Source organism: Dama dama, chromosome 14 (assembly GCF_033118175.1).
Source record: "Dama dama isolate Ldn47 chromosome 14, ASM3311817v1, whole genome shotgun sequence".
Lineage (NCBI taxonomy): Eukaryota > Metazoa > Chordata > Mammalia > Artiodactyla > Cervidae > Dama > Dama dama.
The window spans coordinates 20,387,720-20,676,077 of NC_083694.1; the positions used below are offsets into that span (position 1 = coordinate 20,387,720).

Genomic DNA, 288,358 nt, shown 5'->3' on the forward strand with positions numbered 1-288,358 from the left:
TTTATTCCAGAGCACTTAAGACTCTCAGTATGTTTTTTGTTGAATGGCTGAGTACAGTCTCTCATGTCTTTGTAATGTAGATATGTCTCTACAGACAACATTTTGTCAACAGAGTGAGTATCCTGCAAATATCTAAAAGATATTTAGAGTTGTAGGAAGTACCCACGCTGCTGCTGCTAAGTCGCTTCAGTCATGTCCAACTCTGTGTGACCCCATAGACGGCAGCCCACCAGGCTCCGCCATCCCTGGGATTCTCTAGGCAAGAACACTGAAGTGGGTTTGCCATTTCCTTCTCCAATGCTTGAAAGAGAAAAGTGAAAGTGAAGTCACTCAGTAGTGTCTGACTCTTCATGACCCCATGGACTGCAGCCCACCACGGGCTTCTCTGCCCGTGGGATTTTCCAGGCAAGAGTACTGGAGTGGGTTGTCATTGCCTTCCCATCAGTTCAGTTCAGTTCAGTCGCTCAGTCATGTCCGACTCTTTGCGACCCCATGAATCGCAGCACGCCAGGCCTCCCTGTCCATCACCAACTCCCGGAGTTTACTCAAACTCATGCCCATCGAGTCAGTGATGCCATCCAGCCATCTCATCCTCTGGTGTCCCCTTCTCCTCCTGCCCCCAATCCCTGCCAGCATCAGGGTCTTTTCCAATGAGTCAACTTGTCGCATGAGGTGGCCAAAGTACTGGAATTTCAGCTTCAGCATCAGTCCTTCCAGTGAACACCCAGGACTGATCTCCTTTAGGATGGACTGGTTGGATCTCCTTGCAGTCCAAGGGACTCTCAAGAGTCTTCTCCAACACCACAGTTCAAAAACATTGATTCTTCGGTGCTCAGCTTTGTTCACAGTCCAACTCTCACATCCATACATGACCACTGGAAAAACCATAGCCTTGACTAGATGGACCTTTGTTGGCAAAGTAATGTCTCTGTTTTTTAATATGCTGTCTAGGTTGGTCATGACTTTCCTTCCAAGGAGCAAGCGTCTTTTAATTTCATGGCTACAATCACCATCTGCAGTGATTTTGGAGCCCAAAAAAATAAAGTCTGACATTGTTTCCACTGTTTCCTCATCTATTTCCCATGAAGTGATGGGACCAGATGCCATGATCTTACATCTATTTCTGCTTCATTGACTATGCCTTCCCATAGAGCTTCCTTAATTCAACTTCTCATATCTCAGTTAAAGAAAAAGGGACACTTCCCTTATCTGGATACTTTCTTTGCTTGTCCACTCTGGTAGTAAGGCATGAACTTCACTAACGAGAAGTGGGAAGTATATTTTGTATGAGCAGAAGATTAAGGAATAGGGTTTTCCAGCCTTCAACTGAGAAACACAATTTACTTATTTAGGATGGAATTTTATTTGCACATCAAGATCTATCCAGCCAGGATTAGAGCCATGTGAGAAAGAGAAAAAAAAAAAAAAAACAAAAAACGCAAAACCCAACCATCACAACACTGGCAAAAAAACACATTTTCACAGGTTAGCAATAAAGCAAAACATTTTTCATTTTTGCCTCAAATTTTTGGCACAGCCAAGGGACAATTTTCTCAAATAGAATGGAAGAACACAGAGGAGAATGGCAATATGTAAGTGGACTGATCATAAACACTGGAAAAGGATGAACATTCTAGATGCTGGTCAGAGGCGTGATTTTTTTGAGGAGTCTTTAGCAGGGTGTCTTGCTTGCTTTCCGTGTCTGTTTCTTTCTTTCCTTTTTACGGAAAGGCATATTTTCCTATCCATTAAGATTTATAGTTCTCTGCCAACTACTTCACTGAAACAAGTTTTCCCTTTAACAATGCACATACTAGACTGTAATGTACCCATAAAAATTTCTTCTCAGATAGTGCTTACAAAATGCATTTCTTTAGGACTCAGGACAAATAGAAATACAGCATGCACCATTTAGAACCAAGTATGGCTCTCACTTACTAGGAGAATGTGTTGGTACCACCGTTGTTTTATCAGAAGATCAAATTCAAGAAATGAAGCATCTCCAGGTTGGGACAAACACATAAACTAACAGTTTTTGAGAAAAATTAGGGCTGTCACTGAATCCTCTGGCTCATCTGATCTTCTGTATGGCTTACCCATTAGCTGGACTCCAAGAAATGCATCTTCATTTTCCCATCACTGCCAGATCCATGAACTTGGTGGCATTGACCATGGCACTCTAAAAAAAATGAACATTTAAAAAAGAGATTTAAAAACAGAGAAAATTTCTTAATCATGCTTTCATAACTTTTGGTGAACAGTTGGTTTAAATTTCCAAATAACTCTTTTCTAAAGGATAGTATCAAAACACATGCAAAAAATAAAAAGACTAAATAAAGCACAATAAATTATTTCACTGCTAAGATATTAGATTTCAAAGAGGGAAGAGAGTACACATAAGGATATTAGAGTGGACGCTATTGGATCTTTGGGAATTGCTGTCAGATATTGATGAAAACAGAGAGACTGTAGGAGATCAGATAAAAGAGAGAAATGATTACATTTGGAAGAACAATGTGGACTACGTGGCCAACAGAGATTTCAAATGTAAGCTAATAGCAGCCCACGAAAGAACAAAGTTGGAGCCAGTCCCACATCTTTAACCACATTTACAATCATTCAGCATCTGTAAAAATTTTTACATAGCATTTTTGCTCATTTCGAAATTTGCAAAATACATATTTAATAGGTTTAGCATGTCAGTCAGTCATTTCGTCCACGGGCAGTGAAAAGGATTTGTGTTTTTTAAAAACGAGCTGGGTTTTGATGCCTCTGCCCTTTCAGCTCTGCCCCAGCCAGCTGTAATCACGGCTGATTCACAGCCCAGAGATGCTGTAAACAATGTGTTCTGTACATTTCAGCATCCACACAGCTGAGAAAAGCCATCATCTTATACTTTCATCTTCTTTCTCCCAAGTTTCACATCCCAGCAACCTGGAACAGAGAGAGCATTTTCAAATTGCTTATTGTCCTCCTTACCTTACCAAATACCACCGAAGAGAAAAAAAAAAATAAAATAAAAGATACATATTTTCACAAAACATATTTTCCTATCTGATAGGAATATTAACTGCTACATTTGAAATGATCAGAAATGACTCAAACTGAAACATAATTTGAAAAAATAATAATTGAAAAGCCAGCTGGGACGGTAACTGGGAAAGTGAGCGAGGTCGTCCAGCTCTGCAAGAGAAGCGTTGTCAAATACACCTGGACTGAAAGTCCCTTTTGTGATGATTTCATTATATTAAGACAACCTGAAGTAGTCACAGCATGAATGGCTGTCTGTTTCATTTCAATTATATAGATGTTATTTTACTACAAGACTCAAGCTTTTCAAAGTGTCCCTGAAACTTTTCAAAGGATAGAAATGCATTCCATCCTTTCTTCCTGTCTCTGGTTATCTATATTTACACTAAGTCAACTATTGAAAAAAAAAAAAAAACAAAACCAAAAAACAGTCGATATCAAAGGCATGCTAGAAGGGCATCCTGAATTAATTAGTAGCATAGATCCTACTCTTCCTATAGCTTAGGATCTATTACAACAGACATTTGCTTCCAGATGGGGCATTAATACTTCAATTATGGGGTATGAGAACCTCAATTAATAAGTGACTGGACTGGAGACCTTTCTTATCTTTGTGGGTAACAGAAAAGAAATACAAACAGAAACTTGTAGGTGAAAATCTCTCAACAGTACCCAAATTTTATTATCACTTATAAACCCTAAACTGATTTTATATTAAAACTTCCTTTGGTGTTGCAGAAACAGAGGTTTGGAAAGCTGCTCCACTCCATTCATTTCATCTGCCATCTGTAACAACTTCATACTGACTCCATATTTATGTGATTCTATACCCAGAGGTTCATAACAGAATACTATGACTTGCAGCTGAATTACAAAAAGAATTATGCAGATATGGTATAACACAGAGCATTTCTTTCAGGGAGATAGTTTAGGAAGGGGGCTTATTTTCATAATCTGCTTTCCAATTTCACTGGAAGAAGGAGACATAGCTCAGGGTAGTACAACATTATTAGAGAATTTACATCTGTTGGTACTTTTCAGTAATATCTTTAAGACAGATTTTTGAATTTGTTTCAATCTTGATTAGAGTCGACACAATGAACAAAAAAATATTTCTACACAATGGCAAATCCTTACTGAAAATAATATTGTTTTAGTTTGGTGGGGGGGGGGGAATGTTTTTCAAGGAAAGCCTTTCACTTTGTATTTTGAAAGAAAAGAAAAAGTACTAATGAGAATTAGTGTCTTCCTTATAAGAAGTTAGTTACAGTTTCATCTGACATGATTTAGGTGGCATGGTGGTAAAGATATGGGCAAAATAACCTTTTAGTGAAAATGTCTTGCTATTTGATAATGAATCAATGTCATGGCTTTTTGAGTGTTCTTCTTCCCAGGGTCTCTCATCACATTCTAGTTTCTAGATTACAAACTAGTATTGTGGTAGTAAAGTGTCCTGGAGTGAGACATCTTGGGCCTGAGATCTCAACCAACTCCTTACAACTGTGAATTGAGCAAGTTACTCAACTTTCCTTAGGCCCAGTTTCCTTCTCTATAATATAGTGGCCTTATTTCTTCCATTGTAAAATTGTTTTGAAATTTAGACAATGTGTAAAAAATGGTTCATTCACTGCTAATTATGTAGTAATTGCACTATATTTAATATTACATTGGGAAAATTTTTAAACTAAAGAGTGATTATCTGCTGCTTAGCAATCTGGCTAAGGAAAACTACAAGCCTTGTAAAATGTCGAGGACTCCCACCCCCAGGACAAGACCCTCAGCCTTTCAGAATGTGGTTACTGCTCATGACCCCAAACTACATCGAGTCAACATGTTATTACTATTTTATCAAGTAAGTTCAAAATTCTCTCCTCTTAAATCCACACCCCTTTCATTGGTCTAAGCTCTCCATGCCTTAATGGGCAGGACAACTTTCTCTCAATGTTTTATTTCATTTTCACTCTACTGTAATGACCACTCCTCAAGTCCAAGTGTATTATCCTGGAACTATTATCGTTGTAAATCAAATTCCCAAGAAAAACAGTATCAGTAGATTTCTTTTCACTTAATGTATTATCAGACAATATGAAACACAGATCTAACAAAACACATCTCCTCAATCTGTGAAGAAATGCCCGTAAGTTGAACCACAAATTTGGCTTCATATCACTGACTCTTCTAAGAAAAAGAAACAAAATAAGAACAGACTGCCCTTGCTGATTATATTTGAAGAACCTCCCTCATGTGATAGAGAGGTGTCAATTCTAATAGGTTTTTCAGATGGGTATTGTTGAGTTGGTTTCTTATTATTACATTGTCTGTTTTTATTCATTTTAAGGGAGTAACAGATGAAAATATTCAGCTGTCAAAAGCTCATAGGTATGAGTTATCTATTGCTATGTAGAAAACTACCCCCAAACTTAATGACTTACAGGAATGACCATTTTATTTGCTTGTTACTCTATGTGTTAGCCGTTCGGGCTGGGCTCATCTGGGAGGCTCTTCTGCTTGTGTTACCTACGGTCACTTACGAAGTTGCAGTCAACCAGTAACGAAACTGGAGTGTCATGGGCTAACTTGGCCTCACAGAAATCTCTGGAACTTATCAGTAACAGTTGACTGGGACACATGTCTCCAGCAGGAGAGCCTGAGCTGGTGGCTAGGTTCCAGAGTACAAGTACAGAACCATAAGACCTCCTGAGAATTAGATTCACATGCCATCATTTCTACTTCATTCTGTTGGTCAAGGTGTCATGTGGCTAAGCCCAGAGACATGTGTACACAGAGAGGAATTATAGCATCCACACTGAAAATATTCCGCCATGCCACATAAACCTTTGTAAGAATCAATTAATCCATGCTTAATTTCTACTCATCTTCCTGATTCACTTAGACGACTTTTTTCCTTACTATACACTGCGTGCCAGGTGCTAGTGATACAGAAGGAGCTATATACGTGTGTGTGTGTGTGTGTGTGTGTGTGTGTGTGTGTATACAGCTCTTGCTCTAAATGATTTCATCTCTGCCAGAGAGTAAAGTTTAGTACACTTCCTGGATGTGAAGTGGCTCAGTGACCATGTGATGCAATTAGTTGTGTTAAGCTGAACTGCTGAATCTGACCAGGCACTGCAGAGATGTCTGCCATTCATCACAAAATGGACTGGGCAACAAAGTGTACATGTGCTGTTTACAAACTCAATCTCACTACTTCATGACAGTAAATTAATCAGTCAGTTCAGTTCAGTTCAGTCACTCAGTTGTGTCCGACTCTTTGCGACCCCATGAATCACAGCACGCCAGGCCTCCCTGTCCATCACAAACTCCCGGAGTTTACTCAAACTCATGCCCATCGAGTCGGTGATGCCATCCAGCCATCTCATCCTCTGTCATCCCCTTCTCCTCCTGCCCCCAATCCCTCCCAGCATCAGGGTCTTTTCCAATGAATCAACTCTTCGTATGAGGATAGAAGCAAGCAAATCAAATATGCTTTTTTTTTTTTTTTTTGCTACGACTAAATTAATTACATTGTCATCACACTTGCATGACAAAACAGGTTTCGATCCCCACTGAAGCAGATTAGGGTGGTAGTTAAGAACTTGGTTATGCAAAAGAAAACAGAAAAAAAAAAAAAATATATATATATATATATATATTCTTTTTTCAGATGTAAGTGAAGTCTCCATATTCTCACCAAAAAATAGAAGCTATACTATAATCTATCTCATACAGTTATATTGTAGAACAGAAAAAAGAAAGTGCAAAGTGTATAAAAATCTTCATTACATATATAACAGTATTATTTTTTTTTTTATAACTGGTGAAGAAAAAAGGACCCTCATTTAGAACTGTTTGCTGAAAGATTCAGAATCTGAACTTAAGTGTCAAGTTTCTCTCCTTTACCCCCTACTGTTCAAGGATTTTGAAAAAACCAAACAAAAATTAATAGAAGAAGGTTTAAGTGTAGTATACTGGTTTGAATTGGGATCAACTGTCTTTTCCTGAAACATTTTTTTTAATTGGATATAACATAAAAAAAAAATGTGTGTGTGTGTATATTTACTACTGATGGTAGCAAATGACTTCTGATTTTCTTTTTTTCTTGCTTTCTTGTAATAGATTTTATTTTTCAAATCTCTTACTCCACAAGATGTATTGAGTATGGAATAATAGAAAAAAAGAATACCCACTTGACATACTCTAAATTCATTCCAGGGCCAAGAACTGCCAATTCAGAAACAAGGACTAAAATTCATTAAGTCATTAATTCGTAAAGGACATTAAGAAGGAGGGTCATATTTCTGTGTTTTCAGTAAAGATATGCCAGGAACCTGATATTTAGGGCCAAATTCCAATTTTAAAATTTAGCTTTTATTTACCCTAAAGTTGTGATTCTGTACCAATTAAGGAATAAAACATCCCTCTGCACTCTGGACACCACCAACTGATGCTATAAGATTCTTGCAGCTGACAATGCCTGATTCTAAGTTGCGATTGTTGGACTTCAGTTGGTTATGTCATCACTTGAGCATTATTTAAATATGTTTCTCCTTTTAATTCAATTTCCTGTTTTGTTTTCTCAAAACCATAAATTGTCTCTTAAGAAATTTTACAAAATGCATATTATTTTCCCCTGAGACCTGTGCTATTCCTCAACTGGGCACTGCCTGCCTGCCAAATGACATTTTTTTTTTTTAAGTTTTCCCTTTATTGGTTTTGCATAATGGTTGCAACAATTTTCAAGTAATGAAAAAAGAATGAAGAATGTATGTCCTTTCCAGCAGAGAGCCACAATGTTAATGTTAAAACAAAGCAAAACAAAACAAAACTCCACCCTCCAAGTGGTCTTGGACACCCAGCCACCCTCTTCCCAGTTCCCTTATTTGGATTTAAGATGTTTCTTATCGTTTTTCCTCTTGTTCAAAATAAACTACTTATGCCCAAAGAAAATCTGCCATGAAGGACATTCGTGGTAATGTTCTTGTGGTTTGGGTTGGACCCTAGATCCACTACCAACTAGTGTAGAATCCTTGGGGGACGTGACCTAAATTCTCTGAACCTGTACTGTGTCATTTGTAAACAAAGAATAATGGAGCTTACTTCACTGGATTGTTTTGAAGACTAAAGATGTGAATGCGAGCATGCCCGGCACAGTGTAAATTGAAGCTGAATGTGAATCAGTTGTCTGTTTTAGGGGTGAAATGACCATTTTCTGCCCTCAAGGCACATTGTGTAGATGGAGAAGGAGGACACAGGGAGAGAGGCAGTGATGAAAAGCAAGCACGCTGGAGAGACACGCTGACGTGATGGGGAGAGACCAGATCCTATCCTGTTGGAAGCCAGAAACAGATACTGGATCTGCACAAAATGGGGTTTACCCCAGTTTGGCATCCACAATAGCACATAATATGCACTAATGATTACTGAGTTTTTTATAGCCCAAAACAAGTATTACCATACACAGGAACCTATAATGGAAGTCCATAAGCCACAGCTTGTGGACCAAATCTGGCCCACTGTCCATTATTGTAAATAAAGTTTTATTGGGAGGGAGCCACATGTATTTATCTAAGTACTGTTTATGTGGCTTTAGCGCTACAATGGAGAGTCAAGCCTTTGCTACAGAGATCTTTCATGGCCCACAAAGCCAAAAATAGTTACCATCTGGCCCTGGTCCTGTATAGAAATTTTACCAAACCCTGGCCTATGGAATTGAGTTACCTATTCACTTCTGCCTGTTAGAGAGAGGGCTCTTGGAGAACCTCTAATTCACACACCATGTAGTTCTTTGAAGATTATATTTTAATGTAGAGGCTTCATTTTCCCAAGGGAATTATTTGCTCAATGCTTTTTTAAAGGAGAACCCAATTTTATTAAAAACAAACAAAAAACAAAGAGTACCGATGATGTGCTGAGACATGTCACTAGCTATAGTAGGCATCTTGATGGGGGAAGGGTACCATACTGCAGAGGATGAACTAACGGCCCTAGGGTGGACCCCTCCATGCTGACTATCAGTATAAAGCCAAAGCTAAGGTAAACACAAAAAGAAAAATGAATACCACTGATTTTATTTTCATTCTCAGTCTTCCTCTGGATCTGCACGTCTGCCCTGGTACAACTAAATCACTTCAGTTGTGTCTGACTCTTTGTGACCCTATGGATTGTGGCCCGCCAAGCTCCCTTGTCCATGGGATTCTCCAGGCAAGAATACTGGAGTGGGTTGCCCTGCCTTCCTCCAGGGGATCTTCCTAACCCAAGGATCGCACCCATGTCTTTTATGTCTCCTGCATTGGCAGGTGGGTTCTTTAACACTAGCACCAACTGGGAAGCCTGTCTACCTTGAACTTACGTGAAAGATCACCGCATGGAGACACTGGACAACCATGTGACAAAAGACACAGGTTCATGGAAAGCTGACTTGTAGATCAGAGCTTCAGTTACAGTATTCATGCTACTTGCTGACCTTTCTGCCTTGGCAGAAATTGTGTACATGTGGTCCCTCATTCTCCAAGGTCATGTTCTGGGTGCTAGGACACGATGTGTGACTGTGGTTGGCTGGCCTAAGGAGGAGGTGAAAGAATTGATATTTGACTTGAGGTCATATCCTCTCTAAATGGCAGCTGCTTATACTGTACCTACTGTAAAAGAGAGGCCAAGTTGGCATGACTTTTTGACTCTCTCTGCAAAATCCATTTGGATCCATTTATTTTACTACTATCAACCTGGGGGGCAAAGGAAAATTCAGCCCTAGGGCTGTAGGAATACAGCCCTACTGTACTTAAAATGATATCCTTTGCTTATTCACTTTAAGTAGAAGGCCACACAGACAGAGAAAAGCAGCAGGCTCGTGAATTGAGATTTAAGGTCCATTCTGGCTAAAGGGTCCTCTCTGATGCTCAACCCTAGAGGCAGTACTCCTCAGTCTTGAATAATTTCCAAACCTTCCACGCCCAGGAGAGTTTTGCATGTTGAAAGACTGCAGGACGGGACCCCGTCACATTCCCCAGAAAGTTCAGGCTGAAACTGCGTTCAGGCCAAGTCTGTACGGTGCGCTGCTCTGTAATTGTTGGGTTTCTTCCAGAAGGCTCTCAACACATGGGACTCCAGTGAAGTTCAGCATGTGGAAAGGGCTGAAGCCTGCGTGTTTGTAATGGAAACCGAGCAGGGACCCTGTGATCCAGGTCTGTATCTGTGCCGCCATAAATTGTGTTTCTCTGAACAGAGCAGCAGAAATGCCCATGATGGGTGGAGGCAGGGAGAGTCTGTAAAAGGCTCCCTCAGGTAGGGAGGTGGCAGGGCCTCCTAATAAGAAAACCATGAGTTTAAGAAGATCTTTACAGTTTGCAAAAGTACCTTCACATTTAAGATTCTCAGAACAAGCCTCTGATGTGGGTAAGGCAAGCATTGTTTCCCTCTTTTTATATATGAAGCGTCCGAACCAGAGTAGTCAAAGGTCTTTCTCAAGGTTCATAGACAGCCAGTCAGAATCAGAGCTAATGTCCTTTGATACCTAGTTCAATATTCTTTCTAATGAATTATTCTCTGATTTCTGTTTCCATGTGACTGTCTAAAGCTAGCAGAGGTATTCAAACACAATACCTATCCATGAAATAAATATTATGCAAACACTCTCAAAGACTTGACCAACCTGAGGCAAGCGTGAAGGACAGGAAACATTTGCCAATCATAATGATTACATGAATAAATGCTTTGAGAACATAAAGCTTCTTTTCTGAAATATAATCTAGTATAACTAGAAGTTTGGAATGGTCCCTTCAATCTTGAATGGGAACGATTTCATTGTCATTGATGAGTAGGAAACAGAACTGAGTCAGGCACCACTAGCCAGTAATTCTGTAATAGACATCAGCCAAGGTTCAAAGAACTGAGTCACCTTAGAGCAGGGGTCCCCAACCTCCAAAATCTAATGCCTGATGATCTGAAGTGCAACTGATATAATAATAATAAAAATAATGTGCACAATAAATGTAATGCACTCAAATTATCCCAAATCCCTCCCTCCACACAGTCCATGGAAAAACTGTCTTCTACAAAATCAGTCCCTGGTACCAAAAAGATTGGGCACTGCTGCCTTAGAGGACACACAGATGTCCATGAAGACAGCAGTGAGAAGAATAAGGTTAAGACCAAAAGTGAGGCTCATGGGAAAGCCCACTCCATCAGAGGAACAGACATGGCTTTCTGCTTATACACACACCCACTGAGTCCTACCATGATTAAGTAAAAAAGTCCTTGAGCTTGCTCCCCGTGACTTAGAGCATCAAACACGCAGTGCATTCCACTATCTGATACTCCTCAAGGTGCTCAGGTAGCCTCGACTCTACTGTTCTCCTTTGTATTTGTCCCACCGGACTCCACATTCCCTCTACCCCACCAACAATCCAAAGATATGGAAAAGGAAATCAGAGAGATGCAGAGCTCTTCAGAGTATATGGTACTGAAAAACAAAGTCTAGCCAAATCACAAGTCAAAAAGATACAGTACCAATTAGGTATCAAGGAAATTCACGCTAAAATAAGGGAACTCAGTAGCCAGACCCTGAATTTAGGTTAGCTGGGTTAGCTGCGTTCTCTCCACAGATACTTGCATAATCACAGAGCTCCATGCATCTCCCTTAGAGAGTGAGAATATGAACATTTTTATTTCTTTTCTTTTTATACTTTTTAATATGAATAAAGCTGGAATTCACATAGCACTAATTAAAAATAAATGCAGACTTTTTCAGTCTCCCAACATAGAAGAATATCAAACATTGACAGAGGCAAAATAAAACAGAAGTTATACTACATTAGCCAGAAACGTCTTTTTAAAAAAAAAAATTATGTGTTTGAGGAAAGGAGGACTAAGTGGCATAGCTTGTTTTGCAACTTCAGTACTTGTGATTGGTTTGTTCCTATTTTCTTTTTCTTCCTGGTTCAGTCTTAGAAGGTTGTATCTTTCTAACAATTTGCCCATTTCTTCTAAGTTGCCCATTTTATTGTAGCAGTCTATGATCCTTTGTACTTCTTTGGTGTCAACTTCTCCTTCTCATTTCTAATTTTATTGATTTGAGTCCTCTTCTTTTCTTGGTGAGTTTGGCTAAAGGCTTAACAATTTTGTTTGTCTTCTCAAAGAACCAGCTTTCAGTTTCATTGATCTTTGTTATTGTTTTCTTCATGTCTATTTCATTTATTTCTGCTCTTACCTTTATGATTTCTTTCCTTATACTAACTTTGGGTTTTATTTGCTCCTTTCTCTAGTTGCTTTAGGTATAAAGTTAAGTTGGTTATTTGAGATTTTTCTTATTTCCTAAGGTAATACTGTTGCTGCGGCTGCTCCTAAGTCACTTCAGTCTTAACTTCCCTCTTAGAACTGTTTTCATTGCACCTCGTAGGTCTTAGATTGTCATCTTTTCGTTGTCATTTGTCTCTAGGTAATTTTTTATTTCCTCTTGGATTTCTTCAGTGATCCATTGGTTGTTTAGTTAGCTCATTTTTTTTTTAATGATGAAATCATTAATGCAAAGTATCATCCTTCTATGTAATAAGACATATGGATGGCAACAGGCACATGAAAAGATGCTCAACATCACTAATTATTAGAGAAAAGGAAATTAAAAATACAATATGGTGCCACTTCACTCCAGTCAGAGTGGTCATCATCAAAAAGTCTACAAATAATAAATGCTGGAGAGGATGTGGAGAAAAGGAACCCCTCCTACACTATTGTTAAAAATATAAATTGGTTCAGTCACTATGGAGAACAGTATGGAAGTTCCTCATAAAAACTAAAAATACAGTTACCATATGATCTAGCAATCCTACTCCTGGACATATATCTGGAAAATATGAAGTTTCTAATTCAAAAAGAGTCATAGAAGCACTATTTACAATAGCCAAGACACAGAAGCAATGTACGTGTCCACTGACAGACCAACGAATAAAGAACATACGGTGTATATACACAATGAAATATTATTAATCCATATAAAAGAATGAAATAAGACAATTTGCAGCAGAGAGAGATGGATGGACCCAGAGGTTAACATACTACATGAAGTAAGTTGGGCAGAGAAAGACAAAGATCATGATATCACTTATATGTGGAATCTAAAAAAAAAAAAACCATATAAATGAACTTATTATAAAACAAAAACAGATTCACAGACATAAAAAACAATCTTATGGTTACCAAAGGGAAATGAGGGGGAGGGATATATCAGGAGTTTGACATTAACAGATACACATAACTATATATACGATAGATAGACAAGGATTTACAATATAGCACAGGGAACTATATTCAAAATCTTGTAATAATATATAATGGAAAAGAAACTGAGAAATAAGTGATATATATCACTTTGATGTATATCTGAAACTAACATAACAGTGTAAATCAACTATTCCTCAATATGGAAAAAATTTTTGATCAGAGCCAGGGTTCATCGAACTCAATAAATTAGCATGATGGCTTCATGATGAATCCAGTGGTTGCCCACTCTGTTGCCACTTTTCAACTTCATGTTCATAACTACATAAGTAAGAGGCCTCAGGATCCCTGGTGCTCTGTACAATTGTTTAGGGTGTGCCCTGCATAAGAGAGCCTGTCCAAGAGGCTTAGATCTCACCCCTGCACTCAAGGAATTCACTTGGCATCCATCTCTAACGGGGGAAATTTTTTCTTTTTTTAGATTAGATCAAAGGTACTGGGTGAGCTAGCTGGCAGCTTGGCCATCAGTAATCTCAGCTTTGATTAAAAATAAAATCAGGAAATCTTATAAAACATGTCAAGAAACATATCGCCAAAGTCCCCCTTTGAGAACTGGGTAATAAGTGACATTGTAAGAGAATCAGAGGGAAAGAGGCTTTATTCAATGATTTAGCATGAAGAATTTATGAGCATTACCATTTTCATCAAAAGTGGCATTAAAAATTACTATCACCTGCTGTGCAAGAACAGTAGCTTTACTTTGTGATAGCACTGAAAGTTATTACTGAATCAGTATCTGTACACTTCCTCCTTCCCAACTTTTCCCTCCTTCTCTTTCCTAGCATTTCTGTCTCTCTGCTTACATTGTCCATTTTTTCTTGCATGCTGGCTACTTTATCTATTAGTGCTCTTAACCTATTAATCATCTTTATTTTAAATTCCCCATTTGATAATTCCAGCATCCTGCCATGTCTGGTTCTTATGCTTGCTCTGCCTTTTCAAACTGTGTTTTCGACATTTTGATATGCCTTGCAATTTTTCTTAATACTCATATATCATGTAAAAGACAAAAGGAACTACTATAAATAAGCCTTAGTAACATGGTGGTGAGATGGGAAGGGAAATGTTCAATAGGTCTATGATTAGGTCTCAGACTTTTAGTGAGCTTGTGCCTCCGGGCTGTGAACTTCACAAGAGTTCCTTGCATTTTTTCTTTTCTCCCTTACTTGAGGCAGGATGGGTAGAGCTGGATAGAGTTGCGTTAGTTCCCTGCCCTAGGTCAGTTCAGTTCAGTCACTCAGTCCTGCCTGACTCTTTGCGACCCCATGGACTGCAGCACGCCAGGCTTCCCTGTCCATCACCAACTCCCAGAGCCTACTCAAACTCACGTCCACCGTGTCAATGATGCCATCCAACCATCTCATCCTCTATTGTCCCCCTCTCCTCCCACCTTCAATCATTCCCAGCATCAGGGTCTTTTCCAGTGAGTCAGTTCTTTGCATCAGGTGGCCAAAGTACAGGAGTTTAAGCTTCAGCATCAGTCCTTCCAATGAATATTCAGGACTGATTGCCTTTAGGATGGATTGGTTGGATCTCCTTGCAGTCCAAGGGACTCTCAAGAGTCTTCTCCAACACCACAGTTCAAAAGCATCCATTCTTCAGTGCTCAGCTTTCTTTATAGTCCAACTCTCACATCCATACATGACTACTGGAAAAAGCATACCTTTGACTAGATGGACTTTGTTGGTTAAGCAATGTCTCTGCTTTTTAATATGCTGTCTAGGTCAGTTAAGTTCTGATAACAATGCCCCAGGGGGGTAGGCTCTGGTTAACTGGCTTCCCCTGATGGCAGAAGAACTGATTCCTCCAGTGTATTTCAAAATGGTTCTTCTTTCAGCTCCCCTTGCAGGAAGTTCTAGGAGATTTTTCCCTAGTATTTACTGTGGGAATCTGGTGGAGCTCTTGGAGGTAAATGTCACAGTGTGTGGGAGCGCGCCTGTGACTGGATCCCCTGGAGTTGTTAATTCACAATTTTCCAGTGAGCCACCAGTAATCCATCAATTGCCATTTAGGTTTTTAACTCCTGCAGTGGTTTCTACTTTGTGAGTTTTCACTCTGGGAAACCCAGACCTCATGTACAGATTTGACTGCCTCTCCAAGCAGTCTGCCTTGTGTTTCCCCTTCTCTTATGAATAAAAAAGAGCTGCTGTTGTTGCCACTCTCTTCAGCTTTTTTCCTTTTAGGACAAAGTAGCAACTTCCAAGCATCTAATGTGAAAAACCAGAAACTGGAACTCTCTGTCCACTTTCTAAAAGGAAAGGATTCTGGATTTCTATGTCACCTTTCATGTTCTTTGTAATACTGAAATCTGGATAGCAGGCTGTTTCTCCAGATAATTGATGAGAGGCAGTTCAGTTCAGTTCAGTTCAGTTACTCAGTCGTGCACGACTCTTTGTGACCTCATAAACCACAGCATACCAGGCCTCCCTGTCCATCACCAACTCCCAGAGTTTACTCAAACTCATGTCCGTTGAGTCGGTGATGTCATCTAACAATCTCATCCTCTGTCATCCCCTTCTCCTCTTGCCCTTAATCTTTCCCAGCATCAGGGTCTTTTCAAATGAGTCAGCTCTTCACATCAGGTGGCCAAAGTATTGGAGTTTTAGCTTCAACATCAGTCCTTCCAATGAACACCCAGGACTGATCTCCTTTAGGATGGACTGGTTGGATCTCCTTGCAGTCCAAGGGACTCTCAAGAGTCTTCTCCAACACCACAGTTCAAAAGCACCAATTCTCTTGTGCTCAGCTTTCTTTATAGTCCAACTCTCACATCCATAGATGACTACTGGAAAAACCATTGCCTTGACTAGATGGAGGCAGAGTGGAAATTTTACTCCCCAACACCTCGGCTCAGAGGAGCAAAGAAAGGAAAATTGTGAGATAGTAAGTAGCATGGATTATTTCAATGAGAACAACTGGGGTAGATATTTTTAGCTACCACTCTGCAATATGGAACTATTAGGGGAAGGGGAAGCTATTCAGACAATATTTTCAGGAAGCTTTCCTCGTATCATTTAGAGTAAAACCCCTGCCTCACATCCTTTCAGAAAAACTGTAGGAAAAAGTCAACATTATTTCTCAAGGCTTCTATGAAACGATCTATGCAAAGAGGAAATCAAGTGGGAACCTAGTGATATTTATTAGAATTATTCCTCTTTGAATTTAGGATGGTGCTAGTGAGAAAAAGCCTGCCTGCCAATGCAGGAGACTTAAGAGATGTGGGTTCAATCCCTGGGTCAGGAAAATCCCCTGGAGGAGGGCATGGCAGCCCACTCCAGTGCTCTTGCCTGGAGAATTCCATAGACAGAGAAGCCAGGTGGGTACAGTCCATAGAGTTGCAAAGAATTAGACATGACTGAAGCGACTTAGCATGCATGCATGCATGCAAATAGACATTCTCCATTGTAACATTTGCAGATTAAGAAGCTTGGAAATATAAAAATTCCATTGCACAAATTACATTATTTGAGGTAATAATTTAAAGCTCTTGAAATAATATTTTGTTGAATTCGATGAGTTAGATTAATTTTAAAATTTAGCTATTAAAAAAGTAAGAACTGACATCTAGTAGAGAAGAGCTTTCTAAGCATAAAGCAAAAATCATAAAGGAAAACAATGTATTTGAGGAAAAAAGTTAAAATTCTCTCTACACTAAAAACACTGGAAATAACATACTAGGGGAGTAATATTTATAAAGTATATGGTGGACAAAAGGTTACTATCCTTAATTATAAAAACTAATATTTCTTTTACATCAACAGGAAAAAGAAGAGTTCTTAATTGAAACAGTACACAAGGGGCACAAAGAGGCAAATTACAAAGGAAAAATAAACAAACGAGCCTATGCTCAACTTTACCAGCATCACACAATGAGTTCCATTTTCCGCTATCAAATTGGCAAAGGTTAAAACCAAAATGAACTCCCTGTGATGGTAAGATTATGGGAAAGCATGTGCGCCTATAGGCTGCCAGTTCAATAGTACCTCTGTGTAGCAGATACAAAAGTGAATAAGAAAGACAGATTCAGCCCCTGTGGAACTCTAGGTCTATGGGGAAAACACTGTAAACAGAGATAGGTATTAAATAGTCAAAGCGTTTAAGACCTTAAGCCTAGCTTCAGAGTAGGATACACATATATTATTCCACTGCTCCCCTAACCCTGTGGTTTGGGCACAGACTAGCAAGGCTGGAATCAAATCATTTAGGGGTGCATGTGATGTATAAGGTATAGCTCAGTGTAAAGAAGCAATGTTATACAGCAGAGCATCTCTCTATGACATCCCCAGAGGTGGGGAGGGGGCAAGGCCAGAGAATGGAACACTTTTCCTGCTAGTCAACATTAAAAATGAACAAAGAAACAAATAAGCATAAAACTATTTCCTCTTCTTAGAAGAAAAGGAAACTGTAAATATTTATAATTTAATATAAAGGCTGACCTGACACGTTGAATGTTTTAATTCTGGTATCCTAAGCCAATTCTTACCCTTAAAATTGGCTTTCCTTCCCACCCACTGCCCCCGCCTTGTTATTAGCAATTCCCTTGTCTTGTGCATAAGGGAATTTTCCTGTGAGGGGCTCCAAGCACTTTCAGAAATGCTTGGATAGCAATTAAATGGTTTCCAGGCCTTGGGGGTCTTTATTTCTAACTCAGTTCAACAGCATATCTTGGGATGTTTATTGTACTCTGGAAAGTAACTCTGTCAAAGGCAAAGGGATAGAGGATCCCTGTCCTGTCTTCCATTTTCTTCAGAAATGGTATCATGAAGGAGCTGTCAGCTCTGGGAACTGTCAAACTTGATTTCTGCCATCTGCAGAACTGAGGTGGGAAGATTTTTACAATCATTCTTTCTGATCAGTGAGGAAATTCTGTAAGAACATAAAGTTATTATAGCTCTTCTGTTTTCTCTTCAGCTCTGAATACAAAGTACAGAAGTGTGTAGAAATTAAAGTAGAATCTTCAGGGTTTCTTCCTTCAAGGTACTTACCATGAGTTGGGTAAAACTGTAAATATTCAACAAGGATGGGTATATTAGCAGATATAGTCTTCTAGAAGAAAAACAAAAGTGACAATATGTGTAAATATCTTTAAACTGCTTACGTATTGACCCACTGGAATTTATCCTAAGATGACAATTAAAGAGAAGCTCAAAGTTTCATGTGCAAACGTGATCCTCTCAGTATCATTTAAGATAGTAGTATTTAAACAAAAATACAACAGCCTGCAAACTATTTAATAAAAGATTACTATGAAATAATGTTTTTCTTTTCTAAGACTTTTCTGATACAGAAAAAATGTTCTAGGGGTATTTTAAATCAAAATTAGTTGTAAAACAGTATGTTTATTAAATCCAAGTATTTTTAAAATGTGAATAAAAATGAAAATAACCAAAACTATATGAATTAAAGTGTTAATAGCAATTTTCCTTGAGTGCTAAAAATGCAGATGTTCTGGCTTATATTTTGAAATTTTCTATACTTTATAAATGTTTATAAAAAGGAATAATTGGGGAAAACATAATTATTTCAAGCATTACTTTTCTGGATTTATACACACCATTTTATTTCTCAAAATGATGAAATATATAAATGATTAGTATTTTCCTTTTTATGATCATGAGTTATGAGGAAATAATTGTAAAATTTAACTCTTTCAAAAAAAAAAATGCCTTTACTTCTTAGTACAAAATTGCAACCTGACTTTAACAGTTTCTGCTATTTTCATTTAGGGAAGATAAAAGACTATAATTACATCCCAAACTATATGAAAAGACCACATTTTAGTGTTTAAGTAAGTTATTCCCAGGTGTGGTTGTGTGGTGCCCCAACCTGTTATTTCCAATGAATATTTCTGATATTATTTCATATTTCTCAAGGAATTATCAAAATCTGTGAACCATCTTTTGCCTCACCCACTCTTTAATCTTTTGTATGTAACCTGATGAAAGTTCTCCTTGATGCCTCTTTTTAAAATGGAATGGTTATCTTGTGCAATTTTTAAAACATTCAAACTACATTTTAAATTTTAAGTTATTTTTAATTGCAAAAGCAGTTTCTGATCAGTGTGGGAAAGTTAGAAAATACAGGTAAACCAAAAGAGGAAAAATCATAATCCAATAGTCCAGACAAGATCACTCTAAATCCCATGGTATATGTTTTCTCAGGTCTGGCCTTTTCACATGCATAGATTTACACACACATGTAACACAAATACACATTTTTTGTGAAAATAGGATTAAATTATACATACATTTTTGTTGTTCAGTCTTTTCACCTAACAATATATGGTGAACATTGTCCCAAGTCAATAAAATTGCATCTATAATATTATTTTGAAGTATAAAACATACTGAATTGTATAATGTTTCTCATTCAATTAATCATGTAATGATAAAAGTTTAAATTGTTTCCAATAGTTACCATCATGAACAGCATTGCAATGGACACCTTTGTTGTTTAAATTAAAATAAGCCATCTGGATTAAGCTATAGTAATTTTATAGCTGTTGGAGTTACAGTCCTGAAGCTACAAAATTACCAAAGACTATTAACATTTCTTTCCTTTATATGTGATGTACATTTTAAATCAGAGTTTCCTAAATTTAAGAAATGTGTGAATCTCTTTTAAAGGAAAATATTTTTGAAGACTCTAATTTGAATGTAAATGTTTTAATCAAGTGCTTCTTTAAGACACACACACACACACAAAAGACATACAAACATAGGGACAAAAAATAGGTATAAACTACTAATAGGTATAGGTATATACATAATCTAATCAAACAAATTTTGTAAAGATAAAATTTTAGGACTGATACAGTTCGAATGAATGATAATTTATTACACCATATAATGCTGCTTTTGCTGAAATTAAATACCATGGTGCAGGTTACCCTCTATTAAGCACACCTGGAAGACTGTGGGTGTCCTGGGATGGTTCTGTTCTCCCTGTCCTTTCTCAACTTAAATAGATCACTTAGCCTTTGTTTGCTAGTGACTATCATTTGAGGGCTTATTGCCACTCATTTCCCCCACCTCCACTAACTCAACAATAAAATAGTCCTGTTTGGCTTAAGGACCATGAAAATCCTAGACATAAACACGAATACAGACACTAAATTCACAAGGAGATTAGACAATGTAGACACTGAATTCACAAACAGGCCAGATAATCCAGGATATAGTATTTTTTAGGATGGCACTCAAATGAAAAAGTAAAATGTTTATGTTTTTTTTAATAGAAAATTCCCCAAGTTCCAAGAATCCTCTAGGGACAAAAGAGAAGAAACGGGTATCACTGTGTCAAAGCAGGTTTCCTCCATATTCTTGGGTGGAGGAGGAACGCTTGATTTTTGTCAAGGAGAAGGGACAGACCTAGACCACCAGGGAGGCTTAGGGAAAGAGTCAGACACGACTGAGCGACTGAACTGAACTGTGAACTTGAACGGGGGAGGCGTAACATACATGAGGCCTTCCCTGGTGGCTCTGATGGGGAAGAATCTGCACGCAATGCAGGCGACCTGGGTTCAGTCCCTGGGTTGGGACTGACTACCCACTCCAGTATTCTCAGGGCTTTCCTGGTGGCTCAGACTCTGGAGAAGGGAATAGCTACTCCAGTATTCTTGCTTGGATGAGTCTATGGAGAGAGGAGCCTGGTGGGCCCCAATCCATGGGGTCACAAAGAGTCGGATGCAACTGAGCGACTAACACTTTCACTTTCAACATACATCTAGGCTCCTTCAAGGGCTTGACTACATTCTGGAGGCAGAGTGTCCAGGTGTTTACCTGAACAACAGGATTTGGAGACAATCAGAATGAGGATAGAACGGTAGATTCTGGGTCTTTTGATTTTGTAGTCTGGAGTACAACCCTCTTAATCCAGTTCTCTGAAACTACAAAAATACCTTTCAGGTTTGCAGTGAGAATCAAATGAAGTTTTAAGTGTAAAGAAACTGTCATATAGTATAAAGTCCAAACTCTTTGCTGTGCCCTGTGAGTCACTTCTCTCTGATACCATCTCCTCCCGTGTTTTCATAATTTATGCTGGAACTTATCAACTCTCTGAATAGTCCAAACTCCTTTCTGTCTTAAGAACTTTACAAGGACTGCTCCTTTACACCAGAATTCAAAGGATGTACTCCAGTATCTCACCAGCCTCTGCTCGGACATCACTCTTGCCTCAAATAGTCCCCTTCTCTTACTGAACGAGTCCTTCCCATCTAAACTTTGCTTTATTTTTTTCCCATAGAAGTTATTATTCCCTGAAATTATATTATGTATCTTCCTATTTGTCCATCTCCCTGTTGGTTGCATGTAAATATCTTGACAATAGAAACTTTGTTTTGTTTCTACCATATTCCCAGCCACAACTGTGTTTTCTGGAAGCAAGCACTGGACACTTTTTACTACTTATGAAGTAAGACTTGGCATCTTTTAGGAAATGGGGAACTACTATTTTGGTCTATAGAGCCAGAAAATATCAATCTTCCATGCAATTATAAGACAAATTAAAGTCAACTACTAAACTCCTCTCACATGCTTAGTTCTGTGATAAGAGCCTTGAAGAATTGAGAATGAAATGTATGTCAAGGAACTCAAGCATGGAACATTGGAGATATTAGGCATATAAGACTGATATCACTATATGGAAGATCCAAGGATTTTTCACTTAAAGTATACTAATAAAATGAATATAAATAACAGGTAGAAAGAAGAAAATTGTAAAACAACAAAACACAACCATAACGACAGTTCGATGTTTTACCTTTTGTAGGTACTTAAGTCTGTAAGAATAAGATAGCTTTACAAAATGATGCCCCAATTCAGTGACTTAAGTCAGCAATAGTTTAATGAGGGACTCTGTTTCATATAGTCATTCAAGGACAAAGTTTCACTAAATCTTGAGGCTCTGTCTTCTTCTATACTATTGCATTCTTCTCCATTTAGCCAATGAGTGAGAAAAAATAAAAAGCGAAGACTGCATGATTTACATGAACCAGGCTTAGAACTGTTATATATTACTTCAACTCAAATTCTATTGCTGGAACCCAGTCATGTGGCCAAAGTTAAGGCTAGGCCTGGGAGTAGTCTAGCTGTGTGACTAAAAAGAGAATTAACATAGATCTGGTGAGCAGTACAATCTCTACCACAGCATTAAATAATAGTTGTCATGCTATTTAATATTATGTAACTGATAGCTTTAAATCTGGAGATACATTTTGCCTGAGAGAGGTTCCTGTCATAGCAGGAATGAATGTATCAAATCATCAGATTATTTCCATAATAAGCTAAAGAACATGCAGTGAAATTGCTTCAGTTTAATCATGACTCAGGTCTAATAATGGAAGGCATTACCATGCTGTATGCTTCTTTACTGATTCATTTTTGTGATCAGTTCAGCCATCTGTGATGCTGAAGAACAAATTGTTATTATAACTCCTGCAGTGACAGTCCATTATGGCTGGTGACAGTCTTATAGGTTGACCTATGAGGTGGCACTAGTGGTGAAGAACCCACCTGCCAATGCAGGAGACATAAAAGAGGTGGGTTAGATTCCTGGGTTGGGAAGATCCCATGGAGGAGGAAATGGCAACCCACTCCAGTATTCTTGCCTGAAGAATTCCATGGACAGAGGAGCCTGGTGAGCTACAGTCCATAGGGTTGCAAAGAGTCGGACACAACTGAAGCGACTTAGCATAAATCCTACCTTGTGCATACATTTTTTCACTCATAACAGAGTTCAGATGGACTCCATTTCCAGGAAACTTGTTCAAAATGTTCATGTGCAATTTATTTTCCAAACCTTTGTATATCTCATGATATTCTTCTATTGCTTTCACATATAAGGACTAATTGGCTGTGAATGAAATGCAAATTTCTGCCTTAAAAATTGTCAGTATGGCAGGAAATTGAAAAGTCAGATTGAGTTTTTGTTTTTTCATGTTATCTTACATTTTCCCCAAATAACATGCAAATTCTTGTTTTAATTAGTTTTGCCAAGAATGCACTGAGGCCTTCGAATTTCATAAATAAACAATTTTTAGCTTCACAAAATTTTCTTTAATTATGTTATTTCTTCTGTTCCAATTATTTTGATTTCTTGTCCTGGAAAACCCATAATCCTCACATTAGATGCCTGCTATTCTCTTTTCATTACTTTCATCTATTTTTCCTTTTCCTTTGTATTCTTAGAAAGCTTCTTAGGTTAATTGGATCCCTATTTTCATGGAATGATAGAAAATGAAGACAAGAAGATATTACACTAAAAGTATAACTTGATGTGAATTATGATAGAACTCTACATATTATTTTTGAACCAGAACTGCAAGTGTGTTTCATTCTTCTGGAAATGTAAGTCTGGGAAGACTTCAGAGAGGAGACACATGTGCAGAGACCTGCACATGGATGAATAAATTTTCATCAGGTGAACAAAGCAGCAAAGGTCATTTCAAGCAGAAGAAAGAACATATTTAAGGGCATCATGTGTCATTGCATAATGTAATGTCTCTAGGGGCCAGGGGCAGAGGTTCACTGGGATGAAAGCATATGGTCTGTGGAGGGGGCAGTGGGGAAGGAAGCTAGAATGTGGCATGAGGTGAGACTGTGTGGTGTGATGTGGTGTGATGAGGATGGAGAAAGGCAATGGGCGAAAGCAATCAAGGGGAGAAGGAAGACTCTAGCATTCTAGCTCAGAAGACTGGGTAGATCTTTTCTACGTTAATTAAGAGAAATAAAGACAGAAGATCATATTTTCTGGAAGATAGCTGGTTCAGTTTAAAAATATCAAATGCATAAGACATGGGGGTCACAACTGTCAGTATGCACCTAGAACTATGAGCACTGAACTGAGAAGAGAGATGAGGGCAGGGGATGGAAATTTAAAGTGGGTATGCGGTTGTTATATGTCTGTTTAAGATTATCCACAGTAAGTACTTAAGGTCTTCCCAGGTAGCTTGGTGGTAAATGAGGAGGTAAATGCATTCCTCCAAGGCAGGAGACCTGGGTTTGATCCCTGGGTTGGGAAGATTCCCTGGAGGAGGGCAAGGCAACCAGCTCTAGTATTCTCGCCAGGAAAATCCTGTGAGCAGAGGAGCCTGGTGGGCTGCAGTCCTTGAGGTCACAGAGTTGGACATGGCTGAGCGACTGAGCACAGCAGAGCAGCCAGGACTTAAAGTTAGAAAGGAACCAGTGTTGTACAACTTAGGGAAGTCTTTAATTCACAGAAGTCAGTAACAAGAGGATGTCAGGAAGGAGAAAGTGGTCAATGGCACGAGGACCTCAGAGTGATCGAGCAAGAGGAAGAATGGAAAATGTCATTTTCCCAACTTGCAGTAAGAGGCAGTTGAGACCAGGATGACAGCAGCTAGACCATCAATAACTTCTGATCCCTGCAAAAGGCAGAATGCTTTAAGCAGAGCAGTGGAGGGGAGATGAGGAAAAGAAGGCAATGAAGCTCTTCTCTAGTAATAAGGAACAACTGTGACAACTTTCCTGATATATCATGTCACACTCCAAACATTTACCAGTTTTCCTGCAGCAGAGTGTTTGCATAACACTTTCACTTTCTGTTGATGAACCACAGTGCTTCCCACAAGGGAACGAAGCTGCCAATTTCCCCAGATCCATCTATACATACAAACTCCTGCCTGGATATACCATGTTATACACAGAATTACAATTACAGTAGAGAAGCACAGTGGTATGGTTCAAATGAAGGGCCTCAAGTTTTAGAAATACGCTGATAGAGACTATTTACAAACCACTTTTTATATGAATAGACTAACACTGTAGCAGGCTCAGAATCCCCCCCAGGATCTCAGCTCCCATAGACCATGCTCTCATTCTGTTCCACATTTCCACTTTTCACTCTCATCTGTTTGTCCTTCTTCAGTCTTCTGACCTGACTCTGATGCATTTGTTCCAGCACTCAACACGGAGCTCTGAGTCCCTTAAGAGCTCTCCATTCACCAGAGATGCAGAGGTACCAATCTGAATCAAGCTACAAACTTTTCCCCCAGCCTCCTCTTCCTATTAGCTACCCATCCTCCAGTAGAGCCCATAGAAATTTTTCATGCTTGTTGTTTTAAAGGATGTGCATGTGTGCTAAGATGCTTCAGTCATATCCAACTCTGTGCGACCCTATGGACCACAGCCCACCAGGCTCCTCTGTCCATAAGATTCCCCAGGCAAGAATACTGGAGTTGGTTGCCATGTCCTCCTCCAGGAAGTCTCCCTCACCCAGGAATCAAACCCACGTCTCTTATGTCTACTGCATTGACAGGTTCTTTTGGACTAGCGCCATCTGGGAACCCCTGTTTAAGAACTTACTCTATTAATTTTAGTTGTCAAGGCATCACAGTCTCAAGTATAAAAATGATCTCCTCTTACCCTGTGCATGTCCCTTCCACCTCCCAGGAATTATAACCTATGGCTCAGGTAAACTGCTCTGTTGATGAAAGATGAACGATAAAAGATATTTATCTCCACCAATCTTACCTGTTTACTTATTATATATCTTTTAAATCTTAACTACAATGTAATACTGTTCGTAGAGAAGGCTGGAAAATTCCAAAAAAAAAAAAAAAACATAATGAGGAAACAATTCTACAGCAATTCTACAAAGCAGAAAAAAATATAAATTAGTGTAGAGCTTTCAAATTTGGCTTTTGATCTGCAAATAGGCCATGACCATCCTGGCCTCTGTCTTCTACTCTGCACATCTGCCACAGCTCCTGGCCCCTGGATGCTTTGACTACATCTGTCACAGTCACCAGTTGTTTCATGTGTGTGGGATCCTGGCCACACACGTGCAGATGGAAGCTATCATTCTGGACAAGACTCTGAGGAAGGAATGGCTCCTGGCCCATTCCGGGCCCCCATTGTTCTCTCAGATAGCCGGAGCCATACTGCTGTGCCTCGTCTTCAACCTCAACAATGTAATTTATTTCTCAGCTGCTCTGAATCTGATTCCTGAGCCAGAATTACATAAAAAGGAACATGATTCAGACCATAAGCTTCTCATGCCAAACGTCAACATTAAGCTACAGCATCTTAACCACCCTAAGCCCATGGCATGGTACCAGTTTAACAATGGCCTAAAATATTTATAATGGTTGCTGTCTTGGCATTTTTGAGTGGGTTCATGTCAATAAGGTATTTAACTGGGGTCATTATGCATTGGTCCCATATGTGTGATTTTAAAAGGAGAACATGGGTTCAAGTAAGTCCTCATTTAATTTATTTAAAGTGAATTTTCCAGTTCTGTTTAAACAGTTGCATTAGGCATACCACCCTTATAGCTTTACTATTAAATAGTTGACTTAAGCTTTATTGGGGCTTCCCAGGTAGCTCTGTGGTAAAGAATCTGCCTGCCAATGCAGGCGATGAAGGAGACACAGGTTCAATCCTTGAGTCTGGAAGATCTCCTGGAGGAGAAAATGGCAACCCACTCCAGTTTTCTTGCCTGGAAAATCCCATGGACAGAGGAGCCTGATGGGCTACAGTCCATGGGGTCACAAAGAGTCAGACATGACTGGTGACTGAGCACACATGCTTCAAATATTGCACACAGAGAAAAATGCACATATACACAGATGAATTCTACCAAACCTTTAAAGAATAGTTAATATCTATCTCTAAGCTATTCCAAAAATTGCAGAGGAAAGAACACTTCCAAACTCATTATCTGACACCAGTATCACACTGATACCAACACCAGACAAAGATATCACAAAATAAAAAAAAGAAAGAATATTACAGGCCAATATCACTTATGAGTACAAATGTGAAAATCCACCAAAAATACTAGCCAAATGAATCCAACAATACATTAAAAGGGCCATAAATCATGATCAAATTGGATTTATCCCAGGAATTTTTCAATATCTGAAAACTGGATATATTTTTGGATTATAAAATTGGATATATTTTTGGATCATATAATTGATATACTTTTAGATTATATAATTGGATATATTTTTGAATTATATAATTGGGTATAAAATTTTGGATATATTTTTCAATGTATCCAAAAATATCCAAAAAAAATTTGAGATTTTTCAATATCTTAAAATCAATGTGATAGACCACATTAACAAATTGAAGAATAAAAGCCATATGATCATCTTGATGCTGAGAAAGGTTTTAATAAAATTCCAATATCCACTTTTAGTCAGCTTTTTGAAATTTAAAAGAGTATGCATGGATCAAGCACCAACTACACAAAGTTATACGTTGAAAGCAAAACTTTTTCTCCTGTCCCAAATCCCCAGTCCTGTTTCCCAGAGGCAATCACTTTTGCAATTTGTTCTTTACCCTTCCAAAATATATACACTTTCAAATAAGCTTAATATCTGTTATACTATACATGCAAAACATCCCTGCCTTTTCACTTAGATCTTATATATTTTCAGAGAAAATGGCTTTTTAGATTACTTTTATTCATTGCATATTATGTATTTATTCACCCAATACATATTTATTATCTATTATGAACAGGTACTTTTTTGCATTTGTGATATGGTACTGAACAAGACAGAAAAAATTCCTGCCTCTCACAGAAATCTCTATTGTAGATTTTACATTTTTTTCCAACTTTCCACACTGTAACCATGAATCTTTGGGTGTTTATCATTATTTTCTTAGGATATATTCCTAGAAATGCTTTTATTATATAAATGGTATAAACATATTTAAACTTTTTGACAATAATGCCAAAATATCTCCCAAAAGACTTGTAAAATTTATATTATACATCACAAATGTACAATCACGACTACTTCAATATTCCCTGACAAACAGGATCTCTTTCAATTAAGACAAAATTCACCTTAAACAAAGATAGGAAAATAAAAGTACACAAGTTATTTCAGATACGTAACCAAACCACAAACAAACAAACAAAAACCTCTTAGTTTTCAGCCTAGGTACATTTGTATTCAATGTGAGAAATTTAAACCTACTCCTCATTTGAAACAATCTCAATCATTATTTGTAAAGATTATCCCTAAAAACTTCAGATACTCCTTCAAAACAAAGACTTCATTAAAAAATAACACAAATAAAATAATAGTGAGAAGAAGGGAACAGAATATCTTGGCCAAAATTTAGTCATTCTCATATTTTGGGAAAACTGGAAGCCTGGCTGCCTCCTACAAGTAGTGATTCATTAATACTAATTGGTGCTTTTTTCCAGGCAAGGGAGAAAACTGTTTCAGATCCTAATCACTCCTCATTATAAGAACAGCAGGCTGTATTTAATCTGCAGCTCAACTTTTCAGTTACAGAATCAATTGACCTATAATTAAAAGACATTTACGTCTTAGGGGAAAGAAAAACAATTCCTAATGACAAACAGACAGCAGTGATTTAAAACCCTGCCTCCCTTGCCTGGGTCTGCCCACCTCTGCAATCCTGCTGTCAACTTGACTCAATTTTGTTCAGGGGAAATGGAAAAACTATTCCTTCTCCACTCTAAAACTAAAGTCTAAGAATTAGCGTGTGGCATTCAGAATGACATGGATAGCCAATTATGTTATACTGGAATTATACTTTTTATATTTAATATGTTTCTTTCTCTTAAATATAAAAGTCATGGGCTTCCCTTGCAGCTCAGACAGTAAAGAATCTGCCTGAAATGCAAGAGACCTGGGTTTGATCTCTGGATAGGGAAGATCCCCTGGAGAGGGGAATGGCTACCCAGTTCCCCTCTTGTCCAATTGGTGTGTGTATATATATAGATATATATATATATATTCACTCTTTTTTAGATTCTTGTCCCACATAGGCCAGTACAGTGTGTTGAGTAGAGTTCCTTGTGCGATATAGTAGTGTTTATGTCTCAATCTCAATCTCCCAATTTATCCCTCCCCTCCCTCATTCTCTGGGCTTCCCTGGTAGCTCAGCTGGTAAAGAATCCACCTGCAATGCAGGAGACCCCGGTTCAATCCCTAGTATGGGAAGATGCCCTGAAGAGGGGAACAGCTACCCACTCCAGTATTTTAGCTTGGAGAATTCCATGAACTGAGGACACTGGCAGGCTACAGTCCATGGGGTCACAAAGAGTAGGACACAACTGAGCGACTTTCACTTTAACTTTCTTTCCCTTAATCTCTGGCAACCAAAAGTTTGTTTTCTACATCCGTGATTCTATTTCTTTTTCGTAAATAAATTCATTTGTACCCTTTTTTTTTTTTAGATTCCACATATAAGCAATATCATATGATATTCTTCTCTCTCTGTCTGACTTACTTGACTTAGTATGACAATCTCTCAGTCCATCCATGTTTCTGCAAATGACATTATTTTGTTCTTTTTTGTAACTGAGTAACATTCCATTATATACATAGATATATATATGTACCACAGCTTCTTTATCCATTCCTCTATTGATGGACATTCAGGTTGCTTCCATGTCCTGGCAAATAGTGTTGTAATGGACACTGTAGGGCATGTATCAAAAATCTCACTTTAAATACCTCTATGATATTTTCTTACATGTTATTATCGCTGTTCAGTGGCTCAGTTCACTTCAGTTCAGTCGCTCAGCCGTGTCCAACTCTTTGTGACTCCATGACCTGCAGCACGCCAAGCTTCCCTGTCCTTCACCATCTCCCAGAGTTTGTTCAAACTCATGTTCATGAAGTTGGTGATGCCATCCAACCATCTCATCCTCTGTCATCCCCTTCTCCTCCTGTCTTCAGTCTTTTCCAGCATCAGGGTCTTTTCTAATGAGTCAGTTCTTCGCATCAGGTGGCCAAAGTATCAGAACTTCAGCTTTTGCATCAGTTCTTCCAATGAATATTGAGGATTGATTTCCTTTAGGATTGACTAGCTTCATCTCCTTGCAGTCCAAGGGACTCTCAAGAGTCTTCTCCAACACCACAGTTCAAAAGCATCAGTTCTTTGATGCTCACACTTCTTTATGGTCCAATTCTCACATTCATACATGACACTGGAAAAATGACATCTTTGACTAGATGGACCTTGGTCAGCAAAATAATGTCTCTACTTTTTAATACACTGTCTAGGTTTGTCCTTGCTTTTCTTCCAAGGATTAAGCATCTTTTAATGTCATGGCTACAGTCACCTCTGCAGTGATTTTGGAACCCCCCAAAATAAAGTCTCTTACTGTTTCTATTGTTTCCCTATCTATTTTCCATGAAATGGTGGGACTGGATCCCATGATCTTAGTTTTCTGAATGTTGAGTTTTAAGCCAAATTTTTCACTCTCCTCGTTCACTTTCATCAAGAGGTTCTTTAGTTCTTTGCTTTCTGCCATAAGGGTGGTGTCATCTGCATATCTGAGATTATTGATATATCTCCCAGCAATCTTGTTTCCAGCTTGTGCTTCATCCAGCCCAGCATTTTGCATGATGTACTCTGCATACAAGTTAAATAAACAGAGTGACAATATATAGCCTTGATGTACTCCTTTCTCAATTTTTAACCAAACCATTGTTCCATGTCTGGTTTTAACCGTTGCTTCTTGGTCCGCATACAGGTTTCGCAGGAGGCAGGTAAAGTGGTCTGGTATTCCCATCTCTTTGAGAATCTTCCCCAGTTTGTTGTGATCACACAATCAAAGGCTTCAGCATAGTCAATGAAGCAGAAGTAGATATTTTTCTGCAATTCTCTTGCTTTTTCTATGATCCAAAAGATATTGGCAATTTATTTGATCTCTGATTCCTTTGCCTTTTCTAAATCTAGCTTGATTTCTTATATGGAATCACTATATTGAATTTATTATTATTATTATTATTATTATTGGGCATTTAAATAGTTTCCAGTTTTTCATTATAAATAGTACTGTTGTGAACTCTATTTTTTTAATCTCATTATTTCTAAGGAGACGTTGAGATTTTGAAATACTCAGGCAAAAGGATTGAACGTCTATAAAGCTTCTTGATGCATAGACCCCACGTGGCTCTCAATGGCTATAGGGTGACCTCCTCCCAGTGGTCTCTGGTTACCCACACACTTGCCAACACTGGGTGCTTTCATATTTTTTTTTAATGTATTTATCAGACATGTGGAAAAAAATGAATCTAATGTTAATTCAACTGAAAATTCTTTTATTAAAGAAGCTGAACATTTTAAATTATGTTACAGTCCATTTCTGTCACTTATTTAATGACTCTTCCACTCTTGTTTTTTTTTTTTTTTTTTGGTTCATTTTCCTTTGGCGGTATTAAGTTTTACCTTTATTGATTGATAAATGAAATTTTTTTTTTACCAAACATGTCTCCAGGTTTTAATTGAACATTATAAATATCTATTTCAGTGCTTCTTGGTCTTTAGACTTTGATTTTGGTCTTTCTGAGGTACTGAGTTTTACATTTTCAAGGAGTTAAATTTTTCTATTTTTCCTTCATGTTTGTATGTGTGTGCTTAGTCGCTCAGTTGTGTCCAACTCTTTGCAACCCCATTGACTGTAGCCTGCCAGGTTCCTCTGTCCATGGGATTTTCCAGGCGAAAATACTGAAGTGGGCTGCCATTTCCTCCCCCAGGGGTTTATCTTGACCCAGAGATGGAAACTACCTCTCTTGTGTCTCCTATATTGGCAGGTGTGCCAACCTGGGAATCCCCTAATTTCTTCGTATTTCTTTTTTTCTTTACCACTGCACCATCTGGGAAGCCCCTAGTTTTCTTCATAGTTTTCATGTTTAACATTTAGATGGTCTTTTTCATCAAACTTTTTAAACTGCTGGTCAAAAATAATCAATACAATAAATCAGTACCATGCTGATTTGTATCTCATGTAACAAGTACGACAAAAAAGAAATTCTCCTTTTAATACAAACAAGAAAGGAAGTGTACTTTTTTGGTTAGTAGTGGATACTTGCCAAGACTAACCCAAAATTTCTCTGATCAGGTTAGTATCTTCATGATATGTACCAGTATGGCAACCAATTTGAGTAAACTAGAACAATTACGAAAAGTGAATTTCTTTGTAGAATTTCTCTTTTGAGAGTTTTTATAATAAAGAAAGCTAGGAACTTCCCTGGTGGTCCAGTGGCTAAGACTCTGTGTTCCCAATACAGGGGGTTTGGGTTCCATCCCTGGTCAGGGAGCTAGATCCCACATGCTGCAACTAAGATTCTGCATGCCATCGAAGATCCTGCATGTTGCAACTAAGACCCGGCACAGCCAAATAAATAAATATAAAAAAGAAAGCTAGTGACAAGTTTTTCTAATAATGCTAGGGATGAAGTTGATAAACATATGACTTAGATCATGAGTGAAAGAATGGTCTAGATTAAAAACAAAAGTCCACTTGTGCATATTACAGAATTACAGTACGTTTATGGAATGAATGTTCACTGTAAAGTACTCTGAGGCTTAGCAAGAGCTCCGTGGTCAAAAAGACTGACTGACTGACTTGCAAAGTCTGTCCTGGGGGTATGAGGTAAGAGAGCCAGATGTGTGTGAAATGGACACCCCCTTTATTAGTTCCTCTGAGGGTCCATTCTATTTCTATAGCTTTATACAGAAATCTGTTCTATTTTGTTTTCTTTCTAATGAACACATGCTTTAACAAATCCTGGCCTAAAAACAAACAAAAGTTTCTCGTTGAAGTACAGTCCTCTCCTACCAGCACTGGAGTACTCAAAATGTGCTTTTTAGAAAGGAGTACACTTCCCTAAAGCCTCCTTCTGCATCCTTTTCAGGTCTTATTAAAAATAGGGACTTCTTAAAGTGTTAACCTCTGTCAAACTGGCACATGGAGTTTCTCAACTGACTTCAGCGTTGTGAGATTATAGGTTACAGGTCAAAATGATGCCATTGTTAGTCTAGGGCACATGGACTTAAAAAAGCAGTTATGAACACATCCTTGGGTGAAAAGGAACCTGAAAGAAATAGATTGGCATTGGAAGGAGCCTTGAAATCATCAAGTTCATTATCCAGATGCTGAGGCCAACTTTACAATACTTCCACCAGGTAATGAGCTTACTGAAGCTTAAACACCACTGACTGCTGGGAGCTCTCCTGCTGTCAGAGAACTTGCATTTACTGAGCACCTGCCAAGTTTCAGGTATTACACTAGACTCTTTACACAGCAACCCTGCAAAAGTGATTTTTTTTTTTTTTTTTGGGAAAATCAGTGCAGAGTGGTTATACAGATGAGTCAGGATTTGAAAACAGATAAATGACTTTTTTCTATGATGTCATAATTCCTAGCCTTACCAAGAACCCCAACCTTGAAAAGTTATGAAAGAAATAATAGACCTCTATTTAAGTACTTTATTTAATAAGTCAAAATCAATTTCACTATTTTGAAAAAACTAAAGGGTAAATGGATAGTGTTTCATAAAATGTATCAAATTCCCCACTGCCACCCCTCCCCACCCAAGCTCAGGGTGAACCTCTATTTTATTCTTCAGTATATGAATTTGATCTGTTTCTATTAGTGCCAAATTGAAGTCTTGATTGTCTTACTTTAAAGACTAAACTAGACTAATTGAACCCTACTGATTGCCCATATAAAAGCAGCTAAAAGATTTGAAAAACATTTGGAACTTTTAAAGAAATGAAGTATTTTTAACTCCAATTCTATGCTTTTAATTAGGTCACATGGAAAACTATACAGACACAGAAAAATTCAGTTTCCTACTGTTTTTTCACAAACTAGAATTTACATCTCTTTCATCCCTGGTTGGCTGACAAATTCATTCTCTTGGGTTGAACAAAAAGTTCATTCTGGTTTTACCTGAATGAACTTTTAGACCAACCCAATATAACTTGCCCACATGGTTTGTACCTCTAACTCTTGTTTTCTGAAATATTACAATTTGACTCACAGCTCGAAATCAATACAAGCACAAGCAAAACGGGCAGTAAGGCATGTAATTATAGTTTCAGTTTACACATGAAACTGCTTATTTGTAGTTAATAGATGATGATATCCTACAAGTGATTTAGGGCAGCATTGCCAAGGTCACAACCTAATCAAACTTTGTTGGTTTCATATTTTGAAGTAAACATTAGTCCTTGGGCTTATATATAGGTGTTGTTCTCTTCTACTATTGGCAGAATAGAACTTTCTGTTTCTAAGAAAATCAGTAATAAAAATCTTCTTGGACATCTAAATTGTTTTGCAAAACATCTTGATGAGTTAAGTATAAATGAAAAAGAAACATAAGGCTTACATTTCCCTTAAACACACCAGGGATTATAAATAAAGGGAGAATGTTCATGGAAACAAGTTTGGGAATATGCTCAAACTTTGAAAAATAGTTCGGGACATTGGATGAGCCCAAGTGCAGCTGGGTCTTTGCTCATCCATGACTCTTTTTTTTAAAAGGTAATGGATTATAAATAAAAACATATATTAATAATTCACATAAGGGATGATAGCAATGGAAGAGAAAAATCCCTCTGCATTAGTCATCCAGCTGGAAAAGTTCTCCAAGACAGACTTGAAAAAATAAAACATGAGAAAACTGCGAAGTTTCCCCTCTCACATGACATAGTTGCTTTTCCTACAAAACACAACAGAATTACAAAATCCAGATGATCAAAATGTTGAGGATTAATGGAGCATCAGGTATGACTGTCAAATGGAATTGGTTCTATCCTCAAGTGGTTCTAGCTGAGCACTGGATCTTTTCCCACTGAAATATGTGAGAGATTACACACACACACACACACACACACACACACACAGACATTGTACTAGATTTTACAACCTTTAGGGAACATGCAATTACTCCACATATACCTGTGTCAATAAAAGAGCAATGAAGAGAACTGATGTTTGGACCTTATCCCAAATGTTCACCTACTTCTGTCAATGCAAGATTCATACTTTCATGTAACTAGAGACTAGGTACATTACAGTGAAAGCTCTGGTCGTAAGATCACATTGGTATTTCCTAAATCAAGGTTTCAGGTTTGTGGATTGTACAGCTTTAGAGTAACCTGCACTTTGGGGAGATCCTGAAGAGGATGTAATGAATTAGCACTACCAGATAACATATGCAAAGGAAAGTTCAAGTTTTCTTCCACAAATAAAGCATAGCCTTACTAACTGGCACAATAATTTATTCACTCTTGTGTTCACTAATTTAATACATAATGATTGTACAACTACCACTACCACCATTGGTGTGCATGTGAGCTCAGTCGTGTCTGACTCTTTGTGACCCCATGGACTGTAGCCCGCCAGGCTCCTCTTAAAACACAGTTTCCTGAAAGTTAGGAGTGTCTTCTGTTATTCGTAATGAGCCCCACTCTACCACACTAGAGTTTAAAACTGACGAGGTAATGCACCAGTGGGCTCTTAGTTTCTACAGAGGGGCTGGTTGCCTAGAAATGATACCAAGCATCTGATTGAATGGCATCTTCAACTCAAAGGACAGAAGTTTGAGCAGAGAGAGTGAAGGACAGGGAAGCCTGGCAAGCTGCAGTCCATGGAGTTGCAAAGAGCCAGACACGACTGAGCGACTGAACAACAATCTGATTGGAAAGCCAAAACTTTCAGCCTCACTCTCTGATCTCTGGTGAGGGGAAATGGGCTAGAGACTGCATTTAATCATGTGGCTGGTGATTTAATCAAGCAAGCCTTAGTAATGAATGTCCAGATAAAACTCTGAAAACAAAGACGTTCTCAGAGTTTCTGGGGTGTAGGCACATCAGTGTGCTGGGAAGGTGGCATGCTTGGAGAAGGCAGGGAGGTTCTATACGTGGCTCCATCTTCCATTTGACTGCATTCTTTACAACATAACTATAACTGTATGTATAGTGCTTTCAGAGAATTCTGTGAGTGGTTCTAGAAAAACATCAAACCTAAAGATGGGTCATGAGATCCTCTGAACTTTGAGAAAAGATGGTTGGTCAGAATTACACGTGGACTGAGGACCTGGGACTTGTACCTGGCATTTCAAATGGGGACAGTATCAGGAGACTAAGCTCCTTAACCTGTGGGTTCTAACTACAGTTGGTTATATATAATATATTATTATGCTAGAATTGAACTGACTTGTTGGACACCAAATTGGTGTCATAAAATTGCTGTTGGAATACACCTCCAAGAACCTCCAGTTTAGCTGAGGAGAGAGACACATTGCTAGATGAAATGAATTTTTTGTTTTGGAAATGAAAAATTGCCAAAACCGTCCTCAGCTGATGCAAAAATTTTAAGTAATCTCAATTATGGGAGATGAACAAGGAGGAGTAAAGAAGCATAAGCCCCAGAAATTTTCACAGGGAAATTTTATCTAAACTTTAAAGAATAGAAAATCCCCATTCTACTTAAAACTAACGTGGAGGATAGAGAAAAATGAAATAAAGACTTCTAAATTTATTGTATAAAATTAATAAAGAGCTTCCCTGGTGGCGCAGTGGTAGAGGACTGCCCTGCCAGTGCAAGAGACATGGGTTCAGTCCCTGATCCGAGAAGATCCCACATGCCATGGAGCAACTAAGCCCATGGACCTCAACTACTGAGCCAGTGCCCGAGAGCTCAGGAGTCACAACAACTGAAGCCCACCGCCCCTAGAGTCTGCGCCCTGCAACAAGAAAGCCACCACCATGAGAAACCCACGCATCACAACTAGAGAGTAGCGCCCGCTCGCTGCAACTAGAGAAAGGCAACAAAGACCCAGAACAGCCAAAAATAAATAAATCATAATAAATAACTTTTAAAAATTAATAGGACATTGATTCTAAAAATATGGCAAAGATTGCCCTGAAAAAGAAAACTACAAACCAATCTCATGTGTGTGGCGGTCCAGGTAAAAGTCTTAAAATATTAGCAAACTGTAACAAGAAACACATCAAAAATAATACAGCACATTCAAGAACTGATCCCTTAGGAAAGCAGGGATGATCTGAAATAAGTAAATCCATTAATGTAATATGGTATATTCATAGATATAAAGATCATATCTTAAATGGAGAAGAGGCATTTGACAAAATTCCATACTTCTTTATGTCAAAAACCATTCAAATATTCCAATATATATTGATGCAAAATGTATAATGATTATTCTTCCCACTGCTCTGCCAGATCTGTGGAAGGATCTTTCTCAGAACCTCAACATGAGAACCGGGTGTGGGTTCCTAGAGTTAGCCCACAACCATGAGGAATTTGACAATCACAAAATTACTATTTCAGGGTTCCTACCAGTTAATAGCTCCAGTGGCTTCTGATCCAAACAAGCAGAACTCAATTGTAACTCTTCAGATTGCCCTGTCTCTCCAGATTTCAGGGTGATCATTTGCCCAGGAACCTCAGTTTTCTCATGAGTCTAAAGAAAGCCATCAATCTTCAGTTTGTGCAGATGTTCTTGATGTAAGGATGGGAATGATGACTTCTGAACTCTTTACATATTAGGGCTAAAAACCAGATGTCAGATTCATTTTTTATACTATGGGCTTCCCTGGTAGCTCAGATGGTGAAGAATCTGCCTGCAATGTGGGATACCTGAGTTCGATCCCTGGCTTGGGAAGATCCCCTGGAGTATTACACAAGAATAAATTCAAAATGAAACAGAGACTTGTGTGTAGAAATAAAATCAAGATTTTAAAAACAAATGATAGGTAAATTCCCTTATAACTTTGGAGTAGGAATAAATATTCCTAATGATGAATCAAAATCTAGAAACAATAAGGATAAAGAATATACATTTAATTATAATTTTGCAGGCAGAATGGTTCTTCACAAAGTAAAAATAAAAATTATAAAATGAGCAAAATATTTAAAATTATATCATAGTTAGGGGGTTAATATTCATAACATATAAGAAACTTCTGAAAATAGAAAAGGAAAAATTCTCACTGCCCTATGGGGCAAATTAGATAGAAAAGCAGACAGTTCAGACAAGGTAAAAAGAGATAAAAATGGCTCTTAATAATAGGAAAAGATGACTTTATAATATGAAAAGATAAAGATGACTTCATAATAAGATTTCATTCATAATAAGAAAAATGTATATTAAAACTGCCCTGTTCTACCATTTCTTACCAGATTGATTGCTAACAAAATATAAAAGTATGACAATATACTCTGTGAGGCTGTGGGAAAACAGGAACTTTCATACGCTGCTGGGATAAATGTTAAATGATACATTCCCAGTGGAAGGCAATATGACATATCTAGCAAAATTACATATATATTTATCAGTTAATTCATAAATTCATGTTTTATAATCTCCCTTATATACAGTGGCAAAACTATAATATATGTATGAATAAAGATATTCATTGTAGGATATTTTACAATAAAAATAGAATGAAAATAATTCAAATATTCTTCTACATGGGGTATGGGGCAGATTAGAATAAACTATGGTACACAATGGAGTGCAGCCTTAAATATGTGATATCTCTACATATCACTATGGAATTATTTCAAAGTATTGTTGAATGAAAAAAAAGGAAGATGGAAAAAAGTATGTATTGTGTCCTCTCTGTTAGAAATGGAGAAATTGGAAACAAATTTATATGTTAAGATAATGATTACAAGAGGAAGGAAATACAGTGGAGAATACAAGGATAGATTTTTTAAAAATATAATATATGTTGCAGATTTAATTTTGGATTCAAGTGAACATTTTATATAATTATGAAACAAATTAGTTAAGAAAAAAGATCCAAGCATCACAATGGGTTATTTGGCCCTGCTATTTTTTGTTGTTGTTGTTTTCCTAGCAATGCACTCTGCTTTTCTGGCCTGAGTTTTGAGTTAGGCAAAGCTATCTTTTGTCAGTCCTTTAGAGAGCCCCTAGACCAGTGAGAATGGACATACACAATAATTTTCAAATAAGGTCAGTTCTGCTCGCTCCAAAACCGGCGTCCTACTCTGGGAACACCAGCTGCCACGCCAGGAGAGGGATGCAGCCAAAAAAGCCAGTAAAAATGACACAAAGCGTTCTACCATTTTCAAGTTCCTTCTGCCGTTATTCAGCATTCACTGGGTGGTTGTAAACCTCTGACTGTTTTCCAGAGGTCTGACAAAGTTGCTTTGACAGCTTCTGCTTGTTTTTTGATCTGTCTGTGGGGGAATGAGAACATGGACCAGCATACTCTGCCATATTACTGAAATCACTCTAAAACTGTATTTGTATAGAGATTTCTTTTCAGCAGATTGTGAGCTACTGGAAGGCAGGAACTTGGTTGTTTTTGTTTGTTTTGTTTTGTTTTTTGTATGTTGCCTCAGTGGCCTGTAACCTTGCTAGATGTGTTTACTGGTTCTTGTAGTTCTTAATTAAAATCCTAAGTAAGTTACTTCGGATTGTCTATATACACAGGTGTACTGTCTACAAGTAAAAAAGATTTTGAATTCTTTACTTCCAATTTTTTATGCCTTTAAAACTATTTTTCTTGTCTTAGTGCACTGAGACCTCCAATACATGCTGAATAGACGACCCTAAAAAGAAAGCTGCATTTTCCTCAGTTTCTTAAAACTAGGCAGGTTTATTGTATAGACGCCCTTTTTTCATAGACATACTTTATCAGATTGAGGAAACTCCTTTCTATTCTTAGTTTGATAAGAGTGGCTTTTATCTTGACAATGTTTAATGAGAAATGAATGTTTTTGCTGCATTTATTGAAAGGATATAGTTTCTCATTTATTTCATTAGCGTGGTGAAATACCTACTAGATTTACAATATTAAACCAACCTCGTTCCCTATGATAAACCCCAACAGAAATGATGAACTATCCTTTTATATATTGAGGGATTTGATTAAAATTTTTCCAAGGATTTTCTTCATCTATGTCCATGAAGACAATGAGCTATACATTTCTTTTCTTACGGTATCCCTCTTTTATTTGGGGATCATGGTTATGTTGGCCTCAAGAGTTGGGGTGTGTTCTTTATTTTCAGAAATAGTTTGTTATGGGTTGAAGTATTAGTTGCTCAGTTGTGCCTGATTCTTTGAGACCCCGTGGACTGCAGCCCGCCAGGTTCCTCTGTCAGTGGGTCTTCCCAGGCAAAAATACTGGAGTGGGTAGTCATCAATTCTCCAGCGGATCTTCCTCACCAAGAGATCGAACACCAGGTCTCCTGCACTGCAGGCAGATTCTTTACCATCTGAGCCATGAGGGAAGCCAAAATATAGAAGTCATAATCCCTAATACCTGTGACCATGACCTTTTGGAAACTGGCCATTTGCAGATATTTGGAAATTGGCCATTTGCAGATATAATTAAGCTACATCTACTGTGGACATTAGGGTGGGCCTTAATTTAGTACGACTGATGTATTTTTTTAAGAAAACGAAAAGAGACACAGGTAGAGACACATAGGGAGAATGCCGTGTGCAACAGAGGTAGAATGGAGTGATGCTTCTACTTGCCAAGGAACACCCAGGGTCACTGGCAACACCAGAGGCTGAAAGAAAGGCATAAACAGATTTCCCCAAGAGTCTGCAGGAACACAGTCCTGCTGATACTTTAATTTCAGACTTCTAGCCTCCAGAGCTATAGAAGAGTTTGTTGTTTTTAAACCATTGTGCGGTAATGTTTGTTCCCAACAGCACTAGGAAACTAATGGAGGTTTTATTTAAACTGACATTATTTTTTCCCTTAATTATGTAAAATAATTCAGTGGTAAAATAATTTGGGCTTGAACTTTTCTCTGTAGGAAAGTTTTAAACTACAAATTTAAATTTTAAAACAGATACACAGGTATTCTTCTATTTATTAACCAATGAGTTTCAGTACTTTGTCTATTTTTCTAGGTTGCTGAATTTATTGGTCTAAAATTATTTATAATGCTTCTTTATTACTCTTTTAATATTTGTAGGCTCTGTGGTGTGTTTCCTTCATTATTATTAGTAGTAATATGTGTTTTCTATTTATATTTCCTTGATCAGAGTTACTAAAGGTTTACTAAATTTATTTTTGCAAAGAACACATTTTTGGCTTTCTTTCTCAACTGTTTATTTTCTATTTTACTGATACCTTTTCTTATCTTTCTATTTCCTTCTTTCAACTTACTCTGAGTTTAATTTGCTCCTCCTTTTCTAGCATAAGTTGGAAGTTTATCTCATCGATTTTGAAGCCTTTTTTCTTTTCAAACAAACACACTTACACCTATAAATTTCCTTCTAATTATTATTTCTGTGATATTTTCCAAATGTAGGCAAAATTTTATCATTTAACTCAAAATATTCTTTCAATGTCCTTAATTCACTGTTTAGTGGTCAAGGCAAAACTTTGAGGGAATTCACTTGTAGATCATTGGCTCCCTCACCTTTATGAATTCTTCTTCACAGAGATCTTCTTCCTCAGTTCTATATTCTGGAAGCTCCTAATTCCAATCTCTGACTGGTTAGCCAGCAAGAATGTCACTTTCTTGTTGGTCTCTATCCCTCATACATAGCACAGGCTAGGAGTATGCTCATTGAGAAAGTGGTCAAACGTGGATCTCATCCTGAATGACTTCTTTCCTTTGTGTTTTTGCTTTCTTTAGTCATTCTTCCATACCCCTAAAGAATTATTTTTTATTTATTTCATTTTGTTTAGTCCAGAGTCAAAGATTTTTGTTTTGAAGACTGGTTTAATATAAGCTCTTATTCCAGAAATTGGAGATTCTCTTCTGATCTTGATTTTTATAGTGCCTTCTATAATGTTTGGTACATATAAGGTACTAATAAATGGACAAGTAAATGAAGAGAGCAATACGTACAAATTTTCAGAAGAATTTATACATGAAATAGCATACAAGCTTTCTATATTTAACCAGTTGTTTTTCTGTTGAAGTAAAAAATGTATACTTTTTCTTAAAATATAGAATGAGTCATCTTCCCTTGTCATGGACATTACCCTCTCAGGTGAAAAAGGATGGCACCGACTCAAATTATTTTGGTTGCTTTTGCTTTCGGTTTAGATACTTCTTTTCTTTGAAAACCAAAGAAAATGGCTAGATGTTTATTATGCATTTGAAGAGTATGACAATTTCAAGTGGAATCAATTTGAACTTTAAATTGTAGTGTTTATGATTAATCTCCAAGTTGATGTAAAGTGATAAAAGTCTGCTTCATTAAGACTATGATAATCATATAGAATATATTCATGTAAAGTTTTAAGTCATTTTTGGCCGAAATTCACGTCACCTAAAAGAAAGGTTAATGTTCTACTATGTTTAAATAATTCCAGCGAGACAACTTTTTGAACAAATTGAAAACTATACAGCCATAACCAAAAACAACATTAAAATTTTCTGATTATAATCATGGTCCATATAAAACATATCAATCTTTGCTTTTCCAGTTTAAGTGGAACATTAATTACTCATATGTTTAATCCAGGACTTACTATTACTTCTTTTATGTAGTAAATATGAAAGATTGCTGCCATGGAGTGTTGTTAATAATAGTAAACACAGATTAAGTGCTTGACTGGATTTTATTTGAAACATAATATATTTAACTCTTGAGGCTTGTATTGACTTACTACAAGAGTTATATTAAATGGACAAAATAAATATTACTATAACTTATAAGTTAGTATATCCATTTGACAGCTATTTTTGGCTTTGACCACTTTTGAGCATATGCAAACACTCATTGAACCATGTTATATTGAGAACTTGGGGAGAGAAACTGATGAACACATTTATACAGACTCTGCTATAGTTTCTTGTTTTAAAATGTTTCTCAAACTGTAATGGACTGTGGTGAAAGATATAATTTCTTTCAAAAAGGATTTCATCAGTTTGTAAAATTATAGGATGTCAGCAGTAACCTCAGTTTCTAACTGATGTATCATTTAATTCACGTTTCAGTTATCTCTTCGTAGAATAGTTACAACCTATAAGTAATCGTTAGAAGAGGGAATGCTTCTTATTTCTTGTAGTTACAAGGAATATTTATTAGTATTGGAAGTCAATTGTTCTGATGTATATTTTCTTTTTATTTCTGTTCAATCACTTACTGATAATTGAGTCAACACAAAATAATTGCTGTTTATCTTTTCCATTTTGAAAATTTCTTCCTCTTGCTTGGTGAGAGGAAGAGAGAAAGGTAGAAAATTAAGTGCCTGGAAACAACTGGTAAAGAGAGTACTATGTTAGGGAACTTCTTTGGGACATCAAAAACTTTCTAATATAGAGTTGACCTGCAATCTTAGATTTGTATAAGAGAGAATGGAATGGATGTTTCTGATGTCTGAATGGAAAAAACAAATTAACATTGATAAGCTGGTGGTACTAAAACAAACATGAAATAAAAACTGGAAGGCTTTTCAAAATGCCAATAAATCCTTGTTGTATACATCTGCAATTCTATTTGGATTACCCATTAATTTTTATTTTTCCCATTTTTTTGTTTTTACTTTTTTGGCTTCTCATTCTGTTTTTCTTTTTAGCTTCTTTCATGCAAGGACATATCTGTCAACACCTTTGTTGAACAGACAGAAAGGAAAACAGACTTTGGTGACCACAGGACAAGAAATACAGATTTCACAATAATAGCTTAGAAGAATATCTGAATGAATGGACTACAGCCTTCAACCACCAACTAAAACAGCAAACCCTAGGGAGAGGGGAAAATCTGACTACAGTTACCACAATATAACATTTAAATGTACAGATTCAAACAACAACCAAAAATTGACAAAGCATACAAATAAATAGAAAGTATACTGCAGTCAGGGGCTAAGGAAGGGGTAAATTGGGAGGCTGGGACCAACATATGCACACTACTACATATAAAATAGATACTAATAAAGACTTCTGTATAGCACAGGTAATTTTAATCAATACTCTGTAATGACCTATATGGGAAAAGAGTCTAAAAAAGGGAGATATATATATATATATATATGTATATATATATATATATGACTATAATATGTGACTGATTCCCTTTGCTGCACACCCAAAACTTACAACATTGTAAATCAACTATACTTCAATTAAAAAATTAAAAAGAAAAAAAAAGTATACTGCAGTCAAATGAACAAAATAAATGAATAGAAACCATCCCTGAGGACACCGAGACATCAAAGTAACTAGCCAAGTATTTTAATTGTTATTAAACATGCTCATAGGGCTAATGGAAGTCATGAGGAAAGAACTAACAGAAGTAAAGAAAATGATGCTTGATAAAAGAGTGAATATAAAAATACAGAAAGTGTAGAAAGGAACTAGATATAAATTCTGGAGCTAAGATATACAATACTTGAAATTAAAAAAAAAAAAAAACAAATTCACTAGGGGAATTTAAAAGAAGATTTGAACTGGCAGAAGAAAGAATCAGCAAACTTGAGTACAAGGCAATTGAAATGACTGAGTATGAACAGTAGAAAAAAATATGAATAAAAGTGAATTCAGCCTAAGAGATTTGGAGGATACCGTCAAACAAGCCATCATACACTTTATGAGTCACAGAAGAAGAAGAAAAAGAAAATTGTAGAAAGAATGTTTGAAGAAATAATTGCTAAAAATTTCTAAAACCTGATAAAAGACATAATTCTATAAATGTAAGAAACCAAATGAACTGCCAGTTGTATGAAAAGAAAAATTCCCCCTCTGAGACACATTATAATCAAACTCTTAAAAGCTAGAGAATCTTGAAAGAAAGAAGAGAGAAGTGACTCATCATTTATGAGGGGCTGTCAATGAAATTAACACTCATTTTCTCATCAGGAACCACAGAGGTAGAAAGGCAGCAGGATGTCATATTTTAAGTGCTGAGAGGGAAAAAAAATTCTTTTCAACCAAGATTGTAACAAAACTGTCCTTCAAAAAATGACTGCAATTAATCCCTTGTCACTGTATCATTTGGAAATTTTTTTTCTCATTCTGTAGGTTGCCTTTTCATTTTGCTCATAGTTTCCTTTGCTATGCAAAAGCTTTTAAGTTTAGTTAGGTCTCATTTGCTTATTTCTGTTTTTATTTTCATTACACTAGTAGACAGATCCAGAAAGATAGTACTATAGTTTATGTCATGGTATTCTGCCTATGTTTTCCTCTAGGGATTTTATACTAGCAATCTTATATTTAAGTATTTAATTCATTTTGAGTTTATTTTTGTGTGAGGTATTAGAGACTACCCTAATTTCTTTCTTTTACATGTAGCTGTCCAGTTTTCCCAGCACCTCTTATTGAATAGACTGTCTTTAATCTCCAAAATATACAACCTCATACAACTCAATATTAAAAACAAAAAAATTAAAAAATGGGCAAAAGATCTAAATAGACATTTCTGCAAATAAGACATACAGATGGCCAAAAGCCACATGAAAAAATGTTTAACATTGCTAATTATTAGAGAAAAAAAATGTAAATCAAAACTACAATTTAGTATCACCTCACACCACATGCCCTGCGGAGAAGGCAATGGCAACCCACTCCAGTGTTCTTGCCTGGAGAATCCCAGGGACGGGGGAGCCTGATGGGCTGCCATCTATGGGGTCGCACAGAGTCGGACATGACTGAAGCGACTTAGCAGCAGCAGCACACCAGTCAGAATAACCATTACCTAAAAGTTTACAAATAATAAATGTTGGAGAAGGTGGGGAGAATAAAGAACCCTCCTACACTGTTGGGAACGTAAACTGGTGCGGCCACTAGGAAAAACAGTATGGAGTGTTCTAAAAAAAACTAAAAATAGAGCTACCATATGATCCTGGAATCTCACTCCTGACATATATCCAGAGAAAACAATAATTCAAAAAGATGCACGAACCCCAATGTTCATAGTAGCACTACTTACAATAGCCAAGACGTGGAAGCAATCTAAATGTCAAAAAACAATTGAATGGCTAAAGAAGATGTGTTATGTACGTTGTTGTTGTTCAGTGGCCCAATCGTGTCTGACTCTTTGCGACCCCATGGACTGCAGCATGCCAGGCCGCCCTGTCCCTCACTATCTCCTGGAGTTTGCCCAAGTTCATGTTTATTGCATCAGTGATGCCGCCCAGCCATTTTATCCTCTGATGCCCTCTTCTCCTCCTGCTCTCAATCTTTCCCAGCACCAGGGACTTTTCCAATGAGTCGTCTCTTCGTATCAGATGACCAAAATACTGGAGCTTCAGCTTCAGCATCAGTCCTTCCAGTGAATATTCAGGGTTGATCTCCCTTAAGATTGACTGGTTTCATCTCCTTGCTGTCCAATGGACTTTCAGGAGTCTTCTCCAGCACCACAGTTGGAAGGCATCAATTCTTTGGCATTCTGCCTTCTTTATGGTCCAGCTTTCACAACCATACATGACCACTGATATGCAGATGATACCACTATAATGGCAGAAAGCAAAGAGGAACTAAAGAGCCTCTTGATGAGGGTGAAGGAGGAGAGTGAAAGAGCTGGCTTAAGACTAAATATTAAAAAAACCAAGATCATGGCATTTGGCCCCATTACTGCGTATAGAAGGGGAATAGGTAGAAGCAGTGACAGATTTCCTCTTCTTGGGCTCTAAAATCACTGCAGACGGTGACTGCAGCCATGAAATCAGATGACAACTGCTTCTTGGCAGGAAAGTGGAGACAAACCTAGACAGTGTATTGAAAAGCAGAGACATTACTCTGCCGACAAAAGTCCACATAGTCAAGATTATGATCTTCCCGGTGTATATACAATGGGATGTTACTCACCCATTTAAAAGAATGAAATAACGCCATTTGCAGTCACATGGGACCACATACAACATACTAAGTGAAGCTAGCCAGACAGAAAAAGAGAAATATCATATGATACTGCTTATATGTGAAATCTTAAAAAATTACACAAATGAAATTATATACAAAACAGAAACTGATCCACAGAAACAGAAAACAAATTTATGGTTACCAAAGTGGAAACAGAGGGGAGAGGTGGTGGAAATTAGGAGTTTGGAATTAACATATATACACTACTATAAATAAAATGGCACCCCACTCCAGTACTCTTGCCTGGAAAATACCACGGACGGAGGAGCCTGGTAGGCTACAGTCCATGGGGTTACACAGAGTTGGACACGACTGAGCGACTTCACTTTCACTTTTCACTATCATGCATTGGAGAAGGAAATGGCAACCCACTCCAGTGTTCTTGCCTGGAGAATCCCAGGGACAGGGGAGCCTGAAGGGCTGCTGTCTATGGGGTCACACAGGGTCGGACACGACTGAAGCGACTTAGCAGCAGCAGCATACATAAAATATATAACCAAAAAAGACCTACTGTATAACGCAGGAAACTATACTCAATATTTTGGAGCAATCTATAATGGAAAAGAATCTGAAAGCAGTATATACATACATATATATATATATATATACACACACACACACACACACACACATATATATAACTAAATCACTATGTTATACACCTGAAACTAAGACAACAGTGCAAGCTAACTATATTTGAATTTAAAAATGATAGCGAAGTTAACAAATTTCTAAATAAACAGAAGCTGAGGCAGTTTATTATTACTAGACCTCTCACAAAAGAAATCCTAAGAAGAATCTTTTAGGCTGAAATAAAAGAACACCAGAAGTAACTGGGAGACATATGAATAAATAAATATCCCCAGTAAAGTTTAAAAAAAAAGGGTAAATATAATAGCTAGTATTTTTGTACTTCTGGTTTATAATTTCACTTTCTGTTTCCTATATAATTTGAAAGATGCACACGGAATAAATAATTATAAATTTATGTTTTGGGGAACATGTGTATAAAGGTGTAATTTATGAAAACAGAAAAAAGGAGGACCACAGGTTTCATAAGCTATTGAAGTTAAATTGATATAAATTTGAATTAGATTATTATAACTTTAGAATTTTAAATGCAATCTCATGGAAAATAGAAAGAAAGAAAATGTAGAAAATGTACAAAAGAAAACAGAAGTGAATCAAAACATTTCACTACAACAAAAAACAAACACAAATGGAATCAGTAATGGAGGAAATAAGAAACAACAACAACAAAAATACCAAGCATATATAGAAAATGGCAAAATGGAAAATGTAAGTTCATCCTTAATCAGTAATTACTTTAAATGTAAATTAATTAAAATATCCAATCAAAAGACACAGATTGGCAGAATGTGTGGCAATATAAACGTGGCAAAATAAACATGATCCAACTGTCTTATGTCTAAAAGAGACTTGCTATAGATCCAAGAAAACAAACAGGTTGAAAGTGAAAGGATAAAAATGTATTCTATGCAGTATTACCAAAAGAGGGCTGAGTAACTATATTAACGTGCCAATGTGCTTAGTCGATCAGTTCAGTTACATTCAGTAGCTCAGTCGTGTCCAACTCCCGTGGACTGCAGCACGCCAGTCCTCCCTGTCCATCACCAACTCCTGGAATTTACCCAAACTCATGTCCATTGAGTCGGTGATGCCAACCAACTATCTCATCTTCTCCTGTCCCCTTCTCCTCCCGCCTTCAATCTTTCCCAGCATCAGGTGGCCAAAGTACTGGAGTTTCAGATTCAGCATCAGCCCTTCCAATGAATATTCAGGACTGATGTCCTTTAGCATGGACTTGTTGGATCTTCCTGCTGTCCAAGGGACTCTCAAGAGTCTTCTCCAAAACCACAGTTCAAAAGCATCAATTCTTCGGCGCTCAGTTTTCTTTATAGACCAACTAGCTCTCACATCCATATATGACTACTGGAAAAACCATAGCTTTGACTAGACAGACCTTTGTTGGCAAAGTAATGTCTCTGTATTTTAATATGCTGTCTAGGTTGGTCATAACTTTCCTTCCAAGGAGTAAGCGTCTTTTAATTTCATGACTGCAGTCACCATCTTCAGTGATTTTAGAGCCCCCCAAAATAAAGTCAGCCACTGTTTCCACTGTTTCCCCATCTATTTGCCATGAAGTGATGGGACCAGATGCCATGATCTTAGTTTTCCAAATGTTGAGTTTTAAGCCAACTTTTTCACTCTCCTCTTTCACTTTCATCAAGAGGCTCTTTAGTTCTGCTTTGCTTTCTGCCATAAGGGTGGTGTCATCTGCATATCTGAAGTTATTAATATTTCTCCCGGGAATCTTGATTTCAGCTTGTGCTTCATCCAGCCTGGCATTTCGCATGATGTACTCTGCATATAAGTTAAGTAAGTAGTGTGACAACATACAGCTTTGACGTACTACTTTCCCGATTTGGAACCAGTCTGTTGTTCTATGTCCAGTTCTAACTGTTGCTTCCTTTCCTGCATACAGATTTCTCAAGAGGCAGGTCAGGTGGTCTGGTATTTCCATCTCTTTAAGAATTTTCCACAGTTTGTTGTGATCCACACAGTCAAAGGCTTTGGCATAGTCAATAAAGCAGAAATAGATGTTTTTCTGGAACTTTCTTGCTTTTTTGATGATCCAGCGGATGTTGGCAATTTGATCTCTGGTTCCTCTGCCTTTTCTAAATCAAGCTTGAACATCTTGAAGTTCACAGTTCATGTAAAGTCGATCAGTTGTGTCCAACTCTTTGTGACCTTGTGGACTGTATCTCTCAAACTCTTCTGTCCATGGGATTCTCCAGGCAAGAACACTGGAGTGAGTAGCCATTTCCTTCTCCAGGGGATCTTCTCAAAAAGGATTGAATCTGGGTCTCCTGCACTGCACGTGGATTCTTTACCATCTGAACCACCAGGGAAGCCCCCCCACTATATTAATACGTCCATACATCTCTCTTACTCAACCTGACTATATCTGCAATGCTGTTCAAATGCAATAAGAACTATTAAGTGAACACACCCAGAATTTTCTACTGTCTCTGTCTTTGTTTACTTTCTTTTCCTCATCTATCTTTGCCCACCAAATGTAACATTTAATGAATGGAACTTTTTTTTTCTGCCTTTCAAGACCTAATTCAAAGCTCAGCCCTATTGAAACCTTCCTGCAAATTCCAGTATCTTACCTCTCAATGCTCTCTTCTAATACTGGCTTATACTTTGATTATAGTACTTACTGAACTCCATCCAGATTCTTAAATTTGAATGTTTAACATATTCTGGTTTTTCCTTTTTAATTTATTTTTGACCCATGCTGCACAGCTTGCAGGATCTTGGTTGTCCAATCAGATACTAAACCTAAGCACTGAGTCTTAACTACTGGACCACCAAGGAATTCCCTATTCTGCCTGTTTATCTTGGATCTTCCACTTAACTGTTCAAGCTTGGGCAAGGAGGTGAATATACTTAAATTTCAATGTCTTTATTTATAAAAGAGTATCTAATTCAGAGCACTGATGTGGGGGTACTATATGCCTACTCTAGAGTCTTCTTCCATATTAAATTAGCTCTGCCAAAAATGTCTTATACAAATGACTGCATGCCAGTAGGTAGGTCTAGCAGAATTTGGAACTGTCATTGCTTTAGATACAAATTATGATGCCTACTGAGAGAGAGCTTGGGCACCTACCAATGTAGGAATAGCTACTCTAACCACAGTCGAGTTTTTCACTTGAGCCCAGAGCCCTGACATGAGTTCCAGTCTGTGGTCCAAAACTCTTACTACTGTAAAGGGATACAAAAGTCTGGGACATTTTCTGGTCACAAAGATTTGAGAGTCAGACATCTTTCTGGTCAACTTTAATAGGATTAGTGCTCCCACTTCTTAATTTTAAATTGAGTAGGAAGGCATGGAGATTTCCTATAATCTCCTTTTGCTGTCGTTCAGTCACTCAGTCATGTCTGACTCTTTGTGACCACATGGACTGCAGCACGCCAGACTTCCCTGTCTTTCATTATCTCCCAGAGCTTGTTCAAACTTAGTGATGCCATCCAATTATCTTGTCCTCTGTCATCCCCTTCTCCTTCTGCCTTCAATCTTTCCCAGCATCACGGGAAAGATTTTCTAATGAGTCAGTTCTTCACATCAGGTGGCTGAAGTATTGGAGCTTCAGCTTCAACATCAGTCCTTCTAATGAATATTCAGGATCGATTTCCTTTAGGATTGACTGGTTTGATCTCCTTGCAGTCCAAAGGACTCTCAAGAGTCTTCTCCAACACCACAGTTCAAAAGCATCAATTCTTTTGCATTCAGCCTTCTTTATGGTCGAACTACCACAATCCATACACGAGTACTGGAAAAACCATAGCTTTGACTAGACGGACCTTTGTTGGCAAAGTGATGTCTCTGGTTTTTAACATGCTGTCTAGGTTTGTCATAGCATTTTTTCCAAGAGCAAGCATCTTGTAATTTCATGGCTGCAGTCACCAACTGTAGTGATTTTGGAGCCCAGTAAAATCAAGTCTGACACATTTCCATTGTTTCCCCATCTATTTGCCATGAAGTGATGGCACTGGATATGCCATGATCTTTGTTTTTTGGATGTTGAATTTTAAGCCAGCTTTTCCACTCTCCTCTTTCACCTTCATCAAGAGACTCTTCAGTTCCCCTTCACTTTCTGCCATAAGGGTGGTGTCATCTGCATATCTGAGGTTATTGATATTTCTTCCAGCAATCTTGATTCCAGCTTGTGCTTCATCCAGCCTGGCATTTCATATGATGTGCTCTGCATATAAGTTAAATAAGCAGGGTGACAATATACAGCCTTGACATACTCCTTTTCCTATTTGGATCCAGCCTGTTGTTCCATGTCCGGTTCTAACTGTTGCTCTTGACCTACAACAGTTAGAGGCACACAAGGCACACAATTTGAATACAATATGCCTCTGTGTGTGTGTGTGTGTGTGAGAGTGTGCGAGTGTGTGTGTGTGTGTGTGTGTGCATGCGTGTGTGAGTGTGCGAGTGTATGTGTGTGTGTGTGTGTGTGTGTGTGTGTGCGTGCACTTAGTTGCTCAGTCATATACAACTCTCTGTGACTCTATGGACTGTAGCTGGCCAGGCTCTTCTGTCCATGGGGTTCTCCAGGCAAGAATACCGGAGTGGTTTCCCATGCCCTCCTCCAGGGAATCTTCCCAACCCAGGGATTGAAGTCAGCTCTCCCACATTACAGGTAACTTCTTTACCATCTGAGCCACGAGGGAAGCATAATATGTCTAGGCATTGTATTTTTGGCGTTCATTTTGCTTGGTGTTCTCTGAGCTTCCCATATCTTAGTTTGATCTATGAGACTAATTTGGGGATATTCTCAGTTATTATTACTCCAAGTATTTTTTTTTCTTTCTCTATTTTGCTACTGATAGTCCCACTATGTGTATGATACATACTTTGGAGTTGTTCCAAATTTCTTAGATATTATGTTCCAATTTTTCTCTTTGTTTTTCAGTTCTGGAAGTTGTCAATGACATATGTTCAGAGAGTCCACATTTGTGTCTTGTCTACAAGGGAATTATTTATTCTGTTCCACTTTTTCTCTGTTTTTCAGTTCTGGAAGTTTCCATTAACGTATGTTCAGAGATTCCACATTTGTGTCTTGTCTACTAAGGAGATCATTTAAGGTATTCTTTACTCTGATGTTTTATATCTATACCACTTCTTTTTCATTCTTTCTTAAAATTTCTATCTTATATTACCTATCTTGCATGTTGTCTACTTTTTCTATTAGAGCCCTTTTAGCATATCAATCATAGTTATTTTATATTTCTGGTCTAATACTTCCAACTGAGGTATACTGCCGTATCTGAGTGTTTCTGGTATTTGCTCTCTCTGTAATTAGCTCTCAGTTTTGGTAAGCCTATGCCTCTGGATTGTGAACTTCACCCTCCCTTAGGTGGGACAGAATGCCTGGAATAGGCTGGAACTCAGTATTTCTCATCTCCACATGTGGAAGGCTAGAGGAACTGGAGTTAAATATTTCACTTCCCTAAGGTTGGTTAGGCTTTGAAAAAAAAAAAAAAATCCAGTATGTTAAACTCAGGTAAAATAATTTTTATTGAACTTAGGCCTTGTGAAGAAGAACTAAATGCTCTGGAGTAATTCCAAATAGCAACTTTTCCCTTCCCCTGCTGTTGTCTACAGTGATTTGTTTATTGTAGCTTAGATTTTCCAGCACTGATTCATGGGGCAGTTTTTGCTCCAGTCAGTCAGGACTCTCTGTGTTCTCCTGTCTGTCTCTCCAAATTTTAGGACAGCAGTTTGCCCTGTGACCCCACTTCTCTAAGTGATCTAAGAAGAATGGATGACTTTTAAGTTTGCTCACTTTTTTCATTATGTTAGGGTGGAATGGTGACTTCCAAGCTTCTTACATGTCGACTGGAAATTAGAAGTAGTAATCCTTCATATAAGATGTTTCCCAGCATAGAGCAATTCTTTATTTTGTATATATTTTCTAAATTAAGGCTCTTTCTATGCTCCCTGCCTTTTTCTCATTTTAAAAAATGTAATGCTAACATGTATTCCTATTTGAATTTTTGTTTTCTTCAAATTTATTTTACTTATGGAATTTTAGCCCCATTCCAACCTTAACACTAAGGATGTGATTTGCTCAAATTAATGTCTTCACAATTGTTCTCTAACACGTGAGTCCTAAGAGAGAGGAAGTAGAGAGAAAGTACTCTGATTAGCTGAAAAGATGGTACCTCAAAAAAAAAAAAAAAAATGCTGCCCAGTTTTCTGTTTAGTGTAGACCTTGGGCCCTCTGTGGAAAAATTATGCAAAATAAAGAACAAAATACAGAATATTATTCTAGACCCTCATAAGAACATACATGAAGATTATTTATTAGAAGAAAGAAGAAACCTTTTTTAAAAAAACCTTTTAAAATGATGGTAATCCTATTTATCATTATCAATAGAATTCAAGAAAAAAAAATACCTTGAAAGAGGAGAAGAAATTCCATCAGGAGAAAATAAGATGCCAGCAGTAAGATTTTTAGAGAGGAAAATTGTCCCCTTTAATGCTTGGCAACTAAAACTGTTCCTAGCAGAAGTGCATGAAAGAAGTATTCTGCCAAGCAAACATTTCTCTCAGATCCTAGAAGTAAATTGATGCTCAGTCCAAGTGTTTGAGGTTGAGGAATTTTCATATTTTTCACTGCCTGCATAAGTATTTTAATGGGAATTTGGGGGAGGCAGAGTTAGGGACTTCTAGCTAGTTGCCTATATCCATAAACTTTCTCTTTTAGTCTTGAACAGTATTTTCAGGTAAAAACAAGTGTTTTTTATCCAATGAAGGACATGGATAAGGATCCAGAAGTTTCAGGGTCAGTGGTATTTGGCCTCTAGCTTCCTCCTTCACACCATTACTGTCTACTGAGGCCGGACTGAGGTACTGAATCTGTTAGGCCAGATTCTAACAACTTGGATAATTAAGAATTATTATTTGTTTATTTAAGTTTATTAATACATTAAGATTTAAGACGTATTTTTCTCTCTAGATTAGTGGGAAAAGTTCTGAGGAGAAGGAGTTTTGGACCAAGTACACTGGGTCTTAGATACTGTATCTGTGAAACTATAATGGTACTACCCTTGCCATACCTACTGTGTCAAGGGTATTGTGAACACAACTGATATACAAATAATTTGGGGAAAAAAGAGTGAAACACAAAGTATCTTTCTCTGGAATCTTGAATATGATGCTAAAATCAAATTATAAAAAGATACTCAGCCTATGAACTCTAAGTCCCAAATTATACAGTCTGGTAAACACATCAAAAGTAAATGGGATGTCAGGAAACATTTTGCCTCTCAGAAGTCTAAGTAATACAAATATTCAAATTCTGATCACTGAATGAAAAAAAAAATGCATGCTGAGTAAACTGTGTCTTCTCATCAATAAGAAAAAATTAAATCCAAAGAATGTAAATAAACAAACAACATATTTTTCTCTAGTATGGATTGTATTTTCCCATTGCTAAAATAATAAGTGACCATTTCTGGATCTGGTTTTGTTTGTGACTTTAATAATTACAAGACACGCCGTGAGAGAAGTGCAGCACAAGGACTATCAGACCAAAGCTTGAAAACCTACCTCTTATATAATTGCCTTGGATGCAAAACAAATGCTGATACCAGTAAAAATGATATATGATGTCTCTTAATAAAGTTTATAATTCTCACATCTTCATTTCACAATGCATTTCTCTGATTTGGGTAACACCATTTTGATTTATTTCCATTTTGAATTTCTTATACTTATGTCCATGTTTTGACTCCAAACAGATATTTTTAAAGATACAAGTAAATTCAACTTTTCTTGTTGCCCTCAAAGAAACTAAGTGGTAACAATTCACAACACACATTCTCAAAAATCATTCCTTTATTCATTTTTCTGACATTTTCAGAAAACAGACTTAGCTATTAGGAATATTACCTGTTATCAAAGTGGAAACCTCAGTTTCAATCATTTTTTTCCACAACCACTTATTTTCCCATTACTTATTTAATAATCAAGCTAAACCTTCAGGCAAGGAGATACCAATTACTTCTGCTTTAAGATTTTAAGGTTATAAGATGAGATCTTCTCAAGGTAACATTACACTTCACTGACAAAATACAACTCAGTTTTTGAGCGTAAATCAGTGCCTTGTTCATAAGTAATCATTATATCTAAACTTAGGATGAGTTCAACATTCAACCATATAACTATAGTCCCCATCTTTTCTTTTCTTTTTTTTCTGATATTCCCCTTTAGAATTTGGTCAGAACATATAGACTACATCCCACTGTTTTCTCTTGTATGAGATTCTTTAATCTTTCTATTTATTTTGGTTTCATTTTTAAAGTAAGACGTCAAAATGTTTCATGTGGCAGAGTATGTTTAAGTCTTAACTGATTTTTCCTATGCACCAGGATTTACTTTTATAATCGAAGTTTTTAATTTTATTTTTGCTTTGTTCCTATTTGGAGGTGCTTGTGTGTTTTCTTTTAACCCTAATAGTGAAAAGAAAAAGAGGTGTGAGGTTAAAGTGCATGTTTATGAAGCCTTAGTTTACAGGAATGTAGAGAAGGGGATTATTAACAGGGAGATCATATGCACCTATTTTTTGTAAAGAGGACTGTAGATTTTCATATTTTTAAAACTAAAGAATACATTTAATGTTACCTCTTTAGGAAGTGGTGGGGACATGATTAAGGTCTCAGGTGTCCTAAATGTCCATTGACAGATGAATGGATAAAGGAGGTGTGGTGTATGTATGTATGTATGTGTGTGTGTGTGTGTGTATATATATATATATATATATGCAATGGAACAGGGCTTCCCTGGCGGCTAAGTGGTAAAGAATCTCCCTACACTGCAGGAGACATGGGTTCAGTCTCTGGGTCATGAAGATCCAATGGAGAAGGAAATGGAAACCACTCCAATATTCTAACCAGGTAAACTTCATGGAGAGAGGAACCTAGATTACAGTCCATGGGGTCGCAAAAGAGTCGGACATGATTTAGCAACTAAACAACAACAGTGCAATGGAATACTACTCAGCCACAAAAAGAATGAAATAATACCATTTGCACCAACATGGATGTTACTAGACACTATCATACTAAGTAAAGTTAGACAGACAAAGACAAATACCATATAGTATCACTTCTATGTGGAGTCTAAAATATGACACAAATGAACTTATCTATGAAAGAGAAACAGACTCACATACATAGAAAACAAATCTGTGGTTGCCAAGGGGGAGGGGAAGTGGAGGGATGGATTGAGATTTTGGGATTAGCAGATGCAAACTGTTATATATAGAATGGATAAAAAACAAGGTCCTACAATGTAGCATAGGGAATTATATTCAATATCCTGTGATAAACCATAATGGAAAAGAATATGAGAAAGAATCACTTTTCTATACACCAGAAACTAATGCATTATAAATCAACTATACTTCAATAAAACACATTTTAAAAAAAGTCTTTGTTGTCAAAATAGTTTAGAGTTAGGCTACCAATTACTTTGCTGTGCTACTACCAGTTTGGATGAAAGGGTTGAAGGCTACTGATGATTTTTTTAAATGAAACAAGCCCAGTGATATGTTTGCCTCTTTGTCTGAGCTCAGATGTTTCAGGGTGTAAACCAGTTTCCTTCCTGGTTATGAGGTAAATATTTTCCTAAGTCTTTACAAGCCTTTCCTATTGGAAATAAGGATCCCTAGACAGGGGTAAGTGTTAAGGTCAAATCAACGGGGTAATGATGAAACAAAATCATAGCTCCAGAGTTCAGGACATCAGAGACCTGTACAGGGACAAATAACACATATCAACAATGAGGCCATTAGGAATCTAATGTTGCCTGGATCTGTAAAATGATTGCAATGACATCTATCTCAATGAAAAGGAAAATAAAACACCAAGCGCTGAGTGGAAAAGCTGAAAAAATAAAATAAGCAGGTCTTCTGATTTGCTTACTTTATATTTTATCAAACCCACCTAGAAAATGACTACTGTGACTAGTAGAACCTGAAGACTTGTGAGTGGTGAGGGGGGTGTGCAAAAAAAAGTGAGAAATGAACATTTTTTGCAAGAGTAATCTATGGCAATTGACGGAGGATATACAAGCAACATTTTTAAAAGTTCATAAATACAATAGGAACATATAGGGATCATACCTGGTGGTCTAGTGGCTAAGATTCTGTGCTTCCAATGCAGGGGGCATGTGTTCCATCCCTGGTCAGGGAACTACAATCCCACATACTGCATAGCACAGCACCCCCCCGCCAAAAGAACATGTAAAGAATCTAGTGATCCTCTTACAATGTTGAGTATTTAAATAAATACACTTATTCATCATTTATTTGATGACAACACAAGGTACTGTACAAAAAGAATTGAATGAAACTTCAATTTTCTACCTAAATCAGAAATTACACAGATAAACTATGAGAGAGCATGAAGATATACAATTATCTTGGGAAAATATAAACAAAATAATATTGAACACTAAAGTGGCTAGTTCTTCTATTGTAACATCTTTTGGTGCAAAATCTGCCCGTTGGCTCTTCTTCATGGTAATAAGGAACTGAAACTTACATGTATTAAAAAAAAAAAAAAAAAAAAAATTCCTCTCTTGGTTTACAACTATTTCATTTCCAATTCACAAATAATTTTTTAGTGTTTGTGCCCAAATTAGAATAATCTTTATTATTCTTCCTATGATCTTATCATGCTAAAAAGATATGCAGCAATCTTAGTGAAAAGATACTATACCTAAACAAAACCAGAATTCACTAATAGCCATGCAGTTTAATTTCATTTCCTCCCTGAACACCAAAAGTTATAGCTATAAAATTGAAAAAAGTTCTCTCACTGAATAAGTTTTCTTCCTAGTCACTGTTTACTTTGCACATAACCCGGAAAAGATTGTTGGCTGCAATTCTTGCAGTGTTACTAAAATATTTCTTTAACGTCCCAAGCTAATATAGTGTATATGAACAGATGACTAAGACAGAATCTGAATTCTCATATTGTGCTTTATCACATGCATACAGGGATTCAAAAGTTGGCAGGTTTTAGTAAACAATATAACTGTGTGTGAGTTTTGGTTCTCTTTACTCCACCATTCACATTTCCCCCCCTGTTTCACATTTAATTAAATTTCCTAATTCAAGTTCATGTTTGTTCCAAACCATAGAATTCCAGTTATAATTCACATATTTTGGTAAGAAAATAGAACACATGATCTATAAGCACATTTTCCATCAATTATATTTGTCAACAGCTGTTGAATAATACTTAAGTATTCACTTATCTGAATTTGAAAATCTAACTCACTACTATTGAAGCTCTTAAAAACTGAAGTTCTAAGTAATTCATTTTCTGTCTCAGTTTAATCCTTTAAAAAGTTCCAAAATATTTCTGAAGCAAAAGAAAAACTTAGAAAATTCACATGGAAATTAGTTACTGGAGGCTTTTAACCATGTGAAGGTGCTAGGTTTAAGGGAATAAGATAAGTTTTGAATAAGTATCTAAATTTTTGCTTCTGAGCTCAGAGTAAATCTTGCAATAATTTTTCATCACCAGCTTTCAACCTAAAGCAAACCCATCTAACAGATAGAAAGGAACTCTAAGGAGCTATAGAAAATGGAACTTGTTATAGGCAGAAGGAGGTGGGAAAAGGAAGTTCTAGCAAAGAATGATTGTTTAAGGCAAGGTCACCTTCCTATGGGAGACAGAAGGATCTACTGGGTGGATTATCTCACTAATACTGGCCAAGTAATTCCAGGTAAATTTGGTAAATTTTACCTTCCTGGGAGAGCCTGAAATTAAAATTAGATTGTTAGAAATTAGATTAAGTTTTAAGTCTTGGTTTGCTGACCTGTGGTTTAGCAAAAGTGACTCCATTTTGGGCCTGTTGCTTCTTTTTTTAAGGATTAATTTCTTTGTTTTTATAGTTTTTATTTTTTATTGGTCCTACACTTATATTGTGTAAAGGATGAAATAGTTCTATTAGGTTTGCTAAAAATAAAAGCAGTGGCCCAAACCCACTAACCTTGCCCCATTTTTTTCTTCCCAGAAATAAACACTTCCACATCTTTTAGTTAATCCTTTGGCCATTTAGTTTTGATCTGAGTAGATAGAAGCTACATTAATGGGAATCAAAAAGCCACAAAAAAAATCAGTGAGCACTGATTGAGCATTTAAAAGCTATTAGGATACTTCCACCTATCCCAAAGTTTCCCATGTTAGGATAAGTTGGTTACAGGACAATTTAGATGGACACATGTTACCCACCAATCTCAAGAAAATTTCCATGCAATGAGATATATTGGGAAATTACAATTTCCCAACCCAGTGGCACAACCCTTTTAGATATTAATTTGGCACCAAGAAGTCCAAAGACTTAGCTAAAAAATTAATAGATAACAATTTTTAATAGTTTTAGTTTTAAATAATTAAGAAATTTTTAACAATAATTTTAGTTTTAATAATTTTAAGCTCCATAGAGTCAAGCAAGGCACCTCCAATATATATGCCTATTTTACATCTAAGAATAATAGTTCTAGAAGTTACACATATCTTGCTGTTCAGTTGCTCAGTCATGTCTCACTCTCTGTGATCCCATGGACTGCAGCACACCAGGCTTCCCTGTCCTTCACTGTCCCCGGAGTTTGTTTACATTCATGTCCATTGAGTCGGCGATGCCCTCCAACCATCTCATCCTCTTTCGTCCCCTTCTCCTCTTACTCTCAATTTTTTCCAGCATCAAGATGTTTTCCAAAGAGTTGACTCTTTGCATCAGGTTGCCAAATCCTTTCAATGAATATTCAGGGTTGATTTCATTTAGGATGGACTGGTTTGCTGTCCTTGCAGTCCAAGGGACTCGAGAGTATTCTCCAACACCACATTTCGAAAGCATCAATTCTTAAGCAAGTGCTCAGCCTTCTTTACAGCCCAACTCTCACATCTGTACATGACTCCTGGAAAAACCAGGCAGCAAGTGCTGTCTCTGCTTTTTAATGCAATGTCTAGGTTTGTCATAGCTTTTCTTCCAAGGAGCAAGTGTCTTTTAAATTCATGGCTGCAGTCACCAATGCAGTGATTTTGGAACCCACGAAAAGAAAATGTTACAGCTTCCTCCACTTTTTCCCCTTCTATTTGCCATGAAGTTTTTTCATGTTGAGTGTTAAGCCAGCTTTTTTACTCTCCTCTTCCACCCTCATCAAGAGTCTCTTTAGTATAAGAACGTAAACAAAAGTCCACCAAATCAGTGGACTTACAGGAATCTCCAGATCACCCTCAAAGGTGGGAGCCCATATGGGTTTCTGCCAGAGTTGGTAGGACTCTGAGGGAGTTTTCATTTTCCCCTTAGTCAGTCCCCTGAAAATTCAAATCAATGAAATCTTTCCAAATTCTGGTAGATATCAGAGCTATACTCTCTACTTTAAACTCCACTTAAAACTTACAGATGGGAACCTGGGAAAACTGGCAAAAGCTGGAGAGTGATGAGAATTCTCAACAGAGTCAGCTCTCAAGGATCTCAGTCCCTAGTTCTCAACAGAAAGAGGAAAATAAATGTCCTTTGTACCCTCTTTGGACATGCTTCTTGAGTCTCAGGGATGATTTAATACTGCTGGAAATGTGTACTGTTTGTCCCAGCTGAAAACTGACCAGGTATTTAAAAGAATTTTTCTTTTTTTCAGTAGTTGGTCAAATTAAAGATTGATACTCAGAGTCTACCAGAAAAATGTTCAGGCCTTCTTCCTCAAGCTAAAATAAAACTATGTACCCAATAGGGAAAGAAAATCTTTTGAAAGTCTTTGTGGAAGGATTTATTAAAACATGTCAAAGACAAGCAGCTCTAAACCCAGAACATAGAAACCTGATTTCCATTTTAGTTGGAAATCTCCATGATATAAAAAAGCAAATAAAAGATAATGTGACTGGAAGGGTGGATCAAGCTATGATGTCATTTAAGTTGCAAACCAATTATTTGAGGAATTAAAAGCAATTGTCCCTATAGTACAAATCTTTGCAAAACCAGAAATGCAGTTCTAGAAACAATCAGAGTCCACCTACCTTTTTAAACAATTATCCTCACCTATTCATTCCCCGCTGTCTCAGAGGGTAAAGAGTCTGCATGTAGTGCTGGAAACCCAGGATTGATCCCTGGGTTGGGAAGATCCCCTGGAGAAGGAAATGGCAACCCACTCCAGTCTTCTTGCCTGGAAAATTCCATGGACAGAGGAACCTGGCAGGCTACAGTCCATGGGGTCCCAAAGAGTTGGACAGGACCCAACAACTTCACTTTCTTTCTTCTTCTATTCATCTCAAAAGTCTTACAGGTATTGTAAAAATTCTAGCCATAGGAAACAAAAGTCCTTCTTAGAGGAACTAGCATTCTTTCCCTGTGCCTTTGAGATGTAAATGTTCTTCTTGATCTCTGCATGATCTCTTATCTAGGTCATCTCTTTAAAATACAGACTTCAGTGAGGTAATTCTTATTCGAAGGAAAAACAAAAGGAGGAAAGGTTATTTTAAAACCTAAACAAATTTAAAAAATCTTAAAGTGTCTTCTTTATAAGTATTAAAAAAATCTTTAGCCAGTTGAGGTTGAGGGAGTAACCTTTAATTACTCCATACGTCAAAAATGTAATTTGAATCCAACTTCTAACTAGTGAGTTTTGTATTATTGCACCTGATTCATGACTGCAATTTTCAAAAAAAGCCTTATGGATTCTGTCTATAAATTTATGTGTGTTTATGTAGATGTGTGATATTTTCTACCTGTGAATGGTATTACTAAAATTAATTTGTTAAAGAGCTCTATTTTATTGGCTTAAAGAAGATTAAGTGCTTATATGAATGAAGGATTCTTAAAACTCCCAGAAACAGAAACTAATCCAAATGCGTTTCAAATTTACATGATCTGGAAATTTGGGATTAAAGCTAGTTATGGGGGTTTAATTAAAACAGGCATGCTGTTAGAGTTTTCAGCATTAAATACAATATTTTATTCTACCTAGATTTAGGAAAGGTCAAACAAGTTCATGTTATCTCTTACAAAATTTGTCAGCAAGAAAAATAGTTTAGAATGATAGCTAATTTTGCCTAATATCTTATTAAGTTTTTATGGCTAGTCTATGTGTAATCATTGGAAGCAGTGAATTAAACAGATGAAAGAGGAACAAAATTTAGAAGTCAACTTTTCAAGGATGTAGAGGCTTTAGAAAATGTTTACTTAAAATTAATTTCTGAAATATTTTGGTAACTTGAAAACTTAGGTTCCTCTGAGTTGCTTAATGATGGAAATTCAAAATCTAGATCATTTCTAAATAAGATAAAATAGCAAAACACTAAAACATTAATTACTGAACTTTTATCCACTTTTGGCTTCCTTTTGAATCAGGAATCCAAGTTTTTGTTCACAGGGCCAAAGAATGAACTTCATGAACACACACACACTCATGGTAGCAAGAGAACAGGATTTATTAAAGCAAAAGAAAGTACAAAGCTCTCAGCACAGACACTGAGAAGGGGTAAAGAGTTCCCCAAAGGCTGGACTTTTTAAATCCTTAATCTGTGCATTTTTGGTTGGCTCCTGTCCTTAAAATACTTAATTTTAACCAATCAGTTCTCAAGATGCTTAACATCTTTATGGCTTCTCTTGATCTTCAGATCACCTTTTTCATTTCTCCTGGCCATTTTACAATGGACCAGATGTATGGGCTTAAGATTAATGATCACCAGTTATTTTTCCCTCAGGCATATGGAACAGAAGTTAATTACTGCCCTTCCCTGGATCTGAGTGCTGATAATTTATCAAACCAAGGACACATTCCAGGAATTTGGGACAAAGGGTATAGGTTTAGGCTAATGGAACAAGATGTTTATTGAAAACAAGACCAAAGTCTCAGAGTCCTACACTGACTGCCTAGCAATTTCTACCTCACTTTCACAGATAAACCAATTACATTGGGATCTATTAGTAAACATACTTGGTGCCACACTAAAAAATTTAGTATGAAAAAGCATGGGGACACAATGCAAGGGCACCCAGAGTAACACTACCTGTGTGGTTGACAGACTCTTAAGTTTTACTGGCCTCCATGGCTATCATCTTTCAGCCCAGAGCCACAGACTCAAATGGGAATTACCAAGAGGACAAAGGTCCGTATCCTCAAAGCTATGGTTTTCCCAGTAGTCATGTATGGATGTAAGAGTTGGACAATAAGAAGGCTGAGTATCCAAGAACCAATGCTTTCAAATTGTGCTGGAGAAGACTCTTGAGAGTCCCTTGGACGGCAAGGAGATCAAACCAGTTCATCCTAAAGGAAATCAATACTGAATATTAATTGGAAGGACTGAGGCTGAAGCTGAAGCTTCAACACTCTGACCACCTGATGTGAAGAGCTGACTCATTGGAAAAGATCCTGATGCTGGGAAAGATTGAAGGCAAAAGGAGAAGAGGGCAGCCGAGGATGTGATGGTTGGATGGCATCTCCAACTCAATAGACATGAATTTGAGCAAATTCTGGGAGATAATGAAGGACACAGAAGCCTAGCATGCTGCAGCCCACGGTGTGGCAAAGAGTCGGACACGACTTAGTGATTGAACAATAACAGCAATTCATGATTCAAAATTTACTTCGTCTGGAAGATCACTGATCCCCTGACTAGGAATAAATGTAAATGAAGCTATGATGGGACCCTCTCCTTAATACTTCTGGAAAGTATTGCAGAATCTGCTGCTAAAGCAACAATTGTCCAATAAAAATCCTCATATTCTCTGGCCAAAGTAGTTCCTGATGATAGGATAGCCTTTGATTATCATTTAGCTGAGCCAGGAGGTATCTGTGTTTGGCCAACACCACCTGCTACACCTTGATTAGCATTTCTGGGGAAGTTAAAACTCCCATACTAAACAGTTAGTTATATAAGATCACTGAGAAAGACACTTGGCCTAAAAAGATGACTCCATCAATGGAGTCTTTCTTTGATCTACTTGATTTTTATTGGTTAGGATTTGGGGGACAATGGATCTGAAGGGCTCTCTAAATATTGGGAATTATAATAATCATAGTGTTCTCCCCTATGCTCAGTATTCTCTTGAAAGCTTTAAATGCATGATCACAGCTGCTAACCACCAAGTAAATAATCTAAGACTGGAAGACCAAAAGTGAAACAGAGAATGACCAACTTAAAAAACATGAATCTAAATTTGTGGCCTGTGAATACCACAAAAATTCAGCAAAAACATCATCACTTATGAATATCAAGCAGAGGATCCAGGAAAGCTGTGAGAATTACCAAGCAATATTTGGGAGTTAGTGCTCTTTAAATATTGATCACATCTCTTATTTTTCAGTCTATCAAAAGTCTGTTAAAGTCTATCAGAACTGGGCAAACTGTTAAAAAAAAGAGAGAGACAAAGAGAGAGAAAAGAAAGAAAGAGAAACACCAGGCCCAAAATGGAGTTACTTGTGCTAAACCTCAGTGAGCAAACAAAGACTTAATGCCTAGTCTAACTGTGATTTCAACCTCTCCCCAAAGTATGACCTCTAACCAGTCAGGAACTACCTGGTCAGTACTAGTAAGGTAAACTGTCCAAAAGACCTCTCCTGACCCCCACATAAGGTGACCTTGCCTGAAACAATCCACTCTCTGCCAGAAACCTCCTTTTCCCCTCCCTCTTCAGCCTACAAAAGCTTTCCATTTGGTACAGCTCCTTGGAGCTTTGTTCTATCTGCCAGACTGGATGCTACCCTATTCATGAATAATCAAATAAAGCCTATCAGACCTTCAGATTCACTCAATATTGTTTTTTTAACACACACACACATACACACACACACACAAACAGTAAGATATACACACATGATAGTAGTAATTACCGTAACTAAAAATAAAACAAAATATCCCCTGAGAATTTTCCAGAATTAAATTAAAAAATGATTTGAGTCCTCATATTGAAAATCCAACCATCAAGGAGGTAGTTTTTGTTTTCTAAACTGTTTCAAGTGTTTTCTAAATGACTTCCCTCATTCAAGTGATCCATATTGATCTCCTTAAATCATATAGACCACTTAATTTTCTATATCCTCATATTTTCTTAACATCTCTTAGCTTATCAAGACCTTGGATCAAACTCTTCTCCATTATGTTATTTTGACCTCCTCATTTCTCATTTTTCATTTTCTTTGTACTTTGTTGTTACCTGGAGAGCTTTGCACCATTGTATGCAACAGACCACATCACAGAAAGAACAACTGAATAAAGTAGAATTACTGAAAAGTAGTGATGGGAGCATGTGATGGATATTTCTCATAAATATCATCAATAACAACTAACTTTGGTTATTGATTATTACTGCACTATCTAGCTATGAAACAGAACTTTCAAGAGTATTTTGAATACATCAGGAGAAATATGAAGTTCAGGCCTTCAGTTCACCCTAAAGTTTTCTTCATTTACATTAGCAACATTCCCTAATCCTTAATCCTCAGACATGTATGCTCAGTAAAATCACAGAACCATGTACTGAATAAATTCAGCTGTATAATTACCCAAAGCACAGTTCTAACAGCATCCTGTTATCAGTCAAAAATATTTTAAAACCTTAACACAAAAGGTTACAAATTGATTATTTGTAATATCCTAAATCCCTTTATTGCATCTCTACAACTCCCACACTTTCTTAGCCCTCACTTCCTTACAAGCACTTTAAAAAAAAAATCCTACAAACACATTCATTATAGAAGAATCCTCAACCTTGTTTTCTTCGATTATTTACATAAGCTCCTTTTTGCAATCCTCTTCTTTGCCAGGCCTTTCCTTAACCTTTCCTGTGACACCCTTTTGCTCTAAGATCATTTGAAATGGAACTTTCACTGGAGCAGGGAGGAAGTGGAGCTTTAGCCCTTCCCTGACCTCTTGGGGACAGAATACACTGTACTGAAGGCTCTTCTCTTTCATTAGAACCTAATGATGCCATTGCCTATAATCCTAATTGCTTAGTTTGTCTGTAACAAAATTTTCTGAGATGTTTGCCTTTGGAAAGCCAAGATAAAAAGCTTCCTAGAGACAAGTACAGAGAACAGACAAATCCTATTTTAGGGGACTTCTCTTCTAGGTTTGCGTTTCTGCCAGAGATCCCTTCCTTTTGTAACATAATCCAATCCAAGATAGAAGAGTGCTTCCCACAACCTGATGCCCTAAGATCAATATAGGCTTGCACATTTCATAAATTTAGAACCAAGGTTTTAGTTGTAGGTATTCCTTATAAAAGTGCCTTTTTAAGAAAACTGGATCTGTTGACTTTCTGGACATTACAGCGATTTTATGAGGTATGATGATGAATTAGCTATAAAAGCAGAAGGATTTACAGGTTCTAATTCCTATTAAATGCATATCAGTTTAAAAAAGAGGAGATAACTGTGCTGTACAATATATATTCAAATTTTGCCAAATCTAGATGTTTGAAAACTGGTTTAAGGTGTTAGCCAAACCAAAAATGCAGTTATAGTCACCCAATTCTGATTTATACCACATATTTAAGCCCATTTCCCATTGGGCTGCTTCCCAGAATGAGCACATCAGTTGACTGCTTTCAAATATAGACCAAGTTCAGCAAAACATTTCATAAACAAAGAAAATTATTCTGCTTCTCTGCATCAGACTGAAATGCAACCCAATCATGATTTATTGTCCATATGAGTAGCCTTGATTTTTAGTGTAGGTCAAAAACAAGTGTCTTTTAAGAAAATGAACTTATGGATACCAACGGGGATGCGGGGCAGGGCGAGGGGGTGTGGTGTGGAGATATACTGGGAGTTTGGGATTAATAGATACACACTGCTGCTAAGTTGCTTCAGTCATGTCCGACTCTGTGCAACCCCATAGACGGCAGCCCCCCAGGCTCCGCCGCCCCTGGGATTCTCCAGGCAAGAACACTGGAGTGGGTTGCCATTTCTTTCTCCAATGCATGAAAGTGAAAAGTGAAAGAGAAGTCGTTCAGTCGTGTCCAACTCTTTGCGACCCCATGGACTGCAGCCTACCAGGCTCCTGCGTCCATGGGATTTTCCAGGCAAGAGTACCGGAGTGGGTTGCCATTGCCTTCTCCATAGATACACACTACTACATATAAAATAAATAAACAACAAGGACTAACTGTATAGTAGAGGGAACTATAGTTAATATCTTATAATAGCCTAAAATGTGAAAACATCTGAAAAGGAATATATATATATATATCTGTGTGATGGCTCCAGTGGTAAAGAACTCACCTGCCAATGCAGGAGACATATAAGAGACATGAAGTTTGATCCCTGGTTTGGGAAGATCCCCTGGAGGAGACCATGGCAACCCACTCCAGCTCCAGTATTCTTGCTTGGAGGATCCCATGGACAGAGAAGCCTGGTGGTCTACAGTCCATAATGTCGCACAGAGTTGGACACAGCTAAAGCAACATAGCATCCACATACACACACATATATCTGAGTCACTTTGCTGTACACCTAAAACTATCACAATGTTGTAAATTAACTATACTTCAACTTAAAAAATGCTTAAAAATATCTTTTAGGTATATAAATTGTGAGCCATTATTTTGTATTAGAAACAAAACACTCATTGATCTGCACCTGGGAGAGACTTATTCTCAATGTTGTCTTAATACCTCTGATATTGCTTTCAAATTTCACTGGAATATTACTATAAGACTAAGATGTCAATACATAAACACATTAGTCCATTAAATACTGAGCAAAAACAGATTACATGATTATTTTTCACCTCTAACCAATATAATGATAGCACAAAAATCTATGTATTTTCTCCATTTCCTCTTTACTAGATACAGAAAATAGGAAAGGTCAGTGATTAAACATGTGGTGTGAATACCATTATAGTTAGTGTTCTCAAATGATTTAGTCTTTAGGAGATGAACTGTTGTAGATTGTATTCAGTGTGGTTAAAAAACCACCCCCAAAGTTCAGATAAGTATCTGAACTTTATCCGAACTATCCAAACTTCCTTTAGTTTGTGATTCAAGTCTGAAAATCTCATGAGAACAGATGCTCTTGTAGCTTGCTTTGACTTCCTGTTTCATTGTGAGAACCAGATTTCCACAGAAATTCTTACACGCATAAGTCTGAATGCATGATGCTCATTGGAGACTTTTTCTCCCATGTAATTTAAGATCTGTTATTGCTTCTATCCAACTGAAATTTCAGTTCTTTTCTTTCTTATTATCTCCATGATTTTCTGAACATTTTGACAACTATTTTTAACTTGAAACTCTTTCTCCTTAATCCTCCATGGCGTGAATTTCTCTTGATGCTCCATCTGTATTTCTGGTCTTCTCTCAATTTTTACTCTGACCTTTGTATAATCTAAACACCCTTCATTGTTTGGGATTTCCTAGGCTTTTAATTCATAGAATTAATATATATTAAGTACTTCCGAGGTGCCTAACACTGTTGTAGGCACCCTGTTTATAGTAATAAACAAAGCAGGGGCAAACAGAAGCCTGCTCTTATGGAAGGCAACTTTTAGAGAGGGTAAATCATAGGTAAAAAACAAAAAGAAATAAAATATTTAATAGGCTAGATACTTTTAAGTATATCAGGGGAAATAAAGAAGAGTTACAGAGGAAAGTTCCAGGAGGGTGTCCAGTAGAAATAGGGTTGTCAAGGCATCTCACTGAGATACCATTTGAACAAAGGGCTGTAGGAGGTGAGGGTGGGGTCATGGGCTATCTGGAAGAGGGCCACTCCAGGCAAAGCGAACAGGGTCTGGAAAAGAGCCTGGAGACTGGTGTGTGTCTGGTGTGCCTATTGTCTTCCTTTTCTTCTTACTCTATTCATTGTCTATTCCCATGGACTGAGTTATCAACAAAAATGCCTATAACACTCCCTCAAATCTGTATCTTTACATTGAGTGCCAGACTCAACTGCCTGCCAGACACCTGATGTCTTAGGAGTATTTCAAATTCAAACCTAGTATGCTTTTTCCCCTTCTTGAAACATAAACTGCCTTTGGCCTTTCTTTTATTATCACACAAATACCCACACAGAGATCAAGTAAGAAACCTAGGAATCCTTTCATGTTTCTCCTTTTTCCCCTATTTTCCACATCAAACTTGCTTTTCCATTTAACACTATTTATTAAGAAATTGCTTCATGTTAGCCTTTGTGATATATGCTGTGATGAAAAGATTAATCAGTTTGTTGAGTACCTACTAAATGTTTTTTTCCCTCTATATTTGTCTACATCTCCACGGCGACAGCCTAAGTGTGTCATCAGGCTATAGTAACACTCTCCCAACTGGTGTCCTATCTCAACGTGCTCACATTTTCACTCCTGGGATTTTTGCTCCCAAAGGTACCCTTTAAAGCTAAAAATTATAAACAAGGACAATAAAGAAATGAAATTCTTGGATTTTGACATCTAGGAAACAATTCCATTTTAACTTTTAAAAAAAATGCCTTTTTCTTTTTTTCTGGGAAAATCCGCAAACTACAGTGGACGCTGCTGTGAACAAGACCGAAGGAGCATTTTGAGTAGCATGTTGTCACACCGTAAATGGTCAAGAAGTGTTCCTTATTATTACTTAAGTACTGACAACTCATCATGCTTATGAATATGAGAGCAGCTGGACAGACAGCCCCATAATGATGACTACACAGACACGTGCCTATCATTGGGGTGAATTATACGCTTTCAAATATTCATGAGCAAATAATCTCACCTGTCCCCACCTAAATCCTTGCCTCTTCAAAATAAACAGATTAGACTAGATTGTAACTGTAGACACTTCTAATCCTTATTTTTAACAAAGGTCAGTGGAGAAACACTACTATAATAATACTGGTCTCAGAGGAAGAGATAGATTCTCTACCTCATGGCAGACAACACTATACATTTCCTAATCCAGAGATAATGATAAATCTTGCCGGTTTTTACCTTTAGACAAAGAAGGATATGACCTAAATTTTGGTGTAAATTAGTCTGTAGAAAATAAAAAACACCTCCAGATGGTTTTACTATACTGGAGAATGTTCCAGAAGGTTGCACAATACAAAATCATGGGAAGGTTAAAGAAATAATAGGAGGAGAAAAGGACAGACTAGAGGTGAAAACAAGAGGAGTACAGCAGCTGATTAAGGCCTATGTAAACGAGGAAATCATATAAGATGACTCCACTTGATCAGGGGAATAGATAGATAAATGGACAATCAACCCTAAAATAAAGTACTCTCAACCCCAATATCACACTCACTTATCAAAGACTTGCTAAGAAAAAAAAGAAAGTTGCTGAATGGTTAGGAAAACCCTGGGAAATTTTAAATCCCATTTCTCTTTCTAACATTATTAAGGAATTTATTGAAGATTCATTGTAGTCATAAAAATATTTAGAAGATTTTTTCTAACTTTCTATTGAAGATAAAGGAATTACAAATTCCAAAATTTATATATCTACTCATATCCTCCTCCCTAAACTCCATTTCCACTCTGATGTGTACTAAGTATCTCAAAGTTAATGTATCAAAAATAACTCCCAGTTTCCCTTGCCACTATACTACTCCTAGCAATCTGCCCCTTTCCCCGATTCCTCCATCTCAGTGAATGGCACCGTTGAGCACCAATTATCTCAGGCAAACAATCTAGGAGGCATCCTTGATCACTCTCCTTCCCTCACGTCCATGTGCAGAGCCAGAGAAAACCCACTTAGCTCTGTCTGTAAATGTATACTGAATTTGAATTCATATCCTTCTCCATTGTCATCATCATAGTCACAACTGTGTTCATCTTTTCCCTTGACTATTACAATTTCCTAACTTGCTTCATTGTTGCTTCTGTCTCCCTGTAGTCTATCCTTCACATATAAGAGTATTTTTTTCATTAAAAAACAAAACAAAAACAAAATATAATTATGATAACAAGAATTTTCTCCTTGAAGTTTCCTTATAAGGATAAATCCTAAATCCCTCATCATTGTCTACAAAGTCCTACATGATCTGGTCCCTTCCTATTTTTCTACCCTTGTGTTCACTCAACTGGAATTCCAACACCTCCACTAGCTTTGTACGTAGTGATGCTTCCTAAGGCCCACTTGATGTTGCATTCCAGGATGTCTGGCTCTAGGTGAGTGATCACACCATCGTGATTATCTGGGTTGTAAAGATCTTTTTTGTGTAGTTCTTCTGTGTATTCTTGCCACCTCTTCTTAATATTTTCTGCTTCTGTTAGGTCCATACCATTTCTGTCCTTTACTGAGCCCATCTTTGCATGAAATGCTCCCTTGGTATCTCTAATTTTCTTGAAGAGATCTCTAGTCTTTCCATTTTACTGTTTTCTTCTCTTTCTTTGCTCTGATGACTGAGGAAGGCTTTCTTATCTCTCCTTGTTATTCTTTGGAACTCTGCATTCAAATAGCTATATCTTTCTTTTTCCCCTTTGCTTTTCACTTCTTTTCTTTTCACAGCTATTTGTAAAGCCTCCTCAGACAGCCATTTTGCTTTTTTGCATTTCTTTTTCTTGGGGATGGTCTTGATCCCTGTCTCCTGTACAATGTCACAAACCTCTGTCCATAGTTCATCAGGCACTCTGTCTATCAGGGCTAATCCCTTAAATCCATTCCTCACTTCCACTGTATAATTGTAAGAGATTTGATTTAGGTCATACCTGACTGGTCTAGTGGTTTTCCCTACTTTCTTCAATTTAAGTCTGAATTTGGCAATAAGGAGTTCATGATCTGAGCCACAGTCAGCTCCTGGTCTTGTTTCAGCTGATTTTATACAGCTTCTCATCTTTGGCTGCCAAGAGTATAATCAGTCTGATTTCGGTGTTGACCATCTGGTAACATCCATCAGATGGAAAAGGTCAGTGTTCATTCCAATCCCAAAGAAAGGCAATGCCAAAGAATGCTCAAACTACCACACAACTGCACACATCTCACACACTAGTAAAGTAATGCTCAACATTCTCCAAGCCAGGCTTCAACGATACGTGAACCATGAACTACCAAATGTTCAAGCTGGTTTTAGAAAGGGCAGAGGAGCCAGAGATCAAATTGTCAACTTCCGATGAATCATCATAAAAGCAAGAGAGTTCCAGAAAAACATCTATTTCTGCTTTTTTGACAATGCAAAAGCCTTTGACTGTGTGGATCACAATAAACTATGGAAAATTCTGAAAGAGATAGGAATACCAGACCACCTGACCTGCCTCTTGAGAAACCTGTATGAAGGTCAGGAAGCAACAGTTAGAACTGGACATGGAAAAACAGACTGGTCCCAAATAGGAAAAGGAGTATGCCAAGGCTGTATATTGTCACCATGCTTATTTAGCTTATATGCAGAGTACATCATGAGAAACGCTGGGCTGGAAGAGGCTCAAGCTGGAATCAAGATTGCTGGGAGAAATATCAATAACCTCAGATATACAGATGACACCACCCTTATGGCAGAAAGTGAAGAAGAACTAAAGAGGCTCTTGATGAAAGAGAAAGAGGACAGTGAAAAAGTTGGCTTAAAATTCAACATTCAGAAAACTAAGAGCATGGCATTTGGTCCCATCACTTCATGGGAAATAGATGGAGAAACAGTGGAAAGAGTGGCTGACTTTATTTACTTGGGCTCTAAAATCACTGCAGATACTGACTGTAGCCATGAAATTAGAAGATGCTTACTCCTTGGAAGGAAAGTTATGATCAACCTAGACAGCATATTAAAAAGCAGAGACATTACTTTGCCAACAAAGGTCCGTCTAGTCAAGGCTATGGTTTTTCCAGCAGTCACGTATGGATGTAAGAGTTGGACTATAAAGAAAGCTGAGCACCGAAGAATTGATGCTTTTGAACTGTGGTGCTGGAGAAAACTCTTGAGAGTCCCTTGGACTGCAAGGAGATCCAACCAGGCCATCTTAAAGGAAATCAGTCCTGAATATTCATTGGAAGGACTGATGTTGAAGCTGAAACTCCAATACTTTGGCCACCTGATGCAAAGAACTAACTCACTTGAAAAGACCCTGAAGCTGGGGAAGACTGAAGGCGGGAAGAGAAGGGGATGGCAGAGGATGAGATGGTTGGATGACATCACTGCCTCAATGGACATGAGTTTCAGTAAACTCCGTGAGTTGGTGATGGACAGGGAGGACTGGCATGCTGCAGTCCATGGAGTCACAAAGAGTCGGACACAACTGAGGAACTGAACTGAACTGTGTTCACTCACTACTCTATACTATTCTACTACCTTTACTGTTAGAAATGTGTAGGAATGCTTTCAGTGTAAATTTATAGAATATCTGACAAACAATGGCTTAAGCCATAAGGACATTAATAATTTACATACCCCCAAACCCATAAATAGGTAAACTCAGAATTCATCCAAAATTCAATGTGATCAAGAATCCAGGTTAGTTTTTAAGTTTCTATTCTACCATGCTTAGCATGTTGGACTGTGGTCCTTAGCCTTATTGCCTCATCATTACAGTGTGGCTGCTGTCATGCCATCCTTCACATCTGCATTCTAGGTAGGAAGAGAAGGGAAGGGAGAGAAGCTTTAGCTATCTTTTTATTTGAAAAGTAAAAACTTTCGCTGTGCTCAGTCATGTCCAACACTTTGCAACCCCACAGACTGTAAGCCCGCTAAGCTCCTCTGTCCATGGGACTTTCCCAGCAAGATATAGTCAGTGGGTTGCCATTTCCTCTCCAGGGGATCTTCCCAACCCAGGGATTGAACCTGCATCTCCTACATTGCAGGCAGATTCTCTACCAGTGAGCTACTGGGGAAGTTTTCCCTTATGTCTCATTACCCACAAATAGACATTTCTGTAAGTCTCATTGCTTCAAAATAGGTTAATGATCAACCTTGGTAATGAGAGGTGCTGAGAAAGCTATTATCTAACTTTCAAATAGGTGAGAAAGAAATTGTCTATTGGATGAGTCAAATAATATTATGTGCCACACTGGCCTTTCTTTTCCATAAATGCACTAAGCTAGGGCTAGTTCCTCCTTTAAGGCCTTTTCATAAGCTATCCCCACTATCAGGAATGCTTTTCCTTTATAACTTTTCATGTCTTCCTTCTTTTGGTCATCCAGGTCTTACTTCAAAGGTCATCCCCTCAAAGAAACTCTCTCTGACTTCCCTGTCTACAACTGTCCTCCCCAAACCTAAGTTACTCTTTATCCCATTACACTATTAAAGCACTTAGAATGAAGAGGATGGTAAAATAGAAGAGCAACTACTTCCCTACACTTCAAAGATGCAGCAGTAAAAAAAGAAAATTGCACATTAGCTGAGAAAAAAACAAACAAACATGAAAAAGTAAAATTGAGTTAGCTTCCCTTTTACCAAATATCCATGCTGCCATATCCACGATCCTCCCACCTCTCCACCCTCACTTCATGTTATCCACTTTCTACTCCAGAACTAGAAGTAACTGACCACTACGGATGTGCTGAGCAGATGACATGGAGATTGCCTGAAAAGGAGGTGTTCTGTGCTGACCCACTGCCAGAGAGGAATTGTTTCAAAAGGACAGCTTGCTTCTGGCATTAAATGCTAAAATTAAGACTTGACTTTTCAGCCTCCAAAGCCTAAACGTTTGGCATCAGAAGTAGAAATCTAGTATTTTCAATGTTCATATGTCCAAAAGCTGGAGAGCTGGAAAAAGCTAGCAGTCCCAAATTGGTGTCCACTTTGGAATATTTGGCCCAGGAAAATGTATATCCTCATGCTGCAGGAAGTTGGTTTGCAAAAGAAGGCTGAACTGGGGCCAAAAAGCAAGCACCATTTGCCAGAGTGTACATGAAATATGATAGTTTGCTGCACAACATTTCTTTTTGAAAGTTATTTGCAGCTGCCATGACACATCTTTTAAGCTGTAATAGGCAGAACTGTTATTTAGAAATTCCAGTGGAGGGAAACGTATCTCAGTTCTTTACATTTAAACGTGATGTAGTGAGTTACTAAGGGATAAATGTAAACATTATGGATCAGACAAAGCAAGGCATGTGATGCAGTGCTCAAATCACACCAAAGACTTAACTGGTCCAGAGCAAAAGCAGAAATGTTCATCTTCATAGAAAAGCTGTATTTACTATTATCCTACTTAAGCTTTACGATGCTGCACTGAGAGAAAATACACTGTCTTAGAAAGTTTAAAGTCAAAGAAATATGATGATGGAGCTCCACTTCTTTTTAAAAGAGTTTTAATTCTTCAGAAATAGTAGAAACCTCAATCACACTTTTTATTCCTTTCCATAAAAGAAGCATACTTATAGAAACTCATTATGTGAAATTTACTGGTTAACAAAAAGCATTCAGTGTTTGATTTGAAAAGTTAGGAACTATATGTCAGCAACACTGGAGTATTAAAATAGATTAAAATTTGGCAAGCAGATAGGAAACAGAGGATGTCTGCAGAAATGAGTTTAAAACAAAAAGAAAAAGATAAGGAGAGAAAGGCAGAAGACAAAGGGGAGAGATTTTTAATATTATTTTTCAGTTTATTCTATTGAATAACTGAGAGTATCAAGAGGCAATTTCTAATGAAATTTCTATTCTCTAGTGACATCAGTAGTAATTTAAGGTGCAAAGCACAGATGTAAACATCTAAGGAAATGGTTCATTCTAATAAAAAAAAATTGTTTTGAGCTCCTTGTTGAATTTGTAACTGTAACTAATAGTAGAAAGAGCTTTAATATTCTTCATTCCCTATCTGGTCACCATCCATACACACCTGCCCACTTGATCTATTGCTATTTCTACGAGATGTTGTTAATTGCAGAAATGCAATCTTCTAATGAATATAAAGAAACATACCTGGGCTGATTTTTTTTTTTTTTTCTTTTAGTGGCTTTATATTGATATTCACCTTAAAACACAAAAGCAAAGTTCCTAGGTCTGGAGCCCAACTTCCCAGATCCAAAAGTGGCTCTATCACTTATTCACCATGTGACCTGAGACTAGTCATTTACCATCTTTTGCCACAGTTTCCCCACTTGTACAATAGAGGTAATAATAATAATACCTACCATAAAAGCACAGGTGAGTACTGCATGAGATAATGCAAGTATAGTGCTTAGAATGGTTTCCGGAATTTAGTAAGTCCTCAGTAACTCAGAACCATTATATGATTATCATATGCCATGTAGCTGATTGGGGAACAAATATTAATAAACAAACTTTGATTGAATCTGTTTCTCCTATACCCATGTAAACAAAGCACATTATCTAGTTCTCTGATTCCAGTCTCTGATTGTAGCAGAGACATTTAGTCTTTAAAAGAGTCCATGCAACAGACCAGAGGTAGTCCTTACATTTATTTGCCAGTCACCCTTGCTGTTCATTGAGACCACTTCCCAGGGGGCATTAGTGGTAAGAAACCTGCCTACCAATGCAGGTAGAGCTCCGCGGGTTGGATCCCTGGGTTGGGAAGATCCCCTGGAGCAGCGCATGGCAATCCTAGTATTCTTGCCTGGAGAATCCCACAGACAGAGGAGCCTGGTGGGCTATAGGCCATAGGGTCGCACAGAGTCAGACACGACTGAAATGACTGAGCGCTTGGCTGGTCTTTGAGACCATAGAGCAAGGACCTGGCCAGTGCATGGGAGAACGTGGTGGATGTCTCTTCCAGGCCAATCCAGCTCTCTCTCCCACAGAAACAGCTCAAGGTCATGAAATCTGTATGGTGAAGCTGCCAGATGAAGGACAGCATTCCATCACACACCAGAATGTTCATGAATGAGAAATACACCATTGTGGATTAACCCACCCAGAATATAGTTTGTTCCTGTAAAGTTGCCTAGTGTTATACTGACTACCGCAGAGATCAAAATCATGCATAGTTCCTTAGTAAAGGGGTTACAAAAACAAGACATTATTATCCCACTCCCTTAATAATGACCAGAGAAATCTGCTTTCTCAATTAAAGAAGATTCAATACCTCTTTCTCTTCTACATTTCTCACCGGTTCAGTGGCCAATCTGATACAAAAACACTTTTATTTTATATCCAACTAGTGTTCTTTATTTCAAATCTGAGAGGCATATTTATTATGGCCTCAACTCTCTAAACTGATTTTTGGAGCTAACCATTTAAATAGAAATACAATTAGTGAATTTCTGCTGACTCCACTCACGGGAGGGTGTGGAACACATCACAACCATTTGAAATATCAACAACAGTTCACATAAAATGGTGGTGCCAGAGTGTGGCACTTGTCCCTTTCAGGGACTCAATCTTCACTCTTCATGTGGTCTCACTGGTTAACATTTATCTAAGGGTTTCTTCCTTTTATAATCACCAGGCATGATATTACTCTATGTCATGCTTATTTGGGTCACTAGTGGATTTATGCTTGGTGAAAAGATGGATGCAATGTGATGAAACTCAGTTGTTAAAACTTCACTTGATTATGGTTTTCTTTGTCTTCAGAGTTCTAAAAAGTAGTGATAAAAAACAAGTAAAAGTCTATCAAAAAGTCCAAAGATCTCTCTTGGCCTACCCCAAAGGCTTAGCACATACTTAAAAACAAAAACAAAACAAAACAGTAGACTGGGAAATGAGAAGTCAAGGACTAAAGCTATAATGATGACTTGAAGTTTGATTTGTATGTCCTGAGGTTTTTAAGGGCAGACATTTGATAAATCAGGGGTTTGCCTTAGGGACCATGACAGTCCTATAATCTAAAGTACAGGAACTCGTTTAGGGAAAGAAAATACATAAAAGAAATTATCCTGAAAGTCACAGAAAGTGTTCAAGACTAAATTTTTGAAAATGAGTTTCTGTTGCCAGGTCTGTTTTTATAACATTATTCAATTGAAAGTTTTAAAAGGCGTATTTGCAAAGTTCTAATAGGACCTGGGCAGCTAAGAACACTGGCTTCTGATATTTCAGTGAAAAGCCCAAGGTACAGTCATCATTATTCATATAAAATGTGGATTTATAAACAGAAATAAAAAGGACAAAATATTGTTAAAAGTAATGCATTTTTTTAAAGTAATGCATTTTGAGGGATTAAAAAAAAAACACTGCTCTATGCTGTCTCTTTAAGCATTCATACTACTTAATAAATATAGGAAAATGAACCACTAGAAAAGTTTCTGCCTTTTCTACCTGAATAAAAATAGTCTTCTTATAATACGTACAAATAATTCCTTACTTGTTGTCTGTTTTTAGCTTAAATATGCTTTGATTACATACCAATGATAAAATATCTTAACAAAATGAAGTAAAGGAATTGAGTGGTTGTGCAGATAACTTTGTTTTTGTAACTGTTTTCACCTAAGATATTAAAATGATTTAATCTAAAATATTTATTAAAACACCTCTGTAAAATGAATTGTAGATCTAAATTCAGCAGTTACCTAGACAGGAGATATCTGTGTGGTGAGCTACCACAAAACATAGGACAAAGGAATTTTTATTGCTGATATAAATTATCTAGTTTTCCTGCTGACATAGCTTCTTTTCATTTTACCCCTGAGGATACAAGTTACAGGAAATTATGGCTCTTTGGGGATATTCTAAACACTGTGACTTTCTCATGAGGTATACTTTATTCATAAGTTCTCTGTTTAGTTATTTCTTATTCTCAGTAATCCCCTGAACACTAGTCTATACCAGGACATTCTATGAAACATTAGTAAATCATTTCATATTTTATTTGTCTTCTACATGTGAATCTGGGCAAGAAAATTATCCTCAAGTTTGTTTGGGTACTATGATGCCTAATTTCATGTATCAAATTGTCTGGGCCACGGGATGTCCACTGTTCAGTCAAACATCATTTTGAATGTTTCTGTGAGGGTGTCTTTTGAGGAGATTAATGCTTAAATCAGTGGGCTTTGCTTAAAACAGACTGCCTTCCATACTGTAGGTAGACCTCATCCAGTCAAAGACTTCACTAGAACAAAAACACTGGTCTTCCCTGAGCAAGAGAGAATTCTACAGCATATTGCTCTCAGATTGGAACTATAGCATCAGCTCTTGAGTCTCTAGCCTTCCACCAATCCTATAGATTTTGAACTTGAACTTGACAGCCTCCATAATTACATCAATTTTTGATAGTTTTTGCATTTAATACATATATTATATATATATATATATATATATATATATATATATATATATAAAGCTATATATAGATATAGTTAGATATAGATAGAATCCCTACTGGTTCCATTTCTCTGGAAAATCCCAACTGAAACAGTGCTAAGTACAGAAGTACATAGAGGTTACCCTCATCCAACTCGAGGGGAATATGTTAACAGGACAATTCAGATCAGTTCAAATCATGGCCAGCAGCTTCCCATGGCATGACTATAATTTTTATAGGAAAAGTCAAATAATCAAAACCATTTACAGTTTTTTGAATTTCATGTTCTTTTTCACCAGGTCACTTGGATTATTCTCTTCTCTAGCCATGGGGAACACTTCCTTGTTCTGCTTTAATCTCAACTACCTAGAAAATTGATAAGGAAAGAGACCTCTATTCTAAAAATCTAATAAACTGTCAGAGTATAAATTTATAGAAGACCAATCTAACTCTGTTTAGCTCTCTAGGAAGTAAGCCCCACCCTAATCATCTGAGAGTTAATTTCTTTTTTTTTTAACTGAAGTATAGTTGATTTACAACGTGGTGTTGGTTTCTGATGCACAGCAAAGTGATTCAGTTACATATATATGATGTGTGTGTGTGTATGTATATATATATATATATATATGCATGATTTTCATATTCTTTTCCATTATAGTTTATTATAAGATACTGAATACCATTAGTTCCCTGTGCTATGCAGTAGAACTTTGTTGTTTATCTATTTTGTATATGTGCTGTGCTTAATTGCTCACTGTCCAACTCTTTGCAACCCCATGGACTGTAGCGCGCCAGACTCCTTTGTTTGTGGGGATTCTCCAGGCAAGAATACTGAAGTGAGTTACCATGCCCTCCTCCAGGGGATCTTCCCAACCCAGGGATTGGACCCAGGTCTCCCACATTGCAGGAGGATTCTTTACTGTCTGAATCACAAGGGAAGACCATTTCGTGTATAGTAGTTTATATCTGCTAATCCCAAACTCCCAATTTATCCCTCCCTCACCTTTGGTAACCATCAATTTGTTTTGTATGTCCGTAAGTCTGACTGTGCTTTGCAAAAAATTCATTTATATCATTTTTTTAGATCCAATATATATGCAATATCATATGATATTTCTTTTCTGTCTGACTTACTTCACTTAGTATAATCATCTCTAGGTCCATTCATGCAAATGGCATTATTTCATTCTTTTTATGGCTAAGAGAATGGATTCTTCATAAATGCTCCTGAGGACACCAACTTGAGAGCACAAAACAAATCAACTAACTAAATGTTCATCGTCACAACACACATTTTTCCTTCCATGAATTTCATTAATTTATAAAAGGCAGAGGATATAGGAGACAAGAGTTAGAATGCGAGGCTCTGTAGTACTATTTGAAGGAACAATGTAAAAATATTTGGAAAATCAAGGAATCATGACAGGCACTTGTTATTTTGTAAAGCTTCAGAATGTCAACCAAAGGTATATTCCAAAGGTAGGATCCAAACAAATAAAGTCTTTAGGACATTAGATAGAATGAATGGGGAGGCAGAAAATGCTAGAAATGGGAGGAAAGGTTTAGAGTTAAAATATGTATTTTTAAATTCAACAGACATTTATTGAAAAAGAAATGCAATAAAAGCAAAATGGCTGTCTGAAGAGGCCTTACAAATAGCTGTGAAAAGATGGGAAGCAAAGAGCAAAGGAGAAAAGGAAAGATATACCCATTTGAATGCAGAGTTCCAAAGAATAGCAAGGAGAGATAAGAAAGCCTTCCTCAGTCATCAGAGCAAAGAAAGAGAAGAAAACAGTAAAATGGAAAGACTAGAGATCTCTTCAAGAAAATTAGATACCAAAAGAACATTTCATGCAAAGATGGGCTCAATAAAGGACAGAAATAGTAGGGACCTAACAGAAACAGAAGATACTAAGAAGTGGTGGCAAGAATACACAGAAGAACTGTACAAAAAAGATCTTCATGACCCAGATAATCACAATGATGTGATCACTCACCTGGAGGCAGACATCCCGGAATGTGAAGTCAAGTGGGCCTTAGGAAGCATCACTACGAACAAAGCTAGTGGAGGTGATGGAATTCCAGTTGAGCTATTTCAAATCCTAAAAGATGATGCTGTGAAAGTGCTGCACTCAATATGCCAGCAAATACGGAAAACTCAGCAGTGGCCACAGGACTGGAAAAGGTCAGTTTTCATTCCAATCCCAAAGAATGCTCAAACTACCGCATAATTGTACTCATCTCACACGCTAGTAAAGTAATGCTCAAAATTCTCCAAGCCAGGCTTCAGCAATATGTGAACCGTGAACTTATAGATGTTCAAGATGGTTTTAGAAAAGGCAGAGGAGCCAGAGATCAAATTGCCAACATCTGATGGATCATCGAAAAAGTAAGAGAGTTCCAGAAAAATATCTATTTCTGCTTTTTTGACGATGCCAAAGCCTTTGACTGTGTGGATCACAATAAACTGTGGAAAATTCTGAAAGAGATGGGAATACCAGACCACCTGACCTACCTCTTGAGAAACCTGTATGCAGGTCAGGAAGCAACAGTTAGAACTGGACATGGAACAACAGACTGGTTCCAAATAGGAAAAGGAGTATGTCAAGGCTGTATATTGTCACCATGCTTATTTAACTTATATGCAGAATACATCATGAGAAACGCTGGGCTGGAAGAAGCTCAAGCTGGAATCAAGATTGCCGGGAGAAATATCAATAACCTCAGATATGCAGATGACACCACCCTTATGGCAGAAAGTGAAGAAGAACCAAAGAGCCACTTGATGAAAGTAAAAGAAGAGAGTGAAAAAGGTGGCTTAAAGCTCAACATTCAGAAAACTAAGATCATGGCATCCGGTCCCATCACTTCATAGCAGATAGATGGGGAAACAGTGGAAACAGTGGCTGACTTTATTTTTCTGGGGTCCAAAATCACTGCAGATGGTGACTGTAGCCATGAAATTAAAAGACGCTTACTCCTTGGAAGGAAAGTTATGACCAACCTAGACAGCATATTAAAAACCAGGGACATTACTTTGCCAACAAAGGTCCATCTAGTCAAGGCTATGGTTTTTCCAGTGGCCATGTATGGATGTGAGAGTTGGACTGTGAAGAAAGCTGAACACCGAAAAATTGATGCTTTTGAATTGTGATGTTAGAGAAGACTCTTGAAAGTCCCTTCGACTGCAAGGAGATCCAACCAGTCCATCCTGAAGGAGATCAGTCCTGGGTGTTCATTGGAAGGACTGATGTTGAAGCTGAAACTCCAATATTTCGGCCACCTGATGCGAAGAGCTGACTCATTTGGAAAGACCCTGATGCTGGAAAAGACTGAATCAGGAGGAGAAGGGGACGACAGAGGATGAGATGGTTGGATGGCATCATCGACTCAATGGACATGGGTTTGGGTGGACTCTGGGAGTTGGTGATGGACAGGGAGGCCTGGGGTGCTGTGGTTCATGGGGTCGCAAAGAGTCGGACATGACTGAGTGACTGAACTGAACTGAACTGAACTGACCTGACTATATGTCAAGCACCATGTTATTTGCTAAAGTACACCAGTTTTGACCTTGGACTGAAAGACCTGATACGAGGCAAACATAGATGCAGGTTTTCTCTTCATTTGCTACCAACAAATTCCCCAGTCCCCACTAGCACTCAGTGTTTAAAAGAAGATACTTAACTCAGACTCTCACACCTAAGAATGAGATATGTGTTTGCAAAGTATTCCTCTCATCTAAATGCCTGTTTTTAAAGTAACTTAAGTCAAAGAAAAGATTTGAAAAGAATGATAAGTTTATAGAAGAAGGAAAAAGAAGACAGAGAAAAGGGAGAAATAAAAGAAACAAAATGGGGTAGAGAAAAACAATTAAGGGAACATATTTAAATCTTCTCATTCTCCTTAAACACATCCAGCACATATTTATCCAGTCTACCCAAATAGGCCACAAGGCACAGGGAAAGGTATCCCAAATTCAATATGAAAGACTCATGTGAAAAATTGTTTTTTATTTTGTGTGTGTGTGTGTGTGTGTCTGCACATATGCATGCACATATACATATATTCATAGCAATTCAATTCTGATTTTATTTGCAAGTGCTAAGATTTAACTTTACACTAAAATATCTAGATAAATAACAAAGATGGGGCAATAATAAAATTCAAAGTGCTTTGATATTTAAAGTTTTCTCCTAAAGAACTTTTACATCAAGGAGAAAACCAAAACACAACTGAAAATATTTAGAAAATGACAACAATAACAAACCAAAGAATATAAGATAAACCAATGTTTTACTAAAATGAAAACTGATAGCCTTAAATATGTTTATTTCCCAGCAAGAAAATAAAAGTAAATTAATAATTTAAATGAGAAGTTAGAAAAACTACAAAGTGGGCATAAGGGAACAATACAAGGAACCTCACAGACAAAAACAGAAAAAAATTAACTATAAATGGAAACAGTAAAGATAAATCTAAATGCTAGTGCTTGAAAAGTTATTTACAAATCGCATCAGGAAGAAAACCTAATTAAAAAGTGATCAAAGGACATTCACAAGTATATGAAAGATAAGTTTTATCTCAATAATTAAAGAAGTACATATTAAAACAACAATAAATTTTTTGCAATGATAAATTTTAATAAATTATATCCGCTATTGATATAAGTGTGATTTTTTTACAACACTTTAGGTAATCAGGCAGCAGCTATTAACATCCTATGCCTGTATATGTTTTGGCCTAGTAGTCTTACTTCTAAAGAGTTTATCCTACAGAATAATGATGTACATGTGCACAAAGATATAGATCCAAGAATGCTCATCAAAATGCTTCTAATAATCAGAAACTGGAAATAACTTAAATATTTATTAATATGTGGATAAAATTAGAGTACATTCCTACAATGGACTATTACAATCTTTTGAAAAGAGTGAAGTAGGTGTATATGATTTAACAGAACATGTAAGAGAATTCAAGATATACTGTTAATTTTTCTTTTATAGTAAGTCTAGTATATTATAGAAATAGTAATCCAATTTTTAAATAATAACTTTAGAATACAAAAATATTCATAGATATAAAGAAAAAAAGTCAGAGGTATTTTTACCAAACTTAATAAGGATACTTCCAAAGGGCAACATTACTAGATTACTTTACTTTGGATTATTTATATTTTTGAACGTTAAATTTGCATAACATTTTTAAAATTGCACACAAAAAAAGATAACAAGTAGAATAAGACTAAATTTTTGTAAAACTTCTTTGTATAAAAATAATCAGTTACCCTAATTACCTTAACCATTTACAGTCAAATGAAGATACCTGTCTAGCAATACCTGGACTGATCATTGTGATCAATCTAAACAAAATCTTAGATCATTGAAAAAGCAAGAGAGTTCCAGAAAAACATCTACTTCTGCTTTACTGACAATGCCAAATCCTTTGACTGTGTGGATCACAGTAAACTGTCGAAAATTTTTAAAGAGATGAGAATACTAGACCATCTGACCTACCTCCTGATAAATCTGCATACAGGTCATGAAGCAACAGTTAGAACTGGACATGGAGCAGCAGACTCGTTCCAAATTGGGAAAGGAGTACATATATTGTATAAGGCTGTATATTGTCACACTGCTTATTTAACTTATATGCAGAGTACATCATGTGAAATGCCAGGCTGGATGAAGCACAACCTGGAATTAAGATTGCCAGGAGAATATCAGTAACCTCAGATATGCAGATGGCACCATCCTTATGGCAGAAAGTGAAGAACTAAAGAGCCTCTTGGTGAAAGTGAAAGAGGAGAGTGAAAAAGTTGGCTTAAAACTCAACATTCAGAAAATTAAGATCATGGCATCTGGTCCCATCACTTCATGGCAAATAGATGGGGTAACAGTGGAAACTGTGACAGACTTTATTTACTTGGGCTCCAAAATCACTGAAGATGGTGACTGCAGCCATGAAATTAAAAGACTCTTGCTCCTTGAAAGAAAAGCTATGACCAACCTAGACAACATATTAAAAAGCAGAGCCATTATTTTACCAACAAAGGTCCATGTAGTCAAAGCTATGGTTTTTCCAGTAGTCATGTATGGATGTAAGAGTTGGACTATAAAGAAAGCTGAATGCCGAAGAACTGATGCTTTTTAACTGTGGTGTTGGAAAAGACTCTTGAGAGTCCCTTGGACTGCAAGGAGATCCAACCAGTCAATCCAACCAGTCAGCTGAACTGAAATCAGTCTTGAACAGTCATTGGAAGGACAGATGCTGAAGCTGAAATTCCAATACTTTGGTCAACTGAAGCGAGGAACTGACTCATTGGAAAAGACCCTGATGCGGGAAAGATTGAAGGTGGGAGGAGAAGAAGATGACAGAGGATGAGATGGTTGAGTAGCATCACTGCTGCAATGGGCATGAGCTTGAGTAAGCTTTGGGAGTTGGTGATGGACAGGGAAGCCTGGTGCACTGCAGTCCATGGGTTGCAAAGAGTCAGACATGACTGAGTAACTTAACTGAACTGAATGTGCTTACAAATGTTTAATACAAAGGATCATAAGAGATTATTACAAACAACTATATGCCAGTAAAATGGAAAACCTTAAAAAATGGACTGATTCCTAGAAACGTACAATCTCCGAGACTGAGCCAGGAAGAAAGAGAAAATATGAACAGACAATTTATCAGTAATGAAACTGAATCAGTGACAAAAAAAGATTCACAACCAACAAAAGTCCAAGACCAGGTAACTTCACAGTTAAATGCTACTAAACATTTAGAGAAAAGTTAATACCTATTCTTCTCAAACTGTTCCAAAAAAATTTCAGAGGAAGGAATACTTTCAAACTCATTCTAGGAGGCCAGCATCACACTGATACCACAATCAGACAAAGATATCACACAAAAAATAAAATTACAGTCAAATATCAATAACAACTATAGATACAAAAATCCTCAACAAAGTATTAGCAAACAGATCCAATGATACATTAAGAGAATCATACATCATGATTTATCCCAGGGATGCAAGGATGGTTCAATTTCTGCAAATCAATCATTGTGACACACCACACTCACAAACTGAAGAATAAAATCTGTAAATTTAATTTCTAATTGTAGTTGTGTTTAATAGCCAGCGATCAAACTAAAAATCCATTCTCATAAACTAGTATGAGCTAACTTCAGTACACCACTGCCTAAACCTTTATCTTATAACTGCTAAGTGTCCAATTTGAGTTATATTCTCATACTGTTCACATCATCCTTTAATATGTTTCTGCACTGTACACCAGAACACAACTCATGTGAACCAACATTGTTGAAATCTGTGAAATACTGGAGAAATCTATGAAACATTTAAAGAAGAATTAACACCACTCTTTTTCAAATTCTTCCAAAATACAGAAAGGAAGAGAATGCTCCCAAAATAATTTTATAAAGTCACATTGTCCTGATACCAAAGCTAGACAAGGATGCTATAAGAGAAGAAAACCACAAACAATATCCTTGATGAGCACAGATGCAAGAATTCTTAATAAAATATTACCAAATTGAATGCAATGGTACATTAAAATGCTCATACACCATTACTAAGAGGGATTCACTTGGGGGATGCAAGGATGGGTCAACTTATGAAAGTAAATCAATATGATACACCACATTACAGAAAAAGGGAAAAATTACACAATCATCTCAATAGATACAGAGAAAGCATTTAACAATATTCAGTAGCCTATCATGATAAAAATCAGTAAATAAACTAGGAATAGAAGAAAATGATCTCAACAAAATAAAGGCCACATATAAAAACCCAAAGCCAACAACACATTCAGTGATGAAAATGTGAAAGATCTTATACGTAAAAATCCCTAAAGATTGCAAATGCAAAAATCTGTTAGAACCAATAGTCAAACTCAGGAAAGTTGTAACAAAATCAACATTTCTATAAACTAATAATAAACAATCTAACAAGGAAATTAAGAAAACAGTCCATTTACAATAGCATCAAAAAGAATAAAATACAATAATACTGTGCTATACACTTAAAATTTTGTTAATAAGGTGTTTTTATGATTATAATTACATAAAGTATGATCTGCGACCACAACAAAATTAAAACTAGAATAACATGGAGTTATCCCCCAAATCTGAAAATACATGAAAATAAAACAATGTTGTTGGTCAAAGAAGAAATTACAAGGGAAATTAGAAAATAGTTTGAACTGGAGTATAAAAACACAAGTGCATCAAGTCAGGTTCCAATCAGTATCTAGAAATCACAGCAACAGACAAAACTGAAGGTTAAGAATTTTTAACTAATAAAAGGCAATGAACTACAGAATAGACTATTAGCAAATGCCAGAAACCATCTACTATTTCTACAGCTAAAGAAGAACATATCAGGAAGGAGCTCAGAAATGGGAAGAAATCCCCCTTACCCAACTAGCATAATTTTAAGACCTTATTGGAGAGAGTATGACTGCTACAGGAAACGGCAACCTGCCTGTGACAGACAAGTTTGCCAGCGGCTTAAGCCAATAAGAGGAGCCCACTGAATGTCTGAAAAACTCAACAGAGGGTCCAGGCAGCTATTCTATAGAAATGACATGCAGGTGGCCATAAAGTGACCATAAAGCAGGCTGAACAGTGCAGGCTAGCCAGAGCTGGTCCAAATAAACAGTCCTTTCACTGGTAGAGAAACGTACTGTAGAGCGCCAGCAGGTCAGACAGCCTCTCTGTAGAAGGCGGCCTCCATTGGATGCTGGTAGCCTGGAGCCGGGCCACCAGAAACAGTCCACTAGAGTGCTGAAAACATTCACTAGTGATGAGAATTTAAAGCCTCCTTCACAGCACTGGCTGGTATGGGAGAAAACTATATATCACATTAGAAGGCATGCTCTATGGCTTACGTCATTTAGTCTTCTAGAACCCACTGTTGATTAATGCTAACATCACATTAACTGGCTAATAGGAAATTTTTACAGGACTCATCCTCAGTTTCTCAAAGTAGAACAAAGAAAGGTAAATATGAGATGAGAAGCAACAAATTAGTAATCAGCATAAAAATTACCAAATTTCTAGACTATAAAAAAGCAAGGTTTAAAGAGGTTTATAGCAAAAACAAAACATATATATTATGAAAGAGAAGATCTCAAATAGGTGACATAATCTTCCACCTTAAAAAGAGGCAAATTAAATCAAAGTGAGAACAAAAAGGAAAAACTAAAAATAAGCATGGAATCAATGAAATAGAGAAAGGAAAAACAACGGGAGAAGTTGATGAAACCAAAAACTGGTTCTTTGAAAGGATCAATAAAATTGATGAGCAACCAGCCAGACGGACCACAAAAGAAAAACTATCTGGAAAAGAGGAAACATCACTACAGATGCTATAAAAATTAAAAGGCTAATGAGGAAATGCTATATCTATAAGCCATGAAATTAAATTCACACTTTAAAAATTTTCAACCTAGAATTAAAACTCTAGGCTTGAATGCTTTTATTGGTGAATTTAAAAAATGTATATTATTAAAGTAGAAAATAGATACCAAGAATTCTGTACAAACTTCCAGAAAATAGATGAGGAAGGAACACTTCTCAATTCTTTATTTTCACAAGGTAAGCAGTAACCAGATATCAAAAAAATGACAAACACATTATATAAAAGAAAACCAAGAACAAATATTCCTAATGAACACAGGCATACTTGTTAATTTAAAGTTAAATTAACAAATATAAATAATAAATTATGATCACTGGCTTTATCCAGGAATGCAAGACTAGTTTTACATTTGAATTTTACCTCACTGTTTTTAAGAATAAAGAAAAAAATCCATATGATCATATCCATAGATGTAGAGAAAACATATGACAAATTTCAACACTCATTTATGATAAAAACTTTTAGCAAACTAAAAGTAGAAAAAACTTTCTCAAGCTAAAAAATTATATTTATAAATATATATAATATACATCTATATTTACCATAGTTAAATAATACTTATTAATGAAAAACTGAGAGCTTTCCCTTAAAGATCATTCCTATTCCTGATATAGTATCCACTCCTGATAAAAACTCTCAGCAAACCAAAAACTGAAAGGAACTTTCTCATTCTAAAAAGAACTTCACAAAAATTCTTTACTGTAGACATTATATTTAATTGTAAAACAATGAATGATCATTAACAAGTCAAGAATGGCTGCCCTCACCAATGCCTTTCAATGCTACACTAATGATTCTAGCCAGAACAAAAGATATGAGAAAGAAGTAAAAGACATACAGACTGAAAAAGGGAAGTAGAAATTTCTTTATTAACAGACGCCACGATCGTGTAAGCTGAAAACTTTTGAGAATATGTGAATTAGCAAGATCATAGGATATAACAGAACTAGAAATATATATTTTGTTGTTGTTTAGTTGCTAAGTCATGTCCAACTCTTGCAACCCCATGGAGTGTAGCCCACCAGATCCCTCTGTCCATGGGACTTCCCAGGCAAGAATACTTGAGTGGGTTGCCATTTCCATCTCCAAGTAATATATATAATTTGTACTTTAAAATCAAATTATTTACAATACATAAAATATGAATTACAGATAAATTTAACCAAATATGTGTAACAGCTTTATACTTAAAACTACAGATAAATGTAGAGACAAATTAAAGGAGGCATAAATGGAGATATATGCCAAGTTTATTGATTGGAAAACATATTATTAAGATGTCTCCCCAAACTGATTCTCAAGTTAATTCCCCCAATTGATCAATAGCCTTATTTATTAAAATTGCCAATCCCAATAAAAATTCTGGCAGACTTACTTGTTGAAATTGACATATGACTTTACATTTATATGGAAATTCAAAGGATCCTTAATATTCAAAATGGTTTAGAAAAAGAAGAACACATTTAGAGGACTAATACTATCTGATTTCAAGGCTTACTCTATTTACATAAAGATAGACATACAGATCCACGGGCCAGAATAGAGGGAATATAGACACATACATGGTAAATTGATTTTGAACAAAGATGTCAAGGTAATTCAGAAAGGAAAGGGTTCAGTTCAGTTCAGTCGCTCAGTCATGTTCGACTCTTGCGACCCCATGAACCAGGCCTCCCTGTCCATCATCAACCCCTGGAGTCTACCCATGTCCATTCAGTCGGTGATGCCATCCAGCCATCTCATCCTCTGTCGTCACCTTCTCCTCCTGCCCTCAATCTTTCCCATCATCAGGGTCTTCTCAAATGAGTCAGCTGGTCACATCAGGTGGCCAAACAAAGTATTGGTGTTTCGGCTTCAACATCAGTCCTTCCAATGAACACCCAGGACTGATCTTCTTTAGGATGAACTGGTTGGATCTCCTTGCAGTCCAAGGAACTCTCAAGAGTCTTCGCCAACACCACAGTTCAAAAGCATCAATTCTTTGGCGCTCAGCTTTCGTTATAGTCCAACTCTCACATCCACACATGACCACTGGAAAAACCATAGCCCTGACTAGATGGACCTTTGTTGGCAAAGTAATGTCTCTGCTTTTTAATATGCTGCCTGGGTTGGTCATAACTTTTCTTCCAAGGAGTAACCTAATTTCATGGCTGCAAGCACCATCTGCAGTGATTTTGGAGCCCCCAAAATAAAGTCAGCCACTGTTTCCACTGTTTCCCCATCTATTTGCCATGAAGTGATGGGACCAGATGCCATGATCTTAGTTTCCTGAATGTTGAGCTTTAAGCCAACTTTTTCACTCTCCTCTTTCACTTTCATCAAGAGGCTCTTTAGTTCTTCTTTACTTTCTGCCATAAGGGTGGTGTCATCTGCGTATCTGAGGTTATTGATATTTCTCCTGGCAACCTGGATTCCAGTTTGTGCTTCATTCAGTCCAGCATTTCACATGATGTACTCTGCATGTAACTCACAGTGATACACTGCATGATCTCTATGAGTACATTTGTGTGAAATGTAAGAAATGATAGAGAGTAACATAAGGAGATGAATATCTATTATGGGCTGGGGGTTTGAAGCCTGACTCAAAGGATATGAGGGAAAATTGCGGAAGGGTGGAAATTTTTATATCCTGATGGTGGTGGTGGTTACATAACTGAATTTGTCAAAACTATTCAAATCATACTTCTATAAAGTTGGTAAATTGTTGTATGTTTATTTTACTTCAATGAAAGCTAATTAAATGAAAAAATCAGAGTAAGCCCATAGCCTCAACATCTTCTATTTATTTTTAAATCCCCAAGTGAGAGGAGTCCTCTTGCTTTTCCTCTTCTTGAGTAATGAAGTTTTATGTGTTCTGGAGCTAAGGTTAAATCTTAAAGTGTCTCTGATACTTTCAGAATTCACATTCTACCTTCAGAATCCAATGGTCTTAGAGAAACAAGAGGAGCTGTTAGGGTACAAAGAAATTCAATAAATAATATGGCTATTATATCTAGAATAACGTTACAAATGAACGTTCCTAGAAAATATTACGATTCTGTAGAGTAAAAGAGTATCATCCTGAATAATGTTTAAAAATAATATCAATTTTTTGATTGACATATTTAATAATTGGTCACTGCTTTCCCCAAAAAAGCATTCAGATTTCAAGTTATTTTCATTCTTTTTCACTCATGATCCTTGAAAATTTATTCTGTCAATTGACTCTGAGAAATCTAATCCCCACATCTACTGAAGCCTGGGATTTTTCATGCTAGAAAATCCTACACATTACAGATATTTTTATCCATCAGGCTTATTACAATTTATATTTAATCTGTTTTGTGATTGTATAAAATTTCAAATAACATACCATACTGGTGTTTAGATTTTCTGTGACTTAAAAATAATTTATAATTAAATCACATTTTGGGTTTAAAACAATGATCAGGAACACACTTAAGCTGTATAGGATTTAGTTTCATAAATATTGTGTAAAAATAAAAATCATACATGGAGTTCATAAAAAAATCTTTAGAATATACTACATCAGAATTTCTATTTCTTTCATTTTATTTTTCTAATACAAAAAGAAGAGTAATTTTAAGAGCAACTGAAAATACATACTGAATGAAGACACCTATGAAATCAGGTATTTCCGATCAAAATTGCTACTTCAATAATGGATATTTGTTTTTCATATGTATGTCTTATAATATTATAAATATCTTTGGGCTAAAATTTGCATTTTCATGAAGAAAAATAATGAGTTATAAGGAAGAATAAAATAGATATTATTACTCCATGGGTTTCCTGGTGGTAAAGAATCTCCCTGCATTGCAGGAGACCTGGGTTCACTCCTTGGTTCAGGAAGATCCCTGGAGAAGGGAATGGCAACCCACTCCAGTATTCTTGCCTAGGAGGTCCCATAGACTGAGGGGCCTCGTGGGCTACAGTCCATAAGGCTGCAAAGAGTCAGACAGGACTGAGCGACTATTACTCCTTCGTGTAGTGTTCAATGATGAGCTTATCTCTTTCTCTTAAGGATCTGATTGCATTTTGGTGTGGAGAGTTCTGTAGCAAGGGAATATCTGAGGCTAAAACTGTGTACACAGATGTGCACATCGGAACTCAGTTTTAAACCGATGTTTAGGGCCTTGTCCTCTTTCCTATTGCCAAACTAGTTTCCTGAAGTGTGGCCTTTTGGGTTGGATGGTGTATGTTCATCACATTTACAAACCCCTACCTGAAAAATATTTTGTTATTATACTCAGCCTGTTGGCATTACTTTGCCAACAAAGGTATGTCTATTCAAGGCTATGGTTTTTCCAGTAGTCATATATGGATGTGAGAGTTGGATTATAAACAAAGCTGAGCGCCAAAGAATTGATGCTGTTGAACTGTGGTGCTGGAGAAGACTCTTGAGAGTCCCTTGGACTGCAAGGAGATCCAACCAGTCCATCTTAAAGGAAATCAGCCCTGAATATTCATTGGAAGGACTGATGCTGAAACTCCAATACTTTGGCCACCTGATGCGAAGCACTGACTTATTGGAAAAGACTCTGATACTGGGAAAGATTGAAGGCAGAAGGGGACGACAGAGGATGAGATGGTTCGATGGCATCATTGACTCAACGGACATGAGTTTGAGTAAACTGTGGGAATTGGTGACAGACAGGGAGGCCTGGTGTGCTGCAGTCCATGGGGTCACAAAGAGTCGGACATGACTGAGTGACTGAACTAACTATGGCACAAATGTCAGACCTCTCTTGTACCTTGGCCTGACTTGGTTTGTGGGAGGCCTGCGGTCCTTGGAGGGAAGAGCAGTCATTGTTTGAATGGACCACCACAGACCACAGAGGAAAGGAGCTCAGTAAACAAGCAGAACCGGCCCATTGCAGGAGGAGTGGAGTTGTGAAGCAGTCCCAGAGAGGGTGGGGGCAGGGGAACTATTTTGCAGTGGAAATAAAGCCAAATGGACTGACAGGGTTCATTCAGGAGCCAGTGGGAAGGTGTAACTGAAGTGCCAGCAAGTGATGCCTAGGATTGAAGGTGTGGAATTGGGCTGAAGCTGCCCAAAACAACAGTGATGTTTACTTTATTTCTCCTGGAAAGGTAACAGGGTCAAGACTTACACATTCTATAAGAACAATTTTGCCATTTTAAACAAATCAACACTCACAAATCATATCCCTCCCTGCCCCGTGGTTCATCTGCCCCATGTAATCCTTTGGTTACGGAAAGCACTGCAGAACAAAAAATGCAGGCTGGCTGTAAAGCTTCTTTCACCAAGGCCCAGCCTCGGGGCTAAAATGGAGAGTTCTGCCAGCCATCAAACTTAACAGCCTTTAAACATGTGCAACATTTCTCTAAGCAAATTGGTTCCTTAATATGGTAAAATGTGCGGCACCCAAGGGGAAATGCTGGTGATCTCATAGCCCAAAACTGATGGAGTCACAGCACTGTATTCCTGAAAAGCACTCATACTTTCCACTTTGATAAAACCAGAAGCACATAGGAGAGTCAGTAGGTTTTGACATCCATTGTTTATTCTCACTGAACTTTTCCTCTATACAGCACAGCACAGTGGTTTAATTCATGGCTTATGAGATTTTTTTTTTTTTTAATATAAACCATTCAAATTTTTTCTCTATTAATCAGTGGTTTCTAAAGATCCACAGGGATAAATAAACCCTGCAAGCTGGCAGGGGCTTTTCATGGCATAACCACTGGTAGTTATAAACAGTAAACAAAACATAGTAACCATTTTAAGCACAAGAGATTGCTGTATCACAGGGGGCATAAATCATTAGCTTAATAATTTCAGCAGCAGTGTCTCTAAAGCAAAATTAAGCCAACAGTTCCCCCTGTGGCAATAATGAAGTACTGTCATGTGAAAAGAGAAAAACAACCCAGAGAAGGCACGACCGTGCCTTGGCTATGACTGAAAATCCAAGTTCAACAAATAACTGTAGAACTCTTGTCTCCGTGCCGCTCTTTGGAGAGGCGGGAAGAGGGTTGCCTCCAAACCCCAAATCCATTCTTGTAGACATTTTGACAAGCACAAGCGTTCAAATGGGTTCAAGGCCCCCGTGGCTAGCATGTGCTGGAGTTAGGGCATGAAAGCGATGACATATTACAATTGAGAAAATGACAAATCTCTCTCAGCTGTATAGGCAGACATTATTCACAGATTTCGAGAGAGCCAAAAGAATGAGAGGCCCAGGACAGGACAGATGACAAAGCTCCCCTACTCAGGGGCTCGCAAGCTAAATGGTCAACAATCTGATAGAAAACACTACAATTTTCAGTCAGGCCATTGGACCCAGCCACAAGAGTAGAACTGACCTGTCTTTCCCATGAATTTCACCAAGTGCCAAAGTTCATTAAAAAAGAAAAAGTGTTAATAGTTTGTTCATTCTGGTTAAGGGTCCTTGATAATAGGACATTACCAGGCAAAAGGAGTTCGGGGAGACCGTCTTGATCTCTCTGCTGTGTTGAGTCAATATTACAGAATCTTCCTTTTTTCACCCTGATTTCTTCATCTCTTTTATAAAATCAATATAGTCTTGTCATTATCCCTACAAAAGAAAGTTCTGATTGGACATGATTTTTTTTCTCCCCTCAATAATACCACTTCTTTAATGGAGCATATTACCTACTAACATGGACAAAATTACCTCTTAAAGCAGGTCTTTGGTTTTAAAAGTATATGATTCAATCAAGCAGAAGCTGTATTATTTACACAAAGCTGACTTCCAGCTTGACTAACTTTTCCTTTATTGCCTATCTTCCTCTAGAATGTAAGCTTCAAGATACTGCTTTGGTTCACTGCTGTATCTGCATGACCGAGAACAGCAGAGTGCCTGGCACAGAGCAAGGGAGGCACTGAAGAAATGTTAGATGAGAGAGAAAAAAAAATGGTGTAAATTTTTTTTCTCCATTAGACAATGGGGAAGAAAATTAACACTAGAGTTACATAATACTTAAAGTCAAGAATGTCAAGTCGTCCCTTAAGCCCTGCCCTTTCTGATGGTGACTTGCCTGTAACCCTGTGAGCTCTGAGCACTTTTGCATCCCTGGCCCTAACTGCTCCAAAGGTCAGAGCTTCTGTTCTACTCAAAAATCCCCTCAAGTGTTTCTGAACCCAATCTAAAATCCTAGTCCTTCTTCCCAACTGAACTATTTGCTTGAGAGTTTGGCTTGAGAATCTAAGGTCTGACCTGGAAATAAATGCTGATTACTCGTGATCTTGTGGCCAAACCAAAAGGCCAAAGGTCTTTTCCCTTTCTACTATTGTGAATTCAAAATGGTATTTTGGCCAAACAAAACATTCTATTATGCACTATAAGGGGCATGTAAGTCAAAACCTCTGGCCTTAGGAATAAGTTAAACTGGTCATAGAGATCCTTGAAAAAAAAAAGCAAACAAAAAAAGCCTCTGTGGCCTCATTTCTGATGATATGCTTGTTTTGTCCTAAGTTTGATCTTAGAATTCATTTTTAAATATCATGTTGTGTAGGTCTATGTTGCATTATTCTGGTATTTCTGCTGCCATTATGTATTTAAACTTATTTACATTTCCTCTCAGGGCTTCCCTGGTGGCTCAGAGGGTAAAGAATCTGCCTGTAATGTGGGAAATCACATTTTGATCTCTGGGTTGGGAAGATCCCCTGGAGAAGGGAATGCCTATTCACCACTCCAGTATTCTTGCCTGGAGAATTCCATGGACAGAGGAGCCTGGCTCAGAAAGTAGGATTTAAAGAATTAGATAAAATTAATTTGAAAAATTAATTATGCAAGCATTTCTAACATATAGTTTGGTCAGTAGAATCTAACCATTTGCATCCACTAAGGCAATGAGCGGTGAGCTGTTCCCCACCTTTTCATAAGCTCCCTATTAGTTGAATGTGCAGAGCTCTTTTATGACTTATTTCTACTGAAACCTCTGTTTCAGTATGATTTCAACTGAATAAAAATATCTGGGGGGAGTGTGGGAAGACTGATATTTGCCTTAACCCCACGTACCCCTTAGTGATGGCCCTGATGACAACACACATCTGGATGTTTTGAATCATCCCAATGATTGATTTGATTCTTCCACTCTTCACCTAGACTTTTGGCATTGCATAGACAGAGCTGTATCATTTTGGGCTTTAGTCTGTAACTTGCTTGCAGCTGCATGCTTTGCACTACACTCTGCTTCACCTTTCTTCTTGGCTACACTTAGCCCGGCCTCTGAATGTTTCCGCCCCCTCTCGCCTTCCATATGTCATCCCAGCCTAACTGAACACCAAGCCTCTTCTGCTCCCTGTCCAAGACACACTTCTTTCTTGAATCCTTGAACCCAGTCATAAGTCACTGGGTGTCGAAGTATTCCTTTATAGCTTTACAGGAGATTTCAATGGGTAAGGTGTGATCAGAAATGCCCACTCCCCTAATCTAGCAATCAAAAGTGTTTATCAAGCACTTCCTTTATGTTTAACATATATCCAGGTCCTGAATTCTGAGGGCCTAACTTATGAATTTCCACTCTCTAATCCTACCTCCTCTCCCAGTGTGAACTGCATGGAACAATTCAATTTCATTTAGCCAAAGCTGACTTCAATGTCTGTTTCTTGAAAGGCATACTGCAAAGATGCCTCAGGGGTTACAAAGATAAATTGCATATATCCACTGACCTCAGACCAATTTCGCAATACATATAAATGGGATTCAAAATTATGAAAAACTTGAAACTGTGGGATTAAAAAAAGGATTGTGCCTAATTTGAACCAATGAGAAATTCAATTTACTTATTTCTTGAAAAACTGCCCAATTTGAAGACTGAGCTAATTGCAAACTGTGTTTCTGTGATTGCCATCACCTATGGCACTAGTGAAAAGAAACACAAGCCCTCCTTTGTCAGTATTATGAGAACTCTTGGTTACTTGTATTTGAATTTCTGAAAGTGAGCTTTGGTTTTATAACCTAAGCAAACACTGTTATTATCATTTCAAATCTCATTTTTTATAGCCTTTCACAGTGTTATCCAACTTCATTAAGTGGTGCTGCCAAAGCTAGTGCTGAAAACAAACCAAAAATCAATAACTTTGGAATAGAAGTAAGATGGGATAAACCACTAGAAGGAGAACAAACAATCACCAACATTAATTTTGGAAAGAGCCCTCAGCAAAATAATAAAGGAAATGTAAAAAACAACTTCAAAGCAAACATACACTAAAATAATTATGAATTTTTATAAGTTCGAAAATGCATGTTCCCTTTGGGAAAATTTGTTTTGAATTATTTGAGTTGTAAGTTATATAAAGTCTCCAGGAATAACATTTCTCTTATATGAAAAGCAAGTGCCCTGTACTTAAATTTTATTTCCCACTGCTCTCCCTTACAATCCCTACAGTTTAGTTAGCAAAGTCTCTTTATTATTCCACACATCCTCTGCCAAGGAAACCAGTATTATTCCTTTCACTATTTCTTTTATTATTTTTATGATGCTCCTCTTCCTGTTTTAAATATCTTCACTCTTCCTACCCGTAATCCAAATATATGGCCCCGCTTCAAAGGCCCAATCAAACCCCACCTCATAGGCAAAGTTCTACCTGACTTAGGAGAGTCATAGGATTTTATAGTTGGAATGGATCTTAGAGATTATCTAGTTCAAATATTTTCCAAATGTGCAAAAGAGAGACACTTAGGAACATTTCAAAAGAGGTCAGGAATGGAAAGAGCAGTTTAAGTGGGCAGCAGACCCTAGGGCCCTCACCCTCTTCCATCCAACACTGCTTTCACCATATCAATTGTTTCACCTTTCCAAGAAAGAAATTGTATGAACACTAAATTCTGGAGATTTGGGGATGTTAAACCCATGGTCCAAAATGAGAGATAAATGAAGGCTGTCCACTGAATATCTTATCCTGGTTTACAAACAGTCTAGGACAAAACTAGGCTAAAATTCTAGGATCGTTGAACTTCCAGCCTAGCTACACTGATTTACTTTATCACTAGAATTTCCTACTAATGACTCGATGGGGCCTTTTGTTATTTACACATTTGGGGTTTGTCTGTCCAAAAACACTGAGTGAGGCTGCCTCATGTCACGGTGTAATTTTTATTCTTCTATTCTTCTCTTAGAAGAGCTCTAGGTTCAGAAAATACATTTGCTCTATCTTTCCTTTCCAGAAGCATAGACATTAATGTCAGGATATTGACTGAAATGCCATTAGCTCCATCCTTTATAGAAATTTTTCTATTTCCAAACTTAATGCATTAAAGTTGGCATAAACAGTGTTCAGTAGAGCCTTTATTTCACTAAAAAAAAATAAAGGATATCTCTAGACTCAGATGTTTAACCTCTTGTGTTTACAAATCTAGGCTTAATCAGTTAAATGCCTTGTTCCAAGTGCACTGTTTTTAACCTTTGAATGTCACATTGATGACCTTTCACAATTGCAATATGACATACTAACAAGAAAAACTGACCTCTACTCTTATAATTAATTTTTAATTTTTAAATAATTTAAATATTTCCTCTATTCTTGATCCATTGTAAGTTCCCTCTTCAGCTTGTCTCTTCTGATAACTCTTGAAAGGATGCTTTGCACATGCTATCTTTGCTTCCTCCACAGCTCCGTCTTCAGGTTCTATACTTGTTCAGTCATTAAGACATGTCTGATTCTTTGTGACCTCATGGACTGTAGCATGCCAGGCTCCTCTGTTCTCCCCTGTCTCCAAGTCTGCTCAAATTCATGTCCATTGAGTCAGTGATACTATCTAACCATCTCATCCTCTGTTGCCCCTTTCTTCTTTTGCCTTCAATCTTTCCTCGCAATAGGGTCTTTTCTAATATGTTGACTCTTCGCATCAGGTGGCCAAAGTATTGGAGCTTCAGCTTCAGCATCAGTCCTTCCAATGAATATTCCAGAGTGATTTCCATTAGGATTTACTGGTTTGATCTCCGGGCAGTCCAAGGGACTCTCAAGAGTCTTTTCCAGCACCACAATTCAAAAGCATCAATTCTTCAGCTCAGCCAACTCTCACATTCACACACAACTACTGGAAAAACCATACCTTTGACTATACAAACCTTTGTCAGACAAGTAATGTCTCTGCTTTTTAATATGTTGTCTAGGTCTGTCATAGCTTTTCATCCAAGGAGCAAGCATCTTTTAATTTCATGGCTGCAGTCACCATCCACAGTGATTCTGGAGCCCAAGAAAACAAAATTTGTCTTTTTTTTTTCACTTTTTCCCCTTCTATTTGCCATGAAGTGATGGGACCAGATGCCATGATCTTAGTTTTTTGAATGTTGCATTTCCAATCAGCTTTTTCACTCTCCTTTTTAACCTTCATCAAGGGACTTTTTAGTTCTATACTATTTACCTCATAATTATAAGATCTATTGTTCATCTCTCTTCTTACTCTGTACACTCTATTTCCTTCCCTTGAACATGTTAGACTCCCAAATCTGCTTTTCTAGGAATGCCTTCTCATCACTGCCTTTATATTAGAGAAAGCAGAGGCCTGTCCTGAAATTCAAGCTGTAGACACCTGCTCTGCCCTTCATGAGCCAAGCAGCCTGCAAGCCCAATAGACTGTGCTCATCTGGAGCCTACATCCTTCCATCCAAACCACACGCAGGTACCCAGGATTTCAGAGTTCTTATTTGAATCTCATTGAGTCTTTTCTTCTTGAATCTGAGTTATATTAATACTTCTGATGTGTAAAATGTATTCTGAGATCCTGGAGGTGGCCAAGGAGTGCGTGATGGTGAGAAAGGGCAATTGTAGGCAACAGGAATGTAGACAGGGCTTAAGCCTGCAGGTTGGGGCTTCCCAGAAGTGCACTTGAGACCTGTTCCAGGATTGGAAGAAAAAGGGGAAGCTCTTTCTTAGCTAGTCTCCAACATTTTAGTACAGAATTCTAATTCAAACCTGGCCTTCAAGGTTGATACGAAGGCAATTTTGTCATGGTAGGAGGGTAGACTACATTTCATTTAGCAATTCTGACTTGATTTCTAGCTTTTAAATATTTGGCATATGTTCTGTGGTCTTCCATGTTTACTCTTACCTGAGGACTCACAAATCTTAGGGAAAGACATGAGTGTTTTTTATCTAAAGTCAACATGAATTTCTGACTTCATACTGGTCTTTTTTAAAGATGCACATGAAACTTAAAATATCAAAAGCTAAGTCAATATCTTCCTTCTCATCTTATACTTGCCCGTCCATGTTTGTGGATGGCTTCATCACTTTTCTTAGTTAATAGGTTCATCATCCACATAGTCACTAGCTAAAGGTCTTAGAGTCATTTTCAACCTTTCTCTTACCTAACCTTCAGGATTCAATCAGAGATAAGATTATATCCCATGCCAAATATCTGACTTCATCTTTCTCCAAGCCTGTGAGCTAATTCATTTTATTGGCCACTTAACTGCTCTATTTCTGTCCTTCCCTCTTTAATCCACTAGTCACATTTCCACCAGAATCAGCATGTTCACTTCATCACCTTGGCCCCCATCCCTGCCCCATTTTCTACAGAAAACAAATTCATTTTCAGTTTTGAGATCTTCACAATCTGACCCCTGCCTACCCTTCCAACCTTACTGACTTTCAACAATCATTCTTGTCTCTTAGCCTTCTTATTCTCTATACAGGCATACACATATGCTTTATAATCTATTCAGTCAGACTACTGACTAATCCCAGATGATTTGCTCATTTATAAATCTGTCATAAACATGTACATTTCACATACATGTACATTTACTTAAACTACTCCTTCTGTCTTCACTGCTTCCTTCCTCCTTCGACTTCTGTAAACATCCAATTAATTATTCCATTGCCATTCACTCTATGAAGTTTCTACAACAACTCTACCAAAATTACTGTCTTTTATGCTCACTTAACATTATTTATACCACAATTACAATGCTTCCATGTTTTGCAAGTTATGAATGGGCACCTTTCTGTTCCTTAAATACAAATTCCATTTATGCACTCATTTCTGTATATTCTTCATTCCTTGCGTATTATCTTCATGCCTTGCATACTATGTCTCCTACATAGTAAGTGCTTTGTAAATATTTGTTTAATTCCTAAGCCAGACTTAAACAGAGATTGGTTTTAACAGAAGTACAAAGTACACCATACATCAGATTCAGGGAAAGAGGACTATCAGGATGCCTTTGTTCTATTCCAATCTACTGTGCAACCTTCAAACATTGACTTTGTCACAAGATTCTAAGATTTCGCTCTCCAGAAGGGGTTTCACATCTCCTCTAAGAGCTGAAGTGCTGTGTCTGCAAAGCTTGTTGGGGAGCTCTGATGAAAGGCATCATGGAGCCACAAGCATTATTACAGACAGGCAGTGTTCAATCCAGCACCAGCCACCTGTGGAGCTCCGGGTTTCCAAAGATAACTCACACACTTCAGCCACAGATTCCCCCAAATCACTTACGACTCTGCACATGAAGCTCCATGCCTGAAGGCCATCTGGATACGCAGAGTTTTCCATCCCAAATGCCTCTAATTTTTCAGTCACCTGCTCTGGCATAAATCTGGTTGCATTTTGTGTTTATAGCATTTCTCCTGGGCAGTTTATGAATCTGTTTCTGGCACTTTCCCTCAAATCATCTTGGGAATCACAGAATGAAGACAGGCAGTCAAAAATTCAAGTCAGACTGTTTAATTTTCTGCCTGGGGATTTCCATATCCTTTTGGTTGGTAGAACTGTGACAATAAGATGCTGTCATTTTACTCAACCAATATGCAAATGAAAACCACTTGAGTCTATCAAGTATCTAGATAATGGGGACAAACCACGTGACAGTTTCAAAGTGACTTTCACATGTATTATCTAATTTAATTCTCGTTAGTCCTGTGAGGTATGTGCCCTGTTTCACAGATCAGAAACAATGGTTCACAGAGTTTTTTTTTAATTACAGAGCTGTTTAAATTGTTCAGCCAAGAGTCCTGATGAACCTATTTGCAGGAAAGGAATGGTGATACAAATGTAGAGAATGGACTTGTGGACACAGCAGCGGAAGGACAGGATGGGATAAATTGAGAAAGTAACCTTGGCATACACATACTGTTGTTGTTTAGTCGGTAAGTTGTGTCCAACTCTCTGGGGACCCCATGGACTATAGCCCACCAGGCTCCTCTCTGCATGGGATTTCTCAGGTAATACTGGAATGGATTGCCATTTCCTCCTCCAGGGCATCTTCCTGACCCAGGGATTGAACCCACATCTCCCACATTGGCAGGTGGATTCTTTACCACTGAGCCACCTGGGAAAAGCCCATACACACACTGAAAGTGAAAGTCAAAGTTGCTCAGTCATGTCCTTTGCAACCCCTTGGACTATATAGTCCATGGAATTCTCCAGGCCAGAATTCTGGAGTGGGTAGCCTTTCCCTTCTCCAAGGGATCTTCCCAACCCAGGTATCAAACCCAGGTCTCCCACAATGCAGGCAGAGTCTTTACCAGCTGAACCACAAGAGAAGTCCAAGAATACTGGAGTAGGTAGCCTATCCCTTTTCCAGCGGGTCTTCCCGACCCAGGAATCAACCTGGGGTCTCCTGCATTACAGGCGGGTTCTTTACCAACTGAGCTATGAGGGAAGCAAGAAATAGATAGCGAGTGGGAAGCTGCCGCATAGCCCGGGGCGCTCAGCCAGGTGCTCTGTGAGACCTAACAGGTGCGATGGGGGAGGTGGGAGGGAGGCTCCAGAGGGAGGGGAGATATAAATATACACACACACATGCACATATATATATGTATATATTTATATAATTATGATTGGTTCCATGTGTTGTATCGCAAAGACCAACACAGCATTGTAAAGCAAACATTCCCCAATTAAATAAAAAAAAAAAAAGTCTACTGAACCTAAATCCCATGAAGTTTAGTACAATGTTACATAAGGAAATAGCCAAATAATTAAGAAATATACCAGCTATCTTACAGATAAACAAAGTAATTCTTTATTTGCAGAACTAAGCTATTTATAGCATAGTAAATTCTCATTCACATATCACAAACTGTGCTTATGAAAAAGCACAGCTCAATGAGAAAAAAAAGTCTACATTACACTATATTAAGGGAGTGCTGCAGTCCGTGGGGTTGTAAAGAGTCGGACAAGACTGAGCAACTGAACTGAACTGAACTGAAAGGCAGTTTTGTATATTAAGGCATTACACTATTTTAAGCACCAAAGAACTGATGCTTTTGAACTGTGGTGTTGGAGAAGACTCTTGAGAGTCCCTTGGACTGCAAGGAGATCCGATCAGTCAATCATTAAGGAAATCATCCCTGAATATTCATTGGAGGACTGATGCTGAAGTTGAAAATCCAATACTTTGACCACCTGATGCATAGAGCTGACTCATTGGAAAAGACTGTGATGCTGGGAAAGACTGAAGGCAGGAGGAGAAGGGGATGACAGAGGATGAGATGGTTGGATGGCATCACCAACTTGATGGACATGAGTTTTAGCAAGCTCCAGGAGTTGGTGATAGACAGGGAAGCCTGGCATGCTGCAGTCCATGGGGTTGCAAAGAGTCGGACACGACTGAGTGACTGAACTGATACTGATGCTAAAGGCAGAGTTTTATGACTGATCAGCATGGTTTGTATGATAAACTGAAAAGTACATGAATAATAAGTAAAAGAGAAACAGTAATTATCACCAGGCCATTATTTCTTTGCAATTACCAAAGTTAACACTGTAATTATTCAAGCTATTTTATATATTCTATGTAAAAGTTGCCATAGATTTTGATAATGCTAAAGAACATTCATTATAGGATATGTTGTGTTCTGTGTCCCACAATATGATGTTTGGTTTTTCTCAGTAATTATTTATACTCTTTCAAATATTGGTCATTATAAGGCATTAAAGAATCTGAACTTTAAATATCTATTTAGCAATATGAAGGCCAGTTTAATTTAGAGACTGGGGTAATTCAATGGTATTGATGGTGGTAATATCTATTTCTGGTATTACCTTCTTAACTTGGGGTAATAATCTAGTCTTTTTGTGCCTCTTTTTCGGCCATGTGAGTATCAGCAAGACAGTGTGATCTCATTTTTCCCTGTCTGTGATAAACAAAAGGAAGAACTGGAGAATACGCATGGTCCATTTGCATGTTCTGTGCTAAGATAATTTCTTAAATTATTTGAGGGTCTACTGATGTCAGGTAAGTTCTTTCACCTTCCTTCTACTTCATAAGAATTTACTGTTTAAATTTTTGTTGTTTAGAAATCAGTCCTGACTATTCATTGGAAGGACTGATGCTGAAGCTGAAACTCCAATACTTTGGCCACCTGATGCAAAGATTGACTCATTGAAAAAGACCCTGATGCTGGGAAAGATTGAGGACAGGAGAAGAAGGGGACGACAGAGGATGAGATGGTTGGATGGCATCACCAACTTAATGGACATGATTTTGAGCAAGGTCCAGGGATTGGTGGACAGGGAAGTCTGGTATACTGCAGTCCGTAGGGTTGCAAAGAGTCGGACATGACTGAGTGACTGAACTGAACTGATAGTTAAAATTGATCAGCCTCTTCTCCATATACTTTTCTTTCCAGTATTAATACCTAAGAATATAAACCAATACATTGTGTTAGCAGTATTTTCACAAGTTTTGGTATGTAGTGTTTTCATTGACATTCAGTATTAAATACTGAGTGATTGCCATTATGATTTATTTCACCCATAAATTATTTAGACTCATGTCTTCTGATGTTTAAACATGGGGAATGAAACACAGCTATACATTTTTATTGATTTCTATCTTTATTTCAGTGTGATCAGTGAACATCATCTACCTAGACAATAACTGGTATTTTGGAGACTTCCCTTGTGTTCTAATAGAGGTTTAGGTTCTATATATCTTAAAAACAAATCAGGAGTTTGGGATTAACACACACACACTACTATATATAATATAGATAAAAAACAAGGGCCTACTGTATAGCACAAGGAACTTTACTCAATATTCTGAGATAACCTATATGAGAAAAGCATCTGAAAAAGAAAATATATGTATACGCACAACTGAATTACTTTGTCATACACCTGAAACTAACACATCATTATAAATAAACTATAATCCAATACAAATTTTAAAAGTAGAAGCATGGGAATGCTTTTAAAAACTGTGTATTGCCACATTATACGTGGTTCTAAACATGTACATTAGATTGGACTTGTTAAGTATATTGTTCAAATCTCTTCTAACTTCGCTAATTTTTATTTGCCTGATCTATCAGTTTTTGAGAGAGTTAAGTTAAAATCTTCTACTATCATTCCTTTTAATGGCCTTTACTCTTATTTATTTATATTTTGAGCCTATTTTCTAGGTTGTGGACATTTAAAATTATTCTATGTTCTTAGTGAAACATTGCTTTTATCACATATGAAAGCATTTGTAAGAATGCTCTAAGTCTTAAAAACTAACACTCTGTCCATCAACAACTCCCAGAGCTTGCTCAAATTCATGTCCGTTGAGTCGGTGATGCCATCCAACCATCTCATCCTCTGTCATCCCCTTCTCCTCCTGCCTTCAATCTTTCCCAGCATCAGGGTCTTTTCTAATGAGTCAGCTCTTCATATTAGGTGGCCAAAGTATTGGAGTTTCAGGCTCAGCAGTCTTTCTAATAAATATTCAGGATTGATTTCCTTTAGGATTGACTGGTTTGATCTCCTTGCAGTCCAAGGGATTCTCAAGACCCTTGTCCAACACCACAGTTCAAAAGCATCAATTTTTTGCCACTCAGCTTTCTTTATAATCCAACTCTCACATCCATACATGACTACTGAAAAAACCATAGCTTTGACTAGAAGGACCTTTGTTGGCAAAGTAATGTCTCTGCTTTTTAATATGCTGTCTAGTTTGGTCATAGCTTTTCTTCCAAGGAGGAAGCTTTTTCTTTTAATTTCATGGCTGCAGTCACCATCTGCAGTGATTTGAAGCCCAGGAAAATAAAGTCCGTCACTGTTTCCATTGTTTCCCCATCTATTTGCCATGAAGTGATGGGACCCTCAGCCCTAGGAAACCAATAATCTAATTTCTGTTTATATAGATTTGCCTACTCTGCACATTTCATATAAATGAAATCCTACAATATGTGATCATTTGCATCTTTCACTTTAACATGACTTTTCAAGATTTTTTCAGGTTGTAGCATGTATTAGAATTTCATTTCTCTTTTTTTGCTGAATAATATTCCATTATATGGATATATCCTATTTTATTTATCATTCACCAGTTGATGGACACAGGTCATTTCTCCCTTAGTTAGTATGAAAAATGCTATTATGAAGGTCTGTCTACATATTTTGGCACTGACATAGGTTTTCATTTCTTTTAGGTATAAATCTAGATAGGAATGGAATTACTCGGTCACATGTACCTGTATGGTTAGCTTTTTAAGGAACAGAGACGATTTTCAAAATAGAAACACCATTTTACATTCCTGCCAACAATTTTCATTCTTACTACATCCTCTCTAACACTGAAACTGTCTTTTTTTGTTGTTTCATTTATTTTTATTAGGTGGAGGCTAACTACTTTACAATATTGTAGTGGTTTTTGCCATACACTGACATGAATCAGCCATGGATTCACATGTGTCCCCATCCTGAACCCCCCTCCCACCTCCCTCCCCACCCCATCCCTCTGGGTCTTCCCAGTGCACCAGCCCCAAGCGCTTGTCTCATGCATCCAACCTGGACTGGCGATCTGTTTCACCCTTGATAATATACATGTTTCGATGCTGTTCTCTCAGATCATCCCACCCTCATCTTCTCCCATAGAGTCCAAAAGTCTGGTCTATACATCTGTCTCTTTTTCTGTCTTGCATATAGGGTTATCATTACCATCTTTCTAAATTCAACATATATGCATTAGTATACTGTATTGGTGTTTATCTTTCTGGGTTACCTCACTCTGTATATAATGGGCTCCAGTTTCATCCATCTCACTAGAACTGATTCAAATGTATTCTTTTTAATGGCTGAGTAATATTCCATTGTGTATATGTACCACAGCTTTCTTATCCATTCGTCTGCTGGTGGGCATCTAGGTTGCTTCCATGTCCTAGCTATTGTAAACACCACTGCAATGAATATTGGGGTACACATGTCTCTTTCAATTCAGGTTCCCTCAGTGTGTATGCCCAGGAGTGGGATTGCTGGGTCATATGGCAGTTCTATTTCCAGTTTTTTAAGGAATCTCCACACTGCTCTCCATAGTGGCTGTACTAGTTTGCATTCCCACCAACAGTGTAAGAGGGTTCCCTTTTCTCCACACCCTCTCCAGCATTTATTGCTTGTAGACTTTTGGATGGCAGCTGTTCTGACTGGTGTGTAATGGTACCTCATTGTGGTTTTGATTTGCATTTCTCTGATAATGAGTGATCTAACTGTCTTTTTGATTATAGCCTTCATAATGGGTGTTAAGTAGCCTTTCATTTTTTAGTTTGATTTGCACTTCCCAAATAACTAATGATTTTGAGCATCTTTTCATGTACTAATCACTTGTATGTCTTCTTCAAAGAAATCTCTCTTCAGATCCTTTGCCCATTTTAATTGGGCTATTTTTCTTTCTATAATTGAGTTGTAAGAACTCTGTAAATTCTAGTTACACGTCCTTTGGCGATGAGATGACAACATGGGCTGCCTTACCATTTACTTGTTCCTTAATTTAGCAATGTTGAATAGTTTTTCAAATGTGTTTTACAGTTCTTTCGTTAATTTTATTCCTATTTCATGGTTTTGATTCTATTGCAAATGAGACTTTCTTATTAATTTCATTTTTGGTTTGTTCATTGCTACTGTATAGTTTTGCATCCTGATCTCGTATCTGATGGGCTTCCCAGGTAGCTCAAGTGGTAAAGAACTTTCTTGCCAATGCAAGAGATGCAGGTTCAATCTGTGGGTCAGGAAGATTCCTTGGAGGAGGAAATGACATCCCACTCCAGTATTCTTGCCTGGGAAATCCCATGGACAGAGGAGCCCAGTGGGTACAGTCCATGAGGTCACAAAGAGTTGGACACAATTAAGCATGCACACACACCCACATTTGTATCTGACAGCCTCACTGAACTTCTTTATTAGTGCTAAAAGTATATTTTCTAGACTTGGAGGTGTTTTTTATATACAAGAAAATGTCATCTGCAAATACAAACATTTTTCTTCTTCCTTTCCTATCTGGATGCCTCCTTTTCTTTCCTAATTTCCACGGGTAGAAACTTCAATACAGTGCAGAATAAAAGTGGTGAGACTGGACATCCCTGTCTTATTCCTAATCTCTGGAGAAAGCTTTCAGAGTCTCAACACTAACAATAATGTTAGTTGTGGGTTTTATTGTTGATGTCTTTATTAGGTTGAAGAAGTTCATTTCTGGTCCTTTGTTTTTTGAGCAGTTTTTTTTTTTTTTTTTTAATCACTAAAAGGTGTGGGATTTTCTCTATTGCTTTTCTAATCTGTTTTTAAAATCCTCTCAAATAAACACTATAATTCTAAGTGTTTTACTATCAGGAATATTTATATTCACTGTCCTGTTTAAAAATGTTCAAACGTAGCCACTGCTTTTGTATTACATACTTTCACTTTGGGTTTAATCTTGCTGATCCAAGTACATAAGATATTTCAATGAAGTTTATGAACACAAGCCTGCTCATTCTTTATTTTTAAAGTCTTTTTTCACCTTTCATTCTTTAATAATTGTTTAATTTGATGTAGAGCTATAGATTAACATTTCATTGCCCTCACAATTTTAAAGATATCAATCCACGGTCTTCTTGTTCCTCTTGTTGCTCATGAGAAGTAAGTTGCTATCATTCTTTATCAGTAACTTTATTTTTCTTTTTATTATTTTCAAGATCTTTCTCTTTGAAGTTGGCATATGGCACCAAATTCAACTGCACTATGGCTTTATGTAGATTTGTTTTGTTTGTCCTACTTGGTAAATAATTTGCTTCTGCAATCTGAAAAGTCAAGTCTTCCTTCAATTCTAAATAATTCTTTGTCTATATTTCTTGAATATTGTCCATCAATTCTATTAATTCTTGCTTCATTTATATTCAACTTTACACATCCATGGAGGGTTTTGTTTTTGCAATGGCTGTATTTTTATTTCTAGTAGTTCATTTTGTTCTTTCTCAAAAAGCTTTATTAATATTTATAACCTATCATTACATTAGATTACTATTTCTTCTTCAACTATTTAATAATTTTATATTTAGCAGAAGAACTATAAACATACTTATTATTATCACTGCTTCTTAGTTCAGTTCAGTTCAGTCACTCAGTCGTGTCCGACTCTTTGTGACCCCATGAACCACAGCACATCAGGCCTCCCTGTCCATCACCAACTCCCAGAGTTTACCAAACCCATGTCCATCGAGTCAGTGATGCCATCCAACCATCCCATCCTCTGTCGTCCCCTTCTCCTCCTGCCCTCAATCTTTCCCAGCATCAAGGTCTTTTCAAACGAGTCAGCTCTTTGCATCAGGTAGCCAAAGTACTGGAGCTTCAGCTTCAGCATCAGTCCTTCCAATGAACATTCAGGACTGATCTCCTTTAGGATGGACTGGATGAATCTCCTTGCAGTCCAAGGGACTCTCAAGAGTCTTCTCCAACACCACAGTTCAAAAGCATCAATTCTTCATACCTTATAGTTATGCTTGTCTCTCCCTTAAAATACTTTGTACCCCAAAATGTACATATATATAAACATATTTTAAATATCATCTTCAGTGGTAGATTGCTTGTTGCCTCTGTTAACTCACAGCAAAGATTGTGTCTTTGTAAAAAATAACTTACATGATAATATATAATACAAATATGTATATATAATATATATAGATATACATGTATATATATATAATATATACAAATAGGGTACACATAAATAGATTATCCTCAGTGGGTAATTTATTTTTTCTTTTGTGTGTCCCATGCATCCAGGGGTACAGAATTATCCTTGGAATAGTTTTTTTTTCTTTCTTGTTTCCTTAAGCATCAGTCTCAAAGGATTCTTTTGGTCTCTGACAAATTTTTCTATTTAATTTCAAAACTTGTTATTTTTGCTTCATGTAGTTACTATAAGTTTTGACCACACACTAGCTTTTGATGGAGACTTGGGTCCTCGATTTTTCTCTCATGATATTACCTATAATTCTGTCTAGGACCTGGCAATTCAGCAACACATCTTTGCACTTGCCTGGGTCTCTCTGTGGGGATTTCTCTTCTAATGCCCTATCCTAAAGAGACTCAAGGCTGTACCTGATAGTCCTTTGGGTATCACTTCAAGGTTCATTTTGGATTTGAGTTATATTAATTTCCCATATTTAGACTTAGGGGTTTCCTTTTCTATGTGTTTGGCTATGTGTTTTCTTAATTAGTTTACATGATACTATATCTAGTGCTGCTTCATGTTTATAGATGAAGAGTGATCACAAAAACAGATTCACGCAAAAATAAATTCTGTTTGTGCTTAGTAGCAATTTTGAGTATTAAATGGGAAGAATGGCTTGGAAAACTATTTCACTCTCTGATTTTATACTTTCAAGTACATTTTCTAGAGCTTATAACTTACTATGGTAGCAAAACATACAGAGATAATGTAGATTTTGTTCAGTCTTCTTGCTGTTGTTCAGTTACTAAGTCGTGTCTGACTCTTTGTGACCCCATGAACTGCAGCACGCCAGGCCTCCCTGTCCTTCACTATCTCCCTGAGTTTGCCTAGACTCATGTCCATTGAGTTAGTGATGCCATCCAACCATCTCATCCCCTGTCACCCCCTCTCCTCTTTCCCTCAGTCTTTCCCAGCATCAGGGTCTTTTTCAAAGAGTTGACTCTTCCCATCAGGTGGCTGAAGTTTGGAGCTTCAGCGTCAGCACCAGACCTTCTAAAGAATATTCACGGTTGATTTCCTTTAGGACTGACTGGTTTGATCTTCTTGCTGTCCAAGTGACTAAGTCCACATCATGCCTCATTTTTGAACCAATAACTGATAGTTCAAAATGATTTTTCACATACACAGTGAAAAATCTGCAAGAGGTATCTAAATAAGGGGGGAAAAAAAAAAAAAACTTCACTTCAATATTGTGTCCAAAACTTTTGGTTTTGCTTTTTCACATGCACAAAAGAGGTGTAGACCACAAATAGTAATTTTTTTAATTGAAGGATAAATGCTTTACAATGTTGTGTGAGTCTATGCTCTACAACAATGTAAATCGGCCATAATTATGCATATATTCCCTCCCTCTTGAGAGCCTCCCACTTCCCCCTCATCCCACTCCTTTAGGTCATCACAAGAGCACGGAACTTAGCTCCCTGTGTAATACAGCAGCTTCCCTCTAGCTATTTTACACACGGTAGTGACTTCACTTTCACTTTTCACTTTCATGCATTGGAGAAGGAAATGGCAACCCACTCCAGTGCTCTTGCCTGGAGAATCCCAGGGACAGAGGAGCCTGGTAGGCTGCCGTCTATGGGGTCACACAGAGTCAGACACGACTGAAGTGACTTAGCAGCAGCAGCAGTGTATATATGGGCTTCCCTGGCGGTTCAGACAGTAAAGAATCTGTCTGCAATGTAGGAGACCCAGTTTTAATCCCTGGATGGGGAAGATTCCCTGGGAGAAGGGAATGGCTACCCACTCCAATATTCTTACCTGGAGAATCCCCTGGACAAAGGAGCCTGGTGGGTTACAGTTCATGGAATCGCAAAAGACTTGGACTTGACTAAGTGACTAAAACTTATACTTAGTGTATATATGTCAGTGTTACGTTCTCAATTCATCCAACTCTCTCCTCCCCCTGCTGTGTCCACAAGTCGTTCAACCCACTCCAGTATTCCTGCCTGGAGAATCCCATGGACAGAGGAGCCTGATGGGCTACAGTCCTTAGCATCACAAAGAGTGGAACACAACTGAAGCGACTTAGCACGTAGTCTCTCAAAATGAATTAACAATTTCACTACTTTCCTCTCCACTGTAGCCAGCCAGCATGCCTGTCTTAAGATTTAAATCAGATCATGTCTCTCTCACTGGTTTCCTAGCTCATCAAACATAGAACCTAGCCCTCCCTATGAACCTGAAAGGGCCTGAAAATCTAGCCCCTTAATACTTCTCCTCATCTCCTACTACTATCCTAGCTCATGTCACTGCAGCTTTATTAGCCTGCTTATGTTTCCTCAACATGCTGTGCAAACCCTATCTCAGGGACTTCACTCCTTCAGTCCCATTACTTTGAATGGGCTGAATGGGCCATTCATTCCCTAACTTTCCTTAGTCCTCTAATCAGAAGTTCCTTTCCATGGCAGTCCAACATAAAGTAGAAATCAACACACACACACCCCATTCCCCAACTCTATTTTATTTTATTTTTTCCTTTCACAGCACTTGTTAGTATCTGACACAGTATCCATATACTTGGTTATTTGATTATTGTTTGCCCACTTCCCATAGAGTATACAATCCAGAATGACAGATCTGGGTTTTTGGATCCGTTTTCTTTTTCTGAGGCTTTAATCTCCAGGGCCCAAAAAATTGCTTAGCACATAAAAAGGTTTAATCTGAGAGTTAATAAAGGAATATTATAATATATACTTTTGAAAAACAAAAAGATGCATGTAAACAAAATTTGTTTTTTAAAACTATTTAGATATACATACATAATTATATTAGAATTTAATGTATGTTTCAATATATTATTTCATTTTATATTTAATATATTATATTTATATATAAAATACACACACATACATATGTTCATTATGTGATCCAAAAGTATGGGTTTATGAATTTAACTGATTAGAAATCCTTAAGTTAAATAATAATGGAGGAAAAGTGCTCTTTTTTGCAATAATTTCTTCAAAGAATTTTTTATCTTCATCTCATACAGGTGGGAAACACAAATAACCTCAAAAATGTCTTATTATCTAAGCCATTGCTAGCACCCTCTCAGAATACAGAAGAGAATGCTCTAGGGCAATGATCTCAGTGTAACCCCAGGAAGGAGAATCTACAGAAAGCAAGTGTTACTGCTGTGAATAGTCAGAAACTCTTCCATGCCATCTCTGAGTCAGAATAAGGATTAAAATGAATACTAGGTGTAAAATATTCTTAAGTTTTTATGTAAAGTGATGATGGTTGAGGAAAATAGGCATTCCCATGCCTTAATACATCTCTCAGCTATGAGTAATTATTAAGTATTAGGGAAAATGCTATTGAAATATTAGCTTCCTGTCAAAGCATTAAAACTTAAATAACAATAAAGAGCAGCAGATGGAGGGAGAAAATAAATGTAGAAATAAAGTAATTTTTAAATCCCTGATTAGCTAAGAGCTCATAATTTTATTTAGCATTGATTAGAAAATAGTACTTTTAAATAAATGGTAGGTTTTTTTCAGATTTTTTTTATGTGAACCATTTTTAAAGTCTTTATTGAATGTCTTACAGTATTGCTTCTGCTCTGTGTTTTGGTTTTTTGGCCACAAGGCATGTGGAATCTTAGTTCCCCAACCAGAGATCAAAACCGCATACCTTGTGTTGGAAGATGAAGTCTTAACCACCAGACCACCAGGGAAGTCTCAAAGGTCGGTTTTTGAATGAGAAGAAATTTTTAAAAGATGAAAGAAGGGGCATCTTTTGATAATCAACTTCCCCAACTCAGGTGGATTATCAGTGGCATATGATGGGAAAACATGGAACTTGGAAAGGTAGGTCCATCCCTTGCTAGAGCAGAGACTTTAGTTATGAATGTATCATGTAACGTATCAGGTCAACATATCAAGCTGGAACTTGATAAGAAAAATCAGTTGCATATAAATACATCAGTAATCTTTGCTACTCTTCCCTCACTTAATCAATCTGGTTGTTGACATGAGCCAGAGAACAACCAATCTATTATTTAATTTGTCTTCAAAACACAGAGTCTAAGCCAGAGTGAAACAATGAACAAGAAATCAGATTGCCTTCAGAGGCCATTTTTAAGGAAAAATAAATAAATTCTTGCAGCTCCTTCTTTGCCCTTATTTACTTTACTTCCTTACACATTCAGGATAGATAAGCTATACTTATCTATAGTTTATCTATAGACAAATCCAGGGAGCAATCTCTTCTGTCTCCGAGGGAATAACAGTCGGAATGAGGAATTCTTGGTTTTCATTTCAAAATACATTTCCCTAGATCACTCCTGTGATATTTCTCCCTTTGTTTATACAGATTTATACTTTGTGTGCCTAATTTTCATGGCTCTTTATGTCATGTGGCAAACAGCAGTATTTTTACCAAGATAATTCAACTGGTACGTGGCAGCTGAAATTAGCACTTCTCCCTTGACTTTCTATTGTCATTGTACTTTCCAAAAATGAATCCCTGTCGACACAGAAGAGTTTAATTTGATTTTGGCACCTGGATAACACTTGTGGGACCCTTGTTGTTCTTCTGATAGAGCTTGAATTGCTGTGGCTTGGTCAATGTCTCTACTGATAGGAAGAGAGAAGAATACAAATAACTAACACTTACTTAAATTGCTTCTTGTCAAAATGTTCTTGTCAGAATGTCCTCACTGCTTTATTTCACTTAAATCTGAATCGACCACTTAAAGCACTGAAGTATTCTACTGTGGGAAAAGCTAAGAAATAACTAAAAATGCCAGTAATGTGTAATTCGACAACAAACATATTAAAAATGAGATAAATATACATATATTATATATATATGTATTATTGGTAGAGTAAACTTTTTACATCAACAAGAGTATAGATTTTTTCCACTGCAAATTAATAGATTATAAAATCAGTAGGCTTTTCATGAAAGCAATTAAGAAAAATGGAGGCAGAAACAACTTCAATCTTTTAAGAATATTTTGTCTTTAAAATAACTTTCTATAAAATCACCTAAACTGAAATATAAGTTAACTCTGATTCCATGAGTTCAGTGGAGTCAAATTAAACTTGAAAACATCTTTCATTTCTATAGCTACTTTATTATATTTACACAAGACTACAAAAAATTAATTGGGTGATTTAAGTGAGTCAACTGTCACATATATTATGAGGTCTGCATGTGTGTGTTATGAAGCAATACTGACTGACTATGAGTTCAGTCTTTTGCCAATTTATTTAGCCAAGATTGCTAGAAGTTACTTAATGAGCATGAACACACAAACTCTCAGTAAACCTACAGGAAGAAAAGTGGTCCATGACCTAAAAGGACCCCTCTGTTAGGCCAGGGAGATGATGAAGTATGTTATGTCACTGGTCCCTGTGTGTGATGCTTGTTTATGTTGCCAAGGCACGTGTGGCAAATTTGCAGAGTTGGGGCGGGGGTAGGGTAGATGGCTAGGAGAAAACCAGTTTTTAAAAAGTTTTTTTTTTTTTTTTTTTTAAAGAAATACCATGTATTTCTTAAAAGCCTAGGAGAAGTACTTTTCCCCAATTAAAATTTAAGAATGTATGAATATTTGTAGGATCTAGTCTATGACCTCCCAGTACCTTTACCTATTCTTTGGCAATCTGTATTGATTCTTTCAGTTTATAGGCTATTACAGTCAGGGTGAAAAAGCATAAAAATTATCTGTTGATTACATATAATGGTTAAGAGGAGCTGTTCAAGAAGCTGGCTTGCGTCCTGGTTCCACCAGTAATAAGCTCTGTGGCTTTAGGACATAACCTTTCAACTCTTTAAGGCCCAGTTTCTTTATCTGTTAAATGAGGAAAATAAATAATGCCTACTGAAGAAGGAGTTGTAAGATTAAGTAAACTAAAAATAGAAATTAATATACTGTCATTCCCTCAGAGGTGTTACCTTTTTACACTTGTCAGGGTTTTCAGTTTTAAGTAAGTAGAAACTGACTTTGGCTAAATTAAATAGAAAAGAAAATTATTCAACAAGATACCAATAACTTAGAAAACCGACTGACAGAGTAGAGAGCAAGGCTCTGGCAGAAAACCAAGGGAAGCGGTTTATACATCATCATAGTTTGTTTAGGACACAGAAACTGATTCTATTGCTACTAGATTCTTAATGCCACACCACTAGCCTCTCAACAACTCATGTTGGCTAGGAAAAGTCTCTAACTGATCCTACTTCTGCATTATTTAAAGCCACAGGCAAGGGAATCTAACTAGTTAAGCCAGAGACATGTATCCATATCTACAGACTAAAGAGTTAATACAGACCCCTTGTATTTCTAGAGTGGAAGGTGGGTCTGTCTCCCATCTTATAACTCCTCCAAATAGGAATAGAATGGAATATGGGGCACACCAATGGCCTGTAAAACAAGACTCAAAACATTTCAAGGCATTAATATCAGATGGAATGCATTCTGTGACCACAATTCCAATTCTATTAAATTAGAACTCAGGAAATAAAAGATATTTTAAAAATCCCAGGTATCTGTAATTTTTGATGTGCATTTAAAAATAATTCATTCAAAACAGAATTCATAAAGGAATTATGAAATATTTAGATATGAGAAAGAAGGTAAATATCAAAACATGAGATGCAATAAAATGGGCACTTTGAGGAAAATTTATAGCCTTTAAAATGTTTATTTTAGAAATAAAGTCAAAAAGTAGTGGGTTAACTGTCCAACAAGAAAAAGAAATAGGATAAACTAAAATATGGTTACTTGAAATAATAAAGTAGACTTCTGATACTAAGGAGAGAAAGCTCTCACACAATTTTTAGGAGTGAAAACATGGATATGTCACAAAATAATAGTGATTTTAAAAACAAGAAAACAAAATCAATACTGTAAAGCTGATAAATTTAAAATTTTAGATAAAAGAAATTCATTCCTAAAAATTAATACCTTACCAAATGGATTCAAGAAATGAATCTAGAGTTAATAAAGTTCAGTGCATATTAAAGTAACTGAATCAGGCTGAAATCCCTCCTACAAAGAAAAATACCAAATTCAGATGATTTAACTGACTTCTAAGAAGCAGGTCCCTGTACTGAGTCCAGAATCTCCTTGGTACCCAAAGCACAGCAAACATAATAGACAAGACAGTTATGATTTTTTCTCACTCACACAGAGATTTAAACTTCTGGGAAAAAAAAAAAAAAGAAAACTACCAAACTGAATTCAGCAGAATACACAGACAATCATCTGTAACCAAGCTTTATTGCAAACTTGCAAAATAGTTTGTATCAGAAATCAATACATGCCATTCATCAAATAAAAAATTGAAATATGATATACTATATCTTCTATGAAGATATATCTTCTACATAGAAGATATGTCATATCATATATTCTATGAGCTTGCCTGGTGCCTTAGATGGTAAAACATTTGCTTGCAATGCAGGAGACCCAGGTTCGATCCTGGGTCAGGAAGATCCCCCTGGAGAAGTGAATGGCTACCCATTCCAGTATTCTTGCCTCGAAAATCCCATGGACAGGGGAATCTGGCAGGCTACAGTCAACAGGGTTGCAAAGAGTCAGGTATGACTGAGCAATTAACACATTATTTCATGAAGAAACCTTATAAAAAGTTATTTATAAAAACCCATATTTATTATAATGCCTCTTACCAAACAAGAATGGAAAATGACTCCTTCATCTTAGAAAATGTGTCTCCCCAAAACAAGAGATCATTCAGTGTGAGAAAGCATTGGGAAAATTTCCTTTTTCCCGCATCACAACTTTTATTCAACATTTTCCTGGAAGTCCTATCAGCACATGATAAAAAAAAACAAAATTAAAAGAAATGCATAATGATTAACAAGAAAAAAAATCATGATTTTTAAAATGATATAATTGTAATCTTTCAATATCTCAAAGAACCACAAACAAATTATTAGAAATCTTGAGAACTTAGGAAGAGAGCTAAGAAGGAAATCAATAAGCAAAAAAAATCAATTTTATTTGTACATATTCTCAAGAGTTAGGAAGTATAATTTGAAAAGGTGACAGTTTTCATAACAGCAGTGAAAACCATATGACACCTGAGAATAACCCAATAAAAGATATGTAAGACCTGTATGGAGAAAGTGATAGAAATCTATTAAAAACATATTTTAAAGATGTTGGAGAAACACCAGTTTGGGGATAAAAAGATTTAAAACTATAAAAGTATTAATTCTTGCCAAATATCTACTGGAGTCAAGTGAAATTTGACAAGCTAATTCTAAGGTTTATGTGGTAGAATAACCAAGATGTTCTGAAATAAAAGAAGAAAGTAAGCAAATTTCTGCATTAGATATTTAGAAATATTTCTATAAAATTGTGAAGTAGGACACATGGGCAGAGAGATAAATCTGCCAATAAAAAACAGAAAGATGGAACCTCAATATTTAGGCAACATTGATATATGAGAGATACATATATAGCAGGTCAACAGGGAAAGGTGGGGCTTTCCAATAAATGGAACTATGACAAATCATTATCCATAAAGAAAAAAAAATGAAAAACAACTCTAGGTAGGTGAACAGTTTAATGTAAAAAGCAAAGCATTTGGTTGAAAATATAGGATAATATTTTTATGATTTAGTTAAGGAAGCCTTTTAACATACAATACAAATTTACTAGTCTCAAAATTAATATAATAAAATTACCTACATTAAAACAATGAACACATGTTTATCGAAAGATATCATAGGATAACAAAAAAAAAGTCACAAACTGAAAGAAAATATTTGCAACACACACTCTTTTCTCAACAAAGAATTAGAATCCAAAATCCATAAAGAACTCCTATAAATTAGTAATAAAAATAAAGAACTAGAAAGTCAAAAGAAAAACTGATATGAACATACGTTTCACAGATAAGAAATGGCTAAAAATATGTAAAGATGCTTAACCTCATTAGGGATCAGGGAAATAACTATTGACACCAGAATCAGAAATCTTTGGTGGCTCAGACAGTAAAGAATCTGCCTGCAATGTGGGAGACCTAGGTTCGATCCCTGAGTTGGGAAGATCCCCTGGAGGAGGACTTGGCAACCCACTCCAGTGTTCGTGCTTGTAGAATCCCCATGAACAGAGGAGCCTAGTGGGCTACAGTCTATGCGGTCACAAAGAGTCAGACACAACTGAGCAATTAAGCACACACACACACACACACATACACACATATCCAATAAATGCGTACAGATTAGTAAGTGTGATCATACCAAGTGTTGGAGAGTATTCATATAAACTGCTCTGGATATTGTAAGTCAGTAACTCGTTTAGCATCATCTTCCAAAGTTGAGCTCTGCATACCCCACAACCCAAGGCTTCTACTCTTAGACTTACATCCTAGAGTCTCCTGCTCTTAAATACCAGGTGACTGAAAAAATGTTTATAGAAGCACTCTTTGTAATGTCAGAAAACTGAAAACCATCTAGTGTCCAGAAGAAAAATAGATATAAAATTATGGTGTGGTCACATGCTTGAACATCACATAACAATGAACATGGAAGAAGTATGTGTGCTCAGTCTCTCAATCATTTCCAACTCTTTGAGATCCCGTAGACTATAGCCCTCCAGGCTCCTCTGTCCATGAGATTTCCCAGGCAAGAATACTGAAGTGGGCTGCCTTTTCCTTCTTCAGGAGATCTTCCCGAGAGGGATCGAACCCGCGTCTCCTGCATCTCAGGTGGATTCTCTACCACTGATCAACCTGGGAAGCCTCTGAAAGAAGTATTACTACGTGTAATAACATAGATGAGTTATAGAAGAATAATATTGGAGACAAAAACTAGGCCCAGAACACCACACACAAGATAGTATCACTTGTAAACTGTAAAACAGGCTAAAGTATCAGTCAGTTCAATTCAGTCGCTCAGTCTTGTGCGGTTCTTTGTAACCCCATGGACTGCAGCACGCCAGGCCTCCCTGTCTATCACCAACTCCCAGAGTTTACTCAGACTCATGTCTATTGAGCCAGTGATGCCATCCAACCATCTCATCCTCTGTCATCCCCTTCTCCTCCCACCTTCAATCTATCCCAGCATCAGGGTCTTTTCCAATGAGTCAGCTCTTCACATCAGGTGGCCAAAGTATTGAAGTTTCAGCTTCAGCATCAATCCTTCCAATGAATATTCAGGACTCATTTCCTTTAGGATGGACTGGTTGGGTCTCCTTGCAGTCCAAGGGACTCTCAAGAGTCTTCTCCAACACCACAGTTCAAAAGCATCAATTCCTCAGCGCTCAGCTTTCTTTATGGTCCAACTCTCACATCCATTGGCTTCCCTGGTGGCTCAGATGGTAAAGCGTCTGCTTGCAATGCGGGAGACCCGGGTTCAATCCCTGGGTCAGGAAGATCCCCTGGAGAAGGAAATGGCACCCATTCTAGTACTCTTGCCTGAAAAATCCCATGGACAGGGGAACCTGGTAGATTATGGTCCACGGGGTCGCAGAGTCAGACACGACTGAGTGACTTCACTTTCCTTTCCTTTCCTCACATGACTCCTGGAAAAACCATAGCCTTAAATAGACAGACCTGTGCTGGCAAAGTAATGTCTCTGCTTTTTAATATGCTGTCTAGGTTGGTCATAACTTTTCTTCTAAGGAGTAAGTGTCTTTTAATTTCATGGCTGCAATCACCATCTGCAGTGATTTTGGAGCCCCCCAAAATAAAGTCTGCCACTGTTTCCACTGTTTATATATATATGAGTGAAAGAGAAAGTCACTCAGTCGTGTCCAACTCTTTGTGACTCCATGGACTATACAGTCCATGGAATTCTCCAGGCCAGAATACTGGAGTGGGTAGCCTTTCCCTTCTCCAGGGGATCTTCCCAACTAAGGAATTCAACCAGGGTCTCCTACATTGCAGGCAGATTCTTTACCAGCTGAGCTACCAGGGAAGCCCATATATGTGTGTGTGTGTGTGTGTGTGTGTGTGTGTCTGTGTGTCTGTGTGTCTGTGTATTTTAAAAAGATAGTTTAGGCATACATGCTAACAAAATAAAACTTTTTAAAAGAAAGAATAAACACAAAATTCACAGAGAATGTGGGGAAAGAACAGAAGCTATGAAAGAGACTCAGATATATTCAAGGTATTATTTCAAAGCCCTTGTCATGATTTCTCCAAGTGAAACTGCATTATCCAGTAAACCTGTTTTATAATCAAGCAGATGGAGCAATTCCTCACATTTATGTTAACTGCTTTGCCCTTGAAAACAGTACCTTCTTAGTACTGGACATTGAAGACCATTAAGTGCTGGGAACAGAGAGAAATAAGATCCAGTCCGTATCCCCAGATAGCTCATTCAGGTCCATTCATTCATTCACTCATTCTTCTACCCATCAAATTTTTTTCAAGTGCCTATTATATGCAGGATCATAAGAGGCACAGGGCTAGATGGTAAACAGTCTCTGCCTTCCTGAGTTACATTTAGTCTTCTACTAGGAAAAGCAGGTGGCACAGTGGTGGAAGAATCTGCCTGCAGTGCAGGAGACACAGGAGAACTGGGTTCAATTCCTGGGTCACAAAGATCCCCTGGAAGAGGAAATGGCAACCCACTCCAGTATTCTTGCCTGGAAAATTCCGTGAACAGAGGACCCCATGCATCCTGGGCGGTCTCAAAGAGTCTGAGTGACTTAACACAAAGGAGAAGCAAACTCTGAACTATTCATCCAACAATTACTAAATTATATTTCTTATAAATTGTCATATTGGATAAGTTCAATCACTGAGGAGACAAAAACACAGTCACAATTTAAAGTGTTAAACACTAAGGGTATTAAACATAGGGCATTGAGGCAGCAGTAGAGAAGAATCACCAAATCCAACCTTTGTAAGACTGGGGAGATGGAGTGACTGGCTGGAGGGCAGGTTGGAGTCAGGGAAGAAATTTCACAGAAGCAATCCATTTTAAACAAGTTACTGCAATGAAGAAGGAAGGGGACCGTGGCTTCCATTTTTCTCTCCCCATATAGGCTGCAGGGAGAATTGTTTTAAAAATAATTATTTTCTACTCCAAATTATTTTGTTTTCCTGACATATAGGATTGTCCCAATTTTTATGATCCATCCTTCTCCATATGAATTCGGAAGGGTGTGCAGCTAAAATGTGCACTGGGTACCACCCTTGCACCATCTGCTTCTAATTAGGTAATTCTGGCTGTCCCTGGGTGAATGACTTAGCATGACTCTGCAGCCTAATATTTTTTAAAGGAGCCTGATTATTTTATGACACAAACAAGTTATACTAAACAAAGCTAACCCATACTCTGTTGAAGAAAACATATACTTCCTAGCCATGAACAGTGAGGTTAAATGACTTATATGCAAAGTACATGCACTGACAGTTGGATTCTAAATTTTTTAATTTATCTTTAAACTAAGAGCATGTACTTTGATAAGTCCAGTCTGAGTTTGCATTTTTGGAGGGTTCTTCCTGTAGGATGACTTCTTTCAGCAGCCTCCCCTGTTCATTTTTATGAGTTAAATCCAAGTTGCAAATAAATGGATCTGTCATCATTTCTCAGAATGTGTTGTTTTCAACATGACCTGCTGATTTTCCCAAGTGCTCACTGTTACTGCGGAGTCATGGTAGCATGGCCCATCAACCCCTTTTGCTTGCTTTTTGGCCACTGAACCCCTTGCCTTTCCTTTGACCTCCACCCAAGTATATAGCCTTGCATCACTCGCTTTTCCAGATGTCTCTGCTTTTTATTTGATTCAAGTCCAAAGTATTTTAACTTGAATTTCTTGACTTATCCTAAGACTAACAATGCTGCTGGACAAAAGCCCAATCTTGCTCAGTGAAATCTAGGTAGCAGCACTCCCTATCGTGCATAGCAACTTCCCCGTCATATTTCTGAAAGCAGCCCCTCCAATGTTCTTTCACTCCCCATGGTGTTGTTAACAAAGTCAAACGAGATACAGTATGTGAAACTGCTTTGTACACTGTAAAGGCATTTGGATGGATAACTTTCTTATAGCTTTAATCTTTAGTTGATTTAGCTTGGTTAATCTGGTAAACAATAAATTCAATGAATAGCTTATCTTGCTAGATCTATGATATGGATTGATATAAATTGTGACACTTGCTTTATATACTTGTCTCCAGGAGCCTACTGTGAACCTTGATTCTCAACTGAGCTGCACATTAGAATCCACAGGCAGATTTTAAAAATCCTGATGGCCAGGCCACACATCTCGGAGTAACACATCAGACATTCTGGAAGTAGGATTCAGGCATCAGGTATGTTTTCTTTTTAAGCATCCCAAGTGATCCCAGCGTGTGGTCAAGCATAAGAGTCATTAGTCTCTGCTCCTTAACATTACATGCAGACCTCGTCACGGCCCTTAGCACACTGCATCAAATCTGTGTGTCCTTTGTCCACCTGCCCTCCTCGACAATAGCTTCCTCCTTTACTTTATTTACTTCACCTCTTTTCATATCTAGAACTTAGAACCATGACTTTTACACACCAAGTGTTCAATAAATGTTAAATTAAATGGAAGAGAATTATAAATTGGTCTAGATCCCTTTGGATGATTTTTCCTATTATATTGACCAGGAAAAGGCTCAAAGAGAGGTTAGGGAAAGATGACTGAGTAAAAGCTGAACTTTTGTTTGTTTTAAACATTTTTTAAGCTATTGGCTGTGACTTTTAAAAGATAGTTGGAAAAGCTATTACAATTTCATCTCTGAGAGAACATCTTTTTGATATGCAGCATTTAACTTTAAGAGTGAAAGTTACGAACTGAAAACCAGGTGGTGAATTTATTAATAAATTTTAACCATTTTAATTAACGAAGATTTATTAGAGTTCTCTAACAGGAATTTTCTCTCGATGTTCTAAAACATTGGTCCCAGTACCTTAGTATACTTAAGGAACTTGCAACTTTGTTAAAAGTTCAAAGTCCTTGGCATTGATCTCAGAATATCAGATTTAGGAGGTCTAGGATGGAACAAAATGTTTGTTTGGGTTGTTTTGGTTTTTTATGAAGCCTGAAGAATATTTTATTCTCTACACGAATTTATACTATCTCAGGCTTTAATCAATGTTTAAAGAAGCAATGTCAATCAGAAATTACCATCTCAAAAAATAATACACTGCTATCAAAATTCTAATGCTAGAATATCCCTACAGTAAAAGATTTCCAAGATCAGTATTCTAAACCACATTAGGGGCCTTATTTTGTATGAAATTAATTAAAGGCATCATCATTCATCCTCAGATAATACTGTTGGTCATATAAGATTAAATTAGTACAGTCAAAACTAGCTAGCACAGTCTCCTTTAAAAATGTTTCCCTTCATGCCTATGCTCTTGTTATTATACAATTTGGTTTGCTCCCAGTTGAAACTGGCTGCCAGTGTTGTCAATCCTACAAGAGCAATTATCAGATACTCTAATATTCTTAGTTGTGATAACAGAATCCACTCTACTTACTTGAAGCAGAAAAGGTTTTATTACGAGCTTTGGGTGGCTCACAGAATCATCGGGAGGCCAAGGAAACAGACTTTAGGCGAAGTTCCAGGAATGACTCCCAGAATCACACTCCCAACCGGCCCACCCAGGAAGCTGATGAGTCTGCCAAAGTAAGGGAGCTAGAGACGCAGGAGGCTGCTATTAACAGCTCTGCCACAGCCCACTCTGAGAAATGGAGGCATCACACTCACTGGCTCTCAGATCCAAACCAAAATCTTCCCTAGGTGCCTCTGATTTCTAGAAACCAAATTCCATGTTTGTTCCCAGCAGGAAGGGATTCTCCCTTGGAAAGTGGGATTTATACACTGTAGGGAACTACATGCATGTAGACATGGTGTTCCAAAGCTTTGGGGTAGCTGATGCCCCTGTACCAGACAGGCCATTACCATGATTAACTTTGTGCATCCCCAAACACTCTGAAGTGCTTTTTTGCTTTTTGTTGCATATCTTGATAAAAATCCCTAGGTGCTCCTCTAAGCATCCTGGCTGCTTCAAATCAGTGACTGGAACATTTTTAGTTTCACCTGGACTATTTGTTTCATCCATAGAGATGGGTTTCTTTTTTTTAATTTTTTATTGGAGGTTAATTGCTTTACAATACTGAGCTGGTTTCTGCCAGACATAAACAAGAATCAGTCACAGGTATACACATGTCCCCTCCCTGCGGAACCTCCCTCCCATCTTCCACCCCATCCCACCCCTCTAGGTTGTCACAGAGCCACTGGGTTGAGTTCCCTGTGGTGGGACAAATAGAGAGAAGCATTTTCTGGTTTTATATGGGCAATGAAATGAATTTTGATAGAAATGGTTGAGTCAAAGCCTCCATGTAGATACAGTTTAGACTGACACTTCACCTTTGAAAGTATACAGATTTTTTTTTCTTATTTTGAGAGTATACTAAAATTTTTAATTCTTGGGAGGAAGGAGAAGAGGCTAGAAATAGAATAGCCAATGTTAAAGTTAAGAATGTGCATCTATAGCAAAAAGGGGAAAAAAGATGTCAAAAGTGACAAGATTACCAACATTATCCTATATTAACCAGCATACAAGTATGATCCATAAGTAAAAACATAGAAGGAAAGGGGAGGAAGGGGGGGAAGAAGGGAGAGAGGGAGGGATGGAGGGAGAAAGAAAGAAAACAAAGAAAAGGCTATTTACATTAGTTTAGATAAAGCCACCTGACATTTGGGGTGGATGCCAATTAAAGAAGTAGACAAAATCCAGTTGAATCTGAAAATTCTATAAAGCAGCATGAGTTTCCTTTAAACAAAAAGGGAGGTGGCTTGAAATTAATACTGGGCTTAGCTCATTGCGGCTCTCTCGTGTGAATTATCTAGTACAAATACAATGCATGTGAAGAGCTTCTAGGAGTCCATTATCACTTGCTATTGGAATCTCTGCATGTGCTCTTAATGAAAACTTTCCAAATCATCTCATGAAACCCAGTTTTCTTACACTTCACTCCTAGTGAAAAAAATTTTTTTTTCCTTATTGTACCACTTGGTTAAGACTTTGAAGTAGTCAAAAATCTTTATTCTCAGTAATCTTAGTCTCCCCATCTGGGAGCATAACTAGCCTCTTTGCTGTTACCCAGGGAACAAGGATCTTTATACAATTACCTACCTTATTCCTCATTCCAAATATGTTATCTGATTTAATTCAAGTTAAGAAAAAAAAAAAGGACTGATAGCTTAAGGTTCAATATCGTATCAGGAAATACCTGAGCCAAGTCTTACATTCAAAAGCAACAACAAAAAGAAGGACACTAATGATAGTCTAGTGCATCACTCAATAAATAGAAGGTTTAATAAGTGTTCAAAGAAAGATAGATACACATATAAGAAATACATCTCTCCATTTACACCTGAAACTGAAGGTATCTATAAAGGAATACATACGAATATGACTGCTTTTCCAAAAAGTCCTAAGCCACATTTTTTAAGAACAAATAATTCATAAGAAACCCCCTATTTCCACCCCCCCACCATCACTAACTCAATTCCAAGCATTACTGCATAACTTATAGTAAGACAGAAAAGCCTCCAGCTGGGACTCCAAGTTTCCAGGCCTTCCATATCACCACCAGAGTCATCTTCCAAAAATAAATATTATGTTTGGTCACCTCTCAAAATTCTTTAAAGATTCCCAGTTACCCAAAGGATAAAGCCCAGATTTCTTATGATGAAATAGCAGACTCTAATTAATATAGCAACTGTCTATTCAGGCCCTATTCAGTCTTAGGTCCTAAGATATAGCAAAGATAGAGCCCTGCTTGGGTTTAGAACTGATCCTGCATGAGCCAGTTATCCTTTTGGGAGGATTGGACTGTTCGGATCTGGAACTTGTCCTGCTGCCCTAAGACTGGGGGTCTGCTGTGTTCTCTCCAATAGGTCAGATTCTCTAGTGTGTTGGTTCTAACTCAGATAGCACCAACTGAGCCTTGTGAAGACAGCAGTAAGGGTAATTTCCTAAACCCTAGCCGTTCCTGCTGCAGGATTACACCAACTTTATTAGTTTGTAACTAAGAGATCCTAATATGCTTTTGGCATACTCCACATCAGTGATAGTCCGACAGTCTAGCTGCTGATTCTCTAATACACTACCATGCTCTTTTGTACATACGCCCTGGCCCATGTTATACACCCTTCTTAGGCTTTCCTTACCTTTGTCCAATCATCCAACCTCTGCCAACCTTTCAAAGGCCACCCCTATGAAGTCTTCATTAAAACCCTACAACTTGCTCCCACTTGGCACATGCTTTGATTATAGAACTTCTCAGGTTGCGTTGTAATTTTTTGTTCTCACATATGTTTACCCCAAGAAGACTGAGATCTCCTTAAGGACTAGCTTAGCCCTTAACAGCTCCTTCCTCACTCACAGCTGAGACCATATGTGCCCTATAAAAATGTCCCTGGGGCGCCTCCAACATTTAATGGACTATGTCCAGGATCTACTCCCACTCTTTTGTCCAAATCCCTCATCCTAGTCTAGTCCTCACTTGCCTCATATCTAAATGCCTTATTCTTGGTTAAACTGGTGGGTTCTGCCCCTCTGCTTTGCCTCCTAAGGTTGAGCCCTTAAACTATCTTCCTGGCTTTTAGTTTTGGTTACATCCTTGAAGCTACTTGAGTAACTTGCTCTTATACCCCTACTGGCCACAAACACACCAACCAGTGTCCAGTGCAGCCTCTAGGGACTCTAACTTAGGTTCTGCCTGTTCAAGTAGAAAGTTTGGATAAAATAAATTAAGATGTTTGAGGTTTATGAAGTTCCTAATGAAAGAGAACAAAAGCTGCTTCTTCACAAGGAGCAATTACTGATTTATGTCTTGAAAAGAGGGTTGGAGAGATACCTGCACCACAGTCCATGAGTTTAAGTCAAGCCAAGGGCTCTAGAGGTTCCACAGATGAAACCCAAAGTGACATGAGGCAAAAACAAAGACCATTTTGGCTACTGATTTATTCAGTGAAAATGATGACAACAATAAGAACCAGTCACGGAAATACTTTATCACTGCATCCTTCACACCTCTCACCCCATCACACTGACTTTTCTAAGTTCCTCAAGCATATCATGGTTTTCTCATGCTGTTGAGCCACCTATACACACTACCTCAGAGGGTCTTGCTTCCACATCTTTTTTTTTTTCCTCTCTGATCATTATTTTCAACTTTCAGATTTTAAATAAATATTATCTCCTCTTGGAATCCTTTTTTGGCTTCATCATTGCACACAGCACTCCTCTCATTAAAAGACATTTCTTTGTTTGCAACTCCCACTAGACTTTAAAACTCAGGACAGAGATTGTGAGTCTAGATATCACAGGATCTAATACAAGTTGTATATTTAATTTATGTTCAATAAGTATTCACTGAGTGAATTAATAGATGATCATCCTTACTATCTATACATGATATGGCTGGTCACAGGAGGCAAGAAGGCATGTGAACAGATGGAGCCAAAAGAGACTAGAGGAACAATGGGAAGGTGGGGGAGAACAAAGGCCATTGATCTGGTGACATCACTAAGCAGAGACTGATGAGTGATGGAACATCAGGGCCAGAAGAAACTGTTGATATCAAAAGATATAGCTGAGAGAACAGAAGACATTGGTCGATGGGAACACAGTAATAAGGAACCCTGGATCAGGAAATGTTCACAAGTGTTAACTTTAGAGGTATCTTTGGGAAAGCAACAAGTTCATGTTAACAAGAACAGAGTCAGGACACTTTAATGATCCTATTGGGAGCCCACAGATGTAATACAGAAAGACTAGGAAATTGCACAGATCAGCAGAGTTTGTGTACAGGCATGGGAAAGAGAAAGGCAAATATCCAGTTTTAATAACCATGTCATAAGGCAGTGATTTTGTGTCAAGAGAAGTTAAGCGGTCCAGTCATTAGTGCTATACAGAGGCAATATCACAGAAACTCATCTTCCTGCTTTTCTTCTTTCCCTTAGTATACGCTGGACACAGAAGTCGGAGTTATCCCTTTAATATGTATATCAGATCCCATTACTTTCCTGCCTAAATGCCTATATTGGCTTCCCATCATACCTACAACAAAGTCCAAAAACTTATTATGGCCTACAAGACAATACATGACCTAGCTCCTGCCAGCTTCTCTGACTTTATTTTGTAATATATTTCCTCTTACAATCTCAGGTCCAATCATCCTTACGCTCCTCCCTTCCTCAAATACATCAAGTTTGGTCCTGCCTCAGGGTCTTTACACATGCTGTCTTTTCTAAAATTCTTTTCCCTAAAAATATTTGCACGACTTGCTTAGTTACTTTCTTCAAGACTTTAGAGAAAAGTCCTCTCCTCAGAGATAGCCTTGCTAACTAAATATCATGCCACTGGCTACTCTTTATCCCCTATAATGCTATAATTTTTATAGTCCTTAACATTGCTTAACATCACACTGTGTATTTATTTTGTAACCATTCTCCCAGTAGAATGTAAGCTAATGAGAGCACAGACCTTGCCTGTTTAGCTAATTAGTCTAGCTTCAGCGCCTAATACATTGCAGGTACTCAGTCAATATTTATTAAGCAATGACATAAGTTTTCCTACATCTTCCATGGCCAATTTGGTTGTTTTCCTTTTCTTCCAACACGGCAGTTGGTATGGGGTAATCAAAATTTATCAAAAACTCATTTCTCACTTTAAAGAGATTTCACAGGATAATGGCAGCATCCTAAATCCAAATCTTTGCGCAAACTCTCCTCAAACTCCATAAGATCAAAATAAGGAGCACAAATAAAACCATACATGAATCGTGCTTTCAGCCATATCAGGACCATGAATTTTAAATCCTTGTAAACGGAGAAATAAAACTGAATTTTCAACAGAACTCCCACTGGAATGCCCACCATGGCTGCCAGCCTGTGGATGCAAATATTGGCAGCAGGGAGTTTTAAGAGGCTGTAGAAAAGAAGAGAGAAAGCAGTTGGTAACAAAGGTAAAGCACTGAAATAAATACTTTCTATAAAAAGAAAGACGATCACTATGCCTTAAACTACAGATCTGGTTTGACAGTTTATAGCAACAGCTATAGGAAGGCTTCTTGAAAGTGAGCAAGGCCCAGAGAAGGCAGTACCAGAGGTGGAGGGCTTGTAGAGGATAAAGAAGCAAAAACAGAAGGATACCTTCATACAAGCAGCTGTAAGAGGAAAAGAGGGAAATAAGAGGAGTATTACAGGGCTTCCCTGGTGGCTCAAATGGTAAAGAATCTGCCTGCAATGCAGGTGACCCGGGTTCAATCCCTGGCCTGGGAAGATCCCCTGGAGAAGGAAATGGCAGCCCTCTCCAGTATTCTTGCCTGGACAATTCCATAGACAGAGAAGCCTGGTGGGCTACAGTCCACAGGGTCGCAAAGAGTTGGACACGACTGACCTACTAACTTTCAGTTTTCAAGGAGCCTATAGAAACAAAAAAAGAATCACAAAACATGCCAAACTCTACCCATTCCTACCACCAACAATGTCATCCATTAAAGAAATTATGCTTCACTATTCTGGGACAAAGGTTGCTACTGAACTAGGATGTCAATCTATAACATTGCTATGAGTACAAAAAAAGCAGTCAAATTGCAAACAAAGCTACTGTTGGAATAATTCAGAAAACTTGAATCAAATTATTTTACTGGATAAAATTTTCTAAAGCAAGCACCAAACATGGAGCATTGTATCATCTCTCTCCAAGCTGAGTTAAATAAACTCGAATAACCATTTAGAGACTTAAGTCAGAAATAGAAAAAGTAATGGAAAAATCAACAAAAACATCAGGAAAAATGTAATGTTAGTTGCGTGGTTTCCTAGACTATATTAAGGTAAAAGATAAAATGATTTCAGAAACTGAGAATAAATTGCAAGGTACCAAAGGGATATCTGAACGGAATTTGAAGGAAGATGTAATAAGGAGCACTAAAGAAAAACAAAACAAAAAAGTACAAGAGAATGAAGATAAAACAAAGAAAACATAAAAAACACAAATCCATGGATCATACCAACATTTAATATAATAATGCAAAAAAAAAAAAAAAAACCCAAAAACTTTCTACAAATAAGAGAAAACCTGTATCTAGCTCCTGAAAGTGTTTGTCTCCTACAATGCAACCTACTGTGTTGGCAGGCATCCATCTGGGTTCACCAGCATTGCCCTGTGGGACTTAAATGTGACTGATGGAAAAACAAAACTCTAGCTTCTGCTTTTACCAGTTAAGACCTTTGTCTCTGACCCAGGAATCTCATGTCTTCTACTAATAGCCACAAGACAATAGCAAGCTAATAACTTGTTAGCTTAAAAATATGGCAAAATTCAGACATATAACTGTTGACAGCCAGAGAGTCTCAATACTATATAAATTATTTCAAAGCATGGAAAATAAAACTTCTGAATTATTTTTATGAAATAAATGTAATGCCAATAGCTAAACCTAATAAACAATGCAAAAATGAAAATCACAGACCAATACACCTATTAATATCAAAGCAAAAATAATAAATGAAAATTTTACCGAATCCAACACCATATTAAGAAAACAATCCACCATAACCAACTTACGGTATTTGTAACAGAAGGGTTAAAACTGTTCAACGTTAAGAAATAAAATAATTTAATTTACCAAATTAATAGATCTAAGGAGAAAAACATATTGTTTTTCTTCATAACAGCCTTTAATAATATTCAATATCCATTTCTAGTAAAACAGGATTGGTTGGCTATTTCCTTAACATGAAAGAACGTACATGCCTCTTTCCTAAACCCAACATACTGCTTAAAAGGAAAAGCAAAAAAAGAAAAAAGAAAAAACTACAAGTATTGCTATCACAGAGAAGAAAAAAGTAAGGGTACCCACTATCTCTACACTATTCAACAATGGTACACGAGGTATTAGCTAATGCAATTAGATAAGAGAAAACAGTGAGAGACATAAAAATTGGGGGAAATGATTGACTAATAACCTGAGTGTATCTGGAAAATGGATGATAAAACTAACTAAAACAATAAAAGAATTAGTCACATAACAATATAAAATAAACATGCAGACAGCAAAATTCTTCTTGTACACAGATAACTAGATAAAGGATATAATGGAAAAGTTCCATTTAAAATATTCACATAAAAATGAATGAAATACTCAAAAACGAACTTACAAGTTATATGTAAAACTGATATGAGGAAAATGATAAAAACACTTCTAAAGGACCAAAAACAGACATGAACAAATGCAAGGCTCTCCTTTGTTCTTAAACAGTACATCTCACTATCATCAATTGTATCAAGTTCTTCCAAAGTTAATTTGTAAATTAAATGTTATCCTAAAATAATATCCCTGGGCTTTTTACTTAAGCTAGGCAAGATGACAATAAAATTCACACGAGAAAAAGCACATAAAAATAGCCAGGAAAAGATTTAAAAGGAGACAAGATAAGCAAGAACTAGCCATACCAAATGTTAGAACATACTACAAAGCTTCTTTAACAACAGCTGTCTAGTAGAATTTTCTGTGATGATGGAAATTTTCTGTATCTGCACTGTCCAACACAGTAGCCACTAGTTGTGCATGGCTAAATGAACACTTGAAAATGTAGCTAGTGCAACTCAAGGACTGGATTTTTAATTTCATTTAATTATAGTAAATTTAAAATTAAATGCTACATGTGGCTAATAACTACTGAATTAAATAAAATAGCTTTATAATCAGTTGAGTATGGTACTGCTGCATGAATAACAACCAATCAAGTAGACGATAATATCAAGAAATAGATTCTCTCTTGCTCTTTTATTGTATATGTATGAAAATTTGTTATGTGAAGGGTACTAGGTCCAATCAATGGAGCAAAGGTGACCTTTTAAAAAATTGTGCTGGAATGAGTGGACAGTCGTTTAGAAAAAGTAAAACTACATTTAGTCCTCATACCATAATCAAGAATAAACTCCAAATCAATGATTTAAATGTAATAAATGAAACCATAAATGTTCAAGAAGAAAACATGGGTGAATTCTTCATTATTAACCTTGGTATAGAGGAAAACTTTATATGACTCAAAGTCCAGACGGAATAAAACATTGATAAACTTGACCATACAATTTTTTTTAATTGTGAATAGGAAAAGAATCCTTAGTAAAATCAAAGACAAATGAAAATAGGAAAAAAACTGCAACAAATATCAGAAAAGTGCTAATACTATCCATATATAAAAGGCTTTGAAAATTGAGGGAAAAATATTGTATAAATGCCATGGAAAAGGGCAAAAACATAAAAATATGATAAACCAAAAAGTGGCCCTTAAGTGTATGATAGCTGTTTCATTTTATTCATAGGAAGAGACATGCACATTAAAACTGAGTGAGATAACTTTCCTCATCTATTGCATTGGCATAACTTCAAAAGCCTACTATACAATGTCAGTAAGATCCGCCCAGAAGTTGCTGATGGGAAGACAAAATGTCACAATACTTCTGAAGGGGTATGGATTTGGCAATGTTTAACAAAACCATATATGTATTTGCCTTCTGATGCAGTATTTCCACTTCCTGGTATTTTCCCTGAACAACATGAAGATATATGCAAGAGATTATTCATTGCCTCATTATTTATAATTGCAAAATATTGGAAAGAACCTCAAACTTCAAACATAGGAGATTGGTTGAATATACTGTTACAAGCACACAATGCAGTAACACAGGAATGTACAGCTGCAAAAAGAGAATCCAAGAAACGTCAGTGAAGCAACAGGAGATTAAATCCCAGAACATATGAAGTGAAAAGAGCAAAGCGTAGTTTTACATTTCCTAAATCTGATTATTTTAATGTGACTATATGAGAAATATCTTTGTTCTTAGGAAACACACAGAGTACTAAAGAGTACAAGGCAATGATATATCAACCTACTTACAAGTGGTTGGATGGTATCTCCAATCAATGGATATTAGTTTTAGCAAACTCCAGGAGATAGTGAAGGACAGGGAAGCCTGTTGCACTGCATGGGGTGGCAAAGGTCAGACAAGAGGTAGCAACTGAATGAATGCAAGTGGTTCAGAAAAAGCAATAAGAAAGGGAGAGAGAGAAGAGGAAAGCAAATGTAACACAACGTTAAAAGTGGTGAACCTGGATAAAGCTAATAAGAGCTATCAGGCAGAATCGGGACAGATCTTAAGCATTCCCAGAACAATCTGTTAGTTTCCATCTTTGTTCATCATGGATTGCAAGTTGCTGAATTCTCACTCACCTTTGTCTCCCTATCACTTCCAGCAGGATCTGATGTAAGCGAAGCTCTCAATGACAGTGTGAATGACTGATAAATTAGAAGACAGAGGTCATGTGGATTGGCTTCTCCAGAGAAGGGATCTCAGAGAAGGTTAAAATTAAAAATCCATTTTAAAAATTGCTAAAGCTGGGGGAAGAGGAGGAACAGAGGGTGCATATGGGCAAGGGGGAACAACTTCCCCTGCAGGAGTGAACTGGGTAGAGCTGGAGACAGAATTGAGGCCTTGGAATGGAATTAGTATCAAATAAGTTTGGAGAACTGATGAACAGAATCAGCCTACAGAGCCTACCAGCAGAGGCAGGAAGTTTGGGGAGGCCTGAGAAATTCCTCTTGGGTTCCCAGGTAACAAACAACCCAATATCCAAAATACACAGCTCCTCCTGTTGGTCTGCTCACACTGGGAAAAAGGAACAGGCCAATGGTGAGGACTCTGACTGTTTCCCTTTTCAGGGCTCGTCCCTGATGAAGCAGGCTTCCGAGTTGTTCAGAACCTCCTTTTGAATTCTAATACACGAATCCAGACGGATGGCAGCTTGGTTTGACTTTGCCATCACACAGCCACAGGAGAATGTTGCCGTTTTCTAGATTTTGTTGTGTGTGTATTTTTTTTTGTTTTTTTTTTAAATCCGCTGCCCTAACCACATTGTTTCATGTTCTGCAAGTTTTGCTTTGATGAAACAATGTGAAAAAAGAAAAGATAATCTTAAATAGGTTTTGGCTTTAAAGGGCAGAAAGTAAGAATTTCAGTTCCTATGATTAACTAGGCACAGCTTACACTCTATGAAGTGCCAAAGCTTCACTTGAAAGATGTTAAATGTTTCAAGCTGTGCAAGCATGTGTTTCTTCAGATGGGCAGAAGCGAAGATCATGAACACAGTCAAAGCTTTAATTGAGGGGTGTACACAGTTGCCTCAGTTACATACATCGGTGTTACCAAGTCTACAAATGATGTATCCATTCATTTTAATTTTCCTGTAAAAATCAACATTAATCCATGTCTATGGATTATGTCTATGATACATGTCCATAAGAGAGTCAAGATATGAGAATGTAACTATAAAATACAGACAGTAATCACATTGACTTCAGATTGGGGAATCATTTAAAACTAAGAGAACAAACTGCTATTCTTTACCCTTGCAGGCCCAGGCAGGGGAGGAAAAAAAAAATGAGTTGAAATTCAGAAAAAGATTATTATACGTAGAATCTAAAATATGATCCAAATGAACATATCTACAAAACAGAAATAGACTCACAGACATAGAGAAAAGACTTGTAGTTGCCAAGGAGAGAGGGGAGGGGAGGGAAGGATTGGGAGTTTGGGATTAGCAGATGCAAACTAGTATATATGGTATGAATAAACAACAAGATCCTACTGTATGGTACAGGGAACTATATTCAATATCCTGTGATAAACCATGATGAAGAAGAATATGAAAAAGAATACAAATATATACACATACATAAAAAACTGAGTCACTTTGCTATGCAGAAGAAATTAACACAACACTGTAAATCAATTGTACCTCAATAACATTTTTAAAAAAGACACAGCCATTCATTCTTTCATTTGATGCCTTGCTATTAGATTAAGAAGGTGATTATTTCTCAGCATGTCTAGAAAAATATATCCTCAAAAATAGCAATAAACACCTCAAAAAATTCCCATATCCTCAGCTGTCTACATGCTGATGCATTTGTAAATTGATTATATAATTGCTCATTCAACAAATATTCAGTAAGTACTTAGCAAGTGTCAAACACTTTTCTGTGCACCAGGGATATGGTCGGGAGAAAACTGATGAAGATAGAATTCCTGCCCTCAAAAACTTATATTCTAGTAGTGACAGATAAGACACTGAACAACATAACTAAGTAAAAAATACAATGTACTGCTGAAGAAAAATGAAGGACAGGAAGACAGAAATATGTTGAGGAGGTGGCAAGTATAATTAAGGTTTTGGGGGAAGTCTGTCCGAAAATATATTTGAGAAAGGACATAAAGGATGTGAGGGGATGAGCCACGGGGACAGCTGAGGAAAAGAGTCAGGAAAGGGAAGCAGGGAACACCCAGGACCCTCCTGGTGCATCCTCAGAGGGCAGGAGGGCGGTGTACCTGGATCAGAAGGTTCAACTTAGAAGTCAGCGAGGAGCCTGATCAGAGCTGTGGGCATTTCAGATAAGGATGCTGGCTTTTATTCTGAATAAAATGAGGAGCCAGAAAGGACTCTAAGTAAAATAATGACCACTCAATAAGAAAATCACTCTGGTGGTTGCAAAAAAGAACAATCATAGGGAAACAAAAATAGGAGCAGAGAGACCAGTCAGAAGGTTGCTGAAATAGCCCACAAAGAAGATGATGCTGTCTGCAAAAAACGATGTGCAGTGAAGTGGATGTATTTTGAAAGTATACTGAGTTTTTAAAAATCATTTTGCTTTCCTCTTAGATAAAATATTTACACTGAGGCAAGAGCTGTTTTTATGAAGTAGCAGAAAAGAAGAAATGATCTAAGCAATGTACTTCAGGAAAAGGATGGGTTTGGATGGGCTAAAGTTAGGAGGAAACGTGGAAATAGGGCAAAATAAAATCTCAGGCTACCTAGAAAACCTAAAATGAGGCATCCTAGAAGGGGAAGGACATGAAGAGGTGGCAGCACTTCAGAGATAAATTGGCCCCTGTATAGTTTTTCCTAGAGCCTGTGTGTAAGTCATACCTGTTAGGCCACTGGATTTTTCCACTGTCTTTGAATGTCAGTCCAGGTGGCTCAGTGGTAAAGAATCTGCCTGCCAATGCAGGAGACATGGGAGACGTGAGTTTGATCCCTGGGTCGGGAAAATCCCTTGGAGTAGGAAATGGCAACCCACTCCATCATTCTTGCCTGGAAAATTCCATGGACAGAGGAGCCTGGAGGACTACAAGCCCATGGGGTCACAAAGTCAGACACAATTGAGTATGTACACACACACACCACAACTCAGCCCCAGCTTATAGCCTCTGGGCAACCATAACTAGGTTCATAAGAGCTGTAGGTAAATCAGGGAAACAGAGAGAAGTACAGAGAAAAGAAAAAGAAGTGAGAGTAAGGATGTTCAAGAAAAAAAAAAGTGAGTATAGAAAATGATTGAATAGGTTACAAGTCATTGCCCTAGCCACTGTTCTGTAACACTCATGGTCCCATCAGCAGACCAGATCAAGAGCATGCCAGAAAATGACTGAGCGAGGAGGAAAGATTTCTTTCTAGATGGATCTGATGAACTTCGTGCATGTAGGGTCAGCTCAGGTGGTGCAGTGTGTAAAGGATCCACCTGCCAATGCAGGAGAAGGAGGAGATGCAGGTTTGATCTCTGGGTCAGGAAGATCCCTTGGAGGAAGAAATGGCAACCCACTATAATAGTCTTGCCTGGAGAATTCCATGGACAGAGGAATCTGGCAGAATACAGTCCATGCGGTGGCAAGAGTCAGGCACTAGTGAGCATGCACACTCACAGGCACGCACATGTATGTAGAGGATAGGATGCCTGGTATATTTCAAATATAATCACAGATTCTTATTGTGATCATTATACAAAGATAAAGATACTTTATATCACTAAATCATCTCAGAGTGTTTTAATTGCCTTTGATTGTACAGTAATTTTCAACTCAAGATGGAGAAAATAATTAATTATAAAAATCAGGACTGGATGAAATACCAACAAAAATTTCATTGGACTGGATTTATCTGATCAAGTTAGACAGCTCAAATAGAACATTCAAGCCTCTGAGTGGATTTTTTGGATCAAGTAATCATACAAAAATGAGTAATCCAGTGTGGCTGTCTGAATTGATCAAGCCAACCAGGTAATTGTAACATTTCTCTCTTATTTGTGCTGTGTAGATACAGTTCAATTGCAGAAAGGCAGCTTTAAAAAAATTCTAAGGGGATCATGTTGGCCGTGGAGTTTTCCATGTCTTAATTCTCAGCATCTTCTCCTAACAACTTATTTGAACAGAAATGTGGTTTGTGATCCAGGATTGAGGACAAATGGTGCTGGACTGTTTATTATTATTTTGTGGGCTCTTTCAGCTTTTTTATCACAGTTCATGTCCCTGTCATGATCCTAACATCAGGTTGCTGGATCATTACTTTCCTTCCTCCTCTTCCTGTCATACATCTGGAAATTCACCAGCCTTTTTCCTATCCAACCGCTGACCAGGCCTATTTAGAAAGTCAGCACCAAGCAGCAATTGCGAGGAACCGCCTTTCTCCCTGTTCTTGAATTTCTCCCTTTCCCTGGCCCCAGCACACGCTGTGCCATCCTCCTCATGGCAGCAATCTGGGTTAACACCAGTCCTTACCATTAAGGCCATGCAAAGTGCCGCCGGGCACCATGGTACGTCTACACATCTGCATTGCCCTCTTCCCTGCTACCAGCTCTTTTCTACCTCATAGGGGGCTTACATCCTAAATCCCATTTCATTGCTCTTCTCCATTATATAAATAGTTGCCTTAAGGTAATAATGATAACAGCCAACACACCAGTGCCTAATAAGTGCCAGGCACTCTTTCAGCCACTGTGAGTGTACAAACAAAGTGGCTACACACACATACACACACACATATATACTGGCTCATTTGCTCTTCATTCAAGCACTGTGCAATAGACACTTACTGGCCACCTTTTACAGACGGAGGAACAGAAATACCATTAAGTAACTTACCTGGTGTCACACAGTTCATGTAGGAACTCACGGCCAGGCAGTCCCCAGGCTCATGAGGGCCCTCCCCCCAGCCTGACTCTCAGCAGAGCCTGCTATAGCAATGTACACGTCTCCTGGACTGACTGCCCGCAGTTGAGGGGTTTCCTCTGCTGGTCTTCCTTTAATGATAGAGTAGCTCTCATCCGCTGCATGGAGGAAATGCGGTGGTTTCCTCTCTTCCCAAGACCTGGAGGGGGGCAAGGTCACAAGTATTGTGCCCCTTGGAGCTGTGACTGCAGAATTAGAACCAGCATTGATACTGCTGAGCCCCTACTTCCCCCAAGTTCCTCTCTCCCTCTGTTCTCAGAGACTGTGAAAGCATCAGAGGAACTGGAAGAGCAGTTGTAAGTTGTTAAATCGCCATTCTAGTGGCCAAAAAAGTTACTGGTTGATGTGTGGTGGAGATCCAGAGGTCTAGCTAAAGGAGGCTCTCAGAGCTGCTGGGTTCATTCACAGCACTGACTAATGTGCCAGGTACTAGGCTGGCTGCTGGTGTTCAGCAGGCTTGTACGTTTCATTCCATGACAATCTTTAGTTCTTCTTTCATTCCTCTTGTGTGATTGACTCAATAATTCATTTGACTGTCATTAAACACCTATTGGATAGCATAAGGTAAGCTTCTAGGTTGGACGATATGAAGTTGAAATATAATCTCTAGGCTGCAGTTCCTCATGTCAACTGAGGAATCATTGCATGATGACTCTCACCATACTCAATATCCTTTTTTATGGTAATGTATGTGTCTTTGTTCATACAGCCTCAAAAAAAAAAAAAAAAGTGACTTCCTGAATACCAAAGCTTTCAACATTAAGAAGCCCCTTTAATACTAAACTATAGCCAAGGCTTGTATGATTTATCACTTTGGTGCTTTCATCTCTCTGACATTTTGCAGAACTCTCCATTTAAACGTACTGAACTTATTTGCAGGGCAGCAATGGAGATGCAGGAATAAAGCACAGACCTGGAGACACAGTTGGGGAAGGAGAGGGTGGGATGGACTGAGAGTGGAACTGAAACATATGCATTACCATACGCAAAATAGAGAGCTGGAGGGAATGTGCTGTATGATGCAGGGAGCTCAAATCTGGTGCTCTGAGACAACCTGGAGGGGTGGGACAGGGTAGGAGATGGGATGGAGGTTCAGGAGGGAGGGGCCATGTGTATACCTATGGCCAACTCATGTTGATATATGACAGAACCCAACCAACACAATACTGTAAGGCAACTATCCTCAAATTAAAAATAAATTTTAAAAATAAAATAATTTTATTGTTACTGAAGCAAAACAGAGAAGAAAGAGCATCTGTGTGTGTATATATATATATATATATATATATATATATATATATATATATGTTTTAATGCTAACTCCAAACCAGTATCTCGCTGAATTAGTTTGAGAAACTAACCTTTCAAGCTGCAATTTCCTCATTTAAAAAATGGCATAATGATGTCTAATTCGAAGACTGTAGTGAAGTTTAAATGGAATAATGTGCATCAGCGCCTATATGGAATAGATACTGAAAAGGCAGTGGGAGAGGAGGAGTGAAAGGAGGAAGGAAGTAAAGTTTATACATGTGATTTTTGTAGGAGTAAAATAATAGTAGAGAGTAAGCTCTTTGAAAAATAAAGTACCGGGCTGATGACTTTTTTAAAGAAATAAAGTTTTTTGCCCTTGTTTTATTTGTTTTTGCTTTGTTTACTTCAGAGGTCTTTTTAATGAAGTACAAGCATCTTTATTATATTGTTAAGTTCTTTAGTTAAACTCTTTCTTGGCTTTCTATTTTCGTTTAGCCTAAATCTGATCCCCCTCCCTACTATCTGGGAAATTTTCTGTAGTCATTGTGTAACAGGAGGGAAAGGGGCAGGGCACAACTTTTGAAAGAATGACATAGCCCAAGGACACAACAAAACAGATTAGAATCAAATGTGACCAAGATGGCAGACAAGACTAGACCTTGATCTTCAATCAGCAAGTGAAATGACACACCCAGAGATGCCATGCAGTTCCAAGGCACTGTCAAAAGACCACAGAGTGGGTGGTGGCCCAAGTTCTAGAAATCTCCACCCCTTCCCCAAAATAGTTACTACCAACAAAGCTAGTGGAGGTGATGGAATTCCAGTTGTGCTATTTCAAATCCTAAAAGATGATGCTATGAAAGTGCTGCACTCAATATGCCAGCAAATTTGGAAAACTCAGCAGTGGCCACAGGACTGGAAAAAGGTCAGTTTTCATTCCAATCCCTAAGAAAGGCAATGCCAAAGAATGCTCAAACTACAGCACAATTGCACTCATCTCACACGCTATTAAAGTAATGCTCAAAATTCTCCAAGCCAGGCTTCAACAATACATGAGCTGTGAACTTCCAGATGTTCAAGCTGGTTTTAGAAAAGGCAGAGGAACCAGAGATCAAATTGCCAACATCCAGTGGATCATCAAAAAAGCAAGAGAGTTCCAGAAAAACGTCTATTTCTGCTTTATTGACTATGCCAAAGCCTTTGTGTGGATCACAATGAACTGTGGAAAATTCTGAAAGAGATGGGCATACCAGACCACCTGACCTACCTCTTGAGAAACCTATATGCAGGTCAGGAAGCAACAATTAGAGCTGGACATGGAACAACAGACTGTTTCCAGATAGGAAAAGGAGTACATCAAGGCTGTATATTATCACCCTGCTTATGTAACTTATATGCAGAGTACTTCATGAGAAATGCTGGGTTGGATGAAGCAAAAGCTGGAATCAAGATTGCTGGGAGAAATATCAATAACCTCAGATATGCAGATGACACCACACTTATGGCAGAAAGTGAAGAAGAACTAAAGAGCCTCTTGATGAAAGTGAAAGAAGAGGGTGAAAAAGTTGGGCTTAAAGCTCAGCATTCAGAAAACTAAGATCATGGCATCTGGTCCCATCACTTCATGGGAAATAGATGGGGAAACAATGGAAGCAGTGACAGACTTTATTTTAGGGGGCTCCAAAATCACTGCAGATGGTGACTGCAGCTATGAAATAAAAAGACGCATACTCCTTGGAAGAAAAGTTATGACCAACCTAGATAGCATATTAAAAAGCAGAGACATTACTTTGCCAACAAAGGTCTATCTAGTCAAGGCTATGGTTTTTCCAGTAGTCATGTATGGGTTTGAGAGTTGGACTATAAAGAAAGTTGGGTGCCGAAGAATTGATGCTTTTGAACTGTGGTGTTGGAGAAGACTCTTGAGAGTCCCTTGGACTGCAAGGAGATCCAACCAGTCCATCCTAAAGGAGATCAGTGCTGAGTGTTCATTGGAAGGACTGATGTTGAAGCTGAAACTCCAATACTTTGGCCACCTGGTGCGAAGAGCTGACTCATTTGAAAAGACCCTGATGCTGGGAAAGATTGAAGGCGAGAGGAGAAGGGGACGACAGAGGATGAGATGGTTGGATGGCATCACCGACTCAGTGGACATGAGTTTGAGTCAACTCCGGGAGTTGGTGATGGACAGGGAGGCCTGGCGTGCTGCAGTCCATGGGGTCACAAAGAGTCGGACATGACTGGGCAACTGAACTGAACTGAATCCTCTTACTCATTAGCATATGAAATTACCCAGCCTATAAAAACTAACCACAGCACATTTTGAGACCACATTCGCCCTCTGTGATGGCCCACACTCTGTCTGTGGAGTGTACTTCTCTCTGAATGTGGATAAATCCATTTCTTACCTATCACTTTGTCTTTGACTGAATTCTTTCTGTGATGAGACGTCAAGAACCTGAGCTTCATTAGGCCCTGAAACCAGGTACTGTGGGTTTTGGCTGGGTTTGAGTCCTAGCCACATGGGTTCAAATCCCAAACTGGGTTTCAGCTTGGTCTGAGTTCCAGCACGTGGGTTCAAGTCCCAGTCTGAGGTAAACAGTTTCAATTGGCCTCTCAACTCTCTCACAGGAATATAGCACTTATGTTTAGCATGTAATAATTTTTTTCTTCTTTCATTTTAAAGTATCCCTGGGTAAGAGATCAGTTCAGTTCAGTTCAGTTCAGCCACTCAGTCGTGTCTGACTCTTTGGGACCCCATGGACTGCAGCACGCCAGGCTTCCCTGTCCAGCACCAATGCCCGGAGCTTACTCAAACTCATGACGAGTCCACATATTTCTGCTCACTAGCAAAAGCATTTCAAAAAACCATGGTAACAGCTAGATTGAGAAAATGCAAGCTTCAGAGGCCCAATTTTACATTATGTTAAAAAGTATTTGAGGTCAAGAAACCACAAGGAAAGAGAAACATAAATATATTTTACCCAACTTTTAGGAAAATACACATAAGATAACTAAGTATGTGTCTAATAGCCAGTTCCAAATATGTTGGGAATATTTAGAGAACTGTCTTTTAAAGAAAGACAGAAGACCCCGATCTGGTTTTCTGAGGGTTCCTGGAAAGCCTACTATATAAAGATGAAATACATTTAAGAAACTGTTAAAGATTCAGCATTAGAAAATGTTTCAAGCTAAAACTAACCAGAGTAAGAATAATACAGGCCACTACAGTAAAGTGGGGAAAGGGATATAAAATTTTTATATGCAGAAAGCCTTCAAAAAATGTATAGAAAGCTAGTACAAGGGTTTGGAGGTGCCATATATAAAAATAAGTAGAAGCAAGGCAAAAGATTTTAGCTTTAGCAATGAGTGAAAGGATTATATGCCAAACCACAGGAAAATATTTCAGTGAAAAATAATTGGCTCTTGAAATAAAATCTCAGAATAAAGGAGCAAAGGTAAAAGCTGTTTTCCTGACAAAATATTAATGAGAAATTAGAGACGGGAGAAAAAATAACATGAATACCAACTCCAGTGATTGTTACTTCCTTAAGGAGGAGGATCAAGAAAAAAGGGAGTTGGCCAGCACTGGGAACCCATTTCCTGGAATAACTGGAAAAATGTTTTAAAGTGAGATGATGGAAATTAAAACAGCAGTGAAAAGGCTAGAAATAGATAAGGCAAAATAGACACCAGGTCTTAATACGATACCCTTATTATTACTAGATCAATAGCATACTGTTCTACTATGTCAACATCTTCTGGAGCAAAGGGGTCATATAAAAGGATCAATAAAACAACCCTCTAAAACAATAAAGTAAACATATTCCACATGTTTTAGAGGAAATGAAGAAAAAATTAGTTTAGATGTAAGCTTGTTTAGGTATCTTATGCCAGGTTAGATTAGTAAAAATTCAAACCAGAAGTAAACACTATTTTTGTAAAGGTTGACAATCTAAAATCAAAGGAGGCGCCCAAGCAGTGTGTACCAAAGATCTGGTAATTTTCTGGTTAATTTGTTTAATGTGGATAGCCTCCAAGTCCTTTTTTTAAAAAAACTTGTACTATTAAAATTATCTTTCTATAGTATTAACTATGTAATACCAGGTTCCCTTTTTCTGCTTTCTGAATATAGCACAAGAAGTACAGGTATTTGATTAAGACTTTTCAGCAATATTTATATACCAATAAGTTATGAAATCAACTGTACAAATATATGTATTAAATTTATACAATGATGAACCCGAGAAAATACATACACATCTACATCCTTTATATATATATATATATTGACTCAGTTATTCCTTACAAAAAGCCTGTAAGTAGATTAAGTATCATCCCTATCTTATAAGTTGAAAACACAAAGGCTCCAAGATTTGAGCGACTTGCCCAAGATCACAGAGCCAGTCACTCTGATTTGAATTTAGGCTACCTGAGGCCATGGTCTCTCAGCCACTATTTTATGTAGCGATCAAATAAACAGGGAGGTACGTAGCCTTGTGAAGTTGAGCTGTTAAAAGTATGAAAAACATGCTGTGAGAGGAAAGGGAAGCATCTCTAACTCTGGTGGGAAGCAGGTTGAGGAAATTCCTTGAAAAGTAAGCAGGAATTCACTTAGGTAGTATTGATAAACTAGAGGCCATCTCTTACAGAGATGTAAATATATGGTATAAGAAAACATTCATCTGAGGAAGGGTGAGATAACTAACAGTTAAATGTCAGTGGCACACAAAACAGAAGCATGTACATTCACTAACTCTTATTAATTTCTTTTTGCAACTTCACTGCAAAGTAAGTCTTCACATGCTAAATGTATCTTCCTTAATCTGAAGCCAAAAATTTATTTCCTTATGGAAGTAAAGTAAACTTCCATATTAACTTCAGGAGATAACTAAGCAATTGTTTGGTGCACTGGAGGTAGATTTCATTTCATCAGGATGGCTTAAGTGACTGGCCAATTGTTAAAAATTCCAAGTATTGTGACTTTACTGAACAAAAGACACAGCAAAATAGATAAAATATTTGATTCAGTTGTTGGCAAGTCTAAACTTTATGGAGACAGAGAATTCAATAAAATCATTTTTTACACCCTTTTCCTTAGAAATATTTCATCTTCCTACAGAACATAGCTCTCCTTGCTTCCATTAGCATTAACTGGTTCTACCATCCCTGTTTTTAAGTTACTTGAGAAATTTTTTAAATGCCACACTACGGTCTGTCTTCTCACAGAATCTTTAGTGAAATGAGTAAGAATGCTAATATAGACAATGCTGTAATGAAGCAGCTTCATCTATTATAAAGACAAACTAGCCTGTTACCAATTTAAACATCTTTCTGCTAGTCCCTCCCATCCTTAAAATCATTGGGGTCTCTTTTATTGTGTTCTCAATGAAATATTAATAGGTTTCTTAAAATGCTTTAGAATTTTCTCTGAGTTAATGTTTAACATTTTATTGGGTAATTCACATCTTAAATAAACAGAATTAGACAATTTTGAGACTGACCAAATTTCACGTTCACTTCTTACTACTATCCCGATACTCTATTCCTATTTGAACTCCTTGCCATTTTCTTGGAATGAAATTAGACCTTAATTTTGAAACTATGGTTGGGCCTCTTCATTCCCATCACTATTTCTACCACTCCCCTAATCCTGCAACACCACAACTCTTTTGCTTTCAATGATTCACACACAGTTCTTCCTAATTGATAACACCCAGCTGTGCACTTCTGCTGAAACCCAGAGCTCCTTGAAGATTCAGCTCCTGTACTTACTCATACCTACTGCTGAGAACTTTGCCTACTGATGCCAGACAAGCCAGAATCAGAGTTAGTCATTTTCTTTAAAGAGCCCACAGCTCCTGCTACACAGTTCATTCCCCACAACTGCCCCTAAACATCATTCTCAGAAGTCCTGCAAATGACACACCTCGCAGCTAAAAACATACTAATCATGAAAAACACCCAACATCCTGTCTGATTCCCTCCACAGACTGGGAGCTCTGGTATCCTCTCCTCTCTCTTCTGGTCTACTCGCAGCAATAAAGTTGCTCCCTAACTTCCCGGCACACACACGCTCCCAGATGCCAGCCATAACAATGAGATTTCCCTGACACGTCCATCTCTCCAATGGGATTGAACTCAATCAGAACATCTATTTCAGGGACCCTAACTACCTAGACACTGCCTAATGGCAGGGACCCTAAATGACCACAGCTCCAGAATAAGTTCAGATGGAGGGAGTTGCCTCTAACAAGGACCATTTGTAATGGGGAAGAACAAATCTAACTCCATATTAGATCTGTTCCTTTTGCTTTAATCTTTCTGCTCTGTTGCCAGAGCTTATTCATGCTGGCTCTGTACCTTTTGTAAAACAATGTTGCCTATAGCCTGAAATATACAGGATAGTCTGTTCTCAGGACTCTGAGCTTTAAAAGTCCATTCTGTAGAGATGAAAAGTTGCAGAACAAAGAACGTTTGTCTTGTTGAAGGTTTACAGAAACATTGTGAGCTGACCTACAAGGACAAAGCAAGAACAAAGGATTCCTACACCAAGAAGTTTGCAACAACTCACCGCGCCCCTCCTTCACCTTGCTTTTAAAAATGCTTGTGGGGTTTTAGAAATGAGTGTGGGGTTCTGGGGGCATGAGCCACCTGTTTCCTTGCATGGCCCTACTTAAATAAACCTTTCTCAGCTACAAACTCTGATGTTTTGTTTAATTTGGCCTCACTGTATATGGGGCACACAAATTTGTGTCCAGTAACACACTGACTGATGGATATTGTCAACCTAAGATGTTGCCTTCTCAAAAAAAAAAAAAATGAGGTAAGAAGGACAATGGTCTCTCCAAGGAATCTGGAAAGTCTGAAAATGATGAACACCATGACAACTGTATTTTTACGTGGAGGTAAGTCCCTCAGTTGCAGACGCTTACTCCTTGGAAGAAAAGTTATGACCAACCTAGACAGCATATTAAAAAGCAAAGATATTACTTTGTCAACAAAGGTCCGTCTAGTCAAGGCTACGGTTTTTCCAGTAGTCATGTATGGATGTGAGAGTTGGACTATAAAGAAAGCTGAGTGCCGAAGAATTGATGCTTTTGAACTGTGGTGTTGGAGAAGACTCTTGAGAGTCTCTTGGACTGCAAGGAGATCCAACCAGTACATCCTGAAGGAGATCAATCCTGGGTGTTCATTGGAAGGACTGATGCTGAAGCTGAAACTCCAATACTTTGGCCACTTGATGCGAAGAGCTGACTCACTGGAAAAGACCCTGATGCTGGGAAAGATTGAGGGCAGGAGGAGAAGGGGACAACAGAGGATGAGATGGCTGGATGGTATCACCGACTCAATGGACACGGGTTGGGTAGACTCCGGGAGTTGATGATGGACAGGGAGGCCTGCCTGCTGTGGTTCATGGGGTCGCAAAGAGTCGGACACGACTGAGCGACTGAACTGAACTGAAGTCCCTCAGTGGACACACTTACACAAAATTTAAATAAAAAATATAGCTTGATGAAATGTTTTTTTAGAATTATCTTGCATTAATTTCTGATACCTAAAGTGCAGATTTCCTTTTCTTTTTATGGTTTGGATGCAACATCGTTCTGAGTGATTTTACATTAGAATTGGAAAATAGATAAGAAGTTAAGTTGCCCTCTCCTCATCATATATTCATTTCTGCATAATATGCTTTAGTGGAATTAGAGACTTTCATTTAGGATTACTCTAAAATGTCAGTGAGAAAAATAAAATGTAACTGATCCAATCTTTCCTTTCACTCAGATGACTATTACTTAAAAATCCAGACCATCTTTAAGAATTTTATATAGAGGATAATTTCCACTTATGTTTAAAATGAGAAAAGATACCTTCTAGAATATGCTAAGTTACAAAGATATTAATTATATGAAAGCTTGTCACTTCTGCACAAACTTCTTCTGGATAAGACTCTTCCTCACTTTAGAAGAATCACTTTACAAAGAAATCCTACAATATTGCTTTAGCTGTGTAGTAGGAATACCATATACAGCACAGACTAAGTCTTGTATATTCCTTGAGAGCATGATCCATGTCTGATTTATTTACTTTTTAAAATTTGCCTGGTCCCAAAATACCTAGGGACAGTGCCTTAAACACTACTAAATATTGATGCTGAATTAAAATAGTAGAGGTACTCGAAATGATTTAAGTTCAATATATTATATTACTCTGACTTTACCATTTCACAATGTAGCCTCTTTGCAATTGACTCAAATTCCCCAGAGTTTTCAATATACTTGAATTATGTCCAACTACCACATCATTAGCTGAGATAAATTTCATTACATGGGATTAATATAAGGAAGTAGATGGGTAAATTCTCTGTAAGATATTTATTTATAGATTTAGAACATCACATGAAAATGTGAGTTTAAGGCAATTGAGAAAATCCATTATTAAAGAAGAAGAATAAACTGGAACAGACTCACCAGAAAATGTTAAACTATTTTGGTGGATTTTGGTTTTGTCAAATTCTTAAATATGTTTGGCCTAACACATTTCCCTTTAATTCCCTTAATATACCCTGTGGATTTCCACAGAAATGTGAACCGTATGTTTCTGATTCATTTATACTTAACTCATCAACATGTTTAGTAAGAATGATTTGAAGCACAAAGCCTCATGCACAGTTTCTGTGGGCTCTTTCACTTTACTTAGTAAACAATGAGAACCTGAACCCAGAAATCTTGGGGCCTCATTTAATACTCAGATTCCATAAAGAATGAGAGAGTTCTTAACTGGATCAGGCACACTTTGCCTTTGACGGCACCTCGCTCCAAATCTTGCAGCTGGGAGGAATTATTTTGATAGCTGGCTCTATTTTTTGTCACTTTTATTTTAGAGACTACAAGCCTTTGATGGTGCAAAAGTTGTTGGAGTTGGGACCAGCTGACACCCAATCAGCTCTGTTTGTTTACGCAGGATGAGGCTCCAACTGCCAGGGAAGTCTGTTCATCCACAGAGTCTGAAAAGAAGGCTTTCCTCTAACAGTAGTAAATTAAAAGGATCAAGCAGTATAATCTTATAATCTCTCATGACCCAACCACTACACTTATTACAGTTTGCTTATCTATATATATAGAGAGAAATTTTTACCTGACTCTCTACAGGATGTGCGTGAACAAGTACAAAATTATCTATTTAATGACTTCATCAAGCTGATAATTCCTTGGTTTTACTCATCTAATCCCAGTATATTAGATAAAGCATGGGGACACATGCATTTCCTTTCTTTACCAACTTGGAAAAATATACACTAAAGGTCAATGCCTGAGTATTTAATGAGAGATATTTTGCTCCCCCATTGGCTAGTATGTCTCTTAGCCTACCATCACATGGGATTTTATTTTTCTCATTAAAATGGCTGACATTTGGGTTTAGGAAATTAGCAACCATACCTCCTGTTCCTCCTCCTCCTTCATGGGCATTCCTCCAACAGCTTGTCAGATCCCAGTTTCCCTGTGGTTTGTGTTTATAAAAACCCTTAAGACTCTGTAATACATTAGAGATAATCTGCTTATACTGATATCTACTTTTCCCTCCACCCACCCCTGCTATGTCCTTCTTCACCAAACCCCACTTTTTTCCCTGTTCCATCTAAGGACTCTTTTGGAGACAAAATCTTGGTCTAGAGGCATTCCTTTCTTCTGCTCCTCATTGAAAAACAGAAATAAAAGTCCTCTGGCTATGAGATATATGTAATTTCTGTAGAAGAAACTTAAAAACAAAGGATTAGCATACTGAAATAAGAATAATCTGAAGGAAATTCCTAGGGAGAAAAACAGCTCTCTTTCATCAACTTTCTCTGGAATTAGAGAGAGATGAAAGAGATATGTGTGGTATTTGCAGGGGGAAAAAAGTGTTTTTTTCAATACAGAGCATAAAGTGTACCTCCTGAGTTTCATAAATGAAGGTCCTGAGCTTTTCTTTTATCAAATGAAAGAGTGGGAAAAAATTCTATCAGGAAAAAAATGCAGTGAAAGAAAATTGTGCAGAATGGGTCCTAAGCCACTCGTTTAATAAAACATTCCTGGACCAAGGTGTTGTGGAAAATAAGGCACTAGGGTTGGAAGTGTGTTACCCTTCATTTATAATCATTAAAAACTTTTTATTTCACCAATTACATAAATCATCCTGCTTTATTAACATAAAAGTCTGCCTTATTAAGATCAAAGTCTAAAGTAGGGAGAGGAAGAAATTCCTAGAACGTCTACATATTTTATTTTTTAACTCCTTTAAATGTTCTTTTAAAAATACAGTGTATAATGTGAATATACTAGTTGAATAGTACAAGTATACATTTCACAGATACACTGGTATTAAAAGAGGAGGCTCCAAATGCCCTTTGTTTTGTTTTACTAACAGAGATGCAAAATCAAAAATAGGTTTCAGGTCCACCGACTTACGAAAATAAATCCTGTCTGACATAGAAAAATAAATACTGTAAGATATCACTTATATATGGAATCTTAAAAATACAACAAACTAGTGAATATAACAAAAAAGAAGCAGAGTCACAGAGAACAAACTCAAGGTTACCAGTGAGAAGAAGGAAGGGGGAGGGGCAAGTGAGGAGCAGAGGAGTAAAAGGTACAAAGTATTAGGTATAATAAACTACAAGGATATGTTAAACAGCATGGGGAATATAGTGAATATTTTATAATAACTATGCATGCAGGATGGCCTATAAAAATTGTGACACTATATTGTACACCTGTGACTTTGATAATATTGTATAGCAACTCTACATCAGCCTATCAATCAATCAATCAATCAAATCAAATACCGGGCTGGTAATTCTGGATCTGAGGCACAGTTTCTGACCTGTGACTATTCAGCTGCTTTCCCTCGGACAACTCACGTGGGTCTCTGAATTTCCATTTGAAGGTCCAAAATTAAATTAGGTACTGCCTGTGGTCCCTATTTGACAAAATGCCAACTGTACACTGAACACATTAGAACCAGGAACTTGAAATTCACAGAGACTTGCCACTGAACAGGTGAAGAAGACTGTCATCAAAGAGCTGGGAGTCTAAGAGCAGAAGAACATTTTAAAGCTTAATAAATTTTCCGATTCTGTTGTAATCTTTATAATGAGGGTACCAAAACAACCTGTCCTCCTTCTGAGACAGTGACATGTCGGACATGTCAGTGTCTCCTTCTCAGGAGAAGCTTTTGAGTTTAAAGACACAGTTTATGGGCACAGTTGAATAAAGTGGCTTCAAACTGAGAGCAAATAAAGGCTCAAGGTCACAACTGAAGAAAGAAAGAAAATAATTAACAATGTAGAGTCAGCTTTTGTAAGTATACATCTAAACCTTCCATAGTTATATCTTCATATTTCTAACATAGAGAACTTCCTGGGTTGTATGGTTTATTCAAGGCCCATTTTCTTAATACATTATGATTCATAGTCTTAAATTAAGATTCTTGGATGCGTCCCTTTGGAGTTTAGAGAGTCAGTTCTTATGTTCACCCAACCGACAAGTTCAACCCGCTAATTACACTGCTCAGCTGGAAACAAAATGGAGTATTTTTATTTATTAATATTTCCTTTCAAAATTAAAATATCTTTAGGGGACATAGCTTCCTTAGTATATTTTTGGTTTCTTGAAAAAACAGAAGTAGTTTTTAATTCATCTTGGATCCCCCAAAGCACCAAGCAGAATTTTTTTTTTCACAGAGCAAGTGCTCAAAACATATACTGAATGAATAAAGGTACATGAGAGAAAGGTGGTAGTAACTTACCAAAATCAAGAAGAGTTTTCCGAAATGCAGCTGGTAGACTGTTCACATCATTCACTCTTTTAAGACTTTGTTTAAACACACTGTATTGGGCTCCACTTCAAACCTATTGAATCTCTCATATTTTCATAAGCTCACCAAGAGATTCTGGGAATGCAAAGTTTGAGAACCACTGCCCAAGAGGAACGTCAATTCCTCACCCTTTTCAATATCTGATAACTATCAGGGGCATAAGGGATAGTTTCTATTTTGAAATTTCTTAAGACCTAACCTTTCCTTTTGCTTCTCAGTTTGTTTTGTTTAGAATCCATTCTGATATGTTTCCTCTCTTTAAATGATCTTGCCCTGTCCAATAAATAAATGATTGTCTCACCCTGAAAAAAAAAAAAAAGAATCCATTCTGAATCCCAAGACTGCATATTTGTCATAATTTGACTTAGGGATCATACTGTAGAGGTAGCAGGTAGGGGAACCATGACTAGTGACTACAATGTATTGAGTACTTGCAAAATACCAGGTTTTGTTTTAAGCATATTTTATATAGATTTCTTTATTTAATATTCTTATTAGTTCCTATTTATTAGGTATTCTTATTAGGTCCATTTTACAGATAAGAAAACTGATACACCTAAACAAACAAGTAATTTCCCTATGGTCACACAATTAGTAAATGGTAGAGGTTGGGTTCAAACCCAGGCAACATGGTTCTAAAGTCTGCACACTTAGCCACTAGGCTAAACTGCTTGACAAGAACAAGTGATAAAGAACAAAGTTCTAAGGAGTTCAAAGAAAGAGATGATTGTATTGCCATAAAAAGAAGACTTCTAACAGAAAATATGAATGCTGTGTGTCTCTGACTCTCAGTTATTAAAGCCATTGTGAAGATATAATCTGATATTCTTTTCCTGAACAATAGTAGCTTAGCTATAAGCTTCCCTGGTGGCACAATGGGTAAAGAATTTGCCTACAGTGCAGGAGACCTGGGTTGGGATGATGCCTTAGAGAAGGAAACTGCAATCCACTCCAGTATGCTTGCCTGGGAAATCCCATGGACAGAGGAGCCTGGCAAGCTATAGTCCATGGAGTCATAAGAGTCAGACACAACTCAGTGACTGAACAACAACAACAACAGAAGTTTAGCTGCTCTCAAACCCACTACACCCCAGCCACAGATGTCATTCTTGGAGCTGGTGGCTCTGGTTGATCTTAGTATGAGCTGTCACCCAGGAGACTTGTGTCCTCAGTGTGGGGGAAGTCTCAGAGTTATAGGGAAGTTTAGATAATGGAGTAGATATCCAAGTGGAACTGAAGATTCCAGATAGGGCATAAATAAAAATATAAATTTAAGGGAGCAGAAATGAACATATTCTTTGTGGACACACTAGAAACTAGAATCAAGGAATTTCTTACATGCCTTGATGCCAGCCCAGGATATATGAGACTTCTCAGAATCAAAGGAACACGGAAGTATAGACTCTAGACCAAGTCATTCTCACCAGCCTGAAGTCATTGTCTTAGAGAATCTGGTTTCCTTGGGGTTGGGAAAAGTCACTCCCTTAGGTTTAGAATAATTGTACAGTCAGAGTAGGTGATGACAGGCACTTTACATTTGTGTGTGTTAGTCACTCAGTCGTGCCTGACTCTTTGCGACCCCATGGACCATAGCCTGCCAGGCTTCTCTGTCCATGGGTTTCTCCAGGAAAGAATACTAGAGTGAACTGCCATTCCCATCTTCAGAGGATATTCCTAAATCAGGGGTTGAACCCAGGTCTCCTGTACTGCAGGCAGATTTTTTACCATTTGAGCTACAGGGAAGTCCTACTTTACAGTTCAGTCCTTTCGAAAGAGGAAGGACGAGGTCCATTCACTTTCTTTGCAGATTAAGACAAGACAGAGCTAGGTGTGACACCACGTAGTCATTAACGAGAGGAACATGTTAGATATGTCTTTCTGAGACAGCTTCCTAATGCTCTGCTTGTTCCCGAAAAGACATAAGGAAAATGAGGCGTAGTAGTAGTCAGGGGAACAGGTTAGTTTAAAAGGAAACTAAGACCAGAACTATCTGTGTCAGTGAGATGGACACACACCTCAAGCAAATGGCAGAGGTGTGCACTCACATCAAGCAAATTCTGAATGCCCGCTACATGCTGGGCATAATGCTCATCTCTCATGGAAGAATTTACTGCAGGTCATATGGAAGGGTATGCAGGTCATATGGAAGGTCATACGGCAAAGAGTCACGGGAATAAGACAGATCCTAGTCACTAGATCTGGTGAACAAACTCAGGAAAAAAACAAAGTAGATCATTCTTCCGAGCAATCACCTTGAACATTGATTAAAATCCCATGATAAGGTTAAGAAAAGAAAAAAAGGATTTTTCTCTCCCTTTCAAAGCAAATCCTAAACATAAAATTGATAAAAAGTAAAAGATCTCTAAAAAATATGCACCAAAACTAGCTTTCAGCAGGAATATCCTCAAATATATAAAATGAAATGTGAGTTATTCACTATCAAGAAAGTTCAAAGCCCTTCAGGTGAATTTGTTTGAACTATTTAACAGCAAAATAAACATGTTGGGTGGTCTGGTTCAGGCACCTGCCCAAGTCCAATTGCGTTACATTTTCATAGTAACAATATTTAAAAACCCATTCCTTGTTGCATCAACAGCAGTGCATGGGATCATCTCCAGAACACATGGCAACCAAGGTGCTATACAAACACATTTGCTTCATGAGCTAGACTCTGTCATTTTCCAGAAAATACAAACTAAGCAAATAAAAAAGGGATTTGCCTGTTGCAACTCAAAGCTCTACTACTTGAAATACATTACATGGACTTGAGGGGTGAGAATTTATCTCATGAATAGTCAGGATACTTTGCAAAAGCATGAACATCATTTTCAGGCTCAAATGGCAGAGAAGAGGCTAAAATGCAAGCTTTCTGACTTTTAAACCAGTATATTTTCCATTCCACAGGATGCCTCTCAGTTCAATTTTCCATATCACTGAAGCCTGGAATAGAGTTACTGAATATCCACCAAAGTTTTCCCCCTCTTTTTTAATATTTAAGGTGTGGCCAATAGGTCATATAGATTTGAGTGCACACCTCTGCCATTAACTTGCTGTACTAAACAAGTCACCCAACTTCACACAAGTCCATTTTCTAGCCTATAACTATATTGACTAAATTGAAGGGGTTTTGAAAGAATTGGAAGAAGATTCTACCAAGCTATAAGTACCATGTAAGTATATTTGTATTAATAACAATAATCTCCCTGAAGTTGAGGATTATATAAAAACTTGTTCAATTTAAGTACCTTGCATAGAGTAGTAAGAGTAATTGAACATTATTAAACACTTGCTATGTGTCAGGCACTGTTCTAAATACTTGTATAAACTGATGGAATCTTTACCACAAGTCTATGAAGGAGTTCTTTTTCTTCTCATTCTGCATGTATAATATCTGAGGCTCAGAGAGGTAAATGGAGGAACTGAGATTCCAGGCCCAGAATCTCTATTTCATGACCACTAATGCATAACATGTTTGATATAATGAACAGCATTGGACCAGTGGCTGGCAAACCTGCACTCTTCTACTTTAGGGACGTTCTAGCCAGAGCCTAGAACCAAACACACGCTTAATAACACACTTGCTGAACTCACTTGCATGACATGTTCTTTCACAAGTCTGTGAATCCTGCTTCAGCCACCTACCTCACTGACCTGTGTGAGTCTCAAAGAGAAAACACATTTCATGCAAGTGTTAAGAGGCTACCTGACGGCTCAGCAGGTAAAGAATCTGCCTGCAAAGCAGGAGACACAGGAGATGCAGGTTTGATCCCTGGGTCAGGAAGACCCCCTGGAGGAGGCAATGGCAACCCACTCCAGTATTCTTGCGTGAAAAATTCCATGAACAGAGGAGCCTGGTGGACTACAATCCAAAGAATAGCAAAGAGTTGGACACAATTAATCAACTATGCACGCAAGAAGCTACTAGCAATATTTGTTAAGAAAGAAATGATAGCCTTGCCTAGACAGCTAGACTGGTCTGCCCCATTCTTATTTTCTTCTTCTTGGTCTAATGTAGTATGTCGTGAATTAGGTTTAGACATCATAGCAGAAGCTGCTGACTATGTGCCCATGTATGGAAGAGTCAGGAGATCTTGGAAGACTTTCGCAAGGCCAAGGATCTTGCTGCAGCCCATCCAAATTCCATCATGGAACGTGCAAGGCCCAAGGGATGGTTCTACTGCCAGATCACTTCCTGAGCTATATCCCGAGGCCTCCACATTTTTGGCCACTCATCCTGGCAGGCCCTTCCCCCTACAGGTGGTCTGGCTGACCACTTTTAAGATGTGAAATAATGCATGCCTGAGACAAGACTGTTAACACTTATTGTGGATTGAATATTATCCCCCCCAAATTAATGTCTATCCAAAACTTCAGAATATTAGTTTATTTGGAAAAAGGGTCTTACAGATATAACTAGTTAAGGATCTTGAGATAAAATAGATTTTGAAATCCAATGACTGAGGTCCTTATAAAAGAAAGGAAAGAGAGATTCAGACCCAGAGACAAAAAAAACAGAAATGAAGGCCATGACTCACCAAGGACAGTAGGAGCTACCAGATGCTGGAAGAATCAAGAAAGAATGACTCCCTAGAGTCTTAGGAGTGAGGATGACCCTACCGACACTTCAGTATCAGACTTCAGGTCTTCAGAACTGTGAGGGAATAAACTTAAATCTTTTCATGCAATTCAGTTTGCGATAATTTCTTAGAACAGCCCTAGAGAACTAATCCACACTTTTACTGCTTATTCCATAAAGAATTAGAAAAGGTGTTTCAATGGGTTTAGAATTTACTGAAGAATCAGATTCTAAATCTAGAACTAAATTAAAAATTTTATAAATTGCATTCTATATGGGGAGAAAATTCTACTAATCACATTCCACATGGAAAAAGCAGAAGTCATTACCGGGCAACATTTATTTTCACTCTTGATGGTTCAATAATGAGAACAAAATCTACTTAAGTGTTGAGGGACTTTTTTCCCTTGCGTAGCATACTTCCATGTAATTATAAAACAGCATGCTATTAAAAGACACAGTCTATTTTTTTAAAAAAAGAACTTAAAGGAAATATATTATAAAAAATGAATTTCAAAAACATAATAAAATACTGTCATATTTCTGCCATCAAACAACCATTTCCAGAAATATTTTCATTGCTCTCGGTTACTACTGATCTATCTAGCCCAGTTTTGCACCTATTACATGGTAAAGTTTATTTAAAATATTCATTAATCCACATTTTTCCACAACCTGAATAACTAGGGACCATCAAAGATGATATTTTAAAACATATTTTTAACTGGCCTCATTCATGCATTTTTGACTATGTTGTCCTAGATTATTACCCAAAGTGTAACACAGAAGAGACCCTCAAATTTTAACTTAGTAGGAAAAAAAAAAAAAAAAACCTGTAACGATTTTATGCTTTTCAATCAAAGGTAGTGCTCCCAGCATGGTGCTCACCATCCGTGTGCAGCTGTGACTGAAAAAACTCAAGGTGTGATTAAACAGTCTTTTTCATATAATCCTCCCTTAAAGGTTTTTTAATTGGAACACAGCCATCATTAACAGAGCCTGTTCACCAGAAGTCTTTGCTCCAAGTGACGAAAGGAGCCACCCAACTTCTGACTCCTTCATGCCAGGCTGATGCCTGCTACTGCCACCTCTCAACAGGGCACGGCTCCATCACACGTCAGCTTTAATAAAGCAAATAACATGATGATAACTATGTTTACGAGCCTTTGACATCCAGTGGCTTCAGAAGAACCTTATTTTTTCACAGCACAAACAAGAAGCACTGGGGCAGGTCTTCCTGGATGGAAAACTCTCCTATGTACACATGCCCCCCTCTCTGCATCTCCACGCCACCCTCCTTTCCAGCTTCCTGATATCCCTCAGCTGCAGGGTTATTTTCTGGTGTCCTGGCCCAGGAGCTTGAGGACCACTTGAACTCTTTCTTCCATGTGTTCCCTGCCTCTAGTTTGCCGCCAAATCCTTTCACTTCTTGATTGAAGCAGCCTCCTTTCATGTTGTGGTTCCAGCTTCTGTCGCCTGATCCTGCTCAAGGACCCCCTTGGGCACGCACACCTCCCCTCTGAGATCCCTTCCACAGTCTCCGTCCAGGCAAATGTGCCTAAAACATTACTCGCTTCACGGCATTTCTTTGCTGAATATTTTGTTATGGTTCCCAATTGTCCACTAGATCAAAGTGCTAATCCCATAATGGGTTTTCAAACTCTTCTATAATGTAATTCAATGTATCTCTCAGTCTGGCTTGTTCTTGTAAACTCCAGATAGCAGTGTTGCCTTTCTAGCTGGGGGAAGCATGATGACTCTTTCAGCCTGCCCCCAGCTCTTCTTGGATTTTGAGCATAGAATGTCCTCCCTCTTCTCCACTGTTGGGTCAAAACAAACAAACAAACAAACAAAAAAACAAAAAACCTCTACTCATTCTTAAAGATCCTGCTCAGTCTTACTTCCTCAGGGAATCTTCTCACACTACTTTACTCCACACAATAATATTTCACCTCTGAAATAATTAACTCTCAAAGTCCTTAATTATATGTAACTGCCTGTCCTTCCATCTTTCTCGGTCCCTCATTCTCACGAAATTGGCTCACAGACTTTGTTGGGATCTGTGGGCTTTATTCTCTCATTATCTTCCCAGTCTACCTGTCCGTTCTCAGCTTGACGCTGTCCCTACTTACCTTACACAGCATGACAGTCTCATAAGTTCAATCGATAGTCCCATCTCCCCTCGACCCTCTGCCTTGCCAACTCCAACACAAGATTAATAAATTGTGCCATTTCTTCGGTCTCTTTTCAGTAGCTACGGGTACAAATTTGACGACAATGTATATCAGTGCCTTTAAATTTTCTATATGCATGATATATATATGATTACTTAGTAATTCTTCCCCATTCTTATGCAGCTGCCTTTTCCTTTCCTTCACAGATTTTCTTAAGTCCTATCCTTTTCATTCTTAGAAAATGGTCATTAAAAGGTACAGTCATGCTCGGTTTCATGATCCCCACACTCCAATGTGCCTATGCTCCTTTCCAGTCTTACAGGGAGGAGCATTCCTACTCTGTAAGGCTCTTGTTCCCTTCCTCTTCCATCTTCTTTGAGTTCTTGTCCAAGCCATTGTTCTCCCTCTCCTGGCATCTCTTGTCAATGTGTATAATATGCTCAAACCAACTCCATATTTTCAAATACCCCTTTTTAAACCTTTGTCTCCTTCTGGACTTGACAAGTCAACTTTTTAAAGACTACACTGGCTGTGCTCACTTTTCCAGTCCAGATTACCAACCTGAGAATCCTGATGGCTAGATTCACTGCTTCATGGAAAATGTTCCTCACAATGTATAAGCGTACATTAGAACGCTATTCAGCCACTAAAAGGAAGGAGAGCCCGCCACTTGTGACAACATGGATATGATACTAAGTGAAATTAGTCAGACAGAGAAAGACAGACACTGTATTATCTCACTTATGTGTGGAATCTGAAAACAAACACACACACAGAAAAACAGATTAGACTTGTGGTTACCAGAGTTATGAGCAGCGAGGGAATTGAGTGAAGGTGCTCAAAAAGGTACCAACTTTGAGTTATAAATAAGTACTGGGGATGTAACATACAACATGATGACTATAGCTAACACTGCTGTGGAGTATATCTAAAAGTTGCTAAGAGAGTAAATCATAAAAGTTCTTACCATAAGGGAAAAACATTTTGTATCTATATGAGATGATGTATGTTAACTAAACTTATTGTGATAATTATTTTACAATACATGTAAGTCAGGTCATTATGCTGTATACCCTATATGGTGCTATATGTCAACTATATCTCAATTCAGTTCAGTTCAGTTCAGTCGCTCAGTTGTGTCCGACTCCTTGTGACCCCATGAACTGCAGCACGTCAGGCCTCCCTGTCCATCACCAACTCCCAGAGTCCACCCAAACCCATATCCATCGAATCAATGATGCCATCCAGCCATCTTATCCTCTGTCATCCTCTTCTCCTCCTGCCCTCAATCTTTCCCAGCATCAGGGTCTTCTCAAATGAGTCAGCTCTTCACATGAGGTGGCCAAAGTATTGGAATTTCAGCTTCAACATCAGCCCTTCCAATGAACACCCAGGACTGATCTCCTTTAGGATGGACTGGTTGGATCTCCCTGCAGTCCAAGGGACTCTCGAGAGTCTTCTCCAACACCACAGTTCAAAAGCATCAATTCTTCAGCACTCAGCTTTCTTTATAGTCCAACTCTCACATCCATACATGACCACTGGAAAAACCATAAAACTGGGGGGGGAAAAAAAAAAAAGAAAACGTTCCTGGTTGTCTCCCTCCTACCTACTAAATCCAGTGGCCTCATTTTCATTCTATAACACCCACGGGTGTTTACCTAAATAATTGTCTCAAAATAATTGTCTTCCTTGCTCTCATGACATTCCTCCATATTTTCTTCTACCTTCATGATTCCTCCTGAGAGTTTTTCACTGATTTCTCTTCCCTGGCCTAGTCTTTTAATATGGGTCTTTAAAAATGTTTTTTCCTAGTTTCTCTTCCCTCCTACTACCAAATTTCTCTAACAGTAATTTCTTCAATTCCCATGGTTTTATCTGATTCCCCAATATTGATGACTCCCAAAGTTTACTTCCACCCTCAGTCTAAGCTTTAGACACGTATTTCCAACAGTCACCAACTTGTGTTGACACCTCAAATAACCTGGGCAAAGCTGGACTCATTATCTTTACTCTCGCTTCTTTTACATTTTTTGTGCTTGTTATTGCTGAGTTTAATTGATCAGTTGTGTCCAGCTCTCTGTAGCCCCATGGACTGTATGTAACCCACCAGGCTCCTCTGCCCATGGAATTTTCTAGGCAAGAATACTGGAGCAGGTTGCCATTTCCTTCTCCAGGGGATCTTCCCAAGCCAGAGATTGAAAATGTGTTTCTTGTGTCTTCTGCATGGGCAGGTAGATTCTTTATCACTAGCACCACCTGGGAATAATTTCACCAGAACACCGGCAGGCAGTCATTTTTAGATTATTTCCTAAACCTTATCTCCAATTCCGGTGGGTAACCCAGTCCTAACCCATTATGATTTCCCAATCTGCCCTCACCTCCATCCTGAAAATCACTACCTAAATTCAGGTAATCTTTGTCTCTCCCTAGTCTATTAAAAAGGACCTAATGAGTCTCTCCATATAGCCTCTTTCAATCTACCCATTTAGTGTCTTTAAGTTATTTCTATGTTGCCAGAGCTAGTTTGTTACATACATGACCATGTTACTCCTCTATTTAAAAAGAAGTATCAACTCTGATCTGTTTCAAAAGTTAGCTTGTCTTTTGTGTCTTCCCAAGTTAAAATACCGTCTACCGTATAAAGGCTGGTTGAGATGACCAGTGTATAACTTTTGGCCATGTGGTTTTTACTTGAAAGATTGTTCTTATTTTCTTCTGTTGTTCAAAGTTCCAATGACATATGTAAAACCATTTCTTCCTCTTTCCAGATGCAGTTCCCTCTGCTCCAAAACAGGTTTCTCCATGTAACTGGTTGCATCCTAGACTCATTTGCCTGCTGTTGCAGTTTCCTTGTACCTCAAGGAAGCCATGTTAAATGATGGAATTTGGGTTTCAGTGAGTTCTCTTAAAGATACCTCATTTACTTCTATAGAATAATCTTTTCACTTGGGATAAAAGTTAATGTCACTTTTATAAATGACTTGCTGAAACTGAAATGTCCAGTGTGCTGGCTTTCCATCTGGAATAAAATTACAATTAGGATTAAAAGGACTCACTACATGGAAGAAGGCCCTGGATTTTTGAAATTATTTTGGAAGATTTCCTATTGTTATTTTGCATTAAACATGTGCAAACTAAGCTATGAAGCCAATTAAAGTTGCTTCTGGTTTACCCTCACTGCACATAAACATTCTTATTCACTATAAGTGCCAGCTTGAGCATTATCCAAGTCTTAATACATGGATCTCCCCACTTCAGCCACCACCAATCACAGCTGGGAGAATTTGATCATATTTTTCAAGCCTTATATAGGATTTGTAAAGGCTCTTCTACTCTACCTCTCAGTGTAAAGTATTATTTCATAGAAGACTGAAAGCTTGATTTTGTGTTGATTTTTAAGCCTTTCACACAACATAAATATAAAAAGCTTTATCTGAGTTTACTTGTACTGTCTCACTCAAGATGGATCTTAAAAATGCTTTAAGAATCTCCTCCTTGTTCGTCACGTGTGAGGGTGTGTGTGAGAGCAGGAAAGAAAAAGCCAAGGATTAAGTTTGTTTATCTTAAAATTTTTAGCTTGTCGTCAATCATTTCATTTTAATGTGCTACATCATGCTACAGTAATTGTTTTAACCCATTTTCTGCTGACCATACCAAACCTTCTGTGAAATCAATTTAAAGTTGTTCCTTTTGAAATTTCTCTCCAAAAAACAAGGAAAATACAGATTTGAAGTGATTATAGGAATAATTACAGTAAAATCCAACTATTTAAGTAGAGTTTGAACTTATATTTTTCTCTACTGGCTCACAATTTCTAGCATATTTGTCATGCAAGGCACTAGGCTATATATATATTTTGCAGGATATAAAAACACCCAGATTAAACAGGTCAATCAGTTCATTAACTAGGTAACTAACTTCCTGCTCCACATTTTCTCTATTTACATAGCTGTTTATATTTGTTTAGGGGAGTCAAACATGATATCCTGAAACTCATTCTCATAAGCTATTTACTCCACATAATAGAAGTTTTGTGATAAAAAAATCACACAATTATAATGTTCTTTTAAAAAAACACACACAACCCTTCCCCCATCTAAAAGAAAAGTTATAAATTTAGGTCAATATAAACTTGTCAGAGTTCTCGCTCTCAATTTCACACCAGGGCGTGGTGCTACACAGCTGGGGAGCTGAGCTAATAAGTGTTGAAAAATGAAAAATGCTGCTTTATGGCATCACATAAACTGGCAAAAAGAATACTTTTACCTCCACCCCATTTTTGACAAACAAATGGCAAAATGTAGATGCTGTAAGAATGAAATTTTATGGTATTAGACTCCTGGGACAAACAGAACAGTCTTGTGGGATTTTCTTTTTATTGAATACTATATGTAATAAGAAGTGGCATAACATTTATAAAATCTAATCACTTTTGTTCCTTTTTTGAACCCCAAAGGGGTCATTTCTAGGAAAGCTGTTGGAAACACTAAATAATGATCTATTTATCCAATAGTGAAACAGGATTATCCCTTTTACAAGGAGACTGAGTTTTCCCTAACAATGTAAATGCTATAATATGAATGCACATATTGAGGTTTTTGAGGAACCCCATACACAAGAAACATTTATCAAACACCTATAATGGCATTCAGAAAGGAAGGCTGAGTCCTCTTAGGTAACTTACATTCAATACTGAAATCAGGACACAACTGATCTCCTTGGGTTGGTTTGTTTCCTATCTGATGGCCATTCACTCATTCTCATTTATTGGCCATTCCTTCAGTCCTCAATCTGCAAACATCTAGTGCAGGCTTACCATGTCCAAGTGCATAAACGTACTAGACTGTCTAAAGTCACAAGAGTGACACCATTGCAAGATGACCCACATTTGTCATGAGGAGAAATCCCTTTATGCAGGGGCTAGGAACCCACCTCACAGAGCCAGAACAAGGTAAGCAAGCACAGAGCCAAGAGCATACACAGTCACAGAACATTCCATCCCCACAGGGTACACTGGACCTCACTGAAGGGAGGCGGCAGAGCAACTCAGGACCCTCTTCTAAGGCTTCTCGATGTTGCTGGAGTCCAGTAGCTGGGAATTCTCAACTACGTTTACATAACTATGGTTATCTATTTTATGTATACCTTCCCTGATTCTCCATAGCTAGAAATATAATGTCTCTCCTCTAAACTTGTTAAAACTGTATCTGAAACCTTCTTAAAGAAGTTATGAGTATTTACCTTACATTATAGATATGTACACCTCTTGTCTCCCTATAAAATATAAACTCCTAAGGGTAGGATTAAAGTTTGATATATCCTTTACTCACCCACTGTATTTAGCAGAGTACATTTTGAATATTCTCTCATTTGGTTGAATGAGTATCTTCAGTGGAGTCAATGCATACATAATCTAATACAGCATCAGATAATACTATGGTAGCAAATAAAGACAAAAATATAAAAACTAATTGAGAAAACTAAAAAGCATGACTACTATTAGGGAAGTACCAAGCAGACAGTCTAAATCATGTGCCAACTAATAACTAATAGGAAAAGTGAGGGAACTCTGACTACAGTTTTTAAATTGTGGAATTACATGAAAAAGTCACTGAAAAGCGACTTTCCCAAACTCCCCAAAGATTGAGAATATACTTTATAGGACACAACCAAAGACTACAGTTACATGTGCAGTCATATTATCATTTTTATGTTTCATAATTTAATAAAATGCATCACTGGAGTATTTCCTCACAAACAAATGCAAATTCTGCAAATGCAGATGATTTCCAGGAATGAACTCATTTCCCCATAACTGTTATTAATCTCAGTGTTACTACTGCAAGTTATTTCTCAGTCTATAGTCACATACACTGAAATGGTAAAAACAAGAAGGATTTTGGTGACTGTAGTTCAGTTCATTTCAGTTCAGTTCAGTTACTTAGTCGTGTCCGACTCTTTGCGACCCCATGAATCAGAGCACACCAGGCCTCCCTGTCCATCACCAACTCCTGGAGTTTATCAAAACTCATGTCCATTGAGTCAGTGATGTCATCCAACCATCTCATCCTCTGTCATCCCCTTCTCCTCCTGCCTTCAATCTTTCCCAGCATCAGGGTCTTTTCCAACAAGTCAGTTCTTCGCATCAGGTGGCCAAAATATTGGAGTTTCAACATTAACATCAGTCCTTCCAATGAATATTCAGGACTGATTTCCTTTAGGATAGACTGGTTGGATCTCCTTGCAGTTCAAGGGACTCTCAAGAGTCTTCTCCCACACCACAGTTCAAAAGGATCAATTGTTCAGAGCTCAGCTTTCTTTATAGTCCAACTCTCACATCCATACATGACCAGGGGAAAAATCATAGCCTTGACTAGATGGACCTTTGTTGACAAACTAATGTCCTTGCTTTTTAATATGCTGTCTAGGTTGGTCATACTTTCCTTCCAAGGAGTAAGCGTCTTTTAATTTCATTGCTGCAGTCACCATCTTCAGTGATTTTGAAGCTCAAGAAAATAAAGTCAGCCACTGTTTCCACTGTTTCCCCATCTATTTGCCATGAAGTGATGGGACCAGATGCCATGATCTTAGTTTTCTGAATGTTAAGCTTTAAGCCAACTTTTTCACCCTCCTCTTTCACTCTCATCAAGAGGCTCTTTAGTTCTTCACTTTCTGCCATAAGGGTGGTGTCATCTGCATATCTGAGGTTATTGATATTTCTCCTGGCAATCTTGATTCCAGCTTGTGCTTAATCCAGCCCAGTGTTTCTCATGATGTACTCTGCATATAAGTTAAATAAGCAGGGTGACAATATACAGCCTTGACGTACTCCTTTTCCTATTTGGAACCAGTCTATGGTTCCATGTCCAGTTCTAACTGTTGCCTCCTGACCTGCATATAGGTTTCTCAAGAGGCAGGTCAGGTGGTCTGGTATGCCCATCTCTTTCAGAATTTTCCACAGTTTATTGTGATCCACACAGTCAAAGACTTTAGCATAGTCAATAAAGCAGAAATAGATATTTTTCTGGAACTCTCTTGCTTTTTCAATGATCCAGCGGATGTTGGCAATTTCATCTCTGGTTCCTTTGCCTTTTCTAAAACCAGCTTGAACATCTGAAAGTTCATATATTGCTGAAGCCTGGCTTGGAGAATTTTGAGCATTGCTTTACTAGCGTGTGAGACAAGTGCAATTGTGCAGTAGTTTGAGCATTCTTTGGCATTGCCTTTCTTAGGGAATGAAATGAAAACTGACCTTTTCCAGTCCTGTGGCCACTGCTGAGTTTTCCAAATTTGCTGACATATTGAGTGCAGCACTTTCACAGCATCATCTTTTAGGATTTGAAATAGCTCAACTGGAATTCCATCACCTCCACTAGCTTTGTTTGTATTGATACTTCCTAAGGCCCACTCGACTTCACATTCCAGGATGTCTGGCTCTAGGCGAGTGATCATACCATCGTGATTATCTGGGTCATGAAGATCTTTTTTGTATAGTTCTTCTGTGTATTCTTGCCACCTCTTCTTGATATCTTCTGCTTCTGTTAGGTCCATACCATTTCTGTCCTTTATTGAGCCCATCTTTGCATGAAATGTTCCCTTGGTATCCCTAATTTTCTTTTTTTCCCAATTATTTTTATTAGTTGGAGGCTAATTACTTTACAATATTGTAGTGGTTTTTGCCATAATTGACATGAATCAGCCACAGATTTACATGTATTCCCCATCCTGAGCCCCCCTCCCACCTTCCTCCCCATCCCATCCCTCTGGGTCATCCCAGTGCACCAGCCCCGAGCACTTGTCTCATGCATCCAACCTGGACTGGTGATTTGTTTCACACTAGATAATATACATGTTTCGATGCTGTTCTCTCAGATCATCCCACCCTCGCCTTCTCCCATAGAATCCAAAAGTCTGTTCTATATATCTGTGTCTCTTTTTCTGTCTTGCATATAGGGTTATCGTTACCACCTTTCTAAATTCCATACATATGTGTTAGTATACTGTACTGGTGTTTTTCTTTTTGGCTTACTCCACTCTGTATGATGGGCTCCACTTTCATCCACCTCATAATTTTCTTGAAGAGATCTCTAGTCTTTCCTATTCTATTGTTTTCCTCTATTTCTTTACATTGATCACTGAGGAAGGCTTTCTTATCTCTCCTAGCTATTCTTTGGAACTCTGCATTCAAATGGGTATATCTTTCCTTTTCTCCTTTGCTTTTCACTCCTCTTCTTTTCACAGCTATTTGTAAGGCCTCCTCAGACAACCATTTTGCCTTTTTGCATTTCTTTTTCTTGGGGATGGTCTTGATCCCTGTCTCCTGTACAATGTCACAAACCTCCGTCCACAGTTCATCAGGCTCTCTGTCTATCAGCTCTAGTCCCTTAAATCTATTTCTCACTTCCACTGTATAATCATAAGGGATTTGATATAGGTTATACCTGACTGGTCTAGTGGGTTTCCCCACTTCCTTCACTTTAAGTCTGAATTTGGCAATAAGGAGTTCATGATCTGAGCCACAGTCAGCTTCCAGTCTTGTTTTTGCTGACTGTATAGAGCTTCTCCATCTTTGGCTGCAAAGAATATAATCAATCTGATTTCGGTGTTGACCATCTGGTGATGTCCATGTGTAGAGTCTTCTTTTGTGTTGTTGGAACAGTGTGTTTGCTATGACCAGTGTGTTCTCTTGGCAAAACTCTATTAGTCTTTGCCCTGCTTCATTCCGTACTCCAAGGCCTTATTTGCCTGTTACTCCAGGTATTTCTTGACTTCCTATTTTTGTATTCCAGTCCCCTATAATTGTAGTAGGTTCTAACTATTAAGTGGGTGGTATTGAAATGTATTTTTTTCTCATCACCCTGTTTTATATTCCAAGCTACAGAGAGGAGCCATAAGTTCTTTAAGAATATAGACTTGTCAATTATCTTTGTTTTAGTGCTCAGAATATAGCTCGTAACCTACCAGTGCTATTGACATTTTGTATTCCCTGGTGGCTCAGCCGTAAAGAATCTGCCTACAGTCCAGGAGATGTTGGTTCAATCCCTGGGTTGGGAAGATCCCCTGGAGAAGGAAATGGCAACCCACCAAGTATTTTTGCCTAGAAAATCTCAAGGACAGTGAAGCCTGGCAGGCTACACTCCATGGGGTCACAAGAGTCAGACAAAACGTAGCGACTAAACCACCACCACCTAACTTAGCTAAACTTTGGAAGAGTAGATTTTATATATATGAAGAGATTGAAGTGTGTGTGTATATATATATATGTATGTACATATATACATTTAAAAGACTCTGACTTCATTTTGAGAAGTGGTGAATACCAAAGAGTTTTAAACTAATGAGATTTTGTATCACTTAGTATGAGACTTTGTATCACTTAGTATGAGATTTTTTTCCTCTACTTGAGTTCAAATGATGGCCATCACAATACAACTTCACTGGACTAGGCACAAAAAAACCAAAAGGTTTAAGTGAGCTTAAGTCAATCAACAGCAAAACAGTCAGGCCTGACAAAAACCCTCCTAGGGATAAAACAAAACATTTTTTTCAAACAATATAGGAGGTAGTCAAGACAGCTGAGCAGAGCAGCCTGGACTGTAGCCATGTGGCATGTGGTGACATCTTTTGAGGACTGGATTTAGTCAACCACAGGTTAAGAAAGAAAATAATTATAAACAATGACAGCCTTGGAGAACAACAGCCATAGCCACAAATTAAAGTTCTTTCTTCAAAGGACTTCATTTTAAGGTTCAGATCCTCAAATTATTGGCATGATTAGCATAACCCTTGAATATAAAGGAAAATCTTTTCTAACTTGTGACATGGACCTTGATAGAAAAGGGGGAAAAAATATTTGTTTCTTTACAGTATTTGTCTTTTTCTTTCTTTCTTTCTTCTTTAGATCATGTGAATTTTGGAAATGAAATCCCTAGAGGCTTCTTGAATTGATCCTATTGAAAATGCCTTGGAGATCAGTGGGACGCAGTAAGAAATGGCTGCCATTAGGTACAAAGAGTCTGGCTGAAGTTTTAATACCACACTTCCTCGTTTTCTTCTTTTCCTTACTCAGAAACAAACAAGCCCCTGAATGATGTGATGAGGGAAACTTGGTGCTTTGCACAATGCACAGCTTATAAGAAAAACTGCATGTACCTTGTGTTTATGACCAGGGCCATGGGTTGAAATGAAAAATCATGACCTGTGTGAACTGAAATAATCAAGACATTTCATTTGCAGCATGTTATTATGTTTTCTGGAAGTTTGTTTTAAGACAAGGAATATATTTATTGATAGTTCAATCTTTTCTCTGGTCTAAGGAATGGCTTAAAGACAATGATGAGATTTGAGTCTGTGTGTGTGTTGAAGGAAACACAGAATTTACTTTCTCTAGCCCTATTCTACCAAGTTTTCCCTGAATAAGCAACAAATTGGTGGTAGCTATTACCCCAAGTGGTTTCCAGATGTTAACCATGTGACTGAGCAGAAATGTTCTCTGACTAGAGAGGTAAGTGATGGGAATTGTTAGTATATGTGATGATTTTCATAACCATGAAGCACACTTTTTTGTCTATCAACTCCACCTGCATGATATAAAAAACCTACATAAATGGGATACTTTTCATGGAGAAGAGGAAGATTTAAATCTATATAGCATATGTGAATCTTTCTTTTTTTAAAACAGGAAATAAACTAACAATGAAAGCTGGTTATTCCTTATCTTTTAAACTTTTTTAGATTTAAAATTTTAGTTTGCGCTCTATAGAAAGGGATATACATTCTTACAGCCTATGTTATGACAAGCCTTTTTGATGTCTTACATAGTCTAGTTAAAATTTGCTGCTAAATTGTTTTCAGCTAACGTTGAACACTGATGTGCTTTATATTTTTTTGTTAAGAAAAATAAATAATTCACACTTTTGCAAGTGGAAGGTATGTACTTTTTCTGGCTTTCATGAAATTATATTATTATTAGAAGCAAGTGCCAGCTAACTTAATGGGTGGCATTTCTCACAGAGAAGGAAGACATGAATCAATATTTTTATTAGAGTCAACCCACTTGTGTTCATAAACAAAATATTATTAATGTTTTTCCATTTAGACTTCCATGCTAGTAAGAAGAATATACAAATTGTTAGAAGAAAGAAATAAACTACCCGGATAAACAGCGTTTCAAAGACCATCACTGTTGCAAAGTGAAGCAAGAAGTTGTGCTTTTTGCCAGTGAAAGTTCCAAAAGCTAGTGTTCAGTGTTTTTAAAAATGGAAATTATTAAGTAGATTGCTTATTTCTCTCTTGTGCTTTTCCTAATGACTCAGCTGTAGTGAATGATATTTGTGAACGTCCTTTGTCTATTACACATTCTATAATAATTGCGTAAATATAAACTAATGGGGAGAATGGGAGAAAAACTTAAACAACAGTTCTATCTCCACATGTGTGGGTGCATGTGCACATGCCCACACACACACACACACACACACACAAATACACAACTTCAGCCTGCCTTCAAGTAAGAGAATCATTGCATAGGTTTTAGCACAGTGGCAACATTAAATGGAAGCTCTTTATTTTTTGCCTTAAAAGTTACAGCCGTTTATTAAGTCAGAAGTCTAGGCATAGCATGGCTCAGCTGGCTCTTTGCTCTATGATTCAAAAATCAAGTTTTTCTCAAGGTTCTGAGGATAAACCTGCTGTGAAGCTCATTCAGGCTGTGGGGCAGAGTTCAGTTCCCTGTGGTTGTACGACTGAGTTTCCCATTTTCTTGTCAGCTACTTTCACATTCTGGAGGCTGCCTGCATTCTTTGGCTTATAGTCCGCTGCCTCCAGCTTGAAAGCCAGCAATGGGGAGTCAAGTCATTCTCAAGGTTTGCATCACCCTTTCTGCATCGTCCCTCCACCAGGTCTTTTGCCTTCCTCGCCTGCTTTCAAAGTCTCCTGTGATCACACAGCAACTAAGCTAGACAAGATCTTTATTTTCACTGGTGTTTTAGGGCCATTGTGGGGGAGTGGGAAGTGGGAGACAGGAAAGTAAATAGTCAAATGTGCAAATGCGGGGTTTGTGGTGGCCTGTGTACACCAGAGGAGCAGGTAGGTGGAGCATCTGGGCTCCATAAAGATTGGATAAAGGAAGAGAAGATAGATTTGAGATTTGAAGAATGAATGAGCAAGTGAAGGAGGGGAGAGATATCCCTGGCTGAGAGATCAGAAGGGGAAAGGGGAAAGGGGCCCAGAGGGGGCACAGCACATCGGGAGAACTCTTGATGTTCAACACGAGGAAAAGAGTAGAACAGCCTAGGTGTCTCCAAGAATATACAGGAAAATAAATACAGGGTGTTCCTGAAGAGTGTTTTGAAAACTACTTTTGTAAAAGCAAACTTTATATTAGATATAAAAGCACTTTTGAAAGAAAGAACTGTGAGGAATCTTTTACTATCGAGGCACTGGGAATAGAAAGATGGAAAAAATCCAGTGTGTCTTCCAAAAGGTCAAAGAAATAGACACTCATCGGAATACAAATTATACCATATTTAATTTGTCTGATATATATAGACTTGGAGGTGTATATCATGCATTCCTAAAATGAAGCATTCCCATAAAAATGACCTCATTTCCTTGTTCTTCCATGCTCAGATATGCAAGTATCATCTTCCAGAAAAGAGTTTTCTAAATAGGGTAACTTGATCTCAAGAGTTTACAGGATAGTCCTTTAGACTGCAGAAAGAAGATATTAAAACTTGTTTATATCTTATTTTTATCCCAAGCTTTCAGATTTCTACTTTTATTTATGTTGCATGTGCATATAATGAATTACTAAATAATACATTATATAACATAAATAAATATAAGAGATATGCTAAAATCTTTTTAGTGACAGAGTATATAATGAAAAAATTCTGGAGACAATCTCTATAGAAGTTAATCATGTTTCTCCTACCAACTAAGCTGGATGATATGATAGCTAGCGCCAGGAGGACAGTGCTAAGGTTTAGCTGAGAATTTAAGTAGAGGCTTCTCATAAGCCCTGCTTGCTGTCAACATTAATTGTTGACAACAATAGTCTCGTATTATCAACATTACGATATTGTCAACATTAATCTCATAATTAAACACCGAAGAGCATGGAGCGCCGGAGGTCGACCCTTTTCTAGGGAGTCATTTGGTGGATTCAGAAAACCCCCAAAGTGCACTGGGGTGTGTGTGTCCCTTTCACTTGAGGTGGCCCATAACCTTAAGCTGAATCACAATCTCTCTTAAAGGAGACCATGACCATCCCCTCTCCAATATGAGCATCAATTCAACAGCCTTGTCACGAGACAACATCCTACCTGCTCCAATCACATATGCCACATTTTAAGCAACCATCCTTCCTGGATTATGGCTCAATTCTTTTCCTTGTCCTTACAACCTAGTTCTTCTTTTCACTCAGGTTCATATCCTAGGTTTGCTTTATTCCCACTGTACAATTTCTTGACAAGGTATTTTGTGATTTTCAAAAAGTCCTGCTTTCCAAGTGAAGCTGGAAACCAGTCTTAATGTTGTCATCCTGGCTTTGGCCTTGTCTGGTTGTCCACATTTCTGGCTCTTCCTGGCTACTGCCAACATCGACCAACGTCAGGTATATTTGTATTGGGTTGTAGAGTTTTACCCTTCTTTCACACTTTTTCTTCAAGATATAACTCAATTAAAAGTATAATTTAACTCCAACAAGTAATATTCAGGATTCCATTCTAGGCATCTCAGGAAGATGAGTAAAATAGGTCTTGCAAGTAAAATAGGTCTTGCACCTAAGGAAATTACAGTTTAGTAGGTAACAGGGCTGACAGGAAAAGTATTTAAATTTAGGTTTTGTACCTCAAAGCAAAGGCACCTTCTACCACACAACACTGACAATTCAGTCTAAATTAGTTTGAAATTGTCTGTGGGTTTGTAGATCTTCAACACTGTTTAATAAAAATTTATCTTTTCACATGTATTCTTATATTCTCTTAAGCCCTGTGAAGGCAAATGAAACAAAATGCACACAAATGAAACTATGTAATGTTTCATGTACTATGTAATGCCAACCTATGTAATGCCAAATTAACTTTTGGAATAACCACTGCCTTAAACTCCTGTTTTGTCCCTTGCATGTATTTACCTAAATAAGGACAATAGCACATAACAAAATTTACCATCTTAACCATTTTTAAGTGTACAGTTCAGAAGCACTAAGTATAGTCACATTGCTGTGAAATAAATCTCCAGAGCTTTCTCATCTTCTAAATGTGAAACTCTATACACATTAAGGGTTCCCAGGTAGTGCTAGTGGTAAAGAACCTACCTGCCAATGCAGGAGGCATAAGAACTGCAGGTTCCATCCCTGGGTTGGGAAGATCCCCTGGAGAAGGAAATGGCACCCCACTCCAGTAATTTTGCCTGGAGAATTCCATGGTCAGAGAAGCCTGGTGGGCTACTGTCCACGGGGTCACAAAGAGCTGGACACGACTGAGGCGGCTTAGCACAACACAGCACATACACATTAAACAGCAACGCTTCTTTTCTCACTTGCCCTGGCCCCTGGGAACCAGCATTCTAATTTCTGTTTCTATGAATTTGACCACTCTATGTGAAATCATAGAGTATGTGTCCCCTTGTAACTGGCTTATTTCACTCATCGTAATGTCCCCAAGGTTCTCTCATGTTGTAGCATGTAACAGGATTTCTTTCCTTTTTAAGGCTGAATAATATTCCATTGTATTACATATGTTACTTTGTCTTCACTCATCTCTAGATAGACATTTGGGCTACTTCCACCTCTTGACCATTTTGAATAGTACTACTATAAACAGAGGAGTACAAACATCTCTTCAAGACCCTGCTTTCAGTTATTTTTAATATATTTACTTGTATCCATTTTTAACCTATACAAAGAAAATTTTTCCCTTAAAGGCTTACATTTTGCCAGAATTTTGTTTAAAAAAACTCTCTGAAAATATAATTAGACAAAGGAATGGTATTTGCCTTTACAATATGAATTGAAGAGGATTTTACAGTTTCAGTATATTCTAATAAAATATAGATATGACAATAGAAAATCCATTGTCATACCTTTACATAAATATTTTCCATTGATCAATGATAGGGATAGATAGATAACTAGAAAGTAGTTCACTTCAGAATAAATTGCAGTTACTTTATAAATTGCAAAGATGGATTCGTATGATCTGATTGTTTTTTTAAAAGATCTTTTAAACTCTCTTTTCCCTGGTTTTTAGAAACCATCAGGAAGAAACTAGAGACTAAAGGTACTAATATCAGCCACCCAAGGAAGAAGGAAAATTATATTTGCTGATATTTCTAATACTACTAAACAAAAGTTTGTGCAGTATAATAGTTTTGAGCCATAATATTAAAATCATAATTAAATATATTTATAAAAGTGGTATGTGTCATAAATTTAAATTCTTTCATGATCGTAGAATCACAGAACTTGAGAGTTTACCAAGCCCTACTCCTTGATTTCACAGTTGGAAAAACTGGTCCAAAGAGACTAAATGGCCTGTATAATGTTACACAGCTTGTTACTCCTGAAGTTGGAATATCACTTCAATACTCTGCTCATTGCATGCTATTATGATTACATTTATATTTCATCTGTTCTTAAATGGATGTGGCAGGACATAAACATTCAGACTGTATTAATAGGGAATTGCTCTTTTTACTTTCCTTTTTTTTTCAAAAACTATACATGTAAGGCAAGCATCATCTTCCCCGCAGCCCATGGGACAGTCTGAAGACTGAGCCTTCCGTGCCCTCAAGGGAGTGGGATCTGGTTAGACATTGCTAATAACTCTTGCTCTGATATTTAAGAGCCATCAAGATCTGTCATGCAAGAGTAAAGAATGGATGGGAGAGTCCACAGACATTACGAAGATCAATAGAGGGACTCCCAAGAGGATTATAAGGACTTAGAGAAAGCTGACTAGGAGGTGTCTCCAGAAAGTAGCTTAGGAATATGGGAACTCATCATGGAAAGTGGTCAAAAGGGAGATGATCCCTTTCCTAAAGAAGAGTCATATGATGATGCAGAGAACATTGTTCCAGTGTCCAGTCACATATACTGACACCCAGCCTGTGTTTGAGGCAGAAACTTGCACTGTCCTCACCCAAGGCCTGTACACTGCTTTGATGTGAATCACTCTGACTGTTAAAAATACAGCAGGAGCGATAAGTGCCCATGTTCCAGGACTGTATTCAGTCCGCATTTGAGTAAGTCATGTATCATCCCCACCATGCTGCCTCAGCCTAGCACACAACGCCCCAGGTGACCTCCTGGTCTGCAAAGACCCCATGTGTGTATGCCATGTATATCTAGTAGGAATAGTGGGCTAAAGGAGGGGGACTCTTCACATCTTTATACAGAAGCACTGAACTGAAAAAAATGTAAGGTCCCTAGAATTGAGAAAATGACCATACTAAAGTTTATAATCTCATACAGCCATTCATTTCTAAAAAGTTCAGTTTTATTGTTTAATAAAAATTCAGGGCCTTTAAGTGTTTTCTAGTTTTTCTTTCATAAAATGTAAGGAGAAAGTATAAAGGAATTTACTTTGCTAACTTGCAAAATTTACAAAGTTACCTAATGCTGAGACATTCTGTCCACTATGTATCATTTATAAATGTGTGTGTGTGTGTATTTTCCTCTGTCCATTGGAATAATGCAACCGATAAAAACCAACCAATGGAGAGGGTAAGATTTGATGCTCTAGAATGACAAAAGAAAATATAAAAACTGTCTTGTCTTCATGACTAAAGTGATCCCATTTAACTGTGATCATTTGAAAGTACCAAATATACCACTCTAAATGGCTAATCTTTCAAGCTTTTTTAAAAAACTAATAAACGTGTCCTTAAGGATTTCTAAATATATAGCAGCAAACTAAATACCAACACTACCATTTGTATTTTTAGATCCAAATGGGGCTTAAAACACTGTAAAAAGGGAGGGCTGGTTATTGGTTCTTCGTTTTTATTTTGTTTTTGCTTTTATTTACCTGTTGTTCTGAGTTTAAACAATGAAGTTACCAAAAGGCAGTGCATCAGTAAAAGACATATAGATTAGCTGAAAGGAAAGGAGTAACAACAACAACAACAAAAAGAAGAGATACACAAAGAGTAAAAGAGTGTATGAGCAAAAATCTTCCAAGGATAACTCTTCCCCCAAGTTCAAAAGGGCAAAAGATCCACCATAAAAAGAAGCAAACAACCATCCTGAAACTTAATTACATTTCAAAGTAATGGATTAAAAGACCATGAAAGTTACAAAACAAAGTTACATGAAAGGAACAAAACATTTTTTTCAATAGTTGCCTACCAGATGGCATTTCTAAATACAGTAATCTAAAACCTTCTGTTTGTTCTATAAATAAAGATGAAAGGAATAGCGACAATAGCTAAGCATTGAAATCACTGGAAACAAAGGGGTATTTTGATTAGGTTTGGAAAAATCTGGCTTATTCCAAAAATGATCCTAAATCTGGGAAGGCTCAAATTTTAGGTGAAACTCAGAATCCCAGCATTCAGGTACCTGCTTAAACTAATGTTCCTTCAAGGTGAACTGGTGCTTATTCAAGGTGTAGGAGCAAATCAGGAATTAAAACCAGGAGACTTGGGGATATCTGAAGAAACACAGGAACTCCTAATCGATAAGACTCTGAAGAGCTACAGTTTAAATCCCATAAGCAGTTTTCTTTTTTTTTTTTTTCTCCCTAAAATAAAATAGTTGGAACATACACTAATTTTTGTGAACTCATGTATAAAATGTATGTAACAGTTAAGGTCCTGGACTTTGGAGTCAGATAGAACCAATATATGAATCCAGGCTCTACAAATGACTAGCAGTATGGCCTTGAGCCAAGTTCTTCAGCTCTTTGAGCTTCACTGGCCAAAACAGCGAGTAATAGTATGCAGCTTTGTTACCGATCAGGTTTTATGGCCACCTTAATCAATAGGAATTGATAAGAGGCTGGACAAAAAATTCAGACAAGGCTTTATTGGAGTCCCTGCTGCAGCAGAGGGGAGGAAGAACAAGCAACAGGTTTCCCTGCTCCCCTGCTCATGGAGGCTGGGTGGTGGGGGTGGGGGGAGGTTGGGGGGGAGGGTGGTGGTAATGAACTAGCTCTTTATATATGGAGAGGGTAGGGGTGTGCCCAGATGTTGGGCTGGAAGAGTGGCTTAACTGGTTTGCCTACTCCTTTGATGGTGCTATGTGCAGGAAGCATGTGCAGCCCCCTGCTTTAGCTCCTTCATAAGTGGCAGTTGGTCTTTCTGTATCTTGTTCTCCATAATTTTCCAACTGCACATGCACACAGTTATTTTTAGCCCCTTATAGTTTCTTTGTATTAATATTTTGCTGCTGGAGGAGACATCTATCCAGGTGCAAGCACTGCAGCAAAGGGTCCCAGGGCCCAGGTTCCAGCTTGTCTCAGTTTCACAGGAATTATTACTTATGACAGTGCTTCACACTTAGTAAGTCCCAATGAATTTCAGGAGTTTATCACTATTATTAGCAACAATAATCATCATAATTATGCTTCTGATTTTTCTTGTCATTTCAAACACAGGGGGTAGGGCACAGCAAAATTTTTCAGGCAGTAAATGGAGTTCTAAGAGTAGTCAAAGCCTTACCTGGCATATATCCAGTGGTCTCTCCTATAGCACCACCCTCTTCTCACCTGGCTCTTGAAAGTTATTCAGAATTCAAGTGGGGAGGGCGGTTCTAGAGACAGAAGCAGTTTGTGAGAATTGGCTATCAGAGCTCTGTCCATCCCAGCCTATCCTCAATTACTTTGTTCTCAGTGTTCTCTGCTGAAGGTCTAGAGACTTGAGAAATGACTCAGCTTTTTTTGATCTGCTTAACTAATGGCATTTAGGGCCATTCCCGTGGACAGCATTGGTATAACACTGTGATAGCATAGAGCTTATCTTGGCATCTGATCCATGAAGATAAGCAGTTTAGTCAATTGGGAGTAACAAAATTACCATGAGCAAATAAAAGTGGCAAGTGCTTAAATATGGTGCAGTCTACAATGAATGGAAGGCTAGTGTTTAAGGGCACTTAAAAGTTCTGCAGATTCTTGTTGAGTTTTACAGGAGGCAGGAGCCACCTGCCGGGGCTGCATGCAAGCCTGCTCAATCATGTTTGACTGTGTGCGTCCTGGACCATAGCCCGCCAGGATCCTCTGTCCATGGGATATCCCAGGCAAGAATACTGGAGTGGGTTGCCATTTCCTACTTCAGGGGATCTTCCCACCCCAGGGATTGAACTCACGTCTCTTGAGTCTCCTGCATTGCAGGCAGATTCCTTATCCCTGGCACCTCCTGGGAATCCCCTTCTGGGGCTGAAGCCATCAGTATTAAAAGATCTCTACTGTTAGGGCTTGATATAGAAAACTTTTAAGCTATTTTTTTTTCTTTTTTTTGTATTTTAAAAACTGTGATAAAATCTACACAGCAAAATATTTACCATTTATAAGTGATAAGTTTCAGTGGCATGAAATACAATACATTCACCATGTAGTATAATCATCACCACTATTTCTAGAAAATTTTCATCATTCCAAACAAAAGCTCTGTACCCACTGAACAATATCTTCTCATCCCCTGCTCCCCTGAGCCCTTGGTAACCACTACTCTCTCTTGATGAATCTGCCTATTTCAGATACTCACATAGGGCTTCCCAAGTGGCCCAGTGGTAAATCATAACACCTATATGTCTCCAAATGAAAAAGCAATCTTGAGTTTTAGGACTGCAGTTGAAAATCCTACAGCAAATAAGTAGATCCATTAACCTTACCAAAGGGGTCACCTGTATGACACCAGACCCAGCAAACCCAAACCCTCAGTACAGCCTAACCGGCCTCAGACTTCGCTCAGAGGCCGGGCTGCGCAACCCCGCTGCGCAAGCGCGTCTCCAGGCGCGCCCCGTGCGCGCCTACGTGCGCGGGCCCGCAGGACGGCGTAGGGGCGGGGCCCGCGCAGCGGGTCCAGGCCGCAGTCATGGCCGCCACGTCGGGCTCAGCTCGCCTGCAGCGCTGCATGGTTTCGCCGGCTGGGAGGCACAGCGCCTCGCTGATCTTCCTGCATGGCTCAGGTGGATTACAGTTTTCCGTCCAGGTTACTGCAGCATGGGAGACGCCCCCCTCTCCGGTTCCCCCGGTGTTGCCCTCGTGGAGGCACGGGTGACCTTGCCTCCTTGCTAACCCTCGCGGATGTGGACACGGGAGCTGGTAACCTGTCCACAGCAGTATCCCCTTGTCTTCTTTTTTCTTGTCTTGCGGCCACTGCCCCGCGGTCCTCGCTTCTGGCCTTTGTGCCCCGTCACTTGGTCAGCCCTCTGTTCACATTCTCCATTGCAGCCCTTGGCCGCACACATCCTTCCCTGCCACCCCCCGCCCCATCCCTTCCCCCAAGTTTAAACAGAGCAAGTTAGATACATTTTCTCCTAGAGACAGATACATTATGTAGTACTTTTCAGAGTCAGTTACTAGTGATTTGAGTTTTAGCCGCAGTGGATTATTACTCCTTTCTGTGAGGCACTGTGCCAGGGCTAAAGTGCCCCCCCCCCCCCCATTTTTTCTTCCCCTTCTTTCTCCTCTTTGCCCCTCTTGTCATTCAGCCCCCAAAATAAAGCGGAGCCCCAGAGGCAGGTTCTTCCATTGCCTGCCTTTCATAAGGGTACTCAATTCTGTATAGCGTTTCTTACACTCACCTGTAGTTACTCCTGTCTCCCCCGCTTCCCTTCTTTCTCTTTCTCAAGAGATTCAAACTCTTGTTTGAATTTTTGCATCCCTAGTGCGACCTGGGTTAAATTCTTGGGAAATGTTTTTTTAAAGAAATGAAACGCAGCCTGTGTCCTTAGGGGGCCCACCGAAAGGTAAAAGCAGTTCGTTTAGTTTTACTCAGCAGTGGAGAGCCCACGATGGCATGATTTACTGCCAAATGAATTTTAAGAGGGGGGAAAAAATGGTTAGGCGTTATCAACGCTTTTGGAAGATGAAGAGCTTGTTAGGTTTGACAGAGGAAGTGGTCTTTGAGCCAAGACTTGTGTAAGCTTAAAGAGGACAGTGATTGGATGGTGGAGGGGATTGCAAAGGTACAGGGTGGAAACCTGGAAATACTCTTATTTTAAAAATGAGTCTTGGTAGATTGAATAGTTTGTCCAAGGTCACTTGGCTATTGCAATCAGTGGTGGTAGAATTGGAATTTGAACCCAGATCTCTGACTCCAAAATCAGTGCTCTGGAGAGGTGAAGTGAAAAAATTGTGATCTAGTGTTTATCATTTTGGAAATAGAGAAAAAAGGGCCAAAGATATTTAAAGGGAAATACTTGGCTGATGAAATATACTTAGAAGATGAGAGGCCTAAGATGACAGCAATGCTTATAACTCAGAGACTAATACTAATACTATTTGGGGCTGCAAACAGCAGCTAGAAATAAACACCCAGAAATTCCCCAGTGCTAGTTCTTTTAATAAATTATTCCACAATATCTTTAGGAAACACTCTGGGACTTTTCTTTCTTTTTGCCTGGACCACTGTGCTTAAAGTTACTATCCTTACTCCTTTCAGTTTCAAATTACTGACATTTTAAAATTTGTGACTGTGTGTATCTGAAACCCAGACTTGTACCTGCATTTTTTTTTTCCCCTTTGTACTTTAAACAAAGACTTTATGCACAGAATCCTGCCACTTATGCAAGTATAATGTAATTCCTATGTATTTTGTGCTCCAACTTACTGGGAATATGATTTTACACTAGACAATGATATATGTGGTTGTGTTATAGTATATGCTTGACTTCTGATTGATACAAATGTGGCAAACCAGTTTTAACAACTTCTATACTCTTAGAATCAGGTGCTGGCTTTTTAAGGATTGGCCTTTGTGAATGGATGGATCCATGCTCTTTTGTAGCATTTAGTTTTGCTTTTCAAGGTAGAGAAGTGTTTAGAGGCAGATTTTGTTGTTTTTTTTTTTAAATCTTGAAAACTTGAGGTTCTCTTATAGGGCACAACAACCTAGAACATCATGTGTGAATGAATGTGTTATATATAATCAACTTAATTTTAGCATTTCCAGTTACTACAATACAATACCTTCTTTCAAGATGATGAAAGCACGATAGCTTAATTAGCTTTATTTACTTCTCAGGTTAGATTAATTCACGCTGTTATATGCTTCACCTAATGTAATGTCTGTATTTCACACTGAGCTCTAAGATTCACATAGAGCCAAACCCTATATGACTTGCTTTCTCCCCGTATAGTAAGTCTTAGTGAATTGACTGAGTTGGCTCTTACTGAAGTCACCAGTAACCTCTGTGTTGCTAAATATAATGGGCGTTTTTCAGTCATCCTTTTATTTGAACTGTCAGCAGCATTCAGCTTTCTTCTGGAAACCCTCCTGGTTCTTTCTGCTGCTGTTCGCTCTGTGGCTTATTTTGCACGTTCATTTTCCTCTCCCTGGCCATTAATGTTGACTTCCTCAGAATTCAGACCTCCCTCCTCTTCTCTTATTCCCTCTACATTTTTCTCCCCAGGCTAAATTCCATGCAAGCCCACAGATTCTATTTTTATCTCCATTCATGTGAAACAAATATGCGTCTTCATTTTAGATGTCCTTTGAGCGCTAGACCTGTTTATCCAATTGCCTAATAGTCATGCATGCATGAATTCATTCACTGAAGAAATACCTATTATGTGGTCACTGTGCAAAGAAAGCACTGTTCCTGACTCTGGGCATACAACAATGAACAAAACGACAGAAAGCCTTGCTCTCAAGGGCCTTTCATTCTACTGGAGGAAGTATTAATGGTAAAAGATAGTACATTCCTCGGAAAGAAAGAAGCCAAGATTAGGAAAATGAGATGTATGATGGGATTACAGTTTTAAATAAGGTGATCAGAACAGATTTCATATAGATAATATTTTAGCTGCTAGACTTGAGTGAATCATGTGAATATTGGGTTAGACTGTACAGACAAGAGGAAGACCAGGAACATTCAAGGAATGGCAGTAAGGCTAGGATGCCTAGAGTGATAGGAGCAGGAAAAGACACCTGAGGAGGATTCTGGCAGCAGATAGTGTGGGGCAGTGGTCAGCAGACTTATGTAAAGGGTCAGGTAGTGACCATTTTAGGTTTTGTGGGTCGCATCAATTCTCCTTCACATATTTTTCTTTTTCTCTTCTGTTTTCTCCTTTTTCTTTCTTTCTTTCTTTTTTTTTTTTTTTTTCTTTTAATTCTTTAAAAAGCCTTTCTTAGCTCTCAGCCCTCAGGGACCTGGATTTTGTCCTCCAGCTGGCTGTAGTTGGCTCAGCCCTTGGTACCTCTTACTTGGTGTCTGCAGACCTGCTGCTTCCTGTGTTTTCCTCTCTGGCCGAACACTTTTGCTGTCAGCCTTGAAACCTGTCATGATTGACTGCTGGTAACTAATCTGTTTCCAGTTTCTGTTAATTTCATCGACTTCCCTGGTGGCTCAGTGGTCAAATCTACCTGCCAATGCAGGAGATGTTAATTTCATCTCCTTATTATGTCTAGTATCTATTTCTATTTACTCCATAGTCTAAGCAACTGTCATCTGAACAGCAACCACCTGACTGATCCTTCCACATCTCTGTCCTCCTTCAGGCCCGTCTTCACACAGCTTCCAGAATAAGGATTCCAGAACAATCCTTAGAAGTGTGCCCCCTTTCTGCAATAAATGACCTTCTCGGCTTCTCCATGTTCTCACTGCTCTTCCTCTCATTTTCTGCCTTTCAGTTCTCGATGCATACTGCTCCTTCCTGTGCGGGGTTTCAGCATCTGCCTGTGCTGTCTGAGCTGCTTTTCCTTCTGTACTTGACTCTTCACCGTCCCGTAGATCTCAGTTCAAACCATTCCACAGCTATCTACTAGATGCCTAGTTTGTGGCAGTCCTGTTTTCGGCATCAGATGAACAAATAACTCAGTGGCTAAACACAAAATGCACCATTCCTTGTGGAGCTTATATTCTAATGAAGTTATCTCTGAATCTTGTTGGGGGTAATTCCGAATATAAGAAATCCTTGAAGCACCAAGGGTCTTTCTTTTGCAGTGGTTACATTTGCAGCCACTTTCTTTCACATTTCTGTATATGGTTATTTGACTGATGTCTGTTTCTCACAATAAACTATATACTCCATGAGTGCAGGAATTCTTTCTCTCCATCACCTTTCTGTCCCTGCCTCTCTAGCAGTAAGAATAGTGTCTCACACATTAATAGGTATTCAGTAGATACTTTTAAAATTGCTATCTTAATGAATTGATTGATTACAAACTAAGAGTTGTTAACTTGACATTTTTCTCTTTAAGACTACCTAAAGTGAACCTAGTTTAATTTTTTTATGGAAATACATGTATATCAATTCTTGCATGAGGCTTGGTTATTTTTCAGCCTTGGGATGTATGATCATTATTTTAGATTATGTAAACATATTGTCAAAATTAATTTTTCATTTTTTCAAGTTCAAAAAAGTATGCTAAATACATCTTTTGAAGGAATTTGTTTTAACCAAGAAAACTTTTAGGTTGTTCCAATTATGAAAGTTTATAAGCACTTTAGGAATTTACTATTTTTAAGAATAAAATAAGAAATGACAGTGTTTGAAATCAGATATGGAATTTTTTTTAGAAAAATCAATTTAATTTATTTATACCTGTTGTATCATGTAAACAGATGGGGAAATTTAAAAAATAAAGCTTAAAGAGGGCTTTAAAGTGATCAATGGGTGGAGTCAGGAGTAAAATAATCAGAATTATTTCTAACTATTGATGCTTGATCAGTTAGTCCACATTGATAAGTCGGTTTCTGTACAATTTATTTATGAAGAGTTTTTTATTTCTTGTTCCAGCCTATGTGACCTGAAAGTTATAGACTGCTTTTAAATACACTGTTCTGTCAAAACACTGTGCTGGCAAAATGTTTTAACTTAATCTAGACTTTGTGATTCATCAGGTGATTCTGGACAAGGATTGAGAACGTGGATCAAGCAAGTTTTAAATCAAGATTTAGCATTCCAGCACATAAAAGTTATCTATCCAACAGCTCCTCCCAGGTATACAGTCATTTAAATTATTACTCAGTATAACTCTGTGGCATAAAATATATATATATTTATGTGTATATGTATATACATATATACATGTATGTATATATATATATGTATATGTATGTATGTATATGTGTATACACACAGCAGCTGGATGGTTTTTCAGCTTAATTCTGTATTTAAAATATTTTAAATTGAGGTCCTTTTTTTTTAAGAACAATTTTTTAATTCATTGTTTATCTGAAATGAAAATGTAACTGGTATCCTATGTTTTATCTGCAATTCCACCTACTTGTTACCCCCCGAGTTTGACTCAGTTTGGGATGTGTTCACAGCAGAAAGATTTTTTTTATATTTTAAAAGCTTCATCCCAGCATGAGTTTTAGTACACATCCAAAAGTGAGATCTGATAGTCTAACCATCAAGAAAGCCTGATCCAGGACATTTGTGAAAATGTAAGACTTGCAATCAATTCGGTGTAGATACATAGAGCAGATAATGGGAGAAACTGAAAATTAGGGGGGATGGGAAGGCAGTGATATTGAGATAGGAAACCTAAAAGAAGATGGTACATTCAGTGATTGATTATGCAGTGTTTTATATGAGGCATTTTTAATTTAGCACACTGGCAGGGTGTTCATAAAATAGCATCAATTAGAAGGACTTTACAGAATTTGATATAATTAAGAATACTGTTCTAGGAGTGTGTAACTATGGATATTTATATCAATATTGATATTTTCACTGTGTAATGACTTAACTACTGACATGAGTTTTTTAAAAGTATGTTTTGTTGCAGTAAATGACATAAGAAGTGTAGTTCCTAAGAGTTTGCAGTTATTCATTCTAGGACCTGACCAGTAGTAGGATTAATCTAGAGTGAGCATGAGGTCACTTGCTGTCTGTAAAGCCTCATGGGCCACTTTTCACCAGCAAGTCCCAAATTGAGGAAGCCTGCAGTGCCACGAAGTTTGTAGTTTTTACTTTGGATTCCAAACCTTAGAAGGCTGTCTGACTGTATGTTATTAGAAGAATCTGACATTTACAGTGTACTCTGCTGTTTCAAGGTCTCTGACTGATACTGCAAACAGTCTGCTCTGTTTAGGCAAGGAGTTTGGGCACAGACTTACTGACCTTGCTTTTGTACCATAATGTGGCTTCATTTGGTAGCACCAAGTAGCTGCTGCTTCACATCTGTTGTAACACTTCTCTTGTGCTGCCCGTAGAAAGTCTTGTGTCATCTCCTTTGTTTACTATCTTTTAAATAGCATCAGGAGGCAGTGGTGGATGGATGCCTTTCTTAACTCTCTTTTTTAATGTAATTTGTACTTGATAAAAGTGAATTTTAATAAACTTTAAAACTGCAGCAAATTTTCATGCTTTGACATTTTCCTTCACACTTTCTGACATTGTCCAAATTTTATAGTATTTCTTTTCTCTCCTGTTTTTCCTTCCATCACCTGCAAACCTGTAAGTTTTTCTCTACTGTAGTATTTTGTTGACTAAGTTATTCCTACCAGAGTATGCTGAAAATATGATCTGGCTTTTTAAATCTTTCCATTGATGCCACCTAATTGGTATGCAGGGTTAAATGACCTGTTCACCACAGTTTTGTCCTAGAATGGATCTAGTCTCCCATCTTTGAAATGATGCTTCCTGTTATGTAACTTCACCCAAGCTAGATATTTATGGAAATGAGTAAGAATGAAATGTTGAAGCAGGTTTAGCTGTGTTGGCTCTGGTTTGGAATGCCAAACATATTTCCACAGAGGTTAGAGCAGTTTACACTGTTACCAGCAATGCTTGACAGTTCCATTCATTTCACGTCCACATAAACAATTTCCACTGTCAGCCTTTTTAACTTGAGCCAGTCTAGTAGCTGTGTAGTAGTATCCTCTGCTTTTCATTTGTAGTTCTCTAATGCTAATGATACTGAGTATTATTTCTTATATTTGTTGAGCATTTGTATATCCTCAAAAGAAACATCCACTCATATTGTTTACCCATGTTTTTATATGTCTTTTACTTATTAATTTATTAAAGCATTTATCTTTTTTAAAACAGATTCAAACATCTTGTCCCTGTCTGGTTTGCATTTTCACTCCCATAACGACATCTTATGACCAGAAGTCCTAGTATGTTTCCTTACAAGTAAAATTTACAGTGAAACACAAATGCCTTAAGCATACAGGTCAGTCCGTTTTCATGAATATATGTTCTTGCTTAATTGCTTCAATTACGAGAACGTTTCCATCACCCGAGAAAGTTTTCTTATGCCTCCTTCCAATTCGTTCCTACCACGCATAGATTACCATTGTTCTGATTTCTATCACCGAAGCATAGTTTTGCCAGTTGTTGAATTTCAACTAAATGGGATAATTTAACCTTCTGTGTCTGTCTTCTTTCACTCAACATAGTGTTTATGTCCCTATAGTAGTTCATTTAAAAATTTTTGAGTAGATGTTATGTGTGAATATACCACACATTTATTTATGCATTCTACTGTTGATAGACATTTGGGTTATTTCCAGTTTTTAAAAACAATGATTATCATTGCTATAAGCTCTTTTGTGTAAGTCTTTTTGTGAACATATTTTAATGACTTCTTATCTAGAGTGTTCTATTTCATTGGTCTGTTTATCTAGTTTTATGCCAATACAAAAACGGTTGATTAATACAGCTTTAAAGCAAATGTTGAAATCAAGTGATATAAGTTCATTTTCAGCATTTTTCATTCTAGGTTCTTTGCATTTGTATGTAAATTTTAGAATCTACTTACCAATTTGACAGAACACCTGTTTGGATTTTGATTAGAATTGCATGTAATCCATAGCAGGTTTATTTACAGGAAATTAACATGGTATGTCCCCATTTTAGATCTTTGTTCATTTCTTTCAGCAGTGATATAGAATTTTCAGTAGAGAGGTCTTTTGCTAAATTTAGTCACAAATATTTCATGTTATTTCATTGTATTGTAAAGAGAATTTTTAAAAAGTTTAGACTTCTAATTTGATTGTTACAAGTCCATAGAAACACTTCTAAATTTTCTTTTATTAAAGCGTAGTTGATTTGCAGTGCTGGAACAGTCTCTGCTACAACATGGTGACTCAGTTATGTACACATTCTTTTTCTATGATTTTTTCCATTATGGTTTATCACATGATATCAAATATAGTTCCCTGTACCCGATATAAGAAACACATTTTTGGATCTTACTCTTATATCTTGCTATCTTCCTAAATTTACTTATTTCTAATAATTATCTAGTAGATTCTTTATGTTTTTTGTGTAAATGATCATATTTCCTGTAAATAAAGGCAGTGTTCCTTTTTCCTTCCCAATCTTCTTTTTACTATATCGTCTTGCGTTATTGTGCTTATTTAAACGTCTGATAAAGTGTTTAATAGAATCAACAAATGCCTTCTTGTAAAATCTTAGAGGGGAAGAATTCAGTATTTCACCATTAAGTATGATATTGTAACAGGTTTTTTTCTGTGCACCTTTTATTAGGGAAATTTATTTCTTTGCCTAAGTAGCTGAGTTTTTTTTCTGAATTGGTTAAATCATTTTTCTGTATTTTTTGAGATAATCATGGTTTTTATCTTTCATTTTGTTACATTGGTGGGCATTCAAATGTTAAACCACCCTTTCATTCTTGGCTTAAACCCCACTTGGTTATAATGTATTATTTGTTTTATGTGTAGCTGAATTTGATTTGCTAGGATTTTGTTGAGAAATTTTAATCTGCATTCATGAGGGATATTGATCTGTAGTTTTCTCTTATAAAGTTTTGTTATCTAGATTATACTGTCTCTTTTTATTTTATTTTACTACTTTTTGGCCATGCAATGTAACTTGCAGGATCTTGGTTTCCCAACCAGAGATTGAACCCAGGCCCTCAATAGGGAAAGCACTGAGTCCTTACCACTAGACAGCCAGGGAATTCCCAAGATCTCTTAAAATGTGTTAGAAAATGTTACCTTCCTGTTTTCTGAGTTTGTATTATTTTTTCCTTCAGTGTTCAGTAAAATTCACTAGTGAAATTGTTTGGACCTGAAGTTTTCTTCTGTGAAGGTTTTGATAATAAATTCAGTTTCTTTCATATAATGAGAATATTCAGATTTTCTGTTTCTTTCTGTATCAGTTTTGATCATTTGTGTTTCTCATAGAATTTGTATCTTTTATCTAATTTACCAAATTTATTGATATAAAGTTCATATTCTTTTTTAATGCTGTTAGGATTTGTGCTATTTTTTATTTCATTACAATATTAATAATTTATATCTTTTTTTCTTGCTTTATCTTGTCAAAGGGTTATTAATTTTGTTAATCTTTTCATAGAGATAGTTTTGGCTTGGTTATTTTGTGCTCTTTTTCTGTTATTTATATTTGCTTTTACATTTGTTATTTCCTTCCTTCTATTTATATTAAAGCTCTAAATTTCTCTCTTATCACTGCCTTAGGTAATTCCCACTAATTTTCTCTTTTGTATTTTTAATATATTGAAATCTTTTCTATGTGCTCACGAAAGTAAAAGTGTTAGTTGCTCAGTGGTGTCTGACTGCATCCCCATGGTCTGTAGCCCGACAGGTTCCTCTGTCCATGGAACTCTCTAGGCAAGAATACTAGAGTGGGGTGCCATTTCCTTCTCTGAAAGAATACTGGAGTCAGTTGCCATGCCCTCCTCCAGGGGATCTTAAAGCACCCCAACAACAGTTGTAGTGTGGTCATCCATCCATGGTTTAGAAATTCAGAAAAGGCACAGTGCTAATGCCTTGATTCTGTTCTGTGAAAACTGGGGCCTCTGCTGGGAAGACTTGAAGTCTGGGCATGACTAGAATCATCTGAAGATTCGCTCGTATCTGGCACTTAGTACTCGATAATATCTGGGATCTTCCTTTGGTCTTTTGGTCTTGTTACCATAACAACTACATGAGTTTTTACTGTCTGATGTCTTGGACATCCTGGCAGCATGGAAGCTGATGTCCAAGAGCAGATACACTAAGGAGAACCAGAAGGAATCCGTGTTGCCTTTTACGACCTAGTCTTAGAAGAAGTTGCATAGTGCTATCTCTAGTCAGAGGACCGCTCAGAGTCAAAGAGAGAGACATTGACTCTGCCTCTTGATGGGAGCATCTGAGTCACATTGTAATAAGAGCATGTGGGATGAAAGATACTTTTCTGGACAGATATGGAAAACAAGAGTTCTGCAAGCTTCTCTAACCCATAAATTATTTAGAAACATGTTGTTAACATCCCAGTATTTGGGGTCTTTCTAGGTGTTCTCCTGCTAGATCCCTGGTTTTGTTTCTGTTGCTGCTGGTATTCTGTACAGTTTCATTCTTTTGATGCTCACTGGCACTTGGATCACGATGGGCATGTGGTCTCTCTCGGTGACTCATTGTGTACAGGGTTCGATAGAGGTCAGTAGTTCAAGGTGATTATACTAAATTTTATATTTTTATTTTAAATTTTTATGTTTTCTTAGTGATTCCAAGTCACTTTATTAGTTACCACAGAATGGGTGTTGTTATCTCCAGCTGTGATTTTAGATTGTTCTGTTTCTCCCTTTGGTTCTGCCAGTTTTTCTCTCATGGTTTTTAAGCTATATGAGGTACATTCCCAGGCAGGTTTACTCTCTTCCTCATTAAGAGCTACTTTTATCTTATAAAATGCTCATTTTTCAATCTCTGGTAATGCTTTGAACTGTACTTTGTTTAATAATCATATAGGATTTATCAGCTTTTCTATGTTTACTGTTTGTATAGTAAAGATTTTTTAAATCTTTTTACTTTTAACATCTATGCCATTATTTTTAAGATTTATTTCTTATATATAACATAATTTAGGCTTTGTTTTTTCCTTAATCAATCTAGCAGTTTCTGTCTTTTAAGTGATTTATTTGGACCATTTGCATTTATTGTAACTATTGCTATGTGTGTATTTAAATTTATTGCTTTTTATTTCTCTTTTTCCCTTTTCCATCTTTTTTTGGATTTAAGAAAATTAATACTTTATATTATCATTTATGGTTTTTTTTCCTGATTGTTCTAAAGACTATACGATATATATCACACCTTTTACCTACCTAGAGTTAGTTTTTTACCGCTTTTCACAAAATGTAGAAGCCTTATGACCATATAGCTTCCTTTATCTTCCCCTCCTTAATGTATACATGCTGCTTGTTATATGTGTTTTATCAGCATACGTTGAAAACTCTGTCAAACAAGGTTATAGCTTTCGCTTCTAACAGTCAGACACGCATTAAAGAACTTAAGAGAACAGTGGTCTATTCTGCTCACACCCTGTTATGGCCTCTTACAGCAGATCAGTGTGTTTCGATTAAACTGTGAATTGCCACTCTGGCTATAAGGTATTCCTTTTCTCAACCCTATTTAATAGATGTTTTTAATCAGCTGAGTTAGGGCATACTCAGTAAAAGTCAGCATTTAGCTGCTGTGTTGATTTAAATGGAAAGTGTTGCTTCATTGTTTTATTACATTAATTTAGACTATATTTAATTGAAGTGCTCAATAAAGATTTTTATTTCTGTGACATACTTTAGCTGTATTTGTAATTAGAGGTTCTTGTTGGTTTGAGTTTACTAGTAGAATTTCCATTTTAAAAATAATAATTTTTAATAAGCTATTAATAATTTATATGATACAGTTTCTTAGTGTTTTGAAAAATTCTAGAAGTAGCAAGATTCAGTCAGTCGTGCCTCTACTATTTTTCCGCGTGAAATGCATGTTTATATTTTTCAGTAAACTTATATTCTGAAACAAGGTTAGGCACTTTTGATTTAGGTTTAGCAGTAGTGGCTCATCTTCACTCCATCACTTGGGATTCATACCGGACGCATGATATTAGGAGATCTGTCTCCTGATAACAGTGGATCTGTACTGCAAGTACACTTCACTGGCAAGGAACTGTCCTAAAAGAATGCTATTTTGAAGAAGTAGTTTACTTCTTTGTAAGTATTTTAAGCATTAAGTATCTATTAGTATGTTATTAAGTATCTATTAGTATGTTATTGGGCTTCCCTCATAGCTCAGTTGGTAAAGAATCTGCCTGCAATGCAGGAGACCTGGGTTTGATTCCTGGGTTGGGAAGATCCCCTGGAGAAGGAAATGGCAACCCATTCCGGTATTCTTGCCTGGAGAATGCCATGGACAGAGGAGACCGGCAGGCTACAGTCCATGGGATCATAAGAGTTAGACACATGTTCTAAGTATGTTATTCCTTAGAAATACATCCTTTTAAAAAATCAACAAAAGAAAAATTTGACCCTTTTCTAGAAATCACAGAATGGATTTTTACAAGAATTAAAAGATATGCAGAGCAAAGCTCAATAATTTTAGGTATCTTTATTATTTCTCACTGACAAAAATTACTCCCAAATCACAAATGCTTATTGACATGCATCGTTCAACAAATACCTGTTCTTGGCACTGGGGGGTAATCACTGTGGAAAGGGGCATTCCAGGGAGAGGAAATGTCAGGTGCTAAGTCCTTGGGTCAGTAGTGAGGCGGTTCTGAGGAGAGCCGAGGCAAGTGTGACTGGAACTTAGGGAGTCGTGGGGAGAGCAGTGAGATGAGGGCAGAGAGGGAGCCTGGGGCCTAGAGACCGCGTCTGAGAGGTTGTGAGTGACCTTTCGATTTTATGACTCTCAGGGAACAAAACTTGGTGACAAGCTGAATGGCAACTTCTTTTCTTTTCTTAGGCCTTGAACATCTATTCCAGCTTAATATTTTACCAGTGTGTAATGGTTTGATTGATCGATTGGTTGAGAAGCCACACATACGTTCTTTGCCAAATATACTTATTTATGATAATAATGTCTGAACTGTCTTATGCCAGCTAATGAAGTGATTTATTTGAGGAAGAAGGCGAATGAGTATACCATATGTGCCAGTTTGTTTAGCTGCTTTAAAAAACAATCTTACTTTCATGCTTTACTGAAAAAGACTATTCTACCATCTTAGGAGAATTATGCATTCTTGATTGTTTTCTTAACAAAAAGATCTAAATTATTCTTTGTCTCATCACATTTTCCTTATTATCTCCCTTTGGACAGAATTAGTTTTGTTAGAGAACTGAGAGAACAAAAAGCTGCTAAATTGGTAAAACTTACATTCTATGGAGCATCTATCTCTAATTAAGTAAGGCACTGTCAAAGACAAAAAGTTAAGTGTCATTTTTTTCTATTAATGGCTGAGTTCCCAGAATGATTCATATTTTAGCCTATGATATCATCCTTATTTAAGTGCTTAGACAGACAAGTAAACACTTAAGAGAAATAGAATAAAATGAAAAGGGAAGTAGAAATAAGTCACAAGGGTACCAGTCCAGTTCAGGCTTTAGCCCGAGTGTTGTATATTGTTTTCATTCAGAAGATCATTGGGGTTTTAGTGGCAATTTCATTGGTTTGGGATTTAATTTTGTCTAACGGTGGCATTAATGCTATATGGAAAGCACCTGCTTTCATTTTCTGAGTCCTGTTAAGAAAGTTAATCCTGAGAGGGGGTTCTGGGAGGAGGGGTGGATGGAATGCTTTCTCCCCTTCTGATTCCAATTTATCTCCCTGTCTTGAGCCAAGCAGCTTCTGAAGTCAGAAGGCCTACAGGAATGAGGGAGAATTAGGCTCTGCAGGAGGAGTCCCCATACAGAGCTGACGGGGGATTTTATCACCCACTGTGACCCTGGGGGTTGATGCAGGAGAAGCCTTAGGTAAGGCCCAGAATGTGGCAGATCTTGGAAAGAGTGCAGCCTGCAAAAATCTTCATTCCTCCCAGATTCAGGTCATAAAATGTTAACTCCCAGGCAATAATGCAATATTAGTTAAAAGCCCACAAAGGACTTTTAAGAGGGATTATTTGAAATTATTTTAAAATTTACTAAATATTGGATTACTATTTCTTAGCGAGAGAAAGAAGATGAGATACCTAAGAATAGGCAGGACAAGTCTGAGAGACACGTAGTGGTGATGGTAGGAAGGGGGGACCACCTGACTCACCCTCAGAACTTACTCTAAAACCATCATGATGTCTCAGTGTGGTCCCAGCACAGGAGTAGATCAATAAATCAGTGGAACAAAATAGAGCCTTTCTCAACCAGAGTTCTTCCAGTGAGTGACAAAACAGAGAAAATGACTCGTCATTTTCTTGATTTTTGCCAAGGATAGAATTAGTACTTTTCTAGATGCTTTGGAGAGAAGTCCATTCATTATATGTAGTAAATGTATTAGGCATCACGGTTTAGTTCTCTTATAGAACCTATGGCGAGAGAGACTAGATTCTTCAGAACTACAATATGGCAGAGGTAAATTCTCGTAAAGGTGAACTTCACCTTTATGAGAAAAGGTGTTTTGTTTTTGTAGCAGTGCAGGCACAATTGGCAGATAGGGAGAAAATGAATTTCAACCCTTGGGTCACATCATGCAGGAAATAAATTCCAGAAAAATTCAAAACTTAGATGTAAAAATGAAAACAAAAATCTTAGAAGACAATCTTGGATTCTACATGTAATACTGTATGAATTGCGCATACCTTAAATAAATCACAATACCCAAAATTTTAGTTTAATTCAATTTAATTTAAAATTATACCTCTCAGAGTACATCAGCTGTGAAGTCTTTGATTTGGCTTAATAAAAGATACTTTATATACCTATGTCAATATGCAGAAATCTATTGGAAAAAATACTTGAAATACAAGTGAATAATATTTAGGTGAATAATATACAGATACATTTTGAAACTAGTGAGAAAAAATCAAAATTCCAATAGGAAAAAATAGCCAGTGATATGAATAAGTAATTCCTTCACACAGAGTTCTGAAAAGGCATCACTAATCTATAGAGGCTGCGTTGGAAGTGAATGGGATTCGCTTGCAAGTGGACAGGATGGAGTTTTCTGAAGTAAAGAAAATATTCTGTATCACTATGGAAGTACTTTGTCAGAAGTCTTTGAACTGTGTATTTAAAAGGTGTACTTTTATATATGTAAATTATATCTCAGTAAAGTTGATTTTAAAGGTGTGGTTACCACCTTTCAGTAGTAATGTTTTAAAGTATGTTAACTATCGTAATTAGAGCTGTTGGGCAAAAACATGTTCTCTGACTTTTCTTGTAGAAAGGTGAATTTTTAGAGCCTTCATGGAAGCAACTCTGAAACCTCTATTAAGATAAAAGTATCAAATTATACCTCTCAGTCCAGTAGGCCTATTCCACAAACTCTGTTCCATAGAATAAAAATCTAAGTATGTAAAAACATGTATGCAAATATGTTTAATGCAGAACTGCTCTTAGTGGCTAAAACTTGGGTACCAAATAAATGCCCATTTGTAAGTGAGTAGCTGATTAAATTATGGAGCATCTTAATTACAAGATACTATATAGCTATTTAAAAAGATGGGTAAGAACTACATCACATGAAAGGGTATCCATGAGGTATTGTTATAGGAGAAAAGTATAATACACATAAGAAAACCAGATAGGCTTATTTCATTTTTGAAAAGCATATAGTGCTGTTAAAAAACAAATATAATATAAAGAAACGTCTTTTAATATATGTGCAGGAAAAACACTGAGGGATATATTCGAGAAGGTTGACATAGTTTACCCAGTGTGAAGGGCAAGATATGTGAGGGGGTAGGAGAGGAGAAGAGGAATAGAGAGATGAGCAAAAAAAAAAGGAGGACAGTCAGCATCAGAGCAGAACACGTGCAGACGAAGTATCCCATGTTTGCACCATTTCATATATGTGCATAAATTAGGTCCCGATGGCTCAGTGGGTGAGGGATCCACCTGCAGTGCCGGCGACACAGGCGGTGCGGGTTTGATCCCTGGGAAGGAAACGGCAACCCACTCCTGTATTCTTGCCTGAAAACCCCATGGGCAGAAGAGCCTGGTGGGCTATAGTCCATGGGGCTGCAGAGAGTCGGACACCACTTCAGCGACTGAGCACAGCCCAGCATAAACTAGGAGAGAATGTTAGGGTTTTATGTGCTGGCATATCGATACTGGTAATATACATTCACAGTGTAGAAAGTATGCTACAGAGTGAAGTGTATAACACAGTTATATTTTAGTAAATGAAAGAATCTCTTCAGATGAGTTCTTGTTAAGTCTGAGTCAGAGCAACTCTCTTGTTAGATTTCTTTCGCTTTCTCCGAGAAAAGTTTCCAGAATAGTTCTCTTGACTTTTAGGTTCCTCAAGTGGATATCCGTTTATTTTGGAGAGTTAAGACTAAAACAGAGCAACAGTTGTATGGTTCTCCTGTTCCCTTCCACACCACACCGTTGATGGTATTAATTGGATGTTTCCCACAGTCAGATCTGCATAGACTGCAGAGTTCTTTTGCTACCATGGATGACAGAATGAAAATTGAATAGCTCTAGCTGCTTGGGTTTGCAGTTGATTCCACTTGGTTTTTCACTAAAGAATATGCAAGGAAGCACAATCAGAATTCAGCTGGTGTCTTTTAGCCCTCCATTTTTTGTTCTGGCTATACATTTTATGCTTTTATTTCACTGACTCTGGACGGTGAGAATATATAGCTAATTTGAGATGGGGCAAAGCAATAGAAGTGTTGATCTAGAAGAAACCCTGCATCTGTGGTCAGCATTGCTTTAGATTTCTTTCAAATTACAGTGTATACTTCTGTCACTGTTTGAATTTTCTGTGGCCTTCTTACTTAGAACATAAAACCCATTTTTCACTGTCTCATAAATAGAAAGCAAGATTTGCTAAGAGAAGAGCTGTTTCTTTTGTTGAACTATCCTGTTCCTCATCTTTGAGAAACCATTGGTTCTCCATGTGTGTCATATATATTTATATCTATATCTCCCCATAAACTTCTCTGTGTTTGCTACAGGAACCTGAAAAAGTGTTTCAGTTCCCTTAATTATGTTTACCAACATAAGACTTGTCACCAGACCCCTTAACCCCATTGTAATTGATTAAAACAGAGTATTTGAAATACCTTGGGATACACATGCATGTGCGTGCACGCACATGCACGCCTGCACACACACACATATCCTTAAAAGAATCCAAAGCAAGATTCACTAATACTGTAGCCATCCTACCTGATATTTAAATGTAAAGCATCTTAAAATGTCAATCTTGTTCAACAAGACATCCAGCTCAGGGTATCTTAGCATATAGAATGTTTTGTAAGTCCAGCAAAGCACTCAATTTGAGACCCAAATTGAGTGTTGCAGACAGTGTTGGAATATCTATATGAACAGCACTTCCAGTGAATATTTGTATCCCCTTAAATTCTTTCATTTCAAGGTTTCTGAGAAGGTTTAAAAATAAAATATCTCCAACTCCTGATTAAAAAAAAAAAACCTGAAGACCCCTATTCTAAAGATAATCTGCCTGGATGTGATCAAGAAACCTTTAAATTATTAACTCAGCCTTCAAACTTCTGTGCTACAAACTAACCATCATTTAAAAACATTTTGGTGAATCATATTTTCTGCTCTTGAGGCCTGACTTTTTGCATGGACAGCCATTATTTATTTAGCTGTGAATACTTAAATATTGATCGTTATACTTAAAAAAAAAAAGATTAAAGTATATCAAGGCAGAAATATAAAGAAGTCATAGACCTGATTTATTAATCATTTAAATTGAGTGGAAAAAATAACATGCACACACAATATACAAAATATGATTACTCTTTTTTCATTGGGAATTTCTGGAGAGTGTGAAACTCAAAAGATGGAGAGACTATGATGAACTGGCATTAATCAATGTTAATAAAACCAATGTAAGTATAGGAGAGTTAAGACAAGCATGGGAATGTCTTTAATATGAATTCTTTAACTTTTAAAACATGAAAGAAATTGTAATGAATTCAAAGCACTAATATTTTAGAAATTAAAGTGTTTTAATTTTTTTTCTTTTTTCTTTTTTGGTTTTAAACAGGCCATATACTCCTTTGAAAGGAGGAATCTCCAATGTATGGTTTGACAGACTTAAAATATCAAATGACTGCCCAGAGCACCTTGAATCAATTGATGTAATGTGTCAGGTACTTACAGATTTGATTGATGATGAAGTAAAAACTGGCATCAAGAAGAACAGAATATTAGTAGGTAAGATTTTTAGATGTTGGCAATTTAAATATTTTGATTCACTTGTTTAATTCTATACTTTGGATTTTACTTGGAACATTATTTGGAAGCACTTTGTATATCATATGAGACCTATTCATAGTTTCCCAGGTAGTGCAGTGGTTAAGAATCTACCTGCCAATGCAGGAGATGCAAGAGATGTGGGTTTCATTCCTGGGTGGGGAAGGTCCCCTGAAGGAGGAAATGGCAACCCACTCCAGTATTCTTCCCTGGGAAATTCCATGAAAAGGGCTATAGTCTGGGCTTGCAAGAGTCGGACATGACTTAGTGACTAAACCACCACCATCGTGTTGTAAATAAGTTTAGAATGCACTTTGAAATCCTGTACAGACAGGATTTGAGCAAACTAATAAACTGCCTTTGTGTTTATTGAAGTACTAAGCTATTCATTGAGTTAAGAAGCAGTGTGATATAATGGATGGAATCCATTCTTTTCTGTCTTGGCTCCAGTATTCACTTCCGTGAGTTAAAAGCAACTGGCCCTCCAGCCCAGTAACATCACCCTTCTGGGCCTTTGTTTCCTTATCGGTGTTAACTCTGTTTCTGTGTTTCACACCATGTCACAGATATGGATGTAGAACATTATAGGAGTATTGTGAAGAACCCACTAAAGGGGTTCCAGTGCAGTCTAGGGCATCATGAAACAGTTACAAGGTAGAACTCAAGATACATGAGTGTATAACAGAGTCTGTCCTTCGATCATTTAGCAAACATTTTCTAAGTATTGTGTGTCAGGCAATAAGTCGAATGCTCAAAGAGACACAGGTAAATACAACAGGATCTATGTGCCCCAATTGCTTACAACCTAGAGGAGCCCATGAGGCACTTGTAATAACTGTCCTGCCAACTAGCCTCGACAAATGCCCTAAAGCTATATAACTGGCTGCTCTTCAAAGGGAATGATCATGCTTATTTATTTTTATTTCTCAGCACCCATTGCAATGCCTGGCACAGAACTGAACATTTATAATCAGTGGCATGATCTGATCAGTAAGCTGATGATTTAAGTAATTGGAATTTAGATGAAGTCTCTTAGGAGACAATTTAAGAAAAAAGTGTCAAAGACATCTGAGATTTTAAGATGTGCAAATAAATAAAATTTTAACTATTATAGTATGGATATCTAGATATAGAGAGTGATATGAATGGTAAATAGAAGTAGAAAAAGTAGTGCTTGTTGTTGTCTGACTGGACGTTAGATTATTTTAGCAGAAAGTTCGTTCGTTGTGTGACTGGAAAATGCCTATTGATCTCATAGTTCAACTAACAGCTCGAAGAGCATGATGGCATAGTGACAAAAATGGTTCAAATCTGAAGTCCACCATTGCCTAGCTGGTTCATCACTTAATAACCTGCACTGATTTTCTGCTGCCTCATCTGTAAAGTGGGAATAATGATACAGTATCTATTTTACTGGGAGACTGAGTGAGTGAGTGAATGAAGTTACTCAGTGGTGTCCGACTCTTTGTGACCCTATGGACTGTAGCCTACCAGGCTCCTCCATCCATGGGATTTTCCAGGCAAGAATATTGGAGTGGGTTGCCATTTGCTTCTCCAGGAGATCTTCCCAACCCAGGAATTGAACCCAGGTCTCCTGCATTGCAGGCAGACTCCTTACCATCTGAACCACCAGGGAACTCCCTTACTGGAAGATGATGTCTGTCAAATACTTGGCTTATTTTACAATCTCAATAAATTCTTTCTGATTCCCCTTTTATCCTTTATTCTATAGGTAATTGAGGAGCAATGACTTAAGTATGTCTTTGAGTCATATAGTTAATTAGAACTGTGCTTTAGGAAAATTAATCCTCAGAAGGGCTAAGGGAGGAGATAAAAAGTTGGGTATGGAAGAACCAGTTCCTGAATTTATGTTTGTAGGATAGTAAGATCCTGAACTAATGCAATGACAATGTGAATAAGTAGAAAATACACTTAGTACTCTTAATGTGCATGTGTTAAAGAATGTATCACATTGAATTGTAACTATTGATACTTAACCTGCTTGTCTCTTCTCCCATCCCTACTCCTTGCCCTTCCCCATATCCATCAGTTATTTCATCTTATTCATTTTTGAAAAGAGGCTATGTATGGATTGTTATAGGGTCAGAGAGTTGATAAGAATTTTGAATCTAGGTTTACTTCATTTTAAAGCACATGATTCTTCTGTTTAACTGAACATTTGTATGAATATTTGTAAAACTCTTAATACATGCTGTCAAAGTCCTTTCATGAAAACACTACACCTGTTGATTCTTCTCCCACCTTTATTAGAATATCTGTCTTATTATACCTTGCAAATGATACTGTCTTGAAAAATCTTTGCTAAAAATAAGTCAGTTCAGTTCAGTCGCTCAGTCGTGTCTGACTGTTTGCGACCCCATGAATCGCAGCACGCCAGGCCTCCCTGTCCATCACCAACTCCTGGAGTTTACCCAAACTCATGTCCATTGAGTCGGTGATGCCATCCAACCATCTCATCCTCTGTCGTCCCCTTCTCCTCCTGCCCCCAATCCCTCCGAGCATCAGGGTCTTTTCCAATGAGTCAACTCTTCTCATGAGGTGGCCAAAGTATAAAAATAAGTAAAAAGTGGCAATTAATTTACACTTAATTTATTTTCCTTTTAATTCTGTTTGTTATGTTCTGACATGAGAAAGCTGTTTTTAGTTGTCTGTTTTTTCCAAATAACTTCTCAGATTAAGAAGTTATTCTTCTAGAATTTGAGTAAATATTCAAATAGATTTTCTACTGACTTTTCCATAATGTTTTTTAAATTTGTAATTCTTTGGTTCATCTAGAATTTATTTTAGTTTCTTTCTACTATATCATGAAAGGTTTAAATTATTTTCTGAAGTACCAAGAAAACCTTGTTAAAAGATGATCTTATTTATTAAGCAGTCAGTAATGTGATCGCTATTTTATCATAGCTCCATTGAATTTTTAACAACAAATTTCATCTTAGAAGAGTTATAAACTACTAAATCATAAAATTTGAAGTTTATTACAAAATATATATGTAATAGGAAATTTGTATGCACTTATATGAATATAAAATAATGGGGAAAGAGAAAAATTTATTTAGAATTTGTGGGGTGAGCCTATCAATTCCTGTAAAGCCTCTTTCATAGCTTGAGATGTGAAAGAGACACAGAAGTGTAGATTCAAGGTGGTTTGTCTTTGTTACCTGTACTGTTAGTTACTTAACCATTCAATGAAAATAAATCTTTGAAGCATTTCTATACAGTTAAACATGTATGTCAAAATATAAGTGATTCTTGACCTTCTTTATTAAAACAAAACACCTATCATACTGCCTCCTTTTCATATGCTGGATTCTTCACGTGGGTTGGCTATTGATGTTTAGAGGAAATGGCATTCTAGTCCTATCAGATTTTCTCTTGTAGTTATTATTATTTTTCTTTTTGTCTTTTATCTGACTGAACTCTCAGTTCATTTGAAAATGTGGTACATGAGGCAATATCATTATGTATTTGAATGTTTGTACATGCATTTCCCAAGTTACAAATATCATAATTGCAGACACACTAATGCAGCTGACAGCAGTTTAACATGGTTAAGAACTTGGGCTGTGCACTCAAATTGCAAGTTTCTAATCCTTGATCCAGTGCCTATTTTTGTGGGTATGTGAGTGTCCTTAACCTCTGGGCTTGGGTGATAATAATAGTACTTATAGAGTTGTGATAATTCAATTAATCAATTCATGTGAAATACTTGGAAACGTGCCTGGCGTGTGATGCTGCTGCTGTTGTTAAACACTCTCCCTGCCACCTGCCCTGTTGTCTCCACACAGCGGGAAGGCTGTACTGGACCCCGCTGCCCTTGGGAGACTCGCAAGGAGCTCAGTGTCCCTTCCCCACCAGCTCTTCTCTTTCCCTAATGGTATACATGCTGATTTTCATTGCTCATAGATTGTTTAAGATTTAAATGCTATTTTCAACATTTTAATCAAGGAGGTATTCAATGAGAAGTCAAAGAAAACTGCATTTGAGATGCTGAGTCATTTTTATTAAAAGAACAATGCATTTGAGATGCAGGAAACACATATATGAACAACACAGTGAGGTTAGGTTGTATTTTTTAATGAATTCTAAGGGGAAAAACTTGAAAATTAAAGGATTAAAAAGGAAAACATGGAGATAAGTACAAAATTATTATCCTTATTAATTTAGTATGTGATAAAATTTCAGATTTAATATCATATACTGTGTCTTCATGTAACCCTTGTCTCTGAGATTGTGGTTTTAACCAGTATGGTTTTGTAAACAAAACTCTTCTCTATATTTGAATAAGTGGCAGCCCATTCTTTTTTTCTGGTTTTATTTTGATTAGTGATATTTTATTATATTAAACCTAGTTTAAAAACAATGTTTTCATGGTATATGATATACCCCTTTTCCAGTAGTTTACACAGCTTAGTCAGGTCAAAAATGATGCTTCTCATACTAAATTTAATTTCCAAATCATTAACTTTTAAGTGCTGGAGTACCAAAAAAGAAAAAAAAATACTATCAAAAGCGTTACATTATAATGAGGGAGATAACAAAAGTAAAGTGTTTTATACAATCCAAGTATTATTGTAAAAGTATTTACAAGGTATATAGTGTGAACAGTGAGGAATGAACACATAAATTTGGAGGGGGAGCTGAGAACTGCTTAGAAGAGATCATTTCCAATTGAGTTTTAAAGAATGAATGAGAGTATGGCTGGTAAACAAGAAGGGAAACACATTCATGAAAGAAAACAAGGGACACCTTAAAATGTCTCAGGAACTACTAGTTTGGTGTGCACTTCAGCTGCTAGGATTATTGAGTTACATACAGAGAATGACTCAGTCGGATGAGCGTTTTAAAAGGAGTACGTTGCTTCATTTGCTATTATTTTCTCCCATTCTGAGGGCTGTCTTTTCACCTTGCTTATAGTTTCCTTTGTTGTGCAAAAGCTTTTAAGTTTAATTAGGTCCCATTTTTTTATTTTTGCTTTTATTTCCAATATTCTGGGAGGTGGGTCATAGAGGATCCTGCTGTGATTTATATCGGAGAGTGTTTTACCTATGTTCTCCTCTAGGAGTTTTATAGTTTCTGGTCTTATATTTAGGTCTTTAATCCGTTTTGAGTTTATTTTTGTGTATGGTGTTAGAATGTATTCTAGTTTCATTCTTTTACAAGTGGTTGCCCACCAGTTCCTTTATCCATGGGATTTCCCAAGCAAGAATGCTGGAGTGGCTTGCCACTTCCTTTTCCAGGGGATCTTCCTGACTCAGGAATTGAACCCATGTCTCCTGCATTGGCAGGTGTGTTCTTTACCACTAAGCTTGGGGAAGCTCAGTGATTTCTTTGTTTTGCCAAAAATTTACATGATTGCTTCAATATTTAAATACATATTTTTGTCAACATTATTTTTTAAATTTAGTGAATTGATTTAATACAAGTAGATTTAGTCCATCTTTTAAAATAATATAGAAGAGTCAGATTACATCAATAATATACATTGTTTCTCATTCTCAGTGACTATTCATAGAGTATTTATAATTTTCACTTATTCAAATCAATTTATTATTATTATAAAACCACTGTCAAAGTTGGTAGACCAATTTTGTTTCTTACTAGCAATGAATGAGAGTTACTATTTACTCACTCATAGTAATGTGTTTGTTGCGAATTTTGTGGATGTAAATTTAATTAATTACATTTTATGGTGCTTTTTACTAGTGAAATTGAGCATCTGTTATTGGCCATTTGAATTTCTTCCCCATGAATTCAAAACCTTTGCTTGTTTCTCATATTGGTTGTTTAAAATTATTCTTACTTGATTTCTATAAGTTATTTATGCTTGCTGGCTGCTAATCCTTTGTATTAAATAGTTTACATGTATTCAAAATAATTTTATCAAAAAAATAAATAAAAGGAGTACGCTGACAACACAGTGGAGGCTGAAGGTCAGGGAAGAGGCAGTGGATCCAGTAGAATGAGAGGCCAGCACAGAGAGTGTTCAAGGCTGTAAGGTTACACTTGAGGACCCCGCGCTCAACTGCAGATTTTAGCTGCAAAAAGAAATTCTTCCTTTCCTTATTTTCATCAGTGGGAATATATTTCTTTCTTAATGGAAAGAATAAACTTCGGTTTGATAGGAGGAGGATCTGGGCCAATTTAAATGTGTTCCTTGGAGACACTCATGAATCCTCACCCTGTACGTTAAGAATATCAGATACAAGAAAGTGTATTTTTATATATTTATACCACACATAATTCTTCAGAGTATGTGGTAAAAATTAGGGGAAACACAAGCAATAATTAGTGATTTTTAAATTGCTTTCTGAATTTGGCCTCATAGGTATTATTAAAACCTGGATTCAGATCCTGCATTCTGAGAAAATTTATTAAAAGTATAGTTTAACACTAAAAAGTATCTAAATTATACACATTTTCATACAGTATCTTTCTTGACCCTTCTAATAGGTAAAATATAAAATGATTACTCACCCTTCAGATAAGAAAAAAGTAAAATTCAAAGAGATTACTGGCTAAAATGGAGTTGGGACTAGAACCCAGATCTATTGACTTAAGTCAGAAACTTTGTACCATAATGAGATTCCTTTTTTAGCCACTAGGTGGTGATAATTTGTTGTTAAGAGAAAATTGACATAATTTAGGTTTAATTTTGATCTAGGATGTATAGAATCTGACAAATGATAATGACCAGATTATAAGAATTTTGATAATGTGAGTGTATTAACAATTGAAGCATGGATAATCATGTGCTTCTGGAATCACACCTAAATATTTTACTTGGATGCTCTAAATACTCGTCATGAGGAAAGCGGTTAAGGGAATAATGGTCAGTTAATACAACTGAATGTTATGTAACCAGTATATAGTGTATATACACATTTAGAAGGCACTTGGTATATTTAGTATGTGCTCAATGAATTAAAAAAATAAGTATAGAATGTCATAACTCTGTTTAAAGACATTCAAATCAGTATTACAAGAAAGTAAGGTATAAAATTGTACATATAGAGTGAGTTTAACTACTAAAATAAATTTTTAAAACCTGTTAGAATTGTATATGAGTCGTGAGATTTTGAGTAACCCATTTTCTTTATGTTTGTATGATGGAAATACTTTACTCAGTGGGCATATATTAGCATATTAATTTTAAGAAAGATTTAAAATTAAAATGAAGAGATGGTTGCAGTTACCAAGATGAAACCTAGCTCCACAATTTGCAGGCTTACTTTCCCGACATTATATATGTTTCTTCTGAAGATCTTAGAGTAAAACTGGAAAGTGATAGCATCTTTCTACCTTCTTTCAACATATATATGTCTTAAATAACTTGAGTTTCTTCAACAACAATTATCAAAACTTTTAAGACTTGGGATTGTTGTTTTAATACCTTTCCATAGAACATGATTAATATTTTATTTATCCTATAAACTTTATACAAGAGAAAGTATACAAATATGGTTGGCATAATTTATATGTTCCCAAATTTTTGAAACTTTATCACAGTTCAGTCTGAAGAATAATTATATGTAAATCAAATGGAAAAATTGTTGAAATTTGAATGTAGGGTGGATTTTATTGCATTTTAAAAATCCTATTCAACTGATGATAAACTTGAATTGTAAGTTCCCCACCCTTTTTCCCCCCAACTTTGTTTTCAGATAGATTAGCTTGGTTTTCCCAGTGTAGTTTTTATACATTGTTACTGTTTTATTTCATTTAAAGAGTTCATAAAAGCTAGGTTTATTATTTTTTTAACATGTTTTATTCAGCCTGTTAATCTTAAATGTATGTTGAAATGTTAACTCCTGATGTTTTAATACTTTGCCAGCAACTATAAATATACATTGTAAGTATTACCTACAATGAGTTTGCTATTTGGTATTTACTCATTGAACAGTATATTTTATATTGCATTTTAGACACTTAGATGGAAATTGAATTCAAATAACTAGTCCTTTGTGTTAAATTTTCTTCTATTAGAAGAAAAAAATACATAAAGTCCCTTTTCACATTGGTGTCCACAATGTTAAAGGTGACTGTATCGTCAGAGATCACTGGTGAGGAATTGCAGACTACCTCACAGGATTATAAATGGATAAGGGACTTAGATTGAATCTTAAAATAATAAATTTTCAGTGAGTACATTTTTCTTCATTATAAATTACGAGAATTGAACTTGAGGTTAAATGTCTTCTGGATGCCTTTGTTCATAATGACATTTCATATGTGGGAAAGTGTTTTCTTTTTAGTTTTTGTTGTTTTTACTGTTAGATTGGACCCATCAAGGAACTCTGAAATCCTATGAAGTGATTAGATTACCCTAGTCAATAAAAATGAAGTGATGGGCTGGGTGCATTTAATGTGTAAAATTTTCTCAGTAGTGTGCTCTTATGATAATTTTTAAATATATTTTTGCTTACCAACCTATTTTTGTTCACATTTTACCACATTAGAATTAAATATCACATTTGATTATCTTCAGTTCAATTCAGTTCAGTCGCTCACTCATGTCTGACTCTTTGCGACCCCATGAATCACAGCACGCCAGGCCTCCCTGTCCATCACAAACTCCCAGAGTTTACTCAAACTCATGCCCATCGAGTCGGTGATGCCATCTAGCCATCTCATCCTCTGGTGTCCCCATCTCCTCCTGCCCCCAATCCCTCCCAGCATCAGGGTCTTTTCCAATGAGTCAGCTGTTCGCATCAGATGGCCAAAGTACTGGAGCTTCAGCTTCAGCATCAGTCCTTCCAATGAACACCCAGGACTTATCTCCTTTAGGATGGACTGGTTGGATCTCCTTGCAGTCCAAGGGACTCTCAAGAGTCTTCTCCAACACCACAGTTCAAAAGCATCAATTTTTCGGCACTCAGTTTTCCTCACAGTCCAACTCTCACATCCATACATGACCATTGGAAAAACCATAGCCTTGACCAGACAGACCTTTGTTGGCAAAGTAATGTCTCTGCTTTTTAATATGCTATCTAGGTTGGTCATAACTTTCCTTCCAAGGAATAAGCGTCTTTTAATTTCATGGCTGCAGTCACCGTCTGCAGTGATTTTGGAGCCCCCAAGATAAAGTCTGCCACTGTTTCCATGGTCTTCCCATCTATTTCCCATGAGGTGATGGGACCAGATGCCATGATCTTAGTTTTCTGAATGTTAAGCTTTAAGCCAGCTTTTTTTTCACTCTTCTCTTTCACTTTCATCAAGAGGCTTTTTAGTTCCTCTTCACTTTCTGCCATGAGGGTGGTATCATCTGCATATCTGAGGTTATTGATATTTCTCCCAGCAATCTTGATTCCAGCTTGTGCTCCTTCCACCCCAACATTTCTCATGATGTACTCTGCATATAAGTTAAATAAGCAGGGTGAAAATACAGAGCTTTGATGTACTCCTTTTCCTATTTGGAACCAGTCTGTTGTTCCATGTCCAGTTCTAACTGTTGCTTCCTGTCCTGCATACAGGTTTCTCAAGAGGCATGTCAAGTGGTCTGGCATTCCCATCTCTTTCAGAATTTTCCACAGTTTATTGTGATCCACACAGTCGAAGACTTTGGCATAGTCAATAAAGCAGAAATAGATGTTTTTCTGGAACCCTGTTGCTTTTTTGATGATCCAGCGGATATTGGCAATTTGATCTCTGGTTCCTCTGCCTTTTCTAAAACCAGCTTGAACATCTGGAAGTTCTCAGTTCATGTATTGCTGAAGCCTGGCTTGGAGAATTTTGAGCATTACTTTACTAGCGTGTGAGATTAGTGCAATTGTGCGGTAGTTTGAGCATTCTTTGGAATTGCCTTTCTTAGGGATTGGAATGAAAACTGACCTTTTCCAGCCCTGTGGCCACTGCTGAGTTTTCCAAATTTGCTGACATATTGAGTGCAGCACTTTCACAGCATCATCTTTCAGGATTTGAAATAGCTCAACTGGAATTCCATCACATCCACTAGGCATAGTGATGCTTTCTAAGGCCCACTTGACTTCACATTCCAGGATGTCTGCCTCTAGGTGAGTGATCACACCATCGTGATTATCTGGGTCATGAAGATCTTTTTTGGACAGTTCTTCTGTGTATTCTTGCCACCTCTTCTTGATATCTTCTGCTTCTGTTAGGTCCATACCATTTTTGTCCTTTATTGAAACCATATTTGCATGAAATGTTGCCTTGGTATCTCCAATTTTCTTGAAGAGATCTCTAGTCTTTTCCCATTCTGTTGTTTTCCTCTATTTCTTTGTATTGATTGCTGAGGAAGGCTTTCTTATCTCTCCTGGCTGTTCTTTGGAACTCTGCCTTCAGATGGGGATATCTTTCCTTTTCTCCTTTGCTTTTCACTTCTCTTCTTTTCACAGCTATTTGTAAGGCCTCCTCAGACAACCATTTTGCCTTTTTGCGTTTCTTTTCCACAGGGATGGTCTTGATCCCTGTCTCCTGTACAATGTCACGAACTTCCATCCATAGTTCATCAGGCTCTCTGTCTATCAGATCTAGTCCCTTAAATCTATTTCTCACTTCCACTGTGTAGTCATAAAGGATTTGATTTAGGTCATACCTGAATGGTCTAGTGGTTTTCACTATTTTCTTCAGTTTAAGTCTGAATTGGGCAATAAGGAGTTCATGATCTCAGCCAGTCAGCTCCCAGTCTTGTTTTTGCTGACTGTATAGAGTTTCTCCATCTTTTGCTGCAAAGAATATATATAATCAATCTGATTTCAGTGTTGACCATCTGGTGATATCCATGTGTAGAGTCTTCTCTTGTGTTGTTAGAAGAGGATGTTTGCTATGACCAGTGCGTTCTCTTGGCAAAACTCTATTAGCCTTTGCCCTGCTTCATTCCGTACTCCAAGGCCAAATTTGCCTGTTACTCCAGGTGTTTCTTGACTTCCTACTTTTGCATTCCAGGACCCTATAATGAAAAGGACATCTTCTTTGGGTGTTAGTTCTAAAAGGTCTTGCAGGTCTTCATAGAACCGTTCAACTTCAGCTTCTTCAGCGTTACTGGTTGGGGCATAAGCTTGGATTACTGTGATACTGAATGGTTTGCCTTGGAAATGAACAGAGATCATTATGTCGTTTTTTAGATTGTATCCGATTATTGCATTTCGGACTCTTGTTGACCATGATGGCTACTCCATTTCTTCTATGGGTTTCCTGCCCACAGTAGTAGATATAATGATCATCTGAGTTAAATTCACCCATTCCAGTCCATTTTAGTTCACTGATTCCTAGAATGTCGACGTTCACTCTTGCCATCTCCTTTTTGACCACTTCCAGTTTGCCTTGATTCATGGACCTAACATTCCAGGTTCCTATGCAATACTGCTCTTTACAGCATTGGACCTTGCTTCTATCACCAATCACATCCAGGCCAGGACTGGGTATTGTTTTTGCTTTGGCTCCATCCCTTCATTCTTCCTGGAGTTATTTCTCCACTGATGTCCTGTAGCATATTGGGCACCTCCCGACCTGGGGAGTTCCTCTTTCAGTATCCTATCATTTTGCCTTTTCCTACTGTTCATTGGGTTCTTAAGGCAAGAAAACTGAAGTGCTTTGCCACGCCCTTCTCCAGTGGACCAGTGTCAGACCTCTCCACCATGACCCGATTGTCTTGGGTGGCCCCAGTCGGCATGGCTTAGTTTCATTGAGTTAGACAAGACTGTGGTCCTGTGATCAGATTGGCTAGTTTTCTGTGATTATGGTTTTAGTGTGTGTGCCCTCTGATGCCCTCTCGCAACACCTACCGTCTTACTTGGGTTTCTCTTACCTCGGACGTGGGGTATCTCTTCACGGCTTCTCCAGCAAAGCGAAGCCGCTGCTCCTTACCTTGGACGAGGGGCACCTCCTCACGGCCGCCCCTCCTGACCTTGAACGTGGAGGAGCTCCTCTCGGCCCTCCTGCGCCCGCGCAGCCACTGCTCCTTGGAGGTGGGGTAGCTCCACTCAGCCGCCGCCCCTGACCTCAGGCGTGTCTTAATTATCTTGGCTACCTTATTTTCTTAATAAAACATTAATTCCATTTTTGCTCAATTTGTGAATTTTTGAAGCTTTTTTTTCCAGTCATTGGTATGCAGCTTAGGTTATCTAGAACTTCGTTGTCCTCTAGCATAGCCCCTAGCCACATGTGAGTATTTAAACTCAAAATTTAACTAGGTAAAATTAAATTAACATTTAGTTCCTCAGTCACACTAGTCACATTCAATGTTCTGCTTAGGTACATTTGGCAAAAGTATTATTTACGCTCTTGAATTTCTCCAAAAATAAAAACTGTGTCCCTGCAGGCTTGCTCTCTATAACATACGGATTTCTTTTAAATCATGAGATGGGTCTTTTAATTCTCAGTCAAGCTAGGGAATAACACACCACATCTCTAAGTTGGGCCACCCTCTCTGCTGTGTCATGACATGTCCCCATTTCCACATTTTGTGATGTGTCTCTTTTCCCCTCGAACAGAAGGATCCATGTATTTTAATTTGCATATCTCCAGTGACTGGTGTCACTCCAATGACAGTGATTGGCTCATAAAAGACAATAAAATTTTGTTAAGTGAATAAATTTTTTCCAAACTTTTTTAAAAGTACATATAAGTATATATGTTTTAATTGTACCATCACGTTAGTTTCCAAAATAATATAATATAAAGATGTTTTAATTAGCTCACCAAATTTTTGATCATCCTTCCTAATTCAAAGATCACTAAGCATCTGTTATATGAAAAACTCTAGCTTATAGTTTGGCAACTAAGACAAACAGGTGCATGTTATTAATTGTAGTATGAGCACTTCTATAAGTATAAACCAAATATAAGTAGACATTAGACATTTAAGTAAATAACACTTGTGTTGTGACTCATATATTTTGAATTATGATAAATATTTTTACTTGATGACCAAACTTTATTTCTTTGTACAATTCTAGTTCCTTTATAGCAAATTATTTTACTAGTGATGATGTAGTTGGAATAGTGTTATTTACTCGTGGCAGGTCTTTTTCCATAAGATCTAAAATAGACTAAATTTTTCTTTTGCATTGTATCACTTTTAGGTCTCCAGATATTTATGGAAGATTGGCCTAGCTATATCTTGTTCCAAATTGTCATTATTCTGATTTTACTGATAAGTCAATTTTTGCTTCTTTTAGGAGGATTTTCTATGGGAGGGTGCATGGCAATGCATTTAGCATATAGAAATCATCAAGATGTGGCAGGAGTATTTGCTCTTTCTAGTTTTCTGAATAAAACATCTGCTGTTTACCAGGTAAGTTTCAGATTTAGAAAGCAAAACAGAAGGAAAAAAATGAGACATACACACATTGAAAGTAAAATGACATTGATAATTACACAATAACGGTTGCTTCCCAGAGCATTCCTGGGAACTCATGGGCAAATTAGCTATATTGATTAATTCCAGCTGGTCATTCTTGTTTAGGAAATGCCTTGTACAAAGAATATTGTTAATCAAAGTCTCAAAGGGGAAAGGATAAAAAATACGTATGTAATATATATGCGTCCTGTATACATATTAAAAATGTAAATGATTATAGCTTGGTTTGCTAATTATGACTTAATCAAACCAAAGAGTAAGTTACATGGCTGACACCTATTTTGCAGCATTATTCCTAATTTATGAATGGAATATAATAGTGATACAGCCTCATTACCGGGAATAGAACCAGCAGGTACAGAAACAAGAACAAGAATGCCATTTTCCCCTTGTGTTCCTCCCTCTCTCCACTCTGTGCAAAAAGGGTTGTCTTCCCAAGACACAGGGTTTCTTCAGGAAATGCTTTGACTGTTGTTGAAACAGCCCTCTACGGAGTGAGTGCAGGTCCCACACAACCGCGGTTCCTGTAGTGCCCTCAGCCAGCTGGGCTCCTGAGCCTGGTCCATCAGTATATACCTTGGGCATCACCGCCACTACCACTTTTCCCCTTTAGATATTGAAGCTTTGTTAAATTGAGATGTTTCTGCCCTCCCTGACTTCCAAGAATATATACTGCTCTTAAACGAATTTCTTAAACTTCTCCATGTTTATATCCTCTTCTCTAGGCTCTTCAGAAAAGTGACGGTGTTCTTCCTGAATTATTTCAGTGTCATGGTACTGCAGATGAGTTAGTTCTTCATTCTTGGGGTGAAGAGACAAATTCAATGTTAAAATCTCTGGGAGTGAGCACAACGTTTCATAGTTTTCCAGGTGTTTACCATGAGTTAAGTAAAGCGGAACTAGAGAAACTAAAGTCATGGATTCTTACAAAGCTACCGGACTAAGTCAAGATTGATGAGTTAATATACAAGTAATGTCTTTATGAACAGTGTTTTCTACTGTCTAGTTCTGATTTGATGAATACTTATTAAAATATTAAGAAATATCAACAGTTTACTGACTTACTTGTTTTTGACATACTGAGCACCATAGGGAGTAGTGTGATCTTATTAATGGTAAACATTAATTTGGGCAAACATCTGTGTATTATTTGTCAAATTCTTTTTAAATATTTGGAGGCCTTGTAAATAATTGAATATTGAAATTTTACAATAATTAAACTAGCTTAACAGCAGTGAGAAATCATGAAAAGATTTTAGCATGGTATTATTTTCATTATCATTTTCTTTAAATTGCCTTTTTAAAAATATGTTTATGTATGTATTCACATTTATTTTATTTTTGAAAGAATAAAATCAGTGCATGTATGCTCAGTCGATCAGTTGTGTCCAGCTCTATGTCATGCTTATGGGATTCTCCAGGCAAGAATACTGGAGCAAGTTGCCATTTCTTCCTCCAGGGGATCTTCCCGACCCAGGGATCAAACCCATAGCTCCTGCATTGGCAGGCAGAGCCAACAGGGAAGCCCAAATAACATTGGACCCCATGTTTACAAAGTGGTTTCCCATTATCTCACCTGATCATCACTAGAGCTTGATGAAGTAAGCAGAACCAGTTGTTCCTGGTATTTGATAATAGTGATAGAAGGAATACAGACTTTCCCAAAGCCTCAAGAGTGAAGACTAAAACCCAGGCTCTCTGGTCCCAGCAGAGCTCCTGTTCTCTGAACCCAGACTGCTGCTCCGCTCCAACCCTAGGGTTCCAGTTGCTCTCCGGACCCTAGTCAGTGCTCCGTATGGCCCGTCTTTTAAAAAAATTTTGTCCATTCTAGTGGGTATATAGTATAACACTTTGTGTTTTTAATTTGCTTTTTCTTAAAGCAATTTTTATATGCTCATTTGCAATCTGTATAAAGTCTTTGATGATATCTTTATTCATATCTTTCGTGTGTGTTTTATTAGGCTGTTTTTCTTATTGCATTGTAAGAGCTATTTATATATGCTGGATAAAAATCCTTTGTTAAATAGATGTTTTACCAATATTTTCTTAATCCATGGCTTGCCTTATTTTCTTTAGAGTGTAATTCAAAGAACAGAAGTTTTTAATTTGATGAAGTCCAGTTTATTCATTTTTTAAAATTTATAGTCTGTGCTTTTGAAGTCCTATTTAGGCAGTCTTAAGAAAGCCAAGGTCACTAAAATTTCCTCATATTTTCTTCAACTAAAATACTCCTTTAGTGCTATAAATCTTCCAAGTTTTGTATTAGAAGCATCCCACGGTTTTTATATTTTGTGTTTTCACTTTCATTCAGGTCAAATCTTTCTAAATTCCCTTTTGATTTCTTCTTTAACCTTTGGGTTGTTTAAAATTGTGTTATTTTGTTTCAATATACTGGCAATTTTCTAAAGATCTTTGCTGTTGATTTCTAATGTATGGTTAAGAAAGTATTTTTTATATGAATTGAAACCTTTTAAATTTATTGTGACTTTTTTTATAGCCCAGAATATGGTCTGTCTTGGTGTTTTGTGTACCCCTGAAAACAGTACATGCTGCTCATGTGAGGTGGCATATTCTATACATATCAGTCAGGGCAAGTTGGTTGATATTTTTGTTCAAATATACTGTACCGTTACCTATTTTCTGCCTCTTTATTTTATAAATTATTGCAAGAGGAGGATTGAAAGTTCTAACTGTAACTGTGAATTTGTTTCACTTGGCAATTCCTTCAGGTTTTGCTTTATGTATTTTGAGACTGTTATTAAATGCATAAACATGTAAGACAATTATGTTCCTCTGATGAATTGGCCTCTTTTTCCTTATGAAATGATCATCTTTATCCCTGATAGATTTTTTGGAGGGGAGGAGGCTCTGAAATACTCATTGTGTGATATTGTTGTAGCCCCTCTAGCTTCCTTTAGACCCTCGCTGATACTGGATTGTGAGGTTGCGCACACTGTCTGGTGGGAACTCAGACTTTTCCCAGCCCTCTCTGAGCCTCAGCGATTGTTCCTTTTAGGTAACTTTTCTTACACATATCTGATAGTGAACACTCTGCTAAAGATTTGAGAGGGCCTTCTGCAGAACCCTGGCACTCTTGCAACTCTCTAATCCTCTATTCTGTAACTCTAAGCCTCTCGATCTTCTGGACTTCCTCAGCTCCGTCTGAGTCTCCTCTCCACGCTGTGGCCTAAAAAACTCTTCACACAATAAGCTGGGCACTTAAACCTTCCTAAAAGATGACCATCGTGTAGTACCAGTGCCCAGTATCTGAAAATACAGATGTGGCCCAGCTTCTTAGTTGTTTCAGGCCAAAAACTAAACCTGGTCTGTCTTATTCCATCTTGGCTATCTTAGTTATAAGCAGAAGTCCCTTATTCTCCTTTTATTTGAAGCTATAAACTATAAATTTGAAGAGGGAGGGATTGAGGAAGAAACAGAAGGAGAGAAGAAGAGAGACTGAGACTTAAAAGTCCAAAATGCCCTCAGAGAAGACTCTGCAGTGTTTTAATTATCTTAAGCTTTTAATGAAGTTCAACTTCTTGAAATTTTAAATGGTCTGACTTGAATATACATGGTATCACTCATGTTCTCATGTTGAAAGCCCTTTTGGCTGCAATTTGCCCTAAGAGTAGCATATGTACGTATCATAGATAAGGGTGTCAGGCTTATATATGTTGAGTATATACATACCAAATAGAGTATAAGAGAAAGGAATCTAGATTTAATTGGTGAATGTTTGTCCTAGAACTTAATTATGTGCATGTGTGCTAAGTAGCTTCAGTTGTGTTCAACTCTTTGCAGCCCTATGAACTGTAGTCCGCCAGTTTCCTCTCTCCAAGGGATTCTCCAGGCAAGAATACTGGAGTGTGTTGCTGTGCCCTCCTCCAGGGTATCTTCCCGACCCAGGGATTGAACCCACATCTCTTTACATCTCCTGCATTGGCAGGGGGGTTCTTTACCTCTAGTACCACCTGGGAAGCCCTTAATAATTAGGTATGCTGGAATAAATCTCAGCCTCTGCCACAGATTACTCCTTTGTAAAAGTGTTTAGGATCAAGTTTTATAGCACATGTAAAAAACCTTTAAAATAAAGTTATAGAAATTGAAGGTACTGCTAGACTTGTTTTACCAGAGGTAGCAGGATGTGTGCATGTAATGGTTATAAATCTGTCTTCACAGTTTGATCTACACGTAGAAGATATATCTAAATATTTTATTTAGATAATCTTCCATCCAGTTCTAGTCCCCTACCCATTAGGCTGATAGGATATTCAGCCTTAGTTATCTTTTACTGTTTTACCTCATTCCAAATTATGCCAGTCTGGGGCCCCCTTGCATAGAGCAGTATCTTCAAGGGAGTCCCTCCAATATCCAGTGCTCACTCACCTTGAGATAACTATTATCCATACGGTGGTCTCTTAAAACCACTCAGCCATTTTCTTCCTGTTCTGTTGCTTCACCCACGTAAACATTTCCTAAGGCAAGAGAGTTGGAACAGTCTTGAGACTTTTTTACCTGGGAGAGGAAGAATGGCAACAAGAGGAAAGCATAAATCAGTATCACAATAAATTATACGTGTTTATCTGTTGGAGAGATTGGAATTTTGCAAAAGAGGAGAGAGAAAACTAGTGTGTAAGTGAAAGAAGACAGTCACTTTTTACTCTATATTTCTAATGTTTGAATTTTTATAATGGGCTTTACTGGCTTTGTAATCCTTAAAGTGAAGTGAAATGTTTATTAATGGCATTTTTTCCTCAACTAAAGACTGAACAAGAAGGCTCACCATCAGTGGTTAGAAAATTAAATGTTTTCTTTATAGGAAGTTAATTACTTCAGTTAAAATATGGCAAAATGTACTCAGAACAAAATATGAAGCATACTAGCAATTTGGCTGTTGACAATTTATGGTACTTTGATATGTAAAATAAAATATCCAGATATCACTCAGCCAGAATATGCTTAAACCATAAGTCTTTATCATATAAAAGGAATTTCTTAATACATCATAAGAGAACAGAATTACCAAAGTCATCCAGACATTTCAAGAAAACTCAGTTTATATAATACACAAAGACAGCTGCTTCACAAAACTTTGCGTATAATTTTAACACGAGAAAAACTAGAATTATATTTACAGAGAACAAATGTACTGTTATATATATTTTGATTCTACTTTATAATTTACCCTTTAGAAATAGTTTCTGTGGGTATACATGGGTATAGTCTTCTGAAGGGAAGTGTAGTCTCAGCCTATTCCTACACTGTGGATAAGATGCACACCCCCACATGTGTTATCTGTGTCATATTTGTTAAATTCTGCCATTTAGCTGCAACCCGATCAGCTCAGTGAGTTTCATACAGCATTGCATTAAGGCTACTGTGAACAGGATTCCAAATGCCAGAATGAAGTCAACCTGTAGCACTGCTCTCAGCTGTGGATCCCAGGGCCGGGGTCCAATCCAGCCAGACAAATCCTGTGACCTAGTTAGGATGTGCCTTAGGAGGCCAGCTGTCCTTATGTTTCTGCATTAACCTTCCTACTCAGACTGAAGCATTCACCCAGGCACTGTGTGAGTAATTGCACAGACCCCACCTTGGCCTGTGAGGCCACAATCTCAGACAATGTAACCTCCACAACAGCCACAGCCATGAATTTAAGTGGACCTGAACACTTCCAGGAATGAAATAGTATCACTGATCGTTTTAACTCAAGATAGGCACAGATTTCATACCAGTTTTTCAAAGTGGATGGTTTCCATTGTAAGATCACATCCCTTAGGCTGTATGTAAATAACAAATCGGTTATCATCTCTCTAGTACGCTCACCCAAATAATCAAGGTAGCTTCATCTTGGAGCGATCTCCAATCATCCTAGACCTGCATGAGCTATTTGTGGTATTTCCTAACACACTTGAAAGCCTATTATGGCAGGTGAAAGTCACTGTTTTCCAGCGATACAAGTTAATACCTACATTACAATTATCAGGCCCTTCAAATGGGACCTCCATCAGCCAAGGGCACAGATAACTATCTCCAGCATGACCTGACCAGCTGAGAAGCCCAAGTTCTCAGTTCACTGGTTTAACAATTGAGTTTAGTCCTTGTTTTTTGCAGAAAATGCCCCGAGGGAAGTCACCCCGGCCTGTGCTCTTTATCCACACCACCTGGTGTGTGGCATTTGTCCATACCACAGAATGAAAAAGGGAAAGTTATGAGAAGGGGTGTAGGAGAGAGAACTCAAAGGGTGGGGTATGCTGACAGGTGTTTTTTGTTAGGGAAGGGTTACTTCAGGAGCTGGGGGCCATCCCAGCTGTTTCCACAGACTTAGTAAGGTTAAGAAGTTGTTATTCAGTTGCTGAGTCATGTCCAGCTCTTTGTGACCCCATGGACTGCAGCATGCCAGTCCCCTCTCTCCTTCACTGTCTCCCCACAGTTTGCTCAGATTCATGACTATTGAGTCGGTGATGCTATCTAACCATCTAATCCTCTGCTGCCCCTTTCTCCTTTTGCCTTCAGTCTTACCCCAGTATCAGGGTCTTTTTCAATGAATTGGTTTTTTGCATCAGCTGCCGGAAGTATTGGAGTTTCAACATCAGTCCTTCCAGTGAAGATTCAGGGTTGATTTCCTTTTGGATTGACTGGTAAAGAAGACTGGTAAGCAAGTCTTGAATCTTCTGTGAGGTTCAAGAAGGTGGCAGGAGGTAGAGAGGTGGCAGGCCCAGCAGTCAATTAAATTTAAGATGCTTGTAACAGTTTGGGAAACTCACCAGGGTGTTTTTAAGCTTGAGGAAAGCTCCAGGGGTAGTCCTGAAGACATCAATGTCCCTCTCATTCCTATAAGTTCCTGGAGTTAAACACGCTCTTTCCTTTTGCTTTCTCTCCATTTATTCCTAATATATGTCCTATTCCAGCAGCTGTAACTTCATCTTTTCTCTAGTTGACCATTACTTGCACCCAGACCTTTCATCCAGGCAGGTTGGGTACAAGCAGGACAAAGGTATTTTTATAAAACCTGCAGAGACCCATCATGCCTCCCACTTTGGCTCCTCACTACAGAAGGACTCAGCAAACACTGTGCTCAGCCAATTAGTCATCTTACTTATCTAAGATCATGTCATTGAAATAAATCCATATTTGTAAATCAGAGTAATTTGAATTCCCTGTCTGCTTTTACATGTAGCCTCCAGAAGGTTTACCAACCAGACTTGCCTGATTGCCAATAGGGAAAAGAGGAAGCATCACACTCTGTGGTCAAGAAGAACTTCAAAATCTCAAAAGAGCTTTACATAATCTCTCAACACTTTTGTTCTGACCGTTTATTCTTTACTCAGGAAACAGCTGAGAGGAGATGGTCCCTTTTTGAGGACAGCTGTGTTCCTTGACCAGACTGCCTTACCAAGGTGTGTGGACCAGAAGAAAGTGAAGGAGGCAGAGCCAGACATCTTTTGAGTCCATTTTTGACAAGAAAGAATCCCTGAATTCTCAACAATACCAAATCCCAGAGAACTGCAGGGAGTGTTCAAAGCCTGCCGAATACCTGACTACCAGCCCATTGTTGAATTGTTTTGCAACAAAAGGCACACCATTGCCAGACTGAAAGTCGTCCAGAAATATAAGCCAAAAATATAACAGATTAGTTTCATGACCCACTGAAACGGCAACACACAGGCTAAACAAGTATTAATAAGCAGTGAGGCGCCACTGCTAACCCCAAGAAGAGGTCAAAGGTCAGCTGTAATCCATGTGTCAGGACCAAGTATGGGCGATGCCCCTGCCATGTGCTTGCCTTTGCTGTCAGACAACTAGGTCAGCTTTAGTCAGGACTCAAAAGTTTGGCATGCAAGGGTAGCCTGTGGATCAAAAACATAAGTTCTTTTACTTTGTGTCCAACATAATGGTTGATGTGTCACCTGTCTAGTCTAATGATGGTTCAAGTAAGCAATGCTGACAGTCTGGCACTACAGGCTCACCCAGCAGCTTGATTCCAGTCGGTTTCAGCAGCAAATGGGTCCCCCTACATGCATGACTCAGACAGTTCAATCGGCAGGCACTATTTGTTTCCTATGTTAGCAGTGCCAAAGGGGGTTGTCTTGAATCTTCCAGTCTGTGGTTTTTCCAAGTGACCGTCCAAATAATCAGGCCATGGCCACAACCCAAGAATCAGTAAAAATATAATGAGATTTATCAAGTGTCATATTTGCCAGAGCTATAATAATGACCTTGAGTTTCTTGAGCAGAATGACCCTGTCCACTTTGAATTCTGAATAAGCTGGCCCTGAGCCTGACCGTTTGCAGCTGCCCAGTGGACATCACCAGATGTCAGCTTAGCCAAACCATCAGTGAAGCAGGCCCAGACATTATGGGGAACCTCTGTGAATCAAGGGCGCCGTTGAGCCAGCAACTTTACTACAGGTGGGGAGTGGAATAGCTGCCATTTTTTCATGTAGTGCCAAGATGCTTCTGGGGCCAGGCTGGCCGCATGTTCGAAGGTACCATTTCCATTACTGGATCCTTTTCACTTTGTTAGTCACTGAGTCTGTCAGTCTATCCCAAAATGAAAATACCAGGACAGAGAATCACAGTTCCTCCAGGGGTCAGGCACTTAGTTTCAATAAGAGTTCAATAGTAAGCTGAGAGCTTTCAGAAGAGATAAAACTGGTAGTTTTGTCGAGGAGGCAATGAGTCTAAACCCTAAGGGGCATCTCCAAGTGGAAGCCACCTCCCTTTGCTGGAAGCTCCTGTTAGCAACATCATCATCACAGAGACTTGTAGCTCAAAGGGATCATTGAAGATGTAGGGCCCCAGAAGTATCAGTACCTCTCTACATGCAGCTCTTCCCAAACAGGAAGAACCCCTTTTGGATCTTATCGGCATTTACAATATAAGCATGTAAAACATTACACATTCAGCAGTGGAAGCCAGAACAATAATACATTGAATCAGCACAGAGGACTCCACTCTGTGGGTCATATTAACTTCCCTTTGTTACTGTGAACTCTGTCCAAACCCCAGCAGTTGAATTTGGCCATAAACTCACTAATGGGACCCAGTTGGATGGTAACGTAGTTGCCAGTATGCACTAGAGCCACAGAAGTTTGAATCGCTTCTCTTCCAGACATTCCCTAACCTATTTGATAGATTGTGACTTCTCATCCCTTTTGGGAACACAACAATGTTACCTAACCCTAACCATCTTGTTCCTTAAACCAGCTGAGGTCAGTGAAAGGAGACAGGAGGGTCACAGGGGCGTCTTGAGGGAGAGTAACTCCACGCAGTAGCAATCAAGAAGTCACATTTGTTTTGGGAGGCATTCAATAATTTATTTAGATTGTTGGAGTCAGTTTCTCAGTCTTTAGGGGATCAACCTCATCAGCATTGTCAACCAAGTATAAGACAATGAAAGCCTCAATGGCAGTCAGTGACCTATCTGTGGTTTCCCATGGGAAATTGTCTCAGAGAAATTTTCCCAGAGGGCCAAAGCTCCCTGAAAGCAGGCAGGATCCACTGCAAAAAAGTAAAACAAAGCTCCAAGGCCTTTTACTCCTTTCTTCAAATAGATCTAAGTTTGGGATAAGAGACTGGAAGAGGGTCTGAGCCATAAGCCAGCCCAGCTGTTCTGTTCCTCCCTGGGGAGCATCCGTGCAGGATCCTCCCCATCTACCAGATGAACCGGAGAACATTCTGAAGACTTGCCTGAAATTTCCTCAAACAAGTTGTGAATTTCACTCCTTCATATTCAAGGCAGGTACTTGTCTCTGTAACTATTGTCTGAAAGAGAAAAGATTCTTCTGCTCCTACGGAAGGAATGTTAGTATCAGTTATTCTAAAGGGGTGGGCCCACGATTGAGATTGACCAAGGTCATTCCACTGGAGAAGAATTAGCGATGAACAGGGCACCAACTGGATAGTTGTCTGGATCCCATTTGTTAGCCCACAACGGCCTCCCCACTTGTTACTGAATACAAGTTTGTATGCCTGATGCACAGTGAGGCCAAACAAAATGAAAACTCAGAGTCTGGAGCAGAGAAAGGTTTATTGCAGAGCCATGCAAGAAGACAGGTGGCTCGTGGCCAAAGAACTCCGAACTCCTTGAAGGGTTTCAGCAAAACACTTTTAAAGGCAAGGTGAAGGAGAGGTGTGGTTAGTTGTGGCAAACTTCTTGGTGTAGGAATCCTCTGTTCTTGCAGCTGCCCATGCAGGTCAGGTCAATATGTTCCTATAAATCTCCAACAAGACAACTGTTATTCTCTGCTCTGCAACTTTTTTATCTCTATGTAAACGGAGGTCAGAGCCCCAAGCATGGACTGTCCTCTATAGTTCAGGGTATGGGCAACAGTGGTGCAGAGCCAGCATGACTTGGCACAGGAGGAAGACTAGATCTAATATGGAGTCAGGTTTGTCCCTATTATATAATTTCTCCTTGTTAAGAGCAACTAAACTGGAAGACCATTTGACCATACAATTTGTTCAGTGTGTTTGTTGCCATTTCCCTTGGACTTCCCTCAAATTCTGCTCACCACCCTGCAAAGCTTCGTTCTTTCCTTTCTAGAAAATGAGTGTGAAATTTTATTTGAAATATTGGGTGGATATTTTACTAAAATGTAAAATATTATTTTAAAATACACTTTCTTTGTGCTATCCTCAAGTTATTATATACATTACCTTTGTGATATTATTTCGACCTTTTAGTCTTGGATTGGTTGCAAAAGCCATATGTGATTTTTATATTGGGAATAGAATTAATGGGTCTATGATGAATAGTGGACATCCTGTTTTGAAGAAATCATATTTTGGGCAAAATGCCCATTAAGAGATGTGTTTTTGCCAATAGTTTAGTTCAGAGCCTCTGGGATCTTTCTTTCCTTTTTTTTTTTTTTTTAAGAAGTGATGAGAAAGTTTGATGCTTTTTTATTCTCTTTTGAATTCATTTTAGAGCTGATTTCAAAACAGCTTGTTATTTCAGTTTTTGTTATTGTAAAAAATTCAAACTTATTTGTTTGTTTTATTTTGGCATTTCACTACCTACTCTTAAGGCCATAGTATTATTTTAAGTAAAAAATCACTCTGTTTTCATTTTCTGTTTCTTTCTTCCCACCTCAATTTTTTCTAGTCAGTTAATGGTTTGTCCAATAGAAATTATAGAAACATTTGACATATTAGTTACTTGACATATTAATTTTGGCCACTTCTGGTATGCTTTCTTTTGCCAATAAAATTATTTAAAAATTGGGTGGGGGTGTTCCTGAGCAACGGAAGTCTTTCCCATTGGTCATTAAGTATTAAGCCATTTTCTCTATCATATAGCAAGAGAGAAGTTTTAAAACCTAAGTTCACAGCATGCAATTGGCAGAAGCAAATAAATGGTTCTCTTTAAAAATTTCACCTCAACAGCAATAAATCTCCAGTTAAATTTCGAGCCAGAATTTTTAAATGGCAAATGAAAAAATATACTGATTTCAAATAGTAGCTAAAAATTTTTTTTAACATTTCTTAATTATCCTGCAAAACGTCAAGTGTGTATTAAGGCATCCAGTTAACATTGTCTTAGTTCTGCCATAGAATCAAAGAATTTTTATTGCTGGAGGGAATTCAGGGATGATGGTTTTACACATACCGAAACTGAGATCCAGAGACAGTTGGTGACGTACACATAGTCCTGAATGAGGAGGACCGAAACTTTCATTATGCCACATTATATCCAGAAGATATAGCTAAATATTCAGATAAATTTCAAACATTTTAGGTTCAGAGCCATTTCCTTTCCTTTGTAGACATTTTCTATTCAGGCTCCTTTTGGCCCCATTTCTAACCATTTTGCTAAATGAATGTAGTGGTCTCTGCCTCAGTGTAATAGCAGACCCAGCCTCATTTTTAAGTACTGGCACAGATTTAAGACTTTGTAATGACTTCCATCTTTACATCAGAACCATTTCTATCAGAGTTCTAACTTCTGAATCCCATAACCTACTCCAGTCTTTATCTTACTTGATATCTTTATAGAACGCGACACTTTGATTAACCCCTGATTCTGGTGACTCAAGTCTTCCACCCTGAAGACTGTATTCTCTCTCTGGGGTGATCTTCTACTTTATGGCTTTGAAAAGCTGGCTCCATAGCTAAATCTCTGGTCCCAGGCTCTCACTGTCACTCCACATCTGTGTTTTACACTTCCTGCTGGAGCTTCCCACCTGGTTGTCAGACAGCCAAGATACATCTTGTATTTTCAAAACATTGCAAAATGTTCACACTTTCCAAATGTGATTTGAATTAAAAAAAAAAAATCTCTCCAACTTTCTGTTCCCTCACCTGTAAATGGATTTGTTAGGAGATTGTATATAAAGAGCCCAGCACAGCAAGTGGAGAATGATTACTTTGTTGTCCACTCCAGAACCTACTTCTGGTGTGATCTGCTTTCCATGACCTTCCTTCAGCATACTAATATCTTTGTGTCATACCCTACTCTTCCCCCTCTCTCATCTTTTCATCAAGTCAGTTAACAAAGCCTTCTGATGTTCTATCAATGAAAGATGTTTCCGTTTTGGCCTCTAAACCAACTCATCATCTCTGCCTTAGTTCTGGTGATCAGTCTGCCTCTGGCCTCTTTTGTCTTCATTCTCCAGCATGCCATCAGAGTTAATGGCCACCTCTTCTACCTGACAACTCCACTGTTTGGGCAGGCTTCGCACTGTCATTAGAGAAAAATTAAAGTTTTTTTTTAAGCTAAGCAGTAAATCCCTTTACAACATAGTACCTAGCTACTATTTTAGTGTTATCTCCTGCTCTTCCTTTCTCCCAAGTCATAGTGCATGTGAATACACACAGACACACACACACACACACATGCGTGATATTTCTGCCACCCCAAAATTCCTTTAACACACCAAACATTTTCACAACTTTCAGTTCAGTTCAGTTTAGTCACTCAGTTGTGTCCAACTCTTTGTGACCCCATGAATCGCAGCACGCCAGGCCTCCCTGTCCATCACCAACTCCCGGAGTTTACTCAAACTCATGTCCACTGAGTCAGTGATGCCATCCAACCATCTTGTCCTCTGTTGTCATCTTCTCCTCCAGCCTTCAATCTTTCCCAGCATCAGGGTCTTTTCAAATGAGTCAGCTCTTCACATCAGGTGGACAAAGTATTGGAGCTTCAGCTTCAGCATCAGTCCTTCCAATGAATATTCAGGACTGATTTCCTTTAGGATGGACTGGTTGGATCTCCTTACTGTACAAGGGACTCTCAAGAGTCTTCTTCAACACCACAGTTCAACTTTACCTTTACCTATTGCCTTTGGCACAACTTTACTTAGCATATTCTTACCTCCACTTGGAACACTCTCCCTTCCTCCTTCAACTGACAAACTCTAAACACTTAAGACACAGATTTTGAGTGACCCAATCCTTGCCCAATTGTCTTTGACAGAAGAAGGTGTTGTGTTCTCCATGTTTCTGTATTTATTTGTTATATGTTGGTCCCACCAACTGTGAATTTTGAACTCAAAGGCAAGGGGTATTTATTTTTTTCCTCTTCAGTACTTCCCTGGTGGCTCAGATAGTAAAGAATCTGCCTACAATGCAGTAGACCTAAGTTCAATCCCTAGGTCAGGAAGAGCCCCTGGAAAAGGAAATGGCAACCCATTCCAGTATTATTGCCTGGGAAATCCCATGGACAGAGGAGCCTGGCGGGCTGCAGTCCATGGGGGTCACAAAGAGTCAGACACAACTGAGTGACTTTCACACCTAGTAAAGTGACTGGCATTAGAAAAAGAATAGGCAACAGAAAAGCAATGAATGGCTGATAACATAATTACCATTTCCTGCTGGCTTCTTTAACTGTTAGATTTCTTTGGATGTCCTTTTCCATTTATTTATAAGAATTTAGTTGGAATTCTCTGGCAGTCCTGAGGTTAGGACTCCCTACTCTCACTGCCGAGAACCTAGGTTTGATTCCTCATCCAGAACTAAGACCCCACAAAGTGCACAGCGTGGCCGAAAAAATTAAGAATTCAGGGATATGGTCCTTTCTTTAACGTTAGTTTCCCATGAGGTTAGATTTAATTTTTAGGAAGACAACATTTTACAGTCAAAATGTTGGTAAATATACTACTTGCATTTTACTCTCCACCCAACCCCAGCAGACATGGATCATCAGGCAAGGCATTTTTCCCTGAGAAACTACCTGGCCAGGTAGTTTCTTCATCCTTCTGGACACAGCACTCCGAGTAGCCACTGTATCCTGAATCATGTTGGCAGCTGATATGGAGCCTATTTGGGATAATAGGTAGTTAAAAAATACAGGGTGAGCTGAATACAGGTTAAACTGAAATCCTGGTCCAGCTTCATTGCTAGCAACTCCGAAATGCATGTGATGTATTTTGTGTGGTGTCTTGCATGACATAGATATTCAACAGGTATCCTTCTTTTAGTGACTATTCCCCCTCATTTAGTGACTGTTTCCCCCTCATTTTCTCTATTCACACATCAAGTAGGCAATTTCCAAACTACTTTGGATGGTTGATATAAGAAAAAAAATATCAGGAATTGAGGGAAAAAATTTAATAAATAAGGAAGAGTTTTGTTCAGTTAAAATTTTGTATACAATGAAATAGTTAACTTGGAAAATTAATTTAATGTTTTCTTATTGCATTATAACAATTAGGAAGGTAGGACAGACAGTGTATATTTTAAAACAATTTTAAATTTATATAAAAAACAGTTGCAAGTACCATACAAAGAACTTTTTTCCTGAACTATTTGAGAGTGAGCTGCCAGCAAGATGCCCTATCATTTCCAATACTTTGGTGTATATTTTCTATAAACAAGAACATTCTGCAGATCTGTAATAATCAAGAATTTCATATAACCATAATAATTGAGAAGTTCAAAATAATACATTACTTCTATTTAATTCTCATTAGATTGGGTACCCACTCAAGTTTCATCAAGTGTTCAATTATATCCTTTATAGTAAAAAAAAAAAAAAAATCCACAGATAACTCATTACATTTAGTCACTATGTCTGTTTAATTGCCTTTGTCCTAGAGGAGTTCCTACGACTTCCTTGACTTATGTCACTTTGATACTCTTGAAACTTTTGGTTGGTCTTGGTCTTCAGCCCTACTCCTGGCTGGTTTAGTCACTAAGTCTGACTCTTGCAACCCCGTGGACTGTAGCCTGCCAGTCTCTTCTGTCCATGGGATTTCCCAGGACAAAGTGGGTTGCCATAGGCTAGTTATTCTTATAAACTGAGATATTCTGATGTTTCCTCACAATTACATTTGGGCTAATTACTCTTATGCAGAAATATACAATTGACAATGTTTACTCCTCATTGTATCTTATCAAATGGCTCATGGTTTCAATATAGCCCATATTTAGATATGTTTATTTTGATCATTTTATCAGTATGGTGACTTAAGAATTATTCACTATAAGGTTACTTCTGTCCATTTTGCAATTCATAAGTATTTTATGGAAGAGGTAATATGAAATCATGGCAATATATTATTCTTCATCAAAGTTTTAATTTGTTTATTTGCTTATATCAAAATCAACTCATGGCTTCCTACATTATTCAATGGGTTGTAATATGATGCTGTCATTTCCTTTGGATACTGAAAATTTTCCTAGAATTGTCCAGTGAATGCCTTTTTGAGATGGCTTCAATGTTCTTTTCACAGGTTCCTTTCCCTCTTTGAACATTGTGTTATTTTACAGCTCACAAAAGATGTATCAGGCACATCCCGTATTTTTCTTGCCCAAGCCACCAAATCAATTATTTCTCCAAAGACTCCTGGTTCTGATTTACTGTAACATAAAATTCAGAAACCAAAATCTAGACACTGAGTAAACTCACTCTTTAGGATATTTGTTTCCAGGACCTAGTGGAAAGAACTGGGGATGAATTTATGTGTATACATACACACATTAATGACTGTATTTAGGTATATGTATATATACTTATGTATGTTCTAGATTATCTATATATACATATGAGTATTATATAATATATTAATATATACATTTGCTTGTATTTACATTATATAAATACATATATTACATATATGCATATATGAGATGAGTTCATACATGTACCTCTAATTCCAATACAAGTGATTATTCTACTCCTGAGTTGTCTTAGAGCCAAATTTTACTATCTCCCAATTGTGAATTTTACAGAAATTTTGCAAGCTGATAGCTTGACATTGGTCATGGTTAGAGTCTTTACACCATGGAAACTGTCAAACACTCCCCTCTACGTGTCTGATTTATAATTTGCAACTGAAACACCCATCTTGCTTCTAAACAACAGACCAAAATTTCCTTGCCAGATATCTATCTGCTCATTGACTCCATCTTGTGAGCATTAACTCCAGGGTTAGAAGTCTAATCATCCTTTCCCCCCACTTCTGCTTCTACTCCTGATGTTCACCTTATAACTAAGAAGACAGCTTTCTCCCAGTCCCATAAACAAGAAACAATAGAATCATTTTTATTCACTTCTTAATCTAAACCTTCTTAAATCTAGTCCTCAAGTTCTATTGAGTCCATCTCTGAAACACTTCTTATATGTCCCTCTTTATTAGCCCCTGTCATCATAAACACAGCCTTATTTTTGTCTTTGCTTTTTTCTTGCATGGTCAACTGAATTCATAAACTTGTTACCTTGAATGAGAGATAATGTATGATAATGGAATATATTCTGACTTTTTCTGAAATGTGTTAAAGTTTAGAATCATCAGTACAGAGTGACTTTGGCTGTAGAAATCCTGATCAACTGTCACTTAAACAGGTAAAACAGTTAGAAATCTCACAAAGAAAAGTTGGGAAAGTGCTCGCTGGTTTGGTATAGCTGTCCAAGGCTGTCACTAAGGATCTGGCCTTCTCTATTTGGTCACTCTGTCATTCCTAGCATGTCGGCCTTTTTCCTGACCCTTTCACCCTATGGTCACAAGATGGCTGCCAGAGAACAAGACAGTTCTTCCTCACACCGCAGCTATATGTGCCAGAAGAAAGAGAAGGCACAGCACAAGAAAGACTTCATCACTTGTCTTTTTACAATCAATGCAGTCTCTCCCGGAAATCTCCCAACTGTCTCCGCCTTCCATAGGAGTTTTCAGAACTATGCTCTGTGGCCCCAGCTCCTTAGAAATAAAGTCATACTTAGTTAAACTTCTCTGACTTTGTTAACAATATACATACTTTTAATTTGAAGTTTACAGCAGCTCTTTCTCTTGGGTAAATATGTAGAGAAAACCACATCTGTTCTTTCTAAACTTATTGACACCCTTATGCAGGGGTCCAATTCCACCAAGATGACAGAATATGTATTTATTAGTTCAAAGAACATTCATTGGATATTATTGTAAATGCTAGGATATGGTGGTTAACATTACAGACAAAAATTCCTGCCCTGAAGGAGCTTGCATTCTAGTGACCAATCTGTGCTTCATTAGAGGAAATCTAAACCCAGATGAGAGTCGATCAGAAGATTTCTCAGAATTTCCTTTATTTACTTCCTGTCACTCAGCTTTACTCTTTCAAAACCAGGAGTCAGCTCTGACCTAAATTTGTAGATTTGACTCTGACCTAAATTATATTTTTCCTGGCTAATATTTCTTAGTTTGTGAAGTGAATTTGGGCTTCTTCCTACTTTTAAGTACTAACATTCGCAATGTTATTTTTGCATCTTTTTCCTCCTTTTGGTCATTTAGGGTGTTGAGAATTGCATAGTCTTACACTTTGAACAGCCACCCTTCCTTAAATTTAGTATGTCCCACTGGGGACGAAACTTATACTTTAAATGGAAACTTTGGCTGTATGATATGGCTTTGGAAAATCGCCACAGGAATGTTTTTTGATTGTATAGGACTTGGCAATGAAAATAATTGGTTAAAGAAGGACATTAAAAAATAATCCTTGGATTCTGACACCTTGGAGAAGAAAAAGAGGGAATGTTATTATATCACTCTTTCCCTATGATATGCTTTTCTTACAAAAGAACAGTGTATATTTAACTAAATAATAACTTACTGCTTGATGTCTATTTTAAGAGGACATTTTATCAGTTTGAATGCTTTGGAACTGCATGTAATAGAAAACACTGACTCTGTCTTTGTCCATTTGGGCTGTTATAACAAAACACCACAGGCTGGGTGGCTTATAAAGAACAGAAACTTATTTTGCATGGTTCTAAAGCCTAGAAGTCCAAGATCAAGGGGCCAGCCTGGTTGCCTTTTTGTGGAGGTCCTCTTCTGGGTTGTGATGACTTTTCACTATGTCCTCAGATGACAGAAAGGTCAAGGGAGCTCTCTAGGGCCTTTTATAAGGTCATCATTCCCATTCATGAAGGTTCCTCCCTTATGACCTAACCACCCCCAATGGCCCGGCCTCCTAATAGCATCACATATGGCATTAGGATTTCCAAATATAAGTTTGTTTGTGGCTGGGGGTGGGGTTAGTGCAAACATTTAGCCTGATGTATATAGACTTTTAAAAAAAGATTATTTTAAAGTTTTCTTTCAGTGGCTATTGAGTCTTAGTTGTAGTACATGGGATCTTTGCTGCATCATGCGAAGTCTTTCAATAAGGCACAAGAACTCTTAAGTTGTGGGGCTCTGACTTAGTTTCCCTGTGACATATGGGATCTTAGTTCCCCATCCAGAGATTGAACACAAGTCCCTTGCATTGCAAGGTGGATTCTTAACCACCAGACCACCAGAGAAGCCCCCATACAGACTTATAAACTGAGTAAATAAATACATGTATTATCTCACGTAATAAGAAGTCCAGAGGTTGCACTGGCTCCTCCACCACACAGCTAAGCTGTTAAGGACTCAGGCTCATTCCAACCCGTGGCCCTACCACCCTAAAAGGGCTGACTGTGCTCTCAGACCAACTCCACTCTGACTGAGTGACGGCTTTGGAAGTGCCAGGCATTCCATTCAGACACAACATCGTCAAGTGGAATAAGAAAAACCATCTTTTTTTCTTGAGTGAGAAACCTTCCTAAAGGTCCTCCCCTCCCCCCACGCCGACAGGCTCTCATTCATGTGTTGCTGACTAGATTTGGGTCACGTGCCCATTTCTAAACCAGTTGCTGGCGAGAGAAGTGGGGTTGTCAGGATTTGCTTAAATTAAGGTCCATTTCGTAGAGCTGAGGATAGGAGCACTTTCTCATGATAAGCCGTGTGGAAAGCAGATATCTGAACTCAATTGGATTCTGCTAGGAAAGGAGAAGCTGGAAGGAGAGGAAATGGATGCTGAAGAAGAAGCCACTAAATAACTGCCGCGTAGGTTCTTAAGGGCTTCCCTGGTGGCTCAGCAGTAGAGAATCTGCCTGCATTGAAGGAGCCGCAGGAAACGTGGGTTTCGTCCCTGGATCAGAAAGATCCCATGCAGGAGGGCATGGCAATCTATTCCAGTATTCTTGCCTGGAGAATTTCATGGACAGAGAAGCCTGGCGGCCTATAGTCCATGGGGCCACAAAGAGTTGAATTTGACTGAACGTGCACTCACAAGTAGATTTTTGCTATTTGCCCGGTTTAGCAATGTCAATTCATTGGTCAAAAGAAAAGTAGTCTAGCTAAGATTTTATTGTCCTGACTAGATGTTTTCAACAGTGTCTAAAAGCAACATACAAATGAAATATGTATGAAGTTAATCTCATATCATTAAAAATCTTAGGTGCAATTGTAATTAAAGTTTAGCAGACAACCTCTAATCCCCAAATGTAATACTCTGTCTCCATCTGTGTCTCCTTTCACCTTTTTCTATTACATCCGTTGGTTTTTAATGCCTGAAGTATTATCTAAATGTTCAGCTGACATCCACTTTTGTTCAGTTTAAATCCCCCCCTAATTGGTGCAAAGAAGCTTTCTAGGGTGCTGGGGGGAATTTGTTTTCACTCAGGCGGCTCTAGAGGAAAAGCTTAATTCTGTGGGCAAACTGTGCCAAGGCAAGTCTCAGTCCAATCTTCATGGCAGAGTCACAGAATCCCACTTGGCCACCCACCCAAACAGACATTGTTCTGATTCAGAAGTCACTTTAGAGGCCCTTTAAAAAAAATTTACTTGTCAAAATTTACTTATATAAATCCCTGAAAATAGCTCATAAAACTACTAACAATGACAGCTAACTTGTAGAAAGGCATTTTAAAAGAAATATAATTCTACTTTTAAATTAGTCCCTCTTGCCAGTATATTGAACTGCTTGGAATTTTAAGTAAATCATCCTTAAGTTCCCTTAACAATTTTGTACAGATGGAGGGCCACATGGATGAATATGTTGCATGCATGGGGATGAGATCCAGATGACGAGAATGTAGAAAGGGTTGTTTAAAACATTTTAGGGGAGAACACTGAAAACATCAAACAGTGTGATTATAAGCAATGGAAATAACTGTCCTAATGCTGTCTGAAACAATGCAAGAATACGAAGATATCAAAACCTGTGGTGTCTTCATTCAGTCTTTCCCTGGTCAAAAATATTTGTGTTTTCTTTCAAGAGGAGGTTAAGCTTGAATATATAAAGTATATCAGACAAACATGTATGTCAATACACATAAAATTTTATGCAATGTGTTGCATATATTACATACATCATATATGTGTATGTATATATATGATTGTATGTATTCATATGTATGTAGGTTTTTAGAGGACGTATGGTACTGGTAATTGATGGAAAATGTTCATTATCAAACTTTATTTTCTTATTTTCTTAACAACACCACCAAAGTGAGAAAATATAAAATTCAAAATGATCTTCATTTTTTAAACAGATGGGAAAAACACTCTCTGGGGAAGTACAGCCAGACTGATGTTTTGTCTGCATCAACTTCTCTGCAGACTATCTGGCATTCCTTGACAAGCTTGGCACACTTCCCTTACTTGTTGAACATCAATATCTATGGGCAACTGCATATATATTCTCATAAGGGTAAAGGCTATGTCAAACAATCACCAATAAATATGTGTATGTAATTATTTCTATGTGCTGTATACCAGCTGCCTTATTTTCACTAAATACTAAGCTGTCTCAGAAATACAGATTCTTTTGATGCCCATGATAGAGAATACTTAGTATGGACTTTTCATGGCACTGTAGAATTTGTGCATATACGTAATTGAAATTCTATATGTTTCTACCACAGTTATTTTCATAAAACTGGCTGTCAGCTTTCAGGAGACAAGTTTCCTCCTGAAATTCTAAATCTTCATTTCTTCTGTGATGATACCTTTTTATTCAGAAATGAAGCTTTCCCTTTTAGATATATCACCTAAAATCTGTGTGAGGTTTTTAAGGAAAGGTTTTTAAGGTTTTTAAGGAAATATTTATTACATTGATTTAGAATAGAGCGGTATTTTTTACTTCAGATAAGTTAGTGAAGAGCTAACTTATAGGAATGCCTAAGCTCAGATAGCCTGAATACAATTCATTTACACATACACACACACACACTTAAAAAAAAAGTATAGCATGAAGTTGAAGTTTTATCTTATATCATATACAAAAATTAACTCAAAATGGATCAAAGAGCTGAACTATAAGATTCTCAGAAGGAAACATGGAGGAAAGTTTCATGACATTTCATGTGGCAGTGATTTCTTGAATATGACACCAAAGGCAGAGGAAAAAAGTAAATTTAGAAAACTGGACTGTATCAAAATTAAAATCTTCTGTACACTAAAGGACACAATCAACAGAGTGAAAATGCAATGTATAGAATGGGAGAAAATATTTGCAAATTGTATATCTGATAAGGGGTTAATATTCAGATTATATATAAAAAACAACTCAACAACAACAATAAAAAGATTTAGTAATGGATAAGGAATTTACTTAAGCAGAGATTTTTAGACATTTCTTCAGGGAAGATGTAGAAATGTCCAACAAGCATATGAAAGATGCTCAGTGTTGCCAGTCATTGGGAAAACGCAAATCAAAACCATAATGAAGGATCACCTCACACCCATTAGAATGGCTACTATCACAGACACAAACACAAAAGGAAGGCAAGTGTTGGCAAGGATGTGAAGAAACTGGAACCTTTGTGTACTCTTGGTGCAAATGTAAAATGGTGCAGCTGCTATGGAAAACAGTATGACAGTTCCTCAGAAAATTAAAAATAGAATTACTTTATGATCCAGCAATTTCCCTTCTGGGTATATAGCCAAAAGAACTGAAAGCAGAGTCTCAAAGAGGTATTTGTGTATTCATGTTCATAGCAGCATTATTCACAATAGCCAAAAAGGTGAAGCAATCAATTGTCCACTGACGGATGAATAAAATATGGTATATATATGTACAATGGAATATTATTCAGCATTGGAAAGGAAGGAAATTCCAACATATGCTATAACATGAATGAACCTTGAAGACATTATACTAAGGAAACGTCAGTCACAAAGCAGCAAATACTGTAGGATTCCTCTTAAGTGAAGAATCTAGGGCAGTCAAACTCCTGGAAACTGAAAACAGGGTGCTGGTTTAACCAAGAAAGAGAGAGAGGGGATGGAGGAGTTGTTGTTTAAAGGATATATATTTTCACTTTTGCAAGATGAAGATTTGGAGATGGGTTTCACAGCAATGTGAATATAGTTAACTCTACTGAAGTACAAAAAGGATTAAGATGGTAGCCGTTATTTTACCATCATCTTAAAAAAAAAAAAAAAACAGAATAACAAAACACAATCAGATATAACAATGCAAAATGCTTTTCAAGTCAGTATAACCTCTGCCTATAATCACTGCCATACAGAAAGGGGACAGGCTGTACTAGGCATTTCGAAGAAGAGATATGACATATTTACGGGGAAAGACTGTCACACCTAAGGTCAGTCAAACTAGAGTTTGACCATGTTAAGTATTGTTATGTTGGGCCAAGGTCGTTAAGTGTTCTGGTCCTGAGCTGTCTTATATGTATATGACAAATATAACAAGCTTTATATGATTTTTTGAAGATCAGTTGATATATGTGTATTTGTTCCAGTCTGGAACAAAGAAAATACTAATATATTGTTGTTTTACTATCATTATCACTGTTCTTCAAATAGAAATGCTTTTGCTTCAAGTCAAAATTGTTTTGAACTTTGGAAAATAGCTAACATGCCAGAGCTTATATTTAATAGGTAGAATTTTAAGCCTAAGTTATTAAACTGATAAATTACTAATGAGTCTCAAATGGTCTAAAGTATTAGATAACTTCCTTAAATAAGAGTTTCTTTCCCTATAATCAAATCAATAAGACTTGTAGAATTCAAAATGTAAAGAGTTTCACATTTAGTTATGCACAAAGAATTAACTAAAGATAATTGGAAATGTTATAAGTTTAAAACTAAAGCATATTTTACATTATAAAAATGATAATGATAATCTACACATTGAATAAGAAAAAAAGTTGCTTCCATGTTAGCAAATGTTCATAACTCCATGGGCTTTCTTTCCTACCTACTGTTATAAAACACCTGGGAATAGCAGTCATCCTCTTCCTGTAGAATTCTCACTAATTTTTGGAATATCTTTTATTTGGTTCTTTTATAAAACATAGTATTTGATTACTGCAGCCATGAAATTAAAAGATGCTTACTCCTTAGAAGGAAAGTTATGACCAACCTAGATAGGATATTAAAAAGCAGAGACATTACTTTGCCAACAAAGGTCCATCTGGTCCAGGCTGTGGTTTTTCCAGTGGTCATGTACGGATGTGAGAGTTGGACTGTGAGGAAAGCTGAGCACTGAAAAATTGATGCTTTTGAACTGTGGTGTTGGAGAAGACTCTTGAGAGTCCCTTGGACTGCAAGGAGATCCAACCAGTCCATCCTAAAGGAAATCAGTCCTGGGTGTTCATTGGACGGACTGATGCTGAAGCTGAAACTCTAGTACTTTGGCCACCTGATGCAAAGAGTTGACTCATTGGAAAAGACCCTGATGCTGGGAGGGATTGGGGGCAGGAGGAGAAGGGGAGGACAGAGGATGAGATGGCATCACTGACTCGATGGGCATGAGTTTGAGTGAACTCCGGGAGTTTGTGATGGACAGGGAGGCCTGGCGTGCTGCGATTCATGGGGTCGCAAAGAGTCGGACACGACTCAGCAACTGAACAGAACCTAACTGAACTGATGTGGTATTTTTATCACTTAGAAATATTTATTGGGTCTACACTGTGGAGTCCCTAAGACAATTTATATCTGCAAACAGATGATGGGTAATGTACATGCATCGTCTAGGTTGGCAGTAGGATAAGGGTTATATCTTTCCTTTAAATGTCAAAGATTGCTCATTTCTTTATTTCTAACTGATGAAAATAAGAATGTGAAAAAGATCAAAATCACTCAAAATGATTTAAAAGCAGTACTTTTTAAAAACATTACTTTTTCCACCCTGGCTTTCTATGTAGTTCTTATATCATATAAGATCTCTCCTCTGTGTACATCATAATTCACTTTGACCAAGATGCCTTGAGCAAAAAAAAAAAAAAAAGATTAATTGAATTAACATGTTATTTGGTTTTAGATGGCTGACAAGACGACAAGACACTTTACAGAGGTTGAAACAGCCATACCTTTAAATCACAGAGTAACTGGTGTACTTGCTCACGGCCACATCTGTAAGCAAAAATGTAAACATCTGAAACATAAAGGTGACATTCTTGAAACAGAAAACTTCTTTCACAGAGAACATACACTTTCTAAAGTTAATACTGAGGCATCTTTGATTACTACCAGACCATGCTGCAGGAGAAAGTGAGGTTGTCAAGCCAAGCCTTTGTTTACAGAGCATAATCTAATTACCTAAGGATCAGGGTGGGAAAATAGGCCAGAAACTGACTTGACATCAATGCTCTTTTAGTATTTCAGACAATCTATTTTACATTCAGCCTTGAAGTGTGTGACTTGACCAAAAATGTTTTTGCAGAGTAGCACAGAAATCAAGCTTGCCCCTTCTACAAACTATGTGTACACATACAGAGTGTATTCAAAAATAAAATTGCTTACTTCCTACATGATTTTTAAGACATATTCATTATGTATGTGAGACTCTGAATTCTAGCATAGTCTTGGCATCAGGAAGATTTCTCAAAGCCAGGATGAAGATTAAGTAAACCGTGCTTGTTTTATATGAATTGTATACAAATTGCCATCATTTCATAAAGTTCTTGTCTACCTTGGGCACATTTGTGTAGGGAGCCAAGAGAATATGTTGACATTGTGAAGTTCCATTTTCAGGGAAAAGACCAAGGACATGGCTTTAAGATTTGGCATTTGTTCAGAGTTCCAACAATATTGTTTTCATTATAGTGAGCTTAAATAAGTATTAGCGGTCTTTCTATCAAAGAAATTAGTCCTCATGTGAATGGCCTATAAATAAAATTGTTATACAGTGGAAAAATAGGAGCATGTAATAAAATGTGATTTCCAGCCAAACAAACATATGGACATTAAAAATTAAAAAAAGGAAAATGTGCACGATATGAGTCCCATGTGGGATGATTGAAGTCATCCACTAACATGTCTGGATTCCATCCATTTAGGAGCATAAGATCCTTTCAGTCAGGGGACAGCTCTTACTGTCTGGGGGTGTTACAAGTGAGAAGATGTGGTTTCCTATGGGGAACAAAAAGGGTGGGGCAAAGTTTTCAGCAGTTATCACAATTTTGTTTAACACATTTTATTGGATAATGGCATACTAAGATTCACGGAATAGACAGTATTAGCAATTATAGCATTCAGTTATCTCAAAGAAAGTAATGGTGCCTCTGTTATGTATGAAGTTGTCATACAAAAACCTTCATGGTTTTAGTTGTCTGCATCAGACTTCATGTTAATTTCATACATTCACTTATAGTTTCATTCATTCATCTAAAACCTATATCAAACACCTGTCAATAAAAGTTTGCTAATAAACAAAAATGTATCACTTTATGTATCTCTATTAAAACAATCCATTCTTTCATATAATCCTAGTAAAGATCCTTTTTTCTGTACCCCAGAGCATCCCTAATCTTCTGTGAAAGTGTAAAGTACTAAAATAATAAACTTTATTTCAGTCAAATAATCCATTTGAACTTTTTATGAATTTTCAGATCAGTTAAATGCCAGTTGAATGTAAGAGAAAAAAATTTTAACACCTTAAGACTGTATGGGTTCAGAGAAAATGCCAACAAGAAACTAAAGCTGTTAACTAATTAGTTTGATAATCAAGGAAATTAAAGGCTAGAACAACATAAAAAGTCAGATCAGCAAAAATGAATATGCACACTTGTTGAAAATCCCTACTGCATACTGAGGTTGAGAAATCTTTGAGTAAACTATTGCGCTAACTCAATCATCAGCAGAATAAAATATGGATTCCATATACTTCAAATTTCATTGTTTAAATGTTTTCTACTTTCTTTTCAGTATAACAGAAAATTATCTCTTTTTTTTCAAGTAATATTATTTTCTGGATCATATTGACCAAACTGGGCTTCCCCAGTGGCTCAGACAGTGAAGAATCCACCTGCAAAGCAAGAGACCAGGGTTCGATCTCTGGTTGGGAAGATCCTCTGGAGAAGGAAATGGCAACCACTCCAGTATTCTTGCCTGGAGAATTCCATGGACGGAGGAGCCTGGCAGGCTACAATCCATGGGGTCGCAAAGAGTCAGACATGACTAAGCGACTAAAATTTTCATTTTTCACTTTCACATTGACTAAACAATGGCCCTTAGCAAAGGTTCAGAACCTCTGTGTGGGAGGATAAAAGTGGCAGGGAGAAGTTTCCAATGGTTAACAGAGATTTTGTCAACGCATTTTCCTGGGTAATATGATATTAAGCCTCATGACAAAGGCAGTATTAGTAATTACAACATGTGGCATTATGTCAGAGCAGCAAAGATGTCTTCATTTTGAATGAAGAGTTATATTAGTTATCTTACTGCTGGGTCCAGTTTGATCATCCTTTCTACTACTCTTATCTCTGTTTTCTCTCTTCTCTTTGTCTGGTTTTCATCTGTTCTTTTCTTCAGTTTTCAGTTTAGACTTCTCTTTCTCCAGGAAGCTTCCTGGGAGCATCAAGGCTGAGTTGGACCTCCCCTGGTTTTTCTCATGACTCCCTATATATGGCTCTTTTATTTCCCCTTTATTATAATTCCTTGTATAATAGTCTGCCCACCTGTTTGGCCACTCCCTTCCCAGTGTATGCTCTACTAGGGCAGAACTATCTCATTTTCCACCTTATCCTAAGCTTCTGTGCCTCCCCTGTGGCTTGGTGGTAAAGAATCTCCCTGTGATGTGAGAAATGGCCACCCACTCTAGTACTGTTGCCTGGAGAATTCCATGGAGAGAGGAGTCTGGTGGGCTACAGTCCACAAGATCGCAAAGAGTCGGATACAACTGAGCAACTATGTGTGTGCGCGTGCCCCAGCATCTAGCAGAGTCCCTGGCAAATAACAATTGTCCAACATATATGTGTTGAATAAATGAAATAATGAGTGAATGAAAAATCAATGAATAAATAGATGAATAATAATTTGAAGACCTGGCTTCTGAACTTGCCATTAACTGTATGGTTTTTGGCAGAGCACTCACATCTCTCTGTCTTAGTTTCCACAAGGTCAGAATGAGAGATGTAGGTGTGGGCAAGATGATTTCTAAAAACTTTATGAATCTCAGTGTATACAGTTCTATGATGAACCCTTCATAATAATCATTTCCTCAGAGTATCATTTCATTTGCCTGAGGAAAACCCCAAAATGCTTTATAAGCCATGTTGAGGAAAAATTGCTTCCATGAACAAATTTGTAACTGATAACCTAAATATATAGAGCATTTGTTTAGCCTTCGAGGTGAAGTCTTGAATTGTCCCAGACTTTGTACATACCATCTGTTGTATAGTGTTCAGACTATCACAGAAAATCAAATGGGAGACCATAAAGTAAAATAAGGCCTTATTTTACCTATGTCAGCACAAAGAACAATATAAACCTTATATTCTTTAAATTTTTCATTTAGCCATTTAAACAATAAGCTTAGTATAAAATAAGGCTAAGTATGAAAATAACATATAATCTTGCTACCACTATTTAGATAAACATTTTGACCATTATCTATATGAATTCAAGCAGAAATTAACCAGAGAAGAGAAAGAAGAGAAGAATATGGCAGACATTATCTAGGATAGAGTGAAAGACCTGGAGAATATGTTCAAATCTCTGTAGATGATATATTGACAAGGATCGTCCCAGGAAATCTGTACATCAAGAGAAATTTCTTTAATGGTCTTTTTTATTTTCCTGTCTTAACTTCTCTGGCCTTGGCCCAGCCAAAGAGACTGTCAGATAATAATAGCTAGCACTCATTCAGAGTTTGCTATGTGTAGGCACTGTGATAATGCACAGGTTAGGTCCAGGTAAGAGATTAGGTAAAAATGTTTACAGATTAAGTAATTAGAAAACAAATGGGAGTACTGAGATTTGAATATGGGCTATATGAATGAAGACCAAGCATGTTGTTACTATGTGTTTCTGCGACCTGCTTGGTCTGCTGATATTTCCAGCATAGAACCTACTTCCTGGCACATAGTAAGTGCTCAGTTAATGTTTGCTGAATTGATAAGTGAATAAAAGATTGAATAGATAGGGTTCCAGAAGTAGTTGGGGAGATCTGAAACGTGAAGCTAACTTGGGGAGTTGGTCACCATGATGGTGGAATTCCCTTTATTAAAGGAGCACTGGGGCTTCCCTGGAGGTCCAATGGTTAAGACTCTGTGCTTTACACCAGGGGGCATGGGTGTGATCCATGATCAGGGAAGGTCCACGTGCCCTGAGGTGTGCCAAAAAAAAAGAAAGAAAGAAAGAAAAGAAAAGCACTATCCTGGGATACAGAGAAAGAAATTTGTCACAGAAATATATGTGTGATTCACAATATGTGGGTGTGTGTGTATGTGGGTGTGTGTTTACTTTTGTTAGCATATAAAATACTTTTAAAATGATAAGATCTAAACTTAAAAGTGAGATTTAGGTATTATATTCCAATTTATAGCCATACTATAATATGACAGAATATAAACTCCTGACAAGGAAGGATTATAATGGAAATCTTGGCGGTTCCTCAAGTACGCCTCTAGAATGCATCATAATATTTTAACTCTTCATATTTAGGCCTGGAATGAAGTTAAGTTACAGCATTTTCTCTACAGGCATTTAATCCAATCTTTATCATTGAGTCTGTTTATTTGCTCACTTTGAAGTGACCACTGGAATTTTCCCTACTCGTCAGACACTGATCGATGGATTTGAAAATAACCCATTAACTGGGAGAAAAAAAGGACCTCAACATTCCCACTATTATTAGATGTTTGTTAAACAATGACTCCAAATGGGAAAAGACAATTGATGTAGTCTGAAATATGGAGGTCCTAGTTAAAAAACATATGGAAAAATAAAAACTAGCTTCTATAGCATACTGCACTGACAGTTGTATGTGTGGTTTTCATAATGCAGTTGTGAAAGAATCACTGCTGGAAGACATTTACACACACATGTATATCTTATATGTCTTTCTGGACCATAAGATTAGCAACACGAGTAAATGAATGAATTGTACTTTGGAAATAGACTAAATAAGAGAACTTCATTTCATTCATTTAGATTCAGATGTTTAGAGAGAGCTCATGTTCAATATCACATTACAGTTGCAGAATTACAGGGTAAAAAGGACAGATCAAGTCACAACTTGGAAGCATTTGAAAACATCCGGTAGGGAAAATCAGCATCTCTGGATAGACTGCTCAACTTCTGGAGTCCTAAAGGAACTTCATCCATCTGAGTCACAGTTGTTGAAGGACTCACAGCTCTAATGAGGCATGGAATAGGCAACGATAAACTGGGGAGGATGGTTTTCAGATTTTGATGACTGTGAACTCATGTTTTACTGCATTTTAACTCAGAACAAGGGAATTTTTACCTTAATTATTCACTGAATTTGGCAATGATTTTAATTAAATTGGAGGCATCTCTATGGTGATTCACTACTTATAACTGGAGTATCTGGATTGTGCCTTTGTTCTGGTAAGCTATGTTGAGCTACCTGTGTCAATGTGAAATCAGAAAAAGAGTGAGGAGAGAATTTGTCTCCTAGGATAGAACCAGGCTTGGAGTTGATTTGATTAGTATAAAATTTGACCCATTTCAGCACCTTATCATGACAGAATCTAAACTACACACTCTGGACTGAGTTGGATAAACAAAAGAGGAATTAGGGATTGATGAGGTTAGAAACTGAACTACCATGAGAGACTCTTCTGTGTGCGTGCACAGTGGGGAGTTCCAGGCAGCTGGGGGTGAGGGTGAGCAGCAAGCCATATCCCTGGTTTATTTTAGGTTTAATGGGTAAGAAGGGAAGCTGCTGGAGAATGTTAACAGAAAACTGTTTTTCACCCTGCATCCTTGTTCTTAGGCTCCCCCAGGTGGTAAAGAATCAACTTGGTGTTGCAGGAGATGCAAGACTTGAGTTTGATCCCTGGGTTGGGAAGATCCCCTGGAGGATGGAATGGCAACCCACTCCAGTATTCTTACCTGGGAAATCCCATGGACAGAGGAGCCTGACGGGCTATAGTCCATGGGGTAGCAAAGAGTTAGACACAGCTGATCACCAGCACCCCATTCTCTAAAAAAGCTTCCACTAACATAGCAGACCTGGCTGCTTGCCTCATCTCTTACTTATTCTTGAGAGACAATTGGCAGATAGAGCCCGTGGTCCCTACTCTCAATTGAGTAGAACTATCCAAAGGCTGCAAGGAGACGTGAATGAGAGGCAGGAATCCTATTCTCTAGATCCAAATGTTCCCGCAGGCTGGCCCAAGGTTCAGACTTGAAATGAATAAGGAAGACCCTTTCATCAATTGACCTAAAGTCATGTTATTCAATTGTCTTTATCAGCAATACAGCTGACCCTTTCATCTCCATCTGGGTCTGATTTCTCAAATGTATCTGAACAAGAAAAGGGAGGCAAAGGATATTATTTACTGCTTCCTGAACATCAACACTTCTCCCCATGCATCCTGCATTGTTACCCCAGTTTGGAGGGATCTTTCTTCAGATGCTATTTTGTTCACACTGTTTGCTCATGAGGTTACTGAAAGTGAAGCTGGGGGAGAGATCTGATCAGCCATTAATTACTTATCCTTCACTTCTATTTCATTGATAAAGCAATCTAAGGAAAGAATCAGCAGGTTAGGCAAGGCATTGTGTGATCCAAAGATTTGAAAGGTGTGAACTGGAGGTGCAATATAACTTCGCTAAAGTGACAAGAAGAAAAGGAGTCTCCTGCAAAGAACTCTTTACACCAACGCATTCTGTGTTGTTGCCCCAGCTTGGATTGCCAGACACTAGAACTCCCTCCCTTTATGACAAACAAATGCCTAGCTTATGAATAGATTTAATTTTTATTGTCCATAAAAATAAAGGATTAGTGTTTAGGGTTAAAAGAAAATCCAGAAACTTAAGTTTAGAACCCTAGGTCCATCATGACCTGAATGTCAGCACAGGATATCATTTTCTCTGAACCTGCTTTCTCTCTGGCAGGACTACCCTGTGTATTAAATCAGACATATTTAAAAAAACACCTAATACTATGTCAAGTATAACAGTTATTCAATAATGGATTGTTTTTGCTAATATTGGTAATGGCTTGTTAAGGAAAAACAGATTTTTGACATGTCACATGATAGTCAGTGAATATTTTTTTTTAAATACAGTTACTGTATATTATATAAGTGATGGTTATATGATATGGACTTCCCTGGTGGCTAGTGGTAAAGAATCTGCCTGCAATGCAGGAGACCTGAATTCGCTCCCTGGGTTGAGAAGATCCCCTGGAGGAGGGCATGGCAACCCACTCTAGTACTCTTGCCTAGACAATCCCATGGACAGAGGAGCCTGGCGGGCTGCAGTTGATAGGGTCACACAGAGTCGAGCACAACCAAAGTGGCTAAGCAGCAGCAGGTGTAAGATACAGTGATTCACAATTTTTAAAGGTTATATTCCATTTATGTTGTTTTAGTTGCTAAGTCATGTCTGCTTCTTTGTGACCCCATGGACAGTAGCCCGCCAGGCTCCTCTGTCCATGAGTTTCCCAGGAAGAAAACTAGAGGGTGCTACCATTTCCTTCTCCAGAGGATCTTCCCAATTCAGGGGTTGAACCTGGGTCTCCTGCACTGACAGGCAGATTCTTTACTACTGAGCCACCTGGACAGCCCATATTCTTTTTATAGTTACTATAAAATAGTGGCTGTATTTCCCGTGTTGTGCAACATATCCTTGGAGCTTATTTTATACCTAATAGTGCCGATGACAAATCGACACTTGCCATCTACCTCTATGAGGATTAAATCATATGCTGCTGCAGCTGCTGACCTTCAACACCCCCTGAAAGAAGTTCAGGATGGAGATCAAGAACGAGGCACCCTGTATTCTGGGAAAAACGGGCAGTGCAGGTTTTTAAATAGTTAGATATTTTCAGGAGAAGACTTTATGAGCCCAGTTTTTGTATCTCTTCACATCTCAAAAAGCACTAAAATAAAATACTTCATGGACATGTGCTCCTCGTGACTGGCAGAAAGCTTCACGAGATTAGCAGAGACCTCTGCAAAAAATATGTGCTAGATTTCATGTACTCCCCCTTCACCAAAATCACATATATATTGACCAACCATCCATCTCCATCTGAGATAGGTCTCAGAGCTATCTGAAATGCTGCCCTCATTTGCCCCCAATAAAACTTAACTCACATTGTGGTTATTTTTCAGTGGACAATTGTGTGTGCCTCTTACTGCCCTATATTGCTCTGCCCTCTTCCCTCTCCCCACTGGTAACTTCTAGTTTGTTCTCTGTATCTGTGAATCTGCTTCTTTTTTGTTACATTCACTGGTTTGTTGTACTTCTTAGATTCTACCTGTAAGTGATATCTTACAGTATCTGTCTTCTTCTGTCTGGGTGGTTAGTATTAATTCCTTTTATTCAGGCTTTGCCCCTGAAGAATGAGAAATAGAATCCAAACTAAAGAAGTTTTGGTTTATTTTTACATAGAAAAGTGCAATGTAAAAATCTTATAAAGAAACATCTGTCAAGTGAAATTCATAAGTCTCTTTACTAGGGAAAGTTCTCATTTGTGCTCTGTTGTTTATGGTGCAGGTTTAAGGTCATGATGGGTGGCCCAGCTGTTCCCCCTGTGCATTAGGAATGTTAGGCACTGCCTGCTTCTTAAATCCAAAAGCAATAGCCTTCTCCCTTATGATCCAGTTCAGAGATGTTGTTAGAGTCAGTTGGACCAAAAGTTGAGTAGGGCCATAAACCAAAGCTAGGCTTTGCTTCTTCCAGTTTGCATGCTTTCTATGGTTTAATAACATGATTGGTTACCAGGAAAATGCAATATAACCAGCTCATGGCATCTGGGTTAAAATGTATGCAAAAATATAAACACTGGCAGGAGTCTCAGCTGAGGAGAGGCACCGTGTTTATCCAAGAATCGGGCATGATAGTAATCCAGCTCCTGGCATATGATTTATTTCTTAAGGCCCCAAATCAAGTGACCCATGTTAGAAGTCTTTTATGAAAGCCTCAGGCATGTAGTGCTTATTTGATTTTTAGGAGAAATCACAAGAAATGTTAGTGAGTCAAGGGGAAAGGGTTGAGAGGGTTAAAAAAAACTTGTTAACATGAAATCAATTTCAGAGACTTTTTTTAATCTTTGAAAAAGTGATATTATTGGACCAAATGATAGTCTGTCTATAAAGAAAACACTCTACCACTTCTCAAAGTATTTCTTAATATGCATCTAAAGTTTCATTGTTAAAGAGTCAAATTTTCCAAATCAGAGAAAAGTATTACTTCATGGTTCCCAAGTTTCCAATCACTTAACATATGAAACACTGAAGTTTAAGAGTCAAATGCTCCAAGCGAAAAGCATCTGTTTGATGTCGGCGAGGTCTCTGACAAATTCAGTGTTAAAAGACTCTTTGAGCTGCTCTTTGAAAATATATCACTTTATAATAAATCTCTGGGTTCTGACACACGCAGTAATGAGGTTTGCTTTATGGACTTAGGCAGGAGGATCTGTTTCCCACACCTGGCTCTCCGTGAGATGAGAGTGGCAGGTTTAAAATCAAAATGAGCATACAGCTTTGGGTTTAGGTGCTGACCTAAGTACCTTTTCTTTACATTCAGAAAATACATTCTCGGAAAAAGACACCAAACTGTAAAAGATGCAAGGAACTAAGTCTGCTGAAATATTAATTATGAACAGCTGCTGTGGCTGTGTCATCATGGCTCATGGATTTTGAGATGGTTGGTACCATTATTTCAGCCACTGTGGGGACTGGTTGATTTGCACAGACAATTCATTCCATGTAGAATGTTCTCTTTCGCTGTTACTTCAGAGCATGAATGCTTTAGTAAAAATGGATATCTTTCTCGACATGTAGGAGTGTTGTCATGATAAATTAAACACCTAAAATTTGTTGTTGTTTAGTTGCTAAAGTTGTGTCTGATTCTTTTGTGACCCCATGGACTGTAGCCCCACCAGGCTCCTCTGTCCATGGGATTTCCCAGGCAAGAATACTGGAATGGGTTGCTATTTCCTTCTCCAGGGGATCTTCCCAACCCAGGGATTGAACCCATGTCTCCTGCATTGCGAGTGGATTCTTCACCGCTGAGCCACCAGGAAAGTCCCCATCTAAAAATAGCACACATGTTTTAAAAAGTTGCATTATATGTTCACTCTACAACCTTTATATACCACAGATAAACATAAAGGAAATGAATTCCACCATCTAGAAATAACCACTTTTGGTGTATGTTGATTTCTCTTATACATGCAGATTCATAAAGACACAAAAATATATATTGATACATGTATGCCTTTAAATAAATAGTATGAAGTCTTTCACATGTTGCTCAAGATAGTGTTTTTTTTCACACAGTATATTAGAACCATCATTCAATCAATCAACCTCTCTTTCTCTCTCTTCCTCTCCCACTTTCTGTGATGTATGTGTTTATATTCATTTTAATGATTACATAATGTCCCGTTATATAGATGGGTACCATCTCTTTTTATAAGAAAGGCCAAACCTGTCTTCTGTGCACTGCTTTCAGCAACTAAAACAGAATAAACTACAGTAGAAATTAACACAGTATTGTAAATCAACTTCACTTTACTAAAATAAATTATTTTTAAAAACCTAATAAGTCAGCAATTCATGACACAGTGCATGAGCCAGACTGGGCTAGAAGCTGGTGCTGGACATTTTACTTCTGAATGTTAAATAGAAACAATTAAATTTTAAAAATGAAACCATCACCCAGTCAAATGACTGGATGATTACCAACACTTTTGTAGACACTCAAGCTTCTCACCTACTTCGTTTGCTTGCCCTCCCACCAGAAGAAACCACTATGAAGTTTTTGGGTTTCTGTCTACCTTCTCTTCCTTTTTAAGAACAAACCACAAGGAATTCCCTGGCAGTGCTCTGGTTAGGACTCTGCACGTCCACTGCAGAGGGCACAGGTTCCATTTCTGGTTGGGGGTCCTGCGTGTCACTGGGAGTGGCCAAAAATTAAAAAAATGAAAACAAAAAAAGCCAAACTACATATACATGTGCTCACACACACCTATGCACATGTGGGTACAGTGTGTGGTCTATTTTCTCTGCTATTTGGCTGTTGTAAAAGTAGGATCATCTTGTTTGTAGCTTTCTTTATCACTTAGCTTTATGAATGTTTTTAGGATTCATCCATATTATTGAATATAATTCATTCCTTGGGTTGTTCTACAGTGTTAAAATATGCCTATTTAAATACCATTCTAATGTTGATGGGCATTTGTGTTAGGAATGTGTGTGTATGTGTTGCTCTTAGAAATACCACTGACATGAATAATCTTGTGCGTGTGTCCTGTCACAGGAGCAAAAGTATCCAGGAATGAAAACACTGGATCATAGATTATGGTAATATTTGGCTGTACAATAACATGTCAAATTATTTTCCAAAGTGGATTATGCCAATTATGCTCTCACCCAGAGTACACAAAAGTGCAAGAAAGTACTAATTGTTCTATATTCTTACCTATACTGGATCTTTTCTAGTTTTTTCCTTTCAGCTACTCTTGTGGGAGCAGAGAGGTGCTGTGTTTAAATCAGCATTCCTCCCATGGCTGGTGGAGGTGAGGACCTAGTCATGTGTTGATTAGACATCTGGAATTTTTCTTTTGTAAAGTACATGCTTATATCTTTCATTCATTTTCCACTGATTTTTTCTTTGTTTCATTTAGCTGCAGGAATTTTAAATAGCACATTCTGAGTTTGTTGTTGAGTTAATGAGTGGCTAATACTTTCTTCCATTCTCTGTCCTGCCATTTCACTGTGTGATGCTTTTTAGGGCTTCCCTGGTGACTCAGTGAAGAAACTGCCTGCAATGCGGGAGATGTGGGTTTGATCCCTAGGTGGTGAAGATCTCTGGAGAAGGGAATGGCTACCCACTCCAGTATTCTTGTCTGGAGAATTCCACGGACAGAGGAGCCTAGTGGGCTATAGGACATGGGGTCGCAAGTCTTATGAAGAATAGAAACTTTGACTTTAAGTTAGTCTAATTTTTAAACTTTCCCTTATGCTAATACCTTTTATGTAGTATCAATTGTGTCTAAGAAATATTTTTGCTTACTCCAAAGTCATAAATATATTTTCCTATATTTATTTCTAGAAGTATACCATAGTTAGATCTGTGTTTTATTTAAAATTGATTTTTTATATGGTATGGTAGGATTCGAGATTCACTTTTTTCCCATACAGATATTCATTTGACATAACACCATCAAGTGACGTAACACTTCTTTCCTACCACACTGCTATGTTATCTTTGTTATACTCTGATGATCATACATGTGTGAGTCTGTTTCTTTCCCTCTGTTCCACTGGCCTCTTACATCAGTGCCTCAAAGTACTTTTTTAAAGCTTTTTTTTTTTTGGTGTGTGTGTATGTGTGTGTGTGTAGACCATTTTTAAAGTCTTTATTGAATTTGTTATGGTATTGCTTTTGTTTTATGTTTTGGTTTTTTGGCTGTGAGCCATGTGGGATCCTAGCTTCCAGACCAGGGATTGAACCCATACCCCCTGCATTGGAAGGCAAAGTCTTAACCACTGGACCACCAGGGAAGTCCTGCCTCAAAGTGTTAATTATTATCATTTTATAATAGGACTTGAGGTCTGATAGCATAAGTCTTCCAACATTTTATTTCTTATTAAAGAAGAACTTGACTATTACAGGCCCTCTGGATTTCCTTATACATTTTAGAATCAGGTTGTCAATATATGCACAAAAAAATGCTAACATTTTAATTGAAATTTTATTGAACTATAAATCAATTTGGGAAGAAATGATATTACAATGACTTTTACTATTCATGAACATGTCACATATTATTTCATTTATTTAGGATTATTTTTGTTTCTCTCAATAATGTTTTTGGTTTGTTTAATTGTTTTTGGTTTTTAATGTAGAGGTAGTATACTTCTTTTATTATGTTTATTACATATGCTGTTTTTTTTATGCTGTTGTAAATGTCATTTTAAATTCACTTTTCTATTTGATAACTCAGATCATAAAGAATCTACCTGCAAAGTGGGAGACCCGGATTCAATCCCTGGGTGAGGAAGATTCTCTGGAAAAGGAAATGGCAACCCATTCCAGTATTCTTGCCTGGGAAATCCCATGGACAGAGGAGCCTAATGAGCTACAGTCCATGGGGTCGCAAAGAGGCAGACACAACTGAATGACTAACACTTTCACTTCTATTTGTTAATTCTACTGTATACCATTTGCTTTTATCAAGCTGGTATATAGCAAACTTGCTAAATTCACTTACTAATTCTAATAGTTCAGCTATAAATCATTTGGGTTTTCTATGTTTAAAATCATTTTGTTGTTGCTCAGTCATTCCTGACTCTTTGTGACCCCGTGGACTGCAGCACGCCAGGCCTCCCTGTCCTCAACCATCTCTCAGAGTTTGCTCAAACTCATGTCCATTGAGTTGGTGATGCCATCCAAACATCTCACCTTCTGTCGTCCCCTTCTCCTCCTTCCTTCAGTTTTTCCCAGCATCAGGGTCTTTTCCAATAAGTCAGTTCTTCGCATCGGGTGGCCAAAGTATCAGAGCTTCAGCTTCAGCATCAGTCCTTCCAATGAATATTCAGGACTGATTTCCCTTAGGACTGACTGGTTTGATCTCCTTGCAGTCCAAGGGACTCTCAAGAGTCTTTTCCAACACCACAGTTGAAAAGCATCAATTCTTCGGCACTCAGCCTTCTTAAGGTCCAACTCTCACATCCATACGTAACTACTGGAACTAAAATCGTTTTAGCTCCAAAAAAGTGCACTTGTGTTTCTTCCTAATCCTCACACCTTCCATTTCTTTTTCTGGCCTGTTGTACAGAGTAGGACCTCTATCCCAAAGTTGAGTAAAAGTAACAAGAGTGGACAACCGTGTTTCCATTCCCGTTGTCAGGAATCTTTCAACAAATTACAGCTAAATATAATATAGATATTTTGTAGATAACTTTCATCAGATTAAGGAAGCTTCCTTATTCTTAGATTCTGAGTGTTTATCATAAATGGGCATTGAATTTTATTTTTCTTTAACTATAAAGATGATAAAAATACAAGAAAATCACATGATTTTCCCCCCTTTTCTCTTCACATGATGTTATAGACCATATTGATTGAGTTTTGAATTTTGAACCCCACTTGATCATGATTCCTTTTATGTATTGTTGGATTTGGTTTGTTATTATTTTGCTTAGAAATTTTTCATCTGTGTTCCTAAAATAAATAAATTTGCCTGTAATTTTCCTTTTTGTAATGTTCTTATCAGGTTTTTCTATCAAAGTTTAATTGCATCATAAAATAAGTTAGGAAGTGTTCCTTTATTCCTAGTCTCAAGAGTTTTTATAATATTGGTTTTATTGCTTCCTTAAATGTTTGGGAGAATTCAGAAGTGAAGCCATCTGGACTTAAGAGTTTTCTTTTGGGAGAGTTTTCTTTGGGAATTATTTAATAATTGATTTAATTCCTTAATAGGAAAAGAACTATTTTGATTTTCCAATTATTCTTAAATTAGTATTCTTAAATTAGTTTTTCAATAAATGTATACATTTTATTTAAAAATTATTGATGATTTTAAATTAGTTAAAATTTTCAGATTTACTATCTTATAGTCATTTATACTTGCCTCTTATTATAATGTGAATATCTGTATAAAACATAGTGAGGACTCCTTTTCCAGAAGCTAATTTGGGCCCCTCCCTCTTCTATCCATACTTTCCCTTTCTCTATGTTAATTAACAGCCTTATCAGTCCTGCTGATTTTCCTTGTAAAATAACAAACCTCTGGCTTTGTTGATGCTTCTGATCACACATTTGTTTTCATATCTCATTAATTTTCGTTTCTCTAGCATTTATTATTTTCCATTCTCTTCTTTGGATTTAATTTGCTGTAATTTGTCTCTTTGTTTAAGGTAGACATTCAGTTGTTGATTTGAACCTTTCTTCCCTTCAGTGTATATATTTAAGACTACATGCTTCACTCTATATAAGGGTTTAGGCACATTCAATAAGTTGTTATATTTTAATCACCATTTACTTAAAATTGTTTTTCAGTTTTCCTTGTGGTTATTTTTGATCCATGAGTTAGGTGAAAGTATATTACTTATTTTCCAAAGATAAGGGAATTTTCTCCCTATCTTTTCATTTTTTTTTACCTAAATTCCATAATAGGGAATATACTGAATGATTTAAGCTTTTAAAACTGATTGAGACATGTCTTGTCTAGCATATTGTTGATTTTAGTAAATGTTCTATGAGTACGTAAAAAAAAATGTTTATTTTGTTATTAATCTAGTTTGTCCCTTAGATAAGGTTTCTTAATTGCTTTTTCAGATCCTCTATACCTTTGCCAATTTTTAATTTAATCTGCTTGTTCTATTTTATCTTTTTCAAAGATTATATTAAAGCATTTTAAGATGAACTATTTTTAAAATTCCATTTTCTTTTTATTAGCTTATAAATTATATATTATTTTGCTATTCTTTTAATGATTCTCTAGAAAATGCAGTATATATCAATACTTTTGCCATTTCCCAGACAATGCAAAAACTTTAGGGCACATTACATTTACCCCCAACACCATTTTTGCTATTTTAAAAATGTATGTCCATTCTATATACACTTTAAGTGCTACAAGGTATTATTATCATTATTTAATAAGCCAGTATTTATTAAGATTTACATTTTACCTTTTTAATTGCTGTTTATCTTTTCCTGAGTTTTCATGTGTAAATCAGAAAAAGTTTTCTTCTAACTAAATACCTCTTTAAAATGTTTGCTTTCAGAGACACATGCACCCCAATGTTCATCGCAGCACTGTTTATAATAGCCAGGACATGGAAGCAACCTAGATGTCCATCAGCAGACGAATGGATAAGGAAGCTGTGGTACATATACACCATGGAATATTACTCAGCCATTAAAAAGAATTCATTTGAATCAGTTCTAATGAGATGGATGAAACTGGAGCCCATTATACAGGGTGAAATAAGCCAGAAAGATAAAGACCAATACAGTATACTAACATATATATATGGAATTTAAAAAGATGGTAACGATAATCCAATACGCAAAATAGAAAAAGAGACACAGATGTACAGAACAGTCTTTTGGACTCTGTGGGAGAAGGTGAGGGTGGGATGTTTCAAGACAGCAGCATCGAAACATGTATATTTTCAAGGGTGAAACAGATCACCAGCCCAGGTTGGACGCATGAGACAAGTGCTCGGGGCTGATACACTGGGAAGACCCAGAGGGACTGGGTGGAAAGGGAAGTGGGAAGGGGGATCGGGATGGGGAATACATGTAAATCCATGGCTGATTCATGTCAATATATGACAAAAACCACTACAATATTGTAAAGTAATTAGCCTCCAACTAATAAGAATAAGTGGGGGAAAAAAAAAAACAAAGACATCAATAATGTTGGAGCTTGCAATAGTCAACAGACTATACAATATATCCATACCCATCAAATTCATTTTTAATAATTAATAAATGTACTTATTAAACCAAAAAACAAAAAAATAAATAAATACCTGTCACAACCTTTAAAAAAAAATGTTTGCTTTCAAATTAATCAACTGTTGACGATTTCTTTAATTTTCTTTTTTGGGAGGAGGAGAGTATGGTAGATAGTTTGAAAATACCTTTATTTTGCTTTATGTTTAAGAATACATAAACTGCATATAGAATTCTAGATTGTCAATTCTAGAATTCTAGGTTCATTTTCTTTCAGCACTTTGAAGATGTAATCCTATTACCAACTTTTATATTCCGTTATTTCTGTTGAGAAGTCAAGTTTAATTTTATTGTTGTTTCTTTAAGAATAATGTGTACTCTCTCCTTTAAGTTGTTAGATTTTTCTCTTCTTATTTGGTTTTCAACAGTTTTGATATGATGTCATTAGTTATGAATTTCTCCCATCCACAAGGTAGTGCTTCTTGAATTTGTGTTTTGATGTCTTTCTCAGTTCTCCTCTCTTCAACTCTTATTTCTGTCCCATTTTCTCACTTTTTTTCTTCTGGAACTCCATTTTTACATAGGTTAATCTTTTTCACTGTGTGTCATACATCTTTCCCTCTTTTCTGTGTTGTTATTTCTTTTGTCCCTAAGATTCAGTGTAGATATTTCCTACTGGCCATCTTCCAGCTTACCAACACTTCTTCAGCTGCATTGATTCTTCTGTTAAACCCATTTATCAAATTCTCAATTTAGGGTATTTATTTTTTTCACTTTTGGAATTTAAATTTTATACACACACACACACATTTGGGCTTCCTATGTGGCACTAGTGGTAAAGAACCTGCCTGCCAATGCAGGAGACATAAGAGATGCGGGTTTGATCCCTGGGTTGGGAAGACTCCCTGGAGGAGGGCATGGCAACCCACTCCAGTGTTCTTGCCTGGAGAATCCCATGGACAGAGGAGCCTGACAGCCTGCAGTCACAGAGAGTGGGACACGACTGACATGACTGAGCTCAGCTCATAGCAGTTCTCTGCTCGTTTTCTTGATCTTGTAATTCCAACTAGTTTAACAGTGATATCTGAAAACTTTTTTTTTTTTTTCTTGTGCCTCTGTCTCTATTTTCTATCTTTTCTCTTGATTTTCATTTGTTTGGTGTTGTCTCTTGGAATACCTTATATTTCAAGGGAAGACTTGAGAAATAACTTCAAGTTTTGGAAGATATCTTTCTACAGAGGGTTAATTTTATTCTAATGGGAAGTTAGACTAGGAAAAGATTATCATACTTAAATCATATATTCATGATATTTAATCATGTCAAATAATAAACATTAAAGTTTTCAGTCTCTCTGAGGCTTTATCTACATACAGTTGAATCCTAACATTAGCGTGGATCCCTTAAAACCTACCTCCATCGTAGTTTCTAAACTAAAAGTTTGATTCCCAAACCTAGTGAGATTGAAAGAAGCTTTGTTCACCTTAGTGGTTCATCATTCATGTCTTTCAAATTAGCAAATCTCTTGAGGAGTCCTGTGGAGATAAATGTTGCACTCACTTCTCTGTCCCTCCCTTCTATATTGTGTCTTGGCTCCTCAAGTTCATCTACCTTGGTAGTTCCCCAGTGTTTTAGAACTAACATTAAATTAATCCAGTGTTTCTAGTTGTTCTGACAGATGGTTGTGCTGCCATAACTACTAATACATTTTAAAATATTAATGAATTAATGAAATACTTCAAAGCATAGAACATAATATAAAAAATATTATAAGATTTAACATGAAAAATTTGGAGAAGAGAAAGCCTAGGGTGAGAATTTGTTTAGAAGAATCAATAAAACCCATGATAGAGAGAAAACAACTTAACATGGGAAATTCATAAAGGAAAAAATGATTTTCTCTATACTGAAGAAAGAGCTGACTCAAAGCTTAGACACTCTCATTGTGTTCCAGGATGGCATGAGACAAGGCATATCTTGTCCTATATGGATCAGAATTTCTGAACTCAGAGGCTATAAAGAAAAAGTTTACAATCTTCCAAGTGAAAGGAACTTACTTGCCATCAAAGAATATAAATTAAAACCACAAAGAGATGCCACATTCTTTGATCATAAATATTAAAATAATTGAAAAGTGAATTTTTTTCTCTGCAAATTATTGATCATTAAGATTGCAAGCCCTGCAACTTGAAAATTAAGAAACATCACCTTCAAGATTCCTTGGATCACAAAGAAAAGATTAAAAAAAAAAGACTATAAAACAATATGGAAAGCAATGAAAAGGAGAATACATTATATCAAAATCTATGGAGCACAGTAATAACTGTATTCAGAGGAAAAGGAATTGCTTTAAATGCCTTCCTTATTAGAGAAAAAAAAAGATGAAAAATTAAGAAGCTAGTTATCATCAACCCCCACCATAGCATGATAAGTGAAGTTCAAAACATTAAATAGAATATCTACATAATTATTTAAATAACCTGCATGAATCTATACATTAGTTACAGCCCAGCCATAAAATCCAGGTTCCTCATCGTTCTGTTTATGATTTGTCACTACTCAGTAGTGATCATCTCAGCTCAGTTCAGTTCAGTCTCTCAGTCGTGTCCGACTCTTTGCGGCCCCATGAACCGCAGCACGCCAGGCCATAAATATCAACAGGGAGAACTGTTGACTGTGTTGCAGAGCAGGAGAAACAATTTGAGAGACATTATAGGTAATTGGCTTCATTTCTAGAGTTGATACAGGGGAAATGTGCCAAGAAATTACTATGATGTGTATGTGTGTGTGTGTGTGTGTTCAGTCATGTCTGACTCTTTGCAACCCATAGACTGTAGCCCACCAGACTCCTCTGTCCATGCAATTTTCCAGGCAAGAATACTGGAGCAGGCTGCCATTTCCTACCCAGAAGATCTTCCCAACCCAGGGATTGAACCCGCCTCTCTTGCATCTCCTGCATTAGCAGGCGGGTTCTTCACCACTGTGCCACCTGGGAAACTAACAACTAACTCAGGAAGAAAAAACTAAGGGTAGTGGTGGGGGCATGGTAGTGGGACCATTCCTGAGATTTAAGTTAGAGTAAACTTTAACACTCTTTAAAAGTTATAAGGGCACTGATTTAATCAATCAAACTAGTTTTCATATATTTCAATTTTTAAGTGTGATGGTTTATGTATTATATCATACATATACTTTATACTTTGTTTCATTGAGTTGTCTTTAATATTTTACTTTTCTTTTAATCACTGCTCTCTATGTATTCCCAGAGCCAGAATCTTTCAAGAGCCAGCCTATAACCAGATCTCCATCACATGTTATTAATGAAAGGGTCAACTCTAACAGAAGGACATTTCTTATTAGCAATTGAAGAGAAATTGGATTTTTCAGTTGGGTGGAGAAAGATTTAAACCCATCACCATGTTTTATTTCTAGATACATCTGACAGAGTTTCTGATCAGTTGAAAATGTGTCTTTTCTTGAAAAGTTCTCTAAAAGTAGCTAGAAAAATCTTTGGTTAGTTCTTTTTATTTAACTTAGATTTGCATTGCAAAGACAAATATTAAGTATATTTACCAACTTCAGCAAAGTCAGTTCATAGACTATTCAAAGTAGAATTCATCCTCACTTGCTAGTTTTATACCTATGGCCCCAGGCTGACTCCATTGTATTTGGGTCTGTCTCCATAGTTATATGAGCGACTTCACTTTCACTTTTCACTTTCATGCGTTGGAGTAGGAAATGGCAACCCACTCCAGTATTCTTGCCTGGAGAATCTCAGGGACAGAGGAGCCTGGTGGGCTGCCATCTATGGGGTCACACAGATTCAGACACAACTGAAGCGACTTAGCAGCAGCAGCCATAGTTATATTAGATATAAATGTTTGCTTGGGTTGGAGTATGGGTAGTCTGGAGTAGTGTGGGTGGGATTCTGAACTAGCCTGGGCTTTTAGAAGTTCTTTTCTCCTATTCAGTTTTTAAAAGATCAGTGTGTGAATCACTTCAATGCCTCTCACTGTTTAGCTTGCATTTTACAATGCCTATGTGAACTCCAGGAGGGAGCATGTTTATTGTGCATGCCATTCAATTTAACTTCTACTAGAGCAAATGATTACAGAGGAAAAAAACTGGAAAATAAGTCCCTGATGTGAAACTGGTCATGGGGCCAAAACAGTAGTGCCAATTATGATTTCAGTGCCTTACCCCTGTTACTTTGCCGGCAGCATTTTCAAAAATATATAATTTATTGTTGGCTTGGGCAGACATATTAAATAATACTTTTTCTTAAGCAGCCAGTTGTCTTTGTATTAAAAGTTAATATTGAAAATAATATAGCAAATTCACTTTGCTAATTTTATGTGTTTTGTTCTTAAATAAAGAGTGTTAACAGTAATAAATTAGGCAAAGGGGTGCCGCAGGTTGACCCAGCATGGGTGTGGCCCTGGGGTATACACAGCACTTTCTATGATTTTCTAGTTAATGTTCCTTTCCTTGATTACATGGATTAAACCAACAAGCCAATCATTCAAATAATAGAGGCTTATTACACTCTTCTTATGCTGAAGTTTGGGATGCAGGTCTCAGGAAAGCCTGGAAATGAAGAACATGATACCTCTTGCTATATCCAGGAGTTTTTGAAGAGGTAAATCTTAAATCAATAAATGATAAGTTATAGTAAAATAGATAAATAATTGACAATTGTAAAATAAGAAAAAATATTTTTCTTGCAAGGCAGTGCCTAATCATCAAATAAGCTGCATTTGCAAGTAGCAGGATAAAATGGAGAGTGTGTAGAAGATATTTCTATGAAAACGGTCTCGTTATTGGCTGTGTCAAAGAATCAAATTAAATTTAGGGATGAATTATTTAATGCTGGAAAATACTACCCCAGTTACTCTTTGAAAATAAACTTCAAAGTTGCAGAAAAGCTATTTTTTTCTGAAGTTACCTATGAGCATTCATAAACCTTGGCAATTCTTCGTAAACCAGTGTATGAATTCTTTTTTTATATTTCCCAAACTCGGAGAGGAATCTTCTGGGGTGACACAGTCTCAGTCAAGAGAATACAGTATCATTTCAAACACAGATATTTAAGACCCCAGCAAGATACCACTTACTTATTGATATCAAATGTACCCATCTCATAAACTTAGGACATTTTCCAAAGAGCTAATGACATAGTAGTTCTGGCCAAAGTCAATAACAACAACAAAATAACCTGCCAACCTGAGTCAACTCTTATCTACTTAAGTACAGAGAGTAAATAGTTCACGCTTGGATGAAGCCCCAGCAAGTTTAGCCTTTGCCAAACTGAGAAAGCTGAAAAGTGGACAGGATATGTGCCTGTTTATTTGTTAAAAGTAACTATGCCTAGAGGCAACTAGGAAATTAACATCCCTTAAATGGTTCTCATTAAAGTCTATCTTCTTTTCTTGTGGTATGTTGTTTATGAAGTATCCTTTAGAGGGCCTCTCATCCATTCATTCAATTATTCATTCACTAAATACTTGCTTCTAGTTTACTGATGAGGAAACAGGCTCCTAGAGAATAAGCTTTACCAAGTCAATTGTCTGAGATCACCCAGTCAGTTAACAAAATTGTAAAGAAGAGATTTGAAGCTAGATGAATATGACTCCAACTCATGTTCTTTCCGCCATTCAAGGTCTCTGAAACATGGGCTCCATCAGAATCATCTGGATCCCTATATGTGGGTGTATGTATGTTTGTATGTGTGTGGTTATATGTGCATGTGTGTGTGTGTTTTAGTCATTCAGTCATGTCCAACTCTTTGAGACCCCATGGACTGCAGCCTGCCAGGTTCCTCTGTCCATGGGATTTTCCAGGCAAGAATACTGGAGTGGATAGCCATTTTATTTGGGTCCCCATATATATTTCTGAATCCCATTCCGAATTATTTAAACAGAATTTTTTGTGGTGGGGCTCGGGAATCTATTTTAACAAGGGTTCCATCTGATGTTTGATATGTACGCAGGTTTAGAAACACCTAAAACACAGCATGCTAGTTTTCCAACTCCTAATACAGTAACTGATCCAAAACACTTAATAAATACTCATCTGACAAATATTTACTGAGCATCCACTATGTCACCATGTCTCTGGCATTGTTATAGGAATGGCAATTGCAAAAATTCCAGCTCTCACGAAGCTTACATTCTAGTGTAAGGATGGAGGCAGGTCACAGAAGATGACAAAAACAAGATACATAAGCAAATGACATGTGTTAGGAGATGGTAGGTGCTAAGGGAAAATAATAGTGTAAGGAGATTAGCAGGGTAAGTACTAAATAGGGTGGTCGGGGTTGCTTTTCTTGTCAAGGCGACATTTAAAGGAGGTGACCGGATGACCCATGTGCATCTCTGTGAAGAACAACCAGGCAGGTGGAACAGCTAGCACAGAAGCCCTCAGCAAGTATGTGCCTGGGGCATCCAAGAAATACCAAAGAGAGGGACTTCCCTGGTGGTCCAGTGGTTAAGATTCTGTGCTCCCAATGCAGGGGCCAGGTTTGATCCTTGGTTAACTTGATCCCATATGACGCAACTAAAAATTTTGCGTGCCACAACTAAGACCCACTGCACCCAAATAAGTGAATAAATAAAAATAAATATTTAAAAAAGTACCAAAGAGACCAGAGGAAAAGAGTGAGAAAAAGGAGAAAAAGTTGAAGTCCAAGAGGCAAAGAGAGGGGAAGGACCAGGTGAACCCATCTTGGGTCATACAGACTATTGTAAGTGCTTTTACTCTAAATAAAGCGGAAAAGAACTGTCAAGTTTTGAGGAGGGGGAAAAGTTAGATGAACTGATAAATAAAAAACAAACAATTCAGTTTGCAAAAGCCCGGAAATTTTTGAAAAGTTCTGTAGTCCAGATTTCATTGAAAAGTCAGGCTTTTTATTTTTATTTTTTATTAGTCCAGAAAAAGTTACAATTTCACAAGCAAGGAGGCTTCAATATTCTTTTATTTTTTTATTTTATTTACTGAAGTGTAGTTGGCTTACAGTGTTGTGTTAGTTTCAGGTATACAGCCAAGTGATTTAGTATACACACACACACACACACACACACACACACACACACACACACACACACACACACGAGACAGGGCTGCCCCGGTGGCTCAGCTGTAAAGAATCCGCCTGCAATGCAAGAGACACAGGAGACCCAGTTTTGCTCCCTGGGTCAGGAAGATCCCCTGGAGGAAGAAATGGCAACACAGTCCTGTATTCTTGCTGGGAAAATCTCATGGACAGAGGAGCCCATGGGGTCACAGAGAGTCAGACTGGGTGACTGGATGACTGAACACACACACATATGTATACACATATACATGTATGTATTCCTTTTCAGGTTCTTTTCCTTTGTAAGTTATTACTAAATATCGAGTATAGTTCCCTGTGAGGTTTCATTATTCTTTAGTCACCTAGCCGCTTCATTCAACCATTCATTAACGACAGATTTATTAAATCCATAGCCTACTCTGGGTGAGGTGCTATGCTGAGTGCAGAGGGCTTTATTGGATTTATGCTCATGGGCCTCAGTAGCAGTGTATGTGGTCCAAGCTGCCTGTGAAGCAATTGTTTATTCCCAACCTAATTACTTCCATTGCAATTAAACCCCTTTTCCTTTGGCTGATTGTCAGTAGGTGACGTAATCAGTCTAAATGGTCACCAGTTTGGCATCTGTGACAAGCTGTGGCTGGCAGTCTTTCCCAAAGTTTTATAGGGAAGAAAAGGTGTTGTATGCACAGGTTTGTCTTAATGGGAAGACAAGATTACTGGCAGAGAAGAGAAAATATCAGAAATTGAAGGGCAAAGGCAAAAGAAGCCGAGAAATTTCTCATTTCCTGGAGTTGAAAGCAGAAGAGGTGGGAAAGGTGTTGGTCATGTCTTTTGGGGATTAGAAATGAAGCATCAGTCAAACTAGTCGATTTAAGTATGTAGCATATATCTTAAACTTGTTTTTATCACCATTGAATGGGAAAATGCTTTGGAGGAATAGCAAAACATGGAATGAAGACATGCCAAAGAAAAAAATCTGAACCTGGTGACTAATTCTTTTCAAATGATTCAGCTTGCAGACTTCACAGATAGTGGAAATAGCGTGGTAATGCACAAACACAGCTTTGTTACTCAGAAGGGGAAAACGGACAGGAATTTTATCTGATTAATATCTTAACTCTACTTTAATACAAAGACATTTTAATGGCCACGTTTAAAAGATCTTTCTTAGTGTTCTACCTCCAGGCCAATTTTATGCTATGCTAACTTTCTGGCATAATTATTTGTTTCATAAATATGTCAGCCCAAGGGATGATCAGAGTACATCCTATCTCCCTCATTCAACTTTTTATTCCTAAAGATTTAAGCTGATAAATAGAATTTTTACTTTTTATAAGACATCTTAATATAAATATACCATAAATCATAATTATAAACATATCATACTATGAAGAAGCAGAAAATCTCTGATAAGAGAAGCCATCATTTTCTAGATGTATTCTTGCCATTTTATTTTCAAGAAAAAAGGGAAAACAGAGATGCAACTAAAAATAATAAAGGTAAAGTGACAAAGGTTGCATGATTTTTAAAAAAATGACTTGGAGTCCTGTCTCATAATGTTAGGTTGAGGGTTTAAGTCCAGTAAATCATAAATCTCAAGCTTAGATATTGCTGATGGAAAATGGAAGACAAAAGCTAAATTTAGACCTCCCTCAAGTCACCAGCATGGTCCAGATGCAGGAATAGCAGCATAGAACTAAAATCTACACTTTGCTTAGCTAGAGATGGTGGGCAGTTGCACAATAGGAAAAACCAAGCAAAAAGGCAAATTCTCACCCTATCTTGATATACTTGGAATTACTCATTGTTCACGCATCATGTACTTTTAAATGACATTGTATAAAGATTCTGTTGACTTTTCGAAAAACAGTGGGACCTTGAGGACTTTTCTCTTGAGAACTAACATGTGCTAGTCCCCACAGCATTTGTGGGGTTGAATTTAGGTTCACTGATTCATGCTTGTTCAAGTGTTTCTTTCCTGAAGACATTTTTCCTTAGGCATTTTCTATATTGCTAACTAGGAAGCCAGATCCATGAGATTAAAAGATTAATCTTTCTCATTGACTTTCTGACTGTGCATTAAAAAGCAGTTGAAAAATATTGTCAATTAAGAGACCATGCAGGTAATTTAGGAACACGGAATTGATCAGCCAATATTTGTCTTTAACAGATTATAAAACTGTAATGCTAGGCCCGTTCTTCCCTTACTAGACTCATGTTAAGATGATACTGACCTGACCTGACCATTTGTCCCTGTGTAGTCATGGATGGCCACCTGCCAAGAAATGATGCCCACTGCCACAAGTAAACCAATGATAAGGCTTTAAAATCTCTTAAGAAGAGAATGATTCTCATATCAAGAATGAGGTTGAACTTCAGATGTGGAGGGATGAATAGATGAACCAACCCTCTCTCCCTAAAACAACTCTGAAAGTGAAGCAAAGTTGACCAAAACAATCACTAAATCTCCCAAAGCAGTCTGTGAAAACCAGCAGCTTTACTGGTGGAGGGGCAGCCTTGGATTTAGAGTAGAAGAAGGAATATCCATATCCAACAGCAAATGAGAAAAGCCTGCGTTCTTCTAATCTGAGGTTGAAGCCCTTGTTGGGATGTGTGTGAATACCAGAGGACTAGACAGGAGATTCTGGAAATTACATAGCCTTGGAGGACCTTGATAGGCATTCCACACATCCCTGACTCGAAGCCCATGTACTTATGAAGTGGAGACCTGAGAGGGCTCTGCAGAAAGTAAGAACCTGGCAAACTTGAAAACTGCCCATATTTGGAGTGCTTTCCCAAACCAAACACCGATCCTCTAACAGAGAGTAGAAGCCTTATAGACTAGATGTGTTTGAGCACAGTTTGTCAACAGCCACTACTGGCCACAAAGCTGTGAGATACCAGGGTTACTTCCAGGAAAACAGTCTGAAAATAGAATTGAACATTAAAAAAAATATGAGCAGAAACAGACCACAACCCCACATGACAGGGATGATAGTTTCTGCTGGGTAAATCCATGCTAGTTAAGAAAATGTTCATTTAATTTAAAAGGAAGTAAAAATTAAAAACCCAACACGAAAAAATGTAGTCATGTTTGGAGGTGAGAGTTGGACTATAAAGAAAGTTGAGCACTGAGGAATTGATGCTTTTGAACTGTGATGTTGGAGAAGATTCTTGAGAGTCTCTTGGACTGCAAGGAGATCCAACCAGTCAATCATAAAGGAAATCAGTCCTGAATATTCATTGGAAGGACTGATGCCGAAGCTCCAATACATTGGCCACCTGAGGAGAAGACTGGCTCATTGGAAAGGACCCTGATGCTTGGAAAGATTGAAGGCAGGAGGAGAAGGGGACAACAGAGGATGAGATAGTTAGATGGCATCACCGACGTGCGTTTGAGCAAGATCTGGGAGTTGGTGATGGACAGAGAAGCCTGACATTCTGCATGCCAGGGGATTACAAACAGTTGGACACAACTGAGCAACTGAACTGAAGGAAAAAAACCCTCAGAGGAAAAATTAGAACCAGAGTTGTTGTAATATTTTATTTAAAATGTCCAATTTCCAATTTAAAAATTATTAGACATGCAGATAAAGCAGAAAATATGACCCATACTCAGAGTGGGAAAAAAGCAGTAAAAAAACAAAAAACTGAGAAGTTCTATAAGTTAAATTTACCAGACAAAGACTTCAAAACATCTATTATCAGTATTAAAGAACCCATGGAGAATATACTGACAATGACTGAATATATAGGGAATATTGATAAAGAAATCAGATCTACTAAAAATACCAGTTGAAAATTCTAGAGTTGAAAAACACAGTATCTAAAATGAAATATTCAGTAGATGAGTTCCACAACAGATTTGAGATCAATTAAAAAAATAATTAGTCAATTTGGTGATGAACTAATAGACTTTATCCAGCCTAAACAGGAGAGAGAAAAAAACTGAAGTTAAACAATGCCTGAGAGATCTCACAGCCATCGCCAAGCATATCAGCCTGTGCATAATAAGTCTCAGTAGGAGAAGAAAGGGACACAACAAATTCCTGAAGAAATAATTACTGAAAATGCCCCCAAGCTTTATGAAAAAAAAAAAATTAATACATATAAGAAACTCATCTTCTACTTCTGCTTTAGTGACTACACCAAAGCCTTTGACTGTGTGAATCACAACAAACTGTGTAAAATTCTTAAAGAGATGGGAATACCAGACCTCCTGACCTGCCTCCTAAGAAATTTGTATGCAGGTCAAGAAGCTACAGTTAGAACTGGACATGGAAAAACAGACTGGTTTCAAATCAAGAAAGAAGTACATCAAGGCTGTATATTGTCATCCTGCTTATTTAACTTATATGCAGAGTACATCATGAGAAATTCTGGGCTGGATGAAGCACAAGCTGGAATCAAGATTGCCGGGAGAAATACCAATAACCTCAGATGTGCAGATGACACCACACTTATGGCAGAAAGCGAAGAACTAAAGAGCCTCTTGATGAAAGTGAAAGAAGAGAGTGAAAAAGTTAGTTTAAAATTCAACATTCAGAAAACTAAGATCATGACATCCAGTCCCATCACTTCATGGCAAACAATGGGGAAACAGTGGAAACAGTAAGAGACTTTATTGTTGGGGGTTCCAAAATCACTGCAGATGGTGACTGCAGCCATGAAATTAAAAGATGCTTGCTCCTTGGAAGAAAAGTTATGACCAAACTTGACAGCATATTAAAAAGCAGAGACATTAGTTTGCCAACAAAGGTCCATCTAGTCAAAGCTATGGTTTTTCCAGTAGTCATGTATGGATGTGAGAGCTGGACTATAAAGAGAGCTGAGTGCTGAAGAATTGATGTTTTTGAACTGTGGTGTTGAAGAACACTCTTGAGAGTCCCATGGACTACAAGGAGATCCAACCAATCCATCCTAAAGGAAATCAGTCCTGAATATTCATTGGAAGGACTGATGCTGAAGCTGAAACTCCAATACTTTGACCACCTGATGGGAAGAACTGACTCATTGGAAAAGACCCTGATGCTGGGAAAGATTGAAGGTGGGAGGAGAAGGGGACGACAGAGGATGAGATGGATGGATGGCATCAGTGACTCGATGGACATGAGTTTGAGTAAGCTTTGGGAGCTGGTGATGGGCAGGGAAGCCTGGTTGCTGCAGTCCATGGGGTCGCAAAGAGTCAGACAGGACTGAGTAACTGAACTGAACTTAACAAACTCTTTGCATCCCAAATAAGGTAAACATAAAGAGATCCTCACCTACATATACTATGGTCCATATGTTGAAAGTCAAAGAAAAAGAGAACATCTTCAAATCATCAAGAGAAAAACAACTCTAGTATCAGGAACTTAGATCCCTATCAAATGCATTATTGATCAAGAAGGTTCAATTGGATGTCATACCTTGAAATTGTTTACCCAGATTCCCAGACCTCACATTAAGTGAAGATTTGAGAGTCCTAGCTTTCATTCCAGTGCTTTGGTGCATATCTTTGAGTAAGTCTATTTATATCCTTAGATATATTTGAAAAATGAGTTAATGATAAAAGCCCATATCCAACTTGATCTAGCAGTTTGATCAATACCAACAATACTGATTACCTTAGTAATGTTCTGCTGTCCAGGCACTCATTTGTCTCTGACTCTTTGGGACCTCATGCACTGCAGCATACCAAGTTTCCCTGACCTTTACTATCACCCTGAGCTTGCTCAAACTCATGCCCACTGAGTCGGTGATGCCATCCAACCATCTCATCCTCTATTGTCTCCTCCTCCTGCCTTCTACCTTTCCCAGCATCAAGGTCTTTTCCAGTAAGTTGATTCTTCTTATCAGGTGACCAAAGCATTGGAACTTCAGCATCAGTCCTTCCAGTGAATATTCAGGACTGATTTCCATTAGGATTGACTGGCTTGATCTCCTTCCATCCAAGGGACTCTCAAGAGTCTTTTCCAACACCACAATTCAAAAGCATCAATTCTTTGGCACTCAGCCTCCTTCATGGTCCAACTCTCACAGCCATACTTGGCTACTGGAAAAACCATAGCTTTGACTAGATGAACATTTGTCAGCAAAGTAATATCTCTGCTCTTTAATATGCTATCTCGATTTGTCATAGCTTTTCTTCCAAGGAACAAGTGTCATTTAATTTCATCACTTTAGTCACTGTTTGAAGTTATTTTGGAGCCCAAGAAAGTAAAGTCTTTCACTGTTTCCATTGTTTCTTCATCTATTTGCCATGAAGTAATGGCACCGGATGCCATGATCTTAGGTTTTTGAATGTTGAGTTTTAAGCCAGCTTTTTCATTCTCCTCTTTCACCTTCATCATGAGGCTCTTTAGTTCCTCTTCAGTTTCTGCCGTATGGGTGGTATCATCTGCGTGTCTGAGGATATTGATATTTCTCCCAGCAATCTTGATTCCAGCTTGTGCTTCATCCAGCCCAGCATTTTATATGATGTACTCTGTATATAAGTTAAGTAAGCAGAGTGACAATATGTAGCCTAGATGTACTACTTTTCCAATTTGGAACCAGTCCATCATTCCATGTCCAGTTATAACTGTAGCTTCTTGACCTGCATTCAGGTTTCTCAGGAGGCATGTGATGTGGTCTGGAAATCCCATCTGTTTAAGAATTTCCCGCAGTTTGTTGTGATACGCATAGCCAAAGGCTTTAGCATTGTCAATGAAGCAGATGTTTTTCTGGAATTCTCTAGCTTTTTCTATGATCCAACAGATGTTGGCAATTTGATCTCTGGTTCCCCTGCCTTTTCTAAATCCAGCTTGTACAGCTGGAAGTTCTTGGTTTGCACACTGTTGAAGCCTGGCTTGGAGGACTTTGGGCATGACCTTGCCAGCATGTGAGATGAGTGCACCTGTGTGGCAGTTTGAACGTTTTCGACATTGCCCGTCTTTGGGATCGAAGGAAAACCGACCTTTTCCAGTCACGTGGCTATGCTGAGTTTTCCAAATTTGCTGGCATATTGAGTGCAGCACTTTAACAGCATCATCTTTAAAGATTTGAAATTGCTCCTCTGGAGTTCCGTCACCTCTGCTAGCTTTGTTTGTAGTGTTGCTTCCTAAGGCCCACTTGACTTCACACTCTGGGATGTCTGGCTCTAGGTGAGTGATCACAGCATCGTGGTTATCTGGTTCATTAAGCTCTTATTTGTATAGGTCTTCTGTGTGTCATTGCCACCTCTTCTTAATATCTTCTGCTTCTGTTTGGTATCTCTAATTTTCTTGAGGATACCTCTAGTCTTTCCCATTCTATTGTTTTCCTCTATTCCTTTGCATTGTTCACTTAGCAAGGCTTTTTTTTTTTTTTTTAATCTCTCCTTACTATTCTTTGGAACTCTGCATTCAGATGGGTATACCTTTCCTTTTCTCCTTTGCCTTTCACTTCTTTTTTCTCAGCTGTTTGTAAAGCCTCCTTAACCTTTTTGCCTTTTTGCATTTCTTTTTCTTGGGGACGGTTTTGATCATTTCCTCCTGTACAATGTTAGTAATATTCTAAGAAGTGAAAATTCTACCAAGAGCTGTATTAGAATCCTAGGAAGGATGCCTGGGTAACTATTGGTATCCCATTCTCCCACAAATGACAATAATAGTTAAAAATAAATTCTGGATGGTCTAAACAGGTGAGAAGACTATAGCTACTCCTTTCCCTATGTTGCTAGAATTTACCCTGACAATTGAAAACCTGCATCTAAATGGGTGAATAGATGATGAGAGCAAACTGTATAGCTTGTTTCAAATAGAAAGAGAAGCTTTGTAATTAACAAAATGCTCAGGGTCATGTCTCTACCTCCTTATGGAATGTTAAGCAAACAAAGAGCAAAGTTCTCTGATTTTTAATACTGTGTGTTCAGATCATTTAGTATATTTTGCTCTCCACATGAGCTCACTTTCTGGATAATTGAAAAGTTAAGTAATTGCCTAGAAAAGGTAAACATTTGTTAAAGTCCATAAGAGGCTTAACTTATTTGATACAACTGCAATAAAATAGTAGTTTGCATCAACATAAAATCCTTCTTGTATCTATCATATGATGTCATGTGGAACTGCCAACACACACTTTTTGATGTAAGACTTTTTCAATATACTTCATTCATAATCAGAACCCACGTTGTGATATCATTTTTCCCTTAAACTCTGAATAAATAAATAAAAGTGTGTTAACTTTGATTTATTTGTGTTTTTCTTAGGCACCTGATGACGACAGTTTAGGAAGATTCAATTTACTGGTGTGATAGAATTAAATGACTTAATGATTGAGGAGGTGGGACATTTGCAATTCCAAACTAACAAATCTAATTCTTTTAGTATTTATGCTCTTACTTGGGGCTCATGGTGTGCCTTTGAACATGCATTCCAAAGTATTGCTCCCATTGTATGTTCTTTCTTCTCAAAGAGGATTGTTTCTCTGTAAGGAAGAGGAGTGCATTCTCCAACTCCCCACCACTGACCTCCCTGCTACTTTCAGTACTTTTTGAATGTGTTCTGTAAGCATCGCTGACTTACTTACCGAAAGAGACAGGGAGGAACTTGGGTGTAGAATTTGAGCTAGATCTAGAAAGTGGAACGATTTTGAACAAAAATGAAATGAAGTGGAATGATGGAGTCAATGATTTCAGGCACTGAAAATAGCATGCCCAAATGCACGTAGGAAGAAAAGCATACAGGTTACCCGGGAGACCAGCAGCTGAACTAATCCATTGGAGAGTGAAGTACATGAAGAGACCCAAAAATCATAAAACAGAAAACGTGGTAACATTTTTATCTATTACCTGAGGAAAATTTAAAGCACAAAAGACTTAGCTTTGTATTTTTTGAGACCCAAGTGGAATTAATCAGCATGTTTCAGGAGGTGAGTTCTATTTCCTATGCCACTTTTCAGGATTTCATAACCTTCCAGAGGAGGCAAAAGGATGGATTTTTCCCAACATTATCATGTGAGATAATCCATAAGGACTGTCTAAAAGTTCTCACACCCTCCTCCTACACCAGGCTTTAAAAACTGATTTTCATTGTTATGAGTTTTATATAGTATTCTATAAGGGTAACTCTCCTTTCGTTGGTGGTGTCCCATCAATAAGTTGTTTTTCCTAAATCACTCCTATTGCCCCCTCAGTCTCATGAAAAGCTTTCCATAAATCTAAAGGCAAATATGGGGATTTTCAGAAATGATGTTCAGTATAGTTTCTCTATTTCGGACTCCAACGCCCTTCCCTACCTCCAACCACTCTTCTCTTCTTCATTTCTGTTAAATTTCTTAGGAAAGAGATTGCCAGGCTTTCCTGGCTGCAGTGGCACACAGCAAACATTCCCTAATTACAAAAGTCCTTGACTCCAGTGTCAGTATTATACTGACTCTGCTTTCCTTGTGGGCTCCTGGTAATTATTCTCCAAATGCTTCCAGGACTTCCCTTTAGTCTCTCTGTTGTGTCCCAAGTTCCTCAAGAGCAAGGACTGTGTCCTCTACTTCTTACGTGTATCCAACACATGGTTTCGACATGATCATTAACCAAATGTACCAACAAGGGAAAATAGTAGTTGTGACGGTGTTAGTCACTCAGCCATGGCTGATTCTTTCGGACTCTGTGGACTGGAACCTGCCAGGCTCCTCTGCGCGTGGAGTTCTCCAAGCAAGAGTACTGGTGTGGGTAGGCACTCTTTTCTCCAGGGAATTTTCCTGATCCAGGGATTGAACCCAGGTCTCCTTCATTGCAGGCAGATTCCTTACCATCTGAGCCACCAGGGAAGCCCCAACAAGGGAAGAGTATCCATAATTTTCTATATATTCAGAAACATGGACTATATTATCATAACTTTTATCTTTATTCTTTTCATAAGATTTAAGTAGATTTTCCTATTATTCAATGAAAGCAGCAAAGTCAATTTCAGAGAATACTTTCTTCTAAAAGCAAATTATTAATCTATGATAAAACTTATAGATATTTCCATATAGTAGGCCAAGAATATACCATCTACTAAGGTAAGCTCTAAGTAAAAAAAAAGTATGTACTTATTCTCAAGTTATTAACCATCATGAATATTCACATTAAATATAATGTCTAAATACATTGAATATAAAGTAAAAATAATTTGAAAAATATTAAATTCATCTTAAGGTTAAGGATTCCAGAATCTAACTTAACTCTTTGCCCCCAAGACACTACTCCAACTACAACAGAATTTTGCATGTTTTAAATTTATCTTTCTGCTGCTACTTTTTATAAAGTGAAATTGGGTGTTTTTCATGAGAGAGTTGGAGAAAGCAAAATCAAAGATATCACCTATGATCTTTCATCTTGACTAGTAGGAAAGAATGATCCTCATGTAATCTTTGAAACATTTACGATATAGAGTATACAAAACAACGTTTACTGCAGCGCCCTTCTTCCCCGCTTTGGAACTGAGTATTTTCCTACCCAATTTGCTTCTCACTTGGTCAATTCATCTCTCAGCTGGCTGTCTTGAAGAAACAAAACATTAATTGGACTTGCCATTGTGTCTTGGACTATTCTGGTGGCAATTTTCTGTGACAGGGAAAAAGAGTTGCTATTTCATTACTTCAGGAAATGAAGGCCTAATAGCCTTACATCTGGTAAATTATGTCCTTCCTGCTCCTTCAGGCAACAGCAATACACGTAGCATTATTTGGAATTAAGAAGAAGCAGTGAAGGAAATCAATTTTTACATTTGCACCGGACTTAAAAAAAAAAAAAAAAAGATTTAAAAGCCAAGAACATTTTCTCTATAAAAGCATTCATTGTCTAAGACATAGAACTGAGTCAGCCAGAGGATAAATTGAGCGAAAACCCTTCCAGTATCTTAATGAAAACTGAGAATTTACTGTAGACTTGGAGCACGTGACATAGCTTCTTGCCCTGGGGGTGGGGCTATGTGTCAATTACCGTATTTGCACAAATGTACTGATACAGTCTTCAAGGCCTCGGAGGGAAATGACAGAGATTGGTTTTGTTCTGGGTGGGGATCATGTTGCATATTGGATGGGAAATTCAGTTCAGCTCTGCGTTTGCATAATACACAGATCAACTTGCCAAAGAAGTGAAGAAGGGAAGAATATGGAAGGCAGTGCCCAAGAGAACATATCCAGGATATGGCAACCCTCGCTATAAAGAAGTATAAGAGCTCAGCTATAGAAGCTGAGATGTTGCTTCCCAGTTAGTGTCCTGATGGTGAGGTTGGTGGTGAATGGCTTTTATCTCATCAAAACCAAGTCGCACTGTACATGGACTTGTGAAATCACTGTCATGTTTGTTCCTGTCCAGTTACCAAGGGAAAATGAATTCTGATAACCAGGCAAATTGAAAGACTTCAGTGGCATATATAAAAGGTCCAGTGAAAATAAATCTAACATTTATTTAGATTTTAGAGAAGGGCATTGGTCTTTGGAGGCAGAGGCTCTTTCCACCCTGGCAGAACAGGGACAGCGCAGCTCAGCATAAGACTCCCTCCCGCCTAATCCCCTATAATCCCCAATTAGAACAATTAATTTTACAAGGGGTCATGCTCCTTTTCTCTGGGATTTCTACTGAGAGCTTGATGAGGTGGACATGTGTCCATTATGATGCTTTTTGACAGCTCCTTTCACCTGGAGTTGAGAATATCCTTTGATTTTGGTCAGTACATTTTGGTGTTGTAAAAGAAGTGTAGCTGCAGTGTTCCCCTGATCACAGAGCACAGAAAATAGCACATGCTTAGGTAGGGAGAGAGAATAGGAGAGTGAGGCTGTGGGTTTAGGAATCATTCCGCTTGTCTTAACCTGGAACTTGTACCATACAGTCGACACAAACAGGAAGTGAGGCGAGAAACGCAGTGGAGTCAAGTCAGGATGTCACACTAGTGATCAGCAACTTCAGCCAGAACTAAGAGATTTAGGGGAAGCACAGTGTTTTAAACTCAGAAACTGGAAAACAAAAGAACACAGCCCCACACACATGCTGAATCTGATGTGGTTCCCCAGTTGGTTGTCACTCTCTAAACGACTCATGTTCAGATGCCTGTGAGCCTTGAAGGCATTCAACAAATTGGTCTCGGTAATCAATGTATTTTATCCACCACCTTCTTTTCAAACCAGAATATTATCATTGTAATTTTAAACAATATTTTAGCAAAACTTTGGAGATTAATTCAACTCACTGGCCTATATCCAGGAATAAATTGAAGGTCTTTGGATAAAGTCTTCCATTTGTACTGTTTTCGAGAAAACAAATAATTTTTTTTTAAGTTTTGGAGGCGATGTGAGAATGCAGAAAGATACAATATATATGCCATGAAATATTATTCTCCCAAAGTTTAAATCTGTGACAATTTGTCAAATTGGTTTCACATTTACTATTTCATTTTATCTTCCCAGTGACTTTCTGATTTCGCAGGTACCAACACCCTCATTTTGAACAAAAGGAAATAGAGGTCTGAGTTGCATGAGTCATTTTGCCAAGACTGCTAAGGAAGTCAGAACTAGAACATAACGCAGCCCAGGATCTGTCACATGAACTACATTTCTGCCAGATCTCACCTGTTCGTAGGGGAACCAGTCTCTTTTTGTCCGAGGACACACTCCTAATGTGTCCATATCATCTGAAATAGTAGGAAAAGAGAGGGGAAAAGTGGCAGGCCTATTCAAAGCACTTTTATGTGTAACAATTCATTTAATCATCAAGCTTATGATATATGTGTCATTGTTTGTGGTATTTTACAAATGAGCAAAGATGCTCAAAGTGACTATGGAATTGGTCCAGGCTCACACAGCCCCTAAGTGACAGAGCCGAAGTTTGAACTCAGGGTCTCTGGCACCTGAGTCGGTGCTCTTAACCACCATACTTTATTCACTTTCCCAATTCAGTCCAATTCCTTTTTATCTCCTTTGATAGTGAGCACAATCTTTACCACATGAAAAGCACTTAATAATTTGTCTATGGATGGAGAAAGAAGGGGTGATATCTTTTTGTCTACTTGCCTCTGGGCTTGGGGCTGGGCTTTCCAACCTCTCCAGTATTGGCATCGGGGGCTTTCTGTGCCCTGGAGGAGGTTTAGCAGCATCACTGGCCTCTACTCACTAGATGCCAGTGGTTTGCCCTGATAGTGATGATCAAAAATGTCTGTTGTTTTTGTTTTTGCATTTGAGTGTGAGCTCAGTTGTGTCTGACTCTGCAACCCCATGGACCACAACCTGCCAGGCTCCTCTGTCTATGGGATTTTCCATGGAAATAGGTTGCCATTTCCTCCTCCAGGGGAATCTTCCTGATCTGGGGATCAAATCCACATCTCTTGCGTCTCCTGCATTGGCAGTGGATTATTTACCGTTGCGTCACCTGGGAAAACCCCCAAATGCATCCAGTTCAGTTCAGTTCAGTTCAGTCGCTCAGTCACGTCTGACTCTTTGCGACCCCATGAATCGCAGCACGCCAGGCCTCCCTGTCCATCACCAACTCCCAGAGTTTACTCAAACTCATGTCCATCGAGTCGGTGATGCCATCCAGCCATCTCATCTTCTGTCTTCCCCTTCTCCTCCTGCCCCCAAATCCCTCCCAGCATCAGGGTATTTTCCAATGAGTCAATTCTTCGCATGAGGTGGCCAAAGTATTGGAGTTTCAAATGCATCCAGATATTGCCCAATATCCAAGCGGGGGTAGGGGTGATGGGAAAATAAACCCTAGATTGAGACATTTTGGCCAAGGGCATAAAAAGGATGTACAATCTTTAAGGCGAATATAGCAGATAGGGCCTCTTCAGAAATTTCATTTCAAGAATGCTCTCGCTTGACTACCTTGCCTCAATACAACCTTGGAAAGAGAATGGAGAGCCTTTTGCATCTCTGCCTCCTCTCCCAACAGCTGGGAGACAGTGCTTGCTGGGATGACATCTTTGAATCTAGGCAATATTCTACCTGTACTAGGGAGAGGATGGTGGGTGGCTGGGGGAACGCTGATGGAGAGAGGATTTCTTGATGGTGCAAATGCTCCTATCTGGCCACATGCCAGTACCTGCAGCATCTTCCTGAAAAGAAAGGAATGAGGCTCACTGTGCAGTAATGGAGCTGATGCCCGGGTGAACCGAGAGGTTGGTAAATACCCCTCACTCGGTTAGGAGTTGACTGAGATGATGTTGCTTTGATGTATGGCTATAAGGGGCATTGGATGGAGAAAATTCAGAACCAGCTTATCTTTCAGCATGGGAGACATTTGTGTGTTTTCTGAGTCATCTGACACATGGAGTGTGGGGCTTTCCTGATGGATAAGGAAACCTGATGTACTCATTTACAATAACAATGAGGTCACTGGAAGACCCATAAAACTGAAGTTTGCTATCCAAGTTCAAATCTAGTTTGTTATTCAAATAATGGTTCCAAGATTATTTAACAAGCAAGTTTTGACAAGTTGGGTTTCTTTATAGGATGTTTAATTGTAGCACAGTCATCCTATCATAAACAGTATATTCAACTGTGCAGAGAAAACCAAAGTCAGGAGGATTTTTCACAGTGAGATTTATAGTTCTTTTGAATGAAGACTTTCTAAATCAAATTTTCTTCAGAGATGTCAGAAAAGACTCCCAAATCCCCATAGACATTTATAAAAATCACATCAGATAAAGTAAAATAAATAAGAGAGAAGAAATTACAGATAAGCTTGCACCTTTAAGAGAGCTCAGGATATTTGAAAATATGATTACAAATGTACCAAACATCTTGACTTTTTTCCCTGAGATGAGGTAGCAGAAAAGAATAAAAAATATTGAGACAGATGATTCCCAAGGGAAGTCAATGATTTTCAAAAGTTTATAAATGGATGTTATTTTCATTACTCACTACTGCAAAATGGAATATGTGGGCTTTAGAGATGTTCAGACAGTTGTCCAAATACCTCTGTTCCATCCCTGAGCCTCATAACTTCCCTGAGTCTCATTTCCATATATAAGCATGTGGTTAATAACTATTACATAAAGCTTTTTGATGCTTCAAAAACACTTTTAAAAGATACTTTTAAAACTTAACAAAATACTTGAACTGGTCACTCAACACCTAGATGTTATTATAATATTACTCCTAATATCCCAATGACAGTCATTTAGACAGGTGCATATCTGCTTTACAATGCATTCTGCCAAGAGAATGCATTGCTCTTAGCAGATACCCTTTTTCAACAACAAAAGAGATGACTTTGCACACGGACATCATCAAATGGTCAATACTGAAATCAAATTGATTATACTTTCTGTAGCCAAAGATGGAGAAGCTGTATACAGCCAGTAAAAATAAAACCTGGAGCTGACTGTGGCTCAGATCATCAGCTTCCCATAGCAAAATTCAGACTTAAACTGAAGAAAGCAGGGAAAACCACTAGGCCAGCCAGGTATGACTTAAATCAAATCCCCTATGAATATGCAGTGGAGGTAATGAATGGATTCAAGGGATTAGAACTTGTAAACAGTATGCCTGAAGAACTATGGACAGAGATTTGTAATATTGTACAGGAGGCAGTGAAAAAAACCATCCCAAAGAAAACGAAAAGCAAGAAGGCAAAGTGGCTATCTTAGGAGGCCTTACAAATAGCTAATCAAAGAAGAGAAGTTAAAAGCAAGGGAAAAAGGGAAAGGTACATCCAACTAAATGCAGATTTCCAAAGAACAGCACAGAGAGACGGAAGCCCTATTTCAATGAACAGTGTATAAAACTAGAAGAAAACAACAAAAGGTGAAAGACTAGAGATGTCTTCAGGAAAATTGGAGTTATCAAGGGAACATATTGCCCAAAGATGGGCACAATAAAGGACATAAATGGTAGAGACCTAGTAGACACTGAAGAGATCAAGAGGTGGAAAGAATACATGTAAGAACTGTACAAAAAAGATCCAAATGAACCAGATGGCTATAGTGATGTGGTCAGCCACCCAGAGCCAGACATTCTGGAGAGAGAAGTCAAGTGAGCCTTAGGAAACACTGCTGTTAATAAAGGTAGTGGACGCAACAGAATTCCAGTAGAACTATTCAAAACCCTAAAGGATGATTCCATCAAGGTGTTGCATTCAATATCTCAGCAAATCTGGAAGACCCAGCAGTGGCCACAGGACCGGAAAAGATCAACCCTCACCCCAGTTCCCAAGAAGGGTAGTACCAAAGAATGTGCTAACCATCGGACAATTGCCCTCATCTCCTATGCTAGTAAGGTTATGCTAAAATCTTGCATGCTAGGCTTCAGCATTATGCAAACCAAGAACTTTCAGATGTTCAATCTGGGCTTAGAAAAGGAAGAGGAACTAGAGATCAAATTGCCAACATTTGCTGGATCAGAGAGAAAGCTAGGGAATTCCAGAAAGACATCTACTTCTGTTTCATCCACTACTCCAAAGCCTTTGATTGTGTGGATCAAAATAAACTGTGGAAAGCTCTTAGAGAGATGGGAACACCAGACCATCTTACCTGTCTCCTGAGAAACTGTCAAGAAGCAACAGTTAGAACCCTTTGTGGAACAACTGATTGGGTCAAGATTGAGAAAGAAGTATGACAGGGCTGTCTGCTGTCACTGTGTTTGTTTAATCTATACGCTGAGCACACTGTGAGAAATGGCGGGCTGGATGAGTTACAAGCTGGAATCAAGACAGATGAGAGAAACATCAACAACCTCAGATATGTGGATGATACCATTCTAATGACAGAAAGTGAAAAGGAACTAAAGAGCCTCTTGATGAGGGTGAAAGAGGAGAAAGAGTTGGCTTAAAACTAAATATTAAAACAATGAAGATCATGGCATCTGGTCCCATTACTTCACAGCAAATACAGGGGTGAAAGGTGGAAATAATGACAGATTTTCTCTTCTTGGGCTCTAAAATCACTGTGGATGGTGACTGCAGCCATGAAGTCAGAAGATGTTTGCTTCTTGGCAGGAAAGCTATAACAAACCTAGGCAGTGTGCTGAAAAACAGAGACATTACTCTGCCAACAAAGGTCTGTACAGTCAAGGCTATTGTCCTGCCAGTGGTCATGTACGGTTTTGAGAGCTGAACTGTAAAGAAGGCAGAGTGCCAAAGAATTGACGCCTTCAAACTGCAGTGCTGGAGAAGAGTCCTGAGAGCCCCTTGGGCAGCAAGGAGATCAAACCAGTCAATCTTAAGGGAGATCAACCCTGAATACTCACTGGAAGGACTGACGCTGAAGCTGAAACAGATGACTTTGGTCATCTGTTGTGAACAGCTGACTCATTGGAAAAGACCCTGATGCTGGGAAAGATTGAGCGCAGAAGAAGAGAGCATCAGAGGTTGAGATGGCTAGATGGCATTACTGATGCAATGGACATGAACTTGGGCAAACTTCAGGAGATGTTGAGGGACAGAGAGGCCTGGCATGCTGCAGTCCATGGGTCTGCAAAGAGTTGGGCAGGATTGGGGAACTGAACAACAACAATATCTGCTTTTCCAGGATGTGAAGCTGTATTTTTATTCTTCCTACAACTTTACCTATTTTCCTGAGATGTGTACACCTGGAGGAAAGAAGATGAAGGAAAGATGACTATTTAATTTTTTCATAGTTATTGGAATCATGTTACTGGAAAAATCACAGGGCATGCATATTATTTAAACACATTAAGTTAAAGGCAGAGGAGAAACAGATCTATTGAAGGTATTCACTTGAGTAGGACTCAGATGTCAGAAGAGATGGAAAGTGAAAAAAATCCATTTTTATCACCAGCTTTCAAGTGCTGTTTGAATTTTAAATTCTACACCTTTTATTCTAGTTAAAACAGAAGTAATTGTACAATAGTTTCAAACCAAAGCACAACTTTAAAAAAATAATTTTTGTAGCAATTGACAATTACCTTTCTGGCCTTTGGGCAGAGGAAAGGCAAAATGTTTATTAGGAGCTGTAGTAATTTGTTAAACTGTCAAATTACCTTGTATATTCTTGTACATTTTCAACTACAAGTTTATACTGTCTCATTTGTGTTCTGTGGGTGGTGCCTAACTCATTGACTAATAGGAGTCATTGTCAATTTTATCTCGTTTATGATATCAGAAGAGTGGGAATACAGTGGAAAACATACAGGCTCTGAGCCTGGGCAATAGTCAGGTGATGGAAACTCAGGATCAAACTGCTCTCCTGGTTATGGGAACCACAGAGATTAGATGACCCCAAAGGACCACTCTGCCTCTGTCATCCTATTCACAAGAATAAATGAAAAAAGCAAAAAATTTGCATTTACTAAGTACATGTCCAGAGCTGTTCTTAATGCTATTTATATAGTCATTAATTTAATTTTACAATACCCCCATAAGGTAGGGACTACATACATTATCTCCATTTCACAGATGAGGAAACTAACATCAAAGAGACATTGAAGACCTTGCCTTGGCCCCTAGCTGATGCATAAGGGAAGGTGTGTTGAAATTCAGACAGTTTGATCTGGATTGGAAATCAGACAGCATAGTTGCTGGATTTATTCAGCAATAAAAAGGATCAAAGTACTCAGATCTGCTGTAACATGAATAAATTTCGAAAACATCATACTAAGTAAAAGGAGTCAAGACACAAAAAGCCAAATCTCACATTATTCCACTTACGTGAAATATTGAGAATAGGCAACTTTTCATTAGTAATATTGAATATTATTCATAGTAATACTTAGTATTTTACTTAGAAAAATACTTATTTATTAACACTTAGTAATTACTTAGTATTCATTAGTAATACTTCATAGGGACAGAAGGTAGATTAGTGGTTTCTAGGGACTGGGAAGAGAGAGGAATGCTGCTTATGGTACAGAGGGTTGCTTTTGGGATGAGAAATTGTTTTGGAGCTAGGGCTGGTGGTATACAACACTGTGAGTGAAAATACTAAATATCATTAAATTGCACACTTTAAATGTATTCTATAAATATATATATATATATATATATATATATGTACACACACACATAAATGCATTTATTTATTTATTTGACTGCATCATGTCTTAGTTTTGGCATGTGGAATCTTCATTGTGGCACTTAGGTTTAGTTGCCCCATTTCACATGGGATCTTAGTTCTCTGACCAGGAGTTGAACCCACATCCTCCACACTGGAAGGTGGATTCTTAACCACTGGATCACCAGGGAAGTACCTCAAATTTAAACCACACTTTAAATGGTCAATTTTGTGTTATGTGAATTTCATCCCTTTCTCTTGAGATAAAGATAGGTAGATAAATAGATAGACAGACTTTAGATAGACACATCCATCTAGTCAAAGCTATGGTTTTTCCAGTAGTCATGTATGGATGTAATAGTTGGATTATAAAGAAAGCTGAGTGCTGAAGAATTGATGCTTTTGAACTGTGATGTTGGAGAAGACTCTTGGGAGTACCTTGGACTGCAAGGAGATCAAACCAGTCAATCCTAAGGAAATCAGTCCTGATTGTTCATCAGTAGGACTCACGTTGAAGCTGAAACTCCAATACATTGGCCACCTGATGTGAAGAACTGACTCATTGGAGTCAGACCAGTGAGTCTGATGCTGGGAAAGATTGAAGGCAGGAGGAGAAGGGGACGACAGAGGATGAGATGACTGGATGGTATCAACCACTCAATGAACATGAGTTTGAGCAAGCTCTGGGAGTTGGTGAGGGAAGCCTGGTGTGCTGCAGTCCATGGGGTCGTAAAGAGTTGGACACGACTGAGCGACTGAACTGAGATAGACACACCCATACAACCAACCAGCACAGTGCATGTGGAAAGTTACAGTTCCCACAAATAGCCAGGTAGCTTAAGCTAATGGGTTCCCTGGGTTTTTGCTCACCAGGGTGCCTATCCTGAAGCCAAAGGTGCTGTCTCCTGCATTGGGGAGCCAAGAAAAAGGGCTGGTAGAGAAGAGCTGCACTAGACTGGCTAGTGGCCTTCCCTGAAGTGACAAACTGGGGATCCTGGGACCTGAAGATCATTAAAAGAGCTGGAGGAAAGAGCTGTGTAGCAATGGGCAATGAAATAGTTTAATATTTTCACAACAAGCATAACACTAGCTGAATTTCAGCTCTGATTAGAACCAAAATCAGTTTATACTTTTTAACCAAGCAACATATCCTCCTTGCTCATTTGATAGGTCAACAATCACAATTTCATAACAATGGCTAGACTTGACTTATTGGGGTCACTCAAGATCCCTAGAGAAAAGAAAATTGAAGTTATTTTTGTTTAAAAGCTCCTTCTCTCTGAAGTTTGCAGCTTCCTTCTGCACAACGCACTGTACCTAACAGAAATCCCTCTTCCCTGAGTGAATACAGAGGTTGCCAGGCTGCTTCCAGCTCACTCTGGACCCTGTGGCCTCTGCTGCATGCTATTGGTCACAACAAGTCACATGACACCTCTCCCATCAGGAAGTGGAGCTCAATTGTGAATCCTGTACAACATGCCTTACTTTCTTTTCTCTGTGAACTTCTAACTCCAAGAAAACAGTGAATATTTTGCTCCATAACACTTTGCCTACCCTTCTCTGTGTGGTAACAGTTCTGGCTACCCCTCTAGATTTTCATGGCCTTTGCTTTAGACATTTACCAGTAGTGGGCTTCTTCCACTCGCCTACTTTATTGAAATCACCTGCAAAAGAATTAAATTTAGGAGACAGTGAGGAAGGACACAGCATGAGGCAAAACACAGGATGTCACCTTTTCAGTTGCATGGCAGGATGCAACAGCAAAACACAGCCACCGTGTATTTGCTCAGCAAGGTTAGTGCATCATTTTGCTCTTTGAGGTCTGAGGTTTGGATCTGTGGCCTTGGAATTTCTATAGAGATGCTGGCTGTTGGCCTTACCTTTTGTCTTGTGGACACCACAACAATCCTCTCTTTCTAGTGGATTCAGGGATAGAAATGAGAAAGAATGATAAAGACTTGCTTCCCAGTCTCCCCTGGATGTAAATGATCTAACTATTTTAACAGAGAGTTAACCAAGCCACAGGATATTTTTTTAAAGATGATGTCCATTACTACCCTATTCTACACAGATGCCTGTGCAGTTGTTCCCAGCAAAGATTTTAAAAATCACATTTATTATTTTTTTTTAAGATAAGGGGGATATATTTCTTATGACTATAGGTAAAACTTTTTGGTAAAGGGAGATTGATTCTGGAGTACATTTGGAGTTTTTAAAAAGCTTTTTATTTTGTATTGGGGTACATGCGTGCTAAATTGCTTCAGTCGTGTCCAACTCTTTGCGACCCCATGGACTGTAGCCTGTCGGGTTCCTCTGTCCATGGGATTCTCCAGGCAAGAATACTGGAGCCACACCCTCCTCCAGACTTCCTGACCTAGGGATTGAACCCATGTCTCCTGTGTCTCCTGCATTGCAGGTGGATTCTTACCCCTGGGCCACTGGGGATTGGGGTATAGCTGATTAGCAAACAATGTTGTGTTAATTTCAGGTGAACAGGGAGATAAATACATTATCCATTCTCCCTCAAACTATCTAGGCTGCCACATAACACTGAGGAGAGTTCCATGTGTTATACAGTAGGTCCTTGTTGGTTTGGTAAAAATTTTGGTAGAATTAAATTAACCAACTTATGCTTTTCAAATGCATTTGTTGTTCAATGCCGTGTTCTCACTTAAATCACTTTGCATGAACTAGGTCAGAATATGTTAATGTATTAACGAATCTGGATGATAAACTTAGGCTGCTTTCCTTTGAGGGAAGGAGTACAGAGACTGTGCTGAACGTGTTATCTTTTGGTTTTCTTTGGCTGCTTGAACCCTCTTTTGGAGGTACAGGACCCGAGGGTGTGTAATTGAGATACATTTCTGAGGGCATAAGGTTAGAGAGAAGAAGGAGGTGGCAAAGAAAAATTTGATAAGTATCAGAGTACATGCTTGACGCTGAAACCTGATCATTACTTAGTCTGACCACCGCCCAATCACAGTGATCTGAGAACCAAGAAAGCCCATGAGAGGTGTGCTGAGATCACATGAGGTGATGCATAAGAAATTATTTAGTAAATTGCAAAGCATATTATATAGTGCTGTAAATTGTCAAGTGCAATATATTTGTATTATTACCATACATCACAGGCTCTGTTGAGAGGTACTATGGGAAGAGAAACAAAATATTTGTACAAATGATGTTACCAAATAAAAGTCCATGTGCTTGACCCAAAGTGAGGCCAAACAATATCAAAACGTCGGGAGTCTGAAACACAAAAATGTTTATTGCAGGGCCCTGCAGGGAGACAGGGGGCTCACACTCCAACTCCTCTAAGGCTTTCAGCGGTGCGATTTTAAAGGCAAAGTGACGGAGGAGTATGGTTAGTTGTTGCAAACTCTTGGTATAGGAATCCTTTGTTCCTGCAACTGTCCATGTAGGTCGGGTCACAATGTTTCTGTAAATCTCCAATGAGACAAATATTATTATCAGTTCTGCAACTTTTTATCTCTATATGAATGGACTTTTAAAAGAAAAATCTTGAGAACAGGCTATCCTGTATGTATCAGTCTATAGGCAACATTCTTTTCCAAAAGGTGCAGAGCCAGCATGACTAAGCACAGGCAAGAGAGGACAAAAGTTAAAGCAAAAGGAACAGATCTAACATGGAGTCAGATGTATTCTTCCCCATTACAATAACATGGAACAACAGGGCCCCAGACATGCTCAACTGTTGTTGGCTCAGATGGTAAAGAATATGCCTGTAATACAGGAGACCCGGGTTCAGTCCCTGGGTGGGGAAGATCCCCTGGAGGAGGAAATGGCAACCCACTCCATATTCTTGCCTGGAGAATTCCATGGACAGTAGAGTCTGCTGGGCTACAGTCCATGGGGTCACAAAGCGTCAGACATGACTGAGCAATTAATACTTACTTATTTTGGGGGGCATGGTTACCAAAACACTACACTTGAGCATTCCAGTGAGTTTAAGCAAGAAAGTCAGGGTGACCTGTCATTTCCTGTAGATTCATGGTGGCTCAGCTGGTAAAGAATCTGCCTGCAATGCGGGAGACCTGGGTTCTCTCCCTGTTCTACCCCTGGGTTGGGAAGATCCCCTGGAGAAGGGAACAGCTACCCACTCCAGTATTCTGGCCTGAAGAATTCCATGGACTACAGTCCATGGAGTTGCTAAGAGTTGGACATGACTGACTTTCACTTCACTTCAGTCATCTCTCAGACATCTGGCATTAGCAAGGCAAAGCCAAGTTCATTTGCAGCACTCACTAAACCAAACGGTTATCTGGACATGGAAGAGTTTGGATGACTGGGATCAGTCACAAGATACTACTTCTTATTTGATTAAATAACAGTTGATGAATAGACATGTTTCTCTAAAGTGAAATAAGGTGGCCAAGTGGCTCTAGGATCAGAGAGACTTTCTTGGCTTTTAATCCAAGTTTGATCACTTAATGGTGTCATCTTGGGAATGTTTATTTAACTTCTCTCAACTGCAGTTTCTTCATTTGTAAAATGAGGATGACATGAGTTATTGTGGACATTAAGGAAAACAATGCACTTGAAAGCTCTTGACAATAACAGGAACTCAAAAAAGAAAAAGAAAGAAAACCAGCTGAACAAATGTGGACCCAGAACTGAGAGTGATTTTTTTTTTACTGGAACCAAAGACTGTTCATTCAACACAATACCTCTTTCTGACCATTCCTACATTCTATGCACCATTTTCTATTTACATGATATATTATTTTCTTGAACAAGCTTTCTTGCCATGTTTTCTCTGCTGTTAATTTGTCAGACCCTTAAGCACAAGGGCTGTGAATTCTATTTCTTTTATTTTCTCTTCCAATAGTGATTTTAGAACTTACATTTTACCTGGAACCATCCCTGCATGAGTAATCTTTGTATTTGCCATTGAGCCTTGCCTGTGGGAGATACTCATAAGATTCCGTTGGATTTGCTCTACTCACAGAGCAGTGTAGTATAGAAGTTAAGCACATAGTCTAAGGTAGCAGAAAGCCTGGCATAAATCCCACACCTGCTACTTACTGGCTGTAAAACCTTAATTGACTTGCTTAAGATCCTTTTCTTCGGTTCTTTATCTGTGATACAGGGAATTACTAGCGCCTACTTCATATAGTTTCCCGCTCAGTAAATCTGTATGAAGTTTTTAAAGAAGTACTTGGCATGCGGTAAGTGCTAGATACTTTTACTTTATATATTATTTAATATGATGTTGTTGGTATCAGAAAAAAACAATAAGTTAGAAAAGGAAAATACCCAAATAATTTTTGCTTATTTAATAAATTCTCAGTACCTCATTTAGTACAAGACCAAATGATCTCTTAACCAGAGGTTGTCATTTTGTGTTTCAGTGTTCTGGGCTGTGTTAGATGTGGAGGAAAATATTTATTTTTGCTTATTTGTGTGGATGATTTGGATGTACAAGAGATAAATAGTACACAGATATATAAAAATAAGTGCCAGTTCTCAATCTTCTTTATATCACCCTGTCTTTTGTTCTGTTGGGAACATTTATCTTTTGACTTCCCTAATGATTCTTTTCCCAGAATAATAATAATGTTTACCATGTTTCATAGGTGAGACATCAATACATCTTTTCGCAGCTGTTCCGGTTTCTATGGGTCTCCTGACCTGTGGTGGGAATGGAGGTGGTGATAATGAAGTTATATGTCATGAATTTATCTTGTGTTATTGGCAGTTGCTCAGTCAGGTTCGACTCTCTGACTGTAGCCCGCCAAGCTCCTCTGTCCATGGAATTCTCCAGGCAAGAACACCAGAGTGGGTAGCCATTCCCTTCTCCAGGGGGTCTTCCCATCCCAGGGACTGAACCCAGGTCTCCAGCATTGCAGGCAGATTCTTTACTAGCTGATCCACCAGGGAGGCCGATGAATTCATCTTACTTCTAATCAAAGATAAGATCTTTCCTCCAGCCCTTGCTTCTCTATATACTTTCCAAGTTAAGCAAGTCTCTTTTACTTAAATTTACTTCAGTATAAATGATAAATTAAACTGATCTGTTGCAGGATTACAAATTCCTCACACACCATTCTTATGTGGAGAGAAATTGTAGTTTCTTTGTTTTATGGCAAAATGCTCTCATTGTTAGGGCTTCCAAGACGGCATGCCGGTAAAGAGTCCACCTGCCAATGCAAGAGAGGCTGCTTCAATCTCCTGGAGCAGGAAATGGAAACCTGCTCCAGTGTTCTTGCCTGGGAAACTCCATGGACAGAGGAGCCTGGCAGTCTACAAACCATGGGGTCGCAAAGAGCCAGACAGGATTGAGCACACATACATGCTCTCTTTGTCATCAAAAGGTTCTACCCACTGGTAACAGGGTTGGAGAGTAAAGCCAATAAAAAAAAAGTGTCCTTTTTTCCCCATCCCTGGTTATATTAATAACTGAAACAATCTGCATATGCCAGGCAGTTATGAGTACATTTCTTCCCATCCTCCTTGCTCTTTACTAGAAGCTGCCTTGGTCTATGGTGGGGGCCCAGGTGGACTCAGAAACTGTCCTTTTCCTCCTTTGGTCCTGCAGCAACGCCCTTCTCCTGATACATCTGTGCTGCTGCTCTCTGCTCTCCAAGTCTGAATTAACTGGAGCCCAGAGGACTCCTGCTGCTACTGTCCATGTCTCTCCTGACAGTGCGGACCCCCTGAGGTCTCAAGGTGATTCAAGTTTGGTCCCCAGACCAGAGGGTCTAACCAGATGCCTTCCACCACCAAATGCTTTCCACCCACAATTGTAAATCTTTTCTGGTAATTTCAGACTTTCAGCAATGTCACATCCCCTAGTGGGAATGAGTTGGAATTGCTGAGTCCTACTCTAAGGGGCTTCCCAGGGCTTCCCTTGTGGCTCAGCTGGTAAAGAATCCACCTGTCATGTGGGAGACCTGGGTTCAATCCCTGGGTTGGGAAGATACCCTGGAGAAGGAAAAGGCTACCCATTCCAGTATTCTGGCCTGGAGAATTCCATGGCCTGTATAGTCCATGGGGTCACAAACAGTTGGCCACAACTAAGAGACTTTCACTCACTCATTCACAGGTGGCTCAGACATTAAAGAATCTGCCTACAATGTGGGAGACCTGGGTTCGATCCCTGGGTCGGGAAGATCCCCTGGAAGAGGGTATGACAACCCACTCCAGTATTCTTGCCTGGAGAATCCCCGTGGACAGAGGAGCCTCATGGGCTACAGTCCATGGGCTCGCAGAGTCTGACACGGCTAAGTGACTAAGCACAGCACATCACTGACCTTAAGAGGCTTCCCAAGTGTGCCTGCCAATGCAGGAGACGAAGGTTCGATTCCCGGGCTAGGAAGATCCCCTGGAGGAGGAAATGGCAACCGGCTCCAGTATTCTCGCCTGGGAAATCTGATGGATAGAGGAGCCTGGGGGGGTGCTATAGTCCATGGAGTCACAAAGAATCAGACAGGACTGAGCATGCACCCACCTTAGCCTGGGAGCCAATCAAGTTTTGGAAAAAAGCTAACATCCTTTCTGTCTATCTGAGCAACCTCTTAGGCACTGATGCTCCCTCGCCAGCTGGTGCCCTGTGAGCCTGCAGGGAACTTGCCTCTCAGAGTCCTATGCCTGAAATTGAGACAGAGAACCTCTGCACCTTTACTTTTCCTGGCACAGCTTGTCTTTTAGAACCTTCTCAATTCCCTTCCAGCTGTATCCAGCTGAGTTCAAAACTGACTGCCTCCTTCAAATATTTACTGAGCACTTTAGATGTGCTGCATACTCTACCAGACACCGTGGTGACGATTTTAAATATGAGACATCCTCCACTCCACATCTACTGTGGAGGGGGCACTTAAGGGGATTATTATAAAAATGTGTGCTTTATAGTTAGTGTGTTGAGAAAGAGGCAAGGGTTCCTGGGCACTTGTAAAAAGACAATTGACCTAGGCTGGCAGATGGGGTTTCAGAGAACGTTTCCTGGAGGAAGAGCAACTGTTAGTCTTCTCTGACTCCACCCCAAAGCCTTGGGTTGTCTTGTTAATGTCTTGTTTATATCCTATTGAACCCACTGCATTGAGACCTCCTGAGAGCTTCGCCATCTTGGAACTTTGGTTCCAAATAATTTCCATATGATAGCTAAGGGAGAATTTAAGTCCATTGCCTCTCTTTCTTTCTCAGAGTATAAAAAAATCAGTCTCCTGGTTTACATCTGGAATGGGACAGCTCATGGAAGGCATGTGCCTTTAGGACATTCTGAACACTTCCTCAATAGAGGAGCCAACAAGGGGAACAGCTGTTCCCCACAGTTTTGACACTTCTGGTCTGAGCAACTATGTAAAAGCTGAGCAGAAAAAGAAAAGCAGAGAAGCAAGGAGAACCAGTAAAAATGAAAAGATACAGCATATTTTCCCCAAGTAATGGATTCATTATGACATTACAGAGAAGAGATTCAAATAAGACAATTCTGTTATCCAAACTTGAAATTTTAGTTATTACACCTCTGGTTCACAGCTGAAAATATTAGTCTTTCTTTCCCCATCTCTCTTTGCTCCCCTCAATTCTGCAATTTAATGTAATCATATCATTGGGGTCATTGCTTTCCTCATCTGTCACATTTTTTGTTATTTTATTTAAATTTGGAATCAGGAAATTCACATTGAAATAAAACATCTTGTTTCCTATGGCTGAAAGCCAGAAAGAACTTGTCTTGGGAGGGCTGATTACAAAACACAAATAGTGTTTTGGTATGTCTTTCCTACTTGATTTCACCAAATGATTAGTAACTAATTATGACCAGGTCACTAGACCTGTGCATACATAGGAACTCATATCATGGGTATCTTAATCAATAACATATCCAGAATAAAACTGGTATTTATTAGGGAAGTTCGCATTTCAAATATGGCAGCTGAGGTTAATAAGAACCTAAGGTTCGAGGGTGAATAAAATCACCCTTGGATAAAAGATGAACACTTGCCTTGTGTCACAGAAGTTACAGCCTCTGTCCTGCCTCTGCGTGCCTACACTGTCTGTGTTTCAGGTGCCCAGGACAGGGCAGTGATACGAAACTGGTCCTTGGAAAAATACTCAAATGGCAGGTTATCCCCAAAGAAGCTTGACTACTTCCTCATTACCATCTTCTTGAGGCCAACATCCAAAATGGTGAATTTGCTGGAGAGGGTTAATCAAGGGATGTTTCATAAAAGAAGGAAATTTCCACAAAGTATTTGATAAGAGCTGCCGCTGCTGCTTCGTCACTAAATCATGTCTGACTCTTTGCAACCCCATGAACTGTAGCCCGCCAGGTTCCTCTGTCCATGAATTTCCCAAGCAAGAATACTGCAGTAGGTTCCCATTCCCTTCTCCAGGGAATCTTTTCAACCCAGGAATCAAACCTGAGTCTCCTGCATTGCAGGCAAATTCTTTACTGTCTGAGACAGTAAAGAGGGAATTATCCTCAGATTCAACTGTTTATGTGCATAGTAACTCTCCGTGAAGATATCCCAAGGAGGGTAAGCAGGTCACATCTCTCTGGAAGGACACCTGTTCTTCTCCCATTACCCAGGTTGAAGATTTCAAGTCTCCATGACTCTTATTTTTCCCTGGCTTCCCTTGTCCAGTTAGTCAACAATTCTTGTGGATTATTTTTAGCACAAAAGGTCACTGATGTTTGGCACTCCTGTTATAGTCCATCCTCTCCACAGATACCTGATTGATTTTCCTAAAATATTGTTTAAATCTTATCAATCTTCTGCCATTTTCAAGAAGAGAGCAAGAAAGAAGCTCCTGACCCTGGCATCCAATACGCAGCCTGAACAAAACCCTCATCACTCACCTCTAATAACCACTTGAACCTCCTGTTCTTGTCAGATGCATC

At 37.8% G+C, this 288,358-nt stretch overlaps 1 protein-coding gene and 1 long non-coding RNA gene across 2 annotated transcripts; one reads left to right on the forward strand and one right to left on the reverse strand.

The window, feature by feature from the left end:
• Positions 1–18,298: 18,298 nt before the first annotated feature.
• On the reverse strand, positions 18,299–179,566 carry LOC133069577 (uncharacterized). Its single transcript, XR_009695903.1, has 3 exons — positions 179,517–179,566; positions 178,476–178,566; positions 18,299–18,348 (listed from the first exon to the last, which is right to left on the reverse strand). It is a non-coding gene; the product is annotated as an uncharacterized LOC133069577 (long non-coding RNA).
• A 252-nt stretch (positions 179,567–179,818) lies between these two features.
• Positions 179,819–214,191, forward strand: LYPLAL1 (lysophospholipase like 1). The gene is made up of 5 exons (XM_061160052.1): positions 179,819–179,940; positions 184,822–184,921; positions 197,854–198,023; positions 211,223–211,338; positions 212,130–214,191. Exons 1-5 carry the CDS (start codon positions 179,847–179,849, stop codon positions 212,346–212,348), a joined length of 699 nt encoding a protein of 232 aa, XP_061016035.1. The 5' UTR covers positions 179,819–179,846; the 3' UTR covers positions 212,349–214,191.
• The last annotated feature ends 74,167 nt before the right edge of the window (positions 214,192–288,358 follow it).

Coding starts and splice junctions, on each gene's coding strand:
- LYPLAL1 (XM_061160052.1), top strand. CDS start 179,847: ATGGCCGCCACGTCGGGCTCAGCTCGCCTGCAGCGCTGCATGGTTTCG. Junction 198,024..211,222: donor GAAGAACAGAATATTAGTAG/GTAAGATTTTTA, acceptor TGCTTCTTTTAG/GAGGATTTTCTATGGGAGGG. Junction 211,339..212,129: donor AAACATCTGCTGTTTACCAG/GTAAGTTTCAGA, acceptor CCTCTTCTCTAG/GCTCTTCAGAAAAGTGACGG.